Source organism: Psittacula echo (genome assembly GCF_963264785.1).
Source record: "Psittacula echo genome assembly, chromosome: 2".
Lineage (NCBI taxonomy): Eukaryota > Metazoa > Chordata > Aves > Psittaciformes > Psittacidae > Psittacula > Psittacula echo.
Genome location: NC_137737.1, coordinates 155,501,977 through 155,790,334, shown reverse-complemented (window position 1 = coordinate 155,790,334; position 288,358 = coordinate 155,501,977). Strand labels below are relative to the sequence as shown.

General features: G+C 40.1%; 1 protein-coding gene across 1 annotated transcript; it reads left to right on the top strand.

The window, feature by feature from the left end:
* Positions 1-122,916: 122,916 nt before the first annotated feature.
* FAM135B (family with sequence similarity 135 member B) lies at positions 122,917-266,835 on the top strand (the record flags this gene model as incomplete). Its single annotated transcript, XM_080610716.1, has 19 exons — positions 122,917-122,993; positions 149,048-149,127; positions 182,677-182,816; positions 190,454-190,524; positions 191,154-191,327; positions 203,418-203,544; positions 234,106-234,259; positions 236,955-237,004; positions 245,164-245,319; positions 247,405-247,478; positions 251,699-251,853; positions 252,890-254,948; positions 256,644-256,810; positions 258,318-258,409; positions 260,505-260,602; positions 260,902-261,053; positions 262,383-262,493; positions 265,190-265,303; positions 266,630-266,835. The coding sequence occupies 19 exons, from the start codon at positions 122,917-122,919 to the stop codon at positions 266,833-266,835; spliced, it is 4,257 nt and encodes a 1,418-aa protein (XP_080466842.1).
* Positions 266,836-288,358: the final 21,523 nt, after the last annotated feature.

Here is a 288,358-nt window from a genome sequence, read left to right as displayed (position 1 = left end):
TCTCCCTTCCAAGGCATGTATCTTTATCTTTAAAAGACACCACCCAGAAGAGCAAGCTCGCAGATACTGGTAAGTTATTTCAATAGAGAAATAGTGATGGAGAAAAGCAGATTTAGAAAGAAAGAAAAAGTTATTTTGCAGTGGAATAGAATAAAGGGGTGAAATAAGGGTTGGAAATAAATGTTGCGGATCAATATTGTTCTCTGTGCAAGGAGACATCTCAAATCTCCCAGCTGTCTGTCAGGCTTGACGTTGGTTCATTATTGTGCCAAATTTTGGTTACTTTCTGTAACTGAAACGCATTAAAGACTTCTATTTGAATGAGGTGTGAAGATCACCTGTCAAACATCTCCTTTAAGATGAAATGCCGTATAATCTGTAACTTTATTAATGGCATTGTCTTTCCCATGATGATGACATTCTGTTCTCATGATCATATTCAGTTAACGTGGTTGAGGCAAAGGCCGCAGTTAAAAATATTTACTGATAAAAGAAGGGAAATCCATGTTGTGTGGACCTTCCAAAAAATTACTACTTCTGTGTTGCACATGCAAATTGGGATGCTAGTCTCCCAGCTTTCCTTGAGTATCTTGGTACATTAGTATCCATAATGAAGCATGATGTAATAAAAACCTTGTGGAAACAAATCAGTCAAACAAAATGAAAGGAGTAATCTGTTTGTTTATTTGCTGATCCCCAGCTTGACTTTCCAGCTCAGTGGCTTGTGTAAAGTTCTCCTGTAAGTTATGGACTTGTACACAGTTGCATTAGGCTAATCACAGTAATGGAAATAGGCTTTGTAATATGTGACTCTTCTGAATTCTTCTTTTTTTTCTTTTCCTGGTTAAAATATCTGTATGTCTGCTGCTTCTAGAGCAGCTGGGAAAGGAGGATTGCTGTAATGGTAGATTGTTGTAGTGATGTTGATCTGAAGACATGATGCCGTTGTATCCACTTGGGATTGATTTATTTGGATATATTATAGGTTCAGCTGCTCAGGTGAGTTTGGCTGTTCAGGATGAGAAAACTCAGGAATGTGGTCCTCTTTCTAAAAAGAAGATGAGAGCAAGCTGAAAATAAAAGATCTAAGATACAATTGCTATTGACGTCCCACCATTTGGGAAAGGAGGGATAGTCAGTGGTAAAAGAGGAGTCCATTTGGAAAGGTGCAAGCTATAGGGCACAATGTGCCTTTAAGGAGTTAATGCAGCGTACAATGACAATGTATGATGTTACTGCGGAAAATCTTGTGGAACAGCAATGCAGACCAGCAATGATGACATGAAACTAGTTGTTCACTAACACTTCGTTGAACCTCACCGAGGAGGGCTGAAAGAAGGGAAGTCTTTCAAGCAGAGTAGTCGTCAACATGCTGAGAACTACTCAAGACTTAAGGGAAGGCTAAACATAGAGGCATGGGTGTCTGTGAAAGTGTGGGTTGTTTGTTTTGGTGGTTGGCTTTTCTTGTGGCTTATTTGAATTTCCTGGAGTGATGCTGGCAGAACCACACGGTACTTTGTCCTGGAAGAGAGGCAAAATCCTTTTCAAAAGGAACAGAAGTTGTGGGCATCCACTTTGTTGTACAGGTTGGTTGTCTCGCAAAGTAACAGGATGCGGGCAGAAAGGTGGGTGGCATCTATAGCACATGATCAAAATACAGTGTTTTTACTGTGGAGGGGTGTTCTACAAGAGTAAGAGCAACCCTGCTCTCAGGGAAAGTAGCTGCCTACCTTGCCTTGGAGCAGAATGACTAAACCTTACATCCTGTTTGACTCACCTGAAGTCTTGGCCTCTGTGAAGCTTTTGCGTGCCATTAATCTGGCTCAGCTGGAGTTTAGTGGTTCTCATTCTGTGTGACCTTCTTTCTGTCACGAACTTGGGTAACTTTTTCCACACGCTTCAATGTGCATCATTGTGGTTTCCTAGACTTGGCAAGATATTGCACACACCCTTCTAATCAAAGGCAATGCCAGGCAGAACTTGCTGGGGTGTTAGTGGTTTAAACACAGTGAAATGTAGTGTGTGAAAGGAGAGACTTCAAAGAAAAGAACTGATGCATGTTTTGAATGTTTAGTGATGTTATACTCAGCTGAAATTACCAGAGATGAAGGTGCGTGGTAACAGCTGGTGAGGGAAGGCTGTGGGTATCCTCCTGGGTGTCTGTGCATTCCCCCTTTGATGTCCATTAGTGAGGTGGGCTGGGGTGCTTTAGCTGCTCTTGCTTTTGCTCCTTTTAACTCCCCTCTGGAGATCAGACCTTCCCTGGCAGCTATTATTTAGCTCTGCCTTCTCTCCTGCTGATATTTATTTACAGATTCATTAAGTACTATTTTCAATAGCTACTTTAATTAGGGACCCCTCAGCTCTGATAAAAAGCTGTGTTAAAACTTATGTAATTCCTGCTTGGCTTATTTGTTTGCAGGCTAAGTCTCTAGCTGTGTTAACTGAATAAGACATCTTTTATTCTGCTCCACCTCTGTTTCTATGATCCTAATGGCAAGCTTTGAGGAACTCAGCCAGCCTGTAGGAAAGGGGGTTGCTTTTCATACTCATTTTGGGCCTTCTGCAGTGTCACAATAACACTGAAATCAGTGAAATGGACCCTGAATACAAGAAGGTCTAGGCTCTTTCTGGAGATGGGATCTAAACTAAGCACTTGACTACTTTTTCCATTATATTTTTACTCTGGATATGCGCTATGTTTTATGGGATGAAATCATGCTATTCGAAGATTATTTGTTGACTCTGATAGTGCTAGATACCAGTTCCTCCCAGGCCCCTAACTTGGGTGTTAAATGCTTTGATGTCTGTGGTGTTCACATACAGCTATGTGACACAAGACCTTTATGATCCCTGGTCTCTCTGGAGTGGCAGCTGGAGGCTAACAGGGAAGCCTGGGGCATCTCAAATGGCATCAGACATCTCCATTTAGGCACCTGAATCACACCATGGGTGAGAACCTGTTTGGTGTAAAAGCATGTTTTCTTTTGCCATAGAAGAATCTTAGATTAAATCATATTCTCTCTAAATTTGATATCTTATATTTTAGGTAGCATAAGCTGTGGGGAACAGTGGGTTTGATGTTTGGCAACTGCTGATCACTGTTACAATGACTGACAAGCTACACAGCTCTTCTGGAAACAGAAATGTATTAAGCTACAGGGGTTTAGTACTTTGACCAAAGGAAAATGGGTCAGGTTCCCATGTTATCCAATATTTCTGTGCATGTCTTTAATTGAAAATAGCAAGCACTGGTAGACTATGTAAGATTCCTTTCTCTTTTTTAGGTGAAGCTTCAGAAAGGAAAACAACTAACACATGGAAAACAATCTGAATAAGGTGTGGGAAGCGGCTGAAAACCCTGTGGGATTGTGTTTTTTGTTAGAAGGCATTCCCCAGGCACTGTACTTTTAGATGCTTTCTTGCATAAGCATCTTGTAACACCAGGCTGGGCTGTGTTGTCATGGAGACTTTCAGGGTACCTCATCACTTTGCTAGGAAAGACAAATTTCAGAGTGGTTGTCATTCTATTAATTTAGACATAGGACCATACTTCCCACTGGTGCTATCCCTTCAGTCCTCATTCTTATTTACACTAAATCTCTATGCCATTGCAGAGCATAAGGGCTGCTCTATGTTCTTTTTGTTGAAGCTCTCTTCACAGGAATTCACAGGGCACAGCGCAATAAATTAGCGTGAACAGGGATTTACAGCCAGGATGAGGGAAGTACACAGAAAAGCTTCTGTTTTGTGAAGGCAGAAAGCTGTGCTACCATTGCCAGAAACCTGGTTTGCTGTTTGCTCTCTCATGTGGCACTGACTGCCTAGGGCCATCTAGTTGATGTGTATGTCTAAGATAAAACCTGAATAACAGTATTATTTTGCTCAGTGAGGATTCCAGGTCAGTACTGTGTACCAAAAGAACCCCAGCTGACATTGTAAATGCTGAATTTGAAGTCAAAATGGCTTGTGTGTGTGTGTGTGTGTTAGGTTTTCTCTGCTCCCAAAGACTTGTAGGTAAAATTGCCTAGCCCAGTTCCTAGTGTTAGGAAAACTCCAGTCCTCCAGAACCACTGGTCTCAACTGCACACATCTGCCAACTCTCCTTCAACTGGGATTTGCCCTGCAGTTATGCAGCAAAATGTGTGTTACTGCTGGTGTCTGCAGGGTTGGCCTCAGGCAGCTGCTCACCTAAAAAGGTTTAAGAGAAAATCAACACGTAACTGTCACAATCAGCTTCCAAATATGACTTTTTTGCTCTGATTTGTTCCTCAACCTTCCAACCACCCAAAGCTCAAGTTTGCCGTGCCATCCCCCCAGCCTTTCCCTTTGGGAATTCATGAATCATCCTTTGCTTTCCCTGCCCCAGTCTCATATGCACTCAGACTCTAACGATGCTCTTGCTTCTCTTTGCTTTGCCTGTCAGTCCTGCTTCTGCATGAAACCAAGGAGGTCACCAGATACTGCTGGTATCAAAGAGTTATGAAGAATTTGCAGGGATGCAAATCTCTATTCTTGCTCTTCCCCAGGAGGTTTGTGGAGGTGGAGCTGACAAATGACATGAAGCCCTCCAGGCTATTTCAGACAGATGATGTAGAAAGAAAATGGACCTATAGTAGTCTGGGTTGCTGTGTTCTGTCTGCTGGCCCCCAGATTTATGTCACCTTTGCAGGACATAAAGATTACGTGAAGCCTATTTTGGGCTGATGTCCTGAAAGGATTGTTTGTCCCTATGACCGTCTCCTTTTTTTTCCCCTGTCTTCTGCTAAAGGCAAATCACAATGTCTCTGTGTAGTTGTAAATTGTCAATGTGCATTCTCATAATGTCTTTCCAAGTCAATTATTTCAGGACTCTGAGATAAGACACCCCCTACACCACTGTTTCAGGGAGGAAGGGGGCTACATTTCCAGATATTTGGGGTGAAAAATGTTTGCTTTCCATTTCTGAATGATATTTTCTTCCATGTTAAAACATTTGGAGGTGGTGGGAAACCAGTAAAACCCCAACTGATTGTAGGGAGAGAAAAGGCTCCCCAGTGCTCAAAGGCCTTTCCCTTCTTTCTTTGCCTTCTAGACTTCTCTATAAAACATCTCACTAAGCTCTTCAGTCCTCTTAATCACCTCAATAACACCATCTCCCACATAGTGGATGGTCCTGCGGCTGTGAATAGGTAGAGTCAGGGGTGCCTTATTGGCAAAGCAGCAGAATAGGATGGCCCCATAGCTTCCCCAGGGGAAATTATGTCGTGGGATTCACACCACTGCAGGTTTCTGGTATGTCAATGCAGAAAGCCAAAACTTGCGTTGAAACAAGTGACGAGACACTTGAGTGATGAGGCAGAACAGCTCTACAGTGTTTGTGAGCTGTGCTTAGAGCACAGCAGTTATACACGGCAGATGTAAAGGAGAGGATAGGTACTGGGTTGGTTGGTAGTGATTGCTGTGGCTGGAATAACACTCAAAGCTTCACTACCCAGAGCTGCTGTTGGAAATAAGGGCAAATTGCCTGTTAAAGGGATGATATACATTGTGAGAGTCCATGTAGCTCCTTCTTAGCTTCATCAAGGTGCTGGGTGCATTGGAGATGCTGAGGGAAGCATCGTCCTTGACATATGGATCTAGGAAGACCCTGCCATTCTTGAATCTTTCAGATGTGCAGAAATGAAGTGAGAATATCCCAAGAATTGACAAATTGCTCTTAAGTCTTGTGGGACCTGCTGCTGGTATTCCCACACATAGTTTACTGCAAGGTTGATATGGTCCCAGATGCCTAGAAAAGTTCACACCCATAGAAAGGAAAGTCAGGTCTAAACTGACACGCAGATTGCTTTTGTAGAGCATCTTTTCTCTTGATCCTAGCTTAAGTCAGTCGTTACCTGTCAATTTGTATTCCTTGGGAATAGTTCTCAGAGAATGTTATGTCATGCTGAATAGCCTCATCCTATTTATCTTTACATCAGTGTTCAGCCTCAAGAAATGCAATGAGGTAGGAAGGGAACTATCTGATGGCTGTCTTCACCTGCAAGTGTGTTGTAGTCTGCAGTACTGAGAGCTCCTACTGAGTACGGGTCCCTCTATTGCTTTTCAAGAGCAACCAAAGACAAAGTTACAACGTGTTTTGTCAGTAGCAGGATGCAAAATCTTTCTAGAAGGGGACATTTACTCTTTATGTCTCTAAATAATCTTATTTTTTGATGATTTATACAGGGATTTCCAGCAGAAAGTGTTTCAGTTGCTGCTTTGCTGATCAGCCACAGCTTTCCTAAAGCCGTTGAAGGAATTGGAATCAGGTGTACAGTAGCAGAAGAGTATTGGTTATGGTCTCAGTACAAGATCCTAGGCACATTATTTAAGGCTTTTGATGAGAAACTGCTGAAAAAGGTATCCTGATTTTAAACGCTTTGAAATTCAAATGTATTGTAGGTGCTTAGTCTCACTATAAAGCCTCTAGGTCTCTTACGCTAAGCTAAGTGCTTGATGGTTACTTTAAGTAGTCTTCTCCACTTAGCAAGCCACCACAAATCTTACTTAGAAATGCCAGCATGCACACTTGTAAAATATGGATATGATGAAGCAGACTGGAGCTTGTAAGAAGCAATGGAAAAGCTACTTATGGCTGTTTACCTGAACCTCATTGGTCTTCTCCAAACACAGTGTATTAGCCAAATTACCTGCAGTGCCTCCTACTAATGCACAGCGTGCTCATGGAATAGATAGAGATATTTCCTATCCCCTAACAACATCCCTTTACAAGCAGAGACAAAACTCCCTTAAGATGTATAAAATCCTGCAGTAATCTCTTTCTTTAAGAGATCTTTAAATCTATCGTATGCAGTGATTGACTAGAATGTCCCAATTAGAGTTGCATATGGAGAGCTGGAAGGAATGGATTTAATGATTTAGTTAATTGCCCATCCTGCTTGGCTCAGATGGGTGCATACATACTAGTTATATTTATCTGGCAGGTGTTCCTTTCCTCTCTGTCCTTTGGACTTGCTGTTCCCTGCGCTGCTACTCAATCAAGGCTTATGCAAGAAAATAAGGATAAATAAAAGAAATGAGTAAGATGCTTAAACATCTAACAGTGAAGCAGTGTGGAAGGTACATTAGGAGCACTGAACATCTGACCGCTCCTTCAGATACTGCTGCATGCCTTGTTGGAAAGCTGAGAGGGAGGAATTAAGACCATGGTAATTAAAGGATTGCCTCACACTTCTTTATCTAAATACAGCATTTAGGTAACATTTAGCTCAACAGTAGCTGTGCAGAATGTTGGTAATTTGATGTATGCCCTACTTCAGAGTATGTCTACAAGGCAGGAAAGTTTTCTTGCCACATTTTTAAAGAGTGGGTGCCATAGTGTGAGGTAGAGAAGTCACTTGGCTCATATGGTTGAAGAAGTCTGGCCGGGGCTGGGATTCAGAGCTAAGTCTTTTGAACAGGGAGCAGGAAACTCTTCCATTTACCAAACTGCCAGTTCTGATTTCATGTCACTGGAATATGGCAAACAAAGCTAAAGATATCAGCCAAAGTCATTTAGAAACTGACTGTGTGCAGACACAAGTCCTGTGGCTCTCAAGGCACCTCTGCAAGATACTGGCTTACCAGAAATCTTCTGAAGCAAAAGAAAAAGGAGAGATTCAGGAAGGGTTTTAAGAGTTAGCTTTAAGCACAAAGATTGTGATGAATGGGACTTGTGGATAAATCTTCAGATGAGTTTTGATTTTATTAGCCAGTGGGCTGAGACCTCACTACAGAATATACGTTCAATCTCAGTGTCAACTTCCTTGCTTTATTTCCTTCTTTCTGTTGTCTGAAGATGCACATATCTCTGTAATTTAGTGAGACAGGTGCTGTGGCCATGGATTATGGCAGCCCATGGGAAGTCAGAATTGCATGAAATATGCCAGCTTGCAAATACACTGCCAGCTCTGCCAGCTTGTGTGGACAAGGGTTTGACCTTGCTGTTCTGCTTTGGGGTGTCATTCTGGATGCCAGAACAGAACATGCTGAACCTGGGCTCTGTGGTTGTCCTTAGCTTCTTCACAGATGGAGAATAATCTTTTACCCTTTTGTCCATCAGTGACTGAAGCCAAAGGCTAGACACCCTGACTTATGTCACCTAAAATCCTCGGAAGGTTGCCATAACACACTTTGTTTCATCTTCCCTTCTAGCTTTACTGCTGCCTGAGACAGCACTGTACAACCAAGGCCCTCCAATGTCAGAGAGTCCTCAGGTAGTCAGGTTGGAGAAGTGGCAATGAAATTTCCACGTTGTGTCCCACCTCTGTCCCTAACCCAATGACCATTTTTTTGTGTGTGTTTGTGTGCACAAGTCACTTTAAATAACTGGTGCCATTATGAAACACCTACCTGCTGACCTTGGTGGGACATCATGAGGCTTAATTAATGTTTGCAAAGCATTCTGCCATGCTGAGATGCGAGGTGCTACAGAAGGCAAAATGATATTACAAATAAGAAGTTGATCACAATCTAGGAAAGTGTCTACATAAAAATATGTCTGGTAGAGTGACTTTGTGTTGCACTCTGCAGGCACAGTGTAACTCATGAACACTAAGAGATTCTCCCCAAAGGCGGGTCCTTGGTTGATACAAGAAGCTGTCTCACACAAAGCAAGTAAATTGTGAGTGTTAGACAGGTACAGAGCCAGAAGTTAGGATTGATTCTGCTTGGTTTTTGTTTGTTTTTAAATGCTTACCTTTTTGTGGTTAAGAGCTCAGCTGTCCACTTAATCTCTCTCTTTAACCAGAGGAAATAAATGAGTTCTTTTGCCACAATCCCACAGGCTGATTTTGGGTCTTTTTTTGGAGAGCTATGAGTTTTTTCCAAGATTGTTACTATAAAGTTTTAGGCCTTTAATAGTATTTGTGTATCTACGCTGTATGTATAACATGAAACATGGATCCAGCCAGCCAACATGCTGTAGAAGGATCTGGAGAATGAACATAGAGCCCTCTTGTCATAAAGAAATTTTGTGTGTAATCATGAGGGGTCTATCATTCTGCAGTGTACCCAAAGTGCTGGAGTACATCAAAGTATCTCCAGTGAAGGTGAGATCCGGTTCATGAGACTGTGAAGCTAGCGTAATCTCAGCCACTGAGTCTGAAAATTACTTTCACAGAACTTATTCCCCCCGAATGTGATATAGGCATCAGTATGCTGTTCAGATAGTAGAAGGGTGTGCTTTATCTGCAGGTGGAGATCTACAGTTGCTGTATATCATCAAATTGCTCAACTTGCTAAGGATGAGACCCATGGATTATGCTTGTTCATTCATTTTCTGTGTTGCTACTCTGAGTTAAGCAACAAGCACTTATGTGTCACTAAGTGGTAGCCATAAAAAGATATCAGCTACTCTTGCCTCTGCTGTCACTAGAGGGGAGTAATCCTAAAGGCAAAAGAAGATGGTGTGAATCATCTGTAAGAAGACAATAAAATTCCCATCTCCTTCTGCATGGCCTCCAGGTGCCATTTGTACCCCAGCACAATCACAGCTGGTGGGAAAACTCTAGGTATTACCACCACTCTTGTTTTTATTAACACCAGTCTGGAATTAGAGCTCTATGTAGTGCTATTTGTCGTAGTGCTGAGAACAGATTACGAACATCACAATATAGCACTAGAGCAGATAAACTGAGTATCATTTGAGGCAATCTCATGTTCTCTTGCTAGAACAATAAAGATTGTTTTGATCTTCAATAACTTTAAGGTATAGAAACCAACAGGTTCATGTTGCTTGGAAGGAATTAATGGAAACATCAATGCACAATATATTTTCATGGGAATACACTCCTTTTTTTTTCCTCTTCAGGGGAAGCTGTATTGTGCATGGTCTTAGGAAGTTATTGCAGATCTAGCAGACAGCAGTGGAGAAAGATGAAAGTGTAAAACTGGAGCGGTTAGAGCAATGATGGGAAGAGATAATGGTTAAATGTTAGGCTCAGTTAGAATAAGGTTTGGAGCAGCTGGTACAGGCAGAAAGCATTAAGAGCTGACAGGGGAGAGCTAGGTTAGACATAAGGAAGAAATTCTTTATTAGGAGTGGTGAGGCACTGGAACAGGTTGCCCAAGGAAGATGTGAATGCTCCACCCCTGTTAATGTTCAAGGCCAGGTTGGACGGGGCTTGGAGCAAGCTGGTGTAGTGGAATTTGTCCATGCCTGTGACAGGGGGACGGAACTGGATGATCTTTGAGGTCGCTTCCAACCCAAACCATTCTATGATCTACGTAAACAGTGATGTTGAGCTTCTCTTTGTCCAGCATAAGCTACTTGAAGGAGACTTGATTTTAATGGGGAAGCTTCCTGATATTTACTGAAAATTGAGCTTATTAATTGATTCTGACTGTGTTTAATTAGAACTTCAAAGCAATCTGCCATCATTGGCTCTATTGGTGCTGGCCTCTTTTATAAATCAGTAAAGTTACAAGAGCAATTAGTATATGCCCTAACCCAGAAGCTGTAAATATTTTCAGTGCAGTCAAAGTATCTGAAATAGCACTTACAGTATTGCACTGCTATTATTCAAAGAAAAATATTATGATTCATTTGGATAGGTGTTAAAAGCATTTGTGCTTTTGGAAGCCTTTGGAGTCATGGTGATTTGTTCTTTTCCCCTGGCCTTAATTTTCTTCTTCCTTCACTAATGTGTGTCATCTAATTCAATGAACTGTGTCATCAAGGCAAGGAATCTTGCACATAAGATGTAGGCTGGGGTAGGTCAATAGCACTGCTTGCTCCTTCCTACTTTCTATTCCTGTTCTACCAGTACCTTTGTCTTAATGTCTCCAGGAAGGAAGTGGAACTGGGAGCTGTGCTGCACATCCTCACACAGCCTTCCACTTCAGAGTCAGCCCAAATTGATTTGAAGTTACTCGTAGCCTACTTAATCAGGTGAAATGAAGTACTTCTAGCTTAGTGCTTTTTGCTCCTCTCCCCTGGTCTCCACTGATTTCCAGTATTGCCTACATGCTTTGGAGGTGAGAACAGACTGAATAGTGAGGAGAGCTGGTGTTCTGTGAAGAAGACTTAGATCAGGAGATGAACCTGCTGAGGCAGAGATGATGGGAGGAATTGGGATGGATGAACCTAAGACTGACGGGAATAATGGAATAACAAGAATATTTACTCTAAAAAAAAACTGGGAAAGGCTTGACTAGGAGGTCTTTTTTCCCATCTGGGATGTAGAAGCATTTCAGTGATGTGCACCACATGTAGTTATAAAACATAAATGAATCTTTCTGTGAGAAATATCTTTCCTTATATCAGCCTTCCAGTACCTAAAAGGGCCTAGAAGAATGCTGGAGAAGGACTTCTTATAAGAGCAAGTAGTGATATATGACAGTGGTTCTTAAAAGCTCATTGAATCTTGGGATCAGCTAGTGAAAGATGAACAGAGACACATTAAAATGGGATAGAAATCAGTGAAAGCAGAGGTACCTGTGCTTGACTGTAGGATTTTTGTTTAGAAGCTGTTACAATGAAATGCTCACATTTCAGAGTTGTCAATCTGAAGTGTTAAAATTTCACAGAGATGAGTTATAGTGTTGTTTTGTTTTTTTTTTTTCCTACCTGGACTCTCATTTTTTTTATAGATTACATTGGAAAGACTTTTCTGTAACAATTAGGATTCCAGATGCTACATGACAACAGAGTTTTCGCTTCAGACCTCTGTTTCTACAGTGGGTTAATTTAAGAAAAATAGCAAATTGTCAGGCCCCAAAAGAAAATGGCAAGTGAGTAATAGCAGTACTGCAAAGTTCCTTTGGATTTTAAGAGAACAATTGCTAAATAAAGCTAAACTATAGGTTTCATCAATGCTAATTGTTAGTGATGTAAAAAGATGTGGAAAAAAAAGACAATGAGACTGTCATAAAAGGATGACTTTATTGTAAAGCATAAGGCTGATTTGCAGCATATTGTATAGAATGCATCAAAGGTCCAGCAGTTTAAGTTTCAGGCTGTCTGCCTTCTGTACTTTGGCAATTTTAATATGTAGGGTTTGGACAAAACAGCTAGGCTCAATTATTACTCACTAGCAGATTCCGGATCTGCATAATCACAGCACTGACAATTAAGTAAGCATAGGAGGTACCATGCGTAAGAGAGGTTCTGTGTGCAGAGAGCAGAGGAATAGCTCTCGAAGTGAGTACATCCATATCCAGCCACATGACCTGGAGATCAGCTGGATAGAAGCTCACAACTAATACATAATAATGACCAACACTTGATGAGCAGAAGGAAGCTCAACCTGCATTTATATAAAAATAATTGCTATAGACTTATCATAGTAGAAAAACAAGTCAAAAGCTTAAACCTTGGTTCTATGTAGGGCTACGAACAAGATCCTATGAGATAGACAGTCTTCTATGTGAAATTTGTCATTGTGATGAAGACACCAGTAAAGCAACTTAACAGTGCTTTCTTAATAGCTTCAGCTTAATATAGTTTGACACGGCTATCTAATCTGTTCTGGACATTTTATATTAAATGTCTCCATAATGGAAGGTGGTGTCTACATTCCCATTACTGCTATGAAGATCTATGCATAATCAATATGATGTACAGTAAAAGAAAACTCATTATTAACTAATGCGTTAATGAAAAAATAGCTAGAAAGATGGAAATTGTCTTTGACCATTTATTTTGAGTGATTAAATTCCAATAGATCACGTGGGGCATCCTTCATTTTCTCTAGATAAAAAAAAATAGAGGGGGGAGAATGCAGAATGGCTGAGATTTAATAGCCTATTGTCAGTCATTCACAATTCAAATCCATTTGATTTGTGCTAACTCACATTTAGCAGTAATGAAAAGGTTTTACGTTATGTCTGTGAGGAGGAAGGGAATAGTTCATTTTTCAGTACCAGAACACATCAGGAAGAGTCCCAAAAACTTGATCCCTGTGTTTTTTGTTAAGTAGTTTTGTGGGAGGAAGTCATTAGTAGTGTCACAACATTCCCCTTTACGTTATTATGCAAAGCTCAAAGACAAAGGAAAATGCTGGCTAAATGGCTTTTTAAGAGCTTATCTGTCTCACAAAGTTACCTGGAATGACTTTTCCCCATGCACTTTCTTCAGAACAGTGTTTTCCCGTAAGTTAAATTTATGTCTTTTTGGACTGAACTTGGAGAAACCTCGTAAGTTCCCTTGGAGCAGGATGAACTTCACAAGAGGAGGTTGGGAGTGAAATACTGGCTGTCCATGTTGGGGTTCACCTTACAACAGCTTTCTTGTACAGTCCAAGAGCTGCCTGGGCTGAAAGTAGGTTGTTTGGAAGAAACTTGCTTTTACCACAGCAGCCCCAAGGAGGGCACAGTTTTCCATGCCTGTTCATTGCATTGCATCTTGAAGTAGTAAGAACCTTATCTGTCTCTGCATCAGGACTAAAAATGTCTTTTCTGCTTTTGTGGGGCCTGTTTAATATCTTTCAGCTGTAGGATGTATTATTAGTGAAGTAACAGTGGGTTTAACCTCATCGTCAGGCTAACAGCTTGCATGTGATTTACTCTACCACTGTCAAGGAGCATCTTTGCAGGAAGAAATCATGCGATAGAATTCATATCTCCAAGTTGTTCTTGCACAGTTGTTCTGGCAGAGGTTCCTTATCTGCTGTGTCTCAAAGATACAGAGAAAACTGGTGCTGGCTTGTCATGCTCAGTGCCACAGGCAATAATCCAGTGATAGCCTGAAATTCAGAAATGTTTCATGCACAACCATAACATATCCCAATATCTTGGGAACTCCCCATCTGTGTGTGGGATAAAAGCATCTCCAGCATGGGATTGTATCATCCCACTTGTGCTGCAAGAATTAATGCTAATGGCCTACATGCATATGGCCTTGCCTTAACGCAAGGCTGTATGCAAAACACAAGCAGTTCTTGACAACTTTAATTAAAAAAGAGAAAAAATCCCCGCTTTTCACACTTACAGAACGTATTAGTCACCTTTGATGTCGAGCTTATTAATTTTTTCCCCTGTAATTGTAAAATCAGTTCCCTCCTTGAACTAAAGCAAAAACCCTTCTCACAGGTGAAAAAGCAGAAGCTTTAACAATATGAGAAAATTCATTTCTTATTGCCATCTGCCTCTGGGATGTGCAAAGGAAGGGGGTTGATGCTGTATGGGTTCTGCCTTTGTGATTTAGTTAATCCTGCTGTGATAAAGTCCCGCATCTGAAGCAGTGACTGTCACCAGTTCCTCTGCAATAATGCACATGAAAAAGAGGGTGAACAAAAGAAATACAAAGCCAAAAGGAAAAAGAAAATATAAGCATTTCAGTTGTAGCACTGCATGCCAGCCACACAATCAAATTAAATCTCTGTTCTTATGCCCACTGATGATTTTCTACCTTCTGGTGAGTTTCATAAGAAAGAATGGTCCAGCGCTATGAGGAAAAGCCTATGCATTCAGAAAATGGGGGTTTGAATCTTTCCTGTGTCACAGGCTTCCACCATGACATCTGGCTTGACACTTGGACCCTCTTACTGAGGACCCGACTTAGCTACCTTTAGCTATGGAACTAGATTTCAACAGCAGATTTGTGTCATAAGCTTATTTATTCAGTAAATAGCAAGCCTGTGTATCTATGGTTAACCAAGACACTGTGATGTGTAACTGTACAGCAGCTGCCAGGCAAGAGATGTACTGCAGGTCCCCATTCTGTGTTTTTAAACACACAACTGCACATATAATGTATTTTCCTATTAGCTGCTTTTGTTTAGCATACATTATTTGAGCTATATATTTGAATTATTTAACATGTGCTAAACATTTACTTAACTTCCTCCCCTCCTCCTTCACTGACCTTGGTGTCTGCAGATGTGTTCCTCTCACATATTCTAACCTCATTCTTACAGCTGCTGCAGAGCATTTTTTACTCTTTCTTAAATACATCATCACAGGGGAACTGTCAACCTGTCTATGGGCTCAGAGTTGTCCAGTGTTGGGGCTGTCATGGAGATAGCTGGAAGCATCATTGTCTGACATGAGGGCAATTTCTGGGGTCTTCCGTCCTCCCTTCTTGATAACAAAACTTTGTTTCATAAAACCCTTATACACTTACATTAGTGATTCAACAGCTGGGAGTAATGCTTCATACAAACTCTTGAAACAGATTACTATTTTCTCTGTCCATTCACAGGACCTATCTGGATGTCAGGGAACCCTTACAGCTGTAAGTAGAAAGTTCAAGGTATTGTTATGCAGTAACTTTTTTTTTTCTCCCTAAAAATGAACATTTATTCCGGAATGTTGTTTGATTGGGGTTTTTTAGATGATTTTATCTAAACTCCTTAAACTTTCATTGCAAGCTTTTAGGAAAGCAAACATAAAAAGACCACAAATGCATACTTTCCTCTTCCATGAATTCTGAACTGACTTCTGAGGCTGTCACCCTTGGTTTCAGTTGGCACCCAGACTCTGTCCAGCAAAGAGGGGGAGAGTCACCACAGGCATCAAGGATTGTTCTGACTGCTTTGAGAGATGCTGGGCTCTGAGATTTGAAAATCAAAAGCTTTGTTCTTTGGGAAAGTAGATAGCATTTTCGTTAAAGACAGGGCATGATCTTGTGACAACAAAGCTTAACTCTTATACCATTGCTTGAATATGATGATCTTTATTGTCCCTGGAAACTGCCACCAATGTGGGAGGAGAGGCTTGAGACCATTTATTTTATAAAGCTCTTTGTTTGAAGCACCAGGCTCAGATGGCCCAGATGGGATCTTTAATAGGGTCAGTATCATAACTCTTAGAAGCTATTTGACCTAGTTCAATGGCAGTTTAAAGAACACAAAGGTAGGAGCACACTAAGGAAGAAGGGTTTTTCCTGCTGCCTAAGTGAAAGGGTCTAATGTCATGGAGTAGCTCAGAATAGATGATTGTATTGTTTCCTCTGGTCTTATCTTGGGAACCACAAACGTCTGCAGTGTGAGATCTGTGACCTTTGCTAAACTTTGTAATCTTTCCTTAGGTTAAACCTGAGAGTAGGTACACTGTCATATTTGTTAATATTTCACATAATTCCCTTCAAAATACTAAGCCTGTGTCAATTGAAATGATATTTTTAGCAGAACAGATTGCAAGATTTCTTTATTTACAGATGTAAAGGTTAAAAAAGCAGCTTTGTTAATCCAAGTACACTAAACTTGAAAAGTATAAGTGACTGTTTAGATGATGGTTGACTATGGGCTGTGTGTCAGGTTTGTGTTCTGAGCACTGAAATCACATGCTCATCTGTAAATCTAGGCTGGGAGATGGTGCTTGCAGCAGGAGCCACTTGTGATTAAACTAGAAAACATCTGAGCTTTCTGAGAGCGCAGTGCCTCCTCTGGGGAAGAACAGGAGCTGGGAGGTATCCCAAAGTGCTCCTTAGCCCCATGGATTTGAGCCTCACAACAGAAAACGGTGGTGCCTTATGCTTTGCAGTGGTCATAGTGGCTGTGGAATCACATCTAAAGATTTCCAACTGGAGCCAAGAAGCTGCTGAGTATTCTGTGCCTGAAAAAGGAGTCTTCCAAGATGACTGGCCCTTAGAAATGATATAGTGTGTTTCCTGAATAAAATGAAATATGAAACAAAATAAAAATGAAATAGCAATATATATATATTGTTAAATTGACGCTAGAATTGACTGAGGGTAGGATTCATGTCTGAGCAGTGTGATTTAAACGCATCTGTTTTGTGCTCACTCTGCTCAAAAGGCTGTTTCTACCTTAACCAGAAAGAAAATATTGAACAATCTTGTTTCTTTTGCTGGAAATACCTGTCTTAATTTGTTTTTTAACTGGTTGGTGCCAAATAATATCCCTCTGTAGGAATTGTGTGAGGCTGAGGCAATAAATATTTTCCATCTACACAATGAACTCAGCTAAGGCTAATTCATTTTTAACAACTGCTTTGATTTTTTTACTGCACAATTTATTCTGTAGTAGGAGATGACATTGTTTTGTGCTTTTAATGTTCTGCTCTTCCAGTGACGCAGCATGTTGATTGGAGAATACAGATAAATTAAAAGCCAGGTGGCAATCTATAAATCTTGATGTAAAAAGATTTTTTTCTTTGTATTGGGCTTGAGTGCTTTTATTTCAGTATAAAAAGAAACATGGTTTGTGCTTTTTATAATTTTTGATAGCTAAGTTTCAATACTACTGATGTTTCAGAAGTGTTTGAACCGTTTAACATCTAAGCACCTTTTAGGTATGTGCTTCTTAGATGTTTTGCTCATTCTGAGATTTCTAGATGTTGCTATATATTTTTCAGTTTTCATCATAGTGACTGGTTTTCTGAAACTGCCTGATTTGTGGGCTTTATCTTTTTCCTCAGATTTTTGAGAGGTGCAGCAACAAATCATTTAGATTTGATTTCTCAAAGTGCTTTAGGGTGTCAAGTTGTGCCAGAACCAAAGAATATTATTTACTACTCAACGATCCTTTGAGCTAAGGGAATATCTGCCCCTTTATACCAGCGCAGTAGTATGAGTTGTGATGGGTGGAAGAAATACTGAAGCAGTGGTTCAGAATTGATTGTTGCCTTGACACATTCCTCCTTTTGACTTGCTTCAGAGCCAGAATTTTGTTTAGCTTACCTCTTGGTTAGAGCATAGAAAAGGGTGATAGCAAGTGGGAGAAGGCACAGAGAGGAGAAAGCTTCTTAACCTACTACAAAAACTTGGTTGTGCGGACAATTCTGGATGGACTATAACTCTCCTTTTCTAGCACACTTGACTCAACTTCAATGTGTGCACAGAGACTTCCTGAGCAGGATGTAGGCACCTTAAAGAGTGCACAGTACAATTTTTATTTGTCTAATACTCACAGTAGATATCTAAGTTTAATGAGGTAGCAGGTTAAGCATTAAGATGCTCACCACAGTGATGAGTACCTTGCCAACAGAAACAATCAGACCGGGAGGGACTCATATCCATTGCTCGCTGGAACAGGCTGATCCCTGATGCTGCTGAGCTACCAACTTCTGATTGCCTGTCTTCTTAATTAGGGTCTTATACCTTTTCTGTGTCAATATTTTTAGCTCTTGAATGCTGGAACTGCTAACTAATAAATCTTTGCTATTAAGTTTCTGTCTTTGTTTTCACTTTTCTGGTCTTTCATGGTTTTAACTCTTGGGTGCTCTCACCATGATCATGAACATGTTCGCCACCACCTCCCAACAGCAGTTTTGTTAGTAAAGCAGAAGCAGGGTTTTGCAGCTTTTTGCACCAAGCTGGGTCTTGGTTCACAAACAGCCAAATCCTTCAGCCAAAAGCAATCGGAACCATCAGGAAATAAGGAATAACTGACCACTCATAAATTATAATGGATAAGCCTCTCTTTACTCGGGGTATCTCCAGGCTTATCAGGTTTTACAGTGAAGTATTTAAGAATTGGTTAAGGACAGATTTATAGCCTGCTACTACTAGAGATGGAGAAGACAAATATCTGGTCGGTGAAGTCTGATTTGTTTTATCCTTTTGTGTAAGTAGACTTCTTTATGGTCCATTCTTATGATCAATTTGCTGATCTGCTAGCAGGCTGATTTAGGGATGTATCTATAATACTCTGGTCCATTTGAGTTCTGTTCATTTCTCTATTTGAGATCAGACCTTACAGGGTTCAAGGTTAAATTCCAGTTGAAAAGGTAATGTCCAACTTGCTCCTTTTTCCTATACCGTCTTCTTGACAGCAAGCTAAAATGCTCTTTGAGTTACACTTGGAGTAAATACTATAGATCTGATAGCTGTGTGCATAAATCATTCCTGTTTTGCTGACTTAGATTTATGTTCTGTTATGGTATTGATTGCGTAAGATGAGAACTGATTTGTTCTCTGAAACTATACTGTATAAAAACCAAGCAGAACTTGTCTCCATCTGAAGGGCGTTCTCTGAATATGTGCTTCCTTCCTCTTCCTCTCTGTTTTCAGTTTAACATGCATTAGGTAGGAAGGGGCTCACAGTGCAAGATGCCTGGTAAAATAGCAGCCTAACTGCACCCTGATCTTCCTTCTTCATTTTATTTCTTTTCTCTTCATAATCTTAACTTTCCTTTAACTTCACTTCTGATCCCTGGACCCTAATGTGAGCAGTACCTGATTCTTGACTATTCCTCTGGCTGTTTTAAGTCTAGAAAACTATGTCTAGTGCAGCATGAGTTGGAGGGAGAAGGGGAGTGCTACAGAGTTGTAACAGTGGCATGCCTGGTTTCCAGAGAGCAGTTTGGATCTGCTCCAAAGCAACCAATGGCAGGCCAGGGAACACCATTTGCACAGTGGGAAACAGATGTTTCATTATCTGTAATGCTATGTCTGCATATCAGAGTTGAACACCAAGTTTTGTGGCTTTGCACTGGTCTGGTTGGTTGTCAAAGAGGCTTAGTGCTACCCTCTTGGGATAAAATACATATTTTGTTCATCTCTGTCCTGAGTCAACAAGGTCTTAACAGGAGCGGAGGATCCAAACTTGTAGAATGAGAAGTAGAGCTTCTATGTAACAGAGAAGAGATCTGATGTTACATCCAAGTTGTATTACTTTTCCAAGGGAGTCAGAAGGAAGCTCTTTCTCACTGAAGCTCTAGCTGACTTTTCCTTCAGGAAAGCAGGAGTCTTTCCACAGCTAGAGACCTATGAAGCTAATCAAGGTGAGATAATTCAACCTTCAGGGGCTGCCTTGCAGCTTTTGCCAGGGTGCGCAATGGTGGCTGGACTAGTACCTTCATATATGTAAATCCCTACATACTTCTTTAGTGTGAGGAACTGGATGATCTTAAGGTCCTTTCCAACCCTAACTATTCTATGATTCTGGAGGCAGAATGAAGGTGTGAGCCAGGTCTTGGTGGTGCTGCCCTAAGATTTACAAACAAAGTTTATGATCTCTGTGTTGGATGTTGAGAAAATGGTATTATTTTCTTGTGGACTGAACAAATGCAGATCAAACTAGACTTTTCCAGCATGAAAAATTCGTTTGGAAAGGGGTGAAAGAGGCTGTTATTGTGCTGTGCACTGTGTAAAACCATCCACAGATGGAGTATTTTGATGAAGCAGCTGTCCCATCCAAATGTAGCTGAAGCAGTTGGTTGGTTCCCACTGAGACCAGAAACACAGTTGGCAGGATTCTAACAAAATATTAATGTATTGTGAATTCATCTGCCAGCCAGCCATTTGAACTGTCCCCATTCTCTGCTACACACTGCAGCATGGCAAGGGCAGGGCCACGGGCACTGAATTTCAAGGCATTTTGTCTGAGCTGTCCTCTTGGTACCGTCTCAAATCAGAATACGTGCCAGCAGCCAAGTTTGTTCAAAGGGAATGTCCAACTGCATTACTGTCAGCCTCTCTGCAGCATTACAGGCTAGCTGTGCTTGTCCCCAAGTGATTCCTAAACCAAGATCTGAGGAGCAGGTTTACTCAATGGAGAGCAAGGACACCTGATGATTTTTATGTGTTTATCTATTTATTTATTGTTAAGTTTTAAGCAACCCTTACATCCTCCTGTCAAGCAGCACTGATTCGAGAGGGAGAAGCAGCACAGCATTAGACAGACTTCACTGGGTTGTGCCATATGACTATTAAAAGACGGGATCACAGCAGGAACAAGGCCATGATGAAGGAATGCATCTAAGAGGGGTGGGGGGGACTATGCATCCTTAAAATAGACACAGTATTTGATGCAGCTCTTCATGACACCCAAATTAGAATGGTTGTGGGTGTGTGCCTGACAGGTTGTCCTTGCTGAAGATGTTACTGCACCACTGTCATCCACAAAGACTGAAAATAGGTATAAAACCTGGGGAATAACTGTATTTTTAGGAAATGAATAGAGTGTCTCAAAGACTAAGAAAAGACCACGCTGGTCAGATGGTGTCATGTGCTGCAGATTTACTGGCGCTTTCAAAGGATGATTCTTCTGTTGCAGTTTGAGGAGGTTCAGGTCTGTAGTTGCAGTTCACTTATATGCTCTAGTCTATGCTGTATCCTCCAGTGTCTTGTTAAGATGTTTTAACATTTAGTTTTGGTACAAACTGTTCCTACAGTTCCCAGAAATGAAACTGCAATGCATTGAACTGTGTTGTTTTTAGCTGAACTCTCTAAAGCGGCATTGCTTCCTGGGACCACAGCTTTTTGGTTTTGAGTATATAGCCATTATAATGATTGCTGCTTAAACAGCTAAAGGTGGCATGTTTTGTTGCTATTATTGTGGATATTGCTTCAAAAGTAGGATGCCTAAGGTAAATATGGACAGAAGAGCAGAGAATTTGTGCTGGTTGAGAAGTTGATTTTTTGATAGAATAATTGCTTGCCTTCTCTGAAATTGAGGCTTATACATGTGTATTAGAATTGAAGTGTCCCATACATTATTTTATGTCCCTTTGTTGGAGACATATACCCAGGAAACTGAAATGACTATGGTACCAAGACTAGCATGCCTTTAGTAGTTACTAGGGCCAATATAGCTAACCTCTTCTTTAATTACTTTTTGAATATAATTAATTAATAACAGAATATAAACTAAGTGGTGAATTTATCATAGAAGAACCTTTCATTTCCATGAAGAACAAGAGCAGTGCTGGGAAGAATTAAAATCATATAAGCCCTCTAAGATGATGTGAGAGTACTTGTCTGCATTCTGCCTACTATACCTCAGTTTCTGAAACAGCACTAGAAGGTGCCTTACTTTTCTGTCACTTAATACATTCAGCATCATTAAGTACTTTCTAATTAATTATCATTAACTTAACCACTCCACAGTTTCACCAACAGTCGTTGCAGTGTCATATCAATGCTGGTATAATATGAAATAAAACCAAATAAGAACATAATATGAAGAAAGACTGAGAAAGCTGGGGCTGTTCAGCCTGCAGAACAGAAGGCTGCGTGGAGACCTCATCAGCCTTCCAGTATCTGAAGGGGGCCTACAAGGATGCTGGAGAGGGACTCTTCATCAGGGACTGTAGTGACAGGACAAGGGGTAATGGGTTCAAACTTAAACAGGGGAAGTTTAGATTGGATATAAGGAAGAAATTCTTTCCTGTGAAGGTGGTGAGGCACTGGAATGGGTTGCCCAGGGAGGTTGTGAATGCTCCATCCCTGGCAGTGTTCAAGGCCAGGTTGGATGAGGCCTTGGGTGCCATGGTTTAGTGTGAGGTGTCCCTGCCCATGGCAGGGGGGTTGGAACTGGATGATCTTAAGGTCCTTTCCAACCCTAACTATTCTATGATTCTATGACTCTATGAAACGTAAACATGTATTTACTTGAAAATAAACATGTTCCTCCTTTGACGGAAAGTCATCAAGTCTGCCATGTGTCTGGATTTGATTTTACGATCAAATCGTGTTCAGAGTATAATATAACACCATTTATCAAATGTGTGTGGATTATGATGAGTGATACAGGAAAGAGCCTTGAAGAAAGAAAAGCAGGCTCTGTTCTGTGGGAGAAGGTTGTGGGAAGGAGGAGATAAAAAGCTGATGCAAACAATAAAAGTCATTAAAGAGTTTGGGTGACAAATATTGACCTTTAAGCAGGAGAGATATTTAATTTCCTAAATGATCAGTCCAAATATAATAGAATGAAGACCTTCATGAAGAATCAAAGACTGCTGTGGTGACAGAGAAAAGCTGGTCAAAGGCTTGAGGTGCACAATCCATGTTCCTAGATGCTGCAAAAAAAGAACAAACCAAAGAATTTATGCCTCATACATAGAAAGCAACAAAGAGGATGTTGCACTTTGGCTGTGGGAGAAAAAGGGTAGTCAGTTAACAGATATCTTTAAGGGAGGAAAAGGCCATTAAGGTACCAAAGTTAATTTCATGCATTGAGCTGTCTTTGACCCTAATCAACTGCTGTATCCAGTTTCTGCCTGAGCTACAGTAAACATCATAGATGGAGATGTCAACTGATGATGACAGAAGGATGAAGGAAACAGCTGACAGACCTGATTATTTTAATTAATTTTTTTATATATACTATCTTGTTGGAAAATCCTACTGAAAATTGTACGGGAGCTCTCTGTTCTTGCCGCACAAGGGTGGAAATGAATTGGCCAGATATGGAAGATAAGTGAACTTCTTGTTGGCTGCTGGATGGCCTGCATGGAGATGTGAACACAGAATTGGGCAGAGGCCAGTTGAGGTTTTGGTAATTGCCAGGTCTGGGAGACAGACACAAATGCTGAGTGTTTGTTATCAAAGGAAAGCCCATGTTTGCAAAAGGGGTGAAATGAGGACAGGTCCTGGGGGGACATGACCAGTGGTGACCTGTTGGAGAAGATAGGGGAGTTACAACATAAAACAACTGAGTGAGGGCTTGTGTAACAATGGAAGAAAAGAAGGATACTTTGTCACAACAGATGAATAAGATCACATCCAGCAGCTAATGGATCCAATGTAAAGGCATCAAGATAGTTTTCAATGGAAATAGAAGAAACTATAGTGCTGCTGCACTGCTAAATGAAACAGGCTAGGCACTGCTCTCCAACCCAGAGGTCAAATAGTGAGGGGTCTCTTGTATTCACACAACTAAACTCCTCCTAGCCTTCCCTCATCCCAAATTGCCTCAGGGACTTGTCTCTGGTAATTGCTTTTCCTAAGTCTGCGTGAAAGGCTACTAATTGCCATTGTAGTTACACCAGGAGTGTGTGCTAACAACTACAACCCGTGAATAATTGTAGTTAACATTTCAGTCCATGTCATGGCTCTGATTTTATGCAGTAACAAGTCTCACCCAATGAAAGAGGGTACTAAGGCCATCAAATCTGCAAAACAGACTGTGCCATCAAAGTTTGAATGCATGGAGAGGGAGTCACGGTTTCAAAGATAGGGAGTGAAAAGTACGTTCTCCCTGTACTTGGGAGACAGGCATGAATATGACAGGCATTGAATAAGGAGGAGAGAACTTGGCTGAAAATGAGCCCATCAAAAAGCCTGAGGTGTTGGGGTCAGGAGGGCAAGCCAAAGAGATAGAGATCAAGAGCAGGGGAGACAGCTCTGAGTCAGCAGCACTGTAAGGAAATCAAGTAGATTTCTCTCTAATGGCCTCAGGTCCCTTTATATAATCTCTCTGTAGTGCTATCAGAAGCAATATTTGCTGTAGCAGATGTGGATTTAATTAATGTGCAGCTTATTTCTTTCTCTGGGTCACTCTGAACCTCTGATGGAGGGTGAGAATATGCCTGGTGAATTGCTTGCATATTCAAGTGAGCACTAAGAGGTGACAGTTGGGTCACTCCTTGAGTTTGTGGTGTGAAGAAAGCAGAGATTGCTCTCACTCACATCTTAGGGTAAAGTTGAGGTCAAGGGTATAAGTGAGACATGGTGGTTTTCCCTAAAATTGGAGCTCTGGACACTGGCCAGTACAGTCTTTAGGGGACTTTCACAGCATTAGGCTCCAGACTGGCACATTTGGTACCACTGTGTAAGTCACTACAAAATTTGTTTTCCACCCAGTAACGTTTTTCTGAACTCACTGAAGTCCATTGTTTCAGGAGGTATTTCCCTAGAGAGTGCTATGAGATAGTAAAAAGATCTTACAGGAATGGATTGAAGGAATGCTGTTGATAGCAAAGATCTACTTTTACAGCTCATCTCCCCTTTCCCTCTTGATATTTTGACAAAGCTGCTACAATTGGCACCTATAAATTTGATTTAAAAAAAAATAATAATACTGAAAACTAAAGGCCCTGGGGGTTAATGCTGAGATTTGGCTTTGGCAATACTTTATTTGTGGGAGTGAGAGGTACGTTTCAGAAAGATGTGAAGGTTCTTATTTTGATGGATAGATGTATGTCTGTTGAAAGGAACTGCGAAGTACTTTAATGGAAAAATTCACTTCCATAGCAGGAATTGCAGTGTACAGTGAAAATGGAAAAAATATTTCTATCTGAAAGCCACCCCTACAAGGTCAGTGTCTGATATCCATGTCAAGGCAAAATTTCATATCAGAAAGGCTGAAGCAGAGCTAGCTGGGCTTTCTCAGAAGTGGGGGAACCTTTCAAAAGAGTTTTTGGCTGATGCATGTTTGGTGGAGGGTGGTTTCAGTTCTCACATGTAGTTGAATGGAAGATGATAGCAGCACTGCAGAATGGCTAAATAGATGGCTGAGAATAAATTGGTTGGGTGACACCTACAGTTAGAAATCTTGTTAAAGAGTGGACAATTCAGGATGAAGGCTTAAATGGCTCTGACACAGTCTCAGTGAAGACTCCTCTGGTTCTTCTGCTTTTTACTGTCTGCATTCCTAGCACCATTTTGCAGCTCACATCCCTTGTTAAACCTAATCCTTCTTTCTAATGCTTCCATAATGACACCAGACTTTATCCAGGACCTGTGTGATGGCTCAGATCTATACGTTCGTAGTTTGACATGGTTGAAAGGAAGATCTGCAAAGTCCATCTCCAAGCTCCAAGGCAAGGCTCCAATGAGTGACTGATTACCTCTTCTGACCAGCAATTTCATAAGGCATGCTCTGCTGTAGGTTGTAGGCATAATAATTAGTTGGACTGAATTCGGCTTGGCTGATTTATAGCAGGAGAGGACAATAAAGACTTCTGGCTCCAGGCATGGGATCATTAGGTTTTTAATCACCAAGGCAATGCAGGGCTGTCTCTGATAACAAATTTCTTGTTCCCCTCTGTCTTTCTATTTAGAAATATCTCATTTGCTAAGTGGCTGCTCCACTCCTGAAACTCAGCCAGGTAATAACAACAGAAAGAGATTATATGAAAGCGTTCACATTAAAAGTACTTGGAGCTAAAACCACTGCCAAAGGGCCTGTTCAAACTCAACATTAGGGTTTTGATTTCTAATGGTGTATGTATTTGTTCCCCCATCCAGAAACTGGACATGAAGCAACATAAATGAAACCCAAATTTCTAGCATCAGGACAAAGAATGATGGTCTACCGCTTCATAGATAGGAATGAATTGTAATCATTTGTGAAGACATTAGGGACATGGATTAGTGTTGGACTTGGCAGTGTTGTGGTGGACTCTGATCTTAAAGGTCTTTTCCAACCTAAATGATTCTTTTTCTATGATTCTAAGAGTGATCGTTACAATAGGGCTGTTAATTTTAATGATTTTACTAAGGAAACTCCTCTCAAGGGTTGAAAAACCCTCTATATAAAGTTATGAATTAGTATTGTAGTCTAAGGATTTAAGAAATGCAAGGCCTTTAAGAAATAGACTTACCAAGATAGACAACCTTCTAGGCACAGAAATCCTTTTTAAAAGTGACTAAACATATACTTGTGCCAACGAGCTTCCTGTCTAGCTGCAAGGATAAAAATGGGCAGATGGAGTTGAATGAGACAGTACACTCAAAACAAAGTTGAGGCTATTTATGGCTAAGTTAAGACTGTTAGGGCATCAAAGGGTCCATGCTTTCCTGTCCATTGTAATAACATTTACAACACTTGTCTCATTTTGTATTTAACTTTGAGCTCCTGGTGTGATGAGGATGGTGGAGAACTGTGTGTCCTGCCCTCCTGCACTTGCTCTTCACACCTCCAATGCTCCCACTTTGTCTTATGACTGTGTAGTTTTTAGCAGTCTGAAAGTTTCAACAGTGAAGTGTTTGAAAGGATAATTAGGGACACAGGAAATAGGAAGCTGTGCTACATTTAGGCAACCCAGCTGCCTCTTCCATACAAGCCTTGTGTTAAGGCTCTACTAGTAACACTGAAGGAACTCATAGGCTTTCATCATCTTTACTCACCTTCAGACTGGGCTTTGTCTGTTTAGAACTAGGCTGTCTCGACAGGGTCCTGTAGCATCCTATGCTTCACATGATCACTCCATATTCCATGAGAAAAGAAACTCTCCTTCCCATCATCTTATGTCTCTTCTTTATCAGAGTCTGTCCTATCTCCTGAAAGTCATTTATCTTTTGCTGAGTGATGTTTTTCATTCAGAGCAGGGAGTTCTTTCTGTAAGGTCTGAGTGTGAAAGGCCAGCTGTCAAAAACTTTAAGTTCTTAGGCTTCTTTTTTGAGTTTTGTCTTGGTCCATCTGACACACACTTTTTCTTCTGGAATATTTGCTTCAATAATGAATGTTTTTTTTCCAGTTCCTTTTTAACCTACAACTGTGTATGTTCTTGCAGTTTAGTTGCCTTTCTCCAGCTGTTCTGACCTTCCTGATCTCGTTTTCTTCTGTTTAGAGACACCACAGAGTAAGTTCCTAGGACTGACACAGCCATTAAGTTACACATAGTTTAACTTAATGACCTCCCTGGACCTCTAAATTCTTTAGTTTACAAAGTAAGTTTTACCATCTCGTTGTTCCATCCAAGCACTTGTGGAAGGCCAAGGCTTAAATCCCATTAGTTTGATGTTAATTTATATTTGCATTGTTTTTCCTGTTCAGTAGAAAATAACCAAAATCAAACACAAATCAAATTACTTTCATGGCTCTTTCTCTCTGAACTGACTTTTCATCGATCTGCTCCCACTTCATGGCCCTGGTGAAGCTCTCCAAGCCCCTTTCTCCCTATACTTGTTTGTACGGGGGGCTTGTATAAATTTTCCAATTACTTATGTAGGAAAAGCCGCCTGGTAGAAAGTTGCAGTCCAACTTAGTCTGAGTTAAGGCAAAATCTCCCTATCTCTAGCCACCATCCTATCTCATGGATTACTGCTGCTACACATGTTCTTGAGCTGTGATCTTCAGTCCTCATTGTCTTCAGCGATAGAACAGTTCCAGCTGGAAGGAATGAACAAGGATCAGCTATACCAACTGCCTGACTACTTCAGGGCATGGATTAGCTTAACTCTATTTAGCAGGGAAAAGGTGATTTACATCATATCCATCACACTCTTTAATGTTCTGAGGCTGTTATTCAGAGGTGTTCCTTCCTGTGCAAATGGATCCACCTACAATGACTTCTTTGCCTCGGTCTTCATTGGCAAAGGCTCTGACTGCACCACCCAAGTCTTGGAAGGCAGACACAGGGACTGTGAGAATGAAGACCTGAAGGCCCAGTGTAGGAGAGGATCTGGTTCGAGACCATCTTAAGAACCTGAACATGCACAAGTCCATGGGACCTGATGAAATCCATCCGCGAGTCCTGAAGAAGCTGGCAAATGAAGTTGCTAAGCCACTGGCCATCACATTTGAAAGATCATGGCAGTCAGGTGAAGTTCCTGATGACTGGAAAAAGGAAAATATAACCCCCATTTTCAAGAAGGAGAAAATGGATGATCCGGGGAATTACAGACCAGTCAGTCTCACCTCCGTGCCTGGCAAACTCTTGGAGCAGATTCTCCATGATCATCATGGAGGCATGCTAAGGCACATGAAAAACAAGGAGGTGGTTGGTGACAGCCAGCATGGCTTCACTAAGGGGAAATCCTGCCTGACCAATTTGGTGGCCTTCTATGATGGGGCTACGGAACTGATGGACAGGGGCAGAGCAGCTGACGTCATCTACCTGGACTTGTGCAAAGCGTTCGACACTGTCCCACACGACATCCTTGTCTCTAAATTGGAGAGACATCAATTTGATGGGTGGACCACTCGGTGGATAAAGAACTGGCTGGATGGCCGCACGCAAAGAGTTGTGGTCAATGGCTCGATGTCCGGCTGGAGACCGGTAACGAGTGGTGTCCCTCAGGGATGGGTGTTGGGACTGGTCTTGTTCAACATCTTTGTTGGTGACATGGACAGGGGGATTGAGTGCGCCCTCAGCAAGTTTGCTGATGACACCAAGCTGTGTGGTTTGGTTGATACGCCGGAGGGAAGGGATGCCATCCAGAGGGACCTTGACACGCTTGTGAGGTGGGCTGATATTGAAGTTTATGAAGTCTAAGCATGCCAAGTGCAAGGTCCTACACCTGGGTCGGAGCAATCCCAGGCACAGCTACAGGTTGGGCAGAGAAGAGATTCAGAGCAGCCCTGCAGAGAAGGACTTGGGGGTGTTGGTCAATGAGAAAATGAACATGAGCCGGCTTCAGTGTGCGCTCGCAGCCCAGAAAGCCAACCGTATCCTGGGCTGCATCAAGAGGAGCGTGACCAGCAGGTCGAAGGAGGTGATCCTGCCCCTCTCCTCTGCTCTCGGGAGACCTCACTTGGAGCATTGTGTGCAGTTCTGGTGTCCTCAACATCAAAAGGACATGGAACTGTTGGAACAAGTCCAGAGGAGGACCACGAGGATGATCAGGGGAGTGGAGTACTTCCCGTATGAAGATAGGCTGAGAAAGTTAGGGCTGTTCAGCCTGGAGAAGAGAAGGCTGTGTGGAGACCTCGTAGCAGCCTTCCAGTATCTGAAGGGGGCCTATAGGGATGCTGGGGAGGGACTCTTCATTAGGGACTGCAGTGACAGGACAAGGGGTAATGGGTTCAAACTGAAACAGGGGAAGTTTAGATTGGATATAAGGAAGAAATTCTTCACTGTGAAGGTGGTGAGGCACTGGAATGGGTTGCCCAGGGAGGTTGTGAATGCTCCATCCTTGGCAGTGTTCAAGCCCAGGTTGGATGAGGCCTTGGGTGACATGTTTTAGTGTGAGGTGTCCCTGCCCATGGCAGAGTGGTTGGAACTGGATGATCTTAAGATCCTTTCCAACTCTAACTATTTTGCGATTCTACATCTAGTACCTTTTTGTATAATAGTCTTGGCTGTGGATCTCTGATAGATGTTGAGATTTCTGAGATCTTGGAATTAAAAACAAAATTTTCTGTAATTTTCACAGGCTTCTAGTGGAAATTCAAGGATTACTACCTATTTTAGGTAAGTTACAAGCCCAAGACTTTCCTACACTGTTTTCTACAATGTACTCTTCATGTGAATCTAATACTCATTCCCTTTGTCGTGGGCTAACCCTTGCAAGCAGCTAAGCACCACACACCATTTCCACCCTCCCAGTAGGATGAGAGAGGAGAAAGGAAGAGTAAAAGCAAGAAACTTGTGGGTTGAGATAAAAACTAAAATGAATAATTAATTAAAAAGTTTAAATAGTGATGGGTAAGTGGAAGAAGGCAAAGAAAATAAACAATTGACTCATTATCTCACATTGACTGATCAATGCCTATCCACTTCTGGAACAAAAAATAGCTAACTAACATAACCATCCCCTTCTTTTCTCTTCTTGTTAAGTACAGCACTTTATGGCATGGAATATCTCCTTGGTTATTTAGGGTCATCTGCCTGGTTTTATCCTCCCCAACTAATTGTGCATCCCCCCAAACTATTATTGGGGAGGAGGGTGTTAGATCAAGAAGCAGAGAAGGCCTTGATACTGAGAAAACACTGCTCAGCAGCAGGTAAAACATTAATGTGTTATCAGTATTGGTTATGAATCTTAAACACAGCACCAACAAGCTGCTAGGAAAGTAAACTCTACCAACCAAGCCCAGTACATTACTGAAGAATTTATCACCCCTTTGTAATGAAGGGACAGATACATAATTTCCACAGTAACGTAGAGTTTCCAATCAGATAGAACTGGTATGTTCTTGTCTAACCATCACTGTTAAGTAAGCCAAAGGACTTCCAAGTCTTGGCCAATAATTTTTGCTACTTTAGGAAAAGACATCCATCAATTGATAGAATTTCTGCATTCAATGACAAATATACCTAAGTTTATTGTTTCAATACTTAATCATCTTTCTCTGACACAGACAACACAGTGTATGTCTGGTCTGACTTTCTTCAATTTATAATCCTAACTGTCCAGATCCTGGCTTTAGTTCTGCTCCTGTAGAAAGATCATCCTGTAAGACAGCTTTGCTTGACTGTGAAATGAAGAGAAATGTGAACAGCAGCTGGTGGAAGATATTAGGATTTGTGTTTTCTTGGGCACAGGAAGTTTTATTTTGGAGCTATTACAAAGACTGTTTCACAGGGGGCAATTTTGGCTTGCAAGAGTGTGTTTTCTGGCATTGACTCAACAGTGCACTGTACAATCTGCTTACCTTTGACAATGCAAAGATTGTTTACCATCTCTCTGGCAGAAGTCCTAGAGGATCAGAGTCCCTGTATTCCAAAGGGTTCTCACTACCAGTTGACTCAAGAGAAAGTTCAGATAAGATTATTGATACATCTTCAGTGTTCACCCGTGTTTTGAGAAGGGCTCATTCAAAACCAACATTTTTCAGTAGATGCTGGATGGCATTTAACAGCTCTGTTTTTCTTTCCATACGTTGAAATATCAACCATTCGCTAGACTCTCATAACCAAACTGTGCAAGACCAAAGGTTTTGCTGGCTCTGGGTTTGAAGTGGATATCCAGGGAGAAGTACAAAGGGGTGAGCAGCATTGTGATGTGTTTTCCTGAGGTATCTCTCTCAGTCTTGTACTATTTTCACCTTCAGAGGCTTCCTGAGTCACAACTGGTTCCTATGCCTCCTCAGTCGATTTCGTTGAACTTGCCCCATCTCACTTTGACACCATGCAGACTTGTGAGCTCCAAATTATTCATCTTGGCTCTCTGGTGCCTAATGCTCCTGCTCAGTTCTGATTCAACACCCTCCCACCAAATAAACCCACAAGCCAAAATCCCCAGCCCTTCTTCCCTCAAAACCAAGAAACCAAATCCATATACCCCAAACCTACAATTCTTTGCACAAAGCAAAGGAACATGTTTCCTAACTGAAGCCTAGAAAAGCCTGGATTGTAACAACCCAGGAAGGTTGTTTCGTGGAAAGAGAAATACTTAGAGTCGTAGGTTTTAAATCAATACTTCAGCACCTTTCAGGAGCTGTGTATTTAAAGGGTAGGAAGTGATATATTACAAAATACAAAATGTCTATTGATGCTGTGCCCCCTGCCTCGTTCCTTGGAATCAAAGCCCAGATGATGGCCAGGCTTATGGGGACAAAGAGAGCAGTTCACTTAGCTCTCTCCGTTGGGTTACTGTTGAAAATAGCAAGGCGTAAGAAGAAACACGTCTTTTTCATTTCAGAGAGAGCACAGAAGAAGCTCCAGTACCGCTCAGATGCATGCTAGGAGAGCAAAGGTTGGCAAAGCTTTGACTTTTCCCTTCCAGCAGTGTCCCACGTGGCCAAAGATCCCAAGAAAGAGAGGATAAAAATTCTTCATTACTAATGAATGTGGCACTAGCAGATAACTCTTTTTTTTTTTTTTTTAATGGGATCAGAGAGGGAATTGTACCTTTCTGACAAGTTTTACTAATTTGACAGTTTCTGAATGCAGTTACAGGTCTGTGCTAACTTTCCGCATGCAGTTAACTGTGAATGTACAAACTATTCTGGCACATATAGAACATTAAGAAGAAAAAAAGATCCACACAAACCAAACCAACAAGTATCATGAGTGAGAAGGGCGTATTGCTAAGATAATCAGCTCCATGGCTTTTCTTGTCTGAGGAACCTGATTCCAGTGGAAGATATTATTATCTAGGTGAGACCTCAAGGAAAAGATCAAGTAATCAGATGGGTTGAAACAAAAGAAGAATCTCTGAAGTTCTTCTATATTTTATTTCAAAAGGTTTGGAATATTATGTCAATTCTCAGGAGTTCTCAAATAGTTTCACTCAGATTTAAGTAGCTGCTTTGCTTTTGCTCTCTTGAGAGCTCTGCTGTTGCCCCTTGCTAGCTTTATAAGGATGAAACTTCCTGAGTGAGGTCTTTTTTGGTCAGGATGACTGTGAAAGGTGATACGCTCAAGAGACAGTGAAAGTAAACTGAAACTTTAGCACACCATTTTACTGCTGTTCCTTACTGGGCTGCTCAGTCCCCTGAATCAGAGGATCACAACTGTAGAAACAATGACTTTCCATTTGCAAATTTGAAATTTTAAGGCATAGTGTTATGAGCTGAATATTCACAAGTCCATGGGGCCTGGTGGGATTAATCCCAGAATTCTAAAGGAGCTATTAAATGCTATGGCAGGACACGTCTTGATCATCTACCAAAGGTTTTAGGGGTTTAAGGAGGTCCCTGGTGACAGGAAGCTAGCCAGTGCTATTCCAATCTGCAAATAGGATGTGAGGGAAGACCTGGAGAACTACAGCACTGTTAGTCCAACTTCGGATCCTGGAAAAATTGTGGAGAAAATTATTGGGTGCTATGAAAGGCAATTAAAGAATAATATAGTCATCAGGCACAGTCAATGTGGGTTCACAAAAGGAAAGTCCTGTCATATCTTTCTATGACAGGGTCACCCACTTCATGGATGTGGTTTTCTGGATTTTATTAAGACTTTTGATACTGTCCCTCACAGCATCCTTCTGGAAAGTTGTCCAACTGTGGGATGAGAGGGTTCACGCTGGATGTGCTGAGCTGTAGGTCAGAGCTCAAAGGGTTGTATCGATTGAGACTACACCTGGCTGGCAGCTGGACATCAGTTTCTTCAATTCTAGGGCCAGTCATGTTCAATTTATTTGCTCTTAACAACATGATTTAACTTTTGTTCAGCCTTGAATTAGGCAGCCAGTTGGACTGCATGATTTTTATAGATCCCTTCCGACTTAAATATTCTATCTGATCCAACTTAAAAATGCTTCTGATGCATTTGGGGTTTGCTGGAGATCTGTAAAGAAATGTGCTTGTTTGAGGAATGATAAACACACATGAAACAGCAGTAAAACCTCATAATCTTCCTACTCCTAAACTTCCTTCTCTCTGCAGTTACATCTAGAGAAAGAAGGTACATTGATAGTTAAGTGGTTGAGACTGGTGATACTTCTTATGTAGAGCAAGCTAGCGAATCATGTTATCTTCTGACCTCAGATGTGTCTACTATATTAAACAAACCAATATGTCATCTGTGCTTATCCACCTAGGTGTCAAATCCTGTAATAAGTTTGAATTACTCTTTCCAACCTGCTTTGCTCATTGAGGACAGAATTGCTAGCAATGACATAGCTGTTTGCAAGAAGTATTTGGGGAAGGTATTACTTGATTCTTTATAGTTTACAAACTAGTGGTATACGAAGTATAGCTCTATATTCAACACACCTTCAGGAACAGGCTCGGAAATAATTTATTAGCCTTGATAGTGAGCCAAAGGTTCAGAGGATAAAATCAATGAGAGCTGGTGAGACCAGCACATATCTCAAGGTTAGACTACAGCCTTGGGACTGGGTTTCTTGGAAATCTGGCTCTTGAATATCTTTAAGTGCAATACACTTCCAGTAAGACCAATATTTTGGGATTTGCCTTAGCTCCTTGAAAGCACAATGAAGACCCTCTATGCAAAAAAGCTGTAGTTTTTCTCTTTCAATACAATGAATATGGTTTCTTGCCTTTTCTGGCAAAAGCATCAAAGGCAAACATCTCTTGTGTCTGTATTTACAGAAGAATTGTATGAAGCTGTGATTCCTGAACTGAGACCTTTCTGTATTTTTCTTTTCCTTGGTTTTCTAGAAGATAGCAAATGCTTTCTTACTTTGCCAAGCCTATCCTGCACGGCTTAGATCAAGAATTAATTTGCCTATCAGTCACTCAGCCAGCTCTATATTTGTATTTTCAATGGAGACTTGATTACACAAACTCAGTGTGTGGTAGATGGTGTCTGGCTCTCAGTGATGCACTTGGAAGGATTCTGTATATGAAAGTATATTTCGTGGGTGAAGAAGTGAAAATGTATGATTTAGTTCCGTCCTTGTTTGATTCAATGTTTGAGTAAAATGGTAGGAAGTGTTGACTGCAGATAACACAAGCTTTGCTATTCTGGAAAATGCCATGGGGAGAACATCCGTTTTATTTGTCCTACTCTGCTCCCTTAGACATCTAAGGATGATTTTACAACACTAACCATGTTTTATATCAAAAAAGACCAGTTATGTTCATTTCCCAGTGATCAGTGCTCAAAATAATTTTAGAGGAGAAAATGTGGAATTAGGATTCTGCCTCTGGGGTTTATTGCCTCACCAGAAACAACAGATCTGAATAGCTTTCCCAGTGACACAGAAATCTGACCTGATGAATGCCTACAAGTGTTTAGACTGAACCAGTGTGCTTGGAAAATGGGGTTTTGGTTGTACCTGGTACTAAAACCAGATCCCTCTGCTTTCAATATCGTTCATATTTGTGGATTCAATCAGCCTGTTTTGTTCCCATCTTTTGTTTTGCAAATGGCTACAAGAGAATTCTCTAAAGAATCAACCTTACTTACTCCAGATGACTATATTTATCAAGAAATTCAGATGTTTTGATATGTCCTGTGAAACAGAAATCTTCTTTGCAGGGAAAGGCTTCACAGATAATCGGCAAAGCATGAAGTATGAAAATAGCTATTTAACCCAAGCCTCCCCAAGGGCAAATGGCAGAATTTTGCACCTTTTTTGTATCATATCCTGTCATGTCTGTGAAATATCAAGTCTTTTAGTATGAGTGTCAGTAAGTTCTCTGCTTTTTCTAACAAACCATGCAATGCTTGTGAAGTGTGTCATGGCAAAGGAAGTATTTGAAGGAGACTAATAAGGTAGCACAGTGCATGTTTCTGGAAGATTGTTTGAAGACAGAACACCAAGGCCAAATGAGAAAACAACATTTGAAAACTTTAGAGAGCTGTGATTCTCGCTAGTGCTGAATGAGGGATGAAGTGAGGAAAGTACACAAAGTGAGATGAAAGGTTAATGTTCAAACTGCTTTTGGCAATGTAAGATGGGTAAAGGGTCACTGAAACATAAAATAACCCTGTGGCAGGCTAGGAAATTGGCCTGTAAAACATCATGCCAAGTAGACAATGAGCATGGCAAGACCGCATTCATCAAGGCCAGGAAAAAGGCTGTTGCTAGTCAGAGTGAGGTAAAGAGAGCCGAGGTGTGAGTTTTAGCTATGTGCAGAGATAGAAAAGTTTGTGTGGAATAAATCTGCCAACTTGCAGCCTAAACGTAAGAACCTAGGTGTTTTCATTTAAGTTTTAGAACTTGCAAGATTTAATCTTGTGTTGCAGAGTATTGATTAAATCCATAGTGATCAAGAAAGGGAAGGGAGGTCAACTTTTTAGGAGAAGCTTGGCCATAATTCAACAGAAGCCCTAGTGCTGTTGATCCTGTGCTATCATGCTATTAAATTAATGCAAAATAATGCATACAGAAAACCAATTTCTTAATGTATTTTATTTTTCACCCAAAATAACTTTGAAAGGGAGGCTGAAAACACAAATTTTCATGAACTGTTGTCAAATAAAATGTCCATAATTAAGAAAGGTAAATCCCAAACTCCTTAATTCCCATATAATCAAACACAGCCTTTTACAATAGCTATTTTTTCCTACCTGTTCAAATCAACAGTTATTAGATTCGTGATGAGCATGTGATAGGAAGAGAAGCATGGAAGCCTCCACAGCATCGTGTCAAAGTCATGGAGAACACTAACTGTAGGGTGAGGATCTGCTAATCAGTCAGTGGAGGTGTTCCATATCTCAGGAAATCTAAGATGCCTTGATAACCTCTCTTTCTTTCAGAGCAAGTGGAACCAGACTTCATGTTATAGAAGAAAAAGTAAAATTTAAAGTGATGGTGGTGATGCTGTAAAGAATTCCCTGCAATGATCTCATTTACAGACAGATAGCCAAGACGATCTTCCCAAATAACATTCCTCTGCTAGCTGAAATACCTACGTGAAAGACCCATTATGACTGCTTGAACACATTTGCAGGCAAGACATTACTGCTTGTTGCTGTATTACGTCCTTTAAGACAGAGCCAAGGGTTGAGACTGCAACTCAAGAAGTGTTTAATAGCTTTTTTTATTACAGCCTATGTGAATTGGCTGGCACAAACTCTCTCGGATTGTATTCAAAGCTGCCATAGGCAGAGCCCTGCTAGAACAAGGCATTTTGCAATTTAGCCATGGCCTGATCTGTACTGAACAGTTTCCTCTGCAGTTGGCAGTGTTAAATGCTCTGTCACTACTCTGAAAGAGCAGCTTTTGTCTCTCAGATGATCAGTACAATCACGTTTTTGTAACGGGAATATGTTTACAATCACTTTGTTTTTCTTATCTCTGCCTAGTGTTGTGCTGTATTGATAGTGGTGTTAGGAAAACCTCTACTGACTTGTGAGGAATACAGAAAGATTGTATGGTACAAAAGCAGCCAGTTTTCTGTGTAGAGTAAATTGGCTCAGCAAAGGTAAATCCAGGGATCCTAGTCATGGCTCTGCAGGAATGCCTGGTATCTGCAAAATCAGTCCTCTGCAAAAATATTTGGGAAAGCATTTACAGGCTTCTATTTGTATGTGGCTGAATGCTTATGAACCAGCTGCTCAAGCTGGTGAACATCTCTTGATAACTGAAGCAGGTGACGTTTAAGTTACATCCCTTTCCTTTCCACCTTTCCCCTCGCTATTCCATATAGATTTGCTCTGGGAAGACCAACAAATCTCCTTCTTGCCAAATTGCATAGGCATTGATACTGTTGTATTTTGGAGACTGGATATACAAAAGGCACTCTGCTGAAGATGGTCTTTTCCTACATAGCTCTCACTGACCTTTCTGTTGACCTGGTTTTGTGCTCTCACTGCAAGGCTCCAGAAAAAGCAAGTGCTTCTCATCTACTGTAAGAAATACTTTAAAGTTTGCCCTTCTTCCTATTGAGCTCTTGGTAGAATTTCAGAATCGTTCTGAAAAGACTGTGGGAAGCTGTTAGTGATGAATATTTTTGCAGCCAGAGTGAGGAAAAACCAGCATGGGAAAAATACTGTGGCAGTGTTGTAAGAAGATAAAACTTCCATTTTTGTTACTGTGAAACCTACAATTTTTAAAGGGAATTTAAAAAGTAAGATTATATTCATATTCTCTCCCAAACCTACTTGTAAAGTTCGAAACTTCTATTTAAAAATCTCTTAAAATGTTTGGTTTTGTTTATTCCCTGACCTACTTCTCTGTCACACACCTTTGAAAACCCAATGCTATAGGTTTGTATCGTCTCAAACGTTTGTACTTGTGCTCATTTTCTTACTGGACAATATCAGTAAAACATGTATTAGGGATTCAATGTACTCACTGAAGTAGAGGTTCAAATTAATAGCCCAAGTAACCTAAGAAGTTAATAACATTAGGGAAATGGATCCTGATCATAACTGATGGTAGAAGTGGGAGCATGAAGAAGGATGCTTGTTGCTTCACACTCTACCGTGATATGAGCAGAGAAGCAACCACATGGGATGCTGGTGAAAAGGGACAAATCTAGACATCTCTACTGTATGTTCATCTTTCCAAGGCTGGAAGGTGGCTCATTCACTGCTTACTTCAGAATATCCTGTCTCCTCCATCTTATTCTAAATCCTTTGCTTTACCTGCCTGCAGATGGAAGCTTATTTACTGCTTTAATATCCATGGTATGTGGTTGCTGTGGTTTGCTTCAGACAATATCCTGTGGCTTTTGGTAGCTTCCACTTTAGATCCCTCCTTGTGTTCATTGTGGCATCTTTATCTTCATATCTGTTGATGAAATATATTTTCTTGAAGGTTCCTTCGGGAGTTTTATGTGCCCTCCCCCTCATCTCACTTTTTATTGATGTTCTATATTCCCAATGAGATTTGATACCCAAGGACTTCTAGTTGTCTCAGTTAATTTATTGCCTCTCAGCCCTAAGCATCCAAAGAGCACCACATGCCATGTTAGCAACTTCTGAGGGCTTTAAACTTGGATTCTGTGAATTTGCATGTATTTGATTACATTCTTACCTAACAAGAAAAATGAGAAAATATTTACTTTTTAGCAAGACCATACTGATGATGATCAATTTTGTTCTCCTGCAGTGCCTGAAGGCTTAGGATGGTGGGTACTGTGTAGCTGTCTCAGGACAGTCTGGCTTATAGGCCCTATTTGCAATAGGGATGTATTTGTCATTTGATCAGGCTGATGGAAAAAAAAAAGCAAACCAAAAGATTATATTTTCATGAAATTTATTTTCAATATTTTCAATGAAAATTAATTTCTCTTGGTTCTTTTTTGTGATGAGAAATGCATGTTTCTGTGCAGTTATATATTTAGTTATGTAATTTAGCTCTGCTGCCTTATCAGAAACTATCCGTCCCTCTCCTACTTCTTAATATCACTTTCTAATGGGCTTACATCCCTGTTGGAGAGTTCATAGTCTCCCGTATGGATAAATCCCGCAGAGCATTGGGTGAGATTTATTGCTAGTGCCCTGCTGCTGAGACTTGTGGCATGTACCAAAGGCCCAGTTCATCTAAGAGTCTTCCATCAGATTGCAGTTGAAATGAGTAAAGGCACAAACAATTTAACAAAAAACCTCACCTTATGGTTTCTTTTTTTGGCTGTTGATGGGGATTTTCCACCTTACCCTGGAGTAGATCATGCCTGGGCTCACAAATTCCGTCACTAAATGAGTTGCTGTGGAGTGTTTGGTATCTCTGAAAGATTTTTGAGGCAGACATAACCACTTGAAATGTCTTTACCAAATTATTCACAGATTAGTTCTAAGATAGACAGAAAACTCCATATTCCAGTACCAGTATCACTTACCTACCAGGAGACACCTCCAAATGTTACTAGAGCATTGAGATACAGGGTTAGCTTTCAGCAGTTCCTCATTGTTTTCTTTTGCTTCCACAAACTAACCCACTGACATCTCTGGAAGGACCTCTATTGCATCCACACTGGCTATTGCTGTTTCAGGAACTTCATGCTTGAAATAAACAACAAAATTAGAGCTATGCAGAGAGGAAATAAAAGCAGAAGTCAAGACCAATGTTGTGCTCTGCCCCTGGCAGTCAGTCTTTGCTTCCCACCTTTCTCTCTTTCCACAGGTGTCTCTAAGGGTTGTCGTCTTGCAGACTCTGACAAGCTTGCTAAACTGGCTTAAATCTCCAGCTTTGAAGTATTCTTTCCCCAGAAGAAATGCCACCAAGCTGTTAGCAAAAATGAAGCTCTTCTTTGTATACTGTTTCATAGAACCATAGAATGGTTTGTGTTGGAAAGGACCTTAAGATCATCCAGTTCCAGCCCCCTGCCATGGGCAGGGTTGCCTCGTTCTAGACCATGTAGCCCAAGGCTCTGTCCAATGGCCAGATTTTAGAGGGCCACACACTGACATACTCTGGCTGAAACTGTTGGGAATGGTGTAGCTGCCCCCCACACCTGAGAAACAGAATTCTCTCTCTATTCCAAAGACTGTTGTTAAATTAAACTTCACAGTGCTGTCTAAAGGCATTGTTTGAAACACAATGTGAGAGACAGAGATTAGAAAAGACGGGTAGTGTGGGGGGAAAAGTCACTCATTTTTTTCCATTGCATTCCATTATTCACATTTAGCAGTACACCGATGAGTGGCAGATTCATTGATTTTTGCATAGCTCAGGCTTTCATACTGAAGGAAAAGATATTTCAAAAGCCAGATAATGTGATTATGAAAGCATAAAGAGTATCAGAGAGAGTCTGTAGGGACAGAAGTAGAACTCAGTGTGGTAACTTTTTTTAAGGAGGCTCTTAAACAGTTTCCTCTTGTGTCCACTGGAATCAGTTATTGTTGAGAATATCAAACTCTTCTATGTATATAAACAATCAGGTTTACTTTCTTGAAAGGCATCTTAAACAATTATTTTGTCCAAACTGGGATGGTTGTCATTATCTGGGGAGAAAAACATGGCTACTTTTATGGTTTTAACTGCTTCAGAATAGATTTCATTGAACCAGAAAACCCAGCTGGTTCTGGTTATATCATCTGCAGTTTTAAACAACAAAGCAGCAAACACATTGTGATATATAAGGACTGTGCTGGAGGTTACTGAGAAAAAAAGCATCTTTACTTGAGATACTGTGTACAGAACTAATGCCTTATCTCAAAAAGGGTGTTTCATACCTCTAATGAATGCAAATGAGGGTGGTGACTCTAATAGAGTGCTATGAGATATCTGCTCTGAAGCAAAGCTATGAAGCTTAATACCATAAAAAAAATTAATCTAGAGGAAGTAAATCAAGAGTTTCCCTGCTTTCCTGTATCTGAACATTTAGACCAAAGTCAATGAAATTAAATAGTGGGAAGTTGAAATTCAACCAACAAAAACATTCTTTTCCATGGAATTTGTGATTGAGATGTGCGAACTCCTGAGAACAGTAGTGAAAATGAGATAAAAAGGGATTAAGAAGGTTAGTATGTAGATAGCAAGAGACTCAGTGATGTGGGTGGTAAATGTTTTGGCACAGATCTTAAATCTTGTGCTTTGGCATTCAAAAGACAGATAAAGATCAGGTGAGAAGGATCAACTTTCCCCCTTGCTTTAAGTGTGCCATCCCTTGAAGCCTTCAATACCAGGAAAATAAAACATACTATAATAAACAGATGACTTCTCTGCTCCAGGATGGGAATCTGGGATAACAAGCAAAAATGCTTGTGGTATCCACCAAAGCTGCTCTATCAAGCTCCTCAGCTGGACAGGGAGAGAAAATATCATGAAAGGCTCATGAATCACAGCTTCCTTTTGGGCACTCCCTGCTCTGGTGTGGGCTACTCCCTGGGCTGCAGGCGGAATCTGCTCCACCATGGACCTCCATGTGCTGCAGGGGTGCAGCCTGCCCCACCATGGTCTGTACCACAGCCTGCAAGGGAATCTCTGCTTTGGTGCCTGGAGCACCTCCTGCCCCCTTGTTCTTCATTGGCCTCGGTGCCTGCAGAGATGTTATTCTTACGTATTCTCGCATCTCTCTGCCTGCAATTGCTTCTGTGCAGTTTTTCCATCTTCTTAAATAAGTTATCTCAGAGGTGCTACCACCATCACTGATGGGCTTGGCCTTGGCCAGTGACAGATCCCTTTTGGAGCAGGTTGGCATTGCCTCTGTTAGACATGGAGAAAGCTTGTAGCAGTTTCTCAAGAAGCCACCCCTGCAGCCGTCACTACCAAAACCTTGCCATGCAAACTTGATATAATGCCTTAGGCTTTCAGCTGAGGGTTTGAACATGATCCTGCAAACCCTGGGAATTAAGTATGCACTTGAAATTAAACACTTATCTAAATGTGTTGCTGTACAGGAATATGTTTACTGTCAAGAAAATCTTCCTCTTCAGGAAGAAGCTGCAAAAATTGAATGAAGTCAGCATGAACTTGAAGTTTTCTACTGAATGTTTTAAAGTACACATTCAGCTTTATTACTTTTAGGGAATATTGCAGGTAAGCATCAAGTTTCTTCCATTTAATTTTCACTGCTGCAATGCCATCTCCATCACAACTGGCTGGTCATATGCTCAATTGTTTTTATACCCTGGTGCACAAACTCTGCACTCAAAATAGATCTGTGCAGCATAAGCACGTGTCTGTCTGTAACAAAATATTTCAAGGGACTTGTGAATACTTGTTGCTCTTTCAGTTGTAAGAACTTCATATCCTGGCAACCAAATCTAAGGGATTGTTTAATTTATTGTAGTTAATCTTGCTGACCCACCTCTATTTCTATATTCAGTGTCTTTATGAAAGTATCAATGGTCAATGACAGCTCAGCTTTAAAACTAACCTAGTGTGCACCATGTGTCTAGTATTGTGTGGCTTCTGTTGGACAGTAAAGAACAATTTAAGCTGCACCTGGTTTATATGTGTATTTTGAGAGGCATAGGCTTTCTTTTCCCTTTCATACAGCGTTCAATATAACACAGTTACAGACTGAACACTGTACAAATGCATCTATATTCTTTAGGAAACTATAAAAAAGAGGAAAGACATAAGAGGTGTTGTGTTGTTGGACGTATATTTATGGACGGACAGTGCATTTCTCTGATACAATTTAAACTTCAAGTAAATATTATGGACAGGGAAAACTTGATGTATTGAGCTGTATGCTGCTTTTGTAATGGATTCATGAAAGGAATGGTAGCAGTGTTGTTTCAGCCATTTCCAGCATCTGAAACTTGCTAAATAATTCAATAAAAGTCATAGCTACTGTGAATAGTAATTAGAGTTATGAAACAAAGAACAGTTAGTTCAGGTAAAAGAATGAAGGACCCTATTTCTTACATTGCTCAGGCAGACTTCCATCATTCTTCACTGTTAACATAACTGCAGGCCACACTTGTTTCATACAAAGCAAGCAGTGCAATTCCAGGGTGAGAAAGCCTGGGCCAGAATACAAACTTGTACTTCTTAGTACACCCAAATTTAGTACTGGGTTAATTTTAACCCAGTTAGGCTGTGCTTAGTCCTAAAGCTAGCTGAAATTTCAACTGCAATTACACAGGGACATGAGATTTACCATGGCTTCAAACTTCTCACTGATAGACCCTGATATAAGTTTGATATTCAGCTACCCACCACTTTTAGCTGTTCACATCAGTAAGATTTCCCTGGCTTACAGTATCTCCTATGCCACACAGTTTCTTTTGACTGTTCATAGTAGTTCACAAATGCTCAAGGTGTGCTGTGTTCTCAAACGTGCTGCTGCTGTGGCTGCTTGATCTGGGGGTAAGAGGAGGTGAACACAGCAGCCTTCCAGCACCTGAAGGGGGCCTATAAGGATCTGGGGAGGGACTTTTCATTAGGGACTGTAGTGATAGGACAAGGGGTGATGGGTTCAAACTGAAACAGGGGAAGTTTAGATTGGATATAAGGAAGAAATTCTTTACTGTGAGGGTGGTGAGGCACTCGAATGAGCTGCCCAAGGAAGGTCGTGAATGCTCCATCCCTGGTGGTGTTCAAGGCCAGGTTGGAGAGAGCTTTGGGTGACATGGTTTAATGTGAGGTGTCCCTGCCCATGGGAGGGAGGCTCGAACCTGATTATCTTAAGGTCCTTTTGAACCCTAACTATTCTATGAACTATTCTATGAACATAGTCAAAATTTTTGTACCAAAGAAATTGGATCGATTCTATTTAGTCTGTCTTACAAGAATCCTTTCAACTTTGTGAAGTTCTGCATTTTGAGAGATTATACTCCATAAAAATAACCTGGTTTTCTTTTTTTCTCTTGAGAAATAAATAATGAAAGGAATGAGAAATACTGCACTGCACTCTAACACCATGCAATCAGCATAGCTGATGTGATTTATCAGTCTTTAACAACTCCTTTTGCTGCCAAAGGAATGGTCCCATGAAAAATATTCTGTAGAGTGGCAGAGATGATTTTTTTTGTGTCTTATTTTTATGACCCACATCAATGTAGATTTACTAAATTGGTAAAAAAACCTGCCAGTCACCGAAATCTTCCTTTGCTTCATTCTATTCTTATTTTCCACCGATGTTTCCCTCCTGGGGACCATGTCCTCTTTCTGTCCTTTGAAACCCTAAGCCAACAGTCCGGAATTGTATGCCTGCAAGGAACACAACTGTTTTCCTTGCTATACTCTCAATATTTAATATGTAACATTCAGCTCTATGTTCCAAGTTAAATCATTTAATAGACTATGTATTATTCAATAGGGGAAACTTAGAATATTAAATAAGCAAGAATTTAAGATCCATTTATATGAATGGGCCTAATTACATAACATTTACTTGCTTTATAGTAGCTTCATTATTACTTTTAATTCTTTCATTATTTGAGTAAATCGAAAGTGAAGCAATTTGCCATCCAGGGCACTTCTATCTTTTATCTCCTTTCTTATAGTACAAATGTGCAGTTGATACCTAGCCTGTGTGCATAACTTGTGTAAAATTAATAGATAAGCAAAATCTGCTTGAGTGTAACAAAAGCAGGAAGAATGAATGTGTTTGTATTTTTATTTCCCCTCCATTTGGTTCCTTACTGAGATTTGCAGGTTTTTTTGGAAGTATTCTTTTATTGAAGAGGGTGGAGGTTTCATATTTGCTGGCACATGTGAATTACTTATGTATTCCCAGCTCCTACTGCTATTTATCTCATGATAACAACAGGAGTCCGCATCAGACTAAGATGTGCAAGCACACACTAAGACTAAGGTACCTTCAGTGAATCATGGAGCTTGCAACTGAGTCTAGAGAAAGAGCAAAGATCAGCAACACAGATTTTGCCTTATTTGTGTTGTTTATTGATCAGAGATTTAAGCATGAAAATATTCTGGGTCCTCACTTCCATTTAAATGGCTGTGAATTAGGAGCCAAATTGCTGGTTAAAAAACTGGCTAACAATGGCATCTAAAATAATTATACAAGGTCATGGCTACAGACATAAATTAATCTCAAGTTTGCTGATACCCATCCTAAAATAAGTCAATTTTAACACAACCACTGTAATAATTTGGTGCTTGATAAATAGCACTAACCTCCCCACCCTCAGTGTGGAACCTAGAGGTGCTATGATGTGATTCTTCAAGAAGTATGAGACGTGGTTGTTAACACTCATCCTATCTTTCCTGCAGCAGCAGAAATTCAATCTAACAAATCCCCTCTGAGACCTGAGGAAGAAGACAATGTCTAAGAGTATCAAGAGAAGCAATTTTTCTTCTCTCTTCAATCCATGACCAACCTTATCAATCTTGCCTGGGCAAAACCACCATTCTTAGATTGTTAGAAATCACCTTGTAATTTTCCAACTCAAGTCTATTTCTGAACATTATATATCAAATTGATCTTGTGCCAAAATCATACTTAAAAGTTAGCTAACTCTTCTACTGTCTTGACATTCATTCCTTACAAGCATGAGTCACCACATTCTCCCTCAACCATTATATTCGTATGTCAAGTTAGATTTTCATGTATCCCTGTCACACAGTGATCTCGATTGACCGTTTTCCTTCATCTTTCATTTTATGTTCTTTTCTCTGGAAAACAGGTGCACAGAAATGTTAAAACAATTCCATCTGAGGACACACCAAGCTCACTGCATGTAGGTAATTCCTTACATACGTTAAAAAAATCTTGGCATACATTGCCATTTGAACCTGTACTGGATTGGCTTTGTCCTTGCTGTGATTAATTTGGAATTGTGAGGGTCTGACCTCTCACATGCACAGAAATGAAGCATCTTGGAGAAATTAATAAAGATGAGATGCAATTTGTTGGACATGCTGTAATAAGGGCCATAGTAGACCACAAAGGAGTTAAGTTGACTTTGAAGACACAGATTAGTGTTTATTTCATCTCTAGTGTTTGTCTTTGTTTCTCAATGTTGGAATCTCCTTTAATAGTAAACAAATTAATTCAGTTTTGCCCATATAATCCTGTTTTGCCCATGATAATTGGTAACTGGTCTCCTTGTCTTTCTCTTGACCCATGAGCTTTCTTATTTTCTCCCCTTGTACCACTGTGGAGGGGGACTGAGTGAATGGCTAGGTGGGAGTTTGGCCGTTAGCCAAGGGTAACCCACCACAGAGAAATGCAGGAATAACCATATTAACTGGTTCTTATAAAACCTCTCTAAGTGATTTTTTTAAAAGGATCTCAGTCTCCCTTCTGTTTCACCAGGGGGCAAATGGCACCCGTTGTGGGACCAACTGATGTGCCTGTTTCACCCTGCCTGAGGGTTCGTCGTGCTCATGCTGCATATTTTCTCTGATTTTGAGTAACTAAAAGAATTGTCTTTGCTCTCCTTGCTGGTCTAGAAGAGACTGGAAGCATGAAGGTTGCGGTCTACATTTTTGCATGCTTGTGAGAGCCCACTCTAAGCCAGAGGCTATATAGCATGGATATATATGTTTTCTATATACCCAAGATGGTAAGTCCTTATGAGAGCCCTTTATGTATATTAGTTCAGGCTTTGAGCCACACTAATGCAGCTGCGTGGCTCTGCCTATACACTCAGCCAGCGAAGACTGTCTATTTTTTTTTCCCCTGTCTGCATGAATCCACAAGATACGTTCTGAGTGACCTCAGCTGAGGTTTGCCAAGAAAAGTCACGGCTTGAGGAATGGCAGATTTCTTTATTTCAGCAGTTAGAAGAAAGCAGCTTCCCAAACCATCTAGACATGATCTGCATAGCACTAAATGTTATGTCTGTGAGATACTGCAGAGTCTATATTTGCATTTGTGCTGAGAACGCAATGCTGTACAAGGAGGTGTGTTTGTAAATAGTACTGAAACATCCCTCTGAATTACAGCAGCTTGCTAAGCTCCTGGTGGTGAGAAGAGACATGCTAAGGATGTGCAAAAGAGTCGAGGATGATTGCTTCACCCCAGGTGTGATTCAGAGCTTTCTGTGAGGCTGTGACTGGCTTCTTAAAGTATTCACTCAATCTGTCCTGAGATATGAGTTGCCTCAAATGTTCCTGTGGTGGCTGCTACTGGCAGCATGAGGGATAAACCCTCTAATCTTTGTAAATGTGCATGTTCCTTCTGCTGTGCATGTGCCTTGTGAGACCACCAGTGGCTGGGAGTGATAGAAATCTTTATCCCCCAAATGCAAGAAACTCAGTGTATGAGGTTATAGGAGCAGGGACACATAATTGCACATCAGTGTTTACAGGGGCAGAAGAAATGAAGGACTAGACTGGAGCAAGGAAGCATGCAGAGAAATTAGTGCCAAGCAAGTGAACCTCATTTTTAATGCATAAACTTTGAGTTGGTCAGTAACTCAGAGGTGCTTGCAGTACAGTGATGTGAAGCCTTTTTCTACTTTGGTCTGCACTAAAGCTCATCTATATGTGATCTTATTGCTATGAGTTATTTCTCATCACCTGCAGGAACATGTAAGCAACAGTCCTTCAACCTTGAAGTCTGAATGTGATTTTTCTTTTCTTGAAGTTTCTTGCTTTGGTTCTTAAAATAAAATGATATGCAATTGGGATCACTGGCATAGATATTTAAGGTTAAAATAATCAAAATTGCTGATAGAATGCAATAAGAATAAAATTACTGCAAGAAAATTTCTACTTCAGTGGCTGAACGATGAGCAATAAACTTGATGGTTTGTTTCTAATCTGCCCTCTAGTGTTCAGGACGCATTATTCTCTGGTGCATGTTCATGTCCAAGGACTTGTTAAAGCACAGAAAAAAACAAGAGAAGTGCAGGAAAAAAGGAAATGGAATAACGATTTAAATAGAGGAAAAAACTTTCTAATGTCCTTCACAGTATGAATTCAAAGGATTTGGTTTATTTCATTGATCTGTCATATTAGGGAAACAGGTGAAAAAATACGTTGTGAAACAACAACTCCAGTCTTATCTCAGATTTCTCAGTCTTTTAAAAGATTGAGCTGACAAAGTCTTTGTATGCATGTGAAACAGCAGAAAGATTGGTGTGTTCAGAGATGATTTCCTTGTGATTAAAACAGATTTGTTGATCTTTCCTAGAAATACCTTTTGGGTAATCTGAAATGTAAATTTATGGTAATTTAGAACTTGAGAAACATAAATATAAGAATATTTTAAGGAAGAACTTTGGTTTGAAAATGAGCTTATACTTTAGAATCAGCATTGTATTAGTCATCTTCTAGAAATACTTATAAAACTTCAAATTCAATACAAAAAGAGGCTTTGCACAGAAATGAAACCATGTTTCATTCTAGAAGCATGGTTTGAAACTGTACTTACACTAAATGTGCGCTAGAACTGTGTTACCAGCTCAGATCTATAGGATCCAAATTTGTGTTTGCACCTGTATGTATGAAAACACTCATATGTGTAATGGGAACAGGCTTCCCAGGGAAGTGGTGGAATCCCTGGAAGTGTTCAAAAAGTGTTCAAAAAAAACAGGCCCTTAATGACATGGTTTAGCCCTGTGTATTTGGAAGTCCTGTGATAAAGGCTGGACTTGGTGTTTTTAAAGGTCTTTTCCAACCTAGTTGATTCTATCATAATGTCTTGTCAATACATGTTGACGGGCTAAGTCATATTGTATGTGTATACTTATATATATAGAATGTCTGTTTGAATTTGTATAAATTCCTATGTATCTACAGAGTGCCAGGTTGGATGGGGCTTTGAACAACCTGGTCTGGTGGAAGGTGTCCCTGTTCAGGGCAAGGTGTTGGACCTGGATGTGCTTTAAGGTCCCTTCCAACCCAAACCAGTCTAGATCCATGTGTAACTCAAGATCATGAAAACATAAAGAACTAGAAAACTGGGATTTCTGCATTGTTTCTGTAGATAATGGAAGATCTGGAACAAGGTGCTCAGCTACATACATCAGACTACAGGCTGAGTTCTCTGGTGCTAAAATAGTATTTAAAATACGTAGCTTTTAGCCCCTCTGGAAGCAGAGATGTGCAACAGTCCTCATGCTGCCCCAGGAGAGACCCTTATGAGGCTACAGGACCGAATCCCTCTTGCCTGCATGCTGGTCCACTGAGGAGGCAGCGAAATCCCTAGCTTTGATAAAGGCTGGTTCTGGTCTCCAGGCAAATATCCTGGCAGTTGAGACCCCTCTCAGGCTCCAAAGAGGAAATCAGTCCACTGGCTCCCTGAGATGAAGTAGCCCAAAATGATTGATAGCTTGATTCTGATATTTTTCCTAGCTGCTGCTGAGAGTAGGGTGGAGATAAGCTCAGACGGGTGTCCTTTCAATGGCACACCAGGTCTCTGCAGAACAGAGAGCTCTCCTACCTAAGCACTTTACCCTGCTGGGATTTTTCTTCCCCAGGACTTCAGTGAACAGCCTGCAGCAGGATGAGCCAAAGCACACAGACCTGTTGCTTGGGGCTAGGATTGACAAAGTCTCTCATTTCAATCTCTTTATGCCCTATGCAGAACCACTTCCAACTGGTCGTTGGGTGACACATCATTATTCTACACCTCCTGCCCCTGTTTGTTATTTATGTCACAGATGTAGCTCAGCAGAGAATTTATTAAAGTTCACCCTGAAGTGAGTAATGATGCTGTTTGACAGAGCAGAGCACAACAGAAATGGTCCGTTCTGAACAGAAATATAGGAGTGAGATATCTGGCCACATTAATGAGCCTGCTTTTGCCAGGAAATGTATAGCTAATTTCTGAGAATCGGGATCCTGGAGGAGCCTGTAGAATTCATAGTAAGATAATGAGAGTTGGAATGGGCTGTTTTGAGATTGTTGCCACCTTACGTTTGGTAACATGCAATACGTTGTGATTTCTGCTAGGATGTAGTGCTTGTCATGGGTTTGTGTTGTTGCTATTCAAGCATAAGCACCCTATTTTGCCCCGTCAAAATCCAGACACTATGTGCTGGTTGGGTTGTTTATGTAGATTGCAGAGGATGATGTTAACACCTAATTTCAGTACTCAGGAGTTGTTATCATCTCTTATGCTGTGCAGCATGATCTGTGATGGGAACTGGTCAAAACAATAGATGAGGAATCATCACTTCTCAATAGGCAGGCTATGAGGAGAGCCTCTACTGCTTTTCACCTCAGTCTATCCCTCCTTTCTCTTTCATATGTTGGTGTTGGCAGGGAGCTGAGCCATGCAGGCTTTCAAGGCAGAGGGAAATGTCTAATTTTTCCTGTGTGCTGAGGAGATTGAGTCTCTCTCTTGCCCCATTTAATTTCAGAGCAGGGTAATGAAGTCAGTGCTATTGCTATGTTTGTGACTAGAGAAGAAAGGAAAACAAAAAGTGTGATGAAATGCTCTGATAAATTCAGTGATTATCTCTAGCGTTCTTCGGTTTTCCTTTTTACTGGTTTGACATGTACCTGCTGTGCCAATCTGTTAGCCAGAATGTCGTCACTGAGAAGTACGCATGCATATAATCTCTGTTTTTCCTCTCCCAGGCTGAGTGCAAGGCAGGCTACTAAAGGAAGATTTGGAAAACTGGGGAAGTGATTTCTGTAGAGAGCCAAGTCATAGATATTATAGTGTAATTCAGGAGGTCTTTAACTCGGCTCCCTTCTCAAAGCAGAATCAGCTGTGGGGTCACTTAAGATTGCTCAAGGCTTTATCCAGACCAGTCCTGAAAAATTTCAAGGATGGACACCACACACCACACAAGCTGTCTGGACAATGTGTTCCACTGCTTGATTATCCTCATAGGGAAAAGGTTTGAATGTCTCTTATTTAACCTTATGTCTCTTATTGTTTCTTGTTCCCCTGCCATGCACCTCTGTGAAGAACATTTTCCCATCTTCTTTATGACCTGTCTTCATAGATAGTGTGTGTGTGTGCTGACCCCTAAACAGTCCCTCTAAAGCAGTCACTTATCCAGGCTGAAAAAGCCCTGGTCCTTCACCCTCTCCTTACTGGGCAAGTGCTTCAGATCCTACCTTCTCAGTGGGCCTCTGCAGAACTTGTTCCAGTTTATCCTCATTCTTCTACTAGGATACCAAAACTGGATGTGGTATTTTGGTATGGTCTGAAGAGCACTGAAGAGGGAAGGGATAACCCCTTCCCTTCATGTGCAGGCTATGGTCTTGTTGTTGCAGCCCACGAGGCTGTTGGTCTTTTCTGCCACAACTCACATTCAGCTCATTGTCTACCAGTATCACTGAACCTATTTCTATAGTCCATCAATTGCAATCTGTTGCTGCTGGTGTTTCTTCCTTCCTAATCCCTTACACTGATTCAGTGATTTCAAGGATACAGCAGGGTTTGTACGAGCCATGTTTTGCAGTTCTCCTCATTGGTTGCTGGATCTAAGTATAACAACATTCTTGATGCTATGCCTTGATGTTGCTGTGGACAGAGTAATGCCAGGTGCCTCACGCTCCCACCTACACTATCTGCTGTGGTGCATGCACATAGAATTTACTACTTGCAGTTGTGTGGCAAGGAAGACCATAAAACACACTCTGATGATGAAGCTGTGCCAGCGGCTTTGGCTATGATTAAGATTCTGTTGCTATTATTGCAGGTGGGGGGTTTCCTGCTGGGGTGGAATGGGACAGGAGGAAAAAAAACCATGTTTTTTTCTCCTCTCTGATCTAGGAAGCAAAGAAGGAAAAGGAAAGTGACTTATATAAGGCGTACTGCAGCTATTCCTCAAGAATAACAGGGACAACCTACAGGTAAAATCCTCAGTGGTTTTCTTTTTCCTTTCTTTGGATCTAGGTAGCGTATTTTCTTAATCAGTATTTTCAGCAACAGCATGAAGAAATTCTGCTTCGATTGAATGTTGAACATGAGCTCTGCTGAGGGGTTCAGCTTATTGCAAAACTAGATCTCCTATTCATGTCAGGCCTCCAGTTCAGAAGTCAGTAAACACAAAGGTGCAAGGCATTCCATCTCTAGTTATTCAAATATCTTTGTGTTATCATCCAGGCTGTATGGTCCCAATATAAGAGATATGCCTACATAGCTTGGACATGCGGTGAGACAGTGTTATGTTGTCGTGTCTTCCCCATTGAGATGAACAATTTGGTGGCAGATATTACCACTGTTTCTTGCTGTCATGTGCTCAACAGAAGCATATTGACAAGTAAAGAAGAGGAAATGTGTGAATTGTGTACCTATGGACTTCAAAATGCATCCTATGCTATGGCAAATCCCTGAAGTCTTCCAGTTGCTATCTACACCTGTGGTTTACCTCTTGCTTTAGACTTGTAGTAAATATCTGTCCTGGGTTCAGTTTTAACAGTTATTTTTTCTCTTTCCTAGTAGCTGGTGCAGTGCTGTGTTTTGGTTTCAGTCTGAGAACAATATTGGTAACACACAGATGTTTTAGTTGTTGCTAAATAATGCTTGCTGTAATCAAGGATTTTTCAGTCTCTTGCTCTGCTAGCGAGAAGAGGCACAAAAAGCTGTGAGGAAGCAGGGACAGGACACCTGATCCAAAGTAGCCAAAGGGGTATTCCATACCACAGCACGTCATGCCTAGTATGACAGAAGAGACTGATCGCTGCTTGAGTCAGGCTGGGTATGGGTCAGCAGGTGATGAGCAATTATACTGTGCATCAGTTGGATTTATTGTTGTTTTTCCTTTCCTCTTTTTAGTTTTATATTCTCTCCCCTTGTTATTTCCCTTATTATTATTAGTAGTAGTAGTAGTTTTATATTATACTTTTGTCATTGGACTGTTCTTATCTCGAACTGTAGGGTTTACATTCTTTTGATTCTCTTCCCCATCCCACCTGGAGTTTGAGCGGGGGGAAAGGGAGGGTGAGTGAATGGCTGTGTGGTTCTGAGATACCAGCTGGGCTTAAACCATGACATTCTTATTCTCTTTTCAATAAATAATGAGCGATAAGAACAGCAGATGTCTATGCAGATATTAAGACACGGTTCTGTGATTTCTTATGCAAGATAATATCATTCACCTTTCTTTGAACTACCAGTCTGAAGAGCATTATATAGCTTGCATATCCCCCTGTATGAAACCTCCTAATGTTTAGCTTGTCTTAAAGTTACAGCATATGCATGTTTCCTAACCACTGTTTGGTCTTGCATGCAAAGAGAGGGCATTTTCAGTGTTAACTCTGGAAAGCAGATTAGTTTATTTTCTTAAGCTTAATTCTTCCAGCCACCCAGAAGACAGGTAAGAACTGGTCTTTCAGCACTGCATAGCCATGGTCTGTGGATTTCAAAGGTTAAGTAAGACTGAGGCTCAGATACTGTGCTCTGAAGAGCAAACGGTTTTCTGCCTCCAATCCTCAAATTATGTAGGCAAGCTCAAAAACTGTAAGTCAGTTCAAGAAGCTGGGGTACACTAAACTCCCATCTTCGACCTGAACTCTGTTTTTTCTCTCCATCCAAAATATCCCAGTATTTTATTTGATTTTTCCAGTTCCTTCCATGAAAATAAAGAAAATGAAACCAGGCATCAAAGGGAAAGTTTCCCTGAAATGCGCCAATAGCTGCTCTACAAAATGGTCAGAGGTGGTTTATGGAATCTTGTCCTCAACATCTGATTGTCCCTTAAGCTGTGAGGTGTGTGCACTTGCTATAAGGAACGGCAGTTGCACAGTAGCTATAATGCTATGGCTGTGACAGTGGTTGTCAACATGGGTTGACATGTGTCTGAGTTCATTCAGGTACATAAAGAGAAGAAATTAAATTTAACAACAGAAATCCTCTGTTATTTTTATAGACCTCATGAAATTTTAGCCATTTACAGAATGAAAGGAGGAAGTCACAGACTCTTAACTGTTAATGCTTGTGAATGGCTTATTTTGACCTGTGCTTCTAGCCTGCTCTGCTGACTTACCAGAACACAGGAACTCTGCTTTACAGTATATATCATCGCCTTTTTGTGACAGGTTCATTGCTCCTTTCTGCCATCCCTTGGATTATTGCATCTGTTACAAACTTCCTAACTTGGTTTGCTTTGCTGAGGAAGGATCTGAAGCTTCATGCCCTCTTCTAAGTCAAGAGGAGAACAAACTCAAGGTAGTAAGAGAGGGAATCAATCGGTATGTGTCTCTACTTGTGGCAGTTCACTTAAGCAATGAACTGCTGCATTTACATTATATCAAATAGCCATGCAAGTCTTTCCAAAGCAGTCTACAATGTAGACGTGCCTCAAAAGTTGCTACACTGAGCTTCTTTCCTTCCACCTCACAATGCTATGAGTGGCCCATTTGCCGAAATCCATTTTGGTAAGGAAATGTCCTCTAGCAACTTCTATCATTAACAAGAGCACTGAAAAACACCCTGCTCTGGTTTCGTTGCTATGTTCTCTATAGACCTGCGGTAGAAAGGTAGGATTCATTAGTCTGGATAATGACATCTTAAATTGCTTTGCCCAGACTTGTCAGAACTGTTTAGAGTCTGACTTTTCCTTTATCTTACGCCATACCATTGCACTTCTTCCATGAGTCAAGGAAGACAATAATGACTCTAGCAGTTTCCATTTTACCACTCTGTAAATGGGCTTTGGGGTGTTGTTGACCTAAAAAGCAATATGGTTGTTGGAAGTTACAGGTCAGCACTTAAAGAAACGTAAACTAGGTGTTCAGATCTCGAATATTAACCGTCAACAGTGTTGGAAGTGTTGGTTTGCCACTTGCCTGGGGTTGGTACAGCAGATTGGCATCCAGTGGCTGAATAGCATGTTGCATGCAACTATATCGTTGAGTAAGCTGTTTGCTACCCTGTCCACCTTCTACCTGTAATAAACGTTTCCTCAATCACATTTAGCTTATCTGTACCATAGTTTACCTAGGCATAAATGATGACATTTCTCCTCTACCGGCAAGGCTGCAATGTGAAGCTTATTGGAAGTAATGTTAGACAAGTGTTTGGTTCTGATTATATTTTTAATCTTTATATGCAAGCTTCACTTAATAGCAAGGTACTACTAGTACTGCCTGCCAACTGGTATTTTGCATTATAAAAGACCTATATAAAGAAGAAACTGAAAACCACTTGGGAAGAGTCTTAAACAAACAAGCCCATCTGGCTGTTCAGTGAATTAACATGTATTTTAGGCGGGAGTGATACCGATGAGTGTTGTTAAGGTTGTCCAGCATTTCTTATAGTAATATTCTAGCTTTTATTGCTTATCCTTTTGTTGTATCTTAGTTGCTTGGGCTGAAATTCTCTATGCAGGGGCATCTGCCTTGCACTGAATTAATTATAGAAAACTGCAGTCCAAATAGTTTAGCTGTTTCCATAGAAGTATCTAGGAGAAATATTCAGTTTTGCCTGCATTAGAAATGGGTCATATTCTGGTGTTCAGCAGCAAATAGACATAAACAGCTAAGTTCCTCTGATATGCTGACTGCACTGGGTGTTTTCCAGTCTGTATCAAACAAGAATTTCCCTGCAACTTTCCTTCCTTTTTCTGGGATGGTATAGGCTAGACCAGACCTAAAGTATGACACCCAAGGTTGGAAAATGGCTCCCTATGTTGTACCCAAGCTAAACAGGGGAGGAAGTTGTCCTTGTAATTTACAGCATAGAAGTGGCAGAGGGAGGTCTAGGAGATAACAAGAGACTTGGAGGAGAGATCAGGTGATTTGGGTTTAGGATATTGCAGGTTAACAGAGATGGATGTGTGTAAGGTGTGACAATGCATGTATGACAGTATATGTGTGTGTAGGAAAATGAGACAATAAAACTAAGGGAGAGGTCAGCATTGGGTGAACTAAGGGGCAGAGATCAGGAACCTGTGGAATGCAAGCTGGTAGCAGCAGGGTGTTCCTGACTTCATAAGATGGTTGATATGGGAAGGCACTTCTTGAGATCACATTGTCCATAGCCTTGCTCAAACCAGGATCAGCTGGAGCAGATTGCCCAGGACAATATTCCATCAAGTTTTGAATATTTCCAATGAAAATGAGTATAGGCAACCTGCTCCAGTGTGCAGAGAGTTCAGCATTGGCCTCCAGAGAGGCTCACCTGTCTTTGAGAAAGTCCATGCCTTGTTTTCCATGCACAAAATAAATGGCAACGACAGACCCTTTTTCCATAGGGGTTATTTAGAAAAATAATGATTGTGGTTCTGTGAGGTATTGCAGTGGTGAGTGAAGTGCTTTGCAGCTCCTGAAGCTGTCTGTAACATGGTCTTTTACTCACAAAATCCTCCTCCCCTTTCCTTTCCGCTATGGTCATGAAGCTGCAAAGAAAGATGATCTTGAATGTTTGGGTTCACTTTTTGTTTCAGGCATTGGTAAGATAAGATAAACACTCCCAGATCAAACTACTGTGCTCTGCAGAGGACCCTAGAAAGATGTGCCTAAGTAGATACTTAATGTTGGTTACTCTTTAAAGACATCCAGAATGTTTATCCCTCATTCCTATTGTTCACTGTCAGTAAATGTGTTATTTTCCAGACCTTTGTTCTATAGTACACAAAGACACTTCAGAAGTTGTTTCTGAACTCCTACTACTGCTGTAGTTCCTTCAAGTCCCATCAGATGTTTGTTTCATGTAAAGCATTTAAAATATGCTTGGTTTATTTACTTTGGATTTTCTATCTAGCGCTCAATATTCCAGAGTTGTGAATAAGACTGTATCCCTTCTGGATAAGGGAAGAAGTGGTGGGTAAATGTAGCTTTCTCCTATTTAAAGCAAGGCTGTTCACCTGGCAGTTTGGCTGTAACAAGTAAGATGCTCGACTACAAACCGAATGGCAGAATGAACAAAACATTAAGTGGATAGTGGCTGAATGACAACCCTGTGGTTTGAGAATACATAGGTATAAGGACTTGTAAGGAGAGGCTTGTGCCCTTGAAGCTTTTCTTGGATGCAACTATTAATGCTAGCCAAGTCTTTGTGATCTCGGTATATATTATACTACATGGCTTTTGTGTGGAATACATACTTAGAAAAGTGATAAATTATACTATAACTGTAAAGGATTATTATTTTTCTAGTGCTGTAGTTTTCACCTTTAATTCTCCTGTATGATATGTGAAAATACTGCAGGACTTTAAATATTGTATGATTTTAAAAACACCTTTATACTGTGGTACTCCCCAAAAGCTGCTATATTTTTATGATCATAGAATAATAGAATACTTTGGGTTGAAAGGGACCTTTACAGACCATTTATTTCCACCACCACTCCTCCATCCCACCTGTCATGGGCAGGACGCCTTTCACTAAATCAAGTTGCCCAAAGCCATGTCCAGCCTGAGTTTGACCACTTCCAGTGATGGAGCATGAATGATGGAGCTCTCACTGTCACCAGCTACAACAGAATAAATATATATGGTTTTTAGTTATACCATTCTGGACATATTTTATTGAATAGCTGCATGAAAGGAATCTTCCGATCTCCTCTCCTGTTTTTCTCATTCTTCCTTTGCTTCACCTCTCCTTCGTTGCATAGAGTGAAACTGGATTATGTGAGACTGTTCTTTGCATCAAGTCAGTGTTTCAAATCATGCTATAGCAATATGGTGCAGTGCTTTCTAAAAGGATCTTGGCCATCTGAATACCCTTAGAGGGTACGGAGGATCCAAAAGAAATCAAAGCCTTAGGACTGAAGGTGCTGTAAGTTCTTGTGGGCCAGGCACTTTCCCTTTAGACCTTATCTTTTCCTGAAACTGAGTAGAAAGATACTGCATCATAACCACGAGGTAAAGTCAGCTGCTCCGTTAATCAAAAAAGAAGCTTATCTTTCTTTGTCTATTAACTACAGAGCTGTCGAGTCTCCTGCTGCTAGCCTGAAAAACACATTTGGCCCTGCCTTCTGCTCTTCAGCCATGGTGTTGACATGTTACACATCAACAGTGTGCTATCACGGGGTTGTTGCAGCCAGGATATGGTATTTGACTGTGACCGCTTATTGGGTGCTTGAGGTTTAAGCTTAGTGTTGTGATCTTTCCTTGCCACATGTAACAACTTGCCTGAGACACACTACTTCCTTGTCCTCTACGTTTAACTCACATGCTTTGTCTTGTCATGTAAGGGTTTATGTGCTAATGTTCAGCTATCTGGGGAACTTTGCACTTCTAAGCTTATTGCAATTAATTTAATACCCTACTCTTAGCAGAATTGGTAGACTGACTGTTCATTACAGCTCAAGTACAATGGAGTAGCAGACTGAAAAGGAGCCTACAGCCTGTAAAAATGATTCCCAGCCCAATGTGGGCCCTGCAGGATGGACTGCCACACTGAACATCTATTAGATATCCTGCTACCTAATGGGAATATCTGCTCCTTAACGCAATATAATTAATATTACAATTAATATTAATAATTAATAATAATTATATAATTATAATATATATAATAACTTATAATATATATTATATATTATTATAATATATATAATATATAATATAATATATTATATAATATATATTATATAATATATATTATATTATAATTTATATTATAATTATAATAATAATTATATAAATAATTATAATAATTATAATAATATACATAATATTATATAATATATAATAATTATAAGTAATTATAATAATTATGAAAATAATTATAATAATTATAATATAATAAATATATTATAATTTATATTATATTATAATATATATAATAATATATATAATATATATTTATATAATATATATAATAATTTATAATTATAATATTATATAATAATAATATTAATAATAATAATTAATTAATAGTATTTAATTAATTAATAATTAATATTACAATTAATATCTGCTCCTTAACCCAAAGGAAAGGATCTATAATATGACATTTGCTGCCTATGCCGGGCTCTGGGACACCAACTATGTCCAAGGATGCCTGTGGTGTTGCGATTTCAGCCAGCCTGGTAACATGGATAAGCTAAACAGACAGGTATCTTAATTGCTGCAACTTCAGGCTCCTGTGAGGCTAAGAAGGCATTTCCAGAAGGTATATTTTGGTTTTAATCCTTGTTGACAGGCATCAGAGCTCAGATGTATGATCTGGTGAAATAGCTTTTCCAAACAAGAGTTACGGATGGGATTTGCCTTTACCTGAGGACATCGCAGACAAGCACAGCCAAGTTAGTCAGCCTTGGTGTCTTCCTAATGACAGGGGAGGGCAAAGGAGACACAAGGGAAAATTTAACTGATTTGTTTTAGAAGTCTGTCAGGCTGAATTGATTTACCTCCTGTCAGCATTTAAAGAAAGAAAATAATCTGGACATGACTAAGGTGCATAAAAATAAGTGTCTGGTACCATCTGAGATGCCTTAAGGGGTCTGTAATACCTAAGCAAAGCTGGAATCATAGAATCATAGAATAGTTAGGGTTGGAAAGGACCTTAAGATCATCCAGTTCCAACCCCCCTGCCATGGGCAGGAACACTCCACACTAAACCATGTCACCCAAGGCCTCATCCAACCTGGCCTTGAACACCGCCAAGGATGGAGCATTCACAACCTCCCTGGGCAACCCATTCCAGTGCCTCACCACCCTCACAGGAAAGAATTTCTTCCTTATCTCCAATCTAAACTTCCCCTGTTTAAGTTTGAACCTGTTACCCCTTGTCCTGTCACTACAGTCGCTGATGAAGAGTCCATCCCCAGACATCACGTAGGTTAAATTCTTAAAAGTGAAAGCTTTGGCCGAAAATGCAACCTTTCCTCTAGGCTCTGTCAAATACGGCTGTGAAACGTCCTTTCTTCACAGAGTCATATCTACTTATGAAATCAACACACTTTACATATTGTAACATGACTTATTTCCCTAGTGGTAAACAAGTGCAAGTCACTGATGCCACGGTGCAGGGCCTCCTTGAATGACTAAGGTCAAATGAAAGTTTTCACCTTTTTCTTGTGTCTTTGTGTGTTTTTTGTTGCATTAGAACTTTGCGCTCCCTTGGCGCAGTTGAAGATGTGCAGTCTGCAGGGAGGTACAAGAGCCATCGATTTTAGTGAGTTCTGCATGTTCTTGGGGGTGGATTTTTCCTCAGAGTTGCAGACTAGTGTCCACAAGAGAATAAAGGTGGGCAGATCATCAGTTGTGTAACACAAGCATGCTGAGCTGAATCACCTGAAGCCAAAAGGGCCAACTATCCTCTACTATGTATGCTCTTGAAATCAGGGATGTAGCTATTAAAAATAGCCCTAATAAGCAAAGCTGTAAAATATAAGCTTGCGAGCTGATTGTACATATCTCAGCAGATACATTTTGCAGTGCACTCCCTGATTTAGCAGAAATTAGATCTATTTTGGTTTCAGTGATCTATTCAGAATAACCATGGGTTTTGCTGTCAGCTAGCTAGTTATAGAGTGGGTGGTTTAGATTCGCTCACAATCATTACTACAATGAGATTTCTCTTTGCACCCAAAATTACAGCAGGGAATCCCCTTGGCCATACATGCACCAAATATTGCTTTTTAGCTCTTCAGAAAGGGTTCGGAGTACTGTCCAATTTTACGTGATGTTTGTAAAGATTAAGATAGATAATGTATCTGGTTTCTTTTTTTGAGTAGCAGAAAGGACCTTTGAGACAACTTTTCTATATAGTCTATGAATGGACATCAGAATTGTTACCTAAATGGATATTAATTAAAAAATCTGTATAGGGAATAATTTATATGGTGACTAGGTTTCTAAGATACATGGAAGCTGGGAAATAGGAAGCTATTCCAAGGAAGTCTGACAGTGTATGCTGGTTGGCACATTTTTCTCCTTAGTTGGCTGGTTCCAGCTTCTTCCATAGTAATGAGATATATAGAAAATGTCTTTATATGAACCACATCATGGCTCTGAAAAGGAACATGGTGTGGAGACACTGTCTTCTAGAATACATTGGGAAGATGTGCTGCCAGCACATCTACAACTTCTCCACGTCTGACACTTTAACGGGAATCAGTGCATCTTTTTGGTGCCTCAAGCTCATAGATTCATATAATCTGCAGCATCCAGGCTGCAGGCAGAGCTCTGACAGGAGAAAGCAAATCTCTTTAGAAAGTTTCCACCAGCAATTTTTCCTTTTCAGTAGGTTTTAGGCAGCATTTCACAATGTCCTGCAAACAGTACTGGGTCCTAAAACAACTGTCATGGTTTATAAGCATTATACAGCTTTGCACTGGCATTTTTGGATGGAAGTGACATTTGATTGTTGTGACCTTGCTGTGTCTTGTGATGCTCCAGTGCAAAATGAAAGCCTCATGACATCCGTATTTGATAGATAAATGGCAACTGAATGCCTTGATTTCACATGTCTCTCTCAGTTAGGTCTCTGCATTTTAATCATGTGGCAGTCCATCCACCTGAGGTTTTCTATCTCTTTTTATTTCCAGATCCCTAGAGAAAGGCAAAGTTCAGCTTCTTTGCGTCATGCAATTAGGCATGGAAGTATCAGTGTCCTGGGCTGTGTAAGACAGTTCCTTTCTTGAAAGGCTTTTTTCTTGCTGTTTTGTGGGAAGAGGCAGTTCTGTCTCTCACAAGGAACTCACAAAGTGATTTCTCTAAGCAAAAAAACATATTTACACAAGAAGACAGTAAAATCTGACTTTTAAATCCCATTTTTAAGGGAAGAGGGTTAAATTCAATTTAACAAAGTTTAAAATTTCATCAAAACAGGAACTTTGAAAATGATTCTACCCCTCAGCTTTGTTTTGTTCGTTTCCTTATAAAAATGCAAGACACTCTTAAAAAACAAAACTCTGGCCTCCTAAGAGCTGGTGTTTGACCTCTGCAGGGCAGTGAGCTCTTTACCCACACGTACAGAATGCAAACATTCCATATGCATCATGCCATCTGTTTTCCCTGAGCCCCAACACTGTGCCGAGGGGTGACCTCCATCCTCCCCACCATCACTGTCCCTCTGGAGTGAAATACCCTTCCCTGTATACGGAGGGGCCATTTGGCCGTGAGGGGTACTGAGGAGATCTGAATGCTGGGGCAGCTGTTGCGCTGAGCGGTGCCGCTGCCGGCGCCGAGTTGGGTAACCATAGCAACAGCATCACCGCCAGCATCCTCCTCCTCTTCACTCGGCTCTCCTCCTCCTCAGCATCATCAGGAGCAGCAGCAGCCCTGGCAGGAGTCAGAGCCCGGCAGCCGAGGCTGCAGCCAGCTGCCTGCCGGTCCCCTACCTGCACCGTCACCCAGCCACAGCACCGCCGCTGTCCCCGCTGCTCCCCACGGTGGGGAATAATAGGGGAGAGGGAGCAGAGGGAGGTACACTGCAGAGGGATCCCAGACAACCCAGGTAAGAGCTGTGGAGCTGCTCACAAACTCCCTGTGATCGATGTGGTTGTGTGCCTGGCGTGTGTTTGCATGCAAGTGTTTGTTGCTAGTTTCCCTCTGCTCGCTCCTTCCAATGGCAGTGTGATGACAATTCAAGGCAAGCATGTTTTCCGGCTCGTGTTTCCCATCTCTGCCATACTGTCCCTCTGCTTCTCCTCTACCCAGATACATAAGGAATAATAAATAATGTTCAGAAAGGTCAGTAGAAAATGGGGTGATCAGGGGAACTCAATGTGATGTGAGTGTTGAGTGGCTGTGCTTCCAAAATGAAAGTGGACAGCAGCAGCAGAGCAAAGGTTGACATGGCAATTACTAACCTTTAAGGAAAAGATAATGCGACAACGTACTTCTGCCTCTGCTCACTCCACAAATAAATCTCTATCATCATATTCAGAGGAGAGCTGTAAACCAGAGAAGTGTATGAATAACCAAGACTAGAAATCTCACTGTGGTCCACAACTGGCACATTTACTGTAAGTGCTTTAAAGCCCAACTTAATTGAAATAACAGTACAATTATACCTGTGAATATATATTTGTGTATATATATATTTGTAAAAATACTACTCTTAAGTTTTTCTACTTTCTAAGAAGATGAAAAAAAATATCTTCTGAAAGGTGTGGATATGATGGTCAGGCATTAAGAGATGCTCACTTCATCTCTGTCAGAAAACATGTACTGGTTGCATCTAAAAAGGGAGAAAGAATAGCTCTAATCCAAAGGCATATGGGGACAGTCCTTGTCATTTTAAAACCAGAAGACATCCAAAGCTGTGGAGTGTCCTTGTGCAGGCAAATATATGTGGATGAGGGCGTACATGTCTGAGGAGCGTGAAGGGGGAGAGGATAAGAACTAAGTTTCAGCCAAGCGGTAAGTGTTTGCAATGTAATGACTGCAGAGACCTCTTTCCACTTCCACGTAACTAACTATTTTTACTTGTTTATTCTGTCAGCAGTAAGGAGGAAGAGAAATGCTGCTGCTGTTGTCTCTATCTGTCTCTCTAAACCCCTGTTTTCCTTGTCTGGTGTCCTGATCTTCCCCTGTCCTCCCCAAATCATCCTTGTCTGTGTGGCTGGAAATGCTGCTGGCTTTATTAATTATAAGCATTTTAATAAAAGGCTTTTGAGCCCATCTTGTGATATATAGCTGTAAATCTGCTTCCTAAATATACTGTAGGGACAGTCTGGGTATCACCCAGTGCCAGGTAATACGTAAAGGCTAAGGCACCTGTTTTTTGTGTTAAACCTGATTTGAAAATCACAAGGCTTTTGGTCCCAATCCTGTGTTTTACTACTTGCCTGCAGATCCTCCTAAAATCAGCAGGGTCTGGAAGATAAATTGAGATTATAGGTATAGAACAGAAGGCAGAATTTGGCCCACCTTTTCTTCCTGGTTATAAACATCCTTCTCCTGCAAGCTACAGGAGAACAAGGAATTTGGATAAACAGGATCTTATGCCCACTTCTTATGCAGAAGTGTTGTAAAAATTACCTGGGAATTTTATTCTATCTCAAGATAACTTGATAGGATGAGGAATAGGAAGAAAAAACCCCACAAACAACCCCCAGACAAGTATTTGGAAACAGTGCTTTGATTTGAGAAATCATTTCCTTAAGAACCTGACCTTATCATCACAACAGGTCTTCTCTACAAGAGGCTGTTTGATCCATGTTAATAACAGTGCTCATGGACATCATGTTTAACTGAAGAGGATGATTCTGGTTACTTAAATTAATTAAACTGAGGCACTGTAGGGCTACAGTCCTCAGGACACTAGACAAGCCTAGCCACATTACAGGGTGTATTTCTGTGTAAGATTTGGTGTCTGCTTCAAATATAGAAACTATTTAAATCTCTCAGCTTCTCTTTGTAATACAGAAAGGGAATAAAAGTGCCTGTAAAAACAGCACAAGCCTGATCGTGCTTCTGACACTGAGTAACAGAAACAAAATCCTGTTTATACGTGTTGAAGACGCGTAAAGTGCATAACCCAGAGGCACCTCGGTAAGGTGTGAAGTAGTGATTCTCTTGTCAGTGCAGGCAAATGACTGCAGGTTAAAGGGCTTCAGGGATTACAAATTAATACCCTGCAAGTATTCTTATACAGTCTTACTTCACTGCTAGGTGTGGGCAGATGAATATGGGGAAGCCAGAACTCATACATGGACTTTTGATTACTACGGGGTTGCTAAACTTCTCTTATAAATGACTCTGGGAAAGGCTGGACAGGCTGATGTTTCCATGAGCACTGCTTTGCCATAAACACCTCTGTGGAAGACTGTTCATGGGAAGTCAGAGCACTGAGTCCACAATCAGTGTAAATACAAGGATGTTACCCACATAAGATAAACAATTTCTCATGCTCACTGCCCACCACACCCCGGCACCTTTTCCCTTTGCTTATACTGCAAAGCTTAAATGAGATTTTTTTTCTTTCATTTTGCCTTATGACTTGTTCTATTATCTTTTATGTGTTTAGTAATGGAAAGGAACACAGCCTTTCTTCTGCTTTGTGCACAGCTGTTAAGAGCTGGTCTCTTGATGACCACTTAGTGTTGTTCACTAGCACTGTTCTAAGGAAAACAGATATTTTTGTATCTAATGATGTTCCTAAGCATCCTTTAAAATCCCAATCCTTATTTTCATTAGTCACCCACTGTATCTCTCAGCACAGAAGATGACTTCTGCGATAGTTGCTGTTCAAAAGTCAGGGCTTTCCAACAGGTTGAGATAGGGATTTCTGAAATGCTACAGCCAGGGCTTTTACTTATTTATGGATTTTTACAATAAGGAAGATGCTGTTTTCCAGATCATCCTTTGTAGTAACCTGAAGCAAGGGATGATTTGATGATGGATGTTGTACCTTGCATTTAGTTTAACAATGCTACTCATTTGATTTCGAGGCTATGTGTAAACTGCTGTTTATTGTTAATTATCACACTTTGTCATTTCCCCTATTGCAATATTGTCATTTTTTCCATTTACATGCTATGGTGATTGGCTTGATTTGCTGCTTAATGAGACAGACATGTAACCATGGGAAACTTTTCCCAGTAAGTAGGACGAGAATAAGATCTTTACATTAGAGACTGGACACTCTCTGTCTGTTCAGTCCCCCTTGAAATTAACAGGAGTTGTGACCCATTCATATCTGATAAGGAAATAACACTTTTTTTTTTGGCCATTATTCATCTTCTTGAAGGGTCAGTTTGGTCTTGGCAGGTTCTCCTTAAGTCTGAATCTTACCTCTGCTCATGTAATATGAACCTTTGTGAGCACCTAGCAGATACCCATACCAGCCCTTGGAAAGGTTATAATTCCTTTCTAGTCTATTGGCTCGGGTAGTGGAAGCTCCTGGTCTCTTTGCTCTGCATTCCCTGAGTTCCATCAGCTTCCTTGCTCATAGGTTAACATCTTTCCTCCCCACTCAATGAGACAGATTGCGACTCTGTGTTTCCCGGCAGTACAGCATTGAGAAAAGTGTGTCTAGGAGCATGAACCTTGCAGGTCTCTCACTTCATGTGTATTTCTGATCTTTCCTGTACCCAGTTCCCTCCCTTGCACACTGGCAATGCCTGACATGCTGCAGAGAATCCAGGCCTCACAATGTAGCATGACCTTTGCTAACACTGTGCCAAGAGGTAATGGGCTGAAACCACCTGCACTGGTTGTGGCTGCTGGGCTGATCAGAGTCCTTCTTCAGAAGGTCAACACCATGGCATGTCTGATCTCAAATTGTTTGGCGAATGAGTCAGAAGCTGGCTTCTTCCAAATCTTCCAAATCCAAGGAAATATGATTTTATTCTCTCTCTAATACTATTATTAGTGACTGCAATGTTAAGGACTCTGTTATTCAGCAGTTTTACTTCTGCCCTGTTTCACTGCAGCAGACAGAGCATCTGAACAAAGTCTAAAAGGGAGAATTCTTTCTTTTCTACATTCAGATGCTGCTAGCATGCATCCTTGAGGGTGTGTGTGTCTGCTCTGGTCCTCCTACCAACCTCCCAGATATCCCATTTCTGCTTCTTTTCTGGGTTCAGACATGCCTTGGTGTGTTTTCTTGTGTCTGGAGCCCCCAAACCTCAGATGCAGCTATGTTTCAGTACTGAAGTAAGTAATTTTTATGGATTTGTCAGAAAAAGAGTGATTCTGGTTTTGCTGACATCTATTTCTCTAGAAATCCAAGTTCCTCTTCAGTGGACACAGATGGATCCACAAAGTTTATTTCTCTTACTACACATGAGGCACTAGATGCAATATCCCAACATGCTCTTGATACCCGTTGTGTTTTCTCACCCTTACAACTGTACGTATAAGATGGCCTAAGCAGTAGTTTGACCTTCTGCTGGTAAATATACCCCCAAATTCTCGCTTTTGCACTTTCTGCTCTGTATCTAGTAGATATATTTACCCACATTGGTTCTTATTTGTTCTTAGCTATGTGGCGTTTTCATGGATAGCTCAGACATTATGCATTCTATTGGACTTTAAAGGCAGAACTGCAGATATTACACAATAGACTTGTGCTGATAGTGCATCACATTGGTGTCTGTCTTGTATGGAAATCTCAGATTCTGATCTCCTGGTAACAGCATGGCTTTTAAGGATTCACAGCATGCAGCACAATGACAAGTGGGACTTTCTTAATGTCCAGCTTGGCTTGGTAGGGACAACTTGTGCTGTTAGGATCCCAGTGCTGCCATTTAGGAGCCTGAGAAGCTGCAATGTCTTGGCAAACTCATCTCTCCCGTTGTATTACTAGATCTGCACAACTGGTTAGGAATCTGGCTTTGCCAGCATCATCAGATGTATAATTTTAGTCCCACACAGGCTGCTAACACTGCATTTATTTCTGAGGCTAGAAAGCAGTGTTCTATTACTATTTTATGGCCCAAAAGAACACGAGTATTTCTTGGGGGATGTGGCTTGAGTGAGACATTGTTTGTATCTCTGTCAATTTTTCAGCTCATACTGTCAAAACCACTGCTGGCAGTAGGAAAAGCAATCCTATTTTCTGAGAACGATTTCATAAAGAACAGAGCAAATGGAACAGTATTTCCCTTCACTGAGTCCTCTACAAAAGGGGTGTCTCAGTATGAAAATTTACATCTCTATTATAGTATCACCTTTTCTTTTCTGCTTACAACCTCTTCTCAGTGGTTCTGACTTGACCTTGTTGTGGGCAGATATAATGCCTGTAGATGGTGTAACCTCATGGTCTAGCTAAATAGGCCCTTGGCTTCTGAGTGCCAACTTTGAGAAAGTCTGCATGAAACAACTGCTGAAATGATTTTGTATGCATAAGTCCCCCATTATTTTAGAGGTGATGGGGAAGCATGGAACAATGCACGGTTATGGAAGATCATGTCCCTTCGTATATCGCTTTTCTGGATTTATGTGATCTCACAATACTTGGGTTCTCACTGATATTCCTGCAGACAACTGAGACTGAGCTACAGGTTTTGAGCCTATTATTTAGGCTTGCTAGCTGCCGATACCTTTAGCAACTACTCACTGTGTGATTGACTACCTGAGTTCATCAGGTACTGGGTTGCAACTGCACAGCTCTTCTGTGCTATTAGAACCCAAAGATCCCACATCTTAAGACGTGAGGCTCTCTGTGGGACAAGTCAGATGGATTTCCTTAGAGCTGAGCAGTGTCTGCTGCTGCAAGTAACTCTTACAGGTGCTTATGGAGTACACTATATACACTGCACAGATTTATTCTACACCATGCAGCAGCACAGCCCAATTTATTCTCCTTGCCTGCCTGCCTATCTTGGTTTAAACCCTCAGCAGAAAATGTCTCTTTTCTGTCCATGCCTCCTCATTGTCTTCTCTCTGTTTCCCTCTCCCTTTGCAGCTGTGTTTAAGCTGAGCTCTGTGAGGGGACGGCTTACCCGGGTAGAAGTTGGAGAAAATAGTGGCATTGTGTTATGTTCTAGAGTGCTTTGCTCTACAGTCACCCAGCCTTTTAACTGCTGGAGGCTATAAGATGCTTGTCACTGACCTCAGAAACAGCAGGATTCATCCCCATGCACAAAAGTCTTTTCAGAAGGAAAGATAATGCACAAGGCTGTGAAGAGATTGCTGTTTGAGAGGCATGGAAGCCTGAATCCTTCAGTTAAAAAGCTTTTGTTGGCTGCCATAGATGGATCAAAGTCATGCTGCTGTTTTAGCCTGGGACACCAGGACCACCAAAAAATTCCTTGTCTTTGTGTGAGGAATTGAGCAGCAAAGTCAGGGGCAGAAAATGGACAAGGTAAAGAGACATTCTTTCAGGAAGAAGTCAACATCTGAAGGTTGTCCCACCATGGAGAGGAGTAATAATTGCAGAAGCTTATGCAAAAAGCCCTTAGATATGTTCTGTGCTTTATGGTAGGAAAGGGAGGAATAGATTTTTGGATTGTGTCATTTCTTTTGTCTGCAGAGAGAAGAAAGGTTGTTGTTGGGGGGAACAAACAGCAAAAAACCCCAGTGAGGAATGATCAGCAGCCTCTTGCTAATTTTTTAGTAGCACTGTAATTTAGGTCTTGTTTTCTTTAGTTGACTTGCGTTGGTAGTCGGTGACATTAGTGCTTTATTAAACTTGCCATGCTGAAAAGCCCATTGGTTTAGCGTAGCTAATAATAATACCCTAATTGAGAAACAGAAGGTGGGGTAACTTGGCATCAGAAATTGGAATGCAGAAATAGTCACTGTTAGTTGAACTAAAAATACACACCAGAATAACCTTCTTGCCTGCAGCAGCACATGCTGAACACACACACGCATACACAGATATGGGCTCTGGTGGTAGGGGGAATGGCTTTCCTTTGTGTTCAGCAGTGCTCTGTGGTGACCTGTGTGTGCGAACACCAAGCCCTACCTCAGATGTCCAAGGCCCCTCATAATAAGTTAATTAGTATCCTTAGTGAGTTAATAATTCTCCAGAGCCATAAACAGACTGTATAGGGTGAAGCAGGCTATGCAGGATGACTTCGAAAGCCAGTTTGTCCTGGGGTAGGACTACATGATCTTGGTAGCACCCGATCAGGTGGGAGTGACCTGCAGCAGGAACAGGGATGTAACCATAGCTACTCTGTTCCTCTGCTCTGTGCTCCTGCTTGGGGATAAACAGCAGATGTCAAGATCCCTGCTGAATTATGAGCCTTGGAGTTATTGCTGTGCAAGGGTTGTTTGTGCTCAAAGAGATGCATCCATTTTTGTCTACAGGCTCCCAGGGCATACCCAACCTCTCTACTTCGGCTTCACAGAGGTGAAATTTGATTTAGCATGTACATGGCTTTTTTCTGCTATGAACTTTGAAGTCTCCATGACAATAAGCGAAGAGTGGTCCAGTTGTAGTGGTGATGGGGGGGACCCTGAAATAGGTTAGTTAGGTTAAATAAGGACACATCTAATGTCAGAATTAGCATTGCAACATGGAGTATCTGCTGCATTGTCAGGTGGCAGATTAAACATGAGGAACATACTTTACGTGAAGAAAAGTGCTCAATGAAAAAAGAGAGTTAACTGTTGAGCACACGTAATGAGACATTGTCTTTGGATAAAGGACACCAACACAACACAGTGCTGAAAGAGTGAAGACAAGAAGCAAGGGCTGAATGCTCTGATTTGAAATTCCTGCATTACATGTAATAAAACCCTGTATGTGGTGAGAATCCACTATTCAAGCACAGGTGCTACCCTCAGGCAAAAAATGTCAGGATATTGTATGAAGAAAAGTAGCTAACAGAACTGTTCTTGAAAGATTCAACCTAGAAATTAGCCCGTTCCTCAATGCACCTGAGCTTTTCTTCTATATTCTGTGCAGTATTGCCTGCAGTGAATCTGAGGACATCAATCTCCCTGGTGTTTCCTCTGAGACTTTCTGGAGCCATGGGGATATGCTGTAGACAAGCCAAGCAAAGCACGGAGATTATTTCTCCTGTGATAGATGCCTCTTGTGTGGATGTCTCTTAACTGAAGTTACTCCAGATAAAACGAGCACCAAGAATGACAAGCTTGCTTGTCTTTCTTTCTTAGCCAGTCTTAGCTTCTTTCCGGGACTACTTTTCCATTTACTTTTTGATAAAGTACATAGAAAAGAAGTCATTTTTGTTCAAAGGATAATTCAGGTTGGAAGGGACCTTTATGCCAATCAGTTGCTCAAATCAGGGTTACTTGTGGGGTCACACCAACTTTCTCAAGGTTTTATCCAGTCCAGCTTTTAGCCATCTATAATGAAAAGTAGGTGGCCTGTAAAAGCTTTTGAATTGTCAGGACTAAGGTCAGCAGGAGCTTTCAGAGAAAAATTGTTTTGAGAGAGAGGAGATCTGACTGCACATGCAAAGAGCATTTCCATGAGGACTTTTGACTGTGGAGATACCCAGAGCGAGGTGGCAGAGACTCTGAGAGGGGAGCAGCATGCAGAACATGATGGAGGTGAAGATGAACTTATCAAAAGCATCCTTGAGCTGTCAAGGGCAGGTTTATTCCTAGGCACAAACAGCTTCCTCTGGGGACTTGTGGAATATGCTTTGCTGGGGGAAAACGCTGGCGTTTATAGTGAAATGGGTCCTGCTTGCTGTGCTTCTGTGCATGGCAGATGACTGTTCTGGGAGATAATGCCTCAGGTCAGTGATTTAATTATGTCTTGTTTGAAGAACTTTTGCCATACGTGAGATAACTCAAGGCTTAAAAGATGGCTTTTGGAAGAATCATCTGTTCAGCAGCAATAATCACCAGTTACTAAGAAAAGATCACCTTACTTAGTCTCTTCCATCTTATCTCATCTTCCCACCAAAAGCTCAGTTTATAAAAGCTTTACTTTCAGGACAACTGATGATAATCAGAAACCTCTCACTGGAAGAACATTAAAAAAAGAGTTTGAGGATCCAATTATATAAATGTTTCCTCTTTTGTAAAACAGCTTGGGACTTGTAAACATACTGGGTCCACATGTCTGTAAATAATTCATCATGATGAATTATTTAGTTGTGTAAGCTGTGTTTTATGTGAGGAAATGCTTTTCTTAATGTGATGGAAACGCAGATATTTCAGAAAATTTTGAAAGAAGTAGCTGCCATTTCACTCTTTTGCTTCTGTGCATGTGGCAATTGATTTTTGCCGTGGTGTGTTCTTCAGGAGTGGCTGATACCAAGTCTGTAGCATGTCAAGGTGACTTCCTCAGCTGCAAAAGGCTAGCTCACAATGCCTTTTGTAGAATAAGTCTTATCAGAAGTCAAGGAGTCTACTTCTTCTCGTAAATGTGGAAAAGGCAGATTTTTAGAATCATTGGTTATTTTCCAGATGAAATTGGGGATGACAACTTCAATCCATGAGAGGGTAAATGTGAATGTGTTACTGATGGTACTTCGGTACAATGCTTTAATTTTTGAGTCTCATTTGTGAAATCGGCTTGAATTTTGTTCTCTTTATATATTTAGATATTTCTCTTGCATTTTCTTTTCTCTCCCCTTCCTTTTCCTCCCTCAACAACAGATGATTTTGAAGATAGTATGAATGAAACAAAATGTTGGCATGGTCTAGCTAGATTTCCTGACAAGATAAACACTAAGTTAAATGTGAGACATATGCCTTAGTGTGTGACTGTAATTTTATAGGTTCCTTTACATGTTATGGTTGGCAACAGAATCCCTGTAGCCTATTCTGGCTAGAAAGAACAGTATTTCTTAGTCTCAAGACAAACATGCAATCTGAAATTGGTATATAACACTAGCTACACAGCGCAAGCGGCGGAGTCAATCTTGGTTTCCATTCTGATGCATTCTATAAATGGATATAGTTATTCAGCCATGGTGCAATTGTGATAGAGATGGTGGTCTCATTATCAGTGGTTCTCTTTCCTGCCTTCATCTCACCTTTTGTGTTAAACAGTCTGGAGGTAATTTACTCCATTTACTCCCACTGTGGAGTACAGACTTGCATTGAATGAGAGTATTTCCTCTGATGGTTGCATGGGTAAAAAATAGGAGGGATATTGGCTCTAGCTCATCCTATGAAACATTGGTTTGTGCAGACAGACCACTGGAGAGAGGATGACTACCACACCTCTTCCTACCTCCTTTAGTTTTGGGAATCACAGAGTCTGGAATCTCAACCCTCCTCATGTCTTCTAGGTCATGTATGGGAAGATGTATGCACATGAGTGTTTGCATTTTATATAAGGTCCTGGTCATGGGTGGAATGTGCTTTACTTTAGTCACCTGCAGTGGATTTAAGATCATCCAAACTTTATATTCACTATCTAAATGGGAACCTGGACAAATAGTTGAGGAACAGCCATTTACACTGTAGATGTCATTTTACCAAGTTCATCTAATCTTATCTACTGTCAAAATACAGAGCAGAGCATGGACATTGTGAGCCTTATCCCTCTTCTCCAGATGCTCTTGTCACTTGTCTTTAGTTTCCCCAAAATGTGTGGCATATTGATCTTTTTTGCACAAGGGATCTTATGCAGGCCTCCTGCCTTTGTCATTCAGGTTTCAGTCTTTTCTAGTATTTCCCTTCCCTTTAATCTGCCATAACATTCCTCTGTACAATGGCCTGCTTTGGACTCCTGGTTGGTTACTCCACTACCACAGTGAAAGAATGAAGACCCTCATGTTACATATAGTGAAGGATTTTAGTTGTAAGAGATAGGGAATCAATGGCATATTTGCCAAATCGTGACATATTTGGAAAATGCATTTGAGCTTTGAAGATGCAAACCCCATGATCCAGCTTGGATAACAGGAGGCACTATAATTGCCTTGCCCGGTGCACAGGTGAACCAGACCATCACTGGGATCCACACCAGTTTGGTAGGGTGCTGTAACCCAAGCAGAGCAACATCCTTTCCTTGCCCCGAGAGAGCTTGTTCAGAGATAGCTTAAACACACCTCTGTGGTGGTTCAGATACAGTACCTTTTGGTTGGACACACAACTCCTCTTAAAGTAATAGGCATGTTTCTGGTATTAGAGTTGCACATTGAGATTAAAAAACCAACAACATTTTGGTGGAGGAGGTTGGAAATTTCCATTATTCACCAAAAGTTCTTCACAGCCAAGTTTTTCAGTTGTGAATATCTAATTTGTACCTTAATAGCTTTTTCTGTGTGGGGAGGTAAGAGGGGTTGGAAGTTGATTCCCAAAAGGATGAAAGGAATAATCAAATCACCTTCTGAAAAGAATTGTACCTTAAGGCCTTGTTCCTACAACTCTTATTAGAGTGACAATAAGCCATGGTGAAGCTTGGCCCTTGTTGCCTTTGTCAGGATTCCCACCTGGACTTTGACTTTTGTTAATTTGGATCCTAAACTTCTAATGCGATTGCAGATTTTGCCTCCTGGCTCATTCGCAGCAAGTCTTTCTGACTCTGGTTGAAGTCAAGGAGAGCAGCAGTCATCATGCCAGATAAATACCCAAAGCCTGAGGTATGTAGAATTGGGAAAAAGACCCCTGATTATCCAGCTGTTCCTCTTTGTAGAGCATGCTGCCTTTTGGAAACTTATTCCATAACTTTTCTCTCCTGTGTCCTATTGGACATTGTTGACAACACGTTGAGAAGACAACTTAGAATCATATAATCATAGAATAGTTAGGGTTGGAAAGGACCTTAAGATCATCCAGTTCCAACCCCCTTGCCGTGGGCAGGGACACCTCACACTAAACCATGCCACCCAAGGCCTCATCCAACCTGGCCTTGAACACCACCAAGGATGGAGCATTCACAACCTCCCTGGGGAACCCATCCCAGTGCCTCACCACCCTCTCAAGACTTGTGGAAACTAAACAGACCTGTATGAAGAAAACCAAAATTCTCTGTTGACAAATACAAAGTAATGTACAATGGAAAGAAGTAAGCTGAATGATTCATAGATCTTGGTGGGTTCTAAATAAGTTCTCACCACTTGAGGGGAGATCCTTCAGTAGAACTTTCTACATGTATGGTTATCGCAGGAAACAAAATCTTCTGTAAGTAGGATATCTGGTGAATAAGAACTATGATGAAGATTATTTCTGAATATAATATCCAATATCCTGTTAGAAAGTTTAGGGGGTTTTGTTTTGTTTTGAAATGCCTTTATTAATTTTGAATTGCAATTATCTTAGGAAACAGTTATCTAGATGTAAAGAAAACCTCAAACCTCTAAAGGAAATGTGCTGATTCACTGAAACACAATTTTAGATCCATCAAAATATTTTTGTTTCTGTCAAGAAAACCACTATTTTGTGGGAAATCCAGGATTTTCATTTTGAGTGTGAAGACAAACACTCACCCACTCGCAGTCAGAAAATTGCTTGGTATAGGTCCCATGGTTGTGCTCTCCACAACATTAGAATGTCTTACCAGAAGCATGGCATCTCCTAAATGATGCATTTTAATCTGGTGCAATATTGCTCTGCAGAAATGATTAGTACCTGGAATAATAAAAGGTGAAACAATTTACACATATTTCTCACTTTAGAAGATGTAAGAGAGAGCATTCTGTGAAAATGAAAGACAATACGTTGAATGTAGATTTAATAAAAGATCATTTAGCACATTCTTTCACAGAAAAGGGAGACAAAATGAGATCATCTATCAGGCTGTCCAATCACATCTTGAGACCTCCAGAGATGGTGACTTGACTTTACCACATCCCTGGGGAGGTTTTTCCAGGATAGATCATTATTACAGTAAAAAATCTTCTTTCTTATACAGAGATGAAATCTCTCCTAGTGTAAAGGTTGTTTCTTCTCCACATGGCTCCTTGTAAGAAAGAGCCTCTGTCCTCTTTGTAGATGCCCTTTCAGTACTGCAACACTGTGACGAGCTCCCCCAGAGTCTTCTCCAGAGAGAAAAAATCTCCAGTCAGAAGAGACTTCCTTTGGTCTTTTCTTATATGTCAAGCCTCCCAGCCCTGTTAAAAAAACACCTTCATGCCCCTCCTTTGGATCCTCTCCAGTCTGTTCATGTCTGTCTAGACTTGTGAGGACCAGAACTGGACACGGTACTCCAGCTGTGGCCTGACAAGCACTGAGTAGAGTGGACTGATCACATCTCTGTCTCTGCTAGCAATGCCCCATGGAAGCAGCCCAGGATCCAATTTGCCTTTGTTGCTGCAGCAGCGCACTGCTGACTCTTCTTCAGCTTACTGTCCATCAGGATCTCCAGATCCTCTCGGCAAGGCTGTTCCCCTGCCACACAAGTCCCTGCCTCCACTGGGCTCTTCGTTCAGGTCATCCCAAAGTGCTGGACTTTGCATTCGTCTTTGTTAAATTTCATACAGTTGTTGCCCACTGTTCCAGCCTGCCCAGGTCTTTGTAAGACGGATTTCCCTCCTGGCACGTCCACCTCACCACTAGTTTGGTGTCATTAGCAAACTTGGTGAGAGTGCTTTCAGTCCCACCACTGAGGTCATTTATGAAGATGCTGAACAGTGTGGGGCCCAGTACTAATCCCTGGGGGACCCCACTTGCGACAGGCTGCCAACATTAGTATCAACCATAGATCACCACCCCCTGATTGTGGCCTGGTAGGTAATTTCTTATCCATCTCACAGACCACCCATCCAGTCTGTATCATTCCAGTCTGTCTTATAGATACAGTTTGTAATTTCAGGATTATTCTTACTTTTCATTGAAACCTTTGTCATTGATGTTGTTATATTACGTATCTCCATGCCATTTTTGTCTCCAGTACTCTGAAGTCAGGAGGTGAATCCTGACACTTATTTCTTAGGTCATAAACCCTTATCCATATGTTTAGCTGTTTGTAGGGTTTGTTTTTTTCAGTGCTGAAATAGTTATTTTGTAATGTACATAACACTAGACTTTAGTACATAAAAAGTTATCCATATTTTGCTTCGATTTTTAAATGTCACAGTGCTTTCCTTGTTAAAAGCATTCAAAAAGCCTGGTTTTGTGGCTGCGTATTGTGTTATGCAAGATCCTCCTTTTAAAAATTCCAAATCTGTTAATTAACTTTCTTAGCACCTTTTTTCTTCTTTCTTTCTTTTTTTAATAGAAAATTCCATTTTTTAATGTGTAGAAAATAGGACTAGTAACTCTATACTGAAAATGGAGGGGAAGAAATATAAAGGCACTGCAGTATGCCAGGGCTCAGATTATACACAGAGAAGTAAGATGCCTGTGACAACAGAAAACAGAACTGAAAGCAGGTTTTTCTCTTCCACCTGCATGGTGAAGTTTTCTTATAATAAATTGATTATTAGCAATCTCTTCTTATCTCTTCTTCAGAGATCGAAGGAGGCCCATCTCCTTTACCACAGTAAATTTGGAGTCTTTCAAGAAAAATCCCCATTGTGCCATAGCAGGATTTAATATTTGCTGTTACCGCATAGCTGTAAAAGGCAGTTGTTAAAACCGCAGTGTTCATGATGGTACATTTAAATCAGGAAGGCTAAAGGCTGCTAGGCTCCTGTAGGCATCTTTATTTCTTCCTTTTTCTTTCCAGGTTAGAAACACCCCTTTACAGCTTGTTGTCTCTCTTTTTCCTCTTTTCCAACACCTTTTATGACCTCCGTTAGGTCACTTGTAAGATGGAGGCAGAATTATATAAAGTAGCTCTCAACATAATGGACTTCTTGTAATGCTTAGGTGCTTTCTTATCTCCATATCCCCGTTAACACAGGTTGCCACAGAAACAAGACAAAATGTCTCTTAGCCACTTCCCCATACTTGTGTTGTGCCATCACTGTTTTATGCATAATCACTGCCCAAGCATAATGCCCTGAGCGGAACAGGTCCTAACTTCCATGTTGCTTCAGCACATAATAGGGTCGGGCTGCTCATCTCCAGTTCCATGGGCACGTGCTGACCATTGCTTCCTGCTGACTAGCCCTCAAGTCCTCTCTCATCATCTCTGAATAGGAACCTGCCACTATTTCAGCTTAGTATTAAGCTCAGCAAACTACCATGCTGACTGTAGGGTATGGCTTCCAGGTATTTGCTTTCCCTTTTATTCTCCTCCCCACTAGCCAAGACAGAAAGCTGTGCTGACCTGTCTCTGGGTTTGGAGGGTAGTGCCTTCCTTGCTCTTAAAATTATGCCTCTCTTCTCCCATTTTGTACAGTTTAGGAAGGATTATCTTGAGGTGGGTCTATCCTTGTGCTTCTTTATCTCATAAGCTACGTTCGGCTCCTTTCCTCCATTGCCTTGGTGGCTGTGTTTCTGGAAACAGAATGTGAGCTTTGCATCCTGAAAGCTTGTTCAACTCTTTGTATTGAACAGATCTCTGAAAGCAGTTGAAATGATGCAGGAATAAATATAATATTTTTATTGGTATCTGTAGCACTTTCATCTTAGGTGGGTTTGAGATTGCTGTATTTTCTGGTAAATTAAGCTGGATCATCTATATTCTTCCTTTCATTCACTGGCTTCCCCCTCCAGACTTTCATTCCTTATCCTTCCAATCTATAACCAATCTCATTGCTCAAAAATCTCAGCATTTTTCAATAGGAAGGGGGCTTTCTTTCCTATATCTCTCTCTCCTCCTATAGAGTTTTAACCATTCAGACTCTCTGTACTGGAGAGGGAACCAGTTTTCCCACATAGGACCAGGTTCTTATCTCTGCTGCCATCTGTCTCTAGGAAAGACCCCATCCTTTTTGAACCCAGGGAAAGCAGAGAAAGAAAATTGAAATCTTTAAAATTGTTCCTCTCTAAATGGTCAAGACTAATTCTGAAGATTGTAGCTACTGTGAGATCAGCTGAGAAACTTCTTGAACAGGTCTCTGAAGTCTGTGGACTTCAGAGTGGATGAGCTATAGTTGCACTAGATGCAAAGGAGTAAGTGGGAGGAGAATAGGCCCTTGTACTGGCAAGGTATGAATATGGAGCTGTCAGCAGGCCTGGGAAATGAGCAAGGATGAGTTTGGATTGACAGCTCTGCAGCAAAGAGATGGAGGCAACCAAGTGCTTGTCAAAGAAGTAAAGAGCTTTTAAGCTAAATCACAACTTGAAAGCAACTTGTCCAAACAGTGGAAGTGAGAGATCAGCAGAAGATTTATCAGGCTGAAAGATGGTGTTTTAGGGTGCATGGTGTAGGATTTAATCTCTGCACCTTGGTCTGACTACTTGTGTGTAGCTTGTTGAACACCAGCATTTGGAATAGGAAGATGCTCTGATTTGAGTCAAATTAGAAAACATATTCAAGTTTTCATGTTTAAGGTCAATGTGATGAAGCTATCTATATCTGTGATCTATTACAAAGACTCCAGATGCAAAAGTCAGTTATGAACTTGGGTTTGAGCCTAAGATTTGGTGAAATGACATCATAGTGTCCTCACTTACCCCCAAGATCTTGCAGATGCTGGGGTGTGTTGTGTTTGACTTGCAGAAAAACTGCAGCATTTTTTGAGTGAGGGAAACTCAAAACAAAGGAAACAGTGAAAATTGCTTTGTATACCCCTCGTGCAGCAAAATGCCCTCCTTTTCTATGTACCACTGCTCAGCCTAACTGTGTTTTCTGTGTTATAGCACTAGATCAGAAGAGGTTTGTCAGCCTTGTGAAGCAAAGCCTTGGCCTGTAGTTGCTCTCTGAGATGCAAAGGGAAGTATTATCTGTGTGGACAATATTTTCTGCAAGCACTGCCGCACTGGTGGAGGAAACTTCTTATGGGTCATAAAAGCATGTGTCATTTTGCTGCGTTCCACTGAAAATGGCTGTGATTTGTGTTTTTGAAAGATAAGTGCAGCTGAAAGGATTTACAGGATTAGTGTTTACAGTGGGGAATATTCAAGAGTCTTGGGGAGTGTGAGCTACAGGGCTCAGTGTATCTAAGTCTTATGCTTTGTCATTGACTGTATCATAGAATCATAGAATGGTTTGGGTTGGAGGGGACCTTAAAGCTCATCTACTTTCAACCCCCCTGGGCAGGTACAGGTAGTCTTAAAGCAAGTCAGTTCTGCTTATCTTGGAAGGCTCACCCAGCCTAGGTGAGGTGTGGTGTTTTTTGCTGTCTCTGAGGAGGTAACACAGGAGACAACCTCTTTAGGCACATCTTGCTTGGCTTTCTTAGATGTCATCTGGCCTTTTGAGGTGTGCATATTGGCTTGCTGCTTTTAGCATGTCTTAGGATAGATAAAGCAGGATACAGTGTTGCAGGTGGATAGACAGTGGTGGATGAAGAGTCATGAGTTAGGTTTAGCATGGGGCCAACAATGTGCTTTGTATTGGAAAATAGGAAACTATGAACAACTCATGCCTGAAGGTTGAAGGCAGTATGAGAATGTCGCCTCCTTGCAGTATGAAAAAACAATCCACATTGGCTGCGCTTGTTGAAAAAACACCATTCTAGGGCACGTTCACAGTATCACAGTATGCTAGAGATTGGAAGGGACCTCAAAAGATCATCTAGTCCAATCCCCCTGCCGGAGCAGGAACACCTAGATAAGGTTACAAAGGAATCTGTCCAGGCAGGTTTTGAATGTCTCCAGAGAAGGAGACTCCACAATCCCCTTTGGCAGCCTGTTCCAGTGTTCCATCACCCTCACTGAGAAGAAGTTTTTTCTCAAGTTTAAGTGGAACTTCTTGTGTTCCAGTTTGTACCCATTACCCCTTGTCCTATCATTGTTTGCCACTGAGAAGAGCCTGGCTCCATCCTCATGACACTCCCCCTTTATATATTTATATACACTAATAAGGTCACCCCTCAGTCTCCTCTTCTCCAAACTATAGAGACCCAGCTCTCTCAATCTTTCCTCATAAGGGAGATGCTCCACTCCCTTAATCATCTTAGTTGCTCTGTGATGGACTCTCTCCAGCAGGTCCCTGTCCTTCTTGAACTGAGGGGCCCAGAACTGGACACAATATTCCAGATGCGGTCTCACCAGGGCAGAGTAGAGGGGAAGGAGGACCTCTCTCGACCTACTGACCACCCCCCTTCTAATACACCCCAGGATGCCATTGGCCTTCTTGACCACAAGGGCACAGTGCTGGCTCATGGTCATCCTGCTGTCCACTAGGACCCCCAGGTCCCTCTCCCCTACACTACTCTCTAACAGGTCGTTCCCCAACCTATACTGGAACCTGGGGTTGTTCCTGCCCAGATGCAGGACTCTACACTTTCCCTTGTTATATTTCATCAAGTTTCTCCCTGCCCAACTCTCCAGCCTGTCCAGGTCTCACTGGATGGCAGCACAGCCTTCTGGCGTGTCAGCCACTCCTCCCAGCTTAGTGTCATCAGCAAACTTGCTGACAGTACACTCAATTCCCTCATCTAAATCATTGATGAATATATTAAATAATACTGGTCCCAGTACTGACCCTTGAGGCACTCCACTAGATACAGGCCTCCAACTGGACTCCGCCCCATAGACTACAACTCTCTGGCTTCTCTCCTTCAGCCAGTTCACAGTCCATCTCACTACCTGATCATCCAGACCACACTTCCTCAATTTAGCTATGAGGATGCTGTGGGAGACTGTGTCAAATGCTTTGCTGAAGTCAAGGTAGACCACGTCCACTGCTCTGTCATAGAATCATAGAATCATAGAATAGTTAGGGTTGGAAAGGACCTTAAGATCATCCAGTTCCAACCCCCCTGCCATGGGCAGGGACACCCCACACTAAACCATGGCACCCAAGGCCTCATCCAACCTGGTCTTGAACACTGCCAGGGATGGAGCATTCACAGCCTCCCTGGGCAACCCATTCCAGTGCCTCACCACCTTCACAGTGAAGAATTTCTTCCTTATATCCAATCTAAACTTCCCCTGTTTCAGTTTGAACCCATTACCCCTTGTCCTGTCACTACAGTTCCTGATGAAGGGTCCCTCCCCAGCATCCTTGTTGTCCCCCTTCAGATACTGGAAGGCTGCTCTGATGTCTCCACTCAGCCTTCTCTTCTCCAGGCTGAACAGCCCCAACTTTCTCAGCCTGTCTCCATACGGGAAGTGCTCCAGCCCCTGATCATCCTCGTGGCCCTCCTCTGGACTTGTTCCAACAGTTCCTTTTTATGTTGAGGACACCAGAACTGCACACAATACTCCAAGTGAGGTCTCACGAGAGCAGAGGAGAGGGGCAGGATCACCTCCTTCGACCTGCTGGTCACGCTCCTTTTGATGCAGCCTAGGATACAGTTGGCTTTCTGGGCTGTGAGCACACACTGAAGCTGGCTCATGTTCATTTTCTCATCGACCAACACCCCCAAGTCCTTCTCCGCATCCACCGTGTTATTTCCTCATAAAAGGCTATGAGGTTGGTCAAGCATGACTTCCCCTTGGTAAAGCCATGTTGACTGCCCCTCATAACCCTCTTATGCTTGGTATGCCTTAAGATGGCACCAAGGACAAGGTGTTCCATCACTTTCTCAGGGATGGAGGTGAGGCTGACCGGTCTATAGTTACCCGGGTCCTCCTTCTTGCCCTTTTTGAAGACTGGAGTGACATTTGCTTTCCTCCAGTCCTCAGGCACCTCTCCCATCTCCCAAGCCTTGGTAAAGATGATGGAGAGTGATCTAGCAATGACTTCCTCCAGTTCCCTCAGCACCCGCAGGTGCATCCCGTCTGGACCCATGGATTTATGGATGTCCAGATTGCTCAACTGGTCTCTAACCCATTCCTCGTCGACTAAGGCAAACTGCTCCCTTGACCTGACTTCATCTGAGGTCTCAGGGGTACAGGGCTCTTCAGGACTGCCTCCGGCAGAGTAGACAGAGACAAAGAAGGCATTCAATAACTCTGCCATCTCTGTATCTTTTGTCACCAGGGCACCCATCCTGTTCACCAGTGGGCCAACCTTGCCTCTGGTGTTAGTTTTATCAGCTATGTATTTGAAAAAGCTCTTTCTGCTGTCCTTGACCCCTCTTGCCAGATTTAATTCTAAGGAGGCCTTAGCCATCCTAGCTGCCTTCCTACATCCTCTAGCAGCAGCCTTATATTCCTCCCAAGTGGCCAGCCCCTCCTTCCGTGACATGAATGTTAAAACAATTCAGCCAGACACATCATCAATAACTGATTATTTGCAGCTAAAATTGGACCTGAAATTGGCATTTTGTATCTTAATTAAAACAAAGTTATCTTTATCAATAAGCTATGACAACTTTGAGCAGACATTTCCTAGTGAATGTTAATCCTTCAGTCTCTTTTGATTAGTAGATGGGATTACACTAAAATCGATCCTCCTCCCAGGGTCCATTTGTGTGCTCTCTCTTGGTATTGAATTACGTAGCTGGCCTCATGCCAGGCACAGGTCCCCCATTGGGACAATGAAATCACAACCACAGTGATGCTCATTTGTGTTTTACACTATCCCATTTATTTATTACAAAAGGCTCAGGAGACTGAATGCCCCGGTGAGATATTTTTTAGGCCTCAGATCTCTGTCAAACCTTATTACTCTCTTCAGTTCAGTTTGCACATAACTAGCTTCTGAAGATAGGAGGAGAAAGGGTAAGGAAGAAAAACAATGTCATATTTAAAATCTATTTCCCTAGTTGTACAGGCTGATCTCAGGGAATTTTTGAGTTTCAGGAGCTCTGGAAAACAGGCATCATTTTGAAAGCATGTGGATCTTCTAAAAGGACGGATCCCTTTGGCTCATAATTAAGCTTTGAACACCCAAGCCCTGAAGGAAATTGCCCCTAAACTGTTCTGATCTGTTGTAATTATTCTTTGAGGGGTCCCTGTGAAGCTGGTGAGATTCAACGACATGGTTCTTACTGAATTTGGGAATAGAGAAGAACTCCAATGTCTTTGTTTTCTGTTTTAATGTTGTTTCTTAGAAACTAATTAAAGCTATGAACAACTCTTCCTAGGGAAATTGCAAAAAAAGCTTCACAAAAAGTAACACAGAAGAGCTGTTGACAGTCTGGAAAGTGCAAGAGTGGGACAGCTTTCCATTTAACTCCCTCCCACCTTTTCCATCTGTAGTTCTTGTCAGCAGTCAGCAAGCCAGCCAGGAGATGGTGGTAGCTAAATGGTGTGCATTCCCCTAAGGTTTGAGATTACATTTTTCCTCTCTGATATCCTTTAAGAGTTAGCTTTTACAAAGTGTGCTGTGTTCCTTGACTTGTGCGGTTGTGGTCTGGAAGCTGTCTTCCACCACCAGACTGATTCACTTGGAGTTATACGAGGATCTCGTGAGAGTGTGAACTGATCTACTAAGCGTAATTCTGAGCCTGCCAAGGCTCAAACGTGAAGTGGAAACGTATGAATTAGGCAGGAAATATAAAACACTCCTTACACTGTTGTAAACAATATTCTGTTTCACTTTGCTTGTGTGATTTGGCATTTCTAACAGAATTAATGCTCTGCGATAGCACTAAGAAGGATGCTGTGTCTGAGTAGATTGAAGTAATGTGGGATACCAGTGAGTGACGTTCCTTGAAATGGGGAGTATAGAAGAATCTGGATAGCAGATTAATTATGTAGCTTGCTTATTTTTGAACAAAGGTCTCTTACTACGACTGGTGTCAAATGGAGAAGAGGAATCAGTTATTCACTGTCTTGGATCTATTTGCTCTTAGATCTGGAGGTTTGTCTTTGGATACCTAGGGATGTGACGGTAAGAGTTTCAGAGGAAGAAAGATGGACACAATACTTTGTTACATCTTGTAGCAGTGAATCTCTGATGAAGAGTCACTTTGAATCTGTGTTCCATTCTATCTATTTATTGATTGTGGTAACAAAACTTAGGGTTCAGAGTAGATGGTTTATCATCTTTAATTGTGCTTCACCCAATATTTCACCTTCAGTATTTCATCTCCCCCAAGTTGTCTAAATGCATTAACTGCTACACAGCATTGTATGTTTCTCCAAACTATATGTAAATCTGGGAGGTGAGGCGTAGGTGCCAAATGTTTATTTTTTTTTAAACTGTGATCTTTCCACTTAGGAAAAAGCAGCCTTAATTAGACTGGTTAAGACATAGAAATGCTAACAACCTTTACCGAGTGAAGTTGATGATGATAATTCTGTCTTGGAACGACAACATGAACATGAACATATGTAGCTTAAAAACTGTCTACTGTATTTGTAGGGCACTGAGGCAAGAAACTTCCAGTGCAAAACTGAAAAAGAAACATAGGATACCTTCAGTAGTATGATACTGATATTAAAAAACCCTGCTGACTGGTTTCCATACTTCAGATGTCTTTATAAAGCTGTGGTGAACCTGCATAATCCAGTTTCTTCTGTCCTATTTGGGCATTTACAATACAGAAAATGGCTTCTTCATGCTGCTGAAGAGCCATCCTACAGAACCAGGGTCTTTTCAATATGTGTTTCTCCAAAGATGCTGTAGTATAGGTTTGAGTTGTGCTTTCTTGAGTCACTGCCTCATCAGACTCTGTTCAGGGTAGTCCATTTTATCATGACAGCTGACGATAAAAATGAGGAATGGTGAATTTTCCTTTGTATTTCAGAGTGTGTCTTCAGTCTCATGTGGCTGAATCTCTTTATGCAAATGATTGGTTTGTTTCTTTCACTTTTCTACATGTTAGTGGCTTCCTCCCAACATAGTGAAAGCTTGTGCTAAGCAAACCAGTTCTGATTTCGCCTACTGCATTCAAGCTGGAAGTTGCTTCTTAATGCAACAAGACCCCTAGTGTCATAATGGGCCTTGGAGAATCTTGGGTTTCCATGTCCCCAAGCTCTGTGTCTGTGCGCCACATACATGTATTACCAAAAGTAACTGTTTACCCATAATACTTCAAATGCTGTTTTTTAACTCAATGATTCGTTTTGGGAATTGAGGAGAGTCGATCTCCAAAACCAATCTGCAGATCTTTTTGACTGCTTCAAAATCAAATAAACTAGTAGATATGTGCATATTTGTGAAAGCAAACTGAGCTTTGCTTAAATTTGTTTAATTTTTCTAGAAATGTGAGGAAACGTGTTGTAGGAGCTATCAGTTCAGTGATGCCAACTCAGTATCTGACAGACAAGAAGAAGAAATATCATAAACCAGAGTGATTTGGAGCATATTTTGGGTAGAAAAGTCTAATACCCTATTTTCTTGCTTGGGTTTAGGCATGTGTTCACACTATTAGCCTTCACTCCCTCTACCCTGACTGTCGCGCCTCCAAAATTAGGCTAGACTGCAAGTGGACTTGAGCTGCTATGCATCCAGGTTGATGCACTCAGTATCCTTGATACTAAGTGTTGTCTGGAACAGTAGATTTTGTTTTCTTAGCTGTTGCAAACACTTTCACTATATAAACCCTCCATAAACAACAAGTGAGACCAGTTTTTGCACACTGTACTGGAAGAGAATCATAGAACAATTAGGGTTGGAAAGGACCTTAAGATCAGAACATGCAAGATACATCATATGGACTTATGGTATTTTTTTTATTGGTGGAAAGATGATTTTAAGTGTTTTTTTTTTTTTTTTTTTTTTTTTTTTTTTTGTGTAAAGAGACATTTTAATCAAGTCTTTGGCTTGATGTGAAAAACAGATGAATTTCTTCAGGATTTCTGAACCCACAGTCTACTGTAGACCACAGTAGGTAATTCCTTTATACCTTTATTAAAGTGTCTGATCTACAGTACTGATGTTCTTCCTCCATCGGTGATGCAAATCATTACTGACACTGTGGTAAGTCAGGCTGATCCCTGCACAAGTCACTCCTTGCTTGCAAGTCACTGTCTTCTGTTGATCAGTGCAGACTGGGGTGGCAGCACTTTGTGGGCAATTGTCAAAATGATTCTAATGAGATTGGTGAATATGAGACAAAGAGATCAGGGCCTGCCTTGAAGCACAAATTAAGGTTGATTTGCAATGTGAGTATATTCACTGCCACTTATGAGCATGGTGAAAGTTTAAAGAGTTTCCACTAGTGCCAGGTACTTTAAAGTATTGAAAGTGAACTGTATGGCATTGAAGCAGAGAAGCTTTTTCTTCATACCTGTCTTCCTCTGGCAATATTGCTAAAGCACCTGAGATGACCACAGTCAACAATTCCAGTCAATCACTGTGTTTCGCTTCTAGAGAAAAAAAATCTTTTTAAAATGATCTGCTGGTGCTTAAACTAGAAAAATTTCACCATAAAAGTTAGCTTCTCAAGAGAAGGACCCTCTGAAGTCAGGGCAAAGTGTTTATTGGCTTGAATAAGACCAGCATTTGACCAGTCTATTGTGCAGTCAATAGCTGCTCCAAGAAACAGTATCTGTAGATGGAGGGTGAATAGCTCAGTGGCAATTTCAGATACGAAATTCTGTTTTTCAGTTTATCTGCATCTAGCAATTTCTTAATTATAGTGCCCAGCACTTACAGCTATTTACCTCTTCAAAGCACTGCACAAATATTGACAAATTAATTGCTGCTTCATTACCCTGTGTAATATCATGATAGTTACCTCATTATCTGGTCCTTCTGTAAATGAAAACAACCATACTGGTTATAAGACTAGCTTATATATGGTAGAAAATCAAATATATTTTTGCTAAGTAGAGACACTAAGGCCATCTATTAAGAATAATTTTACTGCAAAGTTTTTTCAGTGTTGCATTATAATTCCTGACTTGAGGAAAACAGGAAGAGTGAAGGGAAGTTTGTTCAGACATGGGAGAAAAGAAGCTTCTTCTATCCATATGGGAATCCTTTATGGTGGGAGTGTGGCTTAACACTTTTTTGTGATTTAACACTTATCACCTCTGTAAGCTCCTCTTGAGAAATGGGAATGCAAATGGTATGGATGAAGTTAATAATGTCTGAAGTATTGCAAATAGAGGCACTATAAGTGCACAGGAAATCTGAACTGTGTATTTGGGAAAGGAGGTCTTCCATTTCATTGTTATTCTTTCTTTGACTTCTACATATGTAAGTATTCTTACGTTCTTACTTAGAAATCTAAGTAGTTCTTTCTAAGAAAATACAATCTAACGTGAGGATTAATTAGTTTGTTAACCACATTTATCTCATTTACACGAGAGATCATTCCCTGATGAGGGGGGAAAAGGGATGTTTTATAACGAGTAATGAAAATATGGCAATTTAGTGAATTAACATAGTGTAGTGGCTGACGCAAATGTTTTTCTATTTATAAGACTAAATATATTCAGCTGTCAGAGCCTCAAGAGCTAAATACTGGGAATGATGAAACCCTAGTGCCAGCACTGTACAAACAGGCAAGGGGAAGAATTGCATGCTGAGGGCAAAGAAGGGAACTAAATGACATGGGAATTGTTCAGTGCCTAATAAAGTTCCAATTTCTGTACTCTCCTTAGAAAGTCTACAAGTTTTAAAATGCAGATGTGCATATTTAAATATATTTATTATATTTGAGTATCTTTAGGGTTTCCTTGAATAATTTTGCTTAGATTTTCTGAGTGTTTAGCCTTTTTGAATGATGGTTGGAAGACATTTAGGCTACTGGAATAAAAAGACAGCTTCTCTCTCTAATAGCTTTCTTATGCTTCCTTCCTGTGTTGTCTAATGGGTCTATGCTGATTTGAGTTAACAAAATGAGGGGAGAATAAATCACCAGTTGCCTTGCAACGGATGCAGCCATACATCTCTTGAAAGAAATAGACTTTCTTTGACCTCCAAGGCACTAGAAGAAAGTAATATATTCTTGCTTTAAAGTTGTTCTTCCTTGTCTAAAAGGCTGTCACCAGTGCGTTGTGTGAATCATAGCTTTGAATTACAAAGGTTCCTAAGGCAAGTGGGTTTGGATGGTGCCCTGTCAATTTGATGCTGTACACTCAATTGCATTCTTCCTGGGGATACAATCCTGCAGCATAATTTTAGGCTTCAGCTTAATTTGAATTTCTTCCATAGTTCACTTGTGCTCATCCCAGGTTCACATTTCAAAGTCTCAAAGAAAATGAAGATCCGAAGTTGGCAAAGGAACAAGGGATGAATCCTTTTCAGTGACAGAAAAGTACTTGGAAGATACGCAGGATGGAGAACAGCAAACAACTGCTTAGTTTTCATCGCTTTTGAGATTACAAGTTCTCTGAGTAAACAGGGGGTCCTTCTGTAGAGGACTCTTTCTCTCCTTAGCCCTTTTTTTATTCACTGCTCTCATTTCTTGATGAATTTGTTCCCTTTCCTTGGAACATTTATGTTGCTTTTCTTTTTAACAGGTTACACACCTCTTTCCCCAATAGTGTGTCTCTATTCTCCAGCTTTTATCTGGAGTGTTTTGCTAGAGATACTGAGTCAATGATTTGGCCACTCAATGCTCTTGCCAGATTTGTTTCTTGCCATTACACTAAGACTGACGGCATGTGTTTGGGTCTTTTCTCATTTAAAGCAATGAATCTTCCCAGCTGACAAAACACTCCAGTGAAGAAGGTGGTTAACCTGTGAACAGTGTTTATACATATGAAATTATCTCCTTCTGAAGATGCAATTAATATTCTATTTTGTGAGGTTAGGAGTAAAGATCTCAAATTTTTAGTGTATTCTAGCACTTTAAAATTTAGTATTTAGAACCTTCTTTCAGAAGATTAACGCAGAGTTGTTGACTAAATGGTTCAGTACATCCTCTTTATATAACCCTTTTGCTGGGCTGCATTCCAGATTGTCTTGATTTCATATGTTTTATATCTTCTCAAGAGAGATTAATTCTATGTTAATTACCATATTAAGGTCAGCTAAGTTAATAAAATATGGTTTGTGATTTATGGAACTTTAAAGCACTTTATCTGTTAACTTTTTTTGATGCAATATTTGAATACATTTGGGAAAGATGTCAATAGTAATAATAAAAAAAAGCCAAATATTTCCACGTATGATTATAAAGATCCAGATTTTAATAAATGGCTTTGTATTCTATTGGACTTTGTGTGAGAGGGACTACCAATACAGATGGCAAGGCAGTATTAAGTGTTTATTGAGGCTCAGTGACTACTACTGGCATACTTTGTTTTGATTTCAAATAGGTCAATGGAGAAATGTAATGATAATAATTTATTATTACATGGTAGTATGCGCTTGATAGTCAGCTCTTGCTCTTTGTCTCAATGTTGCTATTGAGTGTGTCTTCCATGTTCACTTTTAACACCATCTTGTGAGTATTCCATTTAATTTTAATACCACGGTGTGACTAACAGGATGACTGTGTTGTCCTGCATCTCTGTGTCCCATTGTGTTGCTGTTTTTCAGCAGTGTTGGCAACTTGTAGTACCTATGGTTTGCAGTATTTGTTCCAAAGCCCGGTAATGTTCCTGTGACTCTGTCTACCAAAGCCTCCTTAATTTGCTACACTTACATATTATAAAGAAAGCAAACACTTTTTGCCCTCATATGACTTGGATGTACGCCATGGGAGAGCCATGCATAGCTTTTCTGAAACAGTGAGTCTTTATAGAGATCCTCCTCTGTTACATTTAAAGATCACTACAAATTCAGCATTGAATGTATATGTTCAGATTGGGGTTTTTTGAAAGAGAGGGGCTGATGCATTTTTATAGCTGAAAGCACTTAATGGGAATGCAGATTGGGACCCTTTGAAACTTCTGCTGCTCAGACTCATTGTGTATTGTTACCAGAGACACCAACCCTGGGGGAAACTGCCTTCTACACAAGGCACTCTCAGTCCCGTCTTTCAAAAAACCAAGTTCTGCCCTTTTTCACTTCCTACCAAAGCTAGTCAGGTTGTATGGATATAAACTAGCACAGAACTAATCCATTCTGTGCTGATCATTCTTGATTAAAATTTGTCATATTTGTCATTTAAAATGATCTCCCACTGTTTTATTTAGAATCTTTTTTATTGTAAATTCCTTGTTGTTTGTGTGTGTTGTCAAGACAGAAGCTGTTTAAAAAATGCAACTGTAGCAGACAGCATGATGATCCCAGCATAGATCTGTCTCTGGAATGGTAAACTGACAGGGTCCTAGTTGGTCCCAAACCACTCATGCTGTATGCAATGTTTTGCATATATTTCACCAATGTTTAAAAAAGAGATGATATTTGATTGAAGCAACAAAGATTCCAAAGACTCCCATTGTTTGCATGTAAACAGTGTAATACAAAGAGGTTTCAAAAGTATTCAAGAAGAGATTTCAGGTCTACTAAAGAATCATGAGACTGCAGTAGGGATAAATGCGGGTTGGTAGTCATTGCCCAAGCCCTTCAGCCAGGTTTCCACTTTGCCAATTCCAAAACTATCTTGTTAGACATGAACTAAAGAAGACACTTGTGGCATGAATTAGTAATGACTGGTGGGCAACTGGGGAAAATGTTTCAATACCACCAAGCTGTTGGAGCACAAATTGCCTGGTGTGCTTGAAGAAGAAGGAATTATTTAGAATAGCATGAGAAACACACTACCTGAAGTACTTTCCTGGAACATGTAGCTCTCATGCCAGAGCATTTTATTGTAGCCTTTGAGGCAAGTGAGTGCTATTTATTCTGTGAGTTTAGGTGGCTTGTTTTTCTGTTTGTTTGTTTGTTTGTTTTGTTTTTCCTTTTTAAGTTTGGTTTCAGGGTTTTTTTTTTCCATAAAGGGAGTAGAAACATAAAAACCTCAGACGTGTCACAACACAGAAGCAAATTCAGACTTCTTGTATCACAGTGTTGCACATATTCATTGAATCATTCTTCTGCCTTAAGACAGGAGAAGGATGCCAGGCTATTTTGGATTGCACAAATACCTATGCAACAGTAGGACTGTGAAATGAAGTTTTGGGAAGGATACAGGAACTACAACAAGCACAGTTTTGAAAGGCTTGTTTGTGTTTGTTGTGGATCCAGCCAAGAAACAAATGGTGGAGAGATCCAAGAGCTAACTAGATCAGGTAATTTAGTCAAAATGTTTAGGGAATTTAACATTCACTGATGTTTAATGAGCAAAAAATGATCCTTATAGTGACTCTCTGTCTCCTGACCAGTTACACTGTCTGAAGTGACTGTAAGGAAAAAAGAGGCAAAACTCAGAGAGAGAAATTCTTTGAGAGTCCACAGGAGTTTTAAGCCTATAAGTAATTTCCTTTGATTGGAGATTTTGCTATATAATTTCTTCTGAGTTCCTAACAGTGTTCAAGGGTGCCAGCAGTTACTCTTGGCTATATATGAAAATCCACTTTATAATGGCAGTCAATAGAAAGTTATAAATTTCATTTCTTCTCATGTGAGTTATGAAAATGTGACATTTTCTACATAAACCTTAGGCACTGTGAATTATACAGAATAATGAAACATGCATCTTCAGAGACATCTGGCAAACAACCCCATGCATATATATATATTGTCTTCTGTCCAAGAGTAGCTGAAACATTTTAGACTTCAATAGCATAAGACAGCTACATGACACCTTGGAGATCATCTAATGATGATGAAAAGCATCATTTTTTAGACAGTTCTTCTGATTTGTTTCAACTCTGTGGAATAAAAACACTTAAGTGTAAAAAAGAAGAATTTTTCAGTGGAGAATCATGAAGTGACCTTCCAGAAGCAACAAAGGGCTGACATTAGTCTCACTTGTTCTGTCTATAATATATATTTTCTTTTCATGTTCTTTCTTTAATTCATGCAATTACGTGAATGCCTATTAACAACAACTAAACTGAAAAAGCTAAATAAAAAGTCCAAAGCCAGATAATTCCTCTGTGATTTTGGAACAGTAATCAAATAGTTGTGAGATTTCTGCTGGTTGTGAGCCATTCTTGTAAGTGAAAGGCAGTGAATCCAGTTCTGTTGCAGAGACCCAGGTTTTAGTAGAGATGCACTTTGATTTCTGACTGGTTTTGCTTCTGTAACTTGTTTCAACATTGTTCACCTTTGTCAGGATCATTAAACTTGAGGATGCCTCTTTTGATTTTGGATGTGAGCCAGTGGCAAGTACTAGAACTCAGTGAAGTAGAGAAAAGACTACAGCATAGTGACTAGCTGCAATTTCAAACACCTTCAAGACAAATGACAAAAACCACTCTTAAAACTTCAGGGTCTGTTTTTCATTGTTGACGTGTGCTTGGCATGTTTGTACAAGTCTTCATTCACCATCTCTCTATGCTTCAAATAAGCACTCGGGATATTTTCAGACAGAGGATATGCTCAGATATGGAACAAAACCCTACTATTATCACGTCTGGATCGCTAGCCATGTTCACAAACAAGAGGAGTATGGTCTTCTAAGCATGTAGGTTTTCCCATTAAATATCATCATCCAAGCAGCAAGCATGGAAATGATATAAAGAGTTGTCCTACATTCGAGTTGTATAACTCAACATGCGTATAATTTTGTACATGTGCCTTTGTGTATGCATGCACATGTACTGATAGGCATATGTCTTCTTTTAGCTGTAATAAACATGTTTTGATTAAGCATCAACTTCAGCCATGGTGTTTCTTTCCTACTAGTGTCTGTGTTGGCTAAGGAAATCCTTCAATGGCAATATATCTTCATATCTTTCTTGCAGTCTTTAAATACCCAGCATTTCCCTCTCCCTCCTGAGGACTAAACAAGGAAATATTGTTTCTTATTAAAACTTCTAGCCACCTTTTTGTAGTGACAAAACCTTCTGGGCTCTTGACAGGCAAAGAGGAATGAAGACACACTTCACAAAGTACGACCTGTGTGTACTTCTTGCTCTACTAAAGGGTAATAATCCACTCACTCCACTCAGCTGGAATTCTTTATTTTTCAAAATAAAAGCAATTTATATATTTTTGTGTGAAAATCCCTGGGAAGGAAGGGTGGGAGATGCTTTGTTGTTTTCAGCTCTTGACTGAGTATAGCAAGATTAAGAATTTAATTATGAATTTACCTAAAACTGAATTACATTGGATACTTCAAATTCGAGACAGCTCTCTGGTATTTCAGCTCTCATCTTTGCTAGTTAAATGTCTAGATGTATATCACCATATTTGTATGCCAGGTTGACACAGTACCTAGTGTCTGGGCTAAACCTGATCTTTCTTTACTGAAGTCGCGATTGAAGCATTAATAGTGGATTATTGAGTTTAAGGTTGCTGAATCAGATGCAGTCTGTGGCTGAATATTGATTTCTTGCATCAAAAATAATGCTCTGGAAAGGAAGAATTCTCCTTTATTTTCTCTTTAGCATGGGAAAAGAGGGAAACAATACCTAGTTTCTCATCCTGTAAATAATCCCTTTCACCCAGGTTGTGCCGTACATATTCAGGCCAACGAAACACAGCTCCTAAGGTCAATTTTCATAGTACCAGAATTGAAGGAGGACGGTATCTTTCATATCTTGTTCCTGCAACTCAGGCTGAGCCAATATTCACATTTCCTGTAGCCTGCTGTCAGGGCTTGTTGCTCTTAGGGTTTTGAAGTGGATGACTAGCAGTTTTTCTATAATGTAAAATCATGTTCATATTTAAGGGAAGGATGACAGGACTGAATTTGTTCCTCTAAAATCTTCAGGTTTTGGTGTGGTACCTTTATTGTGTGACAGCAGTCTGCCTAGGCTGAATGTGCAGCCTTCTTTTCATGGCACTGTCCTGTCCCTCTGAAGTCATTCAACTTCCTGGGATTATTTCTAATATGGTAAGTATTAAAGTGCTTTGAGCTGAAAGTCAAGAAAGAAAAAAAGATCAGTTTATTAAATTCCATCCATCACATGTGTTTTTTTGCATATCTTTTTACTATTTAACATTCTTATTCAGTGCAGTGATTGCTCATTCCAGTCTTTTATAGAACAAGACGAAAAAATGAAATAGGACTTAAAAATTGGGATGCTTTTATTGCAAACTCTCCAAAATTAACAACATATTTCCCAGGCATAGTGTTGACCTTGGAAATATTTTCTTTTCTTCCCTCTTTAAATTTTGTGTGTTTCCCATTAAACTAAATGTCTGGTTGTTAAACCTTTTGATGGTAATTAAGAAATAGAGAAACAACAATAATTACAGACCCAGCACCTTGCTTCCAACAAGGAAACAAAAGATGCTCCTATAATTCTGCCTGCATTCATTTTCTTATAAAGTTTTTGAAAGTTTTTCTATTACCAGCTTCACATCCTCCTTTGACTTGCATCAGTGGCATTTGAGCTCAGTAGTAACATTATTGAATATGTGGCTGCAGCTTATAGATCTAAGCTTACTGATGAGGGAATCATCTACGTATCAGGTGGCACCTTGTGCATTTTCATTCTTTATCCTTCTTCACTTTAAATAAATTTCTTTTTTGTTAATATTTTTTTAATAAAAGAAATTTCTTCTCTACAAAAAACCAAAAAAATGCCTACCTTTAAATAAGTGCTGCCCAAGTAGGGTACAATGTAAGCAATTTACTAAGCAGACAGTTTTTATATTGTAGATTATGACTATACTAAAAGAGAAGCTTTCACATATCCACAAGCCACATGTTGTTTGCTTTGTGCAAGAAAAGGCAAATGCAACACTTTACAGTCTATGGCTTTTGGCACTTTAGTGCGCAGTGGTTAGCATTGATTAGAAAGCACCACTATGCTTAAAAATCCTGGGGGAAGGTTACTGCCTCCTGGCCATGCCTGAGATGCTTTCAGCTCAGGTAAATGGATAAATGCTTTATTGTACAAACATGAAGTTGCAGAGTGTTCTCCTTAAAGCAGTATCAAAATGCATTTCTGAGGAACCTTGGCAAACTGGGGATACATGCAACAAGGAAAGCTACATGATGAAATTCTGACAGCACATCATGTGCAGGTACACATGAGTTGGAATGGAAATGTGTGCACCATACTGTTACTCTACACACATAGCAATCTTGTGTATGTTTGAGTTTATGTGATCACACATTTGTTAGGCAGGTAGTTATACGCCTGTTAGAATAAATGTGTAGTTGTGTTCTGGCTTGAAAATCTTAATATTTTATTTCTTGAATGAGAGCAATGGTGATATATTGACTGTGCTGAAGCAGTTCATTGATGGATGTGTTTAGAACAAATGTCAGTTCAACTAACTAAGCAACTTTGAATTACTAATGGGAACTTTTACAATAAAAGAAAATAGCTCCCTCAATTTAGAGTATAAAGCTAGAAAAAAGTCCATTGAAACATTAATCTCTACCATGACTGTTGCTGGATAACAGTTGTGTTGATATCCTCTTAGCAACAGTGAATAGCTCCTAAACTGGCTATATTGGTATTTCAATCTCATCTTGGCACAAAAATTATACAGAGGGATGGGAGTGAGTGCTGAATTGGTGTCTTTTTTCAAAGAAAGGATGTAGCACAATATAATTTGTTTAATGGCTGTCTGAAAAAGCGGATGTGCGGATATCAAGCTAAATGAGGTGTTGAAAGGGTTAGGCATTTGCTTGCTTGGCCCATGCATACTTCAGTAATATAGATGACTTCCAGGCAGACTGTATACAGGTGGTTTTCAGTAATTATTAGTTGCTTAAATTATTAGTGACTTGCTGATGTTAAAGTACCACTGTGTCTCTTTTTAATGTACTTTGTAGTGTAGGCATAGTGACTGATTTCCAGACTAGCTGGGCTTCCACAAATTGCAGTTAATGTGAGCTGCAGGTGTTCAGAAGCTCTTTAAAGGAGAGGTGAGCAAAGAGACTGCAGAATGACTTGCCTGCAGTGCTGTTGCACCTGCACATCTCCACACATTTAGAGTTAGGTAATATCAAAGCTCAAGTACCATCCATGAGGTTTCAGACATTTTAAATCCTCTGTTTGGGTGTTTTGATCACTATTGAAGACTACCCGAACCAAAAATTAATCTCCCATTTCCCAGGAGAGAGGTTTGCCAATGTTGTAGAAGGCATTCAGTTTTAGAATGGGTCTGTCTTGATTTATTGAAATTGTCCTATTTTGTGTTAAAAAGAAACGACAGTGCAGTTGGAGCCAATGTGTCTTGCACCCTCTCCAAATCCTTTAGCCTCTCTTGAAGGCAAATTTTCTCTGACTAATCAAGTTTTTAATTCTTTGTACGCATTGGAATGCATCCAATGGGTAAAAGCTGGAATGAACGATCCTAGAATTTCCCCCTGATTACAGGACTGTAAAGATGGTGAGCACAGGCCTGCCAGTTCTGGTTTGGGAAAGTGGAAGATACAAAGGTCAGCACTTTGCCTCTTGAGGATGACCTAGCCACTGGGATAAGGACGACACTCATCTAATTTTCTTCTCTTTTTTTTTATGAAGTAAGGTTCTTGCTTTTAATAAAACTACCCTGGAAAAGAGAAAAAATATTCACCTAGTATTTCTAAACTATTGATACATATTTTATATTTATTTCTATATGCATTTAGAATGGGAAGGATAGGATAGTGAAAGGAACAACATTTTCATTTAAGTTGATCGTTATATTACCCAGACAACAAACTTACATCCTCTTCCAGTTTTCTCATTCATCTTTCTCCTTGTTCATTTCTTTCACATCTCTTTAGAGATAAGTCAGGAAAAAAGTGTTGATTTTTCTGTTGCAAAGACCAGCCTACGGATATTAGCAGTGGAGAAAAAACATCTAAGTTTACAATTGACATGTTTACTCTTTGTTTCTATTTCAGAGTTAATACTTTCCTACAGATTTAAAACAAAGTTCTGCTGAGTAAGGAGATGACAGCTACTAATCAGTATTTTCAGGTTTCTTGTTCTCTCAACAGTCTTTAAATTAAGCTCAAAATGCGAACACAAAAAGTGATTTAATACTATGGAGAAGCTTTTCAGATAGGGCTGACCCTATCTGACTGTTAATTGCTCTACATATTGCTATGGTGTATGAACACAGACATTCATTTGAATTTGCAACTCTAACATTCTTTTTCTCTACTCTGCCTCATATCAATGTCTTCAGGTCTTTCAGTCTTATTTCTTCTACTCCGATTCTTACACTTAACTGTAATGTGGTTGATATGGGCAATATGAGGCCAGGAATAAGAAGGGTACCTCAGCTTGGGCATCCTTCAATTCATCACCTTCATACCTTGAATCCTTGACCTTCCAGGCCAAGGACCCTTGTGCTTGTTTCAATGTCAGCTTACAGTGCTCATCTCCAACCTGGGCTCCCCTCCTCTCTTCCATCTGCTCTCCGTATGTGCACTGTTTCATTTACCCTCCTGCAACTAGGCCTACAGTATTGGGTAGCATGGAGAGATTTGGGTGGGTCGATAAAAGCTGTGAGTCTTGCAATCGTGAGCAACTCTGTGTAGGTGTTTGACAGGGACCTGCTATGAAAACTCAGAGAACTGCAGAGCTTCCACCTACTTCCCTTTTGAGATAGATAGTACCTACAGCGCATCTTGTCTGATTGCCCTCAGGTTGTAATCTTGACGTTGCAGAGTCCTGGGGTATGAGGAAAGGACTTGAAGGAGGTGGAACTGATAGCCTTTGTATAACACTTGAAAATATTTTTCTTACAGTTATGACTGCTGAGTTATGCATTGAATTTTTGCTCTGAAATATTCTTGCTCCTGAAGAAAGGGCCACAAGAGCTCAGTTGATGGCTTTCTTTACAGTTGAGAAGTTTCTCTAAAGTTGATGATATTTCTCTACATATGCTGGCAAATATGGCACTTCATGATAACCTTTCTCCGTTTATCCTTCCTGTTGTAACAACACAGATGTGTAGTCTTAAATGCCATGATTTAGTTATACCTCTTGAGAGGGGATCACCCTTTTCCTGTGGAGTAACTGTTGCTTTAAGCAGGCATCATATTTAGATTAAGCTCTCTTTCAGCATGGTATGGCTGCAAATGACTGCATAACTTGGTAATATAATTAAAGACTAAGTCCAACCAAAGCAGGGGCACCCCTGATAATATGCCAGGTTACACAGGACCACATCCTGTTGAGTTTCAAATATCTCCAGAGGTGGAGTTTCCATCACCTTTCTGGGCAAGTTCCCAGCGTGCTACCACTTGCAGAGTGAAAAATGTTTCACTTACCTCTGATCATAGTTTCCTTTGCTTCAACTTATGCCCATTGTTATCTAAGTTAAATATTTTGGCTGATATAATCAACTCTGTCTCACATATAAGGTGATCCTTGGTTATTTATGCAGATTTCACAGTGGACAGAGAATATTGCTGTAGAGAAGTTCCTTATTGCAGAAAAAGAGCACATAACTTTGACGTCAAGGATTTCAATTTTGTGTAAAACCTGGGTGCTCTGATTGACACCTTTGTTAGGCTAAAACTGTACCAGACCCATAGCTTCCAGCAGTAGGTGCAAGTCCTTGGCTTTGTCCATATAAGTCCAGATAACACAGAGGTTAGTACCATGAAGGATCTCTCCAGATGTTGTTGCATGCTCAGTCCTACCAAACTCACCTCATTTGTCATCTACGAGCCAAGAAAGAGCAATAAATTAGCTTGAGGATGTTGATGGTAAAATAGCATATGAACAGAAATACTTGGATAAGCAGAGAGGAAAATAGGTGAGGTATGACTCTGCAGAGCTGAATAAGGTGAGAAGACTTTCCCGCAAATGGTCATGATAGGAGTTCATGTATAGATAAAAGTGTCTGCCTCCAGCCACGGTCAATCCATCACAAATGTGCTGAACAAATACCGCATATCAAGCTGGAGGAAAAAAATTGTGAAGAAACGTATTAAACGTTTCTTTTCACTCCAAAACAACAACAAATCTTGTGCACCTCTCAAAAAAAGAACAAGAAGAAGAAAGAGCAAACCTCTTCCACGATTTTTCCGCTGAAAATCTGCCATAGGAAACTTCAAAATGCAGCACTGGTTCTGATTCAAAATCCACCCTTTATTTCTGAAGAGCGTATTTAAATATTTCTGGTCTTTGACAATTTGTTTTTGAACTTCATAATTCAGAATCAAATAATTCTGAATTTCAAGAATATATTTAGAATTGAAATAACTCAATTTCTCATAATTTTCCTTTAAAATTTCAAAACCTTTTTTTTTTCCCATTTTGCCTTTGTGCAACAGCAGATGAACGTTTTTGCATCCATTTGCATCTGAGATCCAAAATTTACAGAAAAAAAGTCAAATATTTGGAAAAAAATAATATTTTCACCATTTACTCTTTTTTTTTTTGTCTTTCTCTTCTCCCTTCTCGTAATCCAAGTATGGAATTTATCACTGAAAGAATTCACACTTCTGCAGAAAATGTCTCCAGGCTAAATGTGTAAATAAAATAAATGGAAAAAAACACATCATAAACTCCTTAAGACTGGAGAGTTATTACAAAGTAAGACAGGTTAATATTTCCCTTTATGTTTTGGAGTTTGGCTGAATGATAAAACCAGCAGAACTTTGCTAAGGACAATTGAATCCTTCTTATTGGTAAGAAGGGTTTTGGCATCTCTTGACACCTCATTGCATGTTCTTAACAACTATAGTAAATAGTTAAAACATGCTGTTTAAAAATTAATAAAGCAACCATCCCTGATGAAATGAAATAATTGAGACTCCTGACACCACCTTCACAATACAGCTAATTAAAATAATATCAGAAGAATGCAGACCAAAGAATAAACTTCTAATCCTGGCTCCGTAGAGCATTATAACCCATTGGTCTGTTTGGAGTCCTTTGATCTTTACTCAGCTGCTGGAAGTATTCAAGCACCAAAGGAGTACACACTGAAAACCACAGGACTGATGTTTTACACTGCAATCAGCTTCTGTGTATTCCACCCCCCTCCATGAGTATTATTTGCTTGTTGTTGGAAATTTCACTTTTTTTTTTTTCTTGGCTTGGGAATTTGTTCTATTGTTTTAGATAAAACCTCTCCAGATGTGGAGGATGCATGGGGGGCTGTCTGGACAGGTGTCAGGGATGTCTCTTAGTGTCACTGGGAGATGACTTGGGACATGTTCGCCTCATAATCACCACCTGCATGCACAGACACTGAAAGAAGGGCATGTTGTGCCTTGCCATGCAGATGGCACATATACATGGTGATCGCAAATACCTGGTGATTGGAGAGAGTTGAAATGTGAAGTACTGATTCCCACTGAATCTTGATCTGTCCTCTGATGGCAATATTATCCCCATTGTTCTCAAGTAAGCATCAGGATACCTTTCCATCTCTTTCCCAAAATACCCTCAGTTTTGTAGTATGTATTTTGCACTGGCTCGAAAGGAACATGCTTGCCCTGGTGCTCTGCACAGAGGAGGAGAACCTGTCCTACTCCACTATGGCAGTACTGCCCATAGATCTGTGCCTCCAAGTGATGAATTTATGTCAGCAGGGACAGCTCAAGCTGGCAGCAGTGCTAGTCTGCATTAGCCAAATGGAAGGCACGTAGTAAGTTGCTACAGGGTTCTGTTTATCCTTTTGGCCATAAAGATCCCACTGCTGTTGAGGTTCTGATACTGGATTTCTGCCCCATCCCCAATTCTTTGGCTGCAAAGCCCTGCTATCTAAGATCACCTTTTCTTAGCAAGAACTTGCTTGCAGTAAATAAAGCAATAAATACCATAAGAAACTCAGTCCAAGGGACTTGGCCCATCATGATTTTTTCTGCCTGCTCTATGGTATTTTATGGAGACGTTGGTCTCTGCTCTCCCTACAGCTGGGAAAGAGTGAGGATAGACTCCATTAGCTGAAAGGACCCTCTGCTTGCCCAAGCCTGTTGAAGCATGATTTCTGCTTAAATTAAGCGGCTTTTCTTGCATAAGATGGGTGCAGTTCCCTGGAAAACTGTTGTCTCTGCCTCCACCTGAACTTCCTGTCTCATCTCTTGGCTTTTTCTATTGTGGTAACATTCCTGCTGTACAGTCTATTAAATATAAGCTGGGTAGTTGGAAGATAACGTTTGTTATAGCAAATGAGGCAATAAACATCTGAGGTTAGGATGGGCAGAAAAGTCAAGGTATTTATCAAATTGCCAAGGGAAATAGCTTTGCCAAGCATTAAGTAATAAACTTCCAATTATCATTTTTATACTCCTGCTGCAGAATGCTCCTCAGATCAGATTTGCTACTGTTGGTTCAGCTAAGGTGAGAGGTGAAGTCTTTTGGTTTTGTGATCAGAGAAGATATCCGTGTCCCTGTGTGTGCTATGTACTCACAGCTGTGTCTCTGCAGTTCTCTGATACACTTGTTCCTTTTCTTTTCTTGCCTGGGGACTTTCCCCAGCCCTGGATTAACTGACCTATATGCTGATATTGAGGATTTTAGGGTAATCCATTAAATGGTTCTTAGAAATGTACTTACCTTTAGATTTGGAAAGATGATTATACTTGGTTATTGTTGTTGTTATCACTGTAAAATCATCCGTTGCCTGATACGGACTCGCCAGCTGTATATTGGTTTCTCTGTTATCTTCCTTGTGCTATAAGAAAGAAGGATTGTCCCTTCTGCCGGCACTTGTTTTCACATGCTAACCATCGAAACATAAGCTGTGTTTAACTTTCAACCTGTCCTTGAGCTCAACGAAAGTGAAGTCAAGCCCAGATGAAACTGTCTGTATGATTTCTGTGTCGGTTAATGAGGAAAAAAATACCAAAGAGAGAAAATCCTCAAATCCTCAATAGTCAAACAAAACTAAGTCTCCAATGTAGTTGCTTAGAGCACAAAGTGATATTGGAAAGACTCAAAAATTCTTGCAGGCAGCTTACTACTGAGCAAACAAAACAGGTAAATCACAGGTAGGAAGTAGTAGGAAATAAGTAGTGAATAAGCTCAGGAATTCATTATGTTGTTGTATTGTATGGAATCAACAGTGAGTACACACTTTAAATAGTTTATATTTCTGTCTGTTTAAATAGGTTATATTTCTGCCTTTGATTCTGAAAATGTAGAGAATGGGGCACAACTGATCACAAACACAGAATAGTTTCCATACTGAGAGAGCCAAATAGCCTGGTTTGTCCAGCTTGGCTGGGAGCCAGGGTGTTACTGCATAGGTCTGGAAGCATCTGTAAGGAAGATGGCTCCTTGCTTCTTCTTTCTTTCTTGGTCTCTAAAAGCATGCCACAGGCCTAAAGGAACCTTTAGTTTGCTCATTTATGAATGTGCTTATGGCATTCTCTGTTCAGCACTTTTCTCCTGATCTGCTTTTAGCAAACATTTCACACAGTTATTGAATAAAGATAGTAACCTTCCCAGGGGAATATGGAGATGAAGCACTGCTGAAGTTCCCATATGATGAGTTTTGTAGAACCACTAACATTTGCCACTGATATATTATCCCTACTATGAGGAATAGTAATGAAATACGGTGTTTTATACCAGTGTCTATACATAGATGTTCATAAATTTGCTCAGAACAGGCCACACATGGTCAGTTGCTACTGACATATCCCAGAATCCTTTTAGCCAATCCCCTAACTGTTCTTGCGTATGGAAACAATTTTTTCTCCTCTTCAGAGTTTATACTCTCCCCATCTTATTTTCATACAACATTGCTGCAATTTTTAAGACCTGCTATATCTGGAACCAGCTCCAGCACCTGCCTGCTTAGCCAGCACTTCACAAACCAGCTTTGTAAAAGCAGCCTCTTTGAAAACCTGCTTGTTAAAAAACAGGCTTCCTCACAAGCTTTCTAGCATACTGAATTCCCCCTGAAATCCAATGTGTTCTTTTATACCTCTGAAATAGCGGGTGATTTTGGAGGGAGGCTGTGATGTGCTGGATCTGTAGAATTACAACCTGAACAGCTGTAGCATCACTAAAAGCTTATTCCGGAGAAAGACCGTGTTGTAAATTAGGTGTTCAAAAGACTGATAGTTCCAGCTGCAGCTTGCTAACTGTACCTGCTGTCAAAAATGAGACTCCTCAGGAAAGTCCAACTCTCTGCACATTTATAGTTTTTTCTTTTAAAATACTCAAATTTCAGAAAGCTTGAAAATAAAGGGCACCAGTAAAGATTTTTGCTGACTTATAAAGTGATGGTGTTTCAGATGATGAGATCCCTGACGGATGAATGACTATAGTTAGATCTCTGAAGGATAAGGACTTTGTCATACTCATGTCTCCTCTGTCCCTCTATGGGAAGTTTTTGCCCCACAAACCTAAGGTAGTAACAGTGGGAGGCATCTGAGGTTTCCTTCAGAGTTTAGCTTATTAGATGAAATGTTGATGGAAGGCGTCTTTTGCCAAAAGAGCGTGTTGGAAACTCAAGTGCATGTACCTTTTGGAGCCTATTCCGCAATAGAAAATCTTCTGATGGAAGACTGAGAGTGACAGACAAGGATTGCTTAGAGCATCAAGACTAAAATTGCAAAAGCCAGAGGCAGAATTTACATGTAGGAGTTGCCAAGCAAGGCATGAAGTGGGTGCATATAGTAGTAAACAAGAGTTGACTGTTTAAGCCATGTATCTCCACTTTGACCCTTAGATGTGTCCTTCAGTCTTCAAACCCTCTCCCTTTACAGGCTTTGAAACCAACATTTTGGTTTGAGGTGAAAGCATTCCTAGACACAGTATTCGATGTGCAGTTTACTCTTTGTCATATGCTTTAATCATGCACAGAAGATGCTTTCTGGACTGAGCTACTCAAGGGACCTTATCAAAAAGATGCATGTTTTGGAGCTGCCTGGTCCCATTCAGCTAGGAAATGGAAAGCTGCTCAGCCAAACAAAATTATGTTAGGTAGGTCTTATACAGAAATACAGGTGCCAAGAGAACTTTGCTAGTGAAAAATCAGGTAAGGCACTGGAAGAGGTGGAAGCATGGTATTGAGAAGAAGGTTTTTCAGTCTTAATTTTGACGTAATGTGGCTACAAATACCTGAGCAGTTTTGTGCTTCTGGATTTTAAATATTTGAGAAAAGTGGGCATTTTTTTATGCCTAAAATAATCCCTAAAAAACAAATTGGAGTTTAGTGCAGAATCTGTGCAGCAGGTTCTACAAACGCAACAATCTGGATGGAAAATTTTTCTTCAGAAGGGGTTGCTTGAGATTTAAAGGGGTGCTTTGGCAAGTTCCAAGGGTTCTCTCTATTGGGTTTATTAAAATAAGTCTCTGGTCTCAGCCTGCTGCTCTCAGGACACAAATTGCAATCATATCAGAGAAATACAAACCAAAAGGAAGAAAATGTAAGTTTCACAAGTTCTTATCCAAAATAGATGCATGCCCTTATTTTCACCTCTAGGTCTAGTGACAGATCCATAAAATACTGTAAATGTCAGCAGTTAATTTTAGAATTGTTTTGATCTTTTTCTTAATGTTGCTGTAAGGATTTGGCTAAGAAAAGTATATGGCTTGTTTCAGAGCACAATTTCAAATTTGCATTGAGCTGCAAGAATCAATAAATTCCAGCTCAAACTGTGAATCTTCTGATGCTTTTTTAAATGAAATCCAGTGTTGTGTCAGTGATATTTTTATCACTCTGACACAGAAATCATGTTTTTCAGAAGGCTTAGCTGCAGAAATAATGGCTTACTATACAAGAACAGAAAAGGACAGGATATTTTAAACAGACAGTGTGAAACATCGTCCCATGGTGTAAGTAGGCAAAAACCCCCCTTGATTTCTGTCAAACTGTATTGACATTCACTGGTTGAACACCTGACTATGGTGAGAAATATTCCAGATATCAAGTTGTTCAGATTCCATGCTGTTTGATAATTAATGTTCTTTGTGCAGTATCAGCCCACAAACGCATTCAGCTTGACAGATTCGTGAGAACACTTTTTGTAATACTCAGATTCGTTTGTATCTCCTGATCTTAACAGTGACACACAGTCATGTGCAGAAACTTTGAAAATAGCTATTTTAATGCTTTGGATGGGAGTGGGACTTCCTCTGGAAAAAGTTTCATTGATGACTACATTTGGAATGTTTCATAAATGAGATGCAGAATTTATCTTTTACTTCTACAGACAGACATTTTCTGCTGGCTTAGTATGTACATCGAATAAGATTGTGTACAATGAGTAGATTTCAGTAGAATCACATCTTATGGCTTAGTATATCCTTAATATATCCTTAGTATATCCTTATCTTAACCATGCAAGTAGAAACAAGTTTCTTTCACTACTCTGAAAAATAAACAAGAAAAAGAGCAATTCCCACATAAGTTATTGCAAGTTGTTTTATCTAAAGGAGAAACATCTGGAAAGAGGGGTAAATGTCAATCTCTACACTGTACCAGAAAGGTGTACAATGTCAAATGTGTTATTTAGGCTGCAAAAATTTTTCATCTATAACACTGAAGCTGCTTTAGAATTTAACAGATATAGTGACAAAGTTCACTCGATGTTTCAGATGCTCATCGTGAAATTTGTGTTGGAATCTATATCACTAAAATAATAGCCTTTGGTACTCTCTAGCGCACACGGTATTTATTAATAAAATCTTAACAGTGATCCCAAATGTAACTTTGGAGTAACAAGAGATAGTGTTCTGTATCTTCTTATTTTTCTGTTATCCCCAAATAGGTGCTTAATACTCATAGACAAAGTACCAAGCTATTCTGTTGACAGCAGCATGACCAGAATTTTACCCAACATCATTACTCTTATTGCCATCAGTATATTCCAGGAATCACTGGGCTATTACTCAGTGTGTGATGTTGTCTTTGCTGCCAAGATTTTATCTCAGAAGACACACAGATGGCGTGTTTCTGCATATAAATACAAAGTAAAAGTGCTGGAGCAGGCTAAAACGTTCATCCTGCGAGAGTTATGTCCTGCAAACAGGACTTCAACTCAGCCACACTGACTCTCCTTTGCAGCACAAGGTGAGCTTCTAGACCGTGAAATGTATATCCTGGTCCACATTTGATTTTACTACCTAGCAGCTCAGCTGCTATAAAGCATGAAACGCACACTCGGGAAATGCTCTGCCGTCTTCTGTCTGCTATGAGGACCTTATGGAAACACAACTGCATTTTCATTTTGAAAGAAGCTGTAAATAGCTTGGGTTGTCTGTCTTCATCTGCTTCATAGTGATATTTATTCAAATGCAGAAGAACAGAATATTTCACAACTTGCTATTTATGGCCTGATGAAATCATGGGCCTACCATAGTGGTTTGTTCTGTCTGTTTGCCTAATTTTCAGCAGTGTGTGAGAACTACATTTCATGGATGTCTGGCTGCTAACAGGAGGATGAAATCAGAAATCCAAGATGATGGTTTATGCAATACAACAAGTTCAAGATTGCAATTAAAACTCTGAAGACTTGTTGAGGCTTTGCCCCTTAATATCACACATTCTTCTTTTCTCAGATTTTAAGCTCTTTTTAAGAGAGGGATCTTGTGAGGCACTGAAAAACTGATGCTGCTGATGAGAACACGAGTTGGAGAAAATAAGCCTTTACATTTTCTTGCCCAGGATGTCAGGCCATCAATCCTGGGAAAGCAGTGGCTTGCTGCTTTGCTGCTTGGTTACTTTATTCTAACAGTAATTCATGTTTCTTTAACCCAGAGGAGCACCAAAGTGCTCTCCAGCATACATATATTTAATTTCTTTGTGTGAGCTGAAGAAAGTCACTATTTCATAGCATCAAAACTGGAAATTGGTTTGAAACAGACAATACAGCAGTGGAAATTTATTAGCTGGAAAATGTAATTCCCTATATTGGGAGTTAAGTGAAGGGAAATGGAACTTTTGCCTGTGAGTGGAAAGAACTTGGTTTCCTGTTATATTTAGAATCTTCTTTGTTTTTATGTAATCTTACCATTCCATTCCATAGAGAACTTAAAATTGCTGAGAATGATTATTCTGATGTTCATACACAAAGTCCCTTCATCAAAGTTTTGTGTCCATTTTTAAATCTTGTGATTTATTTTTCTGTTAGAGGTGTGCAGTCGGTAGGTCAAAGTTGCATTTAGATGCCTAACGATAGTTTTTTAGCAGATAACTATATAATTGAAAGTCCTGTTTCCTTTAAGGGAATTGTTTTGAATTGTATTTTGAAGAGAAGTGAAATCTAGCAATTTAAAATTTAGAGGTTCAAATGCAACTTCGTTGTCTAAAGATATGTGTTGATGTTTAGCGGTGCTTCTGAGATGCAGGTATCCAGTTCTTGATCATTACATGCCTTTCCAGAAGTGGAATTTCTCATCTGTCTTTAAAAAGTCTGCATCAAAGATAAGCACCTCTAATCGGTGGAGAGAAAAGATGTGACTCACTTCAGTGTAAAATGAATGTAGAAAAATGGGTCAGAAGGATCTCGTTCTAAAGGTGTCTATTTTCTCTCTTCGCTAGACAAACAGCCCGTATGTAGAGATAGACAATGTATATACCTAAAGTAGGTGAGATGAATTTCAGTTTGAGAACTGGATGCATTCCCTCATTGAGACACCTACATTTAGTTGTTAATGCACACATAGTAAGTAGAGATGCACGTGTTAAAGATTTCCCTTTCAGCTAAAAGAGATGCAGTCACAAGAAGTTGAATTAGTTCAGCTGGGTGACCGTTTCAGGCTAAGTTCAATCACTTTCCAAGCTTTATTTGTTTGTAGGCTTTAGAGGAAAGATTCAGTTGCCTAACCATAAGTGTGCAGTGCTATTTGAAAGGCTTTGGGATGCCTCATCTGGTATTAAGCTGATGCTTCAAAAGGAAACAGAACTCCCCTACATCATGAGTAAACTGACAGTTGTGAATAGATGTCTTTTTTTATACTATACGGGGTATAAAATGACACTAAATCTCTATGTTTAGGCATTGGAATTTCTCCCTAGGTGTCTAATTACTACTGAAAATAGAGTTTCAATGATTTTTTGTCTAGTGTCATGGGTGCAAATAGTAGCGTTTTGACATTTTTGTTGTGCATTTGATTCTGCAAGATGTCCAAAATTACCTGTTTCCCAAAGTATCTTATGTAGATATAAACATTCAGAGGGGTAAAAATGAGAAGCAAAGATGCCATTGCTTCCAAGAAGGCAATAAAAAGACCCTGGAGGCCCTCTGTTCATTGCATCTTGTTTTTCAGATCAAATTTGAAATGCTGGCTTGCGCAAAAAGCTAGTGTCTAAAATTCAGCATGAGATGCAAACGTGAAGCTACTTTCAGCTCTACAGGCCCATCATCACTTCTATTATAAGCTCTGGAAATAAAGTCATGCTTCTGACAAAAGCTGTTCATAATTTTTAAATCAGTTAGAACCTCTAAAACAGAGGTAAAATGAGGTTATAAGAAATACAAGCAATTTGCTGAGATTTGTTCATGTTTTTTAAGCTGCATATAGCACTGAGTGAAGTTTTCCTGATGTTCTACATATTGATTGGATTTATAATACAAAAATGAAAACCAGTGGGGGTTAAGCATTTGACTGTGGGACACCAGGAACGATTAATCTGTTACCTAGAATTAGGCTATGAAAGCCCCCAGGAACAGAGCACATTTGTACTATATATGCCTGCCCTGAACAGGGTGTTCACATGATAGGAACGTTTGCTTAGATGTTGATGTACCTATTTTTGCTTATAGCTTTATATTTAACTGCATTCTCTTGACTTCAATTTCACATACAGCTCACTTTCTTCTTTAGAGACTGAGGAGCAGCCCTCTGCTTGTTTTAACATAGGTGCTTAATACACGCCTGACAGTAATGTCACATCTTGCTCTAGAAGCTTCTCCTAAGTGGAGTCTTCATTCTTAAGAGATCTTGAATGTTCCCCGTGAGGTATGTAAATATAAGGAGCTGAAAAATTTAACAGCGTCATGATTTGGAGGCTGGTTCTCTGTAGAAAATTTAGTGACTTAGGAAATACATCTGCATTTCATTCTTGTTTGCTAAAGATTCCTGTTTTGAGTAAGAAGTGTTTAATCCAAAATGCTGCTCCAGTTTCTACTTGGGTGATGCTTCTAGATAACTTCTCTGCTTCTGACCAGATGTTTTTTTCTTACTGAATTCTTAGCCTGGAGTACCCAAAGCTATTTTGGTCTGTTTTTTATCTCAGCAGCTTGGCATGTGATTGTGCAATTGGAGTGTTGTACAAGATATTTGTATGATATATATTTTCATCAAGATATTCTTGTTCCTGGAATTGCATTATATTAGTGAAATGGGAGCAACATAATCAAAATGACACCTTTGCTGGCTGCAAATTGGTCACAGGGAGCACACAGTGTTAGATGCATCACTTCATTTTGCTGAGATTGTCCCAAGCAGTATGAAAAGGTGCAGCAGGAAATATTTTAATTTCATTTTCATTACACCTTTTAATCTAGGTTTTTTTTAACTCACACTTTATAAAAATATCTAGCTGGACCACTAAATACCAAGTAGCATCTTCATACAGTCTATTGTTATTGAATGAATTTCTAATGTTCTAAAGACATTAAAAAGAGTGGTAGTGAACTTTCTGTCCTTACTGAAATGACAAAGCAGGCCTTTAAGGTGGGAAAGCCCTTAGCTGGGAAAATTCCTCCATGTTTTCCAAATTTGCAATATTTTGCCTTGGGAAGAGTTCCCATGTTTCCTAAAATATTTGCCCTCATAAAGTCACAGATTTCAGTATCAAATGTAGTTTTTTACATGAGGGACCATGTGAAATTTCTTCTACCAGCTACATTCTTTCTCTAACTTCTGTGACTTGCTAGAGATGGGACACTGAGCAAAGAAGAGCCAAGTATAGGTTTGCTATATACGTTTCTGCATTGCCTTTATTCTCCAGTGACTGTTACTGGAATTGCCCATTGTTTTTATACTTTGAAGTAGTGTTGATGTTGTAATGAAAAGATCATAAATCCTTTGATGTCATTCCTCTCTGCCTCAGCTTTTGGAGTGATCACAAGCTTAAAACTCTGCTGCTACCAGCTTTCAGCTCTGTTACTGTCATCTACTGATAGGATTGTCCTGTACATAGACTTGTTTGTGAAAGAGGAGTTAGGAGAGAGCTTAGACACCTACTTAGACCAAGAAAATACTGAAGAAGCCTTCAACCCTTTGCTTATAAGGCACTCAGTAACTGATGGAAGAAGGAAGTTTGTACATAACAGGCCTTTCCACTAATTGTAAAGATAATCAATTCCCACAAGAGGCTCCCATGACCATTTAGATCCAAAACTGAATTCCTTCCGTTATTTCATATTTACCCCATATTAACCCTCAGAAGATTTCAGGGCTTGGTCTCTGCTAAAAATGGCAGAATAACAGCTCAGCAATGAATGCAGTTTAATTCCATTGGAAAGCAGCATGGCCTCAGAAGCCCCATTTGAAAGGGGAAAGTTTCTCAGTTGCCCACGCCTCAGCAGGCAATTCTCTCCAGGGTGTGCAGCTGATAGCAACACAGTTCTGTCTGATTTTGGCAAGAAGCAACTTCCCCTGCCATCTGCTTAGACCTTGCAAACTGAGGGCTGTGTCTAAGTAGTGGTTTCTATAACTTCAGGGTATGGGTATTCTGCTTGTCTTAAACCAGCCTGTTTGGGCGCTGGTGCCAGTGTAAATTGTGGCTGTATCTAGTTCATTACAGGCTGCAAAACAACTGCAGAAAGAGAGTGTTTTCCTACCGTGCATTCTGTGCTGCCGCTACAAGAGTGTTATCTGCATCAGAAATGTGCAGTGTACAGCTGGTACATCTCCAGCATTCCGTGGACATTGAGTCTAAACTTAATCATTGCTAGGAAAGCAGAACTTGAAGGGACATGGAGGTGGTGTGGCATGATGGGTGCCTCAGCCTTACTTAGAAGAATCCTTACTTATTCCTTCCTTACCAGAATCCCTCTGTCTGCACTGCCCAAGCTTGCATGGCTGGAGGTATTTAGGCACAAGAAAAGAGGATTTTAGGGAAATAGCCCCAAGTTGGGTATCTTTATCTTGTTGGCATATATCCTCACTCTTCAGGCACAATTTGCTTTACAACTCAATAAGTGTGTTAAGGACAACACCAACACAAACACTTAGATGCTTTGGAAAATCAGTAATTTGTCACACACTATTGCAGTGCCCCAACTCTTCAAATGGAAATCCATCTTCTCATCCAAATGAACCTCAAGAGCTCATAATCCGTCCAGCAAGCCGTTACTCATTTGAGAAGAGTCATTGGGTCCATGAGATGACCAAGACCAACATGACAAATTTGTCAGGAAAAGCTTGATGGACAGATGACCTGAGACTGGAATAGGAACCAAGACCTCCAGTAAAAATTACTGTCCTTTTGTGAGGAAAACTTGCTACCTGTGCAAAGCCATCCCTCTGGTGAAGTTCATCAGGATGTTGGCCTGAATTTGAGAATGACATGTTTTTCTTGTTGTTTTGATAGGCTCTACAAGCCTCCTTTTACTCAGCAGCTGTACCTCAAGCCTTGTTGTGTTGGCTTCATGTCCAGCAATGGCTTACTTGGCACTTTCTTTTTTTATCGCAGATCAAGCAATGCCATGACAAATAAGTCAGCCTTTTCCTCTGTTTGTAAACTACCTAATTTAGTCCTTGTTCTATGGCAAAAAGTGATGCAGTTATGCAGTTATTTATATCAACATGGCCCCAGCACTTAAAATACGTCAACATTCTGATTATGGCTCTGCATATTTATTGCCATTATTTAAATCCTACTGCTCTAAACTAGCATCTGTTCTTCTCTTACTGCATTCCAGTTTAATAGTTACTGCCTGTCCAAAGGCCCATTGTAATGGAAAATGGTCTACAGGCTTTTTTACCTTCTGTAGTAGTCAATGCCCTTTGGGATAAGCATTTGCTTCAGCATTTGTGTGGAATTTGTTAAATATTTTACAGCTGATGATGGCTATTGAAATATATATTTTAATTATTTGGTTGTTTCATTTTTTTGTGAGCCTTGAAAATAAAACATCATTTCAGTGTTGCAAATATTCTCTCATCCAGTAGTACTGAGACCCTAGTTCTGCCGATGCTGCTCTGTCTCTGTCAAGTTCTCTTGCCAGCATCATTATCTTCTTCCTGCACTGTCCCAGCCTGTGAGTGTTTTTAGTGATAATAATCTAACCCACAACTGCTTGTCAAGCTTTCAGTGCTCTTAGTTCTTGTCTTGCCCAGTGTATGAGTCTCATTTGGTCCAGCACTGCAAGCATACAATTCAACAGCTCCTGATGAGCATCAAGTAACATCACTGATTCCACATGAAACCTTAACGCAGCTGCTGACAGTGGTTGCTTTGTTAGCAATTTCAGAGAATTTTATTAAATGAAAATGGCTGTGTTAAGAGTCTTTAACTGGATCAGGTGATCAAGACATCAGAGAACCTGACTTGCTAAATATGCACATATCTTTTTGAACCAGCAGTCCACTTTTGTTTTCTGGGATCCCTTATCTTCCTTAGAACACATTTGAAATCCAAAAAAAGTGAAAAGACTCTTCTAAAGAATTAATTTTCATTCCCAGATCTTGTCTGTCTTGAACACTGAAAAAGACAGCAGTGGTTTTGTAGATCTTTGTTTGATAATAACACGATGGATGTGCATTAGGTAAGGAGATAATGGAGATTCCATGACCAACTTTATCTTTGGCATTTTCCATCTTCTAAGAGCTGAACACCTTGCAATCCAGTGATACTCCCACTGTTGACTCCAGCTAGATGTCACACAAGGCAAAATGCTTTAGGGCAAATAAAGGCAAAATGTTGTATCATTAAATTTTGAGGAATTGCTGGGTTTTTTTCTTTATCTTTTAAAAACACATATAAGGCAATAGTATCTATAGAGACACGCATATTCTGTTTCTCATTTTCATGTGTGATTCTGTAGACACATTCAAAATCCTGATTATATGTGCCATTTTGCTATCAGTTACATTAATCTAACTAGATGTGGACTTAGCTTACATGTCTACACCTGAGCAAGTTACCTTTAACTCCCTTGGTAGTGAGCACAGTAGGTATCAGTAGTCACATGAACCTTTCTAGAGTGTATTTGCTAGATCTCTATTGACTGTAGCATGACTAAACACCTCATTCATATGAGGGCATTTCTATTTAGTGAGATTTATCTCATGGGCAAATGACTATGCTTCAAATGTTTCACAAACAAGGATAATCAGTGGGATTAATGTAAAGTATATGCTTGCTTAGGATGTTCTCAGAACATCTTAAGGAGAATATACCTTGTCCAAGTGAAACTCTGTAGTGATTTTGATCAGGCAAAATGCAATATAAGCATTTAAAATCTGACAAGGACAGCCGACTTTACAGCAGAGTGCCATGAAATTTTTCATGACCAAAAATGGAAATACAGTCAGAACAGTGCCCAAAGCCATAATCCAGTCACCTTTCACTGTCTTAGCTGTTACTAGTTCATTAGCTTTCACTAGTTAATAGTGAGCGTCATGGTGATGCTCAAGTCCCTCTGTTATCTACTTGGAATATTTGGTGATGTCTCTATTGACATGACGATTTGTGCTCAAAAGCAGATAGCTCCTTTACCCATGCATCAGACAACCACATAGGTCTTACAAGAGGATGCATCTCATCTATCTTCTTATTCTCCTTTCCAGCCCTACAGCACCTGATGCTGGAATATTTCCAAGGAGATTCTCGATCAACTTGCTGTCACATTCAGATGTGGCCTATTCAGAAGACAGACAGAACTGACCTTTAGCTGCTGCTAAATATTTGAATGAAGTCAAACATCCTGATATACTTCCAGGGACTTAGTATAGACCTATGTCCATGCAATTTGAAGATTAGTCAGGTATGAAGTCGAGTATAACTGAAGTTCATACCTGACTTATAAAAGGCTCTTTTATAAGTACAGGGAAATAAAAAAAAAAGGTATAGTCTGTGTCTAAAGAGTTCTAATTTCCTGTATGAAACCAACAAAAAAAAAAAACCAGACTGAGAAGAATATAGCTCTTATTCATGAGGGAAGCACAGTCAAATGTGATAATAATTCTGTCTGAGTGTCCTAAATAGGTTTCAAATAACTTGCTGCTTTTTGATGCACTTTGTGTTTCTGAGACTGACAATGGGAATATCAGAAGAAAAGTTTCAGATGAACAGTGGGAAAAGGACACTGCTGAAGATTGAAGATGATGATGTTCTTAGGAGTCTGGAATTTTAGCTCTCAGTTGTGCACGAAATTTTAAAACCTCATTCTCTATTGAAGGCTGTAAAGAAGAAATACAAGCTGGGAAAGGAAAGGTAGGGAAGGTGTGAAGAAGAGAGGATTATATAGCAGTGGGAAATTAGTCCAGTTGAAAGTCTGTATTATCTTCTTTTTCTTTCTGTTTTTCACTCCCTCCTCTTCTGTCTGAATTTTCCCTGCTGTTTCGTTTTGTGCACAATACCAGCAGCAGGTTATTATTAACTGGTGTAAGCAGATAGTGATTTGTGCTGAGCTGAACTCAGAACTGGTGTCCTGACAGGCACATGCAAACAGAGGGCAAAATGAGGTTGCTCTTCATTCTTTTTTTCTGAGTGACCTGACCTAAATTTGCACAGCTGTGTTCACATTTAATCCTGCCTAATAGCTCAAAGGCTTTATATCTCTTAAGAGCAGGCTACTGGCACCTGAAATTATTCTGGCCCTCTTTCAGTTCTGCCCTACATATCCTCTGGCACAACCTGCTTGTTTTTGGCTTCTTTTTGTTTTTTTCCCTTCCTCCATCTAAATACCCTTGAAATGGCCAGTTTATGAAGGGTATAACCCGGACCATTTTTTCTCAGCCTTCTTGAATTTGGTGACCTGTGCAAATTCTCCATCGTGAATTGGTTCTACAAACAGAATGTGAGACAGATTTAAGTAAATTGTTGACTTGCTTTCCCAAGCTACTTTCTTTGGATTCATTTGGTACACTCTGTTTTTACCCGTGTTTTTACTCATGTTTTTACCCATGACTATATGGACTATATATTTGATCTATATCAAATATAGATCTAGAGTGAAGGTTTCAACTGTGAGGTGCAAGTGATTTTATTCATAAGACTAATTCTGCTGCTAGAGGTTAAATGTGTACTTACCCCTGGTGATTCACTGGTACTTTGTGAATTCCAGTTGTGTTTGAAAAATAAAAAGAACAGTGGAGGACATAAGTGCAAAAAAAGTCACTTAAAACAAACCTGCTCCTTTATATGCTCCACTCTGAATACTCTTTGGGTTATGAGTAATTCTTTAAAGGATCATTTGTTATTTGTCTTCTGTGTCTTTAACTTATCAGGTTTGGTGGTAACAATCAGCAAATCTTGAGAAAAGTGATTCATGGTGTTGCACTTTTAATGAACATATGTCTAGTGCATCTGACAAACTTGAGGGTACCTATTTTCCTGAGAACATTGAACAGCAAACTTTCTTTTTTTTTTAATGTTAAAAGATTATTTTCAGGGCTTGTATCCAAATGGAGTTAGCTTTTTAGAGTAGAAAATAATAAATTAGCCTTTAACATTTTGGACTACGCTGAATGCTTATGCAGTGGAAAACCAAGTTAAATAGATAGGATCGAATAAAACTACGTGCCTTGCATTTGGTTTTACCTGTGTCACAAGCCTTTGCTTTGGCTTGCATATTGAAGAAAAAATGCAAAGGATTACAGCAGAGAGGAAACCTAAAAACCTTAGCTAAAGAGCTGCAAGGGATTATTGCTATCTTGTGCTGCGATACTATCATTCTGTAAACTGTACTGGGCAATGTTAGGTGCTTGTAAAGATTGGAGATCTTACAAAATAATCCCTGATACTTCCATGACTAAAAGGAGTATTAGAAGGTTCCTCATGGCTAAGGATAACATGATTTCTGAAGAAAACTTGAGATTGAATCTTGAAATGGTAATACATATTAAAACAAATAAATCACAGAAGCAGTGACCTAAAAGTTCACTGAAAGACCTGAGAGTGGATTTTATAAGTGCGTTTAGGAAACAAACTAACAAGACTTCTGGTGGAGTTCTCAATCATAGAATCATAGAATCATTTAGGCTGGAAAACACCTTTAAGTTCATCAAGCCATATCGTCATAGAATCATAAAATGGTTCTTGTTGGAAGGGACCTTATAGCTCATCTAGCTCCAACCCCCCTGCCACAGGCAGGGTCACCCTCCATTAGACCAGGTTGTTCAAAACCCTGCTCAGCCTGGCCTTGAACGTGTCCAGGAATTAGAGGGTAAGGAAGCCTGACAGCTGGGATCCCTTGCTGAGGATAAGACCATTGACAAAGGAACTGAAAAACAGGCAGGAGTCCTCAGTCTTTGTCAATGACTCCTGTCAAATGTGAAGGACAAGTATCCCTTCAAGGAAGAATCTGAAAATTCCCAAAGCAAATGGGCTGTCACTGAGGGACGTGCTCAGTATCTGAGGAAATTAGCTGTGTTGGAGGTGATCTATAATGACCTGGCATCCACAGACCCAGATGAAATGTGGTGCATGCAGTCCATGTGGTAGAAGTTTGTATGAAATGTCACACACCTAAACCCTGGTGATAATGAGCTGGAGAGACGTGGAGGCACTAAGTACAGATGAACTGGCCAGACAGCTCCAAGAATACACAGATAATCTCGCTCCCTCCATGTGTGCCTGTGTCTCAGCTGTGGACAGACTGGCCCACATTCAAGCTTATCAAGAAGGTGAGTTCTTCCTCATTCACTCCAACCAAGGCTGCAGCAATTGAAAGTTAGCCTGTTTCTGATCAATGGAAAGGGTACTGGTGGCATATGCCGCATGCAACCCTCTGTTTCTTCCTGTATGATGAGAGTGATGACATGAGGAAGTAAGGTGGTGAACCTACTTGAAGACTAGAAGTTCGGGTACGAGAACTGCATGGAAATGCAGCAGCCAAAAAGTATCCATCCAGGAAAAATACTGTTCTGGTGTCTGTTGGGCAGAGTAGAAGGGCTGGTCAGACTTTTGACCCTGATGAAGGGATTTCTGTTTTGCAGCCACAGAAGTCAAATAGTGAGGACTCTGATCAGGAAGAGAGGGCTGGCCAGGTAGAGAAAGGAGACAACTGGGTAAACTGGACTATGTGAATTCGATAGCCTGGCACATGAGTCCCACAGGAGTATAAAGCTTTAGTGGACACTGCTGCACAGTGCCTAATGCCATCAAATTACAAAGAGGCAGAATCCATCTGTATTTCTGGAGTCACAGGAGGATCCTAAGAACTGTCTGTGTGGAGGCTGAGGTAAGCCTAACTGGGAATGAGTGGCAAAAGCATCCTATTGTGACTAGACCAGAGGCTCCATGGCATAGACTACTTTGGGAGAAGGTACTTCAAAGACCCAAAAGGGCACCAATGGGCTTTTGGTATAGCTATCTTGAATACTGAGATTGTAGAGCTGTCCAGCTTGCCTGGTCTCTCAGAAGATGTGCTTGCAGTGGGTTTGTTGTGGCTTAAAGAACAACAGATGCCAATTGCTACCATGACAGTGCACCAGTGACACTATCTCACCAGTTGAGACTCCCTGGTTCCCACCTTATAAATTGATCTGCCGACTGTAGACCCAAGGAGCAATCAGGAAGACTTATTCACCCTCTAATAGTCTCACATGGCCAGTACAAAAGTCTAATGGAGACTGAAGGTTAACAGTGGACTATCAAAGCCTGAACAAAGTCACATTGCTACTGAATGCTGTCAAACTGCATGAACTAATCCATGATTTGAGTTGCACTTTATAGGAATTACTACACCAGGAATCCCTTGTTGCTAACCAGGCTAAGAGCAAGGAGAAGAGTTCATTGCAACGTTAAACCCTATAACGTGGCCCAAGGAAACCAGAGGTAGAGTTTGTAATGGATGTAACTTTAAGTTGTTGTAACCCATGATTTGAATTGTATATTATAGGAATTACTATAGCAGAAACCACCTGAAACAATGGAGGACAAGCCTTACAAGAAGCAGTGCAAGTGCAGCAGTGACTTGACCTGAGCTGGCTTTGGTGCCTGATAACACCATGCAACACATCACCTCCCCTGTCCAGTGACCACCATAGCATATGAAGTCCAAAGTCATGGACTAAATGAACTCAACAGACATTTGGTTGATATTTGTGGACATTTATGGACATTTTACAGACATTTCACAGGGGTGGTCCATAGACTAAAAGAATAATATCTGTGTATTATGTCAAAGGAATGGTGGTGGGTAATAGGAATGTATTGGACAGTGTGGGACCTGAGCATGATGTAAATGCCTCAGCAATGATGGGAAAAAGCCAAAACCATTTTAGGAAAATAAGATGTATTCTGAATAAAATTAAATGCCATCTCAATCCTAAAACAGTCTAAAAATACAGTATTTATGAGATATCCAGGTTCTAGGCCTTGTTTTGTCAATGATTTGTACCAAGAAAGGACAAAATGTAAAATATTGTAACTACTTAGTTTTGCTAAACAATCCTTGTCATTTCTTTGTGTCTTTAGTGTTGTATTTAGACTGCTTCCTTTTAAAAGTGTAAAGGAGGTACCTTGCCATCACCCAAAACCTTAGACAAGAATTACTGGCTTGATTGATTTTAACAAAATGAGGTCTTATCTTTGGAAATCATTGTTTTGTTGAAGACCTCATGTTTCCTACTTTCCTGGGGCATGGGGGAAAACAGTGAGAGGTTCTGTATGCCGGAGAAGGGTTAACGACAATGTTGTACTGAAAGGACTTACTGACATTGTGGCTGCTTTGACTCAAGCAATTAATGTATGCTCAGACATGGCTATTGATATGCAATCTCTGCTGTAAGAACTGGGATCCAGTTCAGCTGCATGAAGGTGAACATTGGAGCAATTTAATTAATAAAGAAAAACAAACAGAAAAAGAGACTTTGACTGCTTCTTCTAATTCTTTATTCTCAGAGCATAGTCCTGTGTGTTTATCATTCTCCTACTGTTCCTTACTTAGAATTTTACAGCAGGCGAAGGCATTTGTAGAGAGGTGAATAAGGGTATCTCACTGTGACTTCTACACAATCAAGGAATTCTTAAGAAATAGATAAATAAATTAAGGCCAGCTCACAACAAATGCCAGTTTCTGAAGAAATTAATAATTAAATTAAAATCTTTAAAAGCAGTAAGGACAGTGGTGCAATATTGAAGGTAATATGTGCTGGTTTTCCAGGAGCTTCATTTTCCAGCTGTATTCTTTTAGATTAATGTCTCTAGATTTATGAGTCACTGCCCTTTATCACATGGTGTTTTGTTCTTTTGTCATTGGTATTTTTCTCTTTTCTCTTTTTCTTTTTTTTTCCTGGCTCCTGTGATAAAGAAGAACAGGAATGGTGAAAGTGCTAAAAAAGTCTGCTTGATTTTTCGCTCAGATATGATTGAATAAATGCTGGAAAGTTCATGGACTTTCAGAGCATGCAGTGTCCTGTCCTTATTTCCACCCTGCTCTGTCCCCATCTCACCTTCTTCTGCTCCCCTTGGTTGGGTTGATGCTGATTGCAGCAGAAAATTGACAGACTTGTTTTTAACTTCAAGGCGTTTAACGGTTGTGTGTGCGTGGTACATAATCAACTACTAGCCTGCTGTCAGAGGGCTCAGTCAGTTAACTGTATCTCTAAAGTGTCATTCATACAAATACTGTGAATCAAAAAGGATGCAGAGAGCAATGGAGGATAAAGATGGATAAAGCTTTTGCAGCATGGCCAGTATCATATGTTGTACAATCTCAAATACAGAAGCACCAACACTGAGAACTATGGAGATGTGGGGAGGAAAACGAAGCCTTCACTTACAAATGCAAGTGAGACAGTCTCTAATATTTAAGCATTTATATTTTCATAGAGTTTTATTTGTATAAAGGATTCTGATTTTCAGTTGTTGTCTGCTTGCTGCAAGTAAAATGACAATTGAAATTGTCTCTCGCTAGGACACTAGCTCTAGTTGGAAGGACAGACTGTCCAAGTGGTGACCTGACTTGTAACATTGGTGCGCGTAGGACAGCAGAGCACAAATGGTGACAATAGCAGCACCTTATGAAACATTCTAGTGCTTTGGAGTGAAGAGAAAGATCATGGAGACTGCTTTTACAGAAGCATATGACAAAAGCACTTCCCATGTTGCTTTAGCAGTTTAGGAGCTTCACATTGATATTTGCTAGTGGTGTCTTCAGTTCTCTTCTAGAAAATGTAAAGATTTTGACTTATAAACAGACATTTTAGAAAAAACTCTGTACTAAAGCCTTCCCAAGAATCACCTCTGTGTTTTTCTTTAATAAACTCCTCACTAGATGAATGATAATATTTCAGTGCTGACAACATCCCCTATTGTGTATACAGTGCTAATGTAATGGCATCCTTCACTTAAATATTATTTATACAGACTATTCCTCTATTTATAAACCAAGGTTGTCCTGCATAATGATCAGTGAGTAAGGGGTGGTCAGATGTCCTTCACAGACCTTGGATTTTGAAGGGCTGTGATCAGGTTCTTTTAAGCAGGCACCTGGTACCTTGGTGCATCATTTTAAGCACTTGTGTTTTCTTGATCCAGTGGTGCCTGCAGCTGTTTTACCAAATTTCAGAGCTTCTTTCATTGAAGCATGATGTCCATGTCTCTGAGCAAGTTTTCTTTGAGCCTTGCTAAGTGCCATGATGATAAGGTGCTCCAGAGCCTCCTTTTAGTACTTGTCATGTGTTCCCTACAGTGCCCTGCTCCTGGGGTCTCAGTCCATATAGCTATCTGATGTAGTATTTGTGTGCTCTGATCCTCTGGTGTGCTGGTGGGGTGGATGGAATTCCAACCTGGTGTAGTAGTTATTTACTCCTTCGTTCTGGTGATCAGTGAGGGAAATAAGTTACAGAAACAGCTGGGGTTTTTTTAGGACAATTCTTCCACATTTGTTATGGAAAGGTATAAAGCATGAAAAATAAAATGTAAATACAGAGAATACCTTTGCATGTATTCTCATGCATTTACTTTTTCTTTTAACCTAGCTAACTTATTTTCATGTTATGCTTTCTGTCTTTGACAATGTTGGTGCTGGTCTGAACTGGCCGGTCATCCACTCACACCTCTCCTCTTTAAACTGGTATCTTCAAAAGCATGGAGTTTCCATTGATCCTGAGCTTTTGGTCTAGGGAAAAATGCCTCAGCACAACATGCAGACTTATCGAGAAGCAGTTCTTCCAGTTAGCACTCTCCTTGAGGCTAATACCTTGTCAGAGTATTGCTTTGTAACATTGTGTGGTTTTCTCTTGGCTTCCTACATGCAATATGCTTTGCTTTGATACTGCACACTGAGATGAGACTATAATGCACATAACCAGGTGGATATGTCATACACATTCTGTATAAACAATATACAGCTCCTTAGAAACGAGTGCAGAAAGGTGAAAGGAGAAAGAATTAGTATCATTCCTGTTGAAATAAGGAAAGAAAAAAAGAGTAGCACTTTGTCAAGTTTCAAGTTTCCATCACTGCTCCTAAATCATGCCTAACATGGGGTAATGTAGAGTTCCTTACCTTGGAGGTGTATTAGAGAACCAGATGGATAGCTTAGCAATTATCATAGAATCATAGAATGGTTTGGATTGGAAAGGACCTTAAGATCATCTGGTTCCAACCCCCTGCCATGGACGGGGACACCTCACGCTAGACCATGTTGCCCAAGGCCCTGTCCAACCTGACCTTGAACACTGCCAGGAACAATGCCATTGTCCTTTTCTTTCTCATAGTTATAGATGTGTATTATATATATTGCATTCATCTTATGTCCCATTCTTGTCATTCCAAAGCCAACATCTGCACTGTTAGTTTTTGAATGAAAAATCAACAGCCTTTAACTCTGGGATGAGCTTTTTTTTGAAAAATGGCAGTACTTGAGAGGACAGCCAGAATGAAAAGATAGTTTAAAATAATCAGTGTAATAAGCCAGTCGGTTGGAAAATTACTAATCAAGAGTGAGCACTGAGACTTATCAGAAAGCTACAGCCTAATGCTTATCTGAGGACTTCATGTATCAATGTCCTCTTCATTCCTGGTTCATTGGAAAAAGCAGTCAAATCTTTGAGTGCCATGGAAATAATTGGTTAGTACATATGGAGAAATTCTTCACTTGGCAGTCTGAGCTCTGTGTACACTTAAAGCAGCCCTGACAGGGGTCATCCTCAGAGTTTGTACTTGACTGCTGTCAAAGAGCTACTAAAATGATGCTTTTGAATGTGTTAAAGAAATCTGATCTCTATCTGTAGAGATCTACAATGCTACAGGCAATTTCCAGACAGCTTGCAGATTGCCATAAGTAAACTTGAGGGGAGGAAAGTAGGAAAAGGCAAATAGAAAATTCAAAATCTGTCCTAAATCTGTAAAAGCCATTGGCTTTCCTCTGTTGCAATTAGGGAAGTGTTGAGGGTTTACACTGGTGTATTAAGTAGGGCTGGTTTGGAAATAGACTTTCGCAAAGATTCCTTGAGGTCGCTTCCAACCTGGATTATTCTATGATTTGATGGATTTATGATATATTATTTGTAAGTGGCTGTAATGCTTCAAATTGTGATCTGGCTGTTGTGGCCTATTAGGTGCTTTGATTGCCAGCATTTTCCCTAGAAGAATCTCTTTCATTCATTAATGTTTAAATTATTCATATTTCTTCAGAAGCTTCCCTTCTGGGGCTTTAGTTAAGTCACAGGAAGGGTCAAAAGCAAGAGGCAGCCAAATTCTTGCTCTCATCTGTCTAAGGCTTTTGTCTTTTGGGCCTGTGCTTTTATAGAAATGAGCTGTGCTGACCCTGGATATCTGCCATTTGGTAAAATGGGAAGGAAAAAATCAATTTCCCATATGAGAGTAGCAAGAGAGTTAATTAAAATTTGCTCTGAGATTCTTGCACATAATATGTTATTTACTTTTTGCTTCTTATACTTTGCATAATATTATCATTCTGTCCTCAGGCTTAATTAGACTTTTTACCTCTCTTAATTACTGCTTTGATCTGGCTTTTAGCAAGTCTTCCTGAAGATGGAGCCCAACGATGTTACTGGAAAAGTTCCAGTTGATTTCAGTCAATTTCAAGCTTTGCATGAACCCAAAGATGCTGAACAAAAAGTAGCAATCCATTCATGAGTTTGTTAAGCAAAATACTTCAAATGTTCGTAACGCCTCTATATATGTGTTGTTTAGGTGATGACCTGAAAAAATCATGTCTGAGGTCCAGGGAACGGTCGAATTTTCTGTGGAGCTACACAAATTCCATAATGTGGACCTCTTCCAGAGGGGGTGAGTTGATGTTTCCATTAATTTATAGCTGATAACACAGGAGTAGTTTACAGAAAAGAGTTAAACTGCAAACCAGGTTCTTTTATGCCAAATGCAGTTATATTTCATGCAATCTCCAGGGCAGGGAAGGATGTCATTGGGCTTTCATTGCTGTCAAGTAAGATCAATGTACATTACTTTCACTATAAAGTCAGACTGACTGACTTGTTTTTGTAATACAATGCTGTAATGCTCCAAATTACTTTAAGCATCTGTTCAGATATAAGTACAATAGCTGCTTTAAACGCTTCTGGACTGGTTTTGAGCCTATGTGAAATTATAGCTATATTGAACCATAAGGAAAACATGTTCATTTTAGGGTCATAAATCTAATGGCTATGTTCTTTTAATGACATTAGCTAACTCTCACCATTTCACAAGGGAAAATAAATGCCCATGTTTTCCTAAAGCTCTGTTTCTGGTGGATATGTTGTTTTTTCACATCCCCCTAAGTTAGAAGAACATGTACAACTTCTGCTATACTTAATTTGCCCTATTCTTTTGCACCACTCTTCCTAATAGTTTTTTTAACAACCTGGTGGCTGTGGAGAAGCCTGACCAAGTGTGAGTTTTTACTCTTTTTGCATATTGTGCCTTACATGTGTTATTCAGTGAGGAAAAGATAAGATAAAGAAACACTTTTTGAGAAGACCAGAAGACCCAGATAGGTCAAAAGAAGGTAGTTCATGGACAACAGTGGGTCTAGTGAAGTCTTATTTTCTTTAATCTATGAGGATTGATGTATACAGAACCCTGAATTCTTTCTTTCAAACCATAGCTTGATACAGGGGTGGTTTACAGCAGATTTGCTCATCAAAAGCACCATTTCCTGCAAGGAAACCATGGAATTTTTTCAAGTATTGGGATAGATTAGGTAGAGTTGTTTCTGTCTGTATACAGGCTTCTTGTTATGTGGGAAAGATGCTGTGAACTTGAATGAAGGAAACATGGCTCTATTTTGTTTTAACAGCTGGCATCTGTCATTCTGTTCATGTCACCAAGTGAATAAACACCAACTTTATGTTAGAAAGCATTCTGACTACACCAAGTACTTGTCATATATATATATATATATATATATATATATATATATATATATATATATATATATATAAAGTCCTCTGTGCTTGAGTTGTTTGGTTTATCTGAGTTACAAAAGAACTCTCCTGTGTCTTCTGGTCCTTATGGCCTTAGAAGATAATCCCAGCTATAGATTGTTTTTCTTGGTTTTTGGTGATTAGTGTAAATGTCTTTGATCTTCCTCACATTTGAAAATCGACACTTGTCTGTGGGTTCAGTGATTGTTTTGGACTTAGATGGTAGGATGTATAGAGGTTAGCCAGGAATCCTCCCACTTTGAATGTTACTGTGTGATGGGCTGCCTGTTTTTTGTCATATTAGTCTGCTTTTGCATTCTATAATTTCCATAAAATGCGTTTGTTGGCTTTGACAGTCACATCAAATCTCTGGTGTGGGGGTAAACCTAGCACTAACACAGTTAATATATTCTGCTGTCATAATAATGAGTTTGTAATTACCCTTGCTTTTTTCCCCACTGGTGCTTACCTTGCTTTACTGATTAATATTCCAAACACACAGTACTACAGGCTATACTGCATTAATTTGTTTACAGTTATTTTTCTATGTATCCTGCACACTATTACATTTATATAGTGTATACATATAGTTTTAAGGTTTACATTTCCAACTAAGTCCTTTATTGTGTCTCAGACTTGATGATCAATGTCCTTTGGTTGGTTTCATCTACTCAGCAGCCCCTGACACTGTAGTATGGAAATGTGAAGAAAAGGAGTAGATGAGCTTGCCAAATTTCATTTTAACTTGGACACACTTTTTAATTGTTTTCCTCTATTGCCATTGTTGGTATTTACTATAAACATCTGGGATATCTTGGATTGACTTGTGATCTTCCCAGAAGAGAAGGTGGTAGAAGTAATAATGATGGGGATTTTTTGTTTAACTAGTGTTTTTCTTCTTTTAGTGCCTTGTAAACTGAGTCAATATCACTCTGTCTTGCTGAAGGCCAGAAAGGTGATTCTTGAAAGGTTGTCCATCAGCACAGCAGCAGAGATGAAGTGAATATTAATTGCTATGAGAACACAACATGTTAGGGTTTTTAACAATAAAATCAATATTATTAATGTGTTGGTTTAACGGTATTAATAATAATTAACAGTATTAATAGTTAACACTATTAATAGCTAGCAACATTAATAATAATTTATGTAACTTACTCTTCCTTTTAATACTTTGGTACAAAACCAAAATAAAAATAATCATAATAAAAAAACCTGATTATGTATCTCCACATAACATACATAACAGTCCTGCTACTGCCTGCCTTACTGACAAAAGGTTGAAAATCCTGGGTTGGAACTGCGTACTATGCATAAATAAGGACCATATTTTCCAAAACAGTCTTGGCTAACTGTCCTAAAGACAGTGCCTTTAGGGAGAGTATGTCTGTGCCAGCAGTGAGCCCTCTGGAGAAGAGCACTCCATGCAAATAAAGGAATGAATAAATCAACGCATTTAGCAAAAGAATCCTGGAAGAATCAGCCCTTCTGAAGCCGTTAGGTGATGGTTAATAGTAAAACTTGATTAAGAACATGATCTGCTGGCTGTAAGCCACAGAGTAAAAGTGCTTTAAAATGCAAGGCCTTCAGTAATGGTCCTGTTCTATCGCTGATTGCACTGGAAGCTATTTTGAATTCTGTACGCACACACAGCCAGTTGCACCTTTCTCTCTCCACAAGAAATGGAAGCTCCTTAATCTATGTGAATAACAGCCTGTGATATTTGAATCTCTTAACCTGTATGAATGGTGAATACTGAAAAGAGACTGTGATACAAAAGTAATGATTTTTTTAAAATATATGTTATGGTTATATGTTTCTGGCATATATAACAGGAACAGTCATCAGCAAATTTTGTTTTGCAGGTAGTTTACTTTAGTCGATTAGTGTTAAATTTATCTTCTGAAACTCAACTGTAAGTGTCAGTATTTATAGACATCAAAGGTTAAATGTTGTAGGTGCTACTATAGGGGGGAGAAAGATGCTTTTCTTTGGTCAGACCAAAGGATTTGCAATGCTGTTTGATGTCAGAGTTCTAAAGGTTGACTCATAAGTAATGCAATTTCTGGAAAACATTTTCAAGTTTTCTCTCCTTAATTCTCTCTATTGTGTGCTGCTTAATAACTGGTGACATATTTTCTCTAGTGAAATTATCTGATTCTGATTTTCCTTAATAAAGTAGGAAATAAAATTATCCCTGACTGTCAGAGACCAATTAATTGATCTGTCTACTTCAGTCAGAAGCAATCCTTCTGCACCTTTTTTTTCTTAAAGCTTTTCAAAACCTATTGGAAAGAGAAAAAAAGACCAGTAACCCACAACTACAGTGTTCACAAAGCAAGCAACTTTTGGAGTCAGTGAGGAAATAGAAGGCACAAAGAAGGTAAAACATTGACTTAATAACACTAAGATTCTGAGAAGGATGTATTATAAACCAAGATAAGTCATTAGTTACCAATCACATGACTGGATCAACTGCTTATCAGTCTTATCATTCTTCAAATTCCAGGCTGCAATTGGTAAGTGTCTGACACACTGATGGTTTACATGTGTAAGGTGTGGTGGTAAATAAAAATGAGTGGAAAAATGATATCCAGCTTCTTCTAAATGAATGCAACTTCAACAAGATCGGTGTTCTCCGAGTTTACAAAACCATGCAGGTATCAGATGAAGTATCAGTAACATTCAGAACTGCTGAAAACACGATTCTCAACAGGGTCTTCTATTTATGTGATAAAACATCCCTGTGGCTTACATTGACAACCTGTTTCTGTACTTAGTCATGAAGTCTTGCCTTCAGAGACAAAATGAAGCAGCTCTTTTCCCCAGAAAACTGGGGTTCAGCAATCAACCAATGCTTTTCTTGTCAGGATGGATACCTTGAAAATACATATTGTATACGGGGGTTCAGCCCTTACTTCCATCTGTTGTCCATTAGGACGTGGAGTCTTTGAGGTACAGTGTCAAGCCCTTAGTGACATGGTTTAGTGGTGGACTTGGCAGTCCTGGGGTAATGGTTAGTCTTGATGATCTTAAATGTCTTTTCCAACCTACTTGATTCTATGATTCTATGATTTGAAAGGCTAGGACAGAGGCAAATCTTGTTACTTTTTCGTAACAATATGCATTTTTTCAGACTGAGAACCTGCTGCATTGAACTGACAGTATTAAAAGTAGTGAAGCACAAACCCATACTCATGAATGTAGCTGTGGTGCTGGTGTTCAGTAAGATAAACAACAATCTCCCAAATTGTAGCAAATGTTCAACTTCAGGAGAATCATGTATGATAAGTTATTTTCATAACAGCTGGTGAATACAATTCTCTCATTTGGTTAGTTAGTGTAGCCATCTCTAATTTTCAGGCACCCTGTGTCTACTGAAGAGACGTGCGATCTCCAGCGCCAGTGCTAGGGGAAAAAGAAACTAAATAGAGTGGAGCCTAAAATATGAGGCTATTCTGCAGATGAAGAGCAGCATCTCAACAAAATCTGTAGACTGACTATCAAAATAATCAGTAGAAAGTAGCATACTCTTGTATTTAGAGATAATGTTCCTCCTTCAAATAAGCAATACTGTGACTTGTCTTAGCCTAAACACATCAGGTAAGTGTTCTGTGTCACTTTTATATTTACATGGAACTGAGCTAAAGGTCAACTACAACTCATTTAATAGATTGACTAACCAAGGTAATATCACAGAGTTAATACAATCTAGATTCATAAATAAGGTCCCTGGACAACTAGCACTCTGGACCCTGAGATTTTTCACATATTAAATGTGGCAGGGAACTTTAGTGTGTCCTTTCTGAAATGCAGCCTGTGTACAGTGATGAAAACTGTGCCTTGCCTTCTGAAGCTCTTTCTTCCGTGACCTACTGTGGTCAGTTCCCTTTCTGTCTTTTCTGCCATTTTGATGATTGTACTTTAACCAGATGGTGTAAAATAAGTGATAACTTTATGCAAGGAATATTCATATCCATCTGTTGCATATAAGCATATCACAATACAATGGTTCAGTGCATAGCAGAGAAAAGAGAGGTGAACCTAAGCAAGGCACAAGTTAGCAGTTAGATGACAGCATCTTGTACAGTATGGCTCACTATCCTTAGATAGGAAATATATGTATTTATAAACATATACACATATACACATACACATATACACTTATACACATATACACATAACTAGTCTGTCAAGCCCTCAGCTTGTGACTGTCCTTAGGCTGCTTGCTGTTAATAACCATAACAAGTATGACTGATATTCCTACTACCTCTGTTTGCCTAGAAGATACCCTTTTGCTCTGATGTCTTAATGTCAGTTGTCCTGAGCTGCAGAAATGTCATCATGAGGGAATTGCTACAAAATACTGTGTGTTATCTCCTCAGCCCTACAGGCGGCTGTGAGCATGCTGGACACCAGATCATATAGGAAGCTGGTGTAGAAAGCAGAGAATAATACTTTTCCTATCAAAGAGGAGTGAATAAAAGAAAAATCATATGACAGACATTGGTCTTTGTGGAAGTAGTATTGAGGGTTGCTCAGATATTAGTGGTATCATATAAGAATCTCATACAGAATGAGGTTAAAAATAAAAGAAAAATCTTGTCAGCTGGAATATTATGAACATGTTTATAAGTACAGAAAGCTATATAATTTTAGATGTTTAGACAAAGCCAGTACCATAGCAGAATGGACACTTTGTGATGATCTTGTCAGTAATGGGTTGTGATAGCCAAATAAATTAATACAGTGATCCACATCTCAGAAAATACAGGGGTTTCCCTGCTCTTCCAGCCTCAGATTTCAAGACTGCTAAATACTCAGGAAATCAGCTAAAACCATGTGGCATTTTATGTTAATTGAGTTTCTTTAGCCTTTTTCAAAACCACTTCAACAATGGGAGTCTCCCCATCGGCTTGTTGGATTGTGTCTTCTCTGATTTAGAGGCTGGCAAGCAATGCATCTCAGTAACTCACGCCTCCAAAGAAGATTCTTTGTGATACCTAATATTAAGCAATAACATTTTTAGTTAGATTTCTGTGCCAGAATTTGTAGCTGAGCCTTCGGCAATGTCTATGTTTCTGATGCTGGTCCTACCCCTTTCTATAAAGCCCCATTTTCTGAAGTCAGCCAATTAGAGAAGAAACTATTGTACTACTTAAAATTAACCTTTTAATGCTCATGATTGTTATGAAAACCATGGAAGGTTGTATCCCAAAGCGTCAAAATAAAATTTCATATTTATTAGTTTTTAAAAATATTTTGAAAATATCAACTCCAGGTTCTATTCCCTTGTTAAACAATCCCTTGTTGGTAATCAGTGCTGGAAGGGTGGCAAGAAAAGAAAAAAGAAGAAAAAGCCAAACTTATCTGTTTTATTTGGTTGACCAAAAAATAAGCCTTTGCCCCTTAACAATGGGATACCATCTTCTCTAAGGAAAGCAAATACCACCCCCATCCAAGTGACATTTACATTGCTGCTTTGATGAGTTTCTGAGTGAATTATGTCAGAAAGGTGCTTCAATTTCACCGAACATGATTTATACGGACCTTCAATTCAAATGTTGACTGCAGATCCTAATTCAAGGAGTTTCTAGATGGACCTGTGCCTATTCACTAGGAATCAATCAGCTGTTTGTGTGTGTGTATGTGTAGGGGAAGGGAGTCTAAGTCCTCAGGCTTGCAAAAGGATATATGTGTACGTGCTGCAACATTTTATTACTTAAGAACAAATGAAGTGACGCATCTTTAAAACAGTGAACTTGAACAAGCCAGAAATGACAACAGCGTAGACTGAGTAATTGAAATTATTTTAAATGAAAGAGGGTGCCAGAAATTGCTGAATGAGCAGCTCTAGTAATAAAATAACTATGAGATGCTTCAAAAAACATTGTGTTCCTTGTGAGCAATTTTTAGGGAGTGGGAAGTTATTCTCCAAGTTTTCATGTGATGGTGATTGTGGTGCTTTGCAGCTTTTCTGGCACTTTTCCTCCCTAAAGCACTTTGCAAACAGCAACTAATTGAGGCAGATGAAGTTATCTGTGTTCAGAATGTGTTATCACATTGTTACACATTGTGCGTATCCTTAGAGGAAGCATGGCATAATCACCAGCAGCAAACCTTGTGTTTAAATATAGGACAAGCTGTTGAAAGAACAGCTAGACCTGGTCCCTTCCTACAGTTCCTGGTTGCAAGGGAAAAAGAATAAATTCAGTGAGAATAGTCAAGCTCTGGAATTTGCTGTCCAAAGAGGCTGGGGCATCTCCATCCTCGGAAGTTTTCAAGACCTGAATGGCCATAGTCCTGATTAATTTGGTCTAAATTCAATAATTGGTCCTGCTTTGAGCAGGCATTGGGCTGGAGGCCACCCAAGTTCCCTTCCAGCCTAGATGATTCTTTAGGACAAGCATGATCATAGCCTCCCTTGGCATAAAAACAACCCTGTGCAGCTTTCTTCTGCATCACCCAGTTATAGCCAGTGCAGTAGACACTATGTTTTAGTGATTTACTGTCAGCACCATAGTCTCCAGTAATTCATCTAGCTATTTCGCATACAGCATGAAATTGGTATATTTGATTAAGATTAAAAAGTTATTTTAGCTGAGAAATGCAGTTTTTAAAGTTCTGTTTCTCATCTATAGGCAATGCTCCACACTTCAAGTCTTGATGCTGCTGTGTTCAGTTCCTCAACAAATCTATCACAACCTTGAAGGACCCCAGTTTTCAATGCTGCACTTAATACCAACAACTTCCAAGAATTTATGGGCTTTGTGTCATCAGTTCTCCATATCATTAAGCACAAATATTCAGAGGGTAAAAGTTAGACCTGAGTTCATCAACGAAGATCATAGATGTCTCTTCAAGACCCACAAAAGAAAAGCAACCACTTATTGTAAAAACTCTACTGGCTGAAGTAGAAATTCACCCCAAAGACATGATTTTAGCCCATTAAATGAAAACCTTTGCTTTGCTGAACTGAAAACTTAATTAACTCTCTTAAGGGTGATCAAAGCTACTCTGTGATATTCCAGAGGATAATACTTTAAATTAAGGATCTCTGCTTGTAGAAATATTTTTATTATATGAATTGGAGTCATAAAAATAGGCAAAACACTGCCCAGTTACCCAAGAACTTTGAAGGAAATCTTATGATGGTCAGTTTTTGATGTTAAAATGATAGAATGAGCTGTGTTCCAGGTTAGTGACTAATGAGTATTAAAAGCTGGCTAAATCCCAAAAGTTTCATTTTACTTTCTTGTTTTTTAACCATATTTTTTACCCAAGACTTTTATTTAATATCACACCTTGCATTTTATTTCCTGGGAGAGTAGATCCCATCTGTTTGCGTAACATTCCTCCTGGCTAGCACTGTCTGTTTGTTATATTTTAATGTTTGCCTTCCAGGAGCAAGAACAAAGCCTTCCTTTTCTGTACCCTTACCTCTTGACTTCTGAATTTTCCTGGTGTGTACAAAGCTGTCCACCTGGTTAGTCAGAGTATCTATACCACACTTTGCTCTGCATAAATTTTATCACCTTTTATCTTTGGATCAGAAATCACTTTACATCCTTTACCGATCCTTTAAAATGTCTTTCTTAAGTCTGGTTGTTTACGTTCTACACATGGGAAAAAGCTGAGACAACTTTAACAAGACTAGATCAGAAAGCCAGGAAGTGAATGTATTGATTCACTAGATTATACTTAAACCTTTTTTTCCCTTATACTGATGACTAAACAGAGGCTAATTTGCTGAGTGCTGTGCCACATGTACTTTTAAATAAGCTGTTTTAATGACTAGTTATCATTCTGGTGTTCATGACCAAGAAAAATCAGCTGCCTTCCGATGTGTGAAGGGTAACTGAAGTAAAGTGAGCACACTCTTTCTCGACATATGACTCAGCCAGTTCTTGTTGTGCTACATGGGCACCAAATGGGAGCAGAATAAGTGGTGAATCTGGTCCATATGTGTTGAGAAGTGATAAGACGACATTTGGAGTACTCATAAGCTCTCAAATTAATATAACATTTCTGGGCTCTTCAACATGTGTTTGTTTTAAATAACCATGTTCTCCAGAATTTTCCCTCTGATTTTGCATGTGCCTGCTTTCAGCTTCGTATTAGTAATTGCTGGGAACTGCATGTGAAAAATTCACATCTCCATGCAAACTAGGGTTGAAGAAAAGAAAACACACCTGTAATTTCTCTCATTATTATGTCCCTAACTTAGTACCCTATCCCCATCATTCCCAGAGAGGAGGCACTGTCTAGTGGCTAAGAGACATATGTTAGAAGATTGTTCTTAACAGGATACAATCACAAATGCTCAGATGCTGTGATAGTAGAAAACATCATTATACATGGGAAAAGTTTGCTCCAGAGTGTCTGACTTTTATTTTAAGCTTAAAACATCCCAAAGTCTAATGTTCAGAATGGAAACCTGTACACAATTTCTGGATTAGATACTTTTCAGCTGGTTTATGTTGGGAACCCAAAAACTTTTCTGACACTTCATCTTATAGAGCTGCCTTAAGATAGTAGCTATTCATGTAACTGCATAGTTTAATTCTATGGATGCAATCCAACTATATGGTGTGTATACTGCAGACAAGGTGCACTGGAGTTGCAATGGAAAAAAACAGTTGGCCTTTGTCCTTGCATTAATGGAGTTCAGTATATTGTGTGCCTGGAAGGGAAGATCTCTTTTAGCACTTTAATTACTTAATGTGCTTGCTGCAACAAAAGTACATTAACAAATGCAGATCAATTTCTCCCATCAATCCATGTCCACTTTGATACTTCAGAACATTCATTCATTTGTGGGGATAACATCTGCCAAGAAAAGGTACTACAAATAAAATGCAGATGAAAAAATGAACTCTTTTTCAGTAATCTCTTGTTCCTGTTTCTCTATGCACGATAAATCTTTATAATGATGTCCTGTGACAAATGAGAAGTCAGTTTATGATGTGACGGGAGTGATGTCTGCAGCCAGCCAACACCAAAAATGCTGAGGAAGCTGTGGATTTTTAATTTATTTTGTAATATTCTGCAGTTTAATGTATTCTCTTTGATTTAGATATTGCCAGGACTCACACATCCTCCTCACAAGATAAACTTTGTGAAACAGTGGAGAGAATTAAATTGATGTTATAAAGCTACTAAAGCTTAAGGAAAATGACTGGCGTGAAGATTCTCAGATAAAAGCAGCTCTGGCTTGTTCAACCACTGGATAGGGAAAGAAGGCTAAATCCCTTAACAGGAAATATACTGGACTCAAGTTCTTACTTTTGACAATGGGCACAGTACTTAAGCTTTCAGATTTTAATAAATAGATAATTTAATAATTTAAGACAGTAGGTCAAATTAACAGTTTGGGATAAATAAACCTATTTAGTGCTTGCCTTAACTGTGTACAGATAAAGAAAATACACTTGTGCTCCCCATCTTTACAGAGTTATTGGAAGACTAAATACAATGGCAGTTTTAAGAGAATAAAACAGTGAGAAATATTTCAGAGAATGAAATATTTCAGAGAATGAAACGGATAGAAGGTCTGTAAGCATTGAAAAATGATATTTTTATTTTTGTCTAACCTGAGCTTCTGACAATTCGTTCCCTTACTTAAAGCTGCCTTATTCATTTCTACATAGGTATTCTCTGAAAATCTTCGGTCTCTGATATGTGCTGCAGTTCAAAATTGAATGAAAATTGCATTACGAGTCATAAAACGCAACCAGGTTTCACATTAGTTTGTGACTTGATGTTTGCAAAATGTATGGATATAGTGGGAGTTATATATGAATTTTTATATATATATATATGGATTTAGTAGGAGGTGTCCCTGCACATGGCAGGGGGGTTGGAACTAGATGATCTTAAGGTCCTTTCCAACCCTAACTATTCTATGATCCTATGATTCTATATGTGTGATCTTCTAGCAGACCTCACTAATGGTACTCTGCCTTCTCATAACAAGAAAAAAATGTCTTTCATTGACATTGTAGCACTTCGGATCTAATATCTTGCTTTCATAGAATGAAAAAATGTCTTGGGCTGGAAAGGACCATAAGATCATCTAGCTCCAATCCACCTGCCATGGGCAGGAACACCTTACGTCAGACCATGTCACACAACACCCTGTTCAACATGGCCTTGAACAATGCCTGTGAGTGCACGCTGGGACAGTGACCAGTTTTATTGTTATATGTCCAAACTGGTTCAAATAGCACCTATCCAAACCCACATCAGTCTCTATTTGTTGAGTTGGTGAGGTCTGTCTAAGGATCTAGCATTCATACTTTTTGGACATAGAATCATAGAATCATAGAATAGTTAGGGTTGGAAAGGATCTTAAGATCATCTAGTTCCAACCCCCCTGCCATGGGCAGGGACACCTCACACTAAACCATGTCACCCAAGGCCTCATCCAACCTGGCCTTGAACACCGCCAAGGATGGAGCATTCACAACCTCCCTGGGCAACCCATTCCAGTGCCTCACCACCCTCTCAGTAAAGAATTTCTTCCTTATATCCAATCTAAACTTCCCCTGTTTAAGTTTGAACCTGTTACCCCTTGTCCTGTCACTACAGTCCCTGATGAATAGTCCCTCCCCAACATCCTTGCATCTGTCTTTGTTCTCTGTATTTCACAAAAGAATATTGCAGTTCAGTATGAATATGGTTTCCTCTTGTAAGGTTTGTTGTCTAGTGCCTTATGTATATATCATCATATCAAAAGATTTGTGTCTTTCATGCTGACTCTGCTTTACTGTGTTAACATTGCCATCCTTTTTTCTGAAGGCTGAGAGAAATTCTGTTATCTCACGCACAGTTTTGTAGCACCTGGATTACTTCCATGGTCTTTCAGCGAATGGCTGAGATTTTACCTTTCTATTGTGTCTTCTTGCCAGTAGAAGTCATTAAAATTTGCCCCTGTTCTCACTTCCTTATGCTTCCCCCCTTGAAAGTAATGCTTGGTTATTCCTGACCTGTTGCTCTGCTTCTCACCTCTGGAAAACTTAGTTGATGGTCAAACCTACTTGACACCTGCAGGGAGACACTGTGCTGTTAGGACGGTTCAACCCGAAGATTAACCCAGTGTCAGGTGGCATCCTATATTTTGCAAAAATCTCTGCTAGCCAAATTAGCAACGTACAAAATGCGCTGAGTTCAGGAACTGAAATTCCTGTCAGAGATTAATGATAGTAGGAAAAGAGTTAATAGGAGTCAGTGAGATGCTGGCTTCAAGGTGGATGGTGAATTTGGTTGGAGAAAGAATACACAGACTAAGCTTACTTCATCAATACTTTTAGGATGCTCCTGATGTGGAGAGAATATTCTTAAGATGAGGTTGCTGCCAGAATTATTGCCTAGATGAAATTAACGTTTATTCAACAATAATGAAACATAAAGTTTACAGATTGAGGCACCATCTGAGATTCTTTTTAGATTCGCCCGTGATATAGCCTTGAGGAGCCCTGGCTCCCTTTGGAAGATCTCATAAGTTTGACAAAAGAATTCACATATCTGTCATCAGTATTTTAAATGCTGGCATGACAATTCAGATCCAAAGAGAGTGGATCTGCATTGTCTTTAGTGTTATATCAGACCAAATGTTTATGTGTTTCGCTTTGCAGCCTGGAATTCACAAGTCCAGTTTATTTGATACATAATGAATGTATGGAACAAGTTAGGTGAGTCATTATGCTCTGAAATAGGATAAAGAGTTAGAGAAATAACTATGTTTATCTTCACCACAGTGAATTCACTTATGTCAGTTGAGTCCTCAGCTTTTATTCTTGCTTCTGCTAATGCCTAATATACGATGCTGGTTTGAGATCCAACTGATATTTTTATTCGATGAAAACAGGAACAGCCTCAGCAGGAGTGAGAACAATACCATATGGATAAGTGCAGAAAAGATTAAAGATGTAGATGATCTCAGACATGGGAGGGAACTGGACCTAGCTATGGTTTGACTTAGGTTACAGAAAAGACTGCAGAAAAGTGAAGCAGCTCACTGTCCTCTAAAAGGAGTCTGCATAGGCCTTGACTGAACAGACGTGAAACTGAACTTCAGCAAAGCGTTCAACATTCTTCCCCACAGCGTCCCCCTATAGACAAACTGGGAAGATAGATACAGACTGGATGGGTGGTCTGTGAGATGGGTAGGAAATTGCTTACCAGGCCACAAGTTTTTGTGAGTTCTTGAATGATTAATATTAAGATTTTTAGGAATAGCTCAAAAATTAGGTCAGAGTTTTAGCAGAGGGGACAGATTCATGACACAGTTGAGACTGAAAACTTTTCACCTCTCTGTACTGATTTTCTATAAAGGAGAGAGGAGTCATAATGACAAAAAACATTGTGAAGAGAGGTGGCGATGCAGTTGTTGATGCTGAATCCATTCTACAGAAAATGGGATTTCCATCTGCAGAACCATCAGTCCTCTGCTAGCACTGAGTATACTTTTAGAAGAGAGTATTCATCCCTCTTGGAAGGGCAAATTCCCTTCAGTTCTCACTGCAGTGAGAAAAACATAAATTTCTGTAAGCTTCCACATTTAACAATTAGTTTTATGTGTGTGGAGTGACTGGATGGAAATAGATATGACCCATTTCCTGAGAAAAAGTAGGAAAGGAAACCTAATGAAGAAAGTAAAAATGAAGAAAAGAAGGTGGAAGGGAGGAGGAGAAAGGTGATTTTGTTGAGGTGCACTGATTTAGTCATCCCCAGACCTGGTGTGGGAGAAATGCACCTGTGTTTGATATCTGGAGTCTCTTCATCTAATAATTTAAATGGTTAAATCATTTAAACCTACCGTTTAAAACTGTGCTTCTGCGAAAAGGAACGCTGAAGTGTCACTGTGGAGCACAGGGTATGGGGTGTCCGTGCCCAGGCGCTGGCCATGGTGCTGCAGGGAGGCCTCTGTGAGGAGAGGCCGGGGCTGCCGCATGCCGGCTTCAGCGGCCCCAGCGCAGGACCAAGTAGAGCCTCTCAGCCAAGCGGGGGGCGCGGGGGGAAAACAGGTTCCAGGCACGGCCAAAGGCGGCGCAGGCAGAGGAGAAGGAAGCCAAGGAAGGAGCAGCCACAGCGGGACCCCGAGGGAGGGAGGAGGAGGAGGGCAGGAGGTGCTGCAGGCCCGGAGCAGGGATTCCCTGCCATGGCTTTTACCATCCAATTTAAACTGTACAGCAGGCATCTGAATCAGGATATAGTACTGCTGCTGTTGCAACCTTTCTTGATTTTGTTTTAATTCAGTTTTCACTTTCTCAATTTTCTGTAATAGTTCCAACTAGCTGTCAGTCGTATAGCCTTAGTACCTCTGTGATCCAGGTCTTGTATCTGAGCTACCAGTTTCTCTATTTCTTTATCACAAGCTGTAAATTCTTGATGGGTTTGCTCCTTTTCTAATAAAAACTTACTGTATTCATCCATCATCTATTTTACTTCTGCTTGCAGAAATTCTACCTCGTATTCTCTAAGCATTCCAGAAGGTTTTAATGTTACTGTAAGTTTTAATCATTCTGCCAGTTCCTTAATTTTTTACTTATCCATCTATTGCCACTAGTTTTCAAGCTGCTTTTCAAGGACTGGAATTTGCTGGTTTAGATATACAGGCTCCAATAAGTCCTGATTTCTATGCAGTCGTTCTTCATGTTCTACATCCTCTTAAATATTTCTAATAAATATTTTCTCCTTTCCTGCCTGACACTGAAACTCTAATTTCTTCTTTGCTAAAAATTCCACTTCCAGTCCTAGAAAGTGTTTGTAACAGGAGCCAAGGGGTTGTATTATTTTCTTTACAGTTTTGAGGCATATTGCTTTCTTTTTATTGCCTTATGGAGTTGTACAGGATATGTGAGATATCAAAAAGACTAATGCTCTGTTTGTACAAAAACTATACAGCTTTTGCTCCATGTTTGAATCATGAAACACTGAAAAGCATCCACATTTCCTAGCTGTTAGTGTTTGTTTCTGATTCTGTACTGAGATCTTTAGTGTCTTAGAATAGGGAATGCTGCTTTTTTTTGTTGGTTTATTTTGGTTTATTTATTTGTTGCATGTAAGACACAGTCATAATCTGTGTTTACACCTCATAGAAGTTACCTATATAAATCAGGCTGACTCTCTGAGTTAAGAACCTCATCTTAAGAAGAGCTGAACCATTGCAAGCCCCATACTATTTAACATGATAAAAGTGAGTGGCAAAGAGTTCCAGCAATCAAGTTCCAAAACAGAACAGGAAGAAATCCCTCTTTGGAACTCACCTGAGATATCTTAGGAAATAGCCATCAGAGTTCAAGGAGTGTCTGGTTGATATTTTCAGTCATATGGTTTAGATTTAGGCAGTCCTGAGAGGAGCAGGGATTGGACTCGATGATCCTAATGGGTCCCTTCCAACTCGAGATATTCTATGGTTCTATGATTTTGTGATTTGAATGCAAAACATATTATCCACCCAAAATACCTTCACTTCAGCAGGAGCCACTGAAGCAGTGTCTTCATACTTATGAGGTAAATTTCTGTTTTGTCGCAGGTACCTTGAGAATTCCACTGGACACAGACAGAAATGTTGAATTCTCTGAATTTAGGATGGGTGGCTGTCTTGAATTTCTCTTTGCTCTGGTACTGATCTGCCATCACTGAACTCAGTTTTATGCAACTCCGTGCGCTGTCTGCTAGTGCCAGATGCTTCCACCTCTCATGTGCTGATGTATCTGAGCAGAGTAGAGACCTCAGGTGTTGGGTCAGTGATGTGAAGCAGGGACCGTAACACCAGATTGCTATGGGGAGAAGAGGCAATAGTGAGTGTGAATTCCATTTGGGCTCCTGTAAATGTTAGGCCTTGGTGGAAAGCAATTTGCAGTCTCAGTATGGTAATGTGGCTCCTCTCTTTTCCTTGTTCTACCAGTCAGCCATCAATGATCGAAACCAAATCCAGTGATGGCAGATCAGTGTCAAAGCAATGTTTGGCTGGGATCATAGACCAGGACAGCATCCTGAAATTGCAACAGCTACAGGCATAATCGTGGTAGCAATCAAGTTTTACACTGAGACCATGCAATTGACCCATCTGCATGGCTTTCTTCCATGAGAAATGTTCAACTTGAGACTTCAGATATTTGAACCAACAGATTTAGTAACAGCAGAATTTAGGGATCTGCTGGATGGTCTAGTTGTCATAACTTGCCCTGGGATCATGAGTCACTGAGTATCAGACCACATTGCATGTTCACTTTGCTCAAGTCCACAAACTCCCTTCCTTTGGAAACTAGTTCAAGGTCAAGACCTAGAAGATACTCAGGTTTTGTATTCATCTGTGATTAGACAATTACTAGGCTATGAATTAAGTGAAAATCTCTCCTTGGCCTCCTGGGTTAGACATACTCATCTGTCTCCAGTTTGCATCTCTGTTTCAAAGTCACTTTGGCTTTCAGTCTTCTGGGAAGTTCTGAGATAGGAAAAAAAAATGTGCATTTTTTAAAGCAATGGGCTCTGAGAAGCTATTTTGTGGCTATCATCTTCTGTTTATCCATTTCAGTCTCCAAGCAGCACAAAAACACTTTAGAACTCTCATGAGACACCGTATTTGTCTTATTATAGTAAAAAAGATGTAATACAGAAGGTTGCATTAAGAAAGAAAAATTATGACCTTCAGGAATATTCAGCTCATTTTATATCTATTAAATGATTGCTATAGAGTGTCTCTTGTTTGCATGCCAAACAGTTAAGAGTTACTTATCTCTCTGAGATTATCGCAGTGTCAGGTTTTCCAGGTGCTTCAGTTAGAAGAGCACAACCCTCTCTCTCTAGCTGTTCTTATAATGTAAGAGCAGATTGAAAAAGGTGACTACTTGACTGTGAGACTAAATTAAGCTCTGTTTTCAAGGCTTTTTATTGCCTTTAAGAGTAGGATATAAGTGCTCATATCTTTATTGGGGTCCTAATTTTTCTGCCCTTTCCTTTCCCCATCTCTTTTCCATTTAATTTTTCATTTTGCTCTGCTGTTCACCATTCTAGTACCTGCTCCTCTTCACCTCTACTTTATTATGCTGTCTGAAAGGGAAGTAAAGAGTGAATTGCTTTAAGAGGGTGGATATGGATCAGATAAATGGTAGCATTTTTATCTTGATGAGCATAAAAACACAAGAGTCCCTAAGGTAAGCATAAAAGGAGATGTAATGAGATTGGATATAAGGAAGAAGTTCTTTACTGTAAGTGTGGTGAGGCACTGGAATGGGTTGCCTAGGGAGATTGTGAGTGCTCCATCCTTGGCAGTGTTCAAGGCCAGGTTGGATGAGGCCTCGGGTGACATGGTTTAGTGTGGGATGTCCCTGCCCATGGCAGGGGGTTGGAACTAGATGATCTCAAGGTCCTTTCCAACCCTAGCTATTCTATGATTCTATGATTCTATGATGGAGATGTAAAGAGTGATGGTTTGTGTAATCGTCAGAGAGCTGCAGGGATGCAAGGGCAGGAGCATTTATGGCCTGTAGGGAACCAAGTTTCTGCATAGGACAGATGATCTGATTAAATCTATAAGAACCTAGAAGTATAAAAATTATCATGGTCATGGCTTACTGGGATCCAGATGAAAGCCTCAAAAACATCAAGTGCCAAGAGTTGGCTCTGATTCAGTACTGCTCTGAAATATGCCCACTATTGCTCTAGTACTGATCTGCCATCACTGTTAATACTAGTGCTCATTTGCCCAAAGCTGTTCGTATCTTTTCCATGTTATGCCCAGAGCTCATGGCTCTTGATTGCTTCCAGGCTTAAGTCCTGGACTTAAGATACAGCTATCTATATTTGTTCCTCGAACATGCTGAGCATCTTCAGAAGATGTTGAGAACCCATGCATACTGTTTGCTTGGGTGAGAATGAATCACACCAATTACCTTTCAGGATTACAGAACTGGGCAGCATTTATTGTTAAAACAAGATTTTCTGTCAGAGTAAAAAAATCAAAAATTAAAGAGAGCTGCAATACACTTAGAATTGAACAATTTGCTCCCATTGAATGCACAGCTCCCTTTGTCATGCTTCCTTAGGTCTGAATGCTACAACCTCTCTGTAGGTGAGAAGTTTGCCTTTAATAGACCCATTATGCCTTCTAGCTCAAGGCAAGAGCTACATCACTTACTGTACTGCAAGGAGAGTATGGATTACCCTCCTCTCACATTATTAATTTTAGACCTACCTTCATTGGACCAAGTGTAGAGGAAGGCCATGAAGACTATCAGAGTGTTGGAACACCTCTCCTATGAAGACAGGCTACAATGAGGATGATCAGCGTGGAGAAGAGAAGGCTCCAGGGAGACCTTACTGTGGCCTTCAATACCTTACAGGGGCCTACAAGAAATCTCAAGAGGGACTTTCTACAAAGGCATGTAGGGATAGGACAAGGGGGAATGGCTTTAAATTGACAAAGGGCAGGTGTAGATTAGATATTAGGAAAAAGTCTTTACTATGAGAGTGGTGAGGCACTGGCACAGGTTACCCAGAGGAGGTGTGGTTTGTCCCATCCCTCGCAGTGTTCAAGGGCAGGTTGGATGAAGCTTGGAGCAACCCGGTCTAGCGGAAGATGTCCCTGCCTGTGGCAGGGGGTCAGAACTGGATGAGCTTTATGGTCTTTTCCAACCCAAAACATTCTATGATTCTATCCTATGATTCTATCACCATAAACAAGGATTCTCTGTTGTCTGATGCAATGTTACAGAATTTTTTATGGCTATACTTTTTCACTGAAGGAAAGGAGAGATAAACTGTGTGCTGGCTGCCTCCTTAACCCAGGCTTTCTCCTTGCACCTTCAAGACAGGAATTGATTTTCACTTTTCACTTTTCAAGCATGAAACTAAGTAGATGTTAGGCTTTTTTTTAAGTTTCAGCTCACACTGTCTGTATAGGAAGTAATCGTGTGTTTGGTTCATTATTGATTACTGTGTTTTCTGGGAATCAGCCTGGATGATCACAGATGCTCCCTCTGTCCTGCATAAACTTTTGGAATATGTAGCAGGCAGGTCTCAGATGGTAAAACACTTGGGAATCTTTTCTGGGCATCATCAGTGCAAGACAGAAAGGTCTGTACATGTTTCCAGAGAGAGAATATGGGTCTAATTGATTTGAAAACCCTGAGTTCAAACTTCTGTATGGCAAATGAAGTTACATCTTGCATAGGGATTTGAGGTCTCTTCTCATGTTGTTTTCAAGAGGGAATATGGTTTTTTCCTTGCCTGAAAGGCTTTTCCTCATTGACTTCCAAACCAGCGTGCTGCCTCATCTTCCCAGCAGCAGCATTTCAACACAGTTTTGTGGACAGGGGCTGCTGGAAGGCAACTCCAGCACTGATCTGAGGAGCTACAGAAGCTCCAGGTTGACTGATCAGGCTCAGCATACAGTTTGCAGTGTATATTATCTTAAGGGTTGTTAATTAAAATGTAGCATTACTATTCATTAGGGACTGTAGCAATAGGACAAGGGATAACAGGTTCAAACTTAAATGGGGGATGTTTAGGTTAGATATAAGAAGTTCTTTACAGTGAGAGTAGTGAGACACTGGAGCAGGTTGCCCAAGAATATTGTGAATGCTCCATCCTTAGTAGTGCTCAAGGCCAGATTGGACAGATCCTGGGTGACATGGTTTAGTGTGAGATGTCCCTGCCCATAGCAGGGGGTTGGAACTGGATGATCTTAAGGTCCTTTCGAACTCTAACTACTCTGTGATTCTATAACTTGGGATGCAACTTTACATCTTGGAGCTGTTCAGCGTAATTCAAAGCAGGTGGAAGCAGTGGAGTTTTGAACTCCTCTGGCTGCTATGACAGTGTTACTGAGCTGCAGGAGTGATCAGGGAGAAGAAGTCTGGTCTGTCAGGGCTCCTTGTGATCTGGTTTGGTAGCATGATGTATCAATATTATCCAGCAAATTGCTTCTCTTAATCTAGTGATCCCTTATAAACCTGGGCTTTACAATGCTGTTAGCAGTCAATGGCAGGGGAAGAAAAGTAGGCAGCGACTTGTAGGACTACATGAGAGCTCTGGCATTGACCTGAGAGGATGAAGTAAAGGAAGGATGGAGTCCAAAGTGTCCGTACCAGGGCTGATACAAGCCTGCTCCTTTGATCTGTCTCTCTGTGTTGGTTTTGATATAAATCCTTCGCGATTAAGTACTGCCCTGTGTTAAAACATGTTATTCTCCTAAAATTAAATATCTGTTCTGTGAATTTGTGTACAATGCAATAATTACCAAAGACAGCAAAACCCCTGAATACTTTTGCACCCTGCCTGATCATTAAGTGAGCACTTAACATCTGAGAGTCATCTTGGTGCTCCAGAGTGGAGGCCTGACCACTGCAGTGCCAAGAGATTGAAAGGTGTCAGTAGCTCACCTTCTTGAAGAACACGAAAGGTGTTTCGTGATCTTTGCAAGCTACAACTTCTTATATCTAAATTGCATTTATTCATGGACAGTTTATATGCAGTTGTTCTTGTGCCAATGTTGTATTTTCTTGTACCTCACTCTTCTTCCTTCCTGATGTTTTTTCCTCTCAATGTATTTATAGATGGAGAAGGGAGCTGATTGCTGTGTTTTGCTGAGTTAAGTGTGCCAAGTTCCTTTAGTTCTTTCCTTAAAATCAGCTCGCTGTTTCCTGATCTTTGCTTCACAGCTCCTGTTACACACTAGCTGGCAATTTTCTGTGGTCTCCCTACTTTGCTGAGATCTAAATAAGATTTTCTGCACTCATCTTTAAAAAGAAAAAAGAAGAAACACAAACAAGCTGCTTATTCAAGGAGACACACTGCTTAATAAGTCAGACTTAGCCTAATAGTAGTAGAACAGGAATCACATTGGAATTTCTCATTTATTTCCTAATTATTCTTTCCTTCAAAATCTACCATAAAACCTTATGTATTTCTGGGGCCACAATCAGGGAACCATAGTGATGTCTATTTCAGCACCTTTGCAAAATGACTGCTTAGCTTCTGCTCATCACCCACCCTTCTGTACCTCTATGGATTTATTGGATTTGTGGTAAACCGGTATCACAGGGTGTCCAGTTCACGTGTCACTTCTACCAAGGTTCTCCAGCTTTATCTTCACAAACCATGCTGACCTCTTCGATTTTGGCACTTTGGCTGTAATCTTTTTCAAAGCTTTGTATTCCTTCCCTTTAGCCTTCTAATTTGTGCTCTTCATAAAAAAGAACAGGAGGACAAAATAGCTTGTTTGTTTTGGAGGCAATATCTCATCTATCATTAATGTCAGTCCCATAAAATATCAGGTAGTCCTTTCCTGCACATATGTGGTGGAGAACCTCCTGTAACTATTTTGATGGCTTTTGCTATGTTTACCTCCACCTGATTTTCTAGTGCTAGGCATAGATTTTGACCTCCAGCTCCTGTTTCTGTTCTTTGTAGTTTTTCTCTTCATGCCTCATATCATTTTGGAGAGGTTCAATCAGCTGGACAGATATAAAGCCCCTGTCTGTAAGATTTCTTCCCAAGCCTGAAATACAAACAGCAGCTACTTATACAAAGAGGGAGAAGCCATATCTGTGCATTGCCTCCACCCAGACAACCTCAAGGCTCTGCTGATGTAATGTCCACACATCAAATATTCCACTCAGGTAAGAACAGGCCATGGAGACTCTGAGAGAGCTCCAGCCACTAAACTGATCCCTCTTTTGTTTGGGTGGATTAGAACAGGCTGATAAGCATAATCAGCATATGAGGCTACTTCCTAGTGAGAGTATTTAAAGCCAGCTGGAGAAAATTTGCTTCATCCTGAGGAAAACCAGAAGCACTGTACCTGTTGTTTCTCAGCATGTTATATGCTGTTCCTAGTCCAGACAGTACCTAACTATAACAAAATGAGTGGTCTTAGCATGTCAGAACTATTTTCCATCTACTGCCCTGTTAGCAGGGACTGAGCACAGTAATCAGTTATACAACAACATGGATTATTTTAGAGGTACTGACATAAAGAGTGTTTTATTTGTTGTTTCTGCTTGTATTAACCTGGTTCTCTTTTGCATCTTGGTCTCACTATTACTAATATAGGCATAACCGAAAGGTGTGTAGGGCAATGGGGTGGAGAATAAAAGTTATTTATCTATTCTTTATCTATTCATCATTTGCTGCTGAAAAAAAGAATGGGATTCTGTGTCTTACAGCAGCCTGTATTTTGGTCAGAAAAAGCCTCCTCACAATGCACAAACTATTGTGAAGTAACATCCAGCTTCACAGTGTGAATGCTTAGGCATAAGTCACTGTTATGAAGTTCCTCCCTGTCTGCAGAGACTCAGAGGAAGCTCTGGGCAGAAATGGATGATATTTGTCCATCTTATGACTTAATACTGAAATGTGGTGTAAAAATAGGAAAATAAAAAGAAGCCCAACAGTTAATGGGTTTTATTCAGTTTCCTGTATGGAGGTTATTTATTTTAACTGGACAAGAGGTCTGGTGAAACTCACTTGAGGATGTCTTTAGCTCCTTTGGAGCGGTTGTTACTGTTTTGTCTGAAGCTGGCATTGAAAAATGACTTGTTCTCAAAGATTTTCAGGGAAAATATTTGATTTAAAAAGGAATAAACTGATTAACCGTGAGCATTTCCATTTCTATTTAATTTTTAATATGTTTGGATTCGAGCCTGTGATACTTTTACTCCCTGTGTGTTAATTTCCATGAAGTCACTGGCATTGGGGTCTTTGATCTGAGATCCTGTGTTACTGTCTTTTTCTGCCATTCATCTAATTGACCAAAAGTGTCACTACCTTGATGTGCAAGGAATTGCAATGTGTACATATGCACAATTGCACAAATCTTGAATATTCAAAAGCCTCTTATGTCTTCTGGGCATAGGACCGTTCTCTGAATTCTTTGTTTAGGAAGAATGTATCTAATTCCAAATTGCTTTAATTGCAAATTATGTTATCAAGGTCAAACCTTTTGGCATCAGGTGCCAAATAATATGCAATAAATAATTTATTAGCAACTGATACATGCCATGCTTTTTATTAAGAGTGAAAACAACTTTGGTTGCCTATGAAATATGAGTAGCTTTTTCTGGCTGTATTCCTTAGTACTGCAGACCTTCCTAGTCTCCAGATTCTCTTTACATTTGAAACTTCAATCTTAGATTTTAACTGTAATCTGAGTGTTCCTTAGGTTTCTATGGCTTTTCTATGTAGTTTTTATTTTGGGCAGTTAAACTTATTGGGTATGCAGGAAGATGTCTACTTATGACTTACAGGATATCTCTGACATTCAAATTAAGGGGAGGAACAGGAAAAGGTTAAAATAAGATGACCTAGCTCCTTAATGTTATTACAGCGAGTACATTTTGCAAAGGAAATAATAGAAGAGTGGAAATAACCTTGTTATGAAGCCACTAGGATTGAGGTATCTTCACATGTTTTTGATATCCAAGGCTGTACTGTAGTCAGCAGTTCTAGTGTGAACAGTGAATGAAGCCAAGGTCTGCTCAGGCTCCTCTCTTAGGACCTGAATGTCTCTAAGTCTACTGAGAGTTTTGATTATACAGCCATTGAAACTGGCACCTTAGGCACCTGTGTGTAGTCTCCTCAGCTTTAGGTGACTTAATCTGGAGCACCAGCCAAGCCACTGGGAATCCTTTTCTTAATGGAAGTATTTAGGGCTGCTTGAGATGCTTCTGAACATGAGACACATGATGAGGGAAGGCAGACATTATCATAGCGTAGCAATAGATAGTCATTTGGTTATTTCCCGGAGAAGCTGCAGCCTGTGGAAGGTTCCACATTGAAGCAGGGAATACGTAAGGAGCATGGAGTGGCAGAGGGACTGTTATGGAATGACAGTTAATTCCCATCCCCATTCCCCTGTGCTGCTTGGGAAGAGAGGAGTTAGAAAGAGTTAAAGTGAGCCTGGGAAGAAGGGGGTGATGTGTGGGGAGCTGTTGTTTCAGTGTTTGATTTTGTTTCTTTCTACACAGCTGTGAATAAATGACATTAATTTTCCCTAAGTTGAGTCTTTTTTTGCCTGTGATAGTAACTGGTGAGTGACCTCCCTGCTTTTATCTCATTCTATTTTTCATCCTATTTTCTCCAACTGTCCTATTGATAAGGGGGAGTGAGAGACCACGTGAGTGGGAATTTAGCCCTTAGTCCACTACAATCTTATACAGAAAATCTGAAAGAGGTAACCAAACAATTATAAGTCTAGTGGAATGGGCATGTAATAAAACACATCTGCATACTGAGTGTCCCATTACACTACTGTGGCAATCATGTAATTCCACATTACTGTTATTTGGAAAAGTTTCTCCTGTATGCATAGTCCAAATAGGTACTTTTGACAGTTAAAAAATTGCATTTCACATAACTGTAATGGAAATACAAAGGGTCTTAAAGGCATAATTCTTGCCTTACTCTGGAATAAATCAAGGGCAATTGCACTAATTAAAAGCTAATAGTGCAAGGATGGCATAAGGCAGAGAAAAATCAGGCAGTTCAGGTTTAATTGCTGTTATTTTTAACTAGGTACTGTGCTTCTTTCATTTTCTTCTGTGCAAATTAGTACATAACTGGAGCGTTTTCGTGCTTAAGTTCTCACCTAAAAAAGATACCTAAAAATGTCAGAGCTCGTGGTGGAATTATATCCAACTTGGCAAGGATCTACCAGTTGGAGTAGGTAGGGTAACGTGAGCTTTCAGCTGTGAAGGACCTTGGTGCAATTTGCTCTGAAGTGTTTTTTCTTTCTTGCCATCAACCCCCTTTCTTCAGCTTTTAACCTAGCAGACACAGAGATTTGGTTTATCCACTGTTACATCCCTAGCAAAGGTATTATTGGGAACTGTAACCTGTATGACCTGTTGTTTATATACAACTGTTGTTCACAGAAAACTGGATGTTTTGACTGTTCATTTCCACAACACAGTTGTGGTCCTCTAAGGAAATAATTCTATGAAAGTGTCTTCATGTCTTTAGGTGTTAAGTAGATATTAACAGTTATAATTTAACCTTTATTATTGTATTTAGACTCTTAAACACAAATCAGGCCAAAAATACCTGTAAACACTAGCGAGATATGAGGAATTTATCAACAAATAGACCAAAGCATAGGAGGGGAAATGCAGCAAAAGGAGAAACAACACCAACGTGGTGTCAGAGCAGGTCGGCGGGAGATCTGCAAACAGGGAGAGGTATCCTGAGCTACAGTGTAGTGGATTAGGTACTGTACTGTGCACTGCTTCCTATTCCTCATTCATGAAAGTAGTGATGAAGGAAGACTGGAATGAGTTTTATTACTCTGTTTAGACTGAGCTCATAATTGCAAATGTTTTAAAGTAACCTGCACTACATACGGCCAGTAAAATTGCTGGTGTTTCCTTTTTCTGTCTTCCTTCACCTAACATAGTGATCACCGATGGGATAACAAATAACTAGAATTCAGCTGGTTTAGATATGATTAATGCTAACATTTTCATGATATGGTAGCCTCAAGAGGGAACAGCAGAATGATAATCACTATGTACAAATTGAATTTTCCTAGATATGAGGAAGCACATATCTTGTTTTCCCACAAAAGTTTCCTCTTTGTTTTTTCCACTTGTCTGATTTCAATGCCTTTTACTGTAGATATTTCTCTACATTTCTTTTCCCTACATGGATCCGAGAGCTTTTCACAGTCTTTCCTCATTAGTTACACATCAGGCCCTTGTGTCCCCTCTGCCTGCTGTGAAAATGGGAGGGGCCTGATTAAAATCAGTGTAAACTCTAGTTAAAACTAAAAAGCAAGAAACTCGTATTTCTGAGCCTCTCCATTCTCTTGAGCACTCCTGTTTGAGTGCAATTGCCCAGGATGTGGTCTTACAGAATTTTGGGTTGAATCAAGTGGTCACCTATGACATATAATGCTTAATTCTTTCTCCCCAGGTATTACCAGATAAGAGCTGGACTGAAGATCCCATCCAGGCTTCCCCACAGGCTGTTTGCTACGATTGCAGGACAGACAGGTAAGCAGGTCCCAGAGAGATGTGACATGACTGGAGGCAGGGCAGCATGGAGGAGTGTGTGTGGAGAACACATGAGCCTGGATTTGGATCCAAAATTGAATTTCCCTAATAATTGGTAGCTATTCAGCTCTCTGTTCTGGTATGGGTTTAGGCTTCGAGTTTTGGTGCTTGTGTCCACCAGAAAAACAGAGCAAATTCTGTTTTATCTGCAAGCAGTCCCTCTTGTATGTGGCTTTCCTCACGGACAATGGAAAGAGTTGGTTTACTATTCTAAGTGATTTCCAGTTGAAAATTGTTTCAGTGTGTTGTGGGTTGACCCTTGTTGGATGCCCGCAGCTCACCAAAGCTGCTTTGTCACTCTCCCTCTTCATATGGACAGGGGACAAAAAATATAACGGGAGAGTCTTCACCCTGGGCTTCAGGGGAATCTCTGCTCCAGTGCCTGGAGCACCTCCTGCCCTCCTTCTACAGTGACCTTAGTGTCTGTAGGGCTGCTCCTCTCACATATTCTCACTCCTTTCTCCTGGCTGCTGTTGCACAGCAGTTTCCCCACTTCTTAAATATGTACCCCAGAGGCACTACCACCATCACTGATGGGCTTAGACTTGACCATAAGTGGATCCTTCTTGGAGCCGGCTTGTGTTGGATCCACTGGATATGGGGGAAGCTTCTGGCAGTTTCTCATAGAAGAAACCCCTGCAACCTCCCTTCTACCAAAAGCTTGCCACACAAACCCAAGACACAAATCAACAACAGCCTTTAGAGAACAACTTCAAGAGTCCTTTTGACTCAATATTATGCATAGAAGAAATATCAATGTAGTGCAGGATTAACGAGTTCCTGGGTTTTGGGGATTTTAATTCTTAAATTTGAGAATTTTCCAGTTTAATATTATTCTGTGGATTACAGGTTCTTAAGTAAAATGTACTTTTCAGTCTGGAAGTCTAGTTCAATGAAAATACATTCTAATACAAAGATATGTTTAAATGCAAAATGATTGGAATAATTATAGTATAAAATGCAAAAATTTGTACAAAAATATAAAGAAATCACCTGAAAAGATTTCTCAGACTTAGAATGTGAATAAAGAAATATCTTTGGGTAATAAATACATAATGTAGTCCAGGTTTGGAAAACCTCTTAGTATGAAAATCCCCAGAGCAGAAAGAAAACTATTTTTCATCACCTTCCAGTATAATTCGCCCTTGGCATACCCAGAATCCCCTGGAGTTCCTTTGCTCTCTGGAAATGTCCTCAAATTACAGTAGTTTCTGGCATAGCTAGTCTTGAACTAATGGAATACTCTCAGTATGAAGATAGCTACAATTCTACTTTCTATGGGTAGAAACCCCTCAAGACCATGCAGTAAAACCCCCTAAACTATTCATATTCTGCATTGAACCAGGCATGGCTGCATTATTTAAGGAAGAAACTCAATGACTTTCTGTATGTACTTTTCATTCAGATTAGTATTTTCTTAAGTGTCTCTTCTTCTTTCACCCCTGTTAGAAGCAAGTCGTAAAAGCATGGGCAGGAGAGAGACAAGACAGGCTATGTGGTTACAGGATTAGCAACTGACTTTCATAGTGCTAATGCAATCCAGACTCGAGTCTAATAGCTTTATAAGGCATCAAGACGGGGGTATTTAAGCTGTTAAGGGTTTAAACAGTTTTTCCTTGGCTATCTTCACAAGTACTTCCTAATTGATTTCATAGGTCTACAAGAGTCGTTTAATGGGTCTGAACTTGAAGGCAAACAGGCCATAATGTTCTTTTCGTTCTCATGCCACTGATCTCTCTCAGTATGGAGATAGCTGGGATGGAACTAATTAAATTGTTGTGTACGTTTCAGTAGGACACGCCTATTAAAGTAGTATTACAACAAAACAAGGGTGTTATAAAATCATGAATAAACTCCTTGGCAATGAGAATGAATGCAAAATAGGTGGGATTCATGAGTTAGGATTAAAGGAAATATTTTTAATATTTTCCTTATCAGGATCATAGGGTTCATCTATAAGAACTGGAAGATATTTTGAAAACAATTATGTAATTTTATAAAGTAATATCTGTGAATATAGACAGTAATAAAATATATAAAATATGGAAACATATAAAATAGAGAAGAGGTAGAATTCATCTTCCAGTGCATGTGGCCTTTTCTTTTTATTAAATATTGCAGGATTTATGATAAACCCATGGGAACTGACAGCATTAGCAATGTTTGCTTCCTACTAGATGCTTTCAGCAACAGAGACTAAACCCCATGTATTCTACTGGTGGTTGTCAGCCAAATCTGTCCAGCAAAGACTCCATCTATGGTGCAGGACCAACAGGGTATACAGGAGGCCTTGACAACCTACTACAGGGTCCACATGTTGGCCGTATTCTATCTACATTGTGGGAAGAGAATGGACTATGTGCTACAGTTGAAGCAAAAGGAAGATGTCCTGGAGCCCAGTAGCTCCTCTGATTTGGTCACTTAGTTCATCAAGGCTGCATATTAGCTTATATTGAGTGAGGTTGCATGAACATATGTATGCTGTACATATGTACACACATATATATATTCATAAAAATATATACATTTCATTCATACTACTACACATTTTTAGCAAGGTAGCTTTCCTAAAGACTTTCTCAACAATGAAAAGAAGAGAAAGAATGAGGCTTGTCCTGCGAAGTCTTTAATTGCCCTCATTCAGGTTTTAAACCCCCCATGAAATTCAGCTTCCTGTCTTTGAATAGATACCATGACTGATGCAGTCTGCTTTTGGGTCATAAAGAAAAAATGATGCTCTCCACTTGTTCTTGTGCATCTTGTAACGTCACATACTTCATTTGCCTCAGCATCGGTTCTTCAGGGCTGAGCTAATGCAGACATATCTTAAAGCTAAACTCCAGCAAGGTCTTCCTGAGTGAATTTATGGGACTTTTACATATGCCACCACATGATGGTGTCCACCTGCAGCATACAGTGGGCTAAATATATATGACTTAAGCACAAACAGCTAAAGGAACAGGGAAAGAGAATATGCCACCTCACAGTTGCACATTTGTGTAACTATCTCCTTAGCTGAGTTATTTTATTATCCACTAAGTGCCTTCAGTAAGTTTTCAGGTTTCAGATCTCCTATATTTTGGGAATATATTTAGAATTCATAGAAGTTATGATTCATAATTTTCCAGGTTATAGATACTAGATAAAAGAGTTCAGGAGCTTAAAAACATATCTTTAAAACATTTTTGTTTTAAAGTTAGCCCATTGATTAAAAGTCATTGATTAAAAAAATGCAAGAATAACGCTGGTCAGAAATAGTTAGGATTAGCTATTTTAACTTGATTTCCTACCCCTTCTGAAAGAATGAAGAATGGTGGAGACCAGGAGAGCAGTATAAATGAGAATTACTTAAAGAAGATTGTATGCATGAGATAAATCTTAGCAGTGTATCTATGAAGAATATGAGAGTAGATTATACTATTGAAGATGCCAGCTAAATCAAATCTCTGGAAAAGTACACATTTTCATTTCCTCTGCAGTGTTTTGCACTAGTCTACGCACCTCCTGGAAGCATTGCTGCTGAGACAGAATTATTCTTTATTAGTGGATGTTGCAGTCAGGTTTTTTTTAAACATTCTGGTTTTAGACCCACTATGCCTCATTCTCACATCCTGCAACCATGGAAAGCTGCTTGCCCATCTGCTTGCCTAGCTGTTTACCTTACAGGCCAAGGAAACTGTTTTGGTGGTGAACATTAACAAAAGAAATTACTTAGGACTTTGATTTGTGTTCAGATTTCCTTTGTTCCTCCCGTCCAGATGTACCACATTGTCAGTTTGCAAAACTTTTCAAATAGGCAAGTATTTCTGAAAACTTGGCCTGAAAATCTTATTGCAAGCAATATGAAGTATTTAAGAAGAAATATCACCTGCCAGTTTACTCCTTATTAGATTGTAGCAGTGCTCCGTCTCATTCTAGTCAATTAAATTGTGTTATTGTCTAAAAGTACAGAAAACCAATGACAGCTGAGGAATGCAGATCTTCGTTACTATATCTCGTATAAGTCCGGGGAGATAAGATGCAATATGTGTTTCTGACAAGTCAAGAAAAGGTACCCATGACTGACATTACACATTAACTCTTTTGACTGGTGATGTAGAGGTGCTTCATGTACACATAGTTTGATGCTTTTTCATAAAATGGAATTATTTGACATTAGGTGACAAGAAAAAAATAGCATAATTTAAATTGTGACATAGGAAAGTAGGAAAAAACAAAGAACAACGCAGTGTTCTGTCTTCTTCTATAAATTAAATGTTGATCTGTGGCTACCTTGCACCTAAGACCTAATTTAAGGGGCTATTTATATTTCTGATATGTGCCTTAACGGTTTGTGCTTGTTTTTAATAAATAATTAGTGATTCTAGTCCCTATTAGGAAGTGTTTCAATATCTCAAAGAAGTTCCTGGTGAAGGAATTCTACTAAGATTATTCAAGAAAAACCTTTTCTTGTAAATGGATTCTTGATTTAGTCAAAACAAGCATTTGCAGTTAGTTGCTCACTAGAGCAAGAAGAAACAGACCCATACTGGTGGAACAGTACAAAATTGCAGTCATCAGTTTCAATAACTTTTTGAAAGGCAATTTCTGCCTCCATTAATTGAGGACAAGTTTACTGCTTTTGAAGTATGAGAAAAGGGGGGAAGGGGAGAGATTCATGCTTTAACAAACCCATGAGTTTGTTTTAAAAGATTATTAAAGTAATCTGAAAATAAACATGCATTTTATATATAAAATAAAACATACATGACAAATACAAATTATACCTAGAGAGGACCTTACTGTGAGAGAAGTTATTTTAGAGATGAGTTGTCTTAGGAAACCTCATTAGCTGTGAGATCATACAAGATGGCCAGGCATTTTAAGAATTGTTAATCCACAATTTAAGTATTCTTTCTTGGAATACCTATTCTATGATATTCCAAGAGAGAAGAAGAATGAAACCAAAGAAAAAGATGAAAAGCAGTAAACCGAAGATATCTCTGACTGATGTGCTACCTCTGTATGAATGTCCCAGTCCTATTCCAGTCAAGACTTTTTCATAGGCTGAAGGAATGGAAGCTGAAAATATGTATTTGTGGCTGGGAGGTTTTCCATTGCAGACCCTGAACTATGCAGGACACCTTTGTTTCTCCCCTCCAGAATCTTGGGCAGACCATGCAGATGGAAGTGGGGTAAGCAACAGTTTTGGAGATGCAGAGCAGCATCTCAGCTCAAAATTGAGACCTTGTCAGTGGAGGAGGCAAGAACTATGAAGGGTCTGTACACACCAACACGTGCCACAAGTCTCTTCCTCTAGGCAGTGAGTCTGAGACACTAAACTTTGTCATCAGTGGCCACCTGAAGGCCTGGCAGAAACAGAGTCCAGTTGTTCAGAAGCTGTGCGCCAACACGGTATTTCTGCTGTTTGAGGCCAAGAATGGCCTTCAGCTCTGTAGTTAAATAGGGCATACAGCTTTTTCAGACCTGTCATTCCAGTTTGGTTTGGCCTTCACAGAGCTCTCTTCTTTTACAAGTTTATTTACATGTCTTTAATTTCCCCACACAGTGATCCTTGCTGCCTTCAGTCTAATGTACAGTTCAGTCTTGTAATTTACACTAATTCAGCAGGCAGATTGCATCCAGACAACTGTTTCCTCCTGCCCTGCACTGATGAAAAAATATGTGGTGTCCTACCGTGATGTTCCATACTTTACTCAGGCAATTCTCTCATCTGAATTAGTCTTTGGAGTAAATATACAGTGTCAGCTACAGAGTTAGGTAACAAAACAAATGGATATTTGCTCACTTAAGTTTCCAAAGCACAGGATCATTTTCAGACATGAATTCTCTAACTGAGCAAGGTTTTTAGGGAACTGGTAATGAATTTGGAAACAAAAATAAACATTAAAAAAACCATAGATTATGTTTATTTTGACAAAACATTATGTATTTGAGAAAGCAAAGACAAAACTTACTGCTGGTCTGAAGTGGGGTAGCTATTCCATCATCTCCTATTTCAGTATGTATGAGAAATGATCATTAGCTTATAGAGCAATACAATGAAAAGAGACTGCATTTATGTTAGGGTCTTTCATACAAGGAAATTAATAGGACATCTTGCTTTTTATCATCACTGAATCTATGTATTGGTGAAGAGGCAGTTTTATGTAGTTCTTTCCATGAGGCTAGCTCAAAATGTCAAAAGGCAAGGTTAAGATAAAGGATTCATCTCAAAAATGTGCAGCTTTAATCAAAAGTCAAGCTGAGAGAGAAAACATTTCTGAACTTTGTCTTCTTTAGAATTTATTTAAACTAAATATAACATCTGCATTTATTCTAAATATGTATATGCTAAACATAGTATTTCAAAACTAAACCAAGTCTCTTCAAACATTTAAATAGGAAAATGATGAGGCATTGAAAGAATCTGTGCCTAAAAAAAATGTTGTGTTTGCACTTTCAAAGCAGGCTGATTTTAGCTCAATTGTAAAAATGGAGTGTCTGCATGAGTATTCCTTTGCTAAAGAATGTGTATTTTTCAGACTTCAGCAACCAAGTTTTCAAGCCTTCTAAAAAGCAGGTATAGAACTCAGTGCATGTAGATAAATGTGGCAAGTTCAGCCCTGGTTCATTGCTTTTAGAGTCTACATTTTCAGAAGTCACTGATTATTTGTATTGCTTCAGTCTTTTTTTTTTTTTTTTTATCCTTTTTCTTATTTTCTTTAGGCTGAAACACTAAAATTTCAGTAGAAAGATACTTCTGAAACTGGGATGTCAAAATGGGCTAACTAAATAACCTAACACAGCTTCAAATCTGCAATAAGTTACAATATTTCTTGTTCACTGAGCGCCAAAAAAGGTGCAGTTGCATTAAAAAATGTATAGCTTGTGACAAATCGTTAAAATCTTTACAGTCAGCTGTTAGAACTAGTATATATCGATTTTGGATAGAACTCAAGAGACAAAACCACAGAATGTACTCATAATTCCATGCATGAGACAACCCTGTTTTACCAGCAAAGCTCTTTCAGTCTGTCATCAGACTGGAATAGGTTTACCTTAGCAGTTTATGGGACTTATAAATTCCTGTGAGCTTCAAGTACCTGTAGGTATGGAAGTGCTAAGACTGAATAACAGGTATATTGTCTTTCTACAGATATAACAGATAAGCCTGAAACTTTGTCCTGCATCTCCTGAATTCACTGTGAACTTGGGAGAGTAACATGTGTAACTGACAGCCGTAATAACCTCATATCCCCTCTGGGTAGCAGAGGGAATACAACATACAGAATAGACGTCTATAAAAATACCAGAAAACTCTGCAGAAGATGCTACTGTGCTGCATTTATGTTGGTTAAGAAAGAGGCAGACATCACAACTGAGTGTTTCATAGAATCATAGGATTGTTTAGGTTGGAAAAGACCTTTAAAATCATTGAGTCCTATCATAAACCTAACATTGTCAAGCCCACCATTAAACCATGTTTAGCATGCAGCACAACTGTAGCCATGTGTTAGAGGGATTTAAGTAAGAAGCTTGTTTGACCATGATGACATTCTTGGTCACATCAGCCTCTTCATAGTTTTACCTTCAGATTTAGCAGGTCATTCTGGATTGAAGATTTTGCTACCCAGCTGAGGTGATGAATACAAAATCTCACCAGTCATCTGAGCTGAAAGACATTGGGGTCTTAAGTAGTATTAACGAAATGGCTACAATTTCAGGAAAGTGCAATTGTATTTTTGTATGGGGACCACAAGTATTTCTCAGCCTGTCTTTAAAAATACTTATGGATGGTGGATTATTATCTCTGTACTAGCAGGAAACAGTTGTCTTGTAATGATGTGTTAGGCTGTATCCTAAGGGCAGGCAATAAATCATAAGTAGCCTGAGTTATAGCTGCAAGATGGAAGAAGCACTGTAAACCTGTGACTAAGAGTAAAAATCATCTAGGTGCTGATGTCTATGCTGTGGGTGTCTCCACCTAAGCTAATTGGTCTCTCCTTATAGTCAAAGGAGAGAAAAAAGTAATTTGAGGGAATAATTTAACATGTCTATTTTAAGATGAGTTGAATCACATCTATTTCTGTCCGTTTACTATAAAAGAAGTTACAGGAACTTTTGCAGAGAGAGACCTTTCAATTGTGCTCGTAAATGAGCTGTCACAAAAAGGCTGTGATTTCACTTTGTGCCTTCATGTGTGTGCAAATTAGGCACGTAATAGTGAAAAGTAGGAAAGGCGACGAGGTCAACAGAGAGAGCAAATGGTACACTTGTCTTTCCCAGCAAATAATCAAAGATGATAGCTTGATTCAGGAGTTTGCATAATGCTTTCAAATGGTTTCTCAGGGTAAAAATAAAAGAGCTAGGAGAAGACTTCTGTGTGAGAACAACTTTCTTGTTTTTTTCTCTGTTAACAGGAAAAGACGACTTTCCTTTTGGAATGGCAAAGTGATTTACTAATTGAAAAGGAAAATGTGGAAATAATGTAGTTTGTTTGTTTATATTTTGTAAGACTAAAACTATGATTATATTTTCACCATAGATGAACGAAAAATAGAGGGACCATAGATGGAGATTGGTGGACAAAGAATATACCGGGAAATAAAAGCCAGGCTTTAATTTTGGTGGACCAGGAACTGAACCTGTGGTTCAGCTGTTAACAAACCTCTAGGACATTACTTTGTGGTCAGTAGCTCTGAAGCATAATGTTATGTATTAGACATGACCATAACTTAGAAAAAATGAGAGAATTTTCTGTGCATTCAAGTGTACATGTGCACCTTTCAGAAGTGTTTGCTTAAATTACTATTCTAGCCAAGGAGTGCTGGCTGGTTTAATTTCCCATCGATAATAGTGACAGAGGCTGCTCTGAAAAATCCTGTGGCCTACAGATTAAAACAGGGAACATAGAGAGAGGGACAAACTGTGTGTCCTTGTGTCTGTTTTATCTGTAAAATGATGGTACTGCCTCAAAGATGCAAACATATGCATAACATCATAACCTTCAAATATGTAAGATAAACAACAGGAATCCAAATAACTATAGAGGTAGACCTTCTAACAGATGATTCAAAATCTCCCATCAACAGAAAACCTATGTCCCAGGTAGGATAATGATGTCACAATGAGAGGGAAAAGTTCTGGGGATTTTTTCATAGATTCTTTTCTGTTCAGAAAGGACCATTTTTATAGCTAGTCTGATACCCTCTGAACCTAAGCCATAGAACTTTAGCTAGTGTTTTGTGCACAAAGCACAACTCTGGTGTTTGAACTGTGGCATAACTTTGTAGAAGGATGTTCAATGTTTATTTTTAAGAGAAAAGGGTGTTTTGGGGGCATTGTTCTGGGGTTTGGTTTGGTTTTTTTGTTGTTTTCATTTCCACTCGAAAGAAAGGATTAGCCTTCTTTCTGCTGACAATTTTTTACAGTAGAAACAAGCAGAACAGCCGTTGCCTTTCTAGCAGCTGTAATTAGAGACATCTGATGTCTCATTCTCTTGTAGTTGTAGTTAGCCTTCATCTTCTTTGTGTTATCTTTATTGCTGAAAGAAACTACTGAAAATCAGATTCAATCTGTTGAATAGGGCTTTGATCAACATAATCTAGTGAAAAATGTCTTTGCCGATGGCAGGGGGGTTTGGAACTAGGTGAACTTCAAAGATCCCTTCCATCCCAAACCATCCTCTCATTCCACAATTTTTGGTATGAATTAGCAGGACCAGCATGAACAAAGAGTATGGATTTAGATGCAGCAATGTCAATTTTGTTCTTACAGTTGCTTTATATACCCATTAAGTGTGAGAAGAAATAAGTGAATACATTGGTCTATTTAGGCACAAGCACTTTTGCTGGACTGAGATTGCCCTTTAAATGTTTACATTTCATTTTGATCTTAAGCTGGGATGGGATAGTATGTGTGTAATGGTACGTGGCACAGATGGGATGTGTGTGATGGTATAAATCCATGCCTAGAGTCAAATTGCTTTCTTACTGATGATGTGCGTACTGCCCTTAAAGGAAGGTCTCACTGAGTAGGTCCTCTCATATCTTTCAGTCTCCCACCTGCAGGAGGACCTTTGAAACATGCTGAAGGCAGCTTGTCCAGCAGTACCTAGCAACCTACTGCAGCAATGTCCATGATGCACTGATCCGTCCTGGCACTGGACCGTATGTCCCAGTGTGAACATGCTGGTTTTGCTTCAGACTTTGCTTGCCAGCATCTGTTTGCATGGAGACTGAATCTGCTTTGAACAGCAGCCTTGAACCATTTGCTGCCTACAAAGCCTGTTCTTATTCTCTCTCTGACAAAAGGTTGAGGAGGAGTCATGAAATTGTGTTACTCATATTTAGTTCAAAGAAACTTCTTTCAGCATTTGTTGCTCTTACAAGAGGAACTCAGCTGGAAGCATAGTGTAGAGAAGAACCTTGTGTTACTGACATTTCAGTTGGTTAAACAAAGAAAGGACACAGAAATTCAATTATGGCACATAAGGATGGTAACCAATGGATATGTCGAGTACTGCACATCCAATGTAGGCATTCAAGCCAGTCAATACAAGAAACAAAACCTCAGGACAGAGCTTAACAGATACAAAACCCACTGAGTGTCTGTAGCATTGAGCTGTGCTGAAGTTATAAATGTCCCTATATGGTATATGATAGTTGGATTATTTGTGAGGATCCAGGAAGATTTACTGGTCCTTAATTCCTATGATATCTGGGCTCATTTTTCCAGCTCTGATCTTGAGCAGTCAGCCTCCTCCTCTTTTAATTTCCCCATATGTTTAATGGGGTTAATTGTATCTGTATCATAAGGTTATTGTGAAACTCAATTACCTAATAAAAGGAACTTTGATATTTTTGGGTATGTGACAATGTAAGAGAGCACAGAATTGTGTATGGTCTTGAAACTTTGGGCGGTTCATATTTTTGAGATTAATACAGTGGATCCAAAGAGGGAAATGTTTGACCTACTGTTTCTACCACGCACTGCATAATGAGTTGTAATAACAGTAATCTGGGAGTCTGTTAATGTAATTAAAACCACTGACTTTCCTTCTAGGTGGGAGGTTTTTGAATATGGCTTGTGTCCTAAATGGAAGTATGCTGCAACATCATCATAGCTGCTGTACCACATCCAAAATTAAGAGCATAATTCTGGTCGTTAAAACATTTGTCCCACATCTCTACACATTAACCTGCCAGTAATAACTAATATGCATTTAGAAAATCTGCAGAATGGACCAGCTTCTGCTTTTCACCATCTGAATACAGCCAGTGGCTCTGTAGTGTCGTCAGTTCCATAGTCCTTCATGGCGAGAAACAAAGGTTAGTTTGGTGGAAGGTGTTGGCCCTCAGCCCTCCAGTGTAGGTGGTACAGTAAGGAAATGGAGGAGTGTCTAGCTCTGGGGTTTTAATTATGTACAAAGGAAAATAGAAACCTACTTATTTTATATGCTTATCAGGATTGATACCTGCAATGTATATGGAGGAAGACGCATATTTATGTCTTCAGAAGCAGCAGAGGAAACCAATGAAGACTGCGGGGAAAAAGAACTATTTCATTATAAGTACCTCAGATACATTGGTTAATGAGTTTTGGTATTTATTCAGCAACAGCTACTAGGTCTTATCACTTCAGAAAAGCACTTTTCATCTGCACATCTCAGCATGCCTTATGACTGTGAGTTAACTCAGCTTTAAGGCCAAGTTCTTGTGAGGCAAAATAAGAGTTTGTGTCTGTACTGTGAAGTGCAAAAACATATTGAATATCTTTAGCATAGCTCTGACCTGGTACATTCTGTGACCTAATACAACACCTTCCCTAAAATAACTTGCCTCCTGAGAGCAGCATATTCGTGATGAAGGCTTCTTCATCAGCACATTGTACATTATTCATCCTGGCTCTTGCTCTGATAGAGGCTTGCTGGCTATTATCTCAGGTGTATGTGCAGCATGCTCTGTTGTGTAACTGTTGATATTGTGCCAGTATTAAAGGCCAGGTTGGATGGGGCTTTGAGCAACCAGATCTAGTGGAAGGTGTCACTGCTCATTACAGGGGGGTTGGAACTAGGGGATTTTAAGGTCCTTTCTCTAAACAGTCTGTGATTCTATGATTCTATAATGTCAGGTTTCTTCAAATAATTTTCACCAAAAAAAGCTACCCGAAGCCTGCACAGATATAGGCCAAAAATTCTGTGTTTTTTCTGCAATTCAGGAGCTGGAAAAAAGTATAAATGGAGGTCAAGTTTTATGCATGGAAATAATTGGAAGTGGTAAGTGAGGTATTTCAATGCAACTCTCCCTAAACCTCCTCTCTTTCCACTGACTAGTATGATGTTTCCGAACAGTAATGCCACTGTTGTGAAGGTGAGGGCCTTATGCAAGTGTAGTCTGATGTTGTGCTGAGAGTACTTCGACACATGGTGACTAATATCATCTATGATTTCCTGGATTTGTCTGTTTACATCTATCCATCTATATTTCTCATCTTTAAAAACCACTTATATACATATATATCACATATCACTTTGTTTTGGATTTGAGTTTTGCATATGTCTACAGTTTCTACCTTACCTCTGATATGGTTGAATCATCTCTTCCATCTATTCTGGTCTTGGCATTGGACTTCAACTTACAATCTCAGGAAGAGAAAAGAGTTTCTCACATGGTCTCAATATTAATTATAGACTTGAGTAGTCTCAGAGTCACATTGAGTAGTCTAATATTATGGCGCAAGTTTCCTTCATACGTAACACTGGAGGGACTTAATCCCACATATCTGAAAGCATGAATTTTAGGTTATAAGCTTTTTTTCTGCTATTAGGTCTTGATTTCTCTTAACTGGTCATAAGAAAAAAAGCAACTTTAATTAGTTGTTTGCCTTTTCTGTGACCAAAATGAGACGTGACAGATCCCTTCCTGAAAGTTTTATTCAGGGCTAGCGGCTGCAACTGGGTAGTAGTACTGGAATGACTTGGATTTAGGAAGCCTCATCAGTAGGCTCTATTCTAAGTAGTATGTGGAAGTTAGAATTTGAGTTTTCACCATGTGACCTACTCATAAATATCAAGGTTTAATTCTCTTCCTTTTAAGTAGTAGGAAATAGTGTAATAACACCTACCATATCCTGGGCTGCATCAGAAGTGTGACCAGCAGGTTGAAGGAGGTGATGCTGTCCTTCTATTCTGCTCTGGTGCGTCCTCACTTGGAGCACTGTGTGCAGTTTTGGTGTCCTCAACATAAGAAGGTTATGGAGCTGTTGGAACAAGTCCAGAGGAAGCCACGAGGACGATCAGGAGCTGGAGCACCTCCCATATGAAGATAGGCTGAGAAAGTTGGGGTTCTTTAACCTTTGAGAAGAGAAGGCTGCGTGGAGACCTTATAGCACTCTTCCAGTATCTGAAGGGGGCCTATAAGAATGCTGCAGAGGGACTCTTTATCAGGGACTATAGTGATAGGAAAAGGGGTAACAAGTTCAAACTTCAACAGGGAAAGTTCAGGTTAGATATAATGAAGAAGTTCTGTGAGGGTGGTGAGGCACTGGAATAGGTTGACCGGAGAAGTGGTAAATCCTTCATCCCTGGAGGTGTTCAAGACGAGCTTGGACAGACACTTGAGTAACATGGCCTAGTGTGAGGTGTCCCTGCTCATGATAGGGGGCTGGAACTGGATGACTTTAAGATGATCCTTTCCAACTCAAACCGTTCTATGATTCTTTGAACACCATTTGACCACTAATAAAGTAGCTGTTATATTTGTGGGAGATTAAAAAATCTCTTGAAGAAGTAACACAATAAAGATCTCTGTGCTACAAGAAACAATAATATTTGATTAAAATTACACTCATCTGAGCTCAGAGTCCCAAGATTTAGATTGCAAAAGCCTACAAAGGACCTCTGACAGGATCCAAGCAATTACCGTGTGCTTTCATACTAGTGCTAGACACAGGAAACAAAAGCAGAGATTTATGTTCCTATAAGGAATTTCATTTTTTTGTGGATCATAATAGGAAGCTGGAGATTTTTTTTTATTTTTTTTTCTGAATTTCATTTCAGGTTTTAATGAAACCAAATTAAATTGTAAATTTTTGCATCTTTTGATTTCCAGTAACAAAAGTTTCTACAATATCAGGAAGAGAAAGAACAAGGAACCTAAACTGCCACTGAACTGTGAGATGTGGCTGCAATTTCCTACTCTCCAACAGGCTTTCTCTCCACTGTTAGACAAGACACTTAGATTCAGATCTTCAAAGTCCCTCAAAGACCCAATTTACATTGGCTTACACTGAATACTCCTGAGGAGAAGAGCCTAAGTCATGCTCTGCCTCAGGTTCTCACCTGTAAATGCGTGAACAGTATCTACAATCAGCACTGTGAGGGATAAAGAAAGCGAAGAACTCACTGTAAGAATGTGGTGAAGGCCATAAAAATGTTCATGTGATGGGCTGCCTCTAAGCTATTCAAACAAATGGAAGGCTTTCATGTCATATCAAATAGATTTAACCTAGAATGTTGCTCACTGTTTATATTGCACAGTGCCTGGTTTTGTCAGTAGTTAACTGCAATAGGAAACTGAGTGACAACACAATGAAGTAAACTTTGAACAATATCATCTGGAGGTGGGTTTTCATCCATTTACTGTTGTCTTTTTTTGGGTAAAGAGGAAAGCCCATGTAAAAATATCTTTAAAAAAACCCTATTTTTAAGTTTGGGTAGCCAGCTCTTTTCCCAGACTGAAAGTTATTTAGTGTTTTTCATCTTTTTAATCATGAGCTGAGAGGAATCAGTGGAAGTTATCAGGAACTTTAAGTTCAATTACACAATTGCCATGTGGAATGGGAAATTGGCTTATGCAAGGAAGGAATCCAAGGCTCATTAGTGATGAGCATCTTCAACAAAGTGTGCTCCCTGACAAAGCGTTCAGTTGCAGCATGTGGGTGGTCTTATGGGATACATTTAACATTAGCCAACCAATTAATGAAAACACAAGTGAATTGAACTGAATGTAGCATTTGCCTGTGTCTGTGAGGTTGCTTACAGAGTGATTGCAAACGAAAGCCTGATGACTATGCTCATACAGCAAAAAAACCCAGCGAATACAAACTCAGGGAAGTATAGGAAGAGGTACTTCTGTTTCACACAGTGTGATCACCATAGACTAAGTATGTGCTCCATAATGTGAGCTGTGATGTAGAATATAATCATGGATAAATAGGATAAAACCCCTTCCTTATTCTTTGAACCTTTATGTCTATTAGCAGCCTGGGGAAAAAGGGGAATGCAGACACCTGAGGTAGCCAACCTATTCCTGCAAAGAAGTTTGCATTCATTTAGCCTCTTGATTCAAGTGGCTGATCCATCACTAGGGAAAGGATAAACAATGTGTTGGTGGTGCTTTTGTACAAGCAATAAATTATCAAATTCCATCCTATTTCCCTAAAGGAATTTAAGAAGGAGCAATGCTTCCATGAGGATCAGTCATAGGGCTCACATACTTTATAGTTTACTGAAAACTTTATTCTCCTCTGACCCAAAACTCACATTGAAGGAGCCTGATTTTGATATCACTCTTTAAACACAGTTGAACATAGACCAAAGGGGCTGCAACAGCATCCTTCATTTAAAAGAGCAAAGGTTGAGTTAAACAAGTGAAAAACTGAAGGATGAATAACAGATATGTCTGGATGACTTGATCAAAGTGTATTTTTTTCACCAAATGAACAGGGACTTCTTGCAGGTTTTGTGACAATCTGAGTACAAGGTAGACCTTAGTATGCATAACAGCACTGAAAGGGAGCAGCATGAAGGTAAAAGTAATCCTCAGCTTGGAAGAGGTCAGTCTTACAAAACACCTTAATAGTTTGTAGCAGAAAAGAAACAAAACCACTCCAGCAGGGCTTGCTTCTTAAAGCCTGCAGGCTTGAGTCGAAACCCATTATTTTTTTATGTATTTTGAGAGAGTTCCCAGAGCTTAAACAGGGGGAGTTTAGATTGGACATAAGGAAGAAGTTCTTTACTGTAAGGGTGGTGAGGTATGGGAATGGGTTGCCTAAGGAGGTTGTGAGTGCTCCATCCTTGGCGGTGTTCAAAGCCAGGTTGGATGAGGCCTTGGGTGACATGGTTTAGTGTGAGATGTCCCTGCCCATGGCAAGGGGGTTGGAACTAGATGATATTAAGGTCCTTTCCAATCTTAACTATTCTATGATTCTATGATTCTAAATGACTCAATAACAATTGATTCAACAATGTTCTCAAGGAGGAAAAGAACAGCTGCACTAAAGAAAGATCTGCCCTTCCAACACGAGCTCTCTTCAGAGGTGCTGACACAGCTTTAGACGAAATATGTTTGAAACTGATATTTATATTTCTTTACCTGGCAGAGTATATTCAAAAAGACATTGAAGTTGTCTTAAAAGTATGGAGGAAAACTAGTTGACTTTGAGTAATTTAAACTAGAGAAATGCAAAAATTATGAAAATAGCAACAGGATATTAAAGAAACATTTGCATGAGTTCATAGAATAGTTAGGGTTGGAAAGGACCTTAAGATCATCCAGTTCTAACCACCCTGCCATCGGCAGGGGCACCCCACACTAAACCGTGTCACCCAAGGCTCTGTCCAACCTGGCCTTGAACACCACCAAGGATGGAGCATTCACAACCTCCCTGGGCAACCCATTCCAGTGCCTCACCACCCTCTCAGTAAAGAATTTCTTCCTTAGATCCAATCTAAACTTTCCCTGCTGAAGTTTGAACCCTTTCCCCTTGTCTTGTCACTACAGTCCCTGATGAAGAGTCCCTCCCCAGAATCTTTGTAGGCCCCCTTCAGATACTGGAAGGCTGCTCTGAGGTCTCCACGCAGCCTTCTCTTCTCCAGGCTGAACAGCCCCAACTTTCTCAGCCTGTCTTCATACGGGAGGTGCTCCAGCCCCCTGATCATCCTCGTGGCCCTCCTCTGGACTTGTTCCAACAGTTCCATGTCCTTTTATGTTGAGGACACCAGAACTGCACACAATGCTCCAAGTGAGGTCTCACGAGAGCAGAGCAGAGGGGCAGGATCACCTCCTTCGAGCTGCTGGTCACGCTCCTCTTGATGCAGCCCAGGATACGGTTGCTTTCTGGGCTGCAAGCGCACACTGAAGCCGGCTCATGTTCGTTTTCTCATCAACCAACACCCCCAAGTCCTTCTCCGCAGGGCTGCTCTGAATCTCTTCTCTGCCCAACCTGTAGCTGTGCCTGGGATTGCTCCTACCCAGGTGTAGGACCTTGCCCTTGGCATGGTTAAACTTCATCAAGTTGGCATCAGCCCACCTCACAAGCGTGTCGAGGTCCCTCTGGATGGCATCCCTTCCCTCCAGTGTATCAACCAAACCACACAGCTTGGTGTCATCGGCAAACTTGCTGAGGGCACACTCAATCCCACTGTCCATGTCACCGACAAAGATGTTGAACAAGACCGGTCCCAACACCGATCCCTGAGGGACACCACTCGTTACCGGTCTCCAGCCAGATATCAAGCCGTTGACCACAACTCTTTGTGTGCGGCCATCCAGCCAGTTCTTTATCCACCGAGTGGTCCACCCATCAAATTGATGTCTCTCCAATTTAGAGACAAGGATGTGGTGTGGGACAGTGTTGAATGCTTTGCACAAGTCCAGGTAGATGACATCAACTGCTCTGCCCCTGTCCATCAGTTTTGTAGCCCTATCATAGAAGGCCACTAAATTGATCAGGCAGGATTTCCCCTTAGTGAAGCCATGCTGGCTGTCACCAACCACCTCCCTGTTTTTCATGTGCTTTACCATGCTTTCCAGGATGTTAGTGTGATTTAAATTATTCATTTTGTTGTAGAAATTAAGATGCAGCCAGCTACTCAGCCCTAATTCTGGCTGATGTAGACAGCTTCTACAGGATCCAGTCTGGCAAAAAGCCTTCTTGCCTTTATTCGCTTCAGAACCTTAGCTGCAACTAGATAAAGCCACAGAAATAATGCCTTTGTTTTGCGAAGAAAACCAGAGTCTATTATTATTGTTGGTTTTATTATTATTATTTATTATTTTTGTTATTCTGGTACTAGTTTAGTGAACTGATCACTTGGTTGTCCAGAGCTTCTGGCAACCATGGCTGGCTCCAGAAAGGTCTGCTGTCTGCATAATGTTTCAGAGAACCAGAATATCTTGTATTTGCCCAGATTTCAGTATAGACGAGTATTGAGTGAGGAGGTGTGTATTAATGATTCAGTTTTGGGAATAATGGAGACAAGATTTTAATCCAGTCACATGTAATTTACTTAGTACCGTAAACCAGGTATCTGATAAAGTGGGAACAAGAATGTCCATTTTCAAGTTCTGTGCTGAGGTCATTGGAATAGGATTAGCATTTGTGCCATGGATTTATTTTGTCCTTCTCAACTTTGGTTTGTTTAGGTTTTTTTTTTTTTTTGGTAATAACTAAAGGAGGAACACAAACTCAATACAAAACACTGGTTAAACATCCATCTGACTGTGGACGTCTTCTGCTTCAAGCTTATTTTGTTAAGAGGTTTCACAATAACTCCTAGTGTCACTTTCCAAAACTAAGACTATTCCAGCTCTGACCATCGTTACAAGATTGGTTCACAAATGGGCAGAGAGACAATGTGATGGAAAGTTTTGAAGAGCTTGTCTGCAAAACTTTTTGTCTACGGCTCTTAGCTGGCATGGTAATCTTCAGCTGCTGTTTATTTACTCAAAGCTAGCTGTCCAGATAGAAGTGTGGATTAAAATATAAGCTAGACATGTACTAGACAGCATGAGGGGCAAGTACTTGGCTTCACTGCACAACAGCAGAAAATAAAAGCACTTACACAAGAAGAACAGCATGATAGAAAACTACTAAATATCAGTTGCAGTTTCTAAAATGCTTGTTCAGAAAGTCTATGAGTGCTGGAAAATGGAAATGCTTGTCATGCTCTATGGATAAACTGCAGCTCTGAGTATCTCTAGCTAAGATTCTTCAGCTGTTCTAAGTCTGACCTCTGAATTCAACCTTTCAGACAGAAATGGTATGAAGGAGTATCCAGGACACTGAAATACCAAGAACTTGAGCATCGTCAAAGGAAATTTTTTTCAAGACAATGATCCTTTGAAATTTTCTGACACCAAATACTGGTGAATTCAGTAACAGTTCACAAGGTGCGTGAAAAGATCCAGATATCTCAATAGAGATGTAAAAAGCAAAGTGAACTCATGGGTTGCTTATGGATCCCTCAAGAAAATAATCTGCTGTGGAACATTAAGAAATCGACTAGATGTCTGGTACAGCATTCCTCATCTTTCTCCATAAACCAAGGAAGTTTGAACAGCTCATGCAGTCAGGTTTTTGTTATGCAATAGTCATAGAATCATAGAATGATTTTGGTTGGAAAGGGCCTTAACAATCATCTAGTTCCAACCCCCGCCATAGGAAGTGGCACCTTCCACTAGGCCAGGTTGCTCTAAGCCCCGTCCAGCCTGGCCTTGAACACTGCCAGGACTGGAGCATTCACAACTTTTCTGGGCACCCAGTGCCAGGGCCTCATCACTCTCACAGTAACAAACTTCTTACTAATATCTAATCTAAATCTCCCCTCTGTCAGTTTAAAGCCATTCAACCTTCTCCTGTCCCTGCAGGCCATTGTAAAAAGTCTTTCTCCAGATTTCTTGTCGGCCCCTTTAGGCATTGGATGCTGCTCTAAGGTCTCTTCAGAACCTCCTGTTCTCCAGGCTGAACAATCCCAACTCTCTCAGCCTATCTTCATACAGGAGGTGCTCCAGTCCCTTGATCATCCTCGTGGCCTCCTCTGGACTTGTTCCAACAGGTCCATGTCCTTCTTATGTTTGGGCTTCAAGAGCTGGACACAGCAGTGCAGGTGAGGTCTCACAAGAGTGGAGTAAAGAGGCAGAATCACCTCACTCCACCTGCTGGTTACACTCCTTTTGATGCAGCCCAGGACACAGTTAATTTCTGGGCTCAAGCGCACACTGCTGGGTCATGTTGAGCTTCTCATCAACCAACACTCCCAAATCCTTCTCCTCAGGGATGCTTTCAATCCAGTCTCTGGCCAGTCTGTATTTGTGCTTGGGATTGCCCAACCCATGTTCAGGACCTTGCACTTTGCTTTGTTGAACTTCATGAGGTTCACATGGCCCACCTCTCAAGCCTGTCAAGCTCCCTCTGGATGACATCCCTTCCCTCTAGCATGTGGACTGCACTACACAGCTTGGTGTCATCAGTGTGATGATGATCATGTTGATGTGATGTATAGCGATGATTTAGTCATGATAAAACCTATAATCTTCCTTCCTTCTTTTCCTTTTCTCCTTTTTTCTTTTTTTTTTTTATTCTCCTTATAATTTATGATGGTTTTCTACCATTTATGCTGAAAGTTCTTGCCAAGCCTATTTTGGATGCTTTCCAATTTCCCCACAGTTTTTCATTCTTTCTTCCTGTATGAAAAGTTCCCATCAAGTCTTTGAATTCCCTCTATTAATTTTAAATAAGAACAAGCTAATACTTGGTCTTTTCCCCATGATTCATATCCACAGGCTTTTACATGATTTCCTATAGCTCTCATTTTCAAGGATAGTCATCCTTACAAGGACATGGGCTGTGAAAAAGCCTTATGCAAAATGCACTGTAATTTCTTTCTCCTTCTTAATATCTGTAGAACAATCTTAACCTAAATCACTGTTTCCTGGATAATGGAAAACAACATCTCCTTAGTTTTCAGCATTTGTAGAAGTATTGAAAAGGGAAGGGACATTGTTTCTTCTAGTTATGAGTCTTCCTGATGTTCTTTATAGGCACTTTTCTGACTAGTGCAATATTTACTAGTTGGGATCTCTAACATGTGCTCTCTCAGACTTCCTTACCAGTCTAGAGGAAGAGTGTGTTTGTGTGTTCCTTCTTTTAATTAAAATCATAGAATCACTGAATGGTTTGGGTTGGAAAGGACCTTAAAGATTATCCAGTTCCAACTCTCCTGCCATGAACATGAACACCTTCCACTGGACCAGGTTGCTCAAAGCACTAGCATACCTGGTCTTGAATACTCCCAAGGATGGGGCAGCCCATCCCTGGAATGTAGCAGTGGAAATGACAGATTGTTTCCAAGGTTATGCCACTTGAATATATACTATTCCTTTTATTATTCTGTCCTGGGTTCAGCAGTAGCAGTCATTTTTTCTCCTTTTTAGTAGCTGGTGCAGCACTGTGTTTTTGACTTTTGGCTTGGGAACAGAGCTGATAACACTGACGTTTAGTCTGACCAAGGACTTTCTGAGCCTTATGCTCTGCCAGGGAGGAGGGGAAGCCTGGAGGAAGCAGAGACAGGACACCTGACCCAAACTAGCCAAAGAGGTATTCCATACCATAGCACGTCATGCCTGGGATGTAACTTGGAATTACCCGGAAGGGCTAATTCACTGCTGGGTGCGAGTGAAGAATCGGTCGACGGGTCGTGAGGTGCTGTATTCTTTTCCCTTGTTATTTCCTTTATCATTATTATTATTGGTGGCAGCAGTAGTGGTTTGTGTTATACTTTAGTTACTAAACTGTTCTTATCTCAACCAGTGGGAGTTACATTCTTTTCAATTCTCCTTCCTGTCCCTCCGGGAGTAGGGGGAGCAAAAGAAGAGGGGGAGTGAGAGAGGGACTGCGTGGCTAACTTGATGGCAGGGTTTAAACCACAACATATTCTTTGGGAAAGAGTTTAAAATCTAGAAAGTGAGATGTAAGCAGCTGCAACACAGGCCTATAATAAGTTATAATACCTCCAGGAAACAACCTCATGGATTACAATTCAAACTGTGCAAATCATGTGTCCTGAATATTGTCAGCTTATGTCAATGAGGTGTACTTGTCATCATGGACTGCACTTGGGGCTCTTACTTCCAAAATTATGAGTGATATTGATGGGTAATTTTAGAGGATGAAGAAGAAGAGACAAGTTTTTATTAAATCTTTAGAAAAACTTGTGAGTGTGATGGTTGCTAACCAAAAAATGTCTAGGGAAATATCTGCACAATTTATCTTAAAAATAAAATAAAACCTCTGAAAAAAAGTAAAACTCGTGTTTGAGATAAGAACTGTTTAATAATTGAAATTAGCCCTTCCACATTCTTGAGCCCCTCCTCACTGACAGAGCAGGAGAGGCTGAAAAGTCCTTGATCAGGGTAAATGCTACTGAGCAACAACTAAAGCATTGGTGTATTATCAGCATTGTTCTCAGACTAAAGTTAAAACCAGCTACTAGGAAGAAAATTAACTATCCCAGCCAAAACCAGGACATGTAGCCACTTACCCCTATAATGTGATGTCTAATAGAACAATAGTGTGTATGTCTGTTTGGCACTAAATACATGATTTTATTCACACTATGTGTGAGTTCATTCCCAACTTTGCTATTGATTTTCAGTATTATCTACCACAACTTTTGTAAGTTTACTTTCTAGTTTGTGCTAATAGTAAAACTTTTTTAGTACCTTTACTTGTATTGGAGAGGCAAAGGCATTTAAAATCTTGAATATAAGGGAGTTTGTATGAGATTTTTTTGATAGATGGAATTTGGCCAATTTAAGCTTCAAAGTCTTAGATGGGTTTGGTTGAGTAAGGTTGGTAGGATTAGATTCAGGACTCTGTCTTATATTGTTTAGTCCATTTAAGAGCTTAATTCAGGACCATGATATGTATGCAAAGTTTATGCCAAATAAAAAGACAGACTGTCCAGAAAGTGATAAAAGAACCTTTTCTCAAATGGCCCTTACCTCAGACTGAAGGCAATGAATAGCCTTACCATAAAACAGCCTGAAGAAAGAGACCAGCTAATGATACTCTTGGCACATCAGAGACAGAGAGAACATTAATGCAGTTTAATGAAATCCCAGACAGAAAGCCAAATGGCTTGTGTGCCTGACATGCATTGACAAAGCATGATCAGTCTCTTGCTGATTTATGTGCATGCGTGATCCAGATGAAGCTACAGGATTTCAACTGAGATAATGTGCATAATTAAAAAAAAAAAAAAAAAAGAAAAAGAAAACCCTCAAAAAAAAAACCCCAAACAATGCAGCAGCAGAAGTTGATGGAATCTAATCAGAAAAGCAACTGAATACGAAAAAGTAATTCTATTCCATTTTGTGCTGAGCTCTGCAGACAATTCAGCAACTAAATCACTAATCAGACAAAAGCTGGCTGACCTAGGAAAGGAGTAATCTCCCTTCTCAGCAGGATGGGAACTTTTAAATTATCTACTCAAAAGAATGTTTTAAAGATACAAAAGATGCAGAAGAATATATTGGGTTTCAATTCAGCTTATGGTTTATATGGAAACAGTTCCTCTTATAGAATAACAATGTGGTTTGCTTATTTGGAAGCTACTTTATAACGATATTGTTTGTTTTTATTTTTAACAAAAACTATTCAGCAAATGAAACTGCAATTTATTTTTGTGTGCATGTGTGTTAGTATTTAGATGAATTTTTTATTCCTTTCTCCTCTTTAATTCACTTGAGTACCTAAGTGCCAGCTCTCTGCTTCAAGGGTTGTGATGACATGTTGAAAATATGAGGCTTTGACATAACTTACCTGTGTTCTTATTCTGCCAGTCTTCATTATGTTGACTGCCTTTCTGGAGGCAGGCTTGTATTTGTTTGCTTGAGAAACTAGTGTTGTACATGTAAAATGTCTCCAGAACAAAAATTGCATAGTAATTTGTGGAAAGAATTGGATTCAGAAGAGGAACATCTGATTTATAGCTGATTATCTTGTCCTGGAAACTCAGTGAGTTTCCATCTATTCCATCTCTTTTATGGGCAGATAAGGAGGTATATACGTTTCTACCCTTTGTCCCATATATACAAATGCTACATATAGTGGTCAGAATCACAGACCACCTGTGCACTAGGATCAGGTCTCTCCTGAATGAGCAAGGGATTTGATCTACTTGAACATGAAGAAAGAATATAATGTAGAAGGATCACCTTGCGAATGTGGATGTGACAAACCCACCCTGAACATCACACTATAAATTGAACCTGCAGCTTAGAGAATGAAAGATCCTCAACAGCATCAGCTGCAGGAATCAGGTCTTTTGCATGTAACTTAATTCTGAACATCGATCACTGAAAGAATATGAAAGACCTGACTGGTATCCTACACAAAGAAGAAAAAAAACTATAGGATCTTGAAGTCTTTTTTGTGTATTTACTTTTGTGATCCAGACCAGGGCTCAGAAACTTGTATTTAAATACCTAGATAACTTGCCTGGCTTATCAGAAACACTAACCATTAATGGGGGCTTATTCCAGTGGAAGTCAGGTCCTTCACTATGAATCCTCAGGCTTTTTATTTTACAGTTGGACCATAGGGACTGCCTCATACATCTGAAAAAATAGATTTACTGTCAGATTTTTTATTAGACTGTCACAAAATGTTTTACATATTTAATTCACAGTATTTTACCCTCTGAGTAAAATGCAACTGGCCACACCGTTGAAGATAGAAGTTTGGTAAATGTACGACTTTCATCCATCAACTTCTTGAACTCAGCAGGCATTGCAACAGTACATTAGGAGAGCATTTAGTTCCCAATCCATATCATTGATCAAAGGACTTGAAAGTGTTACAGCTCTGTCTGGGAAATTTTTAAGTTCCTGTTTGACTTAAAGTCTGTGATTTTAGCTCAGGACCTTTCTGATTCTATTGCTGTTGTGTTGATGAGATGATGCCAGATATGCTATATGGCACCAGGGGAATAATAGGTGTGTCCTGTTGTTATATCCGTGCTCGGAGTGTCTGTAAAGTACATATATTCACATATATTTCAACTCTTTCATAGCTGAATCTGTAAATACTTGTTGTGTTCCAGCTGTCAAATCATGTGGTGAATGGCAAGAAAAGTGGAAGGAAACCTTTCCATTGGTAGCCAGAGGAAAAGAATAGCTGGAATAAAATCCCAGAGTGTTCTTTTTCTTCTGTGTGCATCATTCATTTACACAAAGAGTTTGTGGTGGTTATAATGAGAAAAAAATGTCTGTCTGATAACTGGAATGAATAAACTGAAATAATTTTCATTATCCTTTTTTTTTTTTTTAACTTATTTTTAATCCTAATTTCTACCAGAACAGTTCTAAACTTCCTGGAAGGTCAGCATGACAGTCTGGAATTACCACAGTCTTGTGATGTTTAAAGAGCTATTTAGGGTTTAGGGCTTTTAAAAGGCACTTCAACTTTTGATTTGCCATATTTAGGACTGGAATAATTTTTATCCTTGAGTCCTTTCACATTGCACAGCAATGCAGAGTGACACTGACACTGGAGGCACTTATAAAACATTTGCCTGAATGGTGTAAATTGACATTTATATAAATATATATGCACATTGTAAATGAAAGTGCAGTCTTGTATTTTTTGAGCTCATTAGGAGATTTATTGCTCTCTAAATAGGCTGGAATCTCTTTTCCGGAATTTAATTATAGTATTGAATGAGTATTTGCTCCAGTTCTTCAGTGCTAAAAGCCAGATAATTTTGTGACAGCATTGTTTCTTTTCTCTCTTTCCTCAGTACAACAGCACAGGGGCAGTGAAGGAAAATCTAAAACACCATGTCAGTGGATATCTATTAGACACAGTCATTGTCTGTTCTAAAGTCACTCCTTCTAATGTACTTGATGGGAACTGTACTTTGGCTTAGTCTCTCCAGCTTGTTATGATTTACTCCTATGCAGACACGCGCATCAACTGCAACTACTGGGTACCTAAGTCCAGAAAACCAGGAAGAGGCAACCATTACCTCAGTGTCTGGGTTGGGGGAAATTTTTATGAAGAGAAATGAAATTTCCAGCTGAAGTTTGCAACAGTTACCACTATTTGATTAGTTGTGGTAGAGGCCTATAATTAGCTCTTATTTAAGAAGGCATATGGCTCCAACAGATGGTAAAGGAAAAAAACCACTTTAGATAAACACAGCTATTTGCAAAAGACTTTCTGGTGTCCTTTGGTTATATTGCGCGGTACAGTTCTTAGGTTCTAGCAAGACAGCATACTGTTCATTCGAGGAATGCCCACATGTCTTGATGTTCTCTAACAAATAGCAAAATATGCATGACCTGCAAGTATTTAAGGATTTTGGTGATAGTAGAAGAAATTAGATGGCAAGAAAACTTTAAAATTAGAAAATTCATATCTGTTTTGTAGGGACTCTGAACCAACAACCAACTCTCCTTGTGAGCTAGCGGGAATTTCAGATGCTGAAGACCAAGACAGGGCAACCCAAAGTGTGTGTCTGGATGGGTGAGGGAGGAAGTCATCCGTTAGATAATTTTAGGTTATGTTTCTGACAGTACTAACCACGATGATGTGTGCTGTAGAGATCACTCACATTACAGGTAAATGGGCTACGGCTAGTCCTGTCTGAGATTTCAAAGGCAATACTGTTTATACCCATTTATTATCACCCTAGCTGTTCACCTCTATTAACAGACTGTGCAATTGCTTTCAATTTGCTTCAGGGCAAGGACATCTAGCTCAGTTTAAAATGCCTTCTGCTGTCATTTACCAACAGTTGACTTTCCACTGAAGCAGCTTAGGAAAGATCACATGGACCACTGACACAACATGTCTGAGTGGGTAGTAACATAAGGTTTGTGGGTAAGGAGGTTTTAAAATGCTCACAGCTCTTGCTCAACTGAGTGCATTGAAATGCCCTTCATCTGTCTGTGAACGAGTGACCTGGAATAATGAACCCATGCACGTTTAAAGGTAGCTTATGTTTGAGATTCTGATGTGTGGGAACCCAAGTACAGAGACTGTGATATGCTTCTTGTGGCTCTGAATTAATCTGAAACACAAATGTTTAAGTGTGCACTGTTATTCATAAAGAAATATTTACAGTGAAGCTTTGTTTACAACTGCAGTATCTTGATTTCCCCGCATTATTGAAGAGCATCACTTTCATTAAAGCAAACTTAACACAAACTTGCTTTTCCATTTATCCGAACAATGGCATAATAGTGCTGCTTTTCTCAGACAGCGGGAGAGAGTCAAGAACTTGACAGCAATTGAGTAATTATCTTGTTTCCAGTGCTATAGACGTAAAAACATTAAAGTGACTAGATCTGAAGTTAGATCTTTTTTCCATATGAATTTTTCCCTGACTGTGTAATCACTCCCTATTCATTTTAGATCTCTCAGACAATGCTCAATTAACCATAGAGAGATAATTCTGGAGAAAGCAGGATGTAAACCTGAAGTCATCTTTCTAAGAGGGAATATTCCCTGGAGTTGTAATTTCATATTTAGAATGAAAAAAATATTACTTTCATTGTCTCTGCCTTGCACGGGTGATAGAAAACGATGTCATTTCTTCAGCAGCAAAGTGTCACGACTGAGTTGTCAAACTTCTTCCTTTCTTATACAAAAAAGTAGTAATTATTAATCTTGCTTTTCTGGGCTATTGAATGGAGGACAGAGGGTAGATCCTATCTGTCAGGCCCAGAAGTTGAAATATACTAAAAACAGAGGTAACAAAGGGGTATACGTGTGAAGTTTTCCGCTGCAATTATCAACAAAGTTTTAGACAAGTCCTACAAGTTTAAGAGAAAATTTGAATAGAAAACTTGCTGCTTTAATGTGTTTCCTCTGGAGAGCACAGTTTTTCACGTTTCATTTAGGTGTCTTGTTGTGTAAGGAAAAATAACATTATTTAAAGTTATTCTTAACAAGGTACTCAATTTTGAAACAAACCAATCACCTAATTCCCAGACTACTTCATGCTTCTGGTGTCTGTTGGAAGCAGAGTTAAAAAATATGCAAAGTAAAGTAATCGTGTTCATGCTCGCTGTTCATGGCTTCTGTAGTGCTACATCTGAGCATCTCTTCCTTTCTAACTGTTGCTTTTTCTTCAGAAACTCTCTAAAACATATTGCTGCTTTGAAGGCATCCTCTGCCTTTCACTCATAGCTTTGAAGGCACCCTCCTATCATAGGAACATCACCTCATGCAAGAGTTCTGGGGTTGTGTGATTAGGCATTTATGCTTTTTAAAGCCTTAGAAAAAAAAGTAGAAACAAACCTCCAGCATTTCTCAAAGGCCAGATTGTACCAATATTCTTGGGAAAATCTGGGTCTCAGAATGGGATGCCCACCATCCTGGAAAAGGTTTGTTAGTTAACATTTATTCCAGTTTCCTTTAGCAGCTATAGACATCAGGAGGAAGCACAATCTAAAACACAGTCATGGAAAGAATCTAACTGTTGAGACGGGATCATGCTAATCACTTGTGTATCAAACAGATTGCAAACAGCAAGGGTTCATATAACTTAGGTGGCTCTGGGGAAATCATTCATCGTCAAGTCTCGGCTGTATCAAGATGTTGTTATGTCAAGGTCTCTCCTTGACAGGAATCAGAGACTGAGATATGTGTGTATCATTGTCATTTGATTCTGCCAAGAGGAGTCTGCTGTTTGTTTGCTCTGTAGAAATGTTGTTAACATAGAACAACTATGTAACTTCTTAGAAAGTTTTCACAGAGGTTAAGAAAATAAAGTGAGTGAGGGGTGGTTCAAGTAAAGGAAATGTAAAGGGAAGAAGGGAGATAATTTAGGCACAGTGAAAGCAGAGGAAGGATGCTATAAAAGTTCAGAGTTGAAAAATGAAGAAAGTGGAACATCTAGAGAGGACAATTTGGATAACTGGCCAGTGGAGTTTGGGAGAAGGAGTGCTAATCTATCCGGTGTGTGTATTAGGATCTTAGCAAGGTTGATGAAACAGTTCTGACCTGCAGAATGTTATCAACATCTGATTTTACTTTTCACTACAAATGTCTTCCTCTCCTCACATGAACAGAATTGGTGTGAGTGTGCTGCTGGGAGGAATAACACAAATTCATTCATTTTCAAATGAATGAAAATCAGGAAATCTTAAGTGCCTGCCAAAGCTTTGCAGTAGCTGAGGAGTGCTGCGAGTCTGGCCAAGCAATAGTTTCAGTTGATGTACCAGTGGGTCCTTTAAGTAGAAGAGCAAGCAATTATGGCATATCACACTCTTTCAAAGAGCAATAGAGTAGCTCATTTGTCAACTAAAGTTGATTCCATTACCAACTTTATCTAATTATACCTACTACCAACAGCAAAGCTATGACTAAGTGAGTTTGACCAGATGTCACATGTCTCGTAGGGCATATGGTTTATGCTGGTGTTCTTCAGGTTCCAGGGCTTTTTTTTTGAAGATGTTAAACAAGATTTTCTCACCCATTGGCTGCTGCTTTCTATTTTCCTACCCCAACTCTCACTGTACAACCTCTTTCTGATTTTTTTTAAAAGGATGAATAATTTCTGCATAATGTGTGACAATAACATTTAGAAATCTCCATCTATAAAAACCTGCAGGTTGGAAAATTAGGTAGCTTAGAGTGTATCTGGGGGAGCATGGTGTGCTGGATATAGAGACAGTGCGGAAGCAGGATGTGATATACTGACTGATCTGTACAGGTAGCCTATACTGTTTGTATAAAAGTGGACACAACTGCAAAGAGCCTTTTTTTCCCTTCCTTTTTGTAAAATGCCATTACCCAACAGTCTGTGAAAGGATCTATAGGGGTGGTCCTGGGATGGCAGTATATTTCTTGTGGAAAGAATAGACAGAGAGATACTCATCAACAGGCTTTTCTCATTCTCTTAAATGAATGGTTGTGAGACAGGACTGTCCTGTTCATGCTTGTGATGGTTCTTACAGCCCTGAAAGCTCTTTCACTTTTCAGATAATTTGAAGACCTATTCAACCAAAAGAAGATAAGGAGTAAATGGCCTTAGGAATAGCCACTTAGGAAGAGGAGACAGGAAAATAAGATTCCTTCTAGCTTAAGGAACACTGCTAGTGTCACAAGTAAATCTCTTATAGAAGGAAATAGAGTGAGCAAAAGCTCATTACCACAAAATTAGACTTTCCTTAATGGATTCACTAAAGTACAAGCCTTTGAAAGTGTGGAATAAAGAGCTACATGCAGGTCAATAGAGTCTTAACTCCAGCCCTCACCAGGGAGTGAGAGCTCCCAGCAGTTTCCACAAATTATGTCTCTCTTCCGTGAACTGCACGTGATTGCTGAGCAGTGCACAGCTCAGAGCTGTTTCTGTTACTGAGGTTATGCTAGAGAGAGATTTGAGAAAGCCTATAGCTTCAGGCTTCTCTCTCACACCATCCTGTGCTTTGTGCTAGAGGACAGAGGTGCTTGAGTGAACATGGGGTACATCTGCTATGTTTCCTGCCAGCAACCCTCTCTGAACAATGTCAGCCATGGAAAATCCCAACCTTATTGCCACTGTCTCTTAGCAGAAAAGTCTGAAGGTTTAGGGAGACATGAGGGTCAAAAGGCAGGAAGAAAGGGAAGTTTGTAAAAGTTACTGGGAAGATGATGTTTTCATGGAGTAGACTGAGGAAGAGTATGTTTGATGCAGGTACCACTTCTTGTTAGTGCAAGAAACTTGAGTACAGTCAAACAGCCCGGTCCCTGTCCGTATCTTACAGCACATAAGACATCAGTGAGTGCTACTTCCTGAAGGGCAATAGCTATGGAATTGCTATCCTTGCCCTTTGCTTTGAGAGGCAGGATTCCTGCATTGCTGTTAGCATTACCAGGACATCTTCATGCTGCCTGTGAGCTAACTCCTGTCACAGTCTTATGTCATATTTAAGAGAGAAAAAAGCCGACTGTGGTCATTGAAATAGGCAGGAACGGGTTGTATTTAAGGAGATGCTGTAGTTCTCTGCCAGATTTCTGCAAAGCTAGGCCTCTGCTTAAAGCAGCAATTTTTTGCCCTGTAGTGTCATATTCACTTGCACGGTTTGATACAACCCTGATCATTGCAGCATGTCTTTGACTTTGACTTTCCATGCAAGAAACAGGGCTCGATGTCACCTTGCAAATCTAACTCTTAAGGCAATTACCCAACACGAGTGGTCTGTGCAGGAGTGTGTTTGAAAAGAAAATGACATTAAACTTTCCGTTCTAGAAGAATACCAGTATATCAATACCTAAATCAAATAACATGAAGCTTCCTTTGTCTGCCAGCTAGGCATAAGAATATGTTATGCTTCTAATATGATTTTTGCAGTGTCTCTAATATGATGAGGTTTAAATTAAAATAAATACAACTGCATGCTTTTGAAGAGCTAATCAAGTTGAAACATTCGAGCCTAGCTGGTGTAGCACAAGGAAATAAGTGTGTATTTATCTAGGCTGCCTGGACTTATGCATAACTATTGTGCAAGTTATGTGACGGCATGACAAAAGCAGGGTGAAACACTCTAGGCTGTTCCTGGGTGTCCTTGGTAAAAGTCAGTAATAACAAAATGACTTGAGTGTAATCTGGATAACAGTACTATGGTCTTGCTAATTAATTAGCTCAGATCTTAGTGGGTTTATTGGTATTTAATCAACCTTTCCTCTTGCCCCATATGATTTTTTTCTTTTTTTTTGAGAAGATACTTCTCTTTGTCTGTACCATTCCTGTTCCAGCAAACTGGCGCCACAAAAACTAATCATTGTAATGACAAAATCCATTCACTTGTCTACAAGGGCCTTCAGTTCTATTTTTTTAAGTCCTTTCTCTTCTCTTATATATGTAATTTCTTTTCCCTAACCAAACTTTACCTTGAGAAATCTTTAATCCTCTGTCAGTCTTGACTCACTGACTTCTGAGTGGTAGGACAAGAGGAAATGGCCTCAAGCTGTGCCAAGGGAGGTTTAGATTGGATATTAGGAAAGATCTCTTCACTGGGAGGGTGCTCAGGCATTGAAACAGGCTGCCAAGGGCAGTGATGGAATCACTGTCCCTGGAAGTGTTCACAAACCGTGTAGATGAGGCCCTTAGTGACATGGTTTAGTGGTGGATTTGGCAGTGCTGGAGTAACAGTTGAACTTGGTGATATTTAAGGTCTTTTTCAACCTGGCTGATTCTATGGATCTATGATTTCTGCATGGAAAAGCAAAACAGTAGCCTTGTGGCAGCAGAATAGACCTGTCCTAATCTGAAATTCTTTGACAAACTGTCAGTCCCTAAGACTTTCTGACCTGGACATTTGTCTTACCACAGCTCATGGACTCGAAACAATTCTTCAAAGGCTCAAATTCCCACAAGCACCTTGTGAAAAACTGTTCTTTGTAAAAGTGCCTTCTGGTTTCCTGATGGTGATCACAGACCTGTCTCCTTTTGAAGGACTGATACTGGTACACCATTTTTAAGGACTCCTTGTCAGGAATGTTCCAGAATACCGTTTGCTAAAGGACCACATTTCAAAAGCTCAGGTTTCTACAGCACTGAATGCTGGAAAGGGACAAAACTAGCTGAGCATATTTTGCCAGAAGTTGTTACTCAAGGGCTATAGAAGTAGAATTTGCAGGGGATTCTGATTAACAGCCAAGACACAACTTGAAAGCACCTAACTCTGATGCCCAGTAGTTCATTAAATAGTCACACAAACATCATGACTAATGTTGTGAAATTCTTTCCAGGCTCCTGTGGATGGAATGCACTGTAGTAAATGTTGTTTCCTCCAGTGTGGGTTTGTACAGCTAAGCAAGTCACACTGATTTCCTGTTACCCAAAGGAGAATTACTCAAGGAGCAGTAGACTTAAAGCAAAAAATTGCCTCTATCTAAAGCATTTTGTCAGATGAATGATGTCTTAAGTTCCATAGGCTCCAATGTAACCAAAATAAAATACATACATTAGAGACACCTAAAAGTTAGGAAGGACAAATCCCACCTGAGCTCATATGAAGTTCATTTGTGATGTGATGGTGCATGATGCATCACACAGATGAAGCTATTGGCTGTTTGAATTCAGTGTAGAGAAGCTTAGAAGTATGGTTCTTGAGTTCCTGAAATTAATCCCAATTGTATGGACCAAATTGGCAGCTCTCACATAGGTCAAGTGCCTGAAGGATTCCACAGGAAATTTGGTGTCTTGAAAAAATGGCTACTTTTCCTTTTTCTTTTTCTTTTTTCCATTTTAACTGAAGATGCCTCTGCACTTCCAGGCTCTACATTCAATAACTGCTGTTGCTTATTGTCCTCCCTCCTACATAGTAACTTCCGGGAGCACCAGAGATGTGAAGAAAACCCCCGTCATGACAGATAAAAGATGAAATTTCACAAATGAACACCCACAGTCCTCATAGGTAGAAAACATTTAATGCTTTAGTTTTCATTAGAAATGAATTTATAGGGTAAGTGCTGTCACAGGGTCCGCTATTCTCATTGTGAAATCCAGCCTGCCTACAGTTTAACATGTATTTTATTTAAGTACCATGTTTGGGAACCTGCAACCCACAGTTACAATCTGTTCCATTACTATTAATTATTGAGAATGCAAGTGTTTAATTACAAGTACTAACACAACTGGCCTAGATAATCCTGAAGTAAAAACATAGGAATAAAAATAAACTCCTTGCAGAGATCCCACCAGGAGTCTGTCTGTGTTTTGTGCAGGTGATTCCAGCCTTTGCTCAGCCTGCGTTCATGAAAACACCGTTTACAGCAGAATATTTCAGATTTTGTACAGAAATGAAGAGATCGTTCTTAATGAATCGATGAACTTCAGAGTGCACTTGCTTCTGGATGGCGAAAGGGTGAGTTGTCTTGGGATGCACATAAAAACCAGGAGGGCTGGGATTCCTTTTATGTAACTCTAGGTGCCATCGCACACATATGTCCATTTGAGATATGGCAGATTCCATTTGAGAAGCTGTTATGGGGTGCCTGTGCTGACACAGGTCTCATCAATATGGCTGGTGGAGGTAAAGGGATGATTTATCTGCCCAAATACCAGCATCTGCATTAGAAGATCGACTGTCTGGTATCCATCATTGCCTATGCTGACAAGGGTGTCTGGGGTGATTTGTTTGTTTGTGAATGCTAATGCTATAAACATCTTCATTAGGTCAGATAGACCCACTGCAATGTGTGTGTTACTAAGTGTTGTCTACATCTGAGCTTTCTAGTGGAATAAGATGTTGACATACACTGATAAATCAGTGTGCCAGAAACTCAAGTGTATCAACCATAGTTTGTCTTTTGTATACACTAGATCTTTCATTCTACATATCTGTAGATCAACCTCACCTGAGAAAACCAGGAAGCTTCTGCATCTTCCTAAGACCAGCTTCTACTTCTCCCATCCATTACTGCTGTCTGCCCCTCCTCTTTTCTTGTGACTGTTTTTTGTTACAGCAATGACAGTACTGTGACCAAGCTCCAGAGTCCCTTTCCACCAGAGGTCTCCTCATCCTTCTCCTTAGTGCTCCTGATTGCAGAAATGCATGGCAGAGTTACTGGAGCTTACCTTCCTGATAGTCCATGTACAACCCCTTTGCTTTCCATCCTGTCTCAGCTAGAATGGGTTCATACTGAGGTGCTCCTGCTCATTGGGCATCCACTCCTTCAGTCAACATGAGCACGCACACAAGAATGGGTGCATGATTTGAACCACCCATCTTGTTGGGTACCATTGGCTTCCTCTTACTAACATCTTCCAGTGAGAACTTCTGTTCCCAGTAGCTACAAGAGAGAAATAATCTTAGAGTATGGAGAGTATTGTTTTACTGGGCTCTTAGACAGAATGGGGGAAAAGTGTCATAGTAGAATGGCACTCAGTTCTGGTCCAAGGTGTCATTGCTGTGCTTTGCCAGCACAAGGACTGGTACAAAATAGATGTCATTGGCACTTGCTCTCAGTGATAGCGAGAGACACATGACATGAGTTGGATTTGTAAAATCAGCAATCCATCAAAAATAGGTCCTATAAGTTATGCAGCCAGTGTGAATCAGAAGCTGTGTGTGGACCTTGGGGCCAGAGATGCTCACTTGTCCTTCCTTTTATAACTTTCTATTTGAGCATGAAGAGATTTGAATTTCTGTTTTGTCCTATTTCAACCCATATATATATGTACGTAATTAGGTTATATATAGATCTAAATTAAAACAGCTAGAGAACTTATATCAGGTTCTTTCATATGCTTACCTTTTCTGCCCACTTTTCTCTTGGTGTTTTGGTTTGAGTTTTTGTTTTGTATTTTGGGGGGGTTTGTTTGTTTGTCTGTCATCAATTTATTCCTCTCTAGAATTGTTTTCTTTGTGCTTAGTGTTTAAATGAAAAATTACCAAATGCAAGTTTCTCATTATTTGTTAGGAAACTGTTCCAACATGCTTAACTGAATATTAATTTCGTCCTTTCTCAGTGGAACATCTCTGATTAAATGTCCCTCCTCTCAAATTACAGCAGTTTCTGCTGTGTTGAGCAGGGATGATTTCTGATGACTTTTGCATTAATATTCAGGAAAGTTGTGCACCTCACAAAATGAGAAAAAGAAAACCAAAAATCCCACAAGATTCTTGTCATCAAAACTCATTCTGACTCCTGATGTGCTGTGTACATTATATTTGTCTTTTTATAGGAGGTCCCTTGGAAAATGACAGCTCCCCAGTTTTGTAATTACAGAATAGTTTTCTCTGTATGATGAAGCTGCTTTGGGTTTTCAGGGATGCAGTGTAAAAGGATAAACAGGTCTGTTGGTCCTACATGAGTGTTGAAGACACCAAAAAATCAAGCACAAAACCTGAAGGTCTGTAAAACTACTTGCATGTTGAGCAGACTACCACAATTGACCTCTGCTTGATGCTCCCAGGCCTGTTTCATCTGCTTTGATGTCTTGTGCTCCACAACTTTAAAGATGTTACATAAATATAGGAGAGACTGAAGTGTGCAACTCCATCAGGCACTATGGTCAGAAGAAACCTTTTACATCCACAACTATTGTTCAGAGATGGTTTTGCATCTCTGACACCTAGTCCATGCAATCCTTGCAATGTGGCATTGGCAGAATGCTTGCAGCTTTTTAGTGTTTTAAATATTATCTCTGTTCATAACCTTTTAATTTATTCAATACAGAACAGATTTAAGTCCTTTTTGTGCCAACTGTGTGCTATGGTGATGTTTTGGAGGTTTTTTTCGGTTGAGGGTGAAGGATTTGTTTCCTGCTTTTTCTGCAAATGGAAGTTACGATAAATAAGGAAGTCAGACTGAGTAACGGAAATATTGACTTGATATGCTTCATATGCTTGATTCCATGATTCTACGTAGTTTTTGTTGTCAGACCTAGACTTATCAATTATTATAACAAGGAAGCAGTATGCTTATCGTGTTACAGTAGTTTTGCTGCTGAGACACGTGCTGACATAGGCTCAGTACACAAAAAAACACCAAACAAAAAAACCTCAATGTGAATGCCCACATTAGATTATTTGTTACTGGTTGTTTTGAGTTTTTTTTTCCCTTTTTCTTTTTCCCTCCTCTTGCATAACCTTCAATAAGCTTAAATATGGAAATACATCTCTTTTTGTCTGGCATTAAATGGAAAAAAACCTCTATTATCCTCCTAGAAGTGGCACTAAACACATCTTTCAGAATATAAATGGTGCCTTAAAACTTTCTGATTTATCAGATGCCTTTTGCTATACTACCCAAAAATACAGCATTATTTTGAATTCACAGGGAACAATATTGCAGGGCTGAGGCAACCTTTAATGTTACAAAGAAGTCTAATTTATTTTCATAAGCTTTTGCTTTCATTCTTATTAAAGAAGGAGCTCTGCCGCTTTCATCAAGCAATAAACCAGGTAACTTGTCTGTTTCCTTGCTTGCTGGCTCCATTCAGGGACAATTTAGTAGCAGGGAGAGGACAGAGTGAGGCAAGCTGGGATATCACAGTATATTAGATTTTGTACTTTCCAGAGAAATCTAAGTGGGATTGGACATCCAGATCATTCCGCCCGACATTCTGGCTAAATGGTTAAATATTATGGACATACATCACAAAAACGCTGGAAACTTCAGTATAATCACAGCTCTTAAAAGCTAAACCAAAGATATGAAGGTAATCCTGAAAAAGTAGGATTCAGAACTGAAATGATGCAATTGATCGATTCCAGGCCAGTTTAACAGAAATTGAAATACTTTGTATATACTTTTTTGTTGTATAAAATACTTTTCGTATACTAATATTTTCTACTGTACAGATTCCAAACAGCGTTTAATGGAATTCGTTTCCCTCTCAGTGCAGTCTTTTGGCAAGAGAGGCAGTTTAAAAAAGAAAGAGGCTCCTTAGAAAACCCAGAACTCGTGACAGCACCTTCTGGAAAATTGTGAGTGCTCACAGATGACTATGGAGTCTTTCTGCATGAGCCATGAGGCCCCAAGGTGGGAGCACTAGGGGAAAGCTAGGCACCCCCCAAGCAATGGAGAACACAACACTGAATCTGAAGGTTTGTTTTCCACAAGATGATGCTAGAGCAAAAAGGTAGAGATGCAAACAATGAGGAATTAATCAAATGAGAAATGACAAAATTAATTTCATCATTTGATTTTAAAGAGGGAAAAATAATTAAATTCATGTATTATTTAGAAAGAAAGCTTTCAAAATTTCTGTTCAGAACTCTCTTCACTTAGTCTATTTTTGACTGCAGACAAGATCAGCATGTGAAATGCAATATTTCCCAGAGGGCAGATGTTCTAAGTTTCCCTTATAGTTATTTGGGTGTATGGAATATTACAGAACAGAATAATATTACTTGCTCAGTATGAATATATTTCCATAAACACAGATCTTTATTTTCTTTTTCACAAGTTGTGATTTTAATCATTAACACAGCTGAGAGGTCCAAGAACTTTGTAGAAAATTAGGAAGAACCTGACAGAGAATATCTAGGAGGACACTGCTTGGCTTAACCAAACACTGATTATATTCCAGAGAAAATTTTCAAGTTAATTTCTTAAGTTGGCTGGTGTTAAAATTTATAACTTTTCTTCAGGAGAAAAATAAATAAATAGGTAAATCTGATTATCAGAATTCTGGGCAATTACACAGTCTGTAAATTATAACTGTGGAAAACACCGTAATAGTCCCACTAGTGCTAAAATAAACAGATGATACTTAAGGACAGTATTATTTCATATAGGATCTTAAGGAATGATAAAGTTTGATTACCTCTTCTGTGTGAGCTATGGCAAGGCTATTTTATCAGCAGGTATCAAAGCTGTATAGTAACTTTCATCTTGTAATTATTGTACCTAATTCTGTGTTCTGGTTTCAGCCTTAGCAGTTATTTTTCTCCTTAGTAGCTGGTGCAGTGCCGTGTTTTGGCTTCAGTCTGAAAACGACGCTGATAACACACCGATGGTTTAGTTGTTGCTCAGTAGAACTTACCCTGATCAAGGACTTTTCAGTCTCTTGCTCTGCCAGTGAGGAGGGGCACAGGAAGCCGGGAGGAAGCAGAGACAGGACCCCTGACCCAAACCAGCCAAAGGGGTATTCCATAACACAGCACGTCAGGCCCTGTATAGAAACTGAAGGGAGTCACCTGAAAGGGACCAGTCACTGATCAGGTTGGGCTGGGTGTCGGTCAGCAGGTAGTGAGCAATTGTTTTGTGCATCACTTGGGTTTTCTGGAGTTTTATTTCTTCTCCTGTTGTTTCCTATTATTATTATTCGTATTCATTCTATTATCCCTATATTTTACTTTATTTTAGTTATTAAATTGTTCTTATCTCAACCTGTGAGGTTTACATTGTTTTGATTCTCTTCCCTATCCTACCTGGAGGAAGAGGGGTGAGTGAATTGCTGCATGGTGCTGAGTTACCAGCTGGGTCTAAACCACAGCATTCTGTTGTGTCTCAACCTGCACATAAGCCATTTAATGATGATTTCTCATTAAGAGTCCAGTGATTTTTGAACTGTTCACTTTTCACTTAATTTAATATTACCTCCATTATACAAAGGAAAACATGTAATCTGTGTAGTGAGAATTGTGATTTGATTTTATGTAGGCTTTTGCAGTATTCTGAGCAGTCTGGTTATGATACAGTTATGGGATTAAAGAAAATCCTATACTTGCACCTTAACTCACAACCCCATGCAGTGCTGAATATCTCTAAGTGTCTCAGACATCTGCTTATTGCCTCAAGGTGTTTTGAACTAGTGTCACTTGCTATAGACCGTGTTTTAAACACAGACTCAGATTTCAGTGACAGTTGCAGGTGTTCGCCAGTATTAGGCACAGACACAAGATTTCATCCTCTCTGTTGGAGGATGAGATTTGCTTTGTCTGAAGCACTCTACTTGAGCTGAATTCCTAATTTAAATTCAGACCGCAGCTTCAATAATGATTATTTCCTTTACAATTGCCAGCAACTGTGATTTTTAGTGACAACAGCTCATTAAAAAAGAAAAAGTCTTTTATTCTGAAAGACATACTTCCAGGTGTTTAGAGACAAATGCAAAAGAGAAAGCACATTTTCAGTAAACAGAAGCTGGAATTTTCTCATCACATCTGTGCCTGTGGTCATGCTAGAAGAATCATCGAATAGTTAGGTTTGGAAAGGACCTTACGATCATCTAGTTTCAACCCCCCCTGCCATGGGCAGGGGTACTGTATTTCTCCAGAAGGGTTTAATTTTACGTCTTTGATAATTTTGTCAAGGTACAATTGATCCTGGACTCAGTTTTCTTGCTTCAGCAGAAAAATGGTACTCTGTAGATGGAGTTTCACCTTTGGAGAACTTAGCTAAATATGGTTTATGTTACATATTTTAAGAATCGTACCTGTCAGAGCGTGCTAGGTGCCTTTGACATTGCCTTCAGTGCATTATTGGTATATTCTGTTATTAAGAAGTAGAATTCCTCTTGCCTAATTTAAGCCATCTAAAATTCAAGCGCATCTAGAGCAAGATATTTCTCTAGGCTCTATTTGTTATTACTGGAAAGAGGCAAGCAGAAACAGAAATCAACCGTCCTTTTCCAGTGTGTACCTCAGGATGGGCCACCTCATTGTGTGCATCTGCTTGTTGTTTTCAAATGTCAGAAGACAGAACTCAGATGTCTCACCTCACCTTTCTGTGGCAAAAAATGAGTAAAAAAAGTTGTATTTATAATATCCTCTTCCCAGTGAACAACTCCACTTTTCCAGCGGCATTCCTTCCAGCCCTGGTTGTACTCTGGTATGAAATAAAATATTCTTATGCTGTCATTTAAAAAAAAAAAATAAAAACAATCAAAACTAATTTTGTAATAAAATGGGCAAATTTTTGTTCACATTTTCATTCAGGTTGATAGAAATAAAACCATTTTTTATTCTACTAAACCTACTTTGCTGGGAAAAAAAAAAAAAAAAAGACATTTCTAAGGAGTGAAGGAAGTGCTGGTCAGCTTTATCCTTCTTCTATTCTAATTTATTTATTTTCTTTGATTATGGTTGCTTTAACTGTGCCAAAATGGGATGTGTTATCCTATGTAGTCCTTTCCAGGTGAAGGAACTGACAGCTCTCTTCATGTACTGTGTCAGAAAACCCAATTAAAGTATTTTATTGACAATAAAAGAAGAGTAATCTTGCTGGTGGGACTTATAAGATGAAGGTACCAATGAACTGGCTTCTCATCACACATGATACATTCAGTGTTTTTGGTGAGCTGAATTGACTGTTTAAACGTGTTGAGCATTCTAAACCAAAGTGAATAATTAAACTTCTGTTAATTGAAGCTTTAAAACCAGCAAGAAAGAATTGAATTTTGCAAAGAAAATGGACTAGATGAGAATCAGTGACAAACTACATCCATGAATCTGTCAAGAGCCAGAAAGAGTGACTGGAAGGCAGGAAAACCTCAGTTTGCTGAAAAACACATTAAAAGGCTAATGATAGAGATGAGAAATTGTCAGAATTATTTTAGCGTTTTCTGATCATTTTAAGCTGTAAACTTTGAATCTTGTACTAGTTACAATTAGGTAACCAGAAAGAGTCATGACTGTTTCTCAACCAAGAAAACCTATTCCTCATTCAGGCGACAAGGAAACCCAAACAAATACTCGTTCAGTGAGGGAACACAGCTTCGGAAATACTCTGCTGACTCAGTGTGCAAGGAGCAAGGATCCAACACATGCAGTACTCTGTGCATGCTGATTACTCATGTCTTGAGTGATTTCTTTGACCTGACAGGACACCTGGAGCAGATAACACCTCTGACTTCTCTGGTTCCCCCTGACTCCTCCAGCCATTATCTCAACTTGCTGTCACATTGGCTCCTTTCTGCTACTGTGGTGGGGTGCTGCTGTCGCTGCATATTTTTGCCTTTGCTCTTATCAGACAAACCCATCCACTTTTGCCTTCAGTGTTGTGGTAGACAACTCTTAAAGGTAACCTTGCCTTTCTCTTTTTGTAGGTGGAAGATGCATTAAGTGAGGCAGATTTTCAGCTCAAGTTGGACCTGCACTTTACTGATAGTGAACAACAGTAAGTGCTGTTTTAAAGCTTAATTGGTAATGTGTGAGATTTTCAAAGTTGTTAAGTGTTGTTCTATCTCTGCTGCTGTTAAAGTCAAATGGAATATGACCTCCGTGTGAGCAGGGGCTGCAGTTCATGAGCACGTTTATCTTAGGAGACAACAGAGTATTTTCTAGCTGAAGATGGGTGAAGACCATACTGAGCACTTTTCTTGTATTAAGAACCAAAACTGTCTCTATAGTTTAGGAGGAAGAAGTCTTCCCATTGAGTTTGAGTTCTTCCAACTGCATTTGATTTCCTAATCTCAGGTGAAGTGGGAGCAGCATTCCTTCCTGAGACATAGCAGAAAGTGTGATCCCAGATATTATTCAATCTCACTGAATCACAGAAAAGGCTTCCAACGACTTCAGCAACATGTACAGGAGGACAGGACAGGAGGAGTGCAAAGAAATCATCTAAGCTCTGTTTCACACCAAGACTGTCCCCCTGTGATTTAACTCATATCCATAGGGCCCTAAACAGATTTCAAGATCAAGTTTCCTTTATCTCCAAGATACAAAAAGTGAAAGCTTGTTCTCAGCCAAGATTAAAAAGAACTGAGACATTCAAGTTATGAGATTGTGTTCTTTGTGTTCCAGGCTGAGAGATGTTCCAGCGATCCCCATGATCAGCAGCCGTACACTGTGTCTCCACTTCCACCCCCGGAGAGGTCTGCACCACCATGTTCCTGTCATGTTTGACTATTTCCACCTGTCAGTGATATCCGTCACGGTGCATGCATCACTGGTAGCATTACACCAGCCTCTGATCAGGTAAAGGATACAGAAATGCCTCTTGAAAGGCAGAGACTCCTCTTGTGAGTTCTTTAGATTATGCATAGGAGAAGATAGAGGAAAGAGGATAATTTAATTTCAAGGATTTTTGGTCCTGGGCTACAATTCTGGAATCTGGTGTTTAGGGCCAGCCTCTGACACAGGCTACTTCCTTTGATAAGACAGTAAGGGTCTGATTAAAAACTAGCAAAACCTTTGGGAAGAGGTTCAGAGATTTTAATTATTCTTGAACTCTCTGTTTCCCATCTGTGACATGAGGAAAGTGGAAATTTTCTTTTCTTTGGCAGATTTTCCTCTTTAGTCTAAAACCCACTAAGAGCATTTACATTCCCCCCCTCCCGCCATTGGTTTTGTAAAGCATTTAGGACAGCTGGAGTCTAATCTCATCTGTGGCCTCTGTGCATTAGCATAATTCATAACATGGCTAGAAGGAGGCATGCATGAGTCAGGACTGGATAAGGCTGTGTTGGTTTCTGCTTTGCAGCATCATCTGATTTAACCATGTAGCAGTATAATTCTAGCTGCCATGAGGTCTAGGTGTGATTTATGTTATCTGATTCATAATGACAAGATACTAATTCAGAATTCCTTCAAACAAAACAGGGCTGGAGGTCAATATCCTCTAATATTTAGAGCAGGCGAGGGGAAGCAAAAGTCTTTCTGGCAATTTACTTTGTGGTTAATCTTGTCATTGCATGAGATAAAGAGTGCTGAGAGGGAGGGAACTCCTTTGGTCCTGAAACAAAAAGCAGTGCTCAGCATTATTCAGCTTCTCTTACTCCAGCAAGGCCTTGCTGTTTACCAAATGACCAGGAGACTCAAATTTGTCAAATATTGTGCAGAGAACACTGCATCCGAAAACAAAGATGAACCTATAGACCCTTTTTTTAGACAGGTTTTGTGTCTTGACTTTATACATCTTTGCTTCAGTTCTCCATTTGTGTAAAGGCATTGCTTGTAGAATGAATTGAGATTGAAAGAGGTTGAGTTGTGACAGTGATGTGACTCTTATTAATGGATCAGACTGACATACCTTTTTTCTTCAGCAGCTGAAGTACAGGTGTAACTGCTGTATCTCTCCCTGCTATGCGTTGACTTTTAAAATAGTGAATTAGATTGTAACAGACTCCTTCTAACCAAATAATTTTCTTCAGATAATTTGCCCATTGTTCTACTATATAAAAGGATGAAAGAACAAGTTATCATGCTTAATGACTGTTTTCAGTGCTTTGTTATCCTCTAATGAATGGGACTTGTTACTGTTATTAGGCATAAATAGCCTAATATTTTTGCCTAACTGATGAGCTACTGTTCCATAGTCAGATTATTATAGCTTTTAAAATATGATATTGTGGACATTTATGAACTATACAATATTTTTACTTAATGCAGTGGAATGAAGATTTTTGACAACGCAATATAAAGTCTCAATCGCTTAAGGCAGTAAAATAATTTTAAAGTGTGATACTGAGCATTCTCTAAATATAAAGCAGGGTGAAGACATTAGTGCCAAAGGAATTCCAATTCCAAGCATTCTGAAACAAAACCAGCCAACTGAAATCTGGTTTTCTCACGACTCAAAGCCTTCCTGCTTAGACATTACTAGGAATATAGACAAAAGGGTTTAATTGGACAATCATATCTTTATTTTTGTAACACAATAGAACCCAAATGACTGTAAAGTCTTTTCTGTTACATTATGGAAATAATAAACACCAGATAGTTACATTGTCTGGGAAAAATATCCATGCAGTATTTCACTGTGTTTAGTTTGCTACCTTGAACTGTGCCATTATAGTACGCACTTTACATGTATATACATACCGTTTCCACACTTATAGAATCATAGAATCATAGAATAGTTAGGGTTGAAAAGGACCTTAAGATCATCCAGTTCCAACCACCCTGTCATGGGCAGGGACACCTCACACTAAACCATGCCACCCAAGGCCTCATCCAACCTGGCCTTGAACACCACCAAGGATGGAGCATTCACAGCCTCCCTGGGCAACCCATTCCAGTGCCTCACCACCCTCACAGTAAAGAATTTCTTCCTTAGATCCAATCTAAACTTCCCCTGTTTAAGTTTGAACCCGTTACCCCTTGTCCTGTCACTACAGTCGCTGATGAAGAGTCCATCCCCAGCATCCTTGGAGGCCCCCTTCAGATACTGGAAGGCTGCTCTGAGGTCTCCACGCAGCTTCTCTTCTCCAGGCTGAACAGCCCCAACTTTCTCAGCCTGTCTCCATACAGGAGGTGCTCCAGTCCCCTGATCATCCTCGTGGCCTCCTCTGGACTTGTTCCAACAGTTCCATGTCCTTTTTATGTTGAGGACACCAGAACTGCACACAATACTCCAAGTGAGGTCTCCCGAGAGCAGAGCAGAGGGGCAGGATCACCTCCTTTGACCTGCTGGTCACGCTCCTCTTGATGCAGCCCAGGATACGGTTGCTTTCTGGGCTGCGAGCGCACACTGAAGCCGGCTCATGTTCATTTTCTCATCGACCAACACCCCCAAGTCCTTCTCTGCAGGGCTGCTCTGAATCTCTTCTCTACCCAACCTGTAGCTGTGCCTGGGATTGCTCCGACCCAGGTGTAGGACCTTGCACATGTATACACTTATATGTAAAACAGGAATAGTTCTAGACCTATCCTGAAAATAAGGATCACACATTATGTGCAATCAAAATTCACTGCTGTCCTGAAGTTATCCTGGAAAACAACTTTGCCTGAAGCAGAGCTTTTTGCTCACATATGCCTTGTGGACTCAGCTTTTCATATCTTGTTAGCTTTGTGGGCATATCCAATACTCTTCCCCAGAGTTCTTCCCTGTTGCCTGTATTTAAACAGTGAAAACAGCAGGGAAATCATCAAGACCGAGTTAAGCCTTTCTCTGCAGGGTAATGTACACCCACAAATAGCTCTTGCTGGGCAAACCTTGCCAGGGTACTTCCATTGACTCCTGTTTTTTGACAAGAGAACATTTTGATATTGATGTTTGTCCTGGTTAATAATTCTTACATAATAAATATTACATTAGGTTTGAGACTTTGAAGCCCTCACCTCTGACCAAACTGAGAATGAGTGAAATTCATGTTTCTGGGATTCTTTGCAGGATTCTGCACCTGAGACAGGCCAACCCCCAGTATCAATACAGGCAGCTGGGCATTGAAGCGATAGAGAGCAGCTCTGAAGAGATGGACTTGGGGGTATTGGTGGATGAAATATTGGATCTGAGCTGGCAGTGAGCGCTCGCAGCCGAGAAAGCCAGTTGTATTTTGGGCTGCATAGAAAGAAGTGTGACCAGCAGGTTAAGAGAGGTGATTCTGCTCCTCTACTCTGCTCTGGTGAGACCCCACTTGGAGTACTGAGTGCAGTTCTCATGTCTTCAGTACAAGAAAGACATGGACCTGTTGGAGAGGGACCAGGGAAGGGCCACAGAAATGATCAGAGGGATGAAGCACCTCCCCTCTAAGGAGTGGCTGAGAGAGTTGGGGCTTTTCAGCCTCAAGAAGAGAAGACACTGGGAGACCTTACTGCTGCCTTTCAGTACTTAAAAGGGGCTTATAAGAAAGATGGGAAAAGACTTTTTCGCAAGGCCTGTTGCAATACAATGAGGGGTAATTGTTTTAAACTAAAAAGGGAGATTCAGGTTGGATGTGACGAAGAAATACTTTACAATGAGGGTGGTAAAATACTGGCATAAGTTGCCCAGAGAGGTGGTGGATGCCCCATCTCTGGAAACATTCAAGGCCAGGCTGGATGTGGCTCTGGGCAACCTAATCTAGATGAAGATGTCCCTGCTCATTGGAAGGTGTTGGAACTAGATGTCCTTTGAAGGTCCCTTTCAACCCAAACTGTTGTATGATTCTATGAATCTATGATTCTATTCTATGATTCTGGATGGAAATTTTTTGATTCAGCTTTTCTAAAGAGTATAGCCCTCAGCTTTCTAAAACAGTCTCAATTCTTGGCAACTTCTAATGGCTTTATGCATTTATTAAGGAGGTGAGAGGCTGAGTAGGATGGTAATGGAGGCAGGCTTGCAGTCAGCTTACCTCCAGTTGTTGTATCTCTACAGCAATCGTATTTGGTATAGTTGTGGGATGACCAGGAGCACGGTGATGCTTTGGGGCTCAGATCATCTTCTTTCTTGGCTCCTTGAGCAGCTGCATCCCTCTGAAATGCTGCAGAGGGGACTTTGAGCAGCAGGAAAGGGGCTGGGTGTCCTTGCAGAACACTGAGCTATAACTTGGCTGAAAATTCTCTCTTTAACCTTTAGAGTTCTTTGACTTCTCTAAAAAGCACCCCAGAAGTGGCTGTGGAAGCTGGACCACTTAGGGCCAGCTCCAAAACTTCAGTTTTCCAGGCAGAAGTGTAGTAATAGGGGAGAAGAGGGGTGTAGAATACGGTGGTGGCAATAGCTGTTGTCTCAACCCAAAACACTGCTTCCCTCACCCTTGTCTTGCACTACACCCAACCTTTTCCACCAGATACAACAGCACATTTGTGACACCACTGCATGCCAACCACATGCATGCTCCCTGCAGTGATAGCTGCTGTGCAGGGCCACTGTATCTGCACTGAGTGCTTTTGGCTGCTGCAGGTCATGGAGCAGCATCTTCAGACTTTTGGGATGGGGGACAAATAGAGGAGAACCTAGAGCAGGAGCTGGGGGACGTCTCTCCTAACATCACAGAAATGAGAGCTCTCTTTGGGAAGCAAAGGAGTTGACTCTGGCAACCTCGTTTTACCCAGGGTGACAGGTGATCCCAGAAAGTCTGTCAAAAGAGAAAAGGGTGTTCAGGCTTGAGACTACTTCCCTGCTGAATGCACTGGCTTTCACAAACTGCTTAAACACCTTTTTTATTCTCTTACCTAAGCTCCAGAGGCCAAGTGTGCATAAGCAGTTGTAGGAGGAAAGTTGAGTTAGGGCTTTTGGGCTCCAGTTTTCAGTTTTGTATTGGTTTCTGGCCTGAGGCACTGACTTTTCCCTTAGCTCCCTGTCACCAGCTTCACAGCTGGTCCAGTCTATAACTGCAACCAGCAGTTATTAGCCCAGCATCAGCTGTTTTGCTCCAGCACAGTTCAGACTTCAAGAAATTTTCTGCTTTTCCCAAAGGGATATGTCCATGTGGTACTACTTAGTCTCAGGTATGCTGCAAGCTCAGTGCCTTTCTTATGTTGGACTTATTTAAGAATCAAGCAGTAAGAAACATGGTTACCTGCTTCATTAATTCCATAGACCTCCTCATCACTCTTTCCCAAGAGGAGTTAGCATATGCTGTGGTTTATAAGTAAAAATACAACTTGTAAATAATCTCTGACACAAGTACCCTAATACATCCTTTCTGCCACACACAGTTTCCCACACTGAAAACAATGCCCTACATGTTGTTTCCTATTAAGCAGCATGGACAACAGGATCTGGTTGGCATGTCTTACACTGGAAATTTATCCAGTGATTTCAGATGATTTATACCTTCTTCCCCTGAAAGCTTTCTGGAAATGTAGGAGCTGGTGTTCAGCACCAAACTGCTATTCTCTGTACAGGTTGGTCTCCCTAAAGCTCTGCTTTGCCTAAGGAGTGCAGAATCCAACTCACTTGATGGCCACAGCTTTCTGGATGCTCCTCAACTTTCTCTTCCACACTTCCATACGTACGTCTATGTGAAAAGCAAATTAGACTTTCAGTATTTTACTTGTTAACTTTGAATTCTTTACTGCCCGCATCCAAATCACTGCATGAGAATCAAGAAATCTTGGTGACATCTGAGATAGGCAAATAATGTAATAGAAATTTTTCTGGTGGAGAAACCAAGACAGAGTTGCTGAATTTTTCAGTGACTTGAACTTGTTCTGCTCTGGGAAGAGGGAACATAATCAAAGGGACACAGACTATTTGAAGGTTTCAGCCCTGACCTAGTTCTGTTCTGCTCCACTGCACTGAGGAATCAGGCCAAACCTGGCCATCCTTGAGCAATTTTCTCTCACCTAAATTCTTTTATTCCCAGTCATCCTCCTGTTCTTCAAAAGCACAACTGATATATCTATTGTGACACACACTCTGTACTACCCTGGAATCTGGATGCAGAACATGCAGGTCAATTTTCTTTATGATTGTAAAAGTAGCTGGCACGTACTTACAGGCAGTTTATATTCAAAACTGCCGAAGATGTTATTCTGGGTAGTGAATTTAATGAATTATCTTCTATCTGCATCCTATTTACAAATAAATTAATCCATAGAAAGAAATGCAATATTTATGCAGTAAAGAGCTATTGCTTCCATAATATTATTAAAATAATACTGGTTTATATTTTTTCTTCTAAGAACCCTTGCATAAGAATTAGATGTCTTTTCCTTTGAATTTTCTTTATTCACTACTGTTTGCTATATATCTGCAGAGATTAAACTCTGATACGCCGTTCTTCTAAGCTACCAGCCAAGAAGTCACATAAGAGAAACCTATTTCTGAGTCAAACATTCAACTCCTCCCACCCCCAAATCAAAAAGTAAGATAACCCCACCTCAAACTAAATAAGTATAATTACATTATTTTACTTGCTTTCAAGCTTTATAGCAACTGAGATTAAGTTCAGGACAAATGAACGAGCATTTTCCAGCAACCAAAATCACAAAGAGATTTGAAACCAGATCCCCCTGACTCTGTTTGGGATCTAGGAAGAGATAGCTCTTTCCATTACAAATTTTATATTAATAAATCTTATCAGTTTTACCCAAGGAGCTCAGAACATTTTACAATCACTGATTAACGAAACTGCTTATGTAAGGGGGAAATGTACAGGAGCACAATCTGTCAGTATCCACGTAGTATTCTCAAATATGAACAACAGGTCATCAATGTAACCTGTTTGCAAGTGCTGGTAGTAGTTTGCCAAAAGCCATGTTAAAGTTTTGAGTTAGAACACTGAGGGAAATCAGTGCTGTGCATTACATTTTACCTGATCTGTGGGAGCTTGAAGGAAGTTCCTGGCGAACAGGCTGCCCAGGGGGGTTGTGGAGTCTCCTTCTCTGGAGACATTCAAAACCCACCTGGACACATTCCTGTGTAACCTTATCTAGGTGTTCCTGCTCCGGCAGGGGGATTGGACTAGATGATCTTTTGAGGTCCCTTCCAATCTCTGGCATACTGTGATACTGTGAAATGCAAATTGTGCTGTCAGTGGAGGGTGTGAGGATTTGATTCTGAATTGTGTCATTTCTATGGGACTTACATATATTTTTTATTTTTTTAAAATCAGTAATATTTCATGCATAAGAGACTGAAGGGAAAAGAATTTATTTCTTCATACCATCTGTCCTAAATGGGAAGCAAGTTCATTTCTTCAACTTCCACTCCTGGTTCATAAAATTATAGAACAGTTAGGGTTGGAAAGGACTTTAAAATCATTTAGTTCCAATCCCCCTGCCATGGGAAGGGAACATCACAATATTACAATTTCTGGTCATTGGAAAATGATGATTGTGTGGGGGTTTTGTTTGGTTTTTTTTACAGTTCGACCATTTCACATAGTGCAAGCTACGGGATTTTTCCAAGCAAGATTCAGATTCCAATCTTGAAATTTTTCTTTTCCCATTCTGCTGAAAACTACAATTAATGAAGAAACTAAGTTTTGCTCACCAGAAAACAAAACAAAACACGGAATCTCTTCATTTGGAAAAAAAAGTGAATGAAAAAATAAGACAGATTATTTATTTTTGGAGGAGTTTAATGTCAAAGGGAATATTATGTTTTATTAAACTGGCCTATAGCATCTATTTTGAATTACTTCAATAACACATCTGAACTAACATTTATTAAGGCCAATCCATTTCTTGTGCTAGGGAACTGCCATCTTGTTTATATATTAGAGAATTGTCCACAGAAGATAAAAAATAGGGAATGATTATTTAATATCTTGCACAATATAAGAACTAAGAGGTGCCACATTCAGCTTTTCAACAGCAGGTTCAAAACAAAGTCCAGCACATATTGCAACGTGCAATTCATTCCAAATGATGTTACAGAGGCCAAAAGCAGGAATCAAAAAGGCAGATTCATTGAAGATAATCATGACTGCTGGAAATAATTGCCTGAATATAGCCTCAGAGTCAGAAAGTTCTTACATTTTGATTGCTGGTATATTGCAGGCTATACCACAGGAAAAAAAAAGACTTTTCAAGGCAACATGTCGTGGTTTTGGGTGACATGGTTTAGTGTGAGGTGCCCCTGCCCATGGCAGGGAGTTGGAACTGGATGATCTTAAGGTCCTTTCCAACCCTAACTATTCTATGATTCTCACCTGTATGTATATGTGTCCATAGAAGGCTACTATAAGAAATAGGAGACTCTTCTGAAGGATAAACTTCAGAAGGATTGGAACTGTTGGACCAAGTCCAGAGGAGGCCACAACGATGATTAGGGGACGGGAGCACCTCCAGCATGAAAACAGGCTGAGAAAGTTGGGGCTGTTCAGCCTGGAGAAGAGAAGGCTGCGTGGAGACCTCAGAGCAGCCTTCCAGTATCTGAAGGGGGCCTCCAAGGATGCTGGGGAGGGACTCTTCACTAGGGACTGTAGTGACAGGACAAGGGGTAACGGGTTCAAACTGAAACAGGGGAAGTTTAGATTGGATCTAAGGAAGAAATTCTTTACTGAGAGGGTGGTGAGGCACTGGAATGGGTTGCCCAGGGAGGCTGTGAATGCTCCATCCTTGGCGGTGTTCAAGGCCAGGTTGGACGAGGCCTTGGGTGGCATGGTTTAGTGTGAGGTGTCCCTGCCCATGGCAGGGGGGTTGGAACTGGATGATCTTAGGGTCCTTTCCAACCTTAACTATTCTATAGTTTTATGAGCCAGCAGTGGATTCTATGATTCTATAAAGATATCTCATGGATAAGGTCATCAAAAGAACAGCTAAAAAAAATAAAAATGAAAAATTGAAAATATTAATTCTGCACTCACATTCATTCTCTCAAACACACACACTTTGCATTTTTTGACCTTTTTTCTTGACTCCAAATTAAAGCTAAAGTTAGCATACAGGATAAGGATATAAATGTTTGTATTAAATCAGAGTTATTAAATATATAGTCATGTAAATAACCAAGAGTTAAGATTCATACAAATAGGCGTGATTGCAGGAATAAATAAAATAAATACAGGAATTAACCCATTTTTGCAAGTAAAAATTGTCTTCAAGCATTATGTAGTTCAGAAAACATTAGGGGAATTTTAACAGTTTGTAAGCCTCCCAGTTAAACTTTCCCTCAACAGACAGATGGAATTATGGCAGGTTTCCCAAAAAAAGGTTTTTATTTTACAGTGCTATGTGAAATCAATTTCCGTAAAACCAAGTGATTAAAATCCCTTGTCTGCTGTAAAAGCAAAATATAAATAAATTAAAAAGGCATTAAAAAGTGCTTTTCTCTCCCTTAAAGCCTTTGAAAGCTTTGCTAATATTCAAATGAGGTTTTGTGTGCAGGCAACATTTATTTAAGCTTCTCTCTCTGATACCATAGCAATAAGTTTTTATTTCTGCTCCCTGAGCCTTTTCAGCAGACCAGGGCAGAAAATATCACCAAATAACATCTGAAATTACTCAGAGCAGTTTTTGTCTCTTGGCTCTTTGAAATTGCTTTAGCTTATTTATTTATTTCTGTATTAAATGTATGAAATACGTGGAAGGACTTCATGCTGTTTAGAAGCAGTCAGCTGGAAATTTCTTGGATCACAAAAATTAATACATACAAATATATGCTACAGTTTTCTACCCCCCACCCGCTTATGGAATGTTCTTTTTGTCAATGTATAAATGCTAGGTAATATATAAGAGAGCAGTTTGACTTGAGGCAAGGCAGGGATTTATGATTAACCTTCTGACATGAGTCCAATTCCTAATTTTGCTTGAGATTTCTTTTTCTGGTGTTGCACACATTACTCAGTTTCCCTTCATATCAGAACCTCCCCTATTATTTGGGTGATAACAAATATTGCTGCATTTCCATTCATTTTGTATCCATCCTTAGCATAATCATCCTTTCTTTTGTTGTGGGCTTCTGTATAGCAGCCAGAACTCTTACCTGTCCTTAAAACCTGAATTAGGTGTAGATACCCATGAATAATAGCTGATCTGAACTGATGTCGCCACATGATACATATCTACATAGAGAAATAACCTCAGATTGAAAGTTTTCACAGAATGAATGGCACTGCCCTGTGAGTTTTAGTTCTGGCACAATATGGTTTTTAAATGTATTTTTGTGCTCTCCGTCTTAGAAACTTTTGTTCTTTCAAGGAGACCAGGTCTTCTGCATGTGATGTAATTTGGGATGCCAGGATGGATATCAGGTGCCTGTGGATGATGATCCCAGTCTGAAAACTGTAGCACAAACTCAATGGCATTACTGAGCAAATGTCTTTTTCTCTTTTCTCTGTAGTTCATTAGCTCAATTCCACCTTCACCTACACAGCATCATAGAATCAGCTAGGTTGGGAAATATCTTTAAGACCATCAAGTCCAAACCTTCACCCCAAGCACTGCCAAGGTCACCACTAAACCATGTCACCAAGAGCCTCATCTGCACAGTTTGTGAACAGTTCCAGGGACGGTGACTCCACCACTGTCCTGAGCAGTCTGTTCCAATGCCTGACCACCTTCTTTCAGTGAAAAAATTGTTCCTAATATCCAATCTAAACTTCCCCTGGTGCAACTTGAGGCCATCTCCTCTTGTCTTATTGCGTGTTACTTGGGAGAAGAGACTGACCCCCACCTCACTGCAACCTCCTTTCAGGTAGTTCTAGAGAGCAATAAGATCGCCCCTGAACCTTCTCTGTTGGCCTTCTTGGCTGCCTGGGTACAAACTGGCTCATTTTCAACACCCCCAGCACCACCTCCTTCTCTGCCAGCAGCTTTCCAGCCGCTCTTCCCCAAGCTTGGAGCACTGCATGGAGTTGTTGTGGCCCAAGTGCATGCTTTGTAAGAACAACTATGGATGCTTGCATCATCATTTAGACTAAGTAATTTGGTTTATTGTATTCACCACAAGTAGCCTGATTTCTCTCTTGAAATCTTGATGTAGTTTATGTACAGCACGTGTTATTACAGGGTCTAACAGTGTGGTTTATCTCACCAAACTTCAGCTGTTTACAAGGCAGTCATCCTAGCCTCCCTTTATAGTCCACAATAAGAAATAAGCATTTTGAGGGTGAAACGTGTCTGACCTATTTGATATTACTACTTCAGAAAGAGACGAGTCACACATTGGAAATGTCAGTTCCTCTCCAGCAAATATAAAGGCAGCCTACATCATTTACTAGGATGTAGACATTTGCTCAGATTAATCCAGAATAAGAGCCCTAGCTTTTCATCAGGACTCTGGCAGGCTCAATGCTGAGCAAACTCGAAACAAGAAGTTTCACTTTTAATGGGTCCATGCTAGAAGACAGGAGACATATAGATACAGTCAGAAGGGAACACTATAACTATAATAGTCTGCACTGAGAGGCGAAGATATCAGCCTAAACCAACTTAAATTTTGTCAGGCTTTTGAGAAAGAATTTGGACAACAGCAAAATTGTGTTGTGAATGGGTATGGGAGAACACATCCCAAATGAATGGACTGTACCCAGGAAAGTGAAATGCGGGGGCTGAAGTCTTGTATTTTTGGTGCTGGAAGCTTTATGTCATGGAACAGTGAGAAGTGGGAACTAAACTTCCAATCTGTAATAAAAGATTGGGATGAGATATAAAGGATGTTGGTAGTGTAGGGAGATTCACAATTGCACAGTTCAAAATGAAGTGTGATATGGTTAAAGCCAGAGAGAAAGATGTTGCATCACCCAAGATGTAAGCTGATGAGAAGCTGGATTAAGAGTATCATCTATGTGCATAAATGGAAAAGTAACGTTGAGAAGTTATGCTGGAAAAAGATCTGTAAGAGAGCAGAGAAAGGACTGAGTGAATGGTAATACTCAAACCACTGGACCGAATGCCAAGAAAGAGACAACAATTACTCTTCTTTAACAATGCTGCTCTGATTATTTTTCTTCTTAATTTTCTTTGTTTTAGTTTTGCTCGTCCAGGGAAAGGCTCGTGGCTTGGTAAAGGCAACCCGGAGGCAGGACCGGACCAGTCCAGTATGTCATTAGAAAACCTAGTGTTTGGAGCTGGCTACTGCAAACCCACTTCTTCAGAGGTAAGGAGGATTCCTGTCTTACTTCTATTTCACATTGTCTTCTATTTCTATATTAACATTGTCCACGTTATCTGTGAAGAGCAGGCCCTGGTTCATGTTGCTAATAGAGCGATTTTGTTGGAGGAAGAACCCTCCAAACATTTCTGCATGAACCACCTGGCAATTGGATATACAGTTCCTGGGTTCAGGCCTCACCTTTATGAACCATTTCAGAAAAACCAAGATGTATGGATATAGCCCTGATTGCCAACAGCACTTTTACAGCAGGATTCACTTGGCCAGGTATCTGCTGTAAGGTGAAATTCCTTATTCAGTAAAAGATCCTTGCTTTTGTGTCTTATGTTCAATGGCCACAAGACTTAAGTCATTCTTAATGATGTTGTGAAGGTTTGAGTTTGGAGTATAGAGTACTGTGTGTGATGGGGTGTTACATACATTCCCTTACTCAAGGCAGGTCTTATGACTTACTGCAGGTGAAACAGAGAACTTGTACAATGTTTAGTACAAAGTTGATTGTTTGGAAAACAATGGTTAATTGGGGGTTTGTAGCTTTTGGGGGGGGTTGGAGTGGTTTGTTTTGGTTGGATGGGGGGGGGGTGTTAGTCCTAGCTTTGAAGTACACCAATGAGTGCAGCATGGGAAATAAGCAGGAGGAGTTGGAGACCTGTGTTAAGTCAGGAGATTATGATCTGGTGGCAATTACAGAGACGTGGTGGGACAGCTCGCATGACTGGAATATACTCATGGAGGGCTATGTCCTTTTCAGGAAAGACAGGCCAGCCAGGCGGGGTGGTGGGGTTGCTCTTTATGTGCGAGAGCAGCTGCAATGTACTGAGCTCTGTCCAGGAACAGGGGATGAGCGAGTTGAGAGTCTGTGGGTGAGAATTAAGGGGCAGGCTGGCAGGGGCGATACTGTTGTGGGTGTCTGTTACAGGCCACCAGATCAGGGTGAGGAAGTTGATGAGGCCTTCTACAAGCAGCTGAGAGCGGCCTCACAGTCACAGGACGTGGTCGTCGTGGGGGATTTTAATTTCCCTGATGTTTGCTGGAAGGACTACTCAGCAACCCACCCACAGTCCAGGAGGTTCCTCCAGTGTATGGAGGATAACTTCCTCATGCAAATGGTGGATCAGCCAACCAGGAGAGGAGCGCTGCTGGATCTCATCCTCACTAACAAGGAGGTCGAAGCAGTAAAGGTTGAGGGCTGCCTTGGCTGCAGCGACCACGAGATGGTGGAATTCAGGATCTTGTGTGGTAGGACCAGTACAATAGCAAGTAGAATTGCAACCCTGGACTTCAGCAGGGCAAACTTTGGCCTTTTCAAGCAATTGCTAGGGGAAGTCCCATGGGCAAGGCTGCTTGAAGGTAAAGGGGCCCAAGATAGTTGGTTGGCATTCAAGAATTGCTTATTCCAAGCTCAAGAGCTGAGCATCCCGACACGTAGGAAGTCAAGGAAGAGGGCCAGGAGACCTGCGTGGCTGAATAAGGAACTGCTGAGTATGCTCAAGTGGAAGAGAAGAGTTTATAGGTCATGGAAGGAGGGGCTGGCCACTCGGGAGGAATATAAGGCTGCTGCTAGAGGATGTAGGAAGGCAGCTAGGATGGCTAAGGCCTCCTTAGAATTAAATCTGGCGAGAGGGGTCAAGGACAACAGAAAGAGCTTTTTCAAATACATAGCTGATAAAACTAACACCAGAGGCAAGGTAGGCCCACTGGTGAATGGGATGGGTGCCCTGGTGACAGAAGATATAGAGATGGCAGAGTTATTGAATGCCTTCTTTGTCTCTGTCTACTCTGCCGGAGGCAGTCCTGAAGAGCCCTGTACTCCTGAGACCTCAGATGAAGTCAGGTCAAGGGAGCGGTTTGCCTTAGTCCATGAGGAATGGGTTAGGGACCAGTTGAGCAATCTGGACATCCATAAATCCATGGGTCCAGATGGGATGCACCCGCGGGTGCTGAGGGAACTGGCGGAAGTCGTTGCTAGACCACTCTCCATCATCTTTACCAAGTCTTGGGAAACGGGAGAGGTGCCTGAGGACTGGAGGAAAGCAAATGTCACTCCAGTCTTCAAAAAAGGCAAGAAGGAGGACCCGGGTAACTATAGACCGGTCAGCCTCACCTCCATCCCTGGGAAAGTGATGGAACACCTTATCCTTGATGCCATCTTAAGGCATAACAAGGATAAGAGGGTTATGAGGGGCAGTCAACATGGCTTTACCAAGGGGAAGTCATGCTTGACCAACCTCCTAGCCTTTTATGAGGAAATAACATTGTGGATGGATGATGGCAGAGCGGTGGATGTGGTCTACCTTGACTTCAGCAAAGCATTTGACACAGTCTCCCACAGCATGCTCATAGCTAAATTGAGGAAGTGTGGCCTGGATGATCAGGTAGTGAGGTGGACTGCGAACTGGCTGAAGGACAGAAGCCAGAGAGTTGTAGTCTATGGGGCGGAGTCTAGTTGGAGGCCTGTATCTAGTGGAGTGCCTCAAGGGTCAATATTGGGACCAGTATTATTTAATATCTTCATCAATGATTTAGATGAGGGAATTGAGTGTACTGTCAGCAAGTTTGCTGATGACACTAAGCTGGGAGGAGTGGCTGACACGCCAGAAGGCTATGCTGCCATCCAGCGAGACCTGGACAGGCTGGAGAGTTGGGCAGGGAGAAACTTGATGAAATATAACAAGGGAAAGTGTAGAGTTCTGCATCTGGGCAGGAACAACCCCAGGTTCCAGTATAGGTTGGGGAACGACCTGTTAGAGAGTAGTGTAGGGGAGAGGGACCTGGGGGTCCTAGTGGACCGCAGGATGACCATGAGCCAACACTGTGCCCTTGTGGCCAGGAAGGCCAATGGCATCCTGGGGTGTATTAGAAGGGGGGTGGTCAATAGGTCGAGAGAGGTCCTCCTTCCCCTCTACTCTGCCCTGGTGAGACCGCATCTGGAATATTGTGTCCAGTTCTGGGCCCCTCAGTTCAAGAAGGACAGGGACCTGCTGGAGAGAGTCCAGCGCAGGGCGACAAAGATGATTAAGGGAGTGGAGCATCTCCCTTATGAGGAAAGGCTGAGGGAGCTGGGTCTCTATAGTTTGGAGAAGAGGAGACTGCGGGGGGACCTTATTAGTGTATATAAATATATAAAGGGGGAGTGTCATGAGGATGGAGCCAGGCTCTTCTCAATGGCAAACTATGATAAGACAAGGGGTAATGGGTATAAACTGGAACACAAGAGGTTCCACTTAAACTTGAGAAGAAACTTCTTCTCAGTGAGGGTGACAGAACACTGGAACAGGCTGCCCAGGGGGGTTGTGGAGTCTCCTTCTCTGGAGACATTCAAAACCCGCCTGGACACATTCCTGTGTAATCTTATCTAGGTGTTCCTGCTCTGGCAGGGGGATTGGACTAGATGATCTTTTGAGGTCCCTTCCAATCTCTAACATACTGTGATACTGTGATACTGTGAAGTGTTTCTTTTGTCAGAAAATGTTTCCTCAGGTCTAGAAACTCAACCCAGAAATAATACTGGAATCGTTAACTTGTTAGGAAATCCTGATTCGAGGGTTCTGATTAACATGCTGCCCTCAGCTTCCCTCAACCTTTCCTGTCAAAGCTGTTCTGTTCTGTATGAATGTTAAAAATATCCTAGCCTAGAGTGGCTGGTGTAGAGGAACTACCAGGGAATTAACCCAGGCTGAGAGAATGTTTGGCCTGAAGCTGCTATCTGAACTATTGGGTCATTGTACGCCTTTGGCAAACAAACTGACCTCAACCTCTGAATCTCTAGTAGACAGTCACATAATATAAATTGAAATAACTGATTCGAGTGTTTGTAAAGTAATCTCTGTACATCACATAAGAGAGAGGCATCTTTGTAGAGTGATTCCTGACTTTCATTATCCTCTACACAAATCTCTATTGTAAGAAGATAAATAGAACAGCTAATTCTCCACTCCCATTTTTCCTTTTACACTCCATGGAAAAATCTTGGTCTAATGTGAATTAGGAAACGTTATTTCCCTCTCAAATATTTTCATTAGATGAAAAATAGAGAAAACTAATTTCTACCTATCTCTTCTGATGATTATTCAATAGAGGTTTAATCATAAGATTTGGTTGGTTTTTTTTTTTTGCCTTTTTTTTAATATAAATTTTGTAAATTTACGTATAATATAAACTTTTTAGTATAATTGTTGTGGCTTGACCTTGTCTGAATACCAGGTGCCCACCAAGCTGCTCCATCATTCACTTCCCCAGCACAACAGGGGCAGAGAAAATAACAAAAACTTGTAGGTCAAGACAATGGCAGTTTAATAAAGCAAAAACAAAGGTTGCACACAGAAGAAAGGGAAAACAAAAGATTTGTTCTCTACTTCCCACCAGAATGTGATATTCAGCCACTTCCCAGGAAGCAGAGCTTCAGTACATTTAGTGGTCTCTCCAGAAGACAAGCATCGTAGGAATGAATGCCTTTTTCTTAGCTTCTATTGTACAGCAGACGTTAAATGGCATGAAATATCCCTTTGGTCAGTTTGGGTCAGCTGTTCTGACTATGTTCCCTCCCACTATTTTGCCCACCCCCAGACCACTGGTGAAGGGGGAATATTGGAAAGCCAGCCTTAATGCTGTGCAAGCACTGCTCAGCAGTAGCCAAAACACTGGTGTGTTATCAGCACCTTCTTAGTTACGAATACAAAGCACAGCAGTGTGAGGGCTGGTGTGGGGAAAATCAACTCCAACTCAGCCAGACCCAGTACAATAAGTATTAGAGAAGCTGTGTGGAGACCTCATAGCAGCCTACAGGGATGCCAGAGAAGGACTCTTTATCAGGGACTGTGGTGATAGGACAAGGGGCGATGGATTTAAAATTAAATGGGGGAGTGTTAGGTTGGATATTAGGAAGAAGTTCTTTACTGTGAGGGTGGTGAGGCACTGGGACAAGTTGCCCAAAGAAGTGGTGAATGCTCCATCCCTGACAGTGTTCAACGCTAAGTTGGACAGAGCCTTGGGTGACATGGTTTAGTGTGAGGTGTCCCTGCCTATGGCAGGGGTTTGGAACTGGGTGATCTTAAGGTCCTTTTGAACACATAGCGTTCTGTGGTTCTATGATCCCAGGAGGTGACCTACCAAATACCCAGATGAATGCACTCTATCATAAGCTGGCTTTGGCACTCTGCTACCCTGCAGGTCATCAGAACATCACACCCCAAACAATTATAAATAGAATGCTATACACTTCGCCTCCACGTGGTGAGATGTGCATTTGCTTAACTTCAAGGATCTCTATAAGTCATGACATCTGGTTTGATCTGAGACTTTTAATTTAATAGACTGTGATGGCTTTTTTGCATATGCTATCCCTGATGTATAATAATGAGCAAAGATTATTGTTCTTGGTTTAACATAAAAAATAATAATGCAGAACTAGAAAAGGAACTGCGCTTGGGGTGAACCCAACTCCAAGTGAGTCCAAGTGAATAATGATTTACATGGAGTATTTATCAAGCCATAAGGGACTGAAGGAAGAATAATAATATTTTTTACAGTGCTGCAATGCTTTCCCCTGAGTCAACTTCACTTCCCTTTACAAATGTGTATATTCTGTTACAAGTCATTTGAATGTGTATGTAAAATATAACTTCAATTGGATTATGGACATGTCCAGGTTTGGGGAATTTTGCAATCAGCTTCAGTGGGCATGAGAATGGGTCTTGCCCGTTTCATTAGATGAAAACTGCAGAAGACTCTACTCACTTTGGATATATATTGCATTGGACCTTGCCTACTGTGTTTCCAAATTAATAACTGTAGAATCCCTCATCTGAAGATATACCACACTTTCTGTCTGTTTGTTTATTTGTAAGCTACTCTAATTCGATGCAGCTGGCTAAATCTAGGCAAGAACAATTAATGTATCTTGTCTTCGAAGGCAAACAAAGCTTCACTGGGCATCAGGACATAGGAAAACTGTTTTTAAAGAGACTTTGGTTAGTTCCTTTTTATGTCTTAAAATGGTATGAAACGGTTAATGTTGGTCTATCCTATTGTGGTTTTTTCGTCCCTGCAAAGCTGAATTTGGATCCTTTTACTTTTCATGTCCATTTATGTATTTTCCTTGATCTGAGAAATCTCCAGGCTTAAGCTCTTCAGATACATCTCCTGGGCAAGTGTCTTCTGTCTGATGTCTTTTCTAGGGAACTGAATCTGATTATTCAGTTCTCTATAATGCTGCAAACAGTTGAGACTTTCCTTATTTGAGGTTTACCTATTGAAAATAAATCTGCTGCCAGATTATTTTTCCAGAATATTTCCATTTGAGTAGAAGCCTCTAACTCATAAGAATTCTAGATCATTCTTATTGCATCATCTTCTTCAGATCTAGGAGATGCATGTTATAACCCCAGTGAATTAGTGGTTTACTTTGTCTGAGGCTTTTACTAACTGAAGTTGATCCAATTTCATCAGTTTCATGGAAGTGGCAGAATTTCTACAAAACCAAGAAGCAGACTGGCTCACAAAAGTAAACTTTGCCCTTTCTAGTGTCATCATACTCAGTAGATGGACTAGTGTCATGGTGTGTTTGTTTTATGTGGCATGGTTTTGGTAGCTGATGGAGATCGGAGCAGTGGTGTTTTCTGTGCCCCCATGTTAGACAGAGCAAGTTCCAGCTGGCTCCATAATGGACCCATTACTAAGCCCAGTCTGAGCCCACCAGCAATGCTGGAAACACCTCTTTGATAACATATTTAAGAAAGGGTAAAAAGCACTGTGCACTAGCTGAGAGAAAGAAAAGTGAGAAAATATAAGAGAAAAAACTCCGCATACACCAAGGTCAGTGCAGAAGGAAGGGGAGAAGGTGCTTCAGTTGCTAGAGCAGAGATTCCCCTGCAGCTTATGGTGAAGACAATGGTGACTCAGGTTGTCCCACTGCAATCCATGGAAGACCCCATGCCAGATCAGACGGTTGTGCCCTGAAGGAAGAGGTTTTAGGTTTGCTCTTTTTTCTCATTTTACTCAGTTTAATTAGTAATAAATTAGATTAATTTCCCCATGTAGAGTCTGTTTTGGTCATTACAGTAATTGATAAGTGATCTCCCTGTCCTTATCTTGACTCATGAGGCTTTGTTGCATTTTTCTCCCTTTGTTCTGTAGAGAAAGGGAAGTGATAGAGTGGCTCAGTAGGAACCTGGCGGCCAGACAAGGTCAACCTACCACACATGGTTCAGACAAGATTTGAACATATAGCTTCAGTACAGTGGTGGCTGGATTTACAGTAGCACCAAGCCCCCAGCAACACCAGAATTGCACTGAAATCTGATGTTAATAGTAGTAAATCAAGTTTTCCATCCATCTGTTGAATACAAAGTAGAGGATTCTTGGTATATCACCTCTAGGTCATGCATTTCATTTTACCTCTTTCTTCCTCATAAACATGGTCCATCAGAGAGTGAATTTTCTTTTTAGGCCCATAGATTGACTGTGTCAGTTCTCATCAAGTTTGTGTAGTTCATTTGCTGTTTCCTTACTGAAAATGCAAGTGACTGCCTTCATTTCTAAAGAAAGCCTGTATCAGTCACCAATTCCCCTTGCCACTAGCTTAGGAGCTAATCTGCTGTATGTTTGTGCTGCTGAGGTGCCACTGCTTAATGATAGATCCTGAAGGCTCCTTGTTCCGCACTTCACACTTCTTAGTGCAGAGACTAATTAAATGCCAGGGGCTTTGGACTGTACATGTACATTTTCCAAGTGACTTCTGAACACCTCTGACAGTTTCCGTATCCCTTGGCTTAATAGAGTAGTTATAATAATTAATCCTATTTAAATCTTGGTGATTTTTTTTTGTTAAGTCTTCCACTCTCTTCTCTGTCATGTACTCAGCAAACAGGGATCTTCCTGTTCTGCATTCCTCCTCCCCTCCTTTTATACTAATTTCTATCTATACTACACTTTTCCTTTCAAGTACAATTGAGACAACAAAGTTATTTCTTACTGAAATAAGAATTTTTTTATATCAGATAAATATGAAGAAAGATGCTTTTGGGGTTGAAAACCCATTAGAGAATAAGAAAATGTGCTAGTAATTTCTCAAGCTCTCTTCAGCCCATAACCTCTACTCACAGAAAATATGTATCACACTAGATTAACAATACGTCCAAAATAGGATTGTGTCTACTGCAGACTCATGAGCTGTGTGTGACTGGCTTCCCTCAGAGGCATCTGAATTCCCCTTAGCGTCTATTACGTTGTTTTCCCCTCTGAGAAAGTCCAAGGGGTTGTTTTGGAGGTTACAAGGTCTGGATCTGAACATTGCACTGACTCATGCTTTCAGGTTATCTCAGCAGCAGTAAGAGCTGGACACAAAAAAATATCTACAGATCCTACATCTGCAATAAAATAAAAAGAAAATATTCCTTGCAGAACTAAAAACTGAATGGTCATTTATACTTCAAGAGATTTATGCCTTACCCTGTACCTACACCTCTTCTATATCCACTGTTGTCAGGCTGGTTTAATGTCTTTGTAATATTGTGCATCACATGCCTGCTGTGTTATAATCAAGTTGAGTCAATGACATGCTGGGGTTTATTAATAAACTATACACACAGTAATCTTATTTTCATTTGAATAGCAGTTGCACTGCAGATAAATTGACTTCTAAGTAATGAGATTGATTAATCATATGACTCCCCATTATTAAGGCACTGGTGTTTGATAAGAAGTGTTCTTCTTCCATGAAGCATTGATGTAGCTATCCCAAAAGCATAAAGCATGTGTCTGGCTTCATACAAGAGCTAGGAGTGTCATTCGAATAAAATTGGATCGATGCTGAGAGTTCTTTACCACAGTTTATTAGTTTGTTAATATTTTCGTCTTTTCAGCAACATATTAAAAACCAAGGCTTTTTCAGCCTCACAACAAAATGTTGTTCAAACCCACATTTTTTGTGTCACATAGGAGTAATTTGTGGTTTAGTCTTCTTTTCTGCTGTATAGTTACAGCTCTTTGGCCACAATACTTCACTTTTTCAGCTCTTGAATATGGAAGATTTTGTATCAGAGAATAGCCCATGTAGGATCCATTGTGGGAATTTTAGCCTGAAATCCCTGTTTAGCTGGGAGAAGATGAATATCTAGCTGTAAACTTACTTTCTTTTCAGACATAGGAACCTTAATGCAGAGTTTAATAGTATCCTTTTATTTATAGGCACAGCAGCCATCATTCTGACTTAAATCCATTGTTAATTCTGCAAAAGAACTAAAACTTTGTAAAAGACTAAAACACCAATATTTCCCTTTAAAGGAAGGGCAATGTGTATTTTCCTATTTCTTTTTTCCTTTGAAACTAGCAGAAGTTCTCTATCTCCTACTAGGAAAAAAGGGAACTGATGTATCTACAGGGCTATGAAGTTGTCAAGTGTTTTTTTATGGTTTTTTTCTTCTTAACAGTGTACCAAGAGAGATGTTTCACTAACAATGTCTGAGTTTTACAAACTTAAGGCATAATGAAGGTTTTGATTTTACCAATTTAGAAGCACAGTATGTATATAGCTGGTATGTATTATTTAGGAACAAGATTCTTTCAGTGTCTTGCTTTAGCAAACGATGATTAGTTGTGATTCGACTCCAGCAGATGTCCAACACATAATTATGGTGAAATAGTAAGAGAGCTGATATATTGTTCTTTATAAGGTGTAATGACAAGTATCTTTAATCAGTGTTCAGGGCACCATTTGTGATAATTACTGATGAAGTCTTTAATCTTCAGTTGCCTGAAGATAAATGGTTGATCTTCAGAAAGAACTAAATGATTTCCTAGCTGTAGTAGAAAACATGGTAACTAATAATGGGACAATAACTAGTTTCTTTAATCACTGTCAGTTTTCTTTCCTGAGGCTCTTACTTTTTGATCTGTCATATGCTGAGTACAGCAAGGCAATGCTCTGCATTATGACAGAGTTCAAAATAGAGATTAATTTGGGATTAGGTCTAAAACATGATGTTGAAAAAGCTTTACAATCTTTTCACTATGGGTGTTCAATGAAAATGTCATGGAATAATCTGGAAATTCTTGTGACACTCCATGCAGGATGTTGATGGAGTCCTTCAGAAGGAAGCGCTCAGGAATTGCTAATATTCGATTGATAATTGTCTCCTTTTGAAAATCAATAGAATTTGCATAGGAAGTTTCACTTTTCCTACTACTTCTTTTGCTATTTTCCTGTAATGTTTATCTATTAGAAAGAATCAGACTGCTGTGTACTCTTTACAATCTTCCTGTTTCTCTGCACCCTACTGTGAAAAAGTCAGTCAAGCCTGGGCTTGTTTAACTGAAAAGAAGTTTTTTCATAGCTAACATAAAGTAGTTGTGAAAGGAGTGGTAAAAGGAAGTATGAGCATGGAGAACTTATTTCTCTTTCACAGCTACTATTACAGTTATATACTGACAAAATTATTTGAGCCCCCATCACCATAATTTCTCACTTTGGGACTGAAATTCACTCTTGTACAGACATTCATTTGACCAACATCTTTTCATTTAAAGTTTTCCCTTTCTACAGATTTCAGCATTGATTTTTGAGGAAGCTTATAGGAGGCGGCATGAGGCAGATGTTTCTTTTTTTTCTTCCCTGAAATGGAGTGCATGAGCAGCAGGAACAGCCTTTATGTTTAGGAAGGCTAAAGCTTTAGGAAGTGGATTTGGTTGCTCTCTACGTTTTGATAGAGTGCTCTATGATTCAGTTTTTCATTCTTCTCAGTATTTTTTTCCAGTGGTACTTTATTGAAAAATTATTTTCATATGCCCTAAGGAACACTAGGCAATAATTCCCACTGACTGATGATGAGAGAGTTTTTGAAAGGAGACCTAATCAACTCTCATAGCTTCCAAGCTGACAGCCTTTCCAACAGGAGCACAGATGCCAACAACAGCACAGTTGAGATCCAACATCTGGAAGCTACCCCTTTGCTATTGGCAGGTATCCCAGACAACAGCTCGGGGACTGAGGAATGAGAAAAGAGATTCTCTATTTTTCCAACCAGTTTGTCTTGTTTTGTGGAAACACATGTTCAAGTGATAGCAAAAGCCTGTATCTCTGTTCAAAATCATCAGACTGGTCATAATAACCCAAGAATCAGTTTCTCAGCTAATATGATTTTTTTGGGGCAGTGCTTAGGAGGAACACTTCCTTAGAATCATGGAATCATAGAATAGTCAGGATTGCAAAGGACCTTAAGATCATCTAGTTCCAACCCCCCTGCCATAGGCAGGGACACCTCACACTAAACCATGCCACCCAAGGCCTCGTCCAACCTGGCCTTGAACACTGCCAGGGATGGAGCATTCACAACTTCCCTGGGCAACCCATTCCAGTGCCTCACCACTCTCTCAGTAAAGAATTTCTTCCTTATATGCAATCTAAACTTCCCCTGTTTAAGTTTGAACCCGTTACCCCTTGTCCTGTCACTACAGTCCCTAGTGAAGAGTCCCTCTCCAGCATCCTTGTAGGCCTTCTTCCTTCCATGGAAGCATATTCCTTCTGACATCAGCTTGTGCACAAGCGACTGCTCCAATGATCTCCTGGCTTCTCTGAGGATCAGACAAGTTTCAGTAGTCTGACAAACAGAAAAGATTGGGCTAAGAGAATAGAGATGGGTAAGTGTGTTATGATTCTCAAAAGTATTGCCAGACAGAGGAGAATAACATTAAAGCTTAGCTGACATACATAAAGCATTTTTTGAAGCTTCATGGCAAGATAAGAATAATTTTAGAAGATCTTCTGTAGAAGAACAATTTCTCCTGGAGTTTATTTGATTTAATCGCATGTTCAGAGTCTGTACTGGAGTGTTTTGATGATTGGAAAAAAAAAGTAATTGGGGGCAGAATTAGGTAATTCTTCAAGGAAGATCTTTCCATAACCCAGACAGTGTGTGAATATTTAGGCAGTTACACATGAGTATTTGGGTGAGAATCTAGGTCTAAAGATTTATTTAGCGTAAGCTAGACATAACCAGATGCATATGAGCTTACTTACATTACTTCTTTGACTGTTGTGAACCTTGAGAAATTATGCTTCCAGTCAGTCTGGTTTTACAGCAATATTTACCTCTGCTGTTCCCAGCTTTATAGGATGGTGTTTGAATATTGTCCAGTGTATTGATGCTGTCTGTACACTCAGTCACTGTTATCCCAGGACAACTGAGTGTGTCATGAAGTGTGAAGTATCTGCAGCATCATTCATCTGTAACTTCTGGTTTCTGATAAGTCAGTTAAGGCCAACAGCTTTTTCTCATAGTTTTCCTGCCTGTCATGTTTGCAGATTCATAGAATGGTTTGTGTTGGAAGGGATCTTTAAAGGTCATCTAGCCAAACCCACCTACACTGAGCAGGGACATCTTCAACTAGATCAGGTTGCTCAAAGCCCCATCCAACACAACCTTGAAAGTTTCTGGGGATGGGGCAACTACAGCCTCTGTTCCAGGGTTTCAGCACCCTCCTAGTGAAGAATTTATTCCTTATATCTAGTCTAAATCTTCCTTTTTTCATTTTAAAGCCATTACTCTTTCTCCTATCGCTGCAGGCTCTATTAAAGAGTCTGTCCCCATCTTTCTTATAAGCCCCCTTTAAGTATTGAAAGGCTGCAATAAGGTCTTCCAAGATGTTCTCTAACTCTCTCCATAAAGCCATGAAGTCAATTGAAGTCTGCTCTTTGATGACCCAACCCAAATGTCACTGTCATCTCACAGTTTTTTATTAGGTCTTAAAACAATCAGCAACGTCTGTTAGAATTATACCTACCTGGCACTGGTTAATAGAGTTGGCTGATGAGAAGCAAGGGCAAAAGCCTGAGCAGAGCAGACTGGTACCTCCAGGACAAGGTGAAATTATGTTCCAGGCAGTGGTAAAGCACTGTTTCTGCTCTATGTATTGTGTTTCTTTTGTAAACAAATACCAGAGCTGTCAGTCAAACCCTCTTTCTCCTCTACTGAACTCATTAGAAGCATTTTATTTAAAACCGTAAGATGATGGCCTGCACAATAAATGGTAAACTCCTCATGGCTCATGGAATTTGATTGGTTTTGGGTGTAAATTACTTGAGGGCTGGTATATGTACTATGAATTATGCATTGTACAGGAGTTATCAACTGGGCTGGGAAAATGAACCTTGGAAATGAAATACTTATGCAAATTTATACAGCTCCATCTATTGAAAAGTTCCTCATTTTGTTGCAGTAAATTACAGCAAATTAATATAGGTGTCTTAAAGTAACATACCCAGGAAAGTTTCTGATTAGCCATTACTTCTGTTTCAGTGTTAAAAAAAGAAATTGTGGATTTCTGAAATGATGAAAAAGACTGTACATTGGTTTATAATTGGCTTTGCATTTTGATGTATGTTTGCATGCATGTCAAAGAGCTATAAATGATTCATTGCCTGAGAGTGTCATAAGTGAAGACTTCAGGAAGGCAGCATAATGACAGCATTAAACATTGAGCTATTTCCTGCCAGAAGAAGGCACAGAAATCTCATCCCCCCACATCAAAGAAAAGACCAGCATTATCACACCTAGGCCAAAGCAGAGCATTTCTTGTGCAGACCGATTGTTGGCAAGAAGGAATGTGCCTGTAACCAGGGCTAGAAATGATTATTTTGGCGTGTGATTGGTTGAAATAAAAAAATGCCACAGAAAAATACCCACCCAGTTTTGAAGCATTTCTAAGAGAATGGATATTTTTTTGCCTTATTTGATTTTACAACAAACCTTCAAGTAGACTCTTGTAAGAGATCTTCACTTGATTATTTTTCACAATACAGTAACAGACAAAATTCATGCAACCTGAAAAATGGCATACTTAGAACCAATAAAATGGTTGTTTTTTCTCCATTTCTATGCACCATAAGGTAGCTGATGTAACACATTGCCGGAAGGTGCTACTGTGAACTTTGTTGGATTTGCCAGAACTGTGCAAAATGACAGCATTGATAATTCCTACAATCCTTGTTCAGAAAGGACGGGAATTGCGAGGGTTGCGGTATAAACCAATATATAGTCAATCTTGCCTTATGGCATGCAATTGCTGAAGTTGTCACGGCTTAGGTCTGGATTTTCTTTTCTTTGTTTATCTGTGTCTCCTCAGTGAGTATTTGATACTTAACTATGATCGGTTGCAAAACAAGACTTGTTGGACTTCTGCTTTGATCCAGTTCGGCAGAGCCTATAAAAATCAGTGTATTTTGCTCACGTTTTGGGGGAAAAGTGAGAAGTCAATCATGAACCAAGTGAAAAGAGGGGGATATGCAAGAACATTTGGAAATAATAATAAAAAATAATAGTGCTATCAATAGAGACATGATTTCTTCCCACCTGCTTATGACTCATAGGAACCTACTTGGTAACACTGTGCCTGTGTAACAGACTGAAAGAAACAATAAAATAAAAAACCTGCCTTAGTAACAAAATGTCAAACTGCTTAAAAAATGAACCCGTAAAGGTTGAAGCAATTTGTCACTGCCAAAAGACAGCTAAATATTTCCCCTTTAGCCATTGTTTGACAAAGTTACTAATGTTTAAATTTAACAAGCTGAGGAAGACATCGGAAATAATGTTATGATTGTTCTAATTTTTATCTTCATTTGTAAAGACAAAACTAATAAACCAGCATGCAGCAACTGCTCTGATGATAGAGATCTCCACACTGAATTCCGGGCCAAGCTCTCAAATAAATAGATTTGGGTGGGCATGTTGGTGCCATATCTCTTCTTTCCTATGAGACTCTGTGTGATCAAGAACTAAAATGACCCACTGGGAAGCTATATTCAGATAATACCTATTTTTAAAGTCATTTCAGAAGCCAATCCAGTGGGAGTAGAATGACAGTATTCAAAGCAATCTTGGCCTCATGCAGAAGTAGTCTGAAAAGTAAAAGGTACAATTCCTAAACATCCTGTTCATGGGCAGGAATAACAACATACCAGAAATCCCAAGAGGCTCATGTCCTATACCCATTCTATTAAAGTAATTCACAAGCTATCTTGGTTTCTTGATGTCTCTATGTCATATTGCGAGACAGTAGACATGTGTTCCCTACAGCTAATACCAATGGGTTTTGACTAGAGCAAAGGCTGAGGCTGTTAGATTTATAGGAAATACAGACAAAGACTGCAATGCAAAGAGATCCTGTTTTGTCTTTTTGTTTGTATTCTAGGTTCCCCAAGAAAAGGCAAAATCTCTTATTTTATATCGCATGATGTCTGAGTAATAGTCCTTAGATTTTTCTTGTGGCAGCATCAAACTCTTAAAGGTCTTTTCTCCAAAATGTGAACTGGAAATGAGGAAATTCATCACTTCATTTAAGTGGGACCTGCCTTTTGATAATTTCTTTAGTATCTTTTCTGCCCTTTTTTCCTGCCTGGTTCTTTATACATTCCTTTCTTTGGACAGGAAGATTCCTGTCTTTACCTTTGAATCTTTCCTTTTGCACAAATATCAAACATGTCCATCTCAATGATATCTGAGAAGCAAATTCTATTTTTACTTGCAAGTCTTACATCAGTCCTGAAAGAAGAGATACAGAAACAGAATCCCACTTCTTGGAGTAACCAGCAATCCATCTCCTCCCATTTCTTATTACAAATCTTCTAAATTAAGACTCCAGTCTTATGCCTTCAATAAATTTCTCCCTCTCCTCCCCCATAGATCAGGATCCATGTTCACTTTGTCACCAAATTCCCCACTTGCTAGCAGAACACTCTTTGCCTCTGCTCAGCTTATAGGGAATGCTTCTGCATAGTCAATAGGCTACTCCAATGAGCTCACCTTTCAATTCAAATACATTTCTCAGGTTGCTGCTGTGTATAACTTGGGCTTGATTTGTGTACAACCACTGTCAAAAGTACCAGTGCTTCGCATTGTTAAATTTTACTCAACCTTCAGATTTGGGATATAGTCTTCAAAGCAAACAATATTTTCAAGCTGTAGTAACACTAAAACCCCATTATTTATCTTATGACAAGTTGGTTTCTCATGTTTGTAGTCATTCTTCCTCCATATATGGACATATTTATAGCTGAGTATAGTTTTATTTTAAGACAGTAGCAGGTTGCAAAGTGCTTGGGCTTTTTAGACTTAAAAGAGCAGCTTCGTGTGTTAGTGTCTCAAGGTCTTCACACAACTCAAACACAGTTTGTTGGGAAATTGCACTAAGCCCAAGCTAAGTCTTCATTGTCATGATCTGCTGTGTGAACAAAGCAAGCTTGGTTGCTATAGGTAGGTTTCTTTAATGAGACTGCTGAGTTGAGCCTGAGCTTATGTGGCAGGGTATTAGTCAGGGTTCCTCTGATTCCAGTGATTATACTCCACCTTGAAAATAGGACTTGTCAAATGTCTTACCACTATGATAATGAATTTAAGACAATTTCTGTGAACATTTTGGAAGGACAAGAAAGGAACCAAATTTCAGAAGCCCAAATGGAGTAGCACTGGGACAAGTGATGAGTGACTTGGGTCATTTCTCAAAACTAACTGACGTGCAGAGAATGCAGTGTCAGCCTAGTTCTCCTCTTATATGCCCATTGATAATGCATATTCTCAACAAGCAGGAAAGCCCAAATACTGTGGTCAGAGACAGGATGGGGTGATGTTCAGTCCTGAGTTCAGTCCCTAAGTTCAGTCCACCACCTTTGTGGAAACTGTGAAATAGGTGTAGAATCATAGAATCATAGAATAGTTAGGGTTGGAAAAGACCTTAAGATCAAATACCAAATCCCCTGCTGTGGACAGGGACACCTTACACTAAACCATATCACCCATGTATTAGAGTAGGCTGGAAAGTATTTTCCATACGAACATCCTCTGTGCATCCTACTTTTTACTCTTCCTCAGCTTAAAAAGCTGCTATGGCATCCTGTGCTGTGTCACATGATTCAGCACATGGCAATTTCTCTAGCTTCCAAATGTACAGATGAGTTTAAGGTATGTTTTAATTTGTGTCTTTAACCTATTCGAGGGTGTGCAAGGTCTGTTATTGTGCTTAACTGACCAGTCTTTGAAATGTGAAACCACAATAAGAGATAACTTGCAATCTTGTTCAACATCTTTGTCGGTGATAGGACAGTGGGATTGAGCGCATCCTCACCAAGTTTGCCTATGACACCAAGCTGTGTGGTTCGGTTGATACGCCGGAGGGAAGGGATGCCATCCAGAGGGACCTTGACACGCTTGTGAGGTGGGCTGATGCCAACCTGATGAAGTTTAACCATGCCAAGTGCAAGGTCCTACACCTGGGTCGGAGCAATCCCAGGCATGGCTACAGGTTGGGTAGAGAAGAGATTCAGAGCAGCCCTGCAGAGAAGGACTTGGGGGTGTTGGTCGATGAGAAAATGAACATGAGCCGGCTTCAGTGTGCGCTCGCAGCCCAGAAAGCAACCGTATCCTGGGCTGCATCAAGAGGAGCGTGACCAGCAGGTCAAAGGAGGTGATCCTGCCCCTCTGCTCTCGGGAGACCTCACTTGGAGCATTGTGTGCAGTTCTGGTGTCCTCAACATCAAAAGGACATGGAACTGTTGGAACAAGTCTAGAGGAGGCCACGAGGATGATCAGGGGACTGGAGCAGCTCCCGTATGGAGACAGGCTGAGAAAGTTGGGGCTGTTCAGCCTGGAGAAGAGAAGGCTGCGTGGAGACCTCAGAGCAGCCTTCCAGTATCTGAAGGGGGCCTACAGGGATGATGGAGAGGAACTCTTCTCTAGGGACTGTAGTGACAGGACAAGGGATAATGGGTTCAAACTTAAACAAGGGAAGTTTAGATTGGATATAAGGAAGAAGTTCTTTACTGAGAGGGTGGTGAGGCACTGGAATGGGTTGCCCAGGGAGGTTGTGAATGCTCATCCTTGGCGGTGTTCAAGGCCAGGTTGGACGAGGCCTTGGGTGGCATGGTTTAGTGTGGAGTGTCCCTGCCCGTGGCAGGGGGGTTGGAACTTAAGGAAATTTCCAACCCTGACTATTCTATGATTCTATGACTATCGCCAATGTCTTTTTTTTAAAAAAAGGGTTTTCAATTCACTCAGAACAAGGAAATAATTTCTTTCTAAGCTGTCCTAACACTTTCTTTTTTCCCCGGTATGGACACTGAACTGTAAAATCAGTTATTCCTGTAGCTGTAGTGACATGTGAACTAAGACCCAAGCCTGAAGTCACTTTCTCCCTGTGACTGGCAGTGTTTAATAGAGCCTGGCATTTCTAAATAGCAAGCTGTAGTCCTTGCTACTGCTTTTATTAAATAAAGAGCATTTTAGAGTGACCATTTGTGCTGGGTCTGTGCAACAGACCCAGAAAATAACCCCGAGACAAGTGGTTTGATGCATGCAGTATGATAGAAATTCACTGTGTTTATAACATATTGCACCAAAAACTATGAGAGAAATGGCATCTGCAAGAGAACTGGTTTTACTAATTTGTTTGTCAGGTCCAAACCAGGCCACATGCTGTAAAGTATCTTCAGTTGGCTCTTGTATCAGCCATGACCATACCTTCCTGCAGGGAACACTATGTGGACAACACAAGATAGGATCTTGTACTCCTATCTCTATCTCTATCTCTATCTCTGTACTCCTGAGAGGTACTCCTGAGACCTCAGATGAAGTCAGGTCACTGGAGCGGTTTGCCTTAGTCCATGAGGAATGGGTTAGGGACCAGTTGAGCAATCTGGACATCCATAAATCCATGGGTCCAGATGGGATGCACCCGCGGGTGCTGAGGGAACTGGCGGAAGTCATTGCTAGACCACTCTCCATCATCTTTACCAAGTCTTGGGAAACGGGAGAGGTGCCTGAGGACTGGAGGAAAGCAAATGTCACTCCAGTCTTCAAAAAGGGCAAGAAGGAGGACCCGGGTAACTATAGACCGGTCAGCCTCACCTCCATCCCTGGGAAAGTGATGGAACACCTTATCCTTGATGCCATCTTAAGGCATGTCAAGGATAAGAGGGTTATGAGGGGCAGTCAACATGGCTTTACCAAGGGGAAGTCATGCTTGACCAACCTCCTAGCCTTTTATGAGGAAATAACATTGTGGATGGATGATGGCAGAGCGGTGGATGTGGTCTACCTTGACTTCAGCAAAGCATTTGACACAGTCTCCCACAGCATCCTCATAGCTAAATTGAGGAAGTGTGGCCTGGATGATCAGGTAGTGAGATGGACTGCAAACTGGCTGAAGGACAGAAGCCAGAGAGTTGTAGTCTATGAGGCGGAGTCCAGTTGGAGGCCTGTATCTAGTGGAGTGCCTCAAGGGTCAGTATTGGGACCAGTATTATTTAATATATTCATCAATGATTTAGATGAGGGAATTGAGTGTACTGTCAGCAAGTTTGCTGATGACACTAAGCTGGGAGGAGTGGCTGACACGCCAGAAGGCTGTGCTGCCATCCAGTGAGACCTGGACAGGCTGGAGAGTTGGGCAGGGAGAAACTTGATGAAATATAACAAGGGAAAGTGTAGAGTCCTGCATCTGGGCAGGAACAACCCCAGGTTCCAATATAGGTTGGGGAACGACCTGTTAGAGAGTAGTGTAGGGGAGAGGGACCTGGGGGTCCTAGTGGACAGCAGGATGACCATGAGCCAACACTGTGCCCTTGTGGCCAGGAAGGCCAATGGCATCCTGGGGTGTATTAGAAGGGGGGTGGTCAGTAGGTCGAGAGAGGTCCTCCTTCCCCTCTACTCGGCCCTGGTGAGACCGCATCTGGAATATTGTGTCCAGTTCTGGGCCCCTCAGTTCAAGAAGGACAGGGACCTGCTGGAGAGAGTCCAGCGCAGGGCAACTAAGATGATTAAGGGAGTGGAGCATCTCCCTTATGAGGAAAGGCTGAGGGAGCTGGGTCTCTATAGTTTGGAGAAGAGGAGACTGCGGGGGGACCTTATTAGTGTATATAAATATATAAAGGGGGAGTGTCATGAGGATGGAGCCAGGCTCTTCTCAATGGCAAACTATGATAAGACAAGGGGTAATGGGTATAAACTGGAACACAAGAGGTTCCACTTAAACTTGAGAAGAAACTTCTTCTCAGTGAGGGTGACAGAACACTGGAACAGGCTGCCCAGGGAGGTTGTGGAGTCTCCTTCTCTGGAGACATTCAAAACCCGCCTGGACACATTCCTGTGTAACCTTATCTAGGTGTTCCTGCTCTGGCAGGGGGATTGGACTAGATGATCTCTTGAGGTCCCTTCCAATCTCTAACATACTGTGATACTGTGATCTTCACTTCCCTACACACCACTTCTTCCATCTCAAGTCCCTCCAGTTCCCCGTTTTTCTCTAAGTTAGAGGATTTCCAAGCTCTATCTAGACACAGATAAATACTGTCTCTGGGACAGCTTGTCATCATCTTGGATCCAGCAGTTACCTCTGTGTCACGGAATGGACTCAGTCTGAGATCAATGTGATCAGACAAAAGACATTTATAATGGAACACTAACTCTTTATATACTATTGTTTAAAGTTGCTTACAATAACTTGGCACATTGTGATTAGATACATATCTTTAAGGCCCTTAACAACTAACATATAATTGGTTAAGCACAGGTGTGAGAACCTGACCTTCAAAGCTTGGGCACAGTCCACAATTTAGCAACTCAGTAAATTCCAGCTCCTTCTTATCTTGCTTTCTCACTCCCTTATTCGTGTCCTCCTTCGCTCTTGGATGACCCTGAATCCATGTCGAGCTCCACGCAGGCACTTGCTGATCTGGGTATGTGGCTGTTCTCTGCCAGAAAATCATCCGCACCTCTGGGTGAATTATCTGAATCATTATCTCTGAAGCAGTAGTACAGTTTGAGAGAACAAGATATCTATTCCAATTCCACAGTTCTCTCCCTCTGCCTGCACCTGAAAAGAGTTGCTCGAATGACCTTTCTGAGCATTAGCTTTCCCAAGTATAAACCACAGAAAATGGTACTGACTTATTTACAATGCACTTCAGCTTCTGTATATGACAACCACTTTATAAAAGCAGAGCCTGTTAATCTTTGTGTGTTGTTTTTATTGTCATTGGTATTTCAATAATTCCAGGCTAATACAGATATAACCCCCGCAATCAAAATCCTGATTCCTGCTGTAAAAGCTGGAGATTTACAGAAGTAAATTAAATTGGAAGCTGTTACCTCTAAGCCCTAAAATATCACAATTCATTAAGAAAGGACAGTTCAAAACTGTATGAATTACTTTCTGGTCTTTTTATTAAGGGCTGGGGTGAAACTTCTCTGCCTATCTCTGCATTGTCTGCATCCAGTCTTCTAGTTTAATTTTCTTTCATGTACAGTCTGTGGAAAGCAAGAAGCATTTCAATGGAATAACATACTCTAATATCAACATTTGAAACAAAGAGTATGAACTGTGCTTCAAAAATGCCTGTTTCTTTCTCTCTATACACTATGATGTGTCAGGGTGACAAGCTGAGCTGGACATGTTTACAGTCCAAATACTAAAGTTTTCCTATGTACTAATCTCACCATTCCGATGTGAGCAAACTGGGACACGTGTTAGAGCTTTGATCATTGCCACCTATGTCATTAATTGCAAACTTTTATAAACCAAAACTATTAGGATGCTTTAAGATCCTGGGAAACATATATTTATTTATTTACTCATTCATTCATTCATGTATTTAGTGTCAAACAGCACACAGTGTTAGTGGAAAGAGAAAAATTACCCCACCAGCTGCTAACCTGCGTGATTACATAGCCTAAAGCCATCTACACCCCAGCCAGGGCAGGACCTGAACATATCCTTCCCTGTTGCTATGTATATAAAAGTTGAGTCAAACATTTTTGGTATTTTCTGTTGCCCTGAATACTAATTCTAATGGCAGAATGAATAAGATCTCCTTCTATATGTGTAATTGCATACAAAGAGGCGGGAGAGACAAAAAATGTTAACAAGTGTCCTTTTAAGACCTTACTGTTTTATGCCTGCTGCCTGAAGTGATGTGTGATAACAAGTCAGCTCTTCAGCTCAGGGGTCCTTGTTTAATCACAGCAATAGGAGGGGATTTGCTTTCCTTACTTGTGAGTAAGCAGCACGGACTCTCTTTAATCAGAAAGAACAATGTACTAAGACCCTTTTTGATGTCTTCACTGTGTTATATTGCCTAGGAGATCAGAATTTGCACCATTTGTGTGTATGTGTATTTATAAATATTAAATATAAATTACTCATAAAGACCATATATATATATGCATCTGTTTATCTATATGTCTAAGCTGATCCCTTTTTTGCCTAAACAATTATTTTCAAGCAGTTTGAAAATCAAACACTGTTTTTTCCATATAAAATATTTATTCAGCATTGGTGTATCACCTCTTAACCAAAGAACACTTCAGTGTGATTTGTGACTGTTCCCTACACAGACCTTTAATAATAACAAGATGAAATATGGACTAATATGTGTCATTTTCATACATACATCCAACAGAGGGAAATGAAAGCATATGACTTTTCTTGTGCCAAATGGTTTCAGTGCTCATCTTGGAAAAAGTATGCCTCCTGTAAGACACCTGCTCTAACTTTCATAAGATATCTTCCCCAGTGATTAATTTACTGCTAAAGAAATGTTTTTATGGCTTTAATTTTCTCTGGGGTGATGCATTACCCTATAGATTAAGTGGAGGAAATGGTAGGTTTTGCCTTCTTATTTATCATCATCAGAATTGTTTGAATATTTCTATAGAATACCTGTGTGTGCTTTTACATGAGGAGCCATCATGATTGTAGACACTCGTGATGATGCATAGGATGTAACTTGACCTCTAGACACCAGGCTCAGATTTCGATGTGATATGCAAAATAGTCTGCAGACAAGCTGAGGAGATTTCAGAATTTAACTTCGTTTGTGTTGAACAAAATAATAAAACTGTGAAATGTCCCTGATTTTTCTGCTAGAAGAAATTTTATGGAAATTCATGTGACCTGTGATGCATTTTCTTTTCACTAGAATGGTATTTTTAGGTGGAAATTTTCCTGTCAAATACTTTCTTGGCCACTCTTCCTTTCTCATCTACATGAAACTGTAAAACCTGCAGTTTGTCTTTTCAACAGTAACTTACATTATTGAAACCATGAGACACAACCATTAGAGCTACCAGGATAATTCTCTTCTACTTATTCAGAGGATGGCACTTTTTCAAGCCTGATGGTTCCTGTTTTTCAAGGGTCTCAAAAAACTTCTTCCTATTAATTTTGTAAAAGTGAAAATTATCACTAAATCTGACTCTAAACTCAAATATTTCTTCTACTGCACTTTCGTCCCCGTGGTTCTGACAAAGCAATTAGATTTAAGAGCCAATATAAATGGCAAATTGTATCCTATATTATGAAATGCCAACCTACATTTCCTTACATAACAGATTTAGTGAAAGGCAAAGCATAAATATTTCCATATATTGTCAATCTCTTTACAAATATTGTCCTTTATTGACACTTTTATTTAGTGTAGCTAGTAGAAGCACTCGTAGTGCTTTCTTCCCCTCCAGTTGCAGGGAATGATGAAGGAAATAACAGGAGGAGACAACAGACCAATACCTGCCTCCGAGCCTGGTGTCACCAGCAGAGTTTTGGGGTTTTTGATCACAGGTTGGTGTACATGACACCAGGTCTGCTGGTGACAGACAGAATACGCCGTCTCAAAGGGGAAAAGGACCTTTGAGCAGGAGTTAGTGGCTTCATTGAAAGAGCTTTGAACTAGATTTGAAGGGCAAAGGGATAAAATCAGGTTCCCTAGAGATAAGCCCGAGGGCAGCACACCAATGTTTGAGGGATGATGTGCTAGCAAGGTCCTTCGGTCTGCAGTCTCAGGGCAAGTAGGAGATAGAGGTCTACATGGCATCAAAGATGCAAGGGTTCTAGATGTTAGAAACCATGGAAGTACCTGACAGTGGGTGTCTGTCTGTTCTCCCAAGTAACAAGTGATACAACAAAAGAAAATGCCCTCAGGTTATGCCAGAGGAGGTTTAGATTGGATATTAAGGAAAAATTCTTCCTTGAAAGGGTTGTGTAGCACTGGAACAGGCTGCCACAGCCACACAGCACTGACACAGGCTGCTGTGCCATCATCCCTGGAGATGTTTAAAAGATGTGGTATTTAGGGATATGGTTTAGTTGTGGACTTGCAGTTCTAGGTTAATGGTTGGACACGATGGGTTTTTTCCAACCTCATTCTGTGATTCTATGATTCTAATGTCATAAAAATCAAAGAAAAATATAATATAATGATTTTATTTTTCTTTTATTTTTGAACTTTGGATAATGAACCATCATATCATATACAAGACTAGTAAATCAATACAAGCAAGGCAATTTCTTGAACTGATAGAATACACACATTCAAGTGCATCCTAATCCAATATATCTGTTTATCTTACAAGTTTGGTTCTAGGATTCACTTTGTTTGAGGGAAGGTACTTCATTTTCCCAATTTTTCTTAATTGTTTCTCCCATAAGCATGTTGTCTTCTCATTAGATTAGTGGATATTAGAAGAATGAGAATATATGAGCTGGCTTATGTGGTTGTCAACAATCCCTCAAGAAAGTTCTGTGTTCATACATCTGCTGCTGTCAGATGGAGAACAGAGAGATGTACTGGTCTTCTGCCAGACAGAATCAAGGTTTTCCTATTACATGTGGAGTGCAATCTTTCTGTTAGATAAATATTTAAAATCCCTTTTCTTTCTTGACTGCCCATTTTCACCACATCTTTACTCATTAAATGTCTTGGGGACTTTTCCCTGTCTTTCAAAGAAGGCTAAATTCAGCCACCATTTAGAAAAGTCCCTGGGAGCACTTGCAGAGTGACACACGCACAGACAGCACGATTGAATATGCATTGTTTACTGAGGAAACAAGGCTAAGAAGAAGCAGTATGTCACCACAGAATGGCATCTACAAGTTGGCCACTGTGAACTTCTGTATCTTTGAACTGTCTGGCACAGGGATCCAGAAGTTATTTTCTATTGATGAGTGAATTAATGAAGGGGAATTGGTTTGGGTTTTTTTCCATAGTTTAATGGAAATGTAAATATACGTATATAGACACATGTAGGCATACATACAGGGTTTTATATTGTTTTTTGGTTTGGTGGTATTTTTTTTTCTCATGACATTCTCATTGAAAATACTTTATTTTGAATCCTCAAGGTTCTTTTATCCCTTTGTATTTCATGTCATTTCTGCCATAGGAACTCCTTTGGGGCATAGTTACATCATAAGCTCTTTAAGACAAAGAGAATTTCTGACATGCAACCAGTTTCAGCAAAAGAAATGGGATAAGAATTTGCTCTTCTTCAGTCAGAGGCACCCCCTGCTCAAGCTGTAGATTGTACTTTTTACTTTCACAACATTGATTTGATTAACAAGGATATATCATATCTCCCTCAACATTTATAGCCATGTGTGTCCCTTCACATAAAAAGGAAATATCTATGGGTCTACTATTGGTTTCTCAGCAAGAAATAGAAAACAAAATTAAAGGAGGGAGAGAAACATTGGCTGGTTGGTTGATTGGATTTTTAAACAAACACTTTGCTAATGTAAATGTTTGTGAAACAATTAACAAGCATAGGATAACTGGCATAACATGAGCTGTGTGACGTCACTCCTGGGTCACATGCAGGTTTGCTTTTTGTTCCTTTAATTATGAAATAGAAATGCCTCTCTTTGTCATTTGTGTTCCTACACATGTGAAAGAGTATTCTGCTTGTATCCTTTAGTCATATCCCTAACTACCAAAAATTGTTATCTTTTAATCCTCTTTCATTTTTCAAAATATGATGATGAAGTGTTAACAGTAACGTGTTAACTCAAGCTAATTTCATTTCCAACCACCAAATAACAGGGATTCTCCAGCTTAGAAAACAGTCTGTAAAGTAAGGATGAATAATCTCCTTGTCAGTGAGTTTGAAGCTATAATAAAATTTATGTATTAGGTGACCAATACAGGCATGCAGACAAATGAGCAGACACTGTGCTCTCAGAAACAGCATTCATCTTGGGATGCTGAGATTTATTCCTCTGTTTGAAGCAGATGTCTAGATCTTTGCCAGAAGTAGGAAAGGTAGGCTAGTTCTATCTGCTCATGAAATACTGCTGGAGACTGCAAAACTTGTCTATTTAGTCTGCAATAGCTTTTTAGCATCTTAAAATTCTTGACAAGCAATTTGAATTTCAATCTGAATTGTGAAATGCTGTTTTGAGTTAGATTTAATGTAAAGGATCTAATTTACCAACTATTAGTGCTATTGTTAAACATTGCACATAGTTAACATAGCTTGTGAAATTACTTTAATACAAAACAAATATAATCCACTTACTGTACGTTACAAAGCGTAAAATCCAGTTGGTCCCTTTGATATTAGATGGATATAGTACATTGGAAAAGATACTTACAAATTGTTCTCTGAATTTGTATAATGAATTGGCATGAACCTTATTTAATGCATGTTTGCTTTTCTCAAGTAATTTTCCTTTCTGTTGTTATAAAGGAAAAGTACATTTATAAAGCAATACACTCTAATTATAGGAGAAATCTGTTGACTGAAAAGAGCATTACACAGGAAACTTATTCATTTAAAAGGCTGATTTGTTTAGATTTATTCAGCAGGGATATTGTCAAGAATGTTTATTTTGTTTGAGGTTGTTGATTTTGTAGGCTATTTTACCTGGATGGGTAAATGTCAGATGGACAAGGGACAGTGATGGTCCAGTGTTGCTATCTAGGTTTTCAGAACATGATCTAATTGAACTGAAGCCTTTACATTTCCAAATCTCTAGGTAATTTTTTTTATCTGGCATTTGACTAGGTTTCTCCTTATATCATCCCTCCTCAGTAAACTGAGAAATGGAGAAATTAAGGCTATATGTACATAATTCTGCATGACGGCCTACAAACATATCTTAAGTGATGTTTCCTCCAGCCATAATATGTACACTTTGGTGCTCACCTGACACTTAGGAAAATTAGTCAAAATTAGATGCACAGGAGGTTTCCTGGAATAAGCAAACCTCAGGGAGAACCAAGAGACCTGCCAGGAGTCTGCAGCTTGCACGACAGTGGCTGAGACCTGTCACTACGGCAAGCAGCTCCACTTTGCACAGAAGAGTGTTGTAACTCAACCAGAGAGCAAAGCTATCTACTCAGCAGGAGGCCAAGCCCTCTGTAAGCTCTGCACCCACTATGACTGATGCAGTGCTCAGACAGAACCTCAGTGGGAACACTGTCCTACCCGGTACCAGGCTGCAGGGTGAGCCCTGGTCTTGTGCTGCAGCAGATCAATTCCTGGCTCTGAGCCTTGTCTCACTGGCAGAATTTGGGGCTTCTGATCATGCGTAGGTCTATACAACACCAGACCTGTGGTGACGGATGGGGTACACCTGCCTCAAAGGCGAAAAAAGGATCTTTATGTAGGAGAGCATCAGCAGGGCTCATGGGAAGATATTTAAACTAGGTTTGAAGGGGGAAAGGAGTAAATCAAGCTCACTAGAAATAAGATGAACTTAAAGTTCTCTTGCAACCTAAATGATTCTATGATTCTACTTTCAGTATAATACATTCAGTTTAATGACTCAATCCTGGTTTGTGGACCACAGCAAAAGAAGATTATCTATAGGAGATTAGACAAGGTACTATCTTATCATCCTCCCTATCTCCAGCTTTTCAAATCTTTCACTCATGGGATTAGTTCAGTTTCCGAAGCTGGTAAAGCTTTTCCTTCTCTTGAGGTCACCACTTGTAGGCTTTGGTAATATCTCTGTTGGTAACTTGCTCAACGTAAAAAGGAATCTCATTGCTCAGTTCATCAGGTGGGTCCTGGAAAACCATCTCATTTGGTGGCTGATGGGACAACTTTTTTTTTTTTTTTTTTCCATTGGGGATCTATACAGCTGATATTCTTTCAATTCTCACAGCAAAAAATATTCTTAATGCAAATCATTGCAAAGGCTGCAGTTATCAACATCGTTTGCAGTTGTTTGCATTGCTTTCCTGGCTGCTTCTTTTTCCATTGTGTCCTGGCTTTCTTGATCTATTTTGCCTCTGATGATGTTGGCACAATGGAAGTCATACTTTTCTCTCAGGTCTGTACTGTTAGCTTCTGTGCTGTCATCCGTCTTTGCTATCAGAGTTCCTTCAGATGGTAAGTCTTGAAGCCAGAATTTGCCAGGCATTCATTTGCTTCCAAAATCTTCAGAAGTAGAAAAGGGCAAAAGCCAGAGATACAGACTACTGTTACAGACAGTCTTGGAGAAGGAAATCAGTGCAGATATATTTTACAGCTGTCATAGAAAAATCTGTCAATCTACAAACTAATGAGATTAAAATAACAGTAGACCAAAAGAATTAACTCAAAAAGGTCATGAGAATCCTTTCAAAAGAAACTAATGTGTACTTTTACAATGGATATTACAAGGCCAGGGCAGCCATCATGTTTTGTGCAAGCTGTCAGCTTCAATATGAACTTTTCATCTAATAAGAGTTTTGTCTTAACCAGAAGTTAAACAGCATCTGTCCTCCTGATTCAGGAAACTCAGCTGCTCAATTTGTAGCTGTTTAACAGGTCACAGCCATTGCTGTAGTGGCTGGGACTGCTAGATTTACGGCAGTGTTTTTCCTTAGAATATCATATACTGTGTTGCTGAACTAGATTTGTTAGTATTGTAGTCTGAACCCTTGTTTCAGGCTATAACCTAGGAAATAGGAAATGTCCACCCTTGGCAGTGTTCAAGGCCAGGTTGGATGAGGCCTTGGGTGCCATGGTTTAGTGTGGGGTGTTCCTGCCCATGGCAGGGGGGTTGGAACTAGATGATCTCAAGGTCCTTTCCAACCTTAACTATTCTATGATTCTATGATTCTGAATAGGTGACCCTCAGAATAACTGCATATTATAAGATGCAATTAAAATAGTCAATGTGGAAGGTTTGCGATCTTCAGGCCATCTCAAAGGAAGATATTTCTTGACATTTCTGAGCTTACTGAACAGTGATGGATAAGTTGATTTAGCTGCAGCAGTTTATAATAAAATCATCTGACAGACGCCTGCCCTGCTGGGGTCCTTGCAGATGAGGATGCACAGACCTTAGTTCACATTAGCTTTAACTGCCCCTGAAGTGGCTTTAATAACCACTGTTAGGTCCTGCTCTTCATCCTGCATGTGTGTGGCAAGTTTCAGAAGAAACAGTCCTGTGACAACAGTAATGCCTTTAAATCAGTGAAGGATCAGAGATTCAGAGCTTGGCATCTTCTTTCTGTCACTTTCACTTTCCACCTTGACAAGATGATTTTTCAGATGAGGATGGATGTTCCCTTTAAACAACAAGGTTTCAAAGTCAGTTGCCATTTAATAGAGTTTCATCAGAATGCTTCAGCTTAATGACACAACTTACTCAATGAGTGGCATGGCTTGGACTGTGCCTGTTTGGTACAGCCTTGAATGGTGGCTTTGCAGTGCTGCTTCTCTCATACAATGGTATATTCGAAGCACCTTTCTTTTGCACAGATATTCCTCCCAAAGATATGGGACAGGAAGAGAAATTTGACTTGTCTTTTTTGATTGTACTTGGTCCTGATTCAATGAGTCTACAGTGTAGAATAGGTAGTCAGTTGTCCTATGTTTCCTTCACAATTAATTGGAAGAAGAGCCACAGTTCAGTTCCTTGATTTTAGATGTCCACATTCAACTAACTTGAGACTCTCCATGAAATCCTGGGCAGAAATGACGACTTAATAAATAGTTCTATTTTAAATCTGAGCAGCGCAAATTTCAAATACAAGTAATTTATGCGAGAAGTGATTTATGACAGAAGTTGAAACATTTGATTTATGGTGCTCTAATGCAATCTCGGCTTATGTTCTAAATGTAAATGTGTTGTTTGGGAAATTTTTGTATTAAACATGCTGTGATCTGTCCAATTACATCTCCTCCCACAAGAGATACACTAATCCAGAGACTGATTCTGGAATACAAAGTGGCTTATATTTGTTGACAGGGTATGCATCTACATTTTTTTCACTAATACACATAACAAAGCATACGCAAGTACCATCAAGCTACAACCTGTGCAAAAAGGGATAAGAGGATATGAGGAAAAAGAAAAGCTAATCTAGCCAACTTTATAGTTCTTTCCACCCCCACCTGCTGTAGCAGAGAGGGTTTGTTTTGCCCAGCATTCTCTACATTGTTGGGAGCCATTGGCTCCACAGTGGGACATGTGTGAAGGACAGAGATAGACTTCTGTGTTATATTGCTTGGGATGAGGATCTTTGTAAATGTGACAGCATTGCTGTGAGCTAATAGCTTTGGTATGGCTTGGACAAATGTATCTGTTGAATGAGATACTACTACGACTGCACATCTAGATGGTTAGGTGGATAGGAGGTAGGGGATGGTTAAAACCTCTCTTTGGTGCAAAATACTTGATTAGAAATGAAAGGCTTGCCCACAACTAGAATTTTGTGGAAGCCTCTAGGATAAATGGAGACGGTGAATTTTAATCTCTATATTTTATTTTCTTGATACTTTTGTTACACAGGGCAGCTTTTATGTCCCATCTGAAAACTGTATGCAGCATGCATACAAATGGCATAAAGACCTCTGTCTTCTGCTCTTGAATGCTCAAAGAGGACTTCATATGTATTACACCCTCATAATGAAGGAAATTCCTGATTTACCACAGCTGAAGTTGGGTAAGTGAACAGACACTTAAAATCACTGAATATTTTACTGCTGCATTTTCAATACCCAATTTAATTTAATACAGCAAAATTCTGGGGCTGTTCAGAGTTTTTATAGGACTTTTATCCCCGTTTTCTGATTCGTATTTATTTTGGCACACTGTTAAAGTTGACTGCCTTCTCAGCTTATGCAAATCCTTTTATAGGATGTAGTCTGATGTGTACAGGGTGAATTGTTGATGCATTTGATGAGGGGGTAGAGGGTGAATTGTTGATGCATTTGATGAGAGGTGAATTGTTTTGATACATTTCTCAAAATACTTGCCTTTCAGTGATTTCTGGCCTCAGTTGCTTCCAGTTCTGAATTGCCATGAAATCTGGGGAAGACTTTAGCATATTTATTTCTCTTGAGCAGACATTTTTCAAAAACTGAGAAGAGAAATCTGAAAGGTGATATGACTGTTTCTGAAACATACTCCCTCATTTACAATTTGCGATGTATTTCTTCCTTGCCAATTGCGTATTTGCAACTTGATCTTTAAAATGATTCTGATATTCTTCCCAGTTCAATTGTTTAATAGATTTTTCTGGGTTTGGCAGAAGCTTTTTTTTTTGGCTGGCCAGGCTTATTAAGTCCAATGTTCAAGTGCTGGCTGGCTGGATTTGCAGAATGAAGCACTGTAATTTGTGTTTAGTCATGTTTGCAGTGACAGCATGAACGCTTGTGTAAATGAGATGCATCCCTGACTAATTCCTGCTCTCCCACCTGTTTCTTTGAATTCAAGGAATGTGGCTCATGGTTTCACATCTGTGGGTTTCTGTCTTTGTATTTCTGTGTACAGGTTTTGAAGTTATCAGTTTGTTATGTTGCAGAGGTAATTATGTTAGGAGAGCCCACTGCATCGGCCAGCAGATTTAGAAACAGAGCAAAAAATGTTCTCCAGTTTCATTTTATAGTGCTTGTATACAAGAACTAACAAGGATGATACATTATGCTTTACAGACTTATAGGTTTGATAGCTCCTATTTTCCACTTCACGTCTTGTTTCCCAACATATATTTCCCTTCAAGATAGCCTAAAATTTATAGGGTGGGAAGATCACATACTGTGTTATTCAATCCAGCTATGAGAGGAAAAAAAAGTACAGTTTTTTATTTGCAATTTATGAGCTACAAGACAGAATCCAACATGCAACAGAACTCATGTTTCAGGCATCTTGGTTATCAGACACATATAATAGATGATTTGTGTCTCACCTGGACAGGTTTTGAGGTTGAGAGACAGCAGAATATGTATGGTTGCTAGACCACAACTCAAGAACTACCCCTGAACACGTATTGGCTTTCTAAATACAATTAGCTTGATTTTCAAATGACTACCAGTACTGAAGCAGGCACTTAATTTGCAAAGGTACTTGTTGTAACACATGCAAATTTCCTAAAAGTCTCTTGAGCAGGGTACTTTTTGCATCATTTTACTCACAGTCTGAAAATTTGCTGGAGATTTGGATTTAAAGCTAATTTTTTTGAGGCCTGTTATAAGACTTCGCAAAATTATGGGGTGTAAGATTCACCCAATATGATGAATATAAAGCAGATTTTTATATCTTTCTCCTTACAGTCATTGGGGAGAAACAGACCCATTTAGGGCACTTAAATATCTTTTTGGACAAGTAGTGCTTTCTACCTTGGGATGGCAAGAACTGCATTTTGTGCTTTGCTCATTTTTGTCCACTGACAATGTAAATGACTCATTTGGTTGTAAACATCTATATTGGCCATATTAATCTCATCATAAATTTCTAAAGATAGTTAAGATAAATCCAGGATTACAAATCTCTGCAGAGTTTCTTAATTCTTTTTTTTTTCAGCTCCTTGAGTAGTACCTTAAAAAAAATAATAGCCTAGCTTAGACATTAAAAGTGGAACAACTGTTTCCCAGGTTTTACCAGCTAAGGATGGGTCTTTTCAAGGCTTTATCCATCTCAGTCTGTCCTTTCCTATTCCTTCTTACTATTTAAGAAGAGTCATTTGGGGACTGGCCAGCTGGTTGCTCTGCTTTGCTTCTTTACAGATACCGTCAGAAAGTTCCACATTGCAAAATCAAGCTGCCAAAGTTGGAGAGTTGATTTATGTCCTCTGCCTCAGAGTCTATGGTGCATTTAAAGTGAAGTGTCCCTGTGACGGATTCTCTCAGGACTACATCAAAGCACTGCTGTTTGCTGTAGGGGTGGAGAGGTGCTTTGCACTCCTCAAGGCAGTACACAGATGCCCAATTTTTACTAGTCAGACATCTGCTATCACTTACACAGTCTTGTGCAGCACAATAGGGAGAACTTTCTTGTACATCATTTGCAATGGTGAGACTTCGCATTTGGTACTGGAGTTTTCTATAAATACCAAAAGCTAATAAACAAACTTCTAGTAAAAGAGAGCGTAGACAACGAAAAGCTGAATTCTGTTGGGTTTGTCCTGATAACAGCATTCCAGAGCTTCTGCAGGTTTAGTGGTCCAGGATACATGAACAAAAGTTGTGCCCTCACCTGCACCAGGATAAGGTGGGTTATGGAGTGACCCAATCCAAATTCTTCTGTTGGGGAAGAATATGGAATGACCTTTTTCTCGCATGAAATAAATGGCACAGCATTAACATTTCACATCTACTGTTCTTAACCCTGATCTTTTTCTTTGTGTTTTTTTTCCCTAGAGGAGTTATCTGTGGAAGAGACATTATCTCAGCTTTGTACGGAGTTGCAGGTATTTTCTTCAGCAGAATCTGTCCATACATTTTTCAGCTTCATTTTTCAAGTGCACTGAGGCAGTCCAGTCATGTATCAGAGCAAGGAGAAAAGGAATTTGGTTCCATTTGTTCAAGTTTGTTGAAGGTTTCTCTTCTATCAACAATTTCACATAATTTGTATTACTCACAAGATGTTTCTGTTACTTTTAACAAGTCACCAGCTGGATTGCTTTAACATCCTTCAGTGAGTCTAGCCCTGAGATTCAGATATGCAGAGAAAAATATATTTGGGGGTAGGTTGCAATTGCAGCTTTTATGCTGACAAGAGAAAAGATACTTTGCCAGGTTGTACAGCCATATTGCTTCACATAAAAACTCCTAAATGTGTCAGAGGGCTCATGGGAGGAAAAAAAGTGATTTAGGCACAGAAGTATTGGAACTACTTTCTTAAACTTAATTCTGCTATACTTATTTCAAGTGAGACGCAGGCAAGTCGTCAAGGGTGCCAGAAAGAAATGCAAGCGTCAGCTGATCATTGGGGAAAATGCTTTATTATCAGAGATTTAATAGATTTGATTTGCTTGGTCTATTAGCAGCAGGGACAGCATAGGGAAGAATGACAAAATAACAATCAATTAACATAGGGAAGCTAAAGCCAAACCAAACTGGACATACATTCACACTCCAGTTATGATCAGTGGGCTGATGTTTGTCAACCATGGGTGAAAAATGCTTGAAATGGTAAATTTCTTAATTTTAAGTCATGACTTAGATACGTTTGGAAGAAATCTGATTTTATATAAATTTAATTTAGAGAAACATTGGTTATTTGGCTCAGGTTTACTAGATTTTGAAGCTCAAATGCTATAGATCAGACAATACAATCTAGAGTCTCCTTTGGACCTATTTTCAATGAGTCTGGGGATGTCCAAATTGGCTTGGCATATATCAGAAAATGCCAGCATTAATTTCACTGTGTTTTTCTAACTCCTGTCCCATTCTTGCTCTTCCCAAAAGCTTATTGACTTTTTTTGCATGGCAATATTAGTAAAGCCAGACTACTCCGTTGTTTGCAAGCTGATGGAAACAGCATAGCAACAGATAGGTGAATACAACAGCTAGAACAGCTGATTCTCTGGAGTGTTCTAAAGCCTTTTGTTTTCCTCTACGCTGTGAAAATGTATTTGCTTAGCATCCTGGAATGATAGATTTCTATCCATCTCTGCATAATTTGATTATAAAGACAGTGATTTCAAGGAGACATAAGTGTTGAGATCTTCTACAATGTTGATGGGACATAGTTGCAACATTGACCACTGCTGCAGTAAAAGCACTGAAGTCATATGTACCTCCTTATGGTGGGGAGATTAGTACTGACAATGCTCTCCAAGTATTTTGCCTCTAAGAGTATGTGAACTGAAACCATTTCTTTTCAGCAGAACATATGAAAACCAGTCATTTATAAAGGAAGAAAATGTTATTAAAAAACACAGAAACAGAAGCCTGTGGGGTTAGTCTCCATTGCGTTACCAGAGGCAGGTCCATTTTAAAAATCAAATGCAAACAAAAGAAGGAAAAAAACTGAGTTTAACCTGCCATAGCTTTGTATTCAACTCACGAACACAGCAAATATTCAATGCAGGAGAAAGTGGAAGGGAACTATTTTTTTGATTGTGATTGATTTGTAAATAAAGGAGAAAAATAACTCCTCAAAAGAAACCCTGTTGATCTGCTTTGCACGACAGCATTGTTAAAGCCAGACTGCCCTGAGTGAGGCTTTAAAAGTGCAGTCACAGGTAACAGCCCAGCAGCAGGTATGTGAATGGAGTAGCCAGGATCACATTTGGTGACATTTTTAATTGCTGGCTTTTCCTTTGAGGAACTGAGTCTCTGGGGTTTGACTTAAATCAAGTGTGGCTAAGCTCTTGTCATGTGTGTGGCGGCTCAGAAAGAGTCACGCACTTAGAAGAAGGCATCACTGGTTTAGTGAGAGGTGTTCCTGCCCATAGCAGGGGGGTTGGAACTAGATGATCTTAAGGTCCTTTCCAACCCTAACTATTCTATGATTCTATGATTCTATGATTCTATGATTCTATGATTCTATGATTCCATGATTCCTTCCTTCCTTCCTTCCTTCCTTCCTTCCTTCCTTCCTTCCTTCCTTCCTTCCTTCCTTCCTTCCTTCCTTCCTTCCTTCCTTCCTTCCTTCCTTCCTTCCTTCCTTCCTTCCTTCCTTCCTTCCTTCCTCCCTCCCTCCCTCCCTCCCTCCCTCCCCCCCTCTTTCCCTCCTTCCCTCCTTCCCTCCTTCCCTCCTTCCCTCCTTCCCTTCCTTCCTCCCTTTCTCCATCCCTCCTCCCTTCATTCCTTCCCTCCTTCCCACCTTCCTTCCCTCCTTCCTTTCCCTTTTTCAAAACTAGGAAAATAGCCATATACACCTATTCCTAATATTGCTTATATGAATAATGCATCTTCTTTGAAGCCTGTGTAAGAGGTGTTTTACTGACTAAATAAAAAATAATAATAATTAAAAAAAATTGGCATACATAACATAAAATTGGGTGCAGTAAATATAGTAGTGCCCTGACTCTGCAAAGGCAAATGTTTGGGCAGGATCTTTTGTCTCCCAGTAGTATCCCTCTGATTTTTCCAATACTTGAATGGGTACTGGAGATTGTGTCATTTTTGGAGAAGTCTTTAAAACAGAATAGCACCCAAACAAGGTAAACTCGGTGACAATATCTGCATTATCCACACACACACTTTCTCTGTTTCTCTCTCTCTCACACAGACAATTTGCTTTTAGCCATGGCTTAGTTTGCAGGGTCACCGATCTACTTGCATAATAAAAGGTGAAAAATAAGCAGGCTTTCAGCTAGACTGCAGTTCTAACCAAAAAAAAAGATGTGGCCAAGAACTGATAAGTGATTCTTCTGGTGCTATTTAGGGAGTATTTCTTGTAGTATTTCCAGGTTCATAGAAGCAGGTGAACCCTAGGAACAGATGAAGCTCAGTTCTGTACTTTTTTGTGCCAAAACATGCGAGTAAAATGTTTGTCTCATGCTAAAGAAATTGTGAAACCAGGGAGATGGATACGCAGAGGCTTTGCTTCTGACATGCATTTCCTGAGCTGCAGAGCTGTAGCTGAGAATTGAAGCCTAGATCTGGATGGCACAGAGAGCTCCAGCATGTCCTGGTGTGGGAGTGAAGCAGCAGCAGACTCTGGGATGTCTGTTTTCATCATGTGTTGAGGACACAGTGTTTTGGCTTTGGGTTTGTTCATTGCCCCCCAAATCGCCAATCTGGCATCCTAGTCTGACATGGGTGAGAAAGCTTTTGCTAGCAAAAAGATGACGGGCCGCGGTTTATTTCAGAGCATCCAGCACCATCTGGTGGATGATTTGGAACCCACTGTCTTTATTTGGGTTTCTTTTCCCTGGTTGCTACATCTCACAATATCACAGTATGTTAGAGATTGGAAGGGACCTCAAGAGATCATCTAGTCCAATCCCCCTGCCAGAGCAGGAACACCTAGATAAGGTTACACAGGAATGTGTCCAGGCGGGTTTTGAATGTCTCCAGAGAAGGAGACTCCACAACCTCCCTGGGCAGCCTGTTCCAGTGTTCTGTCACCCTCACTGAGAAGAAGTTTCTTCTCAAGTTTAAGTGGAACCTCTTGTGTTCCAGTTTGTACCCATTACCCCTTGTCCTATCATTGTTTGCCATTGAGAAGAGCCTGGCTCCATCCTCATGACACTCCCCCTTTATATATTTATATACACTAATAAGGTCCCCCCGCAGTCTCCTCTTCTCCAAACTATAGAGACCCAGCTCCCTCAGCCTTTCCTCATAAGGGAGATGCTCCACTCCCTTAATCATCTTAGTTGCCCTGCGCTGGACTCTCACAGTATCACACACAGTATCACAGTATGTTAGAGATTGGAAGGGACCTCAAGAGATCATCTAGTCCAATCCCCCTGCCAGAGCAGGAACACCTAGATAAGGTTACACAGGAATGTGTCCAGGCGGGTTTTGAATGTCTCCAAAGAAGGAGACTCCACAACCTCCCTGGGCAGCCTGTTCCAGTGTTCTGTCACCCTCACTGAGAAGAAGTTTCTTCTCAAGTTTAAGTGGAACCTCTTGTGTTCCAGTTTATACCCATTACCCCTTGTCTTATCATAGTTTGCCATTGAGAAGAGCCTGGCTCCATCCTCATGACACTCCCCCTTTATATATTTATATACACTAATAAGGTCCCCCCGCAGTCTCCTCTTCTCCAAACTATAGAGACCCAGCTCCCTCAGCCTTTCCTCATAAGGGAGATGCTCCACTCCCTTAATCATCTTTGTCGCCCTGCGCTGGACTCTCTCCAGCAGGTCCCTGTCCTTCTTGAACTGAGGGGCCCAGAACTGGACACAATATTCCAGATGCGGTCTCACCAGGGCCGAGTAGAGGGGAAGGAGGACCTCTCTCGACCTACTGACCACCCCCCTTCTAATACACCCCAGGATGCCATTGGCCTTCCTGGCCACAAGGGCACAGTGTTGGCTCATGGTCATCCTGCTGTCCACTAGGACCCCCAGGTCCCTCTCCCCTACACTACTCTCTAACAGGTCGTTCCCCAACCTATACTGGAACCTGGGGTTGTTCCTGCCCAGATGCAGGACTCTACACTTTCCCTTGTTATATTTCATCAAGTTTCTCCCTGCCCAACTCTCCAGCCTGTCCAGGTCCCGCTGGATGGCAGCACAGCCTTCTGGCGTGTCAGCCACTCCTCCCAGCTTAGTGTCATCAGCAAACTTGCTGACAGTACACTCAATTCCCTCATCTAAATCATTGATGAATATATTAAATAATACTGGTCCCAATACTGACCCTTGAGGCACTCCACTAGATACAGGCCTCCAACTGGACTCCGCCCCATAGACTACAACTCTCTGGCTTCTGTCCTTCAGCCAGTTCGCAGTCCATCTCACTACCTGATCATCCAGGCCACACTTCCTCAATTTAGCTATGAGCATGCTGTGGGAGACTGTGTCAAATGCTTTGCTGAAGTCAAGGTAGACCACATCCACCGCTCTGCCATCATCCATCCACAATGTTATTTCCTCATAAAAGGCTAGGAGGTTGGTCAAGCATGACTTCCCCTTGGTAAAGCCATGTTGACTGCCCTTCATAACCCTCTTATCCTTGACATGCCTTAAGATGGCATCAAGGATAAGGTGTTCCATCACTTTCCCAGGGATGGAGGTGAGGCTGACCGGTCTATAGTTACCCGCTCAGCTCTTGAGCTTGGAATAAGCAATCCTTGAATGCCAACCAACTATCTTGGGCCCCTTTACCTTCAAGCAGCCTTGCCCATGGGACTTCCCCTAGCAATTGCCTGAAAAGGCCAAAGTTTGCCCTGCTGAAGTCCAGGGTTGCAATTCTACTTGCTATTGTACTGGTCCTACCACACAAGATCCTGAATTCCACCATCTCGTGGTCGCTGCAACCAAGGCAGCCCTCAACCCTTACTGCTTCGACCAGCCCCTCCTTGTTAGTGAGGATGAGATCCAGCAGCGCTCCTCTCCTGGTTGGCTGATCCACCATTTGCATGAGGAAGTTATCATCCATACACTGGAGGAACCTCCAGCAGTTCCCTGCCCTTCTTGAACTGAGGGGCCCAGAACTGGACACAGTATTCCAGATGCGGTCTCACCAGGGCAGAGTAGAGGGGAAGGAGGACCTCTCTCGACCTACTGACCACCCCCCTTCTAATACACCCCAGGATGCCATTGGCCTTCTTGGCCACAAGGGCACAGTGTTGGCTCATGGTCATCCTGCCATCCACTAGGACCCCCAGGTCCCTCTCCCCTACACTACTCTCTAACAGGTCGTTCCCCAACCTATATTGGAACCTGGGGTTGTTCCTGCCCAGATGCAGAACTCTACACTTTCCCTTGTTATATTTCATCAAGTTTCTCCCTGCCCAACTCTCCAGCCTGTCCAGGTCTCACTGGATGGCAGCACAGCCTTCTGGCGTGTCAGCCACTCCTCCCAGCTTAGTGTCATCAGCAAACTTGCTGACAGTACACTCAATTCCCTCATCTAAATCATTGATGAATATATTAAATAATACTGGTCCCAGTACGGACCCTTGAGGCACTCCACTAGATACAGGCCTCCAACTGGACTCCGCCCCATAGACTACAACTCTCTGGCTTCTGTCCTTCAGCCAGTTCACAGTCCATCTCACTACCTGATCATTCAGGCCACACTTCCTCAATTTAGCTATGAGGATGCTGTGGGAGACTGTGTCAAATACTTTGCTGAAGTCAAGGTAGACCACGTCCACCACTCTGCCATCATCCATCCACAATGTTATTTCCTCATAAAAGGCTAGGAGGTTGGTCAAGCATGACTTCCCCTTGGTAAAGCCATGTTGACTGCCCCTCATAACCCTCTTATCCTTGACATGCCTTAAGATGGCATCAAGGATAAGGTGTTCCATCACTTTCCCAGGGATGGAGGTGAGGCTGACCGGTCTATAGTTACCCGGGTCCTCCTTCTTGCCCTTTTTGAAGACTGGAGTGACATTTGCTTTCCTCCAGTCCTCAGGCACCTCTCCCGTTTCCCAAGACTTGGTAAAGATGATGGAGAGTGGTCTAGCAATGACTTCCGCCAGTTCCCTCAGCACCCGCGGGTGCATCCCATCTGGACCCATGGATTTATGGATGTCCAGATTGCTCAACTGGTCTCTAACCCATTCCTCATGGACTAAGGCAAACCGCTCCAGTGACCTGACTTCATCTGAGGTCTCAGGAGTACAGGGCTCTTCAGGACTGCCTCCAGCAGAGTAGACAGAGACAAAGAAGGCATTCAATAACTCTGCCATCTCTGTATCTTCTGTCACCAGGGCACCCATCCCATTCACCAGTGGGCCAACCTTGCCTCTGGTGTTAGTTTTATCAGCTATGTATTTGAGAAAGCTCTTTCTGTTGTCCTTGACCCCTCTGGCCAGATTTAATTCTAAGGAGGCCTTAGCCATCCTAGCTGCCTTCCTACATCCTCTAGCAGCAGCCTTATATTCCTCCCGAGTGGCCAGCCCCTCCTTCCATGACCTATAAACTCTTCTCTTCCACTTGAGCATACCCAGCAGTTCCTTATTCAGCCACGCAGGTCTCCTGGCCCTCTTCCTTGACTTCCTACGTGTCGGGATGCTCAGCTCTTGAGCTTGGAATAAGCAATTCTTGAATGCCAACCAACTATCTTGGGCCCCTTTACCTTCAAGCAGCCTTGCCCATGGGACTTCCCCTAGCAATTGCTTGAAAAGGCCAAAGTTTGCCCTGCTAAAGTCCAGGGTTGCAATTCTACTTGCTATTGTACTGGCCCTACCACACAAGATCCTGAATTCCACCATCTTGTGGTCGCTGCAACCAAGGCAGCCCTCAACCTTTACTGCTTCGACCAGACCCTCCTTGTTAGTGAGGATGAGATCCAGCAGCGCTCCTCTCCTGGTTGGCTGATCCACCATTTGGATGAGGAAGTTATCCTCCATACACTGGAGGAACCTCCTGGACTGTGGCTGGGTTGCTGAGTAGTCCTTCCAGCAAACATCAGGGAAGTTAAAATCCCCCACGACAACCATGGCCTGTGACTGTGAGGCCGCTCTCAGCTGCCTGTAGAAGGCCTCGTCAACTTCCTCACCCTGATCTGGTGGCCTGTAACAGACACACACAACAGTATCACCCCTGCCAGCCTGCCCCTTAATTCTCACCCACAGACTCTCAACTCGCTCGTCCCCTGTCCCTGGACAGAGCTCAGTACATTGCAGCTGCTCTCGCACATAAAGAGCAACCCCACCACCCCGCCTGGCTGGCCTGTCTTTCCTGAAAAGGACATAGCCCTCCATGAGTATATACATCTGCAGTAAAGTCTCCACAAACATTGAGGCTGTTCCTACTTCTTGCTCTCCAGTTGTGTAGATGAGACCCTTTATACTAAAATATATGTCTTTTAAAGAGTAAAAGCAAAAGTCTCACCAGCTTTATTTGGGGTAAAATAACTGAAAATGGTTGCTTTAATTATAATTCTAAATCAAGTGGGATTTTTTTGTTGTTTCCTAAAAGGCAAACATGCAAACTGATTTTCCTTCATGAAACTGTCTTGATCTCAAAATGTCCTTTCTTTCCTCCAGCTGCTGAGCAATCCAGAGAAGATAGCAGAACAGATAAGCAAGGACCTCGCCTGGCTTTGCTCTCACCTCCTGGCCCTGTGGACCCAGTTCCTGGAGGTGGCAACTCTCCATCCAGAAGTCACAGCTTATCTGACTCAGGAACATCATATGCTAAGGGTAATGTTAAGAAGTTTAAAGCAAGTTCAATAATGGTAACCTCCTAATAAACATGAATGATTTATCAGGATATAAATTTCCAATACAGTTCTGCCAGTATGGGTATTTTATTGAAATGGGGTGAGCAGGACAAGAGGTGAAGCCCAGGATTTGAAATTACAGATTTCAGTTTCTGGAATGAGGGCTGTTAATTTTATGGTACTCAGGATCCTGTGTAAAGTGGTTGCACTTGGAATATCAGAAGCAGAAATGGAACAGGAGTTGGGTGGGAAGAGGTAGGTATTGCCTGTACTTGCTAGATATACATAAGTCATAAATATTTGTTTTAAAAAGCACAAGCGTCACAAAGACAAATAACCAAAAAGATGATTTTATCTCAACTTCTTTCACAAAACTACCATGAAGTATATAAATTTGCTCTCTTCAGTATGTGTATATGTAATATATATATAACTAGTTCTTGCCTTTCTCTTAGTAATGTGCACACAACAAAATATTAATATTGTTCATGTGGAAACTGCTTCTTGTACTTGATAATAAAGGCACAAAATCACTCATCTTTCAAGCTGACTTTGTCAGATCAGCTTATCTAATTAGTTCAGCAAGTTCAGTGTCTTCTATTAGGACATTCTTGGTTATTGACCAGACATCAGTTTGGGACGTCACCTGAGCTGACCTCATAATCTGATCTAAGCATTAGAGTTGGGACAGACAGAAAGGGTAGGACTCACCTTGTTTAAATTTAGGAGTCCACAGTGTAGGTATTGATAGCTTATGATCTGGTTCTTGTCAAAGTCAGTGGAGGTCCATTTACTATCCAGAGTGACCAGAACAACTCTCCAGTTGTTCTCCACAAGAGCATGGTTTAGCTTGCAAAAAGGAGGCATAAAATTCAGGAGGAGATGACTGAGCAACTGATGCTAAGACTCTACTCTTTAGTTTGACCAGGTCATCCTTGACTCTGAGAAGACATGGGCAGCTTTCAGCCAAAGGACCCAACTCTGTATGCTCCAAGCTCCAGCAACGTGAATCCATGCTGGAAACCATGCTGGTTGATGCCAACTGCCTGCTCAGTCTTTAGCAAATTACATGCCTTTGTGTGCTTCACTTCCTCCCCATACAAACTCCATGTAATTACACTTTCCCAGGTCTGGAAAACAGTTTGAGGGCCCCAGATGAAAAGTCATACTATAATACCCAGTGTTTTTGAAGGGATGTTGGTCCTTTTATTAGAAAGGCTGTTTGTTAAAGCACAGTTGGGATTTAGGGAGATGCTGAGATGCTCTGACATACACTTTTCACCGCCATTTTCTGACGCTGTAACTGAGGTCATTTTTGCAAATATTATTAGTAACGTATGGGCTGCAGTTTAATATCTGAGTACATTCGACGGCATATTATGCTTGATTCATTTAAACTCAAAGCTTATTCCAGGGTAGATAGCAGCACTGATTTTTTTATAGCTTATTTCACACTCTGTGCTCTGCCAGCCACTTCAAAGCTGTAGCTTTTTTATAATTGATTATCCAACACTGAACAAACCTAATGTCCATGAAGAGATTTAAAGAGCTCTCAATGTAAGTATCATGACATAGGCAGGTGTGTTTCTACCATGGGAAGGCTGATATATAAGACTTGCTTTACTTCTTGGGTGTCGCTGTGGAGGTATCCATAGAAAAGATGACCAATTATAAATTGTTCTAATTTAGTAATTCGTTATGCTACTGCTATATGGTTTGCACAGTGGGAAAGAAAAATCTTCCTTCTCCACTTTAAGAGTACAAGGGAATATGGTAAATTTAACAGCTTTTAGAAAAGTAGAAGATGAATTTAAGCAAATCTTGATTTACTGTCAAGGAGCACTTCTTCCCTTCCGGCAAAATATGCAATGACACTAGCAGCTTTGTGCTAGACAGGAAAGTGAAGCAGAACTGAGATCTTTGTTTTTTTCTGTACCAGAGTGATGTAACACAGACAGAGGATACTAAGGAGTCGTGTCCTGACAGTCACTGCTTTGTTATTAGCCTGATTGTACTCCTCAGCTTTCAGCAGATCTTAAGTTTAACTTGTGTGTTTCTTCTTCAGGTGAGAAGATTCTCAGAAGCTTTCTTCTACACCGAGCACCAGAAACCTGCTGTGCTTACATTTCAGGAAGGCCTGTAAGTAACCCACTAACCTTCCCCTGCCACTGGAACATCTGAAAATGTAGTTTAAAACATTTTACAATCAAGACTGAGGTCTTTTTCTGCTGGACATGGAGGAGTTTAGTTTGATAGAAGTCACAGGTTCTGCTCTAGATCCATATTGTAAAACCATTGAAATCAGTGTAAAAAGTAAGTGACAGTGATCAGACCCCAGAAATTATTATTTTCAAGATTCCTGTATTCTAAAAATATGATGCAGGAGATCATAGAATCATAGAATGGTTTGGGTTGGAAAGGACCTTAAGATCATTCAGTTCTAACTCCCTGCCATGGGCAGGGATGCCTCACACTAAACCATGTCACCCAGGGCTCTGTCCAACCTGGCCTTGAACACTGCCAGGGATGGAGCATTCACCACTTCTTTGGGCAGCCCATTCCAGTGCCTCACCACCCTTACAGTAAAAAACTTCTTCCTTATATCTAACCTGAACTTTCCGTTTCAGTTTAAACCCATCACCCCTTGTCCTATTGCTACAGTCCCTGATGAAGAGTCCCTCTCTCCCTATCTCTTTTCTCAGGCACAGTTGGATGCATTTCTCTTCAAAGCCTATCATCATGAATACCCCCAGCCTCAGGGCAGGCAGATGTACTTTTTTATATATTTCTTCACTAAAGTTCTTAAACTCCTTACACTAGATCCATTACTGATACTTTTAATGGGAAATAACTTCTGGCAAGCAACAAAACTTTAACACTTAAGAATTTGCTTTTTGCCATCATAATAAACATTTTAGGAGATAGGTAGTCATGGATTTCTTTTGGTGTTTAGTCCAGCCCTACTTTCTATAGCAGAAAAGACTTTTAAATGCAGCCAGAAGCACTAAACCACCAGTGCGAATCTGTGAATGTTCACTAAATGCAACAGTGGAGGACAGGAATGGGGAATACCACCACATTAACTGGAGGAACCTTGAGAGTGATGGGAGTTCAGGGCTGATTATTAATTGACTGAGAACCAACAATGCAAAGCAGTTCCGAAAAAAAAACATTGCACTGGGCTCCGTCCAGAAAAACATGCTCTAAAACAATGGCAAGGTAAGTATTTCCTTCTGCTTGATGCTTCTTGCTTGGAACCGAGCTGGGCAGTATGAGGAGCCAGTTTTAAAGCTACACCAGGGCAGATCCTGCCTCCAGTTTCATTCAGTGCTCTCAAGTGGAGAACATGGATAATATTCAGCACCTGACCCCTGAAGGCAGAGTTCAAAAATGCTCAGATTGGAAGTTCTGAGTAATGAGGGATGGCCAGACTGTTTCTCTATTGAAATAGCCTGTCGTCATGGGGAGACCACAGCATCGCCAGTGTGGAAACACGTCTTTCAGAAGGGGTTTTAAGGCTATGACATCAGGTCCTATTGCAGTGATGAGGCTTAAGTGAGACATTTGCTTCTGATGTAGTGCAAAGAAGGAAACTACTTTCTCAGAGCTGTCACTAGGGACTTAAGGTCTGATTCAACGTTGATGAAAAGGGCCATGACTTCATTAGTGGATGGGTTGTACATTGCTACCTTGTTCTGCCAAATTAGAGCAGCACTATGGCTGCAGGGGCCCAGCTGTGCTCACTTAGTCCTCCCATGTCAGGTTTTAAGTGAGTGATGTACAAGGGAAAACCCATGTCAAGATCCTGGGGTGAGGGCACAGATATTCATTGCTCCATTCAAGCAAACATAACCCTGCACAGGAGGAAGCCTAATTGCATGAAGTGCTTTTATTTCTTCAGGCAGCCACAGAACTAACCATTCCTGCTGATAAACGTATTTTTTCCTCAGTGATTATCAAGGACACTGAGTAAAAAAGGAATAAAGTAGCTTATAGACTTTAAAAGTAGATCTATGTAGTAAATTCAGCCTATACAGGCCTCATGGCAGAGTCATGTTCTCTTTTTGACTTTGCTAGATGATGAAATGGGTTGCCCAAGGAAGTTGTGAAATGCTCCATCCCTGGCAGTGTTCAAGGCCAGGTTGGATGGAGTTCTTGGTGGCATGGTCTAGTGTGAGGCATCCCTGCCCATGGGAGGGGGTTGGAACTGGATGATCTTAAGGTCCTTTCCAACCCAAGCTATTCTATGATTCTATGTCTTGGAAAAACAGTCTTGGCTTCTGGAGTATTATCAATGTTGGGGGTTGCAATAGGGAGTATTAATTTGGTTCGCACAGTAAAGGGAGATCAGGTCTCAGCGTGCTGATGCTGTACAACCACCTCAAACAGCATCAGGTTTTATTCCCCTGGTTGTTTCTTCATTCTTACAAGTCAAGAACCTTGGTTTTGCTTCCTGTGCTGTTGTTGTGAGCTTTTTTATGAGGCCGTGCACCTCCGTGCCTGGCAGCATTTGACTGCTTAGACAGATGAGGACACACCATTTTCAATAGGCTGGGTATCACACAGGGTGGGAACGTCTAGCGGTTGACTTATCCTTCCAATATTTTACAGGAAAAAATAATAGGTTCTCACACCTTTTAATACCAAGTATTCATCTTTTGTGTCAGAGTTTGGTCTCAAAACAAGTTTAGTTTATTATTTTTAGATGTGGTCTTTAATAAAATGCTGATGCTGTTAATGAATGTGTCAGAGAGAACTTATTATGCTGCCAAGAGTTAACTCTAAACACCTAGGTGTTGCTGCAGGCAAGAATGAGCAGTTAGCTGTCTGTGACTCCTCTCTGAGTCATATGTTAACAACCAGTGACTTGTTTATCTTTGAGGAAAAAATAACTAGCCTACAGATATGAGCAAATGATAAACAGCAACAATTATGTTCTGAAGTTGAAGCTGATGTGCTGGCCTGAATAAGCTATTTGTGTCTGGACATAGGAATATTCCACACTGGCATGAATTACAAACCTGCTGTTTGAGTTTTGCTTCATAATGTAAAGTGTGTTTTTTCCAGTTCACTGCCATATGATGATTACCTGCTTTTTGCTAATGATAATTTGAAATATTGCCACTGTGCTGTCCTATGGGATTCGTGCAGAATTGCTTTCAGCTGATCATCTAAGAGAAGCTTGCTGCCTTCCTCTATTTCTTAGTATAAACAGATTAATTCATCAAAGTCAACACAAATAAACAAACTTTGCATTTTATGTTTCCCCCATCGTTTGAGGATGATGCTTACATAGAAAAGCTCATAAGTAAAATTATTGTGTTTATTATAGCTGAACCCACATTCATGTTCTAGTTGAATGTCACATTCACTGATGCAAGCCAGGTAGCATTTCACATGGCCTGAAAGATGGAGACTGTTATTCTAATTCTGCCCACAAGCAGTGGCTGACCTAGAACCATAGAATCATAGAATGGTTTGGGTTGGAAAGGACCTTAAGATCATCCAGTTCTAACTCCCTGCCATGGGCAGGGACACCTCACCCTAGAACACGTCGCCCAGGGCTCTGTCCAACCTGGCCTTGAACACTGCCAGGGATGGAGCATCCACCTCTTCTTTGGGCAGCCTGTTCCAGTGCCTCACCACCCTTACAGTAAAGAACTTCTTCCTTATATCCAATCTAAACTTTGCCTGTTTAAGTTGAAAGCCATTACCCCTTGTCCTGTCGTTACAGTCCCTGATAGAGTCCATCTCCGGTATCCCTGTAGGCCCACTTCAGATGTTGGAAGGCTGCTATGGGTTATGCTATACATAACTTTCTGATGTATATTAGCTCTTCTGAATGCACACATATGTGAGATAGCACAGTGAGTCCTCTGAGAACCGATATACATAAAATTGAGGGCCTGCCATGCATCATTCTTGGCCTTGTTCCTCCCTGTACTGCTCAACCAAATCTTTGATTATGGCTTCCTGCATCTGGCTTTTAAAACTCTTGCCACAGCTGGAGGAGATACACTGGAAAGCCAGCTGAGGGATCCGGTCTTATCTACAGTGACCTCCAGGAGGACAGCAATGAGTTATGGTAGTTAACAGGAGCCCATGGCAGCAGCAGCTGGAACAAAGGTTTTGCAGTATGCAAGTTGTAGGTATTTCTAACTCAGAGATCTGAACTGAAATCAACTCACAGGAAACCTCCTAGGTACCCCTCATCATGCTGTACTGCCTCCTCTCCTGTTAAACACATTGCCTCTGCTCTCTAAGCACACACCCAGTTTTGCTGCCAGGCTTTCAGGAGTGATGGGGAAACAGGACAGTAACTACTCAAACACTCAATTTCTTCCCTACTTTATTCCCAGGATTCAAAGTCACGGTCAGATTTCTACAGAAATTCGTAATTCAGAGTACTTCACCAGCATGCCCCCGCTTCCAGCAGAATGCCTCGACATAGATGGGGACTGGAACACGCTCCCAGTTATCTTTGAAGATAGGTACATAGATATGCCTTGCAAAGGTGAGTGAAACACCACAGAGAGACAGCTTGAGCTGAGGGAGGTTCACTCCCCCAGCTCAAGGCAAGCTATTTTACACCCCTTGGGCTGAATCTGCCTTGGATGAGACTATGATCTGCTGTGTAATACAGCTGAATTCTTCTGTTTCACCTAGAACCAGAGTATTTCTTGTAGCTTCATATTTTTCACCTTCAAAATAAGCTCCTTTTTTACAAGAGCTGGAGGCAAAATGTAGAAAGAAGACAAAATCTTTCAGATTTTTGTTAACAGTACAAATTTAAAGGAAAACCAGCACTGTGAATTTCATCCCCAGTGTGACATCTAGTGGTAAGAAAACTCAGAATAAACGCCTCAAATCTCGGCAGAAAGCCCACGCTGCCTCTGAAAGGCAGCATTGCTTTCAAAAACACTTTCCTCTTGAGCACCCAAATCAGATTCTTAATTAAGGAATTATTTAGTTCTTCAGATTGATAGTAAAACCTCATAGCCCTTGATTTCATTTTCTTTTTACTCCACTGTTAAGATGAGCAAGGAAGCAATATGTATAATATTAAAGGTACCATATTCTAGTAAATATGAACCGTGGTCCAAAATTTCCACTCTTCTAGAGTTCCCTGACTGCCTAAATTTTGGCAATGCTCATTACAGATATTTAAGCTATTAAACTGAGTATTAATCTCGCTCATAAGCAAGAGCTGTAATGTGACCAATGTCATATGACAGCAGGAATACAAATAAATATCAGCTTTGTTTCACTTGAGTGCACTGTAAAAACTAACAGGTTAGACATAGTTATACTAAGGAAAGTATATTTTATTCATGTTGGGTTTTTTGCTTGACTATAATAGTTTAGTGAGTTTAATTCTGGTTAAGTGCACTCTTTATGCATGTGTAATATGCCTCTAATGTAGGTATAATTTATATAATATAAATGTACATACTTTTTTAGGCTTTACAATAGCTTTTCAAAGTCCCACATCACCTTAGGGTAATTTGTTGTGTTCTTGCAGGTATTACTTTCTTTTTTCTTTCTTTCAGATCAGAATCTGGAAGTTTTCCCAGATTTTGAGGTTCCTGCAAACACTCGAATAGATGACAATGAGGATTTTGCATCAAATGATGCCACTGCAGTAATGAAAGGAGACTTTGGGAAAGGTCCTCTGCTAATACACACAGATAGGATAAATGGGAATCCCTCCTGCATATACAGTGGTACTGAAGGTGCTGCACATACAACTAAGAGTTTAAACCAGCGCTTCACATCTCAGGTATGTACAGTGAACAAAGAAGGCCAAAGGAAACCTGAAAATATTTTTGCTTCAAGTCAGGAAACTACTTCTGACTCAGAGTCAGGCAATACAGAATGCACAGCAGATGACTTTAAATCACCCGAGGAAGCATTATTAAAACACAACAGGCTTGCAGTGGATGTTACCTGTGGAGATACAAACCCTAGCAATAAGGATTCCCACAAAAGTGAGCCTGTGTTAATTGTCAGTGCTCAGCATGAGTGCGGAGCATGTGGAACTGATGGCTTGGAAGAGAGGACTGAAATACATAAACCAGATGAACCTAGGCATCCTGAGAATGATTTCACTTCGTCTGAGACTGCACTGAATGAATTAACCAGTCTTGAAAAAACAGGAGATCCAGACCCCAGGGCTCTGCTCCCTGTTTTAAAAGCTTTGCCCACACACAGCTTTGAAGTGAAATTGTTCACAAAGGAACAACGAGGTGAGGAGTGTGAAGAATTCACCCTTATGTCAGGGGTCATAAAAAGATCTTCCTCTATAATATCAGATTCAGGCATTGAAAGTGAACCAAGTTCAGTGGCATGGTCTGATGCTCGTAGCCGGGCACTGGAGCTGCCCAGTGATAGAGAGATCCTGCACCACTTGGTACGGAGACACGTCGTCCACAGAAACTCCCTGGAGGGTGGCCACACGGAAAGCAATACCAGCTTGCCCAGTGGGATCCAAGCATCACTCACATCCATCAGCTCTTTGCCCTTTGAGGAAGAGGATAGGGAAGTGGAGCTTACCAAACTGACAAAATCTGTCTCAGCTCCTCAGATCAGTAGCCCAGAAGAGCCTGCGGAAGAGGTAGATATATCCAAACACAGTGAAGTAACCTCAGGAGAGTCAGGAGGAAACTCAAAAAGTTGCATAAAAACAGAGGGTGGAGATGGAAAATTAATTGTGGACTTTTCTGAGTGTAAAATCACCACTGGAAGTGAGCAACCAAGAGGTTCCCAAAAACCCTCTATCAAACACAGTAGCAGTAGCACTGAGTTACAAGGGGAAGAGGAGAAGGAAGGTTTTCCAGAGACTCTCTGTAGTTTGGAAAATGTAGGACCACCCATTTGTCCAAAGAAGCTCCAAGATAATATCTCTGAGTGCCAGTCGCTGGAGAGCAATGGTGAGTGCAGCTTAAAATCACCAAGGGCTTGCAATTACTTGGACAAAATTATAGATAAGTTTGATGCATGCACTGAGGATCCGAAGGACAAACTTAAGCTAGACAATTTAGAAATACAACAAGACTTTTACTCCAATAGCAGAACTTCAGGAGAGGAGAGTCTTTCCCAAAGCATAAAGCTGGTACCAGATTTTTGCTATCGTGTTCCAGCTCCTTCAGAAACCTCAACTGAATTTGGCTCAATGCAAGGAGAGTGTGGTAGCTCTCTAGCTGATGAGAGCTCAGCAGTGTATGCAGAAATGCAAGGGTTACAAGAAATTGAGCTCAACGACTCACCTGCCTCAGCAAACTGTGCTGCAGGATCCTACCAGGCTGAGCATCCTCAGGAGCCCAACAGCCAAGAGCATAAACTTGTTGCAAATGGCGCTGGGTTTCATCCAGCGACGACGGAAGGAGTAGCCCTGGAAAGTAGGAAGACTGTTGATGTGGTTAACTTGTCCGTCTCTTGCACAGCCACTTGTCTTCCCTTTTCTTCTGTGCTCAAAGAGACCCCAGCTATGGTCGGCTTCTCTGCAAAGCAGGCTGTGTTTCCCATCACACGCCAGCCTCTGGGCTCCTTTGGAGTTGTCTCTTCAAATTCAGATGAGATGGATGAAGAGACGAATGAAAGGATGCTGAAGTAAGAATGTCTAATTACTTTTTTCATTAGTGTTACTGTAATGTCATGAGAACCTGACAAAGTTCTGGGCTCTGATGCAGTAAGCATACTGTAAGCTTGCATTCAAAGACATTTGCTGCCTGAGGAATACAGTATAAATAATCCAAATAGACAAATGTTTCATACAGAATAAATAATCTAAATAGACAAGAAAGATGAAAACACCAAGAGACTGAGATTGTAAAAGATATTAGGTCCTTAATCTTCATGAAAAAGAGTGGGATTTAGGTGTCTAAATAATCCTTAAGATCTGTCCCTCCTTCATGAAGTCAAGGTTACCCACTCTGGAGTATTGGTCCCAGATAGTTAGTTCACTATGGCAGTGCTATAGCTCTTCTATTTTGCTTAAATAATTGCAGTCATAAGCTAAACTATGAAACAGGAGCAGCAGCAAGTAGGGTCTTAGATGCAGGTTCTGGAAAATGGGAGAATCTGCATCCTGGATAGCTGGAGAAGAAGCTTTTTGGGGTATTTTTTCTTGCTTCATTGCCTATGCTAAATGTGCCACAGTGTGGCTCACAGTGATCCATTCCACAGATTGACATGCTAGCACATGTAACTTCTGTTATATTTTGGTGTCTTTGCTGCATTGAGGGAGAACAGTAGCATGGGAATTTCTCAAGCTGCCCAAAATGTTGGCTCTCTGCATGTGCATTCATGACCCAAGGCTTTATTTCTTTTTGTTTGAAAGCATCCTGAAACTTGTTTTATAGACCCTGTTGTGTGTCCTGCTTAATCTAAGCATAAAATTTGGTCCTTCTTTGTGAAGCAAAATATTTAAGCATGTATTCATGCACATGAATCCAGGGCCTCCAGGTCCACAGCCCATTTTTTCATTCCTTTGCCCCTTTAAAGTCAGTTAGGTTGTTGTAAGTAATTGCTCACCATTATATCAAGTGGCCTTAAGCTGTCCCCAGACTTTAAAGGTTTATATCTCCTAACCTGGTCCATCCCAGTTTTCTTCCTAATTCTATGCTTTTGTTGTGATTATTAATTCCTAAAAGCTCTGGATAAGTTTTGCTAAGTCAAAAAAACACTGAAGAGGTTGGCATCTTCAGCCAACAGAATGCCTTAGGGTGAATTCATGTGTCGAATTTCAGGCTTTTAGTGGGAAAGAAGCTAGCTTCATTCTCTCAGCACTTGAACTGCTGTTCCTCTTAGCTACTAAATGTTTTCAAAAGAACCCAAAACCAAACCAAAATATCTACCATACAAGGTGCATTCTTTAACTGCACAGCCTGAGGAATGGGAAGAACACCTTTTACCTGCTTATAAATGCATCTGATGTTAGCAAAATCATGCATTTTGCATTTCAACATCTATAAGACTGATGATATTGTTAAGATGATAATTCTATATCTTAGTCTCAGTGTTATAGGCTACCAGTAAATAATTTCTTGCAAATCCTTCATTCCGCTGGAATGTGTGAGGTGTTAATCCGCTTTAGCTATTCCCAATATGCATGTAGCCCAATCACTCAGATTTTCTTCACTGCATGTTGATTTCTCTCAATCAGAATAGATAAGAAATAGTATCCAGGTCTCTACTTGAAGGCTAAAAACATAACTTCTTGCTAATAGCAGCCTCCTTGTTTCTAATTGGAAGGTTTGTTGTTGAACACCCAGTTCTGCTGTGATTAATTAATGTATTCTCCAGTTTCTATCAGGCCAAAGAAAAATTTAAGAAAGAGATGAAGATTGAAGGATTTCTGTACAGTGACGTATCTGTACTAGCTTCTGATATCCCATATTTCCCACCAGAGGAAGAGGAAGAAAATTTGGAAGATGGAATTCATCTGGTTGTCTGTGTCCATGGATTGGATGGTAAGGCCAGGAGGACCTGCTGTAAAGGGCAAGTGTTCATCAAGCGTGAAAGAATGGAGAGTCCAAGGAAATTATGTATCCTAGCTCAGTATTTAGTCCTTATTGTGTCATTCAGTCTATTGTAATGAAGGATCTAGGGGAATATAAAATGTTTACTCTGAGGAATGGGTGCTGAAACTTTCTTTGTTGCTGTTTAAGCAGAATTCCTCACCAAAGCACATCAGTTCTACTGTACACAGGAATGCATTACAGTAACTCTTTTCTTTCCACAGTTGTTTGTTTTCAGTATGTCACCAGGATAAAAATGCTATTTAAACACTGTTACAGGGTAAATAGTGGCCAGCTTTCCAAAGTGAGAGAATAAAAATCATTATTCACTGCAGAGGAAGCATGACCTGGAATTTTTTATATCTATGCTTTCTAAGTGGAAACCAAATATGTTATATGAATCTTCTCTTGACAAATTACTGGTATCAATGGGAAAGGTGTAGATATTAACCTTGAAACTACAGAGAAGGAGGGGTAAAAAATGCCAAGCATTCTTGGAAAGGTGGGAAACAAATATTTGCTGGCTTGAGCAAGGACAATTTGCCATTCAATGTCTCTGTGACAGTAACGTCCTTCTCACAAGGTGAAGGTACCCCCTTTTCAAATAAAGCATTTCAGAAGACTTTGGAATTTCCTAGTATGAAGTGGGGCATCTCCCAAAATATTAGGAGCCTCACAGTATTTTAACATTGCCTTCAACTGTGAATACTGAGGGGCAGGCTACTCTGCCTCTGAAGGTACAACTCCATACCCGAGCACGTGTCAATGTCCCTGGTAGGGCTGAGGCGTCCCCTGGGAGCCACACCAGCCGTGAAGGTGGAAAGACAGACCTCAGTACTTTGTCTTACCTCTGCTGTTCAGCAAATAGAGTTATTTTATTCTGGGCAGAGTTATTTTATCCTGGGCCTGATTTCTTTCCCACCATTTGCCCAACATTCATCAGGGACTGTAGAAACAGGACAAGGGTCAATGAGTTTAAACTTAAACAGAGGAAGTTCAGGTTAGATATAAGGAAGAAGTTCTTTACTGTGAGCGTGGTGAGGCGCTGGAACAGGTTCCCCAAAGACGTGGTAAATGTTCCATCCCTGTCAGTGTTCAAGGGCAGGTTAGACAGAACGTTAGGAGACATGTTCTAGGGTGAGGCACCCCTGCCCGTGGCAGGGGGGTTGAACTCAGATGATCTTGAAGTCCTTTCCAACCCAAACCTTTCTATGCTTCTGTGATTTATGCAGTCCCCAGTAGCAGGGAGGTGAGGTCCAGCCCCACCTGTGCAGGCTGTGGGTATTCTTGCTCTCCAGTTGTTACAATGCATGATCTTATGTTGTAGTGAGGTGTTTTAGCAGTACTTAGCAAGAGCTCCCTGGTGTCAGGGTTTATAGGAAGATGAATATGTTAAATTAACTCTATATTAGTTATTTTTCAGTTGAATTACATCTTATAAAGCACCATTTATTTTTAGGTAACAGTGCAGATCTGCGGCTGGTAAAGACTTTTATAGAACTGGGACTCCCTGGTGGAAAACTGGACTTCCTAATGTCAGAAAGAAATCAGGTATTAAGGTGCTAATTTCCATCTTTATATCTGCTACAAGCCATTGACACTGCTGAAACAGGACCTTCAGCAAAGCCTTTTCACCATCTGAATGAAACAAAAGCACTGGAGAATTCAGGGAATTCTACTTAGTGCAAAAGCCTGGTCCTGGTCCTGTTTAATGTGATAGGGTGTTCAAATCCATCAGACAATATTCTTAGCATTAAAGTCAAAGGCAATGACGTTAGCACTTACAGGACTAGACCTTAGAAGAAGAAAATTGATTTAGCCTCTCAGTTTGCAAACTTTGCAACCTGGTGTCTCTGCCTGTTGGATGCCAGGCAACACAGCACCGACAGAAAGCAGGAAGATAAGTTATGCTAAATTCACCAGAGGATATGGATTATCCAGCATGTGTTCTCAGCTTGCTTTGCTTCATCAGCCATTGTTTCTTCTGTTGAAATACGTGCAAGATTTATTTCCTTGAAGGATAAAGAAATGTCTTCCAGAAAAATTCATTGCTAGCCTAGGCAGAGAAACAGAAATGAATCTGTGCTTTGCTCTGCAATGGACCCATATTTATGACACAGAGGCCTAACTTTATGCACAAGATAAGGTTTTCCAGTGCCCAGTCAGAAATATTATTCTGATTTATGAGCAGCTGAGAAACTTGATTCAAAACTTCCAAACCTTCTTTTTTCAACAGCTTTTATATTATGAAGTTGCTAGTTGGTGATAACCTGTCAACTTGCTGCTTCCCAGGGTGGATCTGTCAACAGCAGGCCTGCACAGGGAAACAAGATGAAAATAATGAGGAGACCATTTCAGACTTGCATCGAAGCTTCTTTTCATGTTTTCAGAGAATGCAACATCTTACAAAATCTCTATTTAACATTTTCCAGGGCCCATTAAGGGAACTTTCAGTCAGGGAAGGTGAGGAAGTTCCCATGCATGGCACTGGAAATAGAACCTGTGTGGTTCTATTTGGGTGCTGCAAAGCATCCTGTCACACTTTTTTTCCTTCTTTGAGAACCACATTCAAAGTTATCCGGAAAACCAGTCCTTTAGCTGAAGTTTGCTTTACAAAGGAGAATGCAAATCGCTTTTCTTAGGCCCTCATTTGTGATACATTTGACAAGCTCAATCAGGCTGAGACGATACGAAATGATGGAAATATAAGCAGGTGAAATATGTCACTTGATGTGCTCTGTTTATGATTAATGTTCAGGCTGATATTCTTCCACTTTTAAACAACTTGAAAGATTTGGGTTAATAAGCCTAAGAGGAAATGAATAATTATCAATGCAGGCAAAACAAACACGTAGAAGGTTAGTGGACTGTTTGTGGTTTATGAGAACATTTATTTTAAGGCCATATTGCAAAGTGAATATGCTCGTGTTTTCCTTTGCGAAAGCTGCAATTAACAAGATGAGTTGTGCAACAAAAGCATTAATTACTGATATGTTTGCTCTGAATAGCTGTCCCAACATTTCGTGATTGTTTTTATAGCATCTCATTAGTTACGAATTTGATTTAGAGTCCTGTTGAATTGCCACATGACACAGTTCTGAAGAAGATCTGTCTGCAGTCTTATAGACTGGACAATGAATTATTTGTTTTATTGCATTAGAATTGGACTACTGTTGTAAGCAAGAAATTGTTTCTGTCAAACACTCATTCTCTTACTGATAACTGTTGAAGAACCAACACACAGCATTTCATTAAGATGGTCAAATAATCTTGACTGCATCCTTAGCATCAGCATAACCTGCATGTCAGTGTATATCGCTGTAAACTATTTTAGCATAATAATCCATTAAACTCTAAATGTCAAAAGCTTTACTACCATGTGCAGAATTTGGTATATGCAGTGGCTGAGCATTCTCCACAGTGTCAAGTCAGGCTGCTTTAAGACCATACTTAGAACTTTTGAATCACTCAGCAATTTCTCTCAAAGAAGAACTTAAAATTTTAGAGGACCTGGAGACCTTGAGCACATATAAAGAAAGTTTAGACTGATTATTATGCTTCTGCTTCCATTTTACTTTGAAAACAACATCAGTCTGCAATAAGTGCAATGTATTTTAATCCACTCTCTCATTCTGTTTTTCACCAGACTGATACTTTTGCTGATTTTGATACCATGACTGACCGATTATTGGATGAAATTATTCAGCATATCCAGTTGTACAACCTCTCCATATCCCGAATAAGGTAAGTGTTCTGACAGTTAATAGTCTGTAAATGTTTGAGTTACATGAGCAGCATTCAGTGAAATTAGCTTTTCCAAAAGTGCTGTGTGTCAAAAGCCATTAAATCAGTGAGATGAATTTTTATATTGTTATAGATGGAAGAGTATCTACTAGGCTGAAAAAAGGTGAAGTGATACCAAAAGGACGTTACTGCAAGGCCTGATAAGAGTCCCCTCAAGAGCAATTTATGCCACCCTTATGTTTTATATAAATAAAATATGGGTGTGTTTTGTGTTAATGTAAGTCTGTCTTTTCCAACAGTTTTATTGGACATTCCCTTGGTAACGTCATCATTCGATCTGTACTAACTCGCCCCAGGTTTCGCTATTACCTCAACAAGTTACACACCTTCCTGTCCCTCTCTGGGCCGCATCTGGGAACCCTTTACAACAACAGTACTTTGGTTAGTACAGGTAAGAGTTGATGGGAAAGCTATGATGGGCTGCAGGCCGTGGCAGTGTGCATGACAGAGCAACACATGGAGGTAGCAATAAACAGTAACAACATGACTTGTACACTGAAGTTGTGCAAAATATTTACTTGAAGACTTCAAACCCACACAGAAAAAATGCAATGAGAAGAGTTTTCAGTATCTACTACAAGGTCCAGCACAGTGCTCGCTGGAAAACCTTGCTTCCACTGTATTCTTCCACTTCTCTGTACACTGCCAATAAGCAGAGGCATCTCCAAGGCTGAAGAAGACACTTACAGTGCTATGGGAATGGAATTTCCCTTCAGCTTTTCTGAGTGTCTATGCTCCATGTGGATAATCACAGAATCTTAGGATATTTTGGGGTGGAAAGGACATGTAAAAGTCATGTAGTTCAACCTGCAATCAACAGGGACATCTTCAACTGGAAGATGGGGCATTGTCGTGGTTTAACCCCAGCCAGCAGCTGAAGTACCACAGTACCACACAGCCGCTGGTTCACTCTCCCCTAAGGGGGGATGGGGAGGAGAATTGGAAAACGGTAAAACACGCAGGCTGAGATAGATAAAAACAGTTTACTAGTTTACTAATAAAACTAAAATATAATTACAATAATAAAAAATTAATAATAACAACAACAATAATAATAATGATAAGAAGAAGAGAGAGAGGAATAAAACTCAAGAAACACAAGTGATGCACAATAAAATTGCTCACCACCTGCTGACCTGATGCCCAGCCAGTTCCCAAGCAGTAGTCAGTGGCTTTCAGCCAGCTCCCCCCAGTTACTATTCTGGGCATGATGTGCTGTGATATGGAATACCCCTTTGGCTAGTTTGGGTCAGGTGTCTGGTCTCTGCTTCCTCCTGGTTTTCCATGCCGCTCCTCTCTGGCAGAGCATGAGACTGAAAAAGTCCTTGATCGGGGTAAGCATTACTAAAACATTGTGTTATCAGCACTGTTCTCAGACTAAACCCAAAATACAGCACTGCACCAGCTGCTAGGAAGAGAATTAACTCCATCCCAGCTGAAACCAGGACAAGCATCTACCACCTCTCTGGGAAACCTGTTCCACTGTTTCACCACCCTTATAGTAAAAAATCTTTTCCTTATATTTAACTTAAATCTACCTTCTTTTAGTTTAAACCCATTAGCTGTTTTGAGTGAGGACCTTAGACTTTTCTCCCTGTTGATTAGAAATACAAGAGGAAGCCAGAATTACCATGCTACTCTTACTGTAGGCACACATCTTTAATCCCCTTGGTGGATAATTAGCAAACAGGATAAAAATATGGACTGATTTTCATTCCAGGTCTTTGGCTTATGCAGAAATTGAAAAAGTCAGGGTCGCTTTTGCAACTGACCTTCAGGGACAATGCGGATCTGCGCAAGTGTTTCCTCTATCAGCTCAGCCAAAAAACGGGTGAGTAGGGCTTGATGAGGCTTGTGAATACCAAAGGCTATTCCAAAGGATTTTGCTGGATTGCCATGTCCTCCAGGGAGTAAAATAAATCTGCATTTTGTTAATGATCTTTCTTTAAGCACTCTTGCTTTTGAGAAGGGCTGGTCTAAAATCTAGCATCTATTATCTATTTTATCTGTGCTTTTTTTCCATGCCAGTTATCAGTGGATATATTTTCCAGACTGTTAGCACCAAATAAGACCTCTATGCTGTAGCAAACATGCACCTGACTTTATATTCTGCAAGTGAGAAATATTATTTGTGACAGGCCACCATTGCTTAATTTATGTTACCAGATGAGAAACATTTTTTTCTTTTTTATTATTTTAGGAGGTTGAACATTGCTTGTCTCTAGGAAATATGACTCTGTGAGATGAAAAGCAAATTTTATTCATGTCTATTGTGACACCTTTGTACTGCAGAAAGAGATGAATGGCCTCACACTGGAAAAAATCTGTCTTAATAGAGATCTTTTCACTGTTTCCTTGGTCTGCCATGAATAAATGAAATAAAACTGGCTTTTCTAAAGAAAAGAAAGCAAACATGATCCTTCTGTTCAAATAAATGTTATTTTTAATTATTTTTATTATGGGGTGTTATGGTGTTATTTTTAATATGGGGTGTCAGCAAACTTGTGCTAACTAGGTAATCATGAGGTCAGTACTAGATACTTAATTTTTTCTCATACTTTTTTACATTGCTAATAGGAAACAAAGACTATCTTAAGATGAATATGACTTGGTAATTCTTAGTTGGACAAACATAAAGCTGTTTCATACTTTTATGAACACACTACATGACAAACAAAGATGGTTAGATGTTGTATCTTGACATTATCTAAATTTCCTTAATTGAATTTTCCCTTTCTTTTTATGGCTTTGATTTCTGTAGAGCACAGCTGATATCTGCTTTACTACTGTCAAGTTCAAATAAAATTAGGTCCACACAATTTCTAAGCAAAGAATCCCCAAGCATGTGTTTTGAGTGAAAGGAATTAATTGTTTGTTAGTTTGATAGACTGGAGATCTAACAGGCTGTAAAAAGTGTTCCTTCAAAAGCAAAAATCTGAGTGTGAAAAAGGTTGTATGTAAAGTCTGAATCATCCATGTAGATGTTTAAGCAAAAAAATATGAAATAGGTAGGTTCAGATGGGTACATATGAGCTTGCATGCTAAGTCATAGAATCATAGAATCATAGAACAGTTAGGGTTGGAAAGGTCCTTGAGATCATCTAGTTCCAACCCCCTTAAACCATGTCACCCAAGGCCTCATCCAACCTGGCCTTGAACACCGCCAAAGATGGAGCATTCACAACCTCCCTGGGCAACCCATTCCAGTGCCTCACCACCCTCTCAGTAAAGAATTTCTTCCTTAGATCCAATCTAAACTTCCCCTGTTTAAGTCCAAATAGAGGTGTCCCTAATCTAGCACCCTGCCCTCAAAATTAATTTAGTAGTTCAGGTGAGGGTTTCTCCCTACAGAGGGAGAAATATCAATAGCAGCATTGTACCAACATCCCCAGATAACTCTTTAAGTCTTCACCAATTTCTTTCTTCTTAAACTAGAAGTCCCTGGTACTTTTCATCCTCTTTAATAGTTCCTTGTGCTTGTCTTGAAAGAAAAAAGTCAATATTAATCCGTATTGAACTCTCCACTTTAGATTTTAGCTATGATGACACTCACTGTCTCATTTCCTGACTTTTACCTCAGTCTGGAGTCACAAACTCAGTTGGTATGATTGCACAAGAAAACGATGAACAGCTTCAGCCAGGCTTCGCAAAGGCAGCCAGCAAGACTCTTTGAGACTCCTTTGTGTTGGTGATGGTCAACTCTCCTAAGAAAATCTAGAAATCAAAGGGCTTGGTTCTGAACCCCTTCCCCATAAGAGGGAGGAAAAGGTGAAGATTGAACCCACAGCTCTTTGTGTTCAGGATACTCTCTGGGCCAGTAGACTAGATCATCTGTGTCAATTTTCCTACTTTTCTCTTGAATGTGGGTGGTGAAGGGTCAAGAGACCACAAACAGGGCAAACATGGAGCCTGTTTCCATGGTCCATCAGTGGCCTCATTGCCCCCAGAGAAGAGGGAGGATTACTGGATTCCAATCCATGTACCAGTAGTGTGCGTGTATCAAGGTGCTGTTGAATGCAGGGGCTGGATCCCAAGGCTCTTTCAACAATGATGTAATAGTGTGACATCATACTGAAGTTGTTATGTCTCCTTCTCTCTATTTTGTTTGAAAATTATACTATTTTATTGTGTTGGGTTTGGATTTTATCCTCATTCTTGTGGACATTTATTTATCCAAAACCCTTCATTAACCATAGTGGGCTGTAGATGTGTTTCCAATGTTTAGAGGCATAAGTATTTGCAGGATTAAGGTTTTAATCAAACACTTATGTAGAATAGAGACAGTTCTTAAGTTTTTGATTGCATACAATTAACCTGTATGGGTGTTCATAAACCAGTTTGCAGAAGCAGCAGAAATGGGATTAAACTATTATAAATCTTTTTAAGCTTGTGATGCATGTTTTAATTTTCATGTATTTTGCACTGTAGAGTTTCAAAGGTGTTTGAACATGAAGTAGTCTTGCTGACATTGTATGTATTTCATTGCTGTGCATCTTTGTGATAAATGTGTAAATGCATTTGACACAGGTCTTCAGTATTTTAAAAACGTCGTGCTAGTGGCCTCACCCCAAGACAGATATGTGCCCTTTCATTCAGCAAGAATAGAAATGTGCAAAAATGCACTTAAGGACAGACACGCAGGTATGTTTAAGATCCTTTTTCTATTTAGAAAACTCTTGAGGAATTGTATTTCTGTGTAACTGAGATTATTGCATGAGAAGGGCTCTTCATCAGCATGATGAAAACTCAAATGTTTATTTGATAAGGAAGAAAGTGTTCTCTTCCCACAGGAACTTACTGATATCAATAAAAGAGGCTTTTTAAGAAGCTTTCTGATGAAAACAAATTACATTCAGGTTGTAATCAAAAGTTTCTTACTGCTTCTTCCCTTTTCCTTTTATTTATTTTTTTGAAAGTGATGATAATAGAACTATCTCTTGACAATGTTTTTCTGTAGTCTACTGATTTACTGTCTGATTTATTGTCTCAGCTTTGTTCCACATAATGAAATCTCTCTCAGCACATCCAAAGTTGGGGGGGGTTTGCCTTTGCTTTCAATAGCGTTTCGATGATGGTGAGGCAAATTAAGGGACAGATTTTTAATCATCTTGCTTTCTAATATTTGTAAAATGCATAAGGACTTCTGTCATCAGAGGCTTAACCCTCTTGTGAACTCAGACTGTGTACTGTCCCAGGTATTGCCTTTGGTATTAGCAGTCTCCCTCATTTATAAAAGGTTTCATGGCTTCAGTTTGATACCACTTCCAGAAATCATGCTCAGTATAATTTCATACCTATTTCACATGTGCAGCTACCTAGAAATGACGGTACTCTTTCGAAGCAGCAAGACACATCCAGGCCTAATAATAAACATGGTTGCCTTCACACATATTACCTAAATTGCAGCTTTTTCTATCCTACCTCAAATATATATTAAAAGATAATTCTCTAACTCCCTCTTCCAGTGGTTGTTTCTCAGGGAGATGTTTGACCTAGATAGATCTACATTCAGTGTAGACCATTTATGAGTACAAGTTTCCTGAGCCATTGTTTCTGCCCTGTAAACTCCTTAACTATCTGTGTGATGTCCACCTTGCATTAGACTCCCAGAGAAAACCTAACGTCTTGCCAGACCCTTTTGCATCTGAATTCACAGGCAGCATGACTCCAACACTCTTTCCTGAAGGAAACAATAGTATTCCCTTCTATCGCAGAAGAAAGGAACCTCAACACTGAGGAGTATCCCACCCTTCATGCTAGCAACTTCAGCAGACTCTTCAGATGGCCAGTGCCTCCATTAGATTAATGCCTGACACTTGGCAAATCTCTGAAGTGAACTGTTACCTCTTGCACTTTGGCCTTGCTTCCATTTTCCTTCTCATTGTGACTGTAATTAAACAATATAGGGAGGAAAGAGGGGATATGGCAGCTTTTGCATGTAGGTGTGACATCTAAACTCTTTTGCAGGTCCTGTTTATGCAGAAATGATTAACAACCTGCTCCAGCCTTTGATTGGTGCGAAAGACTGCACTTTGATCAGACACAATGTGTTCCATGCTCTACCAAATACCGCCAACACGTTGATAGGCCGGGCTGCTCACATTGCCGTGCTGGACTCTGAACTTTTCCTGGAGAAGTTTTTCCTTGTGGCAGGACTCAACTACTTCAAATAGTGCCTGAAGTACTGGATAAATGAGGCAAACCTTTTCACTGAGTGGAGGAGAATCCCTTAGCCAACAGTGCAGTGTTAGAAATGAGATCAGGTGGGACTTTCAAACTCTCCATTTCCATTTCTGTTTCAGAGAATAAAGTGCTATGGCTTTAAGGCATTCAAGCTTCCAAATATTGGTGCTTTTGGAAGAAGTAAATACTCCTCTTCAGTTTGTATGTCCTTTGTCCACATAATGACATGAGCTACTTCTGAAGTACAGGATCAGAATAAGAAGGCTAATTCTCTAAACCTGATTGGACTAATGTGTTTCCCATTTCTTCTGAATATTAACCCAGGAAATTGGCTGTACTTGATTTAATGTTTATTTACATGTTAACAAAGTTATACACTTGTAGCACTTTTGGGGTAATTAGCAGAAGACGAAGCGAGCATATATGAACTCAGGTTAAAACCTTTGTGATGAACTGAGAAGTCTGAAAAACATTTGTGAAATTTTCAATGTTCCCTTTGTTGAAAGAAAGTATTTGGATGATTCCATTTGTGGTAATAATTTTCAAGATGTGTACATTCAAATAATGCAAAGAAGTGAGATATTTAACAAAGAATGAAGAAATTTTGGTATCTGACTTTAAACCCCCCCCCACCCCCCCAACTTTAAGTTGAGAAGAATTTTGTTCAAGTTAGAAGCTGCCGAAACAAGAGGAGTTTACTGAATTACATGTAAAGTATCAGTGGCATCTGTTAACATTTCTTCCATTTACATTTATAGAGTCATTATTGTGCTTGTTATAACCTTAGAGGTACAAATTTTACTTTTCCATTTGTATCTCAGTACATTTACCCCAAGAAATTGTAATGTTTTTAAAATTCATAACTCTGATATGAAATTCAAAATCTAGCCAGTAATACCTTTAAAATAAACAATCAGAGGAATATAGGCTGTGGAAATAAAGTGCTAAGGATTGTGAAAGGTTAAAAGATATAAGGATCTCTTCTTAGATTCCTCTGCAATACTGTATTGATGTTTTATTAATGCCCATTTGCAGTGCTATATACAGTTCTGATTATTATATGGTTATAGCTGGTTGAAACATTTAAAACTTTATTCATACAAAGACATCTAAATTGTTTTTAAGGGCTTGGAAAAGAACCCATTTTTCACATTTTTAGTTTCTTTTCCAATTTTTCATTAATTTTTTAATTAAAATCTTATCAAAGTAAGTTATTTCAATAACTTTCTATACCTTTTCATAACATTTTAATAGATTTTCAATGTCACATCAGTTTTTCCAAAAAAAGAAAAAATGAATTATTCTTCACAATTGTTTATGTTTTGAAGGAAAGCAATTTTTTGATAATTTGTTTGAAACCACAAGCAAACATCCCTCTATATCTTGTGACAAGAACTATTAAAAAATGACAAGGGTGAGTGTCAGGGTTCTTATCAGTAAATTAAGATGAAGATAACGGAGATTTCTGAAGTCAGAGATTTGAAAAATGAAAAGAAAAAGCTCACAACAACAGGGAAATATTTGTACATGCAAAAAGTAAACTCTTTTTTTGCTTTTTCAAAAGAAGAAAAGTGGAAAACTTACATAAATTAGTTCAAGAAAAGAGTCGCTAGCAGACTGGTAAAGCTTGCTAAAGAACAAGGTTGGTTTGATAATATAGACATGTTTCTAATATAGGAAGGAGAAAAAAAGAGTATCCAAAAGGGTGAGATTAAGATCACCTTTACAGGAAGTTATATTGTACCTAAAAATCATCTGTCCCTTTGAGAGGCAGAAATTATAGAGAGACAGTGACCTGTTGTATTTAATATTGACAACATTTTAAAACATTGAATATTACCTCAGTACTTGAATTAAATAATAGATAGTATTTTATCTTTTTTTCCCTTTTATAAATTGACAGTTTAAAGCTAAATCCCAGATTTACCCAGTTAACAAATAAACCTGTCAAGAATTAAGAACTTCTGGATCCCGCTTCTCACTTGGGAAGCCTTTATCACTTTTCAGCGTTAACATATTAGTGTTTATATATTACTTATATATCACAACTTACTTCTTCCTTGGTAAATTGTTTACAGAATTTTAAATATAATGGGACATGTCAGTTAAGCTGTTATACAGTGCAACGGTTTTGAGTCACAGACATCATTTTCTAAGGAGTATGTGATAAACAAGAAAGAAATCAATCTCCATCAGCAAGCTTCAGTGTGCTGTATGAGAGCCTGCTCCTCTTTCAGAAAGTATTCAGGAGTCTGCTAACAGAAAAATTTGACAAAATTTAAGAGAAAAGTTAGTTTGCACCTATATGGATGCTTAATATATGTGCATGTATTTGCATATATGATCTATACAAAGTGTCTCACTTCAAGGTCTCACTCCAACTTTTTAAATCTTGATTACACTGAGTCTGACAACATACCAGTGTAGCTGTTCAGATTGGTGGTTTCTTGCCTTGCCTTGCCTTCTCTGTTAGACAGCATTCCAAGCCTTCTGTTTACACGATTGTGAGAGAAGGAGAATGTCAAAAGGTCTCTTTTATGTTGCTGTAGAACCTGGCAGGCCTTTTGGTATGTTCACTTTCACATTCAATAGTGACACCAGCACTCTGACCAATGGATAAATGCATCCAAGGTTTTCTGTGTTCCTTTATGTATAATATTCTTCCATAGCTCAGAGTCTGAGTTCAGAATTGGAGTTGGATTGTACATGGAGTTGGATTAGGTCCACACCACTTGCTCCTTGTGGGGCATGGCAGAGCTTCTATGGAGCCTCAGAAATATCTGGGAGGTGTCACTCCTGTGAAATTACGAGACACACATTTTATCTTCCTTATGCTGGCAGAACATTGTGGAAAATACTGGCAGTAGCAGCCTAGCTGATCATTCATTCTAAGGTTCTCAGAATAGCTTCCTCCTCTTTTTCTTCTCTTATTCTTTTTAATGGGATGTTGCCTTGATAATGACTCTCAATACTGTAATTCCACTCTAGTTGTGTAGATTATGTTGCAAAGAAATCTTCGTTACAATATAAATAACATCTAAGTGGTAGGATTTCATCAAATTGTAGCAATCAACATGGACTTATTTTCTGAATTTTTTATTTATATATAGAAAAATATTTGTTAAGAATTACTTTCGCAACAAATAGCAAAACAACTGCATAGTTAGCATCTTTGTTTATGTCTCAACCTTTGAGATTTTAATATACTGACCTTTCACATAAAGCCTTTTAAAATACATTTAAGTACTCTAGCAGTGTTGCTACAAGGATTTCCCTTCAAACTGCGCAAGCTCCTCTTGGCATGATATATCTAAGGGACCACATTCACAGAAAATAAGGCAGTTTTTCAAGAACTTGGACAAAAGAGGGATTTTCAAGGAGGTGGTTTTAAATCTCCAGATAATATTTGCATGCTGACCTAAATAAAACCTAGAGAAACTTCTGGAGAAGTTTCTACTTTGAGGATAGGTCTAAAGTCATCATCTAATTTGTCCTTAAAATATAGTTGCAAAACGAATCTGTTCTACTAAAATAAAAGTGTTAATTTCTCTGTGTAGTTAATGAAAAGAGGTAGCTACTACTGAAAGTCTGCAGGAATGATCCTATTTTCTGCTTTGGTGGTTACTCACCTCTCTTCCCTGACCAGATAACTTAAGCCTCACTTTTCAGGTGTCTAAGATGTAGACAAACAGGAGAGGCCCAGTATCCATGGACTGGAAGACATCCTTAATTATTAGCTCTTTTTTTATTCATACTTAGTTTTGACCTTGGTCAAAAGCAAACACTGAAGAGACTAATCAAGCTCCCTTAAAATCTGTGTCTTTTCCCAGCCTCCAATCTATACCCATTTTGTCTTCAATTAAATTGTTCATTTGTTTTCAAAATCAGGTCTGTCCACTGACAATGGAGGAAGTCGAAAAAGTTCAGCTTTAAAGGAATGTGTTCTAAAGGCTTGAAACCTTAGCACAGAGCTTTGGAAATTATTAACAGAAATACTGAGTGCTATTTCACTTCAAAGCACTTCATAAGTATCCACTGATCCTCTTCACTCTTCTCTTGCCAGAGAAGAACTGTGCTTGAGAAAATTATCACAAGCTGATGTAGAAACTAAGAATTCAAACCAAAGCTTTCATTAGAATTTGTACATTCTTTTGGTGCTTTCTGCATGTTAAAAAACCCTCTCTTCTACCTCTGAATTTGAAATAGCTAAGTGGTGGTGTAGGAAAAAGGTGAGAACTTCTAATAAGAAGGTTAGACCCTTGTGAAGGTTTATGCAAGTATCCCATGAAATTTAATATATAATGAATAGTCATGGGGAACTTCTTCAGCAGTCTCAGCATGCCAATATGTGTCAGGCTCGCTGAATGATTAGTTTCTTTGTGGACTTAAATTTCCATTTAAAAATTAACATCAGAAGAGCCTAACATATTTCACTCCAGCTGGTCATTTAGATGCTAAAGGTCATGTCCATGGAGAACTCTTACAGACTATTTTGCTTTATTTCAATACATATTCTCAGCAATTTTGACCTTGAATGTTGTTATTGACCATTTTTAGCTCACACTTTAATATTTATTTAGCCCCTTCTCCATATTTGTAGTATGTATTTAATTATTGAACTGTTTTCACATATAAATTCTATATACTGTTTTCACAGTATAAATTCAGGTGTGCTGGAGACAGAGTTCAGCTCTTCAATGCAGTTGCTTTATGGCAAGCTATAGTACCGCAGCCTCAGGAGATTAATTAAACGTAGCACAACTGTGTGCACAGATAATCACTGAAGTAAAAAAACAGCTCACTTTTCTCTAGTTTGGTTTTGCCTTTAGGATGGAATGTGACCACAGGAATATTATGTCTTTTGCTCTGTTTGTTCATGGTTCCCTTAATCACAGAATCACAGAATCCCGAGGGGTGGAAGGGACCTCAAAAATCATCTAGTCCAACCCCTCTGCGAGAGCAGGGTAACCTAGAGTACATCACACAGGAACTTGTCCAGCCGGGCCTTGAATAGCTCCAGCGTAGGAGACTCCACAACCTCCCTGGGTAACCTGTTCCAGTGCTCTGTCACTCTCACAGTAAAGAAGTTTTTCCTGATGTTCACATGGAACTTCTTATGCTCCAGTTTACACCCATTACCCCTTGTCCTGGGCATCACTGAGAAGAGCCTAGCTCTATCATCCTGGCACTCACCCTTTACATATTTGTAAACATTGATGAGGTCACCCCTCGGTCTCCTCTTCTCCAAGCTAAAGAGACCCAGCTCCCTCAGCCTCTCCTCATAAGGGAGATGTTCCACTCCCTTAATCCTCTTTGTGGCTCTGCGCTGGACTCTCTCCAGCAGGTCCCTGTCCTTCTTGAACTGAGGGGCCCAGAACTGGACACAATATTCCAGATGCGGTCTCACCAGGGCCGAGTAGAGGGGGAGGAGAACCTCTCTTGACCTACTAACCACACCCTTTCTAATGCACCCTAGGATGCCATTGGCCTTCTTGGCCACAAGGGCACATTGCTGGCTCATGGTCATCCTCCTATCCACCAGGACCCCCCGGTCCCTTTCCCCTTCACTACTTTCCAGCACGTCAACCCCCAAACTGTACTGGTACATGGCGTTGTTCCTCCCCAGATGCAGGACTCTACACTTGCCCTTGTTGAATTTCATCAAGTTCCTCCCCGCCCAACTCTCCAGCCTGTCCAGGTCTCGCTGAATGGCAGCACAGCCTTCTGGTGTGTCAGCCACTCCTCCCAGCTTAGTGTCATCAGCGAGCTTGCTGAGGGTACATTCAGTTCCCTCATCCAGGCCATTGATGAAAATATTAAACAGCACTGGTCCCAGCACCGACCCCTGAGGGACTCCACTAGTAACAGACCTCCAGCTAGATTCTGCCCCATTGACCACAACTCTCTGCCTTCTTCCTTTCAACCAGTTCTTGATCCACCTCACTACCTGATCATCAAGCCCACACTTCCTTAGCTTATCTATGAGGATGCTGTGGGAGACAGTATCAAATGCCTTACTGAAATCAAGAAAAACCGCCTCTATCGCTCTACCATCATCCATCCAACTAGTTACTTCCTCATAGAAGGCTATAAGATTGGTCAAACATGACTTCCCCTTGGTAAAACCATGTTGGCTACTCTTAATGACCCCCTCATCCTTGATATGTCTAGAGATGGTGTCAAGAATAAGTTGTTCCATCACCTTTCCAGGGATGGAGGTAAGGCTGACCGGTGTATAATTACCCAGGTCCTCCTTCTTGCCCTTCTTATAGACTGGCGTGACATTTGCCATCCTCCAATCCTCAGGCACCTCTCCCGTTTCCCACGACTTACCAAAGATGATGGAGAGAGGTCTAGCAATGACCTCTGCCAGCTCCCTCAGCACCTGTGGGTGTATTCCATCTGGACCTATCGATTTATAGATGTCCAGATTGCTGAACTGATCCCTAACCCAATCCTCATCTACCGAAGCAAACTCCTCCTTTATCCTAACTCCTTCTGGGGCTATAGGAATCTGGGGCCCCTGGGGAGAGTCTGCAGGAGTAAAGACAGAGGCAAAGAAGGCATTCAGCACCTCTGCCTTCTTTGTATCCTGTGTCTCCAGGGCACCCTCCTCGTTCAGCAGTGGGCCTATACTGCCTCTTGTGTTAGTTTTATCCGCTATGTATTTGAAAAAGCCCTTTCTATTGTCCTTAACCCGACTTGCAAGATTAAATTCCAAGGAGGCCTTAGCTATCCTAATTGCCTCCCTGCATCCTCTAACAACTGTCCTATATTCCTCCCAAGTGGCCAGCCCCTCCTTCCATAATCCATAGATTCTCTTTTTCCACATGAGTTTGCCCAGCAGTTCCTTGTTTAACCATGCTGATCTCCTGGCTCCCTTACTTGATTTCCTACCCATTGGGATGCTCTGATCCTGAGCTTGGAAGAAGTGGTCCTTGAATGCTGACCAACTATCTTGAGCCCCTTTACCACCTAGTACCCTTTCCCATGAGACTTCCCTTAGCAATTGATTGAAGAAGCCAAAGTTGGCCTTTTGGAAATCCAGAACTGTGGCCTTGCTAGGTATTCTGTTCCTCCCACACAGGATCCTAAACTCCACCATCTCATACGCTGTACTTTGAGTAGCCTAAATTGCCCTAAGCTACTGCTTTGCCTAGACATTCCCAAATTTGCCTGGTCTGCTTCCCATGATCTGATTATGCCTCCTGCTTTCCTTTAGCCTGTGTCTTCCATAAATTATGATCCCTCCTATTCTTATTCCCTATCCTGTCCTTGACATCATGCAAAGCTACAAAACTGTCTGCCTATTCAAACAAGGCAGTTACTTTCCGCCATCTTCTGACGTACTGTCAGTGGTTTTAAATTTTTGTACTGATTTTGACTGGGATGCATCTAAATTTCATCATAGTAGCTTATATGGGGCCACATTTTTGTTTCATGATGAGAACAGTGTTGATAACACAGGGATGGGTTCTTTTATTGCTGAGCAGTTATTACACAGCAACAAGACATTTTCTGCTTCTCACCCCACCCCACCAGCTAGTAGGCTGAGGAGTCTGGAAGGATGACCCCAACTGACCCAACGGATATTCCAATGCCTCATAGTATCATGCTCAGCAATCAAGTTATGCGTGTGGGGTGGAGGTTGGCCAGGGCTGCCGTTGCTCAGGCAACGGCTGGTCATCAATCAGCTAGTGATTAGCAATTGGGGTTTTTTGCATCCTTTGTTTTTTGGTGGGTTTGTTTGTTTCTTTTTCTCTCTTTATTGCTTTTTCCCTTCAGGTTATTTTTTATTTATTAAATTGTCTTTAACCCAACACACAAGTTTTCACACTTACACCTTTCCTATTCTCTCCCCTATCCCACTGATAGGAGGTGCGAGTGAGCACCTGTGTGTTGCTTAGCTGCCTACTGGTGCTAAACCATGACTGATTTGTAGAAATCCAGTCCCTCAAGCTGCATTTTATGTGTGAGGCGTGAAGTTTTGAGTAAGTGACCCAGCAGAAGTTTTTCCAGAGTTGAAGCTTATCCTTTATGAATCCTCAATGCAAAGCTCAAATACAGATCCCCTAGCTAATTAGGGCTTTGTGATGGACAGGAGATATTTTGTTGATTCTGGGTAGATGTTGTACTCAAGTCACAGTTTACTCCAGTCTGCTGCGCACAGTGTGTCAGCATGCTTTTTCTGCATCATCAACGTATGCTGCCAGTTGTAACTTCCTTCCTTCCTTCTGTCTGTCTGTCCTTTCTCTCCTTCCTGTCCTTCCATCCTTTTGTTCTTCCATCCTTCTGTCCTTCCTTGTTGCTCAGAACAGAACTGGAAATTAAAGAAAGAAATTTTGCACAGGTGATTAACAGCTCTTTAAAATGACAGAAGTGAGGGATATGACCTTTTAAAGAAAAATAATGATTTTTTTTATTATTATTTGTACTTAAATTATTATTGTTAATTATTTGTACTTCAAATGTTTTATAGGCCTGGTCCAGCTCATTCTGAAATAAACTAAAAGTTCTCAAAATACCTTTAGGAGTGCTACATATAGCCACACATGGAGCTTCTTGCCACAGTGAATATTCAGTTGGTAGCATTTGAGACTGTGAAGTCAGTGCAGATGTGCATTCACAAATATATTCAGCACTGCTGTTGCATTTATCCAGGAGTGGTACATCATGTTCATGCATTCATTTCAAGCAATTTTCTCAGCTTTTTATGACAACTGTCCATCTATCCGAACATGTTAGAGGTAACAGAAGGTACAAATGGAAGTGTCCCAGTCCAATTCCTGTTCAAAGCAGGATTATCATGAGCATCATGTTAAGGTCAGCTGTATCTTTGTCTTGCTGACTATTGGAGTTATCTAGTGATAGACATAGATATTACAACTATTCTGGATTACTTTTTCGACTGCTGTAATGTTTTCTAAAGAAAAAAACAAACCTCCAATTTGAACTTTCCATGCTGCAACTTCTTGCTGTTAAATTTTATTATACCACCTTGTTATTCCACAAGGGAGTTGTTGTTTCTTAACTCCCTTTTCAATACCTGCGGACAGCTCTTAGACTGTCACTTGGTCTCTTCTTTGCAAATTAACTCTCAGCCTCTTCTCAGAAGCCACGTGCTTGGGCCCCTCACCATCTTGGAAGCCTTTTTCTGAGCCCGTTCTGGTTTCTCAAGTTTGAACTGGATTGAGGAGGCTACAGACACTGGCAAAATTCCTTGGATGATAGCTCTGCTGCAGACCAGTGCTTTTATCCTGCGCTGGAGGGACTCACTGGCTGTTTGCTCTCATTACATCGTCTTCCTAATTCATCCTCTTCTAGTCTGAAGAGCTGGATCTGTTCATCCATTTCCAGAATTTGCAAGCTTCCAGATTACATCCCACTATGAGCTCATCTTTACTTCTTGCTCCTGCTTTGTCTTGGTTAAGGTAACAGCACTAGCAAGTTGTGACCCATGGCATATCACCACCATTTGTGGGCCTCTTTTTCAAATACACAATACATCTGGCCTCAGCTGCACTTTTGGCATGCTCGCTGCCATGCTAACATTTTCCGTCCTGGTTTTGTACATCTTTTTGAGGTGATCGCAGTCACTGGTAAGCTTTATGCACAGAGAGTGAGGAAGACTGGAGTAAATCTACTCCAGCCTTTTATAACAGACAGGGAAGATGTGATCATCAGGTCCACAGCACGCTGCTTCCTGGCAGTCGCTGATCTGAAAGATCTGCTCTTGCTGTTTCTTCACTATCTTAATGAGACTATATAATGCATATGCACTTCCCTAAGAGAAATCCATGCACTGAATAGAAATGCTTATGAAAACAGCTTAATCAGTGTAGGCCTGTGTGGAGAGTGAAGGCCTGCTTTAAATGCAGATGAGTCAGGCTTTCCCCAGATAGGATAAAAGCATAAAGAATAAATATGTATAAACTCTTCTTATGCAAAAGGTCAGATTAAGTTAACTTCTGTTATAACCTTGAAAACCAATTTCTCTGCTTTTGAAAATTCAGCTTTCTACTTTCACCCAAACTCCTGCAAGGTCATATTATCCATGTAGCAAGCAAACCACATCTATCTGAAGATGATTTGCGCGCATACATGGATGTGCCAGAAGTCCATTGGCTACCTGCACTGACCTGCGCATATGAAAGTAGCTTTTACTTCTGAAAATATGAAACAGTGAACAGAACTACTCTTACTGCAACCCAGCATGCCTTTCTGTCTTTGAAAATTATCAGCTGCAAACATAGCCTATCCAAAGGAACAAAAAAAACCCTCCACAATGCGTCCAGTCTCAAACAACTCTTTTTAGGAGTAAGTGATATAAGTACTGCAGCAGCCTCACTTTATTCTTCTCATAAATGGGTTTATGATAATAACAGCTTCTGGTGCTGAAAGAGCCAATATTTCAATTTTCATGACAGTTTCTAGCAACTAATTAAAGAAGTTTTTGTTCCTTCCTGAAAGAATAAGAAAGCAGAAGTAGAAATCTACCTGTACCAATACAGGAGAAATGCTCACTTTTTCTTTGCTATTTTGTATGGATAAGACTACCTGCATCATTCCCAGCTGTGCAAAAATATCAGGGCATTTCTGATACACGATCATATATGCAGCTACATGCACGGGAAAAGTTGCAGAAGAGACTGTGGGAACCTTTTAGATCTAAGGTGTGTTATCACTTTCAGTAAAAATTATAATACAAGATATAGTTCTTATATGCCATATATACCATATGTGCAGTATATATGTGTGGTATACCCTACATACATATGTACAAAGAGGATGTCTTTTCCTTTATGCAATGTATATTATGTTCCCTTATGTATTGAATGCATGTTCCCATATGCAGCGTACATATACCATACCACACTTAGAAGCTAGTGGTGTTTATTGAGTCTAATAGATTTCTAGTTTTGGGGGGGAGTTTATTCTGTTATCCTCCAGATCTCCTGTGAAGGAGCCCGTTTGCTGGCTTCATCTTCCTCATTGGAGGAGACAGATTGCTTTGTACAGTGATTTGTCAACCTTTTGGCACACGATTAGTTGACCTTATCTAAGAGGTCTTGTATTTGATGTGTGTTATCTAGCACCTCCATCATTTTTCCATGGTCAATACAACGCATCAAACCAAGCTGCCCTATCTCCTGAGACAGGAAGCTTGTCACCAGTTTTTAATTTTCCTTGACACCTATTCTCTTCAACCAAGCATTCTTTTTTAAGCTGATAGATCAATGATTTATCAGCTTTGCCATTCTGCTTACTAATTTTAGTCTTGTATATGTTTGACTATGCATCCACCTTGGGAAATTAGCTATTTCCTTTTTTTGCCATTAAATCTTCTTATGAAGTAAGAAGTGTCATTTAGGGTCTCCAGGTGAGTAAGAGTTCACATATAGCTCTGATAGATTAACGATGGAATTAAAAAAAGATGCAGGGTAAGCGCTTCTTCTGTCTATGTTGTGACAAGAATATACTCCCACCAAGATGGCTGTAATGACGGAGAAAGCAAAAAGAACATTTTCCCAAACCCTATCCACTTCAGCAAAAGAATAATTCCAGAATATTATTGTATGTTTGGAAAAAGTATTGGTTCAAAATCAAAACACAGATCATTATATTCCAAAACAAAAAGTTCAGTAATAAATAAAATTTTATGCCTATATTTTGTTATTAGATGTGTTTCTAATAGTGAGATTTCTTAAATGCTGAAGAGTTTAACGCCGCACTGGATTTTCTGGACTTGAAAATTTAATCCCTTTTATTATTGAGTTGTTTTTTTTTAATCACAGTCTTAAACTAAAGCCTCAATCATCTCCATAAATCCCTTAATAATTACTAAAGTCCTTTAAAAAAATAAATTATCTGACTTTAAGTCTTCATCTTTCCACTTATGCTTAGTGACAGCATCTGAGGTATTAGAAAATTAAACTTTCTCTGTGGACAATATTATCTTTAAAGAACAGTACAAGCCTTAGCTGGGAAGACTTGCCTGCTGCAGGACCTTCTTTCTTGTTTAAGGGAAGGTTATGGTAATGGTCTAATTTAATCAAGAAAGTAGGTGAATCCTGCCCTCTTCCTTATCCCTCTGTTCCATGAAAATTCTGGTTTATATTCCAAACAAATTGTATCTGTGAGGCAGGTCTTAACTGATGTCTTATCTTTCCCTGTGTGCAGCACACAAACACAATTACTCTGGTTTTGATGCTTGAACAATTACCTTCGGTTGAGAGTCTAGGAAACTTTGAAGAATTTCTCTTTAAAGTGTATTAAAAATGTAACTCTGAAAATCAGGTTCTAGCTTTTTAATAGTTAAAGTTGGCAATGTCATCAGGAGTAACTTCTCAGTTCTCCATTATCTATTCTAATATAACACCTTACAGCGCCAGATTAATTCTCATCTCAGTGGTAACACCTAAAATTAGATCTTCACTGATTTTAACTGACGTGGAATAGAATTCAGTGGACAGAAGCATACTTCTGTGAAGTTCCTTATTGTATGCTTTAAAGAGTTAATTATGTTTTACTTATTTTATGAAACACAAAGAAAATACCTCTTGGAATTAAAACTTACTATTTCTTGTAAGTAACGAGCTCTGAAAGTGGTTTTCTTAAGCACACTTCAACAGCTTTTTGTTAAGAAGGGAAAGGCTAGAAAATATGTAAAAAGAAATAAGACGTATTTTTCACATAAGCAACTGACAAATACTGTTTGGCTTAGTTTCAACTGATTAATTTCAACTTTAAGAAGTTGGTTTTATTTTTTTTGTTTTTCTCTTTTCATAAAAACATATAAAAAAATCAAGAAGGTGACCCCTCGAGTTACTAACCATTTGTACTCATGCATAGTAAGTGTAAAATACTATCATTGGTGTACATGCCCACATTTACGCACAGAGGCTGCAAAGCAATGCATCAGAGACGTATCGTTCTTCAGGTACTTCCTGTTCAGGGCAATCAAAATGCATGATGTAACTGGTGCATGTGACAGTAAGTGCAACCTTCTGCAAATTTGGATTTAAAGACAGTAGCTTGAGGCTGAACTTTGCAGATGAGTAGTCAGTGGCATTTTAAATTATAACTATTTCTGTGGACTGAATATGAGTACAAATGATCCTCTCATGTGGCACTAGAGGTTGCATTTTTAAATGAGACATTATAACACTTGATTGAGGCAGTTATGTTTCTCACAAATTGCATTCCAAATCAGATAGAAGAGGCAATAATTAGAGGCTGAGAGCTTGGAAAGTCTGCACTATTTATTTATTTATTTTAAGACATCATGATTTGTAACACATACTCTGTCTGCCTCTCTCTAATTTACTTCCCTTTCCATAATGAACATTTGTCAAGTGCCATACACTTCAATTTCTTTAACTATGTTTGTCAAGATTTAAGCTAGATACATAAAAAAGCATAAAATGATCTCACAAAATAGAAACAAAAGAAGTTGAGTCAATTCCATGACATTTTAGGGAAAATGGAGGTGCAAATCAATTTTCTTGAAATGTAGGCTCTGACTCAATGGCATTCACAAGGTCTTGACTAAAGGTCTGATGCTGACAAATGCTGTTCAAATGCAGTCTTTATATAATGGGCCAAATCCCCAAATGGATTAACCTGGTAGAGCAGTTTATATAGCCTACGGATCTTGCTGAATGGCAGCCAGTAGCATATCACAGGCATCTCACAGTTGGACCACCAGAAGATAGTAAATGTCCTGGGTTCTCTTTAAGGCCAATTTTCCAGTTGGTCAATTGTGTTTTAAAAGTAAAGTCTTTTTAGACAAATGCAGACCTCTCCAAGGGATCAAGTCAGTGGTTTAATGTGGACAGATCCTTATAGGTTAAGGGAAAGGGCTTTTAATTTTTAAAACTACTACTTTGAATCATGATCATACAAACAAGCTGAAGAAATCTGACATGGTCCCTTGTATAAACAAGATCATGAATGTAAAGCTTATAATGCCACTGTGAAATTTTAATGCTTATTTATTATGGTAATGATGAAACCTGTATAATAAGATGAAGATAATAATATTAATAATAATAATAATAATAAATAGTCATCAGTGCCAATATGATTCTACTATTTTTCTACATATGCTTTATTGTGGCATTTTGTGTAGCTTGTGTTCTGTGTAAAGAAATGTCAATAAAATCTTTGCTTCCTTTTGTCTGTACTTTGTGTGGTTCTTAATGCTTAGACAGGAAGTTCTCCAACTCCTTTTGCCCAAGTAGCATGGGGCAAACATGATGATAGTGATAAAGAGAAGTAGAATAAAATATTCTTAAGTATGAAGCAAGTAAATAGATGAACTATGTGAAGGACTGTGTCTGATGCCCCATCTCTGGCAGTGTTCAAGGCCAGATTAGATGGGGCTTTAAGCAACCTGGTCTAGTGGAAGGTGTTCAGGGGTTGGAACTAGGTGAATTTTAAGGTCCCTTCCAACCCAAACCATTCTATGATTCTATGATTCAGACATAATCCTTCTGTTTGAAGAATGCAAAACAGCTCTCACTTACTGAATAAGTAATTATTAAATAACCTAATTAAGGCCTAAAGCCCTTTAACATGGAGCTTTTTTTGATCGATTAAATGAATGAGATCTTGAAGTACAAAACCTTGAAAGTAGCAAATTAGTAAATATGGGAAATGAAAAGGATGGAAGTGAAGTAGAGCAAAGTCCCAGAAGAAATTTCCTGGCTTTAACTAGTGCACCTTTATGCTATTTCAGACAATTCTTGTGGAAAAAGAAGTGTTCAAAGGTCTCTTCCACAGAGGCTCCAAAAACCAGCAAATACATGGAGAATCTGATGTGATCCGTCACAAACAGGGAGGGAGTGCAAAATTTAGGGGATTTTTTGCTTCATGCTGCAAGCTGATTAGTAGCTGACAAAAGACTGTGGTATTGTGCCTATGTCTGCATAGACAGGTTTTTTCTCACTCATTTCTTAATCATATCAAACTGCAAAAGGACCAGCAGCAGGGAAGGTATAATTAGTGCATTTCCCTTTTACTTTTGATTATAATTACATTCCACTCTCACAGGCGGAAAATGAATTGGCCTTACCTTGATCCCAACGAGTCATTTGTCCTCTAAATGTTACAGGAGTTGGCATATTTTCTGGGGTTTGGCAGAATGCACGTCAAAGCAATCAGGACAAGCAGATACTCTGGTCGATGTCAGGAGAAACTCATCGGCACAACTATGCTGGAAAACCACAACAATGCCAGTTTTACCCTGGCTGGTCCAAACTGGTATTTTCAGTCTAGTATTTAAAAAAAAAATACTAAATACACCTTATTATTCTTGCAGGTCAAATTGTGGTACCAGATGGTAAACTATATCCTTGTCAGATTCTAGCATTGTTCTATGGACTCTCAATAAAGAAACATCATAAGTTGTTGTTATAACTGTCCACAATGAAGCAGTTATTTTCCAAAAGATCTATTGTACAGTCCACACCCTGGTTAGATTTTAGTCCGTGTTTCAGAGACACACAGGTTTCCTAGACCAATGTAGTAAGATGAGAGCAACACTTGAGAAAACAGATCTCTGTGTTCTAAAAGGCAATACATGAATGCCTATAAGGACGTAAAGGATCTGTTTGTTTGGCCCTTTGGATACCTTCTTAGGAGAGTATAACAGCAAGGGACATGCATGTCCTTTAGACATAGGGTGAATCACAAATAACTGCATGGCAGGCACAAGTGATGTGAAGCATAGAACAGGGCACACAAGCTTTTAATCTCTTTTCAAGGCCTGGGACAGTGCTTTTTTCTGTATGGTTGGAGAGCTAAAAGCAAGTAGGCAGGTGGGTAAAACGTTGCTCTATATAGCCCAAAGTGAATCTGGTCACTTTGAGTCTGGTGACTTAAACACCTGGAAGCACAGTGCATTCTGCACTCCTAAGGGTGGAGTTTGGTCCTGTTCTTCTAGACATGACACGTACCTATAGCTGCAACCTCGGTTACTTCCCATAATCTTTGTATCCCAATTTTTCTTTCCTTTTGTTCTAACTTGTGCCCCCAACACAAACACTGTAACTGCCTGTTACCAAAGATTGTACATAGCATGGTGGGCAACTCACTGTAAAAGTCAGGAGGCAAATTTAAAACTAAAGAGACTGAATTAGTGCAGACCCAAAACCTGTTGACACAATTAAAATGCAATTAGCAAACAAATAAGTCAAAACTGGTCTGCTGGACTTTGAGTACATTGCTGTGCCGGAACAGAGGCCAAATTAGTCAAGAAAAGTGTAAGTGTGGGCTTTCTTCATTTCATCCTTCCAGGTATCATTGACCAGGCACTGATATGTACAGAGTGGTGGTATTAGCAACCTATTCTTCAACTTGGATGGTTCCTGAGAGCTCACACTGGCCTGATCAAGTTTTCATTACCATGCCCCAGAGATGATTCATCCCTAATCTGAGTCAGAGAAAGAGTGAATCATATATTCATACATCCTCTCACACACATGCACTCACGAACAATTATAACATTAGCATTCATCTACTTTATTTACAGTTGATTCTGTTGTGGGCCTTTGCTCAAATAGGCAACTAATAGCTTCATAGTCATGCAAAATTGCACACAATTGAAGAGATGGATGAAACCTGGGCTGTGCTTTTTTTTCTTGAGCCATGAAAGCGCAAATAGGAATCAACACCCAAATTGTAAATGTCTTTCATCATTGCTTGTCTTTTCTCCTTCTCATTGTTATGTCTGCTGCATTTTGTATTCAAACTCAGCCATTAATTAACCATTAGTAGCAATTGTTGCTCCTGCATCTAGAATGAGTTCATCCTGTAAGCAGCATGAGGTAAAGTTTCAAAACAATGCTCACTGTAGGGAGTGCAGAGAGTGACAATGCTACTCTATTTGAAATACAAGAAGTGTGCCTTGCACTGTGCAGTAGGGATAGATTAGCTCAGGAAACACTGACAGTGCTCTATCAGTTTGTTAGATTTGATGATTTCTCAGGAAAATTTCAACTTATTTTGATGGTCTTGGACATCAAAGTCGTAGAATCATCTCACTTTAGATTGTACAGCCTCTTGCCACAAGCATACGTCTTGCATGCTTGTATAATCCAAAACTGCCACAAGGTTTTTAGCTAGAGAGTTATCTATGGATTACCATGTCTAATCTTAAATGTGGAACATATACAACAACACCTCTTTAGTGCTGCACACTACTGTGCCAACTGTAAAGAAGCAGCAGGCAGCTCAGAAAGAACATCCCTAAGAAGCTTTGATAAATCATAAAAGCAATCTCTATGTGGCAGGGAGACACATCTAATCAAAATGAAAGCTATTCTAAATCACCAGTAATAGTAACTGGAGACTTTCCATGTCTGGCTCAGTCTGGGTTTGATACGAACGCTCCCAAGAGCATTTTGTGCTACATGGAGCTGGAATTGTGAAATTGGCATGCTGCCTTGTCTCCTTGGGAATGTCTTTGACAAGCAGTGTCTTTGGCAGGGCTAAAGAGGCAGCGAATCTTTGCCTCTGTTCTCAGCAGCAACCTTTGGGTTCAACCTAGCACCTGCATGGCCACGTCATTTCCTCCTTAGTTAAAATGCCACTGGCTACATAAAATGAATCAGTGGGCTGTCATGACTAGCCCCAAATAACTCACACAATCATTTTGTACATAACATGAAGGATGACTCTTGCCATTGAGAATTTTCAGAAGGAAAACAGGAGAGAAGACTCAGATTTTGTTACTATTATGTCAGCTTCCCAAGCTGCAAATCACTAAGGGGCTGTTAGTCCTACAGTTAGTGAACAGTCACAGTAGAAGCCTGAAGAAGAGGTCTCCTCTCCTTGCCAGGCAGGCACACAGTGTCAGTATTGGTTCATATGATTATAATGAGTTGTGCATTTCCATGATTGTCATTGTGTACCCAGCAGGACTGTGACAGGCCAAAGTTATGATGTTAGAAGTAACTCCAGGCAGGTGGCGCACCATGCTCAGGCACAGAACCAGGCACACAACAGGATGGTCATAAAGACAAAGCTGTGTGTTCTTCTGATGTGTAATTTTGCCTCTGGTAAATAACTTCCATCTGATGGTTACCATCATGTATCCTGAGAGTATATGAATCACTGCTTCCTTATGTTTTTTCAGTTGCAGATGAAGTAAATTGGAGATTCAGACCCAACACATGGCTTAATGCCCATAGGTTTGCTTTGTGTTTTAACTCAAGACTTTCTTAGAAGTTGTCCACAAACTTCTTACAAATCTGATTTCTTTATTGTCTGTTCAGGACTCACTGCTACTTATTAACGAAACTGTGAGCTCAGATGAGGCTCTTCTACTGTCAAAAATCACAAGGGCACAGAGCCTGCTGGAATTTAACCGGAAGATTGCCATAGGGCATTAGTCAAATACCATCTTTGTGTTTCTTACAGGATTTCATTGAAATGTCCAGTGAATATTTTATATGGACATGTCCTCCAGCAGAAGGGAATACTTGTCTGACATGAAATTTGTCAGACAAAGCTTGAATGTATTTTTCCCTTGGAGAACATACAAATACTGAATTGGAAGTGAAACAGATCTGTCACTTGGCTAGTCCGTTACTGGATTTCTCTGTCAGGGCTGGACATCTTTAACCTTTTAAAGGAATGATGCTGGAGAACTTGTATTGAAAAGCTTAATCCATTCTACTGGTAACATGTCAAAGCTCAACTGAAAGCATGCACTAGATACGTTCTATAAACCACCCTAGGTTTCTGGTGTTCTGTATTTCCTTTTCTACGATATGATTCATACACAGAAAAAAGATCAACACTGCATTAGAACAACTCTGTTGTTAATGTTATATAAATTCATGTTTTTTCTGTGCCCATATTTTTTGACAGATTGAACACAACAGCAAAAAGACAAATCATACTTAAATACTAAAATCCTCCTAAACCTCTTTTGTAGGCAGCCAGATGTTGGAGCTGTTATAGTTAAGCAGCAAGTTTCTATTTTAGCTTAATGTTAGATTTTTTTAGCATGATATTTGTTTAAAAGTCTTTCAGTGTGGTCCTCTCTGGAAAAACAAATGCAGCAATTAAGCCACCTATCTACTATTCATCTGCTGCCATCAGCCACCACCTTGGCTAAGTGTATCACAACAGCTATGTCTCTCCTTTTCTTTTTGTTAAAATAGATGGAAATTTATGGCTGTTAGAAACACTGAGGTAGGTAACTGAGTAGGTACCTACTAGGGTAGAGTTCTAGAAAAGCCTTGATATTACTGACTTTTCTGCTTAACATGGAAGAAGTCCACTTGCCTAATTTCCTTAGCTCAGGTCAGATTGAAACTTTACAGTAAACAGCTGTGATCCAGAAATTAACTTGGAAGTGAAAATGTGTCAGATCTAAAGTGGAAGTACTTCAGCCTTTCTGACTTCCTTAACAAATGGCAGGATCACACTATAACACCTTTCTTCCTCTTCTATTGCTTCTTACTCAAAGGAAGGGAAGGAGAATTCAGGTAACAGACACTACCTTCTTCATTACTCTGGACTCTAACGGCAAGCATGAAATTACTTCCATGAGGAACAAGTGAAAGGATTTCTTTTAGCTGATCTTCCTTTTAACCAGCTTAAAATAGTGAATGCCACAGCCTTCCTATGAAAGGCTTTCATACTTTTTTTTTCCTAAACAAATAAAAGCAAAAAATAAGTTTAAGCCATGATAAATACTCCCAAGTACACAATTCTTCTACCTGCCCTTGAGCCATACTGCAATCCCCTTCAGTTTGCGAAGAAAGTTTCCACCACATAATAAAGGTCCCGTTATACAGACCTGTACACCAAAATATACCTCCAACCCTGTCTCGCTCTATAGGACTTGACTCACCAGCAGCATCTGCTGAATGCCCCTCCTGTCCAGTACACAACCCATAAGAGTGGAAAGTACTCATTAATATTAATAGTCCAGAGGGGAACTGAGTATGTCAAGCAGAACAGTTTTTACTGTCAAAGAGCTTATCAGTTTTATTCCTACCCTTTACCCCAGGAGTACAAAGTCCACATGGCAGTCCATGGCTCTTATAAAAGTTAGTGATACAACTTCAGATCTGCACCGAGCAAGCTCTGCTTCCCTTAACTTACATTTGATAGGATATTCTTGTAGGTCCAATCAGTGCGATATCTTCAAGGATGACTCTTCACAAAAGAAAGAAATACACTGTTAGGCTGAAGTGTTAAAAGTAAAGTAGGAACAAAAAAAACCGAACAATGGAGAGACCCTGCAAATACTCGTACCAGTCACAATGTTTTAACCACCTGATCACTCTTCACTAGGGCAATTTCTCAAGCAATATTCTTATTAGACAAGAGTACTTATAGGCTTTGTAATTTAAAAGCTTTTAACATAAATTCTTTGATGGTTCACCAATCAGTGCAAATATTGACCCCTCCTTTGAACAAGACAAAATGGAGAAGTGGAATCAATTAGACACATCTTCTTATTGCCAATATACACAGGAGAGTTTTGCAATCAATCCTAAAGGAGTAGTGTGGTGAAGTGTCAATGCTGCACTTGTTCTCTCAGAGTAAAAGTGTTTCAATATTCCCTCAGCTATTTCATAGACTATTTTGTTGAGGAAATAAGTCCTGCTAGGCATTTCAGCTGGAGTCTAATTTCACCTAAATCTGATGGGAGGATAGGATTCACCAAGGTATTAAGTTCTTACTGCTGTAAGCTGGAGAATCCATTGGGAAAAAAAAAACAACATAGTGAAGTGCAAGCTTGGTCTTTATTAGGTATGTTAATCTGCCCATTTCCTTCTAACAGCAGAGTACCTCAGCATTAGTATAGACTTAAGTTTATAATCATAGAATCATAGAATGGTTTGGTTTGAAAAGGACCTTAAGATCATCTAGTTTGTTGCTATGAAGCTTAATTTTCAGTTGTTTTAACTGTCAGTAAAAGATACCATTAATAACCGAGTTAATAACTGAGCTGCCATTGTGCTCATCTGAGCACTAAACCAAACTTAGGCTACACTATATATATTAAGAGGATTAAAATCTTGTGATGTTAAAAAGATGTATACATATGAGGAAAGGTAGAAGAGGTAACAAGTACAGGCAAAAGACAAGCTCCAAAATTTCTCTCAGATTGATGTCCTGTGTTGCTGCATTCAGTGTAGGCTCACAGGTGACTGTTTTTCACTCTGCAGTAATTAAAAAGGCTACAGAATTCACTAAAGAACTTGTTCATCTTCACCAGTGACACAGGCAGATCAGTGTGTAACATGAACTTTATGGGGTTATAAACAAGTACATCAAATGCAAATAGGAGAAAAAGAAGTCCCAAGGTACCTGTCCTTTCAGGCAACCCACTCTATTCACTGCAGTAGCTATGTGTTTTCAAACAAAAATATTTACTTTGTGTTGGAAAGGCTGATGGAAACCAAAGCCTCATCTCACATGTCCTGCGATCACCACAGGCAGATCAGCACTGTCAGCTATAAATTTGTGTTTCTTAGCCTGATCTAT